At 40.0% G+C, this 245307-nt stretch overlaps 1 protein-coding gene, 1 long non-coding RNA gene and 1 other non-coding gene across 6 annotated transcripts; 1 reads left to right on the top strand and 2 right to left on the bottom strand.

Moving 5' to 3' along the window:
* Positions 1-55328: 55328 nt before the first annotated feature.
* Positions 55329-216688, bottom strand: LOC116787814. Of its 4 annotated transcripts, none has more exons than XR_004357462.1 (5): positions 216222-216688; positions 192126-192214; positions 117171-117290; positions 83857-84151; positions 55329-56231 (listed from the first exon to the last, which is right to left on the bottom strand). It is a non-coding gene; the product is annotated as an uncharacterized LOC116787814 (long non-coding RNA). The 4 variants fall into 4 exon arrangements; XR_004357463.1 differs by lacking the exon at positions 216222-216688 and adding an exon at positions 209743-209805; XR_004357464.1 differs by lacking the exons at positions 192126-192214; positions 216222-216688 and adding an exon at positions 117864-117885.
* A 5745-nt stretch (positions 216689-222433) lies between these two features.
* On the bottom strand, positions 222434-230035 carry GLRX5 (glutaredoxin 5). The gene is made up of 2 exons (XM_032689742.1): positions 229692-230035; positions 222434-223831 (listed from the first exon to the last, which is right to left on the bottom strand). Exons 1-2 carry the CDS (start codon positions 229999-230001, stop codon positions 223653-223655), a joined length of 489 nt encoding a protein of 162 aa, XP_032545633.1. The 5' UTR covers positions 230002-230035; the 3' UTR covers positions 222434-223652.
* Positions 230036-232394: 2359 nt separating this feature from the next.
* Positions 232395-232668, top strand: LOC116789119. Its single transcript, XR_004357902.1, has one exon.
* Positions 232669-245307: the final 12639 nt, after the last annotated feature.

Genomic DNA, 245307 nt, shown 5'->3' with positions numbered 1-245307 from the left:
GCACTGGGATTTTAAACTCTCAAGGAAAAAATAGGCCCTAATTCATCCTACGTACCGTTAACTCCATGCTATTTTGCTAGTATACTGTTGCAGCAGGAGGTGGTGAAAAGAAAATCAGCTGTTTTAAATCAGTCCTTTACTTCAGTGACTATAAAGTGTCTGCCAAAAATGCTTTTATGTCGAGGCCCATTAAGTAAACAAGTAAAATCCCAAAGAGGCAATGCCATTTTAAGATTTTTTTAATTCAGTTGTGTAAATAATGAAATTGTCTCTTTGTAGAGTCTCTCCAAGTTTTGAAAGGGTATTGATGTGTGTGTTTCAGAAGCCATAAATTAACTTCAAAGCAGTGTTAATCTTTTATCATCCAGATAAATTTTAAATGCACTGGGTAAACATTTCTACATAGTGAATGTAGCCTGGTCAGTCACTGCATCTGCAACAACAGCTACAGTAATAACAGAATAACAAAACACTTAAGGTTTCAAAACCACAGTGACTTCTGTACTTGTTTAATTCTGTGGAGCATGAGAATTGTAGAGAAAGAGCTGCAAAGGACCTCAGGAAATAATCTAGTCCATGCATCTGGTTAAAATACAGTGACCCTCCAAACAGGGGGTTTATCTTTACCCAAAGTCTTCTTTAAAGTGTCCAATGAGGAATATGAAGAAGAAATTATTTGCTTTGGGGCAACCACTTGGCTCCTGAGAACTGCTCTTTGTGTTTGTCTTTTTCCAGTTTTGTGGTATCTTGTCCAACCCTTGAAAGTGCTCAAGGAGGATTGCTAATGGTAACAAGATTTTTCAGTCAGATTTCCAAAAATTTTATTGTGACATTCAGCAAGTTCAGCTACCTAATGCTGTCCTGGCTGAGATCTTCTTTATCACCAGTAACAATAGAAGACACTTTCTTGTTTTACTGACTGATGGCACATCATCACTTTGGCTTTCTTGGCATCAAATTTTATTAATTTTGCCTTTCCACTGAGAAATAGAGCAGCATTTTTCTTGGTCGATTCATGTAATTCTGGAAAAAATTCTTTTTATCCTTGGTATCTCAAAAATTGATTTCCTCGTATTTGTGTCATGTAATTGCTCACTTCAGGAATACCCTGCAGACCAATTATTGTGGAAAAAATAAACGTGAACTGCTCAAGTTTCAAATTCTTTATTTCCATACTGACTACTGGAACAACTCTTTCTCTGTAAAAGAATTGATTTAACAGAAGCATTGTTCCATACAGGGGACAGTGATCTTGGCTACTTTCAGTTTCTATGACAAAAATATATAACTTTGTTCCATCCTTGTTTATGAGGTTTCAGTAATATGAAAAATTGCTGGCTGATGTCTATGTATATAAATTCCTCCTAGTCTAGTGAACTACATACAGTGCCAGTGGAAAGTAATAGTCATCACTAAATTTTGCAGATGCTGTAAATTTATCAGTTATATAGAAAACTGCTATATTTGTTAAGCACTCCGCAAGTTTGATTTAAGGTGTAGATGGTAAGGGAATAATAGATGAAAAAACTATTGCATATGCCAGCTGTCCTGCTTCTGTGATGTAAATATGACCATTCACATATTCCTTTAGATACCACTAAGTATTACTTCCTATTCTTGATCTCAGTTAGGAATTTGGCTAAATTTTCTTGGAAAATAGTGCCAGTCAAAACCAGTTCCTGTAGAAATACTTGTAGTGAAATTGCCCCTTTACTTGGCAGAGGTTTTTAATATGCTTCCCTACTTGGAGGAGGGTTAGGTTCATTGGAACAGCATTTCTATTTCCAAAAGCCATCCAAGCCATTATCAAATTTTGTTCTAGAAAATTATTATTAACTGTCGCAATGTCCTCAATCTCCAAGATGTTAATTTATCATTCATATTTCTTAAGCTTGACAAAGGGAAAAAAAAATATCACTCTTCAGTTTTCACTTTTACTTTTTCTCTAGTTCACTGTCTTGTTTGTGGAACAGCTTGGTTTTGTACTGTTCAAGCTGCAAACAATTTCTGAGGAAAACAAAATTATTTATGTTCATAGAATCATAAATCATTAAGGTTCCAAAAGACCTCTAAGATCAATCATTAAGTCCAGCTGTTAACCTAGCACTGTCATGTTTACCATATGTCCCCAAGTGCCACAACCACACGCTTTTTGAACGCTTCTGAGGATGGTGATTTCATCATTTCCCTGGGAAGGCTCTTCCAATGCCTGACCACCCTTTCAGGGAAGAAATTTTTCCTAACATGCAGTCTAAACCTCCCCTGATGCAACGTGAGGCCATTTCCTCTTGTCCTCTTGCTTGCTACTTGGGAGAAGAGACCGTTCCCCACCTGACTACAACCTTCTTTCAGGTAGATGTAGAGAGCAATAAGGTCCCCCCTGAGCCTTCTCTTCTCCAGGCTAAACACCCCCAGATCCCTCAGCTGCTCTTTATAAGGCTCCAGTCCTTCACCAGCTCTGTTGCCCTTCTCTGAACACACTCCAGCACCTCAATGCCTTTCTTGTAGTGAATGGCCCAGAACTGGACACAGGATTCCGGGTCTGGCCTCACCAGTGCCGAGTACAGAGGGATGATCACTGCCCTGGTCCTGCTGGCCCCACTATTTCTGATCCAAGCCAGGATGCCATTTGCCTTCTTGGGCATACTTCTGGCTCATGTTCAGCTGCTGTCGACCAGCACCCCCAGGGTCCTTTTCCACTGGGCTGTTTTCCAGCCACTGTGCCCCAAGCCTGTAGCAGTGCAGGGGGTTGTTGTGACTCAAGTGCAGGACACTGCCTAGTTGAACCTCATACTGTTGGCCTCGGCTCATCAATCCAGCCTGTCCAGATCTCTCTGCAGAGTTTTCCTACCCCACAGCAGGTCAACACTCTCACCCAAATTGGTGTCATCTGCAAACTGACTGAACACTTGATCCCCTCATCCAGATCATCTATAAAGATATTAAACAGGACTGACCCCATAACTGAGCCCTGGGGAACACCACTTGTGACTGACCATCAGGTGAATTTAACTCCATTTGCCACCACTCTCTAATCTTTTATTATGATACTACAAATGTAAAGGTTTGTTTCTTACTCTTCCCCCAAAATACATTTTGGATATAAATTGCTTTATAATAGCTCCGTAAGTTCTTCCATAAAACAAGTATTTCAGACATGCTTCTGTCTTCCAGTAATGATGATGCACACTTTGAATTGAGATCTGATAGCTGTCCTGCCAGCCTTATGTCTGGCTTTCTCATCAAAATATTTAGATCACTTAAAAAGATTATGTCATGATTTGCTATTTGTATGGACAGACATTGTAGCACCCAGCTAAAACTGCAAATATGGTTGCATAACATTATTCTTAAAAATGAGCAAAGAAGCTCTTTAATTAGCTTTAAAGCTGTTTGCTAAAAAGACCACATTTTTCAGTACAGTGGAACACAACTCAATTAGAGAATAGTTTGGTTTGTCAGTTTTCCTGGGGCATAGTAGGAAATCCTTTCTTGCACTGCATGTGCACATAAGCTCTGCCTTTGCTTAACAAAACAGACCTAACAAAACATGACAATTGAGTCTTGCTGCCGAAAAGGATTTTAAATGGATTCGTATCTGTACAGCCCCACATACCATATGTTGTATTTAGATACCTTAGGCAATACAGAACCAATTTTTAGCTTTGTATTGCTGATATCACATTTAAATTTTACATTTATACAAAGGGAGACTAAGTTCCCACTTTGAGGAGAGATAGTAATGTTGGTTCCTTGTTGCATTTTAATATACTTAAATGCTATTCCCTTTGAGCCCCATTTTAAACCTACTGTTGCCTCATTGCATCAGGTTGCAGTTACACAAGGCAATTAATTCCCTCAATGAAGAATCAGCCACAGTGACATGTGGTATCCAGTCTGAAGACAGAGTGCATTCTCTCTGACAGACTCCTGCTGCTAAGCATATCATAAAGGAGGCCAAGAATGTTGAATTTTTCAAGTGAAGCCTGTCTGGACTGAATTACCAAAGTGGAATTCACTCAGAAGCATTTGACTTCTTTCTTTACACTCGTTCGGGAACTGAATGTTGATTTCATTTGCACTTTGTCTTTCAACAAAAAATGTTGATACCTGCAACTTAACACAGTGCATAAATTTCAAGCAGCCAATTTCACATAGTGGAATCCAAATGCCCCAGCTTGCTTCTCAGGTCCCCTGGGCAGCACTGGGATAGTTACTCAGAGAGTCACTGTCAAACTGGGAACGGAGATGGTTTGAAGTGGGCATTAATAAACAGCAGACACAGATGCTTGCTTAAACAAATACTGCTTTTCAAAGCATGAGTACTTCGGTCCATGTTGCAGACTGATGCCTCACTTCTCCTGGCTCCAGACCCAGCCCCCTCACCCAAGAGAGAATAGCCACAGCTTTTCTTTCACAAAGATGGGCAAATAATGTTCCTCTTTAGAATACATTGGAAGGGGTTCACTGTTTACAATAATAGGATAAAGGATGAACCCAGAGGAGGGAAACTTCAGTTCATTGACCTGCCAAGCCCAAGACAGACCAAGCAGATCCTGGTTCCCTGGAGGTATTTCTTCTACAAAAGGCTGGCATTGGGAAGAAGATTTGCTCCTCAAACCACATTGAAGGCAGATGTCTCTGCAGAAGGACAGGTAAGTCACTACATAAGAGAGAAAGAACTGTGCCTGTAGGCCAGTGTTCCAGGCACTCCTATGCAAGGAGAACAGTCTGGAGCCCAGACTCCGCTGGCAGGGAAGTTGATCTTTATGTTAGGTAGTGTTGGGCAAAGAAGCACAGAACGGACTGCAGGAGAAGGCTCAGGCACTGCAGTACTTTCTGTTCAGCCAGATATCCATACCTAATGCACTGTAAATTCATGCTTTCCCTTCCTTTACAGTAGTAAATGAGATTACAATAACAAATTTTTGTGTTTACACTGTAATCTTTGTAAACTTCCACATCAGCATATTTTAGTCATGGTTAGAATAAAGTTGGTTTTTTCCTTTTATTTTTTTTTCACTTCACAGTGCAACGGGTCTGGTTGTACCAGCAATGGAAGCCTGGAGGTCAGATCTACACCTACCAATCTCTACTGCCTAACAAGCAAAACCATCTTTGTAAGTCAAGGCTGCAGCATCCCTGCTGACCTTACTATGTGTTACAGTAATCATAAGAGGGAGCAACATTGCCCAACAAATTTGGTGTGAATTACATCCCTTTTGATCCCTATAAACTTCCATGATCAGCAGCTGTTATGTACTGAAGGACTCACTCACACACATCATAAATTTACTTAATGCCAAGTAATTTAAAGGCAAATTAAGTTTGTAACTTTCTGTGTGACTCCTGAATTCCCCACAGTTGCTCACACAAGAATAATAAGTCAGATGTTACTCTCAAACCACCAGTGGGCAAAATATTCTTCACAAAAGAGTTTTAGGTTTAAAATTCTCCTGAAAACAATATAATTATCACACAGACAAGCTGTAACAGTGCTCAAATTCTTACCATTTCAGGCCATTAGCTTAATGTAGAATTTAATTCTAATGGTCAAGAATGCTTCTGAACTTCAAGAAGCTTCTCCTTGTACTGCTGGCACTGCAACTTGACAAGCAAACAATTCAAATTGCAGTGACACAAGGGACAAATGCAGAAGTACCTGAATGCAGAGACAAGAAAAAGCATTGCCTTCTACTTCAATACTGGTCTCTACCGAGGAAGGGACGAGTATTCAGCCCTGTAGGAGTCGGCACTCTCCAGGGAGCCCAGCCAGCTCCTTGGCTGCTACATGTCTTAAAGAAATTGACATTTTTTCTTTCATAAATGAGAGCTGAAAATGCAACTGAAGTGGGAGCAAAAGCAGTCTGACAAATCTGGCTCCTCAAACTAGCTTAATCTGCTTGGCACACGCTTGAGCCCACTGGTGGCTCTTCCCACATGGAGGACGAGGTCACCGTCTGTGTTTGCAGCCTGGCCTGCACGGGGCACTCCCAGCTTAGAAAGAAGCTGATAGAGAAGAGCTGACAGAGAGGTGAAAGAAGTGGGAAGGTAATTAATTGGTAGGGTGTTACCTTTCCTCAGTGGAGATACACATACATCATGGACATAAAAATATGTCTTGCATCCTTGATGCTGCCCCTTATTGCTGTGATGGGTAGATTAGAATAAGGGATATACAATGTAGCCTTTTTTCCCAATTACAGTCCTGTAAGTATTTTGCTACATAACAATTTGTCTTAGAGATTGCCTGTTCAAGTAGTGGCTCTAGATCAGTTTTTATCATGTTAGATGACAGAAAGATTCATGATGGATCTGGCAATTGGCACTAACTTAAGAGGCACTATTTTGAGGGGAAAGCAAAATAGAAAATGCTGCACACTCATACATTATTAAAAACCCAGGAAGAGAATTTTCTTGGCTTTTGAAAACATTTCTTCCCACCCCAAGGTTGCATTAGCTGATACAAAGGAATGAATAAAAGATTGCTGCCAGTAAGGCTAGAATTCCCAGTTCGTGGGGGATTTTCCCTGCAGTAGCGTCCTGTAATCCTGAAGGAAAAGCTGTTTCCACCAGTTCTGTTTATCACCAAGATGTAAATGTCCATGAAAAAGCTTCTAAAGTCTAAAACATTTCTAATGGAAATAAACACTCCTTCCTTTACTCCATTCAGACAGAATTTTCACCTGTCCTGAGATCAGATGATCTGTTTGAGATGAGCAGTGAGCTCTGCAGTGTGTCTCCTGTCACAGCACATTTGATTTCCTGACATTGACACACTCTGGACACACTTTGAAACAATATAATCAGCAACCACAATGTGAATTCAGTTCTGAGACTGAAATGTCAGCATACATTTAAGAACCATACTCCATGACATAATTACCAAGGTACTAATTAAAATATTGAAAAGGGGGCATATGGCCTTGAGAAGGAGAATTTTATGGACCCAGTCAGAGTTCTCAGGGGAATTCTTTTGCAAAAGGGATGCCACTGTGAAACTGTTAACATGTGTAGACTCATTTTATAAGCTAATCAAATATCCAGAAGAAGACAGCACTGCACAGAACCTTAAGAAATTATCTACATCAGTCCTCTGCCATGAATGGGGAACAACTGTCATTTACCAGCCCTGGTGGACCAGTTCCTTCTTGCTAAAAAAAGGACTTCATCCTCTGGTATACCTCCTAGAAGAGCTGGGCTGCTACTCAAACCCCTAGTACATGACCTTCCCCCCAAAATGGAAAACACAAACAGGCAGTTTCTATCATAAATGCCACAGCTGTTGTTAATACTATATTTTCTCCAAAAACTGTGGTCTATGTATATTGTCCTACTATATTGTTCCCAATACCCGTGAATCCTGCCTATGAAGACCTGGCTCTGCTGGGCTCTCAAAGAGCAGAACAGCATATTACATTCTCATTTTCCTCATACACACTTGAAAGAGTCAGTATTCTTTGAACTGGTTTCATTCTTCATCCTATTTCACACATTAGAGAAAAATATGTTAAATACATAATCAGGTGGCCCAGTAGCCCTCTAAAAGGGGCAGAAAGGGCAGAGAAGAAAAAGTGGGGGAATTATCCAAGTCAGAGGGTTCATAAAATAAGCCCCCACTCCTAAAAGCACAGCACAAATGTTAATTGAGCATTCATTCAACATGCTTTACAAATACTTTTAGGCTATAATGAAAAAACAAATGGGAACACAGAAGTCGTGAATATATCTACAACATAGGTGCTGATGCTCCCCACAAGCCCATCCAAAACTAGAAGTGTTGGTGGGCACTCAATGGTTCAGATTTATCAGCTCAAAAGTATCTCAAGAAGAAGCCTGTGGAGGTTCCAGTGCAGAATGGCCATGCCAACACAGCCCTTTGCTGTGCTCTGTGCTGTATTGTATGGTTATATCAGGTTGGTTCTGAGATCTCCACGCCCACTGCATGATGCAGACACCTTCTGAAATACTGACCAAAGGCAAAGCTATAAGCTCATAGCAGAACTCAGATCTCAGGAGTTCTTTGGTTTTAGTATTGAGTCCAAATTATTTCCCCGCTGTACAAAATAATACAGAATGGATTTAATTCTGTCTAGAGTATTTTAGAGGCAAACAATAAAGAAAAAATGCTAATATCCCATGGGCAGAGACAAAAATGTTGAGACAGCACTGACTTGGAAAAAGAAAAAGCAGGAGCTATGCCATGCTAGGATCTGCCACAAATGTGCTATGAAAGGAGGTGGTAACTGAAGTATTTTTAGTGACTAATAGAAGTAATTAATACGAGAGAAAATAGTGGTAATGGGATAAAGGAGTGGATTTTCACTATTCAAATATAAACTGGGAAAACATTACGGGAAGCTATGGACCATGTTAAATACAAATTTCCATTTCAGAAGCCTTTCTCAGAGCATTTGTTTTAGACTTGTGTCTGACTGGTGGGGAAGAACTGATAGAATTAAATACAGTTTGGGTGAAAGCTGCAGCTGAATGGAATTGCAGAGATTGTGACATAACAACTGCGTATTCCGAAAGGTAACCCAATCTTCTAAGGGATGTAAGTTTTAAAGTGTTGAAGTGCTAAAGTGAACATTTGGAGTGCAGATAGGGCATACTGCCAGATAATGCCCTGCCCTATTGCTGGGTTGAAGGAATGGTGCTCAATCTTCTAAGGAACAGAAAAAGTAAAAGTGCTGAATGAAGACCACAAACATCAGAAAATCAGGTTTCACCAAGTTCGGGAGTCTGTAGGAGGTCTCTAGGGAATGGAATAGATCTGTAGGGAAAAGGAATCAGGAGGATACGGCAGTGAAATTTCACTACACTACTGCACAATAAAAAACTACCTTAAAGAAGACGAGGTAGAAGATGTAGTAAAGAGTCATCAAAATTGCATCAGGAAATGAAATTTTGAAAATTACCAAATTAAGTGTGATTGCCTTCTGGCAACTTTTTTTTTTTCTAAGTAACTTGAGGCGAGGGAATAGGAAAAAGCTCCCTTTTCATTTTATACGGATCAACCCTTTTTTCTCCCTGTCCCTGGAAGACCGAGCTCATGAAATACTCAAATTGAATTTCAGTGTTTCTGTCACTTGGTAGTTTTCTAATACAATGTAAGTTTGTCCATGGTATTCAAAAGTGAGCTGAATTTGGGTCATCATCAGCCATTTAATTTTGCTCACCAGTGAGGCAAAGCTAATGAAGACATCTTTCAGAGCAATGTAGTATGTGTTTAACATGTCAGCACTTGTGAAATTGAATTTCCTTCTTTAAAAGACACAAAGAACCTTTAAATGCAGGGAGGCAACATAATGACTGAAATGTGAACAGTACTACATTGCACGGTGCTTTGAACCATTGAGCCGTTCCCATCACATTTCAAATATTCTGCCACGTTACCTTACAGTCAAAGGCCATCACGAGAATATTCATCTTGCCTCTGATCTCTGTTTGAATATTGCTGAAGTGAAGCTGATAAAGAAACTTCAGAAGGAGTGTAAATTATTTACAGGTTCTGGGACTTTCATATTAGAAAATACAATTGGGAAAAAATAATGAGATTTCAGTTCTCCAAACACTGAAAGACAAAAGTGCTACATCAAACACTCAGATTCTTTTATCTTTAGATGATATAATACAAACAAGAATTAAAAATATGAGGAGAAGAAGACACGTAGTGAGCCAAATTCACTCCTGATGTCTTGCATAGTGTGTTTTAAAACAATTTTTCTTTTAAATATTGTGAAGCATTATTTGCACCTCTACAGCATCTGCATTGTTTTTTTCTTCTACATATATTGAAACATTTCACAAAGACAGTGATACTGAAAACCAGAAGACAGGATTATCTCACTAACCACTCTGTAAGACAATGCTCAGTATCATATTATGTGTATCACACTCCTTTAAGACAATATTCCACAAGCTAATAGTTTTCAAGAAACTTTTATTGAATATATGTCAAAATATTTAAGAATGGTTTTTTTTCCCTATACATTATCTATTTTTTCCACAACTTCTAATAGTTTGCACCCTTCCAAAATGTAAGGCAGCCCAATATGCCTTTGATAAAACAGAAAACCTTGGAGTCTAGAGACCTCAGTCCAGTCCTCATCAGGGTTGTTCCCACATCACAGAGAACATCAATATATCTGGCACTTTGTAGCAAATGAAATAGAAAGGTCCAAATCCTATTAACCCACCTGAAAAACATCTGCAGATAGAGACAGTTTGGTATGTTCTTCCCATCTGAAGGCAAAATCTGTCTGATTTAGGAGCAGTAATTATTCTAGGTTGTGAGGCATCTATTTTCAGATGCTACTTCTCTCCCGACTTGTCATGATTAAGGTGGTGTTGAGCCTTCCTACCTCAGACATACATACATAAAGGAAAATAACAACCAGGGACCTCTGCGCAGAGGCTTTCATTGGCCAGACCAAAGGTGCTTGACAGCAGGAATAGGGAAGAAGAGGAACATTCTGTCGCTGCCAGTGCTGCATCTGTGGAGAGGGTGTCATGGTCTGTGTATTGTAAAGATTTTAGAAACAATAAGGAATGGTTGTAACTTTTTTTTGTTTGTTTAAAAATGAAACTAAAAACCCAGAAAAAGTGGCTATCTCATGTGCAAATGTAACTGTGACAAATGCCTCAGTTTATTGGAGAACAAATTAGTATTCCTGACACATCAGTACCTCCCACTGCATTTTACAAGTGAGACACTTCAGTGGTGTTATGTGTAAATAATACAAAATAACTTGCTTACACAAGCAGACATAATTTTATTCCTTCCTCCCGCTTGCCAATGCTTGTCACGCTCAGCTTCATTCACTTTAATTAAAAGACCATGAACTCATTAAAGGGAGATGACAGAGAAGTAGAGGATCCCATGATGGAATTCACAATGGGCGTAAGCAAAGCTAATAGTCTCTTCCTCATGAAAAAGCAAGCTACTAATATGATCAGCAAAGATCAGCTTTGTTTGCTGTCCTCAGGATTTTAGGTCACAAAGCATATTGCTCCCTGAATGCTAAAGCTGACCCTTGGGCTAAAAAAGTGAAAAATGAATGGAAGAAATTGGTTTGTTGTTTCCTCCCTTCTCCTGGATGTAAAGTAATGAATGCTGAACAGACAGCAAAACAAATAATACATTCTTGGAATGGAGCAACAAGAATCCTCCTTAAAATAGAATAGGAATGAATCTGGAAGACCCAAATCTTTCTAAAGGCATGAACAAAGAAAACTAATCAGTCACACTTTTCCAGTTGCTGCCAGCCACAGTATCCAAGTGATGGCAATATCCCGTGTCACTACTTGTCGCGACGGGAAACTCCGGACACCTTAATGTAAGAATCCAGGGACTTCGTTTATTGAAGATTGACAGCAGCTTAATATACACTCTATAATAGGCTCATGAATATTACAAGGATTAGGCTCCTTATTGGTACACAGTTAGGTGGTGATATCATCTCAATTGCCTTTCACTGTTTACACAGGTGGCTCGTTAAGGGTCTTTGTTTTGTTAATGCCAAGCTCCTGTTTTTCAGCTCAATTTAGAATGCCCAAGGACATTACTGCTTTCTCATGGCCCTGCTATCTCAGAGTTCTCACGGGCCTAGCTGGACTGCGTTTTGTACTTTAGCAGTTCGTCCATGGCCCTAGCCATGTTCATATGTCCTCGCATTTCTAACCAATTTTCTACAATAACTACTCTCTCCATCTGGTCTGTACAAAGAGACACTGCTGTTCAGTCTTCCTGTTTTGCACCTTCCTCATAAGCTGACTTTGCAAGATTGGTAGAAAAGGGTCCATCTCATTTCAGATAGATTGTGAGGTAATATTTTTGTCTTCCCAAGAAAAATTCATGGCAACTGTATTCATATCAGTTGAAGAAAGAGAAAAAGGATGTCAGGAGAAACAGTTTCTGAGATTATATACTGATGTATTATTTTGGGAATCGTAAATTACAGCAAAAGTTCTGAAAGAGGGAACATCTTCTTCTACTTTGCAGAGCTATGCCACTCTTTGCACCTTTGAAGCTCGTGTAAGGCACTGCATCAGGCATTATTAGATCTTGTGAGACAGCAATTTTTCATTAAGAAGTTGGTGAGGCACTGGCACGGGTTCCCATATAAGTTGTGGATACCCCATCCCTGAAAGTGTTCAAGGCCAGGTTGGATGGGGCCCTGAGCAGCCTGGTCTAGTGGAAGGTGTCCCTGCCCATGGCACTGGGATTGAAACTAGATGAACATTAAGGTCCCTTCCAATCCAAACCATTCTATGATCCTGTGGAGAGCAATGTCTCCAACAGATACAACTCTTTCTCCAATGGCATAAGTTAGAGCCTTCTGCTTTATAACAACATTAACTTATTTTATTCTCTTTTTTAATTGTCTTTCTGTTTTTCTTTAATAATATGTTGAATTTGCCATGAGCAATTAGGCTTTGACTGGTTTTGGCAGAAGTGTCCCAACTCATTGCAAACATTTTGTTGTGGTTTAAGCCCAGCCAGACACCAAGCCCCATGCAGTGTCATCTTACCATGCTCACAAATCAGAGTTCTTGCATTCCAAAGGGAGCTGCTCTTTGATGATCCTAGGACTGTCCCAGGTTCTTCTGTTTTCTGGGGGAAGGAGAGGCTCTATCTCAGAATTACACAGCTTGGACCCAAACTGAAGCTTACAGTGAAGAAGAAACAAAACCTAACAGACCTAACAGAGGGCTGGCCTGTAGCATGCAGTCCTCCCACAGGCTTTTGCCTGATTTTCCATCATATTTTTTCAACTTAGTCTGCTAATTTATTTAGCAGACTAATTTATTTAGTTTAAATTTATACAATTTAAACAGAATACTTTAAAACAGTGTCCTTAAAATCATTCCTTTGTTTGAGATGCAAAACATTGACAGGTATCTCTAAATACGTTTTTACCCTTCACAGAAAAGGAGCTATAGCTCCTAGTCAGCATTTGAGCCAGCTCCATCTGTGGTGGCAGCAAAAAGCTGCAGTTCAAGTGTCTCAGAAACATATTTATGGGGAGCAAAGGTTGTACCTGTGGCTATTGGAGTTTTTAGAGGCACAGAAGACTAAATAGAACCTGAAAAGATCATTCAGGTCCCCACACTGGGCCATAATTCAGTGTTTTCCTGAGATGAGTTTAAAAACATTCAGTGATCAGGTCATGTGGTGGAGATATGCAAACTCTTTAGGCAACCTATTTCAGTTTTAACTACGTTATTTGTTAGAAAGTCTTTCCTAATACCTAACTTTAAGTTTTCCTTTTTGTTATTTAAAGTTATTACTTTCCTCTCATCCCCAGTTGATATGCAGGATACTTTATTGCCTTATTTCTTACAGCAAACATTCAGAGATATAAAGACTGCTGTCATTTCTCCTTCATCCCTCCTCTTTCCCATAGCTCAACAACCCCAAATGTTTCAGTCTTTCTACACAGCTCACACTCTCCTCATGGGCTTTTCTTATCCTCTTTTAATTTTCCTCTGTACTTTCTCCAATTAATATACATCACTCTTGAAAACAAAGCCTAGAATGGGATATTATACACCAAGTACAGCGTTACAAGTCATACTCCAAAATTTTTTTTTGCTTTAGCTCTATCAGTAATAATAATAAAAAAAAGAGAGTAGATCATCTGAACATCAAGTAAGTGAAAGTTTTTCCTAAAGAGCTCACCAAATAAACATGGCACAGTGACATGAGCAAGAAATAGCATTTAAAAAATTTTATTAACCGAAAATAGCAACACAGTGCAATAATTCTTAATAGATGCTACATACTTGTGACAGTAAACCTAAACTGAAGGTAGTGAGGAAGGCACTTTGGGGCTCCATAATTCAGAATCTGAGAAAAAGTATGTTTGGTTACATACTATAAATATATCCTATAATTATTAAAGCATAAGGCCACTTGCTAAGGGGAATGGTACATCCCTACCCAAAGTGAACATCTCACAGAAATATCAATGTTTTTGGCTGAGCTCCAAACCATGGCACCTGTCTAAACTGATCCATCTTTTATGGACCAATATGTACTACCTATCAAGTCAAATAAACTATGATCTAATCAAACCAGATACAATGACCATATAATAAAAGAAATCACCTATCAAATCAGACACTGAATGAGTATAAAGATATTTCCAAGAGGGACAGAAATTATTTTGCTGTGGCAGATGTCCAACTCCAATATTTGTCTTTTGTTCTAATCTGAAGGAAAGCTTCACCTACTTTATTGAAAATCTTGCAAGGTTAGGCTTGAGTTGATGGGAAAAAATCCTTTTTGTAGTCTTTTGTGCAATGAAAAATGCTTTTCCCTCCATTTGAAAACGTCTTCCATAAAGCAAGATGGTGAGGTTTATAACAGAAGAGATTGTTTTTCCATGAGTAGTTGTAGACAGCACTAAGATGCCTTCACCTTCTCTTCTCCAGGCTGAGTAATCCCAGGTCTCTCAGCATATTCTTATAAACCCCATGCTCTAGTCCCTCAGGTATCTTACAAACCCTCTGCAGATCTTGCTCTGCTCCATTATGTCCACATCCTTCTTGTACTGGGGACCCCCAAACTGGATTAAGTACTCCAGAGGTTGTCTCACAAGTGCAGAATAGAGGGGACAGATCATTTTCTCCAACCTTTTCATACACTCTTCAAGTACAGCTCATGACATGGTTTGACAGAGCCCTACATCTTCTGCGCACAGAGGACTCCTTTTAGCCTTGCCTTTCAAAGAAGATCCCCATTTTCTTTTCTACTCTTTACTTACGCACAGTTTCTCCTTGAAGATTTGAGGAATAAATCCCATCACTGGAAAGCCGGTTTGATTAGCTGTTTTTGAATTCAGTCTTGAGCAGTTTCTCTGACTGAATTTACCATTAACTGTTAATAAACTCATAATTTCCATAAAGAGAACAATAAGGGACAAATCTCTTTCCTATAGGAAGAGCTGAGAGGAGAGCATCTGTAACAGACTTCACTCATAAACCACAGTAGAGCTACATTAAATTTCTTCATGCTGAGTACTTTTGATGTTTTATGTTTGTTTAATGATACTAATTTATGAACCACAAAAGCTCTGGCTTGCTCTCCAGTAAATCAAGTCCAGTCTTGCTTCTCATCTCAGGAACAGAAGCAGAGAGGTTTCATGTAATTTCAAACACAAATAATTTATTCAAGAGAAAACGTGTATATATGGAGCTTTTTATTTTAACTTGTCAAATAACACATTCACAGGAAACATCTAATACCATCTGAAAGCTGATTACAGAAAGACATCAAAACTCTCACTTTCTTGGGTCTCAGCTGCACAGACATGAATATGGCATTAAGCAACAGTCTAAAGCAACAGTCTTTGTCATAGCATTATGTAAGTACATACCTAAAGATAAGGACAAAGTATTTCACATTTCCCTTTCAGGCAGAGATGGACCAGGGTGTGAGATACTTTCAGATCCAGATTTTATCCACCTTGAAGTTTCAAGGTGCTTTGGATTGGAAATTACAGATGAGCCTGTCATATTTTTACAAACCATTTTGCAAGACTTGTTTAGATCTTATTTAGGTGTGTTCATTTATATCCAAGACTTTGACACTTAGAGCCTGTCCTTTCACACTACTCATGTAATTTGCTTTAGACATGGGAAACATTTTTGCAGAGATCAAAGCTTTTTGTAGATTATTTCTGAAAAAGAGAAGGTATAGATCAATTCTGTAATTTGTTGTAACATTTGCACACCTCTCCCAGAGTCTGGCAGGTATTTATTGTGACATTTTAGGGGCTGTGGTGCTGAACATTCAAATACTTAAATTTAACTGTAGAATGTAGAAACTGGAAAATACGTCTTTGCCCCCTTAGTTGGTGCTATAGCTACTGAATACTGAGTTTAGTCCTGCATCACTTGGTCTCTTGAAGGCAGTGAAGGGGCTCCATGAGAAACAGAAGGAATAGTCTGGTCCCCAGTAAACCATTCATGATGATCAGGAAACTCTCCAAGGAGAGGCATAATATGTGCTTACTCTGGCAGCAGAGGAAGGATGAGTACTTTAGGTGGCTTTCAGGGAAAAGAAGGCACTGTTGCTGTTTCATGTAGTATTTTATCTGGCAGGCATGGGCTGAAACAAGAGCTTGAGCCCTGTGACTGAGATAGATGGCCACAGAAATGCCTAGCTTGTGAGTCTGCACAGCAACTGGACGAACACACCTACATTGTCAAAATGAAGGTGGCTCTTCCTCTGTCCAGAAGGAGATATTTAGGGAATCTGCCTACAACAAAGACAGACATTCAAGCATTTGTAGAAACTAAGCAGCGTTTTAAAGGTGGAAGACATTGGGCATAGGATAGTATCAGCTATATGTAGTTTTATGTCCAAATCTGTCTTTTGGACAGTTATTCTCTATTCTTCCTCCTCAACATGATACATGAAAGAGGGTAGATTTAAGTTAGATATAAAGAAGAAGTTCTCTACTGTGAGGCTGGTGAAGCACTGGCATAGGTTGCCCAGAGAAGCTGGGGATGTCCCATCCCTGGAAGTGTTCAAGGCCAGGCTGGATGGGGCTTTGAGCAACCTGATCATGTGAAAGGTACCCCTGCCCATAGTAGATGAGTTGGAACTAGATGAACATTAAGGTCACTTCCAACTCAAACCATTCTATGATTCTATGTAAAGAGAACTCAATCTACAGAGATGGAGAGAGCACAATAGGGTGCATGATCACGGTCAAGTAGCAGGAATATGACCTTGTAGGCCATGGGTTCTGTCGTCACACTAAGGACTGATGCTATGTTTTATGGGACAGCCCCTCAGATCTGCTGGGTTGGTCACATCTGAAGTCCTCAGAGCAAGACACCAGTGCCTTCAGAGCAAGGGACTCTAGGCATTCCTTAAATGGCTGGACCAAATATTACTGAAGATGAACGTACACACCTACTTCAGGGGGAAATTGGGTTATTACTGTTCTTAAAGCAGTTTGGAGGAACAGATTATCATAAATACTTCTTTTTTAAGTGACTGGAATGTTGGAATTTGGAAAGGTAGGAGGGGGCAGTCATTCATTCATTCAATGAATATTATATGCACTACATATTCTCACATACTTAAAAATGACAATTTTGAAATACGTACCCCAAATCAGCTACATTGGCAAATGAAATTTAAATGAAATTCAGGGTTTTCAAAATGTAATAACATGAATATATATGCCTACGTAGTATATTGTATAATATATTATATATATTTATACAAAATATAACATATATAAAATATAAAGTTTATATTCTATACATTTATATTTTATATTACTTTATGTGCTTCTTGGAAAGGTGATAAATTATCTTGTGCATCCACTGTCCAAGAATTCAGGTCCTCTTTTTGGTGTCTCAGGCAGATGTCTTTAAATCCTTGATATCTTCTAGAAAATAGAGCATGATAAACAAGTGGACTTGTTTAATGTGCCAGTGCAATTTTTGAAGTAGGAGTTTTGTTCAGGAAGACCCAAAGCTGAGAGCCTTTTAACGAAAAGTGTCCTGGAGATACAGACTTGAGATACTGTCAGATTTAACAACCCAGCTTTCATCACTTGTCAAATACTGTTGTAGGAAAGTCCATTTAGAAATGTCATGTGGTAGAGCAGCTGTGTAGGTGTACACTGGATGTCAGACCCTGTTTCATTTACTGTCTTTCCTCAAAGTGCTCATTAGGGGACTACAGTGACAATCTTCTAGCAATGTAATTCTAGGTATTAAGAGGTATTTATGTATCCAAATTAAATATTTTTATTCTGTGTCAGATGAGAATTGTACATTTTACAAACTGCAATTTAAAATAGTGTTTATTGCAACTTCATTACTGAATCCTAAGTGGAATCACTACATCCTGAAAAAAAAACAGTGCATGTAAGAAAAGTAGCAGGAGTGAATGTATATTTTTGTCATACGTGGCATGTCTAAATAATCATCATGTAGTCAGGACATGATCTGATTCCATTTCTTATTTTTCCATGAGACTTACAGAGAAAGTGTTGTTTTCTGCACTACCAAAACCTCAGTCTCACAGTGTGCACCATTCTTGCCCTGGTGTTTGTTCTGGGTGTTTCCAGTGAAGGGTTTGAATAACACCCTGGCACCATGTAAACAGAACTGTTCTACTTCCTCTAGTGGTTTTAATTCAGTTGGAGAGGCTGCTAAGTACACCATACCAGGTTGTTGGTGGAGGGATTTAAGGCAGTTGTCTCTGTCTCCCCTTCCCAGATAGTTACAAATGCTCACATCTTCGTCAAACAGCCTTTTCAATACCACTTCTAAAAGTTAATTCTGGATACTGCTCATATTCTAAAAGCACTTTGGTGGTTTTGATGCTGATTTTCTTGTATTTCTGCACACACTAAACTTAGCAAGCTTCATTTGGGATTGGGAATAGCAGAAGTGCCTAATGAGTAGGAATATCTCACTTGTTATAGGCCAAATTCTGTTACATTCTACTTCCTATAAAAGAAAAAAACAAGTGGCAGAAGCCTTTAGTGGGTTTTTTTTGAACACCACAAGTTTGCCAATCATTATTAAAATTGAGAGAACAAAGATTTTCTCAATCTGCCCAAAACCAGAGTTTTTCAGAATAACTTCCTTCCTTCCTTCCTTCCTTCCTTCCTTCCTTCCTTCCTTCCTTTCCTTCCTTCCTTCCTTCCTTCCTTCCTTCCTCCCTCCCTCCCTCCCTCTCTCTCTCTCTCTCCCTTCCTCCTTCTCTCCCTGTCTGCCTGCCTGCCTTTCCTTCTTCCTATCCCAGTAACGCAGTTTCATTCCCTAGTACTAAAACAAACACAAATAGAAAGTGCAGTACCTTCTCTTCATGGCTTGAGGGGGGTCATTAGTTTATTACAGATGTTGCAAATTAACCTTCTACCCCAATACAGCCAGCTGTGGTTTTACACTGTGCAACTTCAGAGTGATATTATTTGCTTTCCAAAATCCAGGACATTTTCTAAAGTAAATTATCATCTTGGTTGTATCATCATGTATTGGGAAACCTTTATGAGTGTTTATGAAAGGGGCAGGAAATGAGAGGTAAAATTGTGTTCTAGAAAAGTTTATAGTTTATCTAAATTTCCTGGCCTTGAGGAGTTTAGTGTTTCTAATTCAGCACTGCAATAAAGTTAATTGCCTTGGATATTCTTTTTAATGTGAAAGTAATTCTCAGACAAATACAGCTATTAAGAGACCTTGTATTACTGGGTTCGTGGGTATACCCACAGTGCCTGAAAATCTTAGGCATGGGCTGGGTGTCTACTGCACTAAACAAGGTTCACACAGGCTATGTGTGGTCTGCCAGGCTGGTGTTTCCCACATCACATTCAGCACTCCTGGTTCTCTGCTTGTACGGATTGGGAGCTCTCCCAACTCACTTTTTTCCGGTGGACCCACTGATGAAAGGGCAGGGAAAGAGGTAATGGCTAGTGCTATCTGGTTTGTGCCATCTTGGAGGTTTATGCAGGATTCCACAAAGGCACACCAGAACATGGGCAGCAGTACCGTGCTCCCTCCTCTACCATTACAGCACTGCACGGAGAGCAAAATGCCTTCCTCACTTTGCAAAGCTGACAGGCTGAGTATCCTGGGAACAGATTTTAATATTTACTTGCTATTACTCCATCCACAGATTACTCTTCTCTGGGGAACTGTCATCAAGCCTTTAATGCAATATTCAAGCTCATTAACAGCCTGTGTAGACAGTGCAAAAGAAAGAGGTCAGAACCGAATGTTTGAGTGTATGATGTCTGCACCTGAGGAAAAATGCAATAACCAGAAAATATCCACTCTCAGAAACAGTCTGCTTGTTAACAGGAGCCACGCTGATGGCACAAACAAAACATAAATGAATATATTCTACATTTTAAAGGGCAAACCCCAAAGCAGAATGTTTTAGCCAGAAAGCAGAAGAAAGCCAAACTCTTTATGTAGCCTGATAGAGACAGCTATTGCTATCAAATACATGCAGTAAAAACTAAACTAGAACAGTAATGGCCATGGACAGCACTATAAAATTTCCAGACAGACAAACAGATAATACCTTACAGATAAGGGACAAAAGGGCAAAAACCTATTTTAAGGTAAGAAAGAAGGGGCAAAAAACCTCCAGAGAAATTATAACAAAATACTAAATAAGCAAATACAATAAAACAGTCAACTGAAGTCACAGGTCATGCTTTTGCCCCTACAGCATAAATTTGCCTTATGTGATACCAGTTAACTAATTCTTTCAACCTGACAAGATCACAGAATTAGAAGAGATCTCGAAGGACCCCCTCCTCTATCCTACTGTGTAACGCAGTCACTTTGATAGAAGGGTTTTCAGGCTGTTTTAAACTCATCCTATAATCAAAATTTCATATCCTTCCTATGAAATCCTTCTGTTTCACTGGCCCCACCACAAAGATGACTAAAGCCTATCTTCCCTGTGGCAATTTAACTACATATTCCTCATCTTGTTCAAAACCATCATGGAGAACAGACTGTCCTTCTGTAGTGGGTTTACATGGCAAGGTTTTGACAGCAGGAGGTCTGGCGTCTGTGAGGAGACACCAGGACGCTGGTTTTGCCCATTGCAGTGATTGCTAAGCAATCTCTCTGTCTTTATCTCAACTCACAAGCTTTTTCATCTTATTTTCTCACCTATCCTATTGAAAAGGGAGCGTGAGAGAATGGTTTGGTGGTCATCTGGCAGACAGTCAAGGTCAACCCCCCACACCTCCTTGCAGCTACCTATTAAGCATTTAGAGAATGTTATTACATCATCTTATAGACCAGAGATACAGTATCTATCCTCTTCCATCCAATTCAATGAAGTGAGTTTTAACTAAAGGTAGCTTTAGAAATATAGAAAACCATGAGCAATAAGAATTATAGATGACCTAAGCTTTTCCTTAGCATTATTTAGCTTAAGTAAAGCTTATCAGAAAGAGAAGACCAGGATAAAACTCTTCAGAAGCAAGAGCTGAACTAGAATTTTCTAGGCACACAGTTCAAAAAGTGAGCTTGATTACAAATAACAACATCATTAGACCCACTTATCATACAATATATTAGAAGAGTTTTATGTTACTGGTATGGTAAGCAGGAAGAGCTTCCTTCTCAAACAGTGGTCCTTGGGAGCTGAATTCATGATTAGATGGCCGGACACAGAAATTATTGGGGCTTCTCAGAAGCTTTAGTTTTTGGATGTCAGGGAAGTTAGCAGAATTTTCAACTCAAATGTACTAATCATTATTTAGTGATTTCGAAAACACAGATTATAACTTTCTAAATTCTTTGCTTTTAATTACTTTTTATCATCCTAATTTGTACACATTAATTTATTAATTTATTGTATCCTACTGTTCTTCCCTTTTTCAAATTGGAGATTTAAGATAAGGTTGGTGGGTTTTTTTACACGTCAAAACCATAAAAGCCTATTTTTGAGGGTAAGTCTCCTTGAATTCTGCTGCTTCCCACTTCATAGCAGGGAATCAATACTCTTCTTCACTGTCACTTCTTTAAACTAAGTAGATCCCATTGGTCTATTCCTTGGATGACAACACTGAAAAGTGAATAATGTATTTGAGTTGAATCTTTACCAATGAAGGGTATACTGGAGGAAATTATTTCACGTATCTTTGAAGTTTTACTCTTGACAATACATCCTAGGATGACAATTCCAATTTTTGTAATGATATGACATGGTTGACCAAAGACCAGTTTATGACCTTACTTGACCAGAGTTTTTTCTTCAAAGCTGTTGAAGAAAGTTGCTCCCCATCCTGTATCATTAGGGATGATTAATCCCACTTATATATCATGTCTTTGGATAATTTTAATTTCATTCTAGCTTCCTTTTAATTTCATCCTATTTTTAAGTCCACTTTCAAATTTTCCAGTAACATTTTTGAACTCTATTTTTATCATTGGAAGAATTTCTGTCCTTGGTTTACTGACATCTCCAATTTTAATTTAAGAATTAATTAGTAGAAACTATAAACCATCATCATTACTACATTACAAGATGAATCATGGTTTGAAGTCCCTGAAAAGAATCAAGATTTCATGTCATGCCACTTCTAAGTTGTAATGAAGGTCACACACTTTTGGACTGGTGCAATAGGAAGTTTCTTTGGTGTCTCAGGCTACCCAAGGGTCTAGCATGTGCAAAGGTCTGTCTTTTTACCCCAGAGTAACATGCAAATGAGACCTAAAGATAGGAGTTCAGTCTTGATTCTATTCACCGTTCATGTTCTTGTGTTTCTTTTGTTTTTAATTATTGCATTACTATATTATTACTATTTATGTTATTCCATTCCCCAGTAAATTAAGTTTCCTATTAACAGATGTATTTGATTCAGTAGGCATGCATTAAATTAAGCAGAGAATTCACAAAATCACACACACAATCACAGAATATTCTGAGTTGGAAGGCACTGACAAGGATCATCAAGTCAACTCTTAAGGGAATGGGGTCCTTTTGGGGCTCTATCTGCCCTTTTCATTACATGATAAATGGAGTTATTTCTAAAAATGGTTATTACAAGTTTTGTCCATAATGCATATTTCAGTCGCTAAGTTATTCAGCAATATGGAAAAAATCAGTCGTTATTCAGACCTCTGAAAGTAAAGGCCTATTGATTAATACAGAAGTTCTGGATGGATTTGGAGTGGCTCAGATTCTGTGTCCAGTCCAACAGGGCTTGTGCTTGCCCATGTGGGCTCCTCTATGCTACTGGAACCCATTTGCCAGCAGAGTGAGAGCTCATGAGAACATTTTTCTACATGGCACAGGGGGATGCTGTATGCCTGTCAGATCCAGAGCTGTTGGCAGGAAGGAGCAGACTCAGATTTGGATTTCAGCTTTAAAAACAGAAACTTATATAATTTGATGCAAAGAGACCGATCTCATCATTCTTCTTTGAAGTAATTTGAAATAATTTTGGAGCTAATTTCTGTGCATAGAGAGATTTTCAGGAGTGGTGTTATCTGTGCATTAAAAAGATTACACCATAGGGCCATAATCCCAAAAAGCCTTGTATCTTTGCTTTACTGTTATGGCCTCAGTGGAATTAACAAGGATATTTACATAATTAAAGTCGAGTGCATAAAAACAACCTCTTGGTATCAGAACCAAAAGTTGAATATACAAAGAGGGGCAAGAGGAGATAATCATGTTTTTAAGTATATTGCACCTGAAATAATTAGCATATTTTCTCCATTTTCTCTTTTCCTGACAGAACTTGGCATTTAACTGGGTTTTAAGAGAAAAGTGAGACAGGGAGTAAGGATGCCACTAAAACCCTGGGGTGCCTAGAGCCCCTTGTTCCCAAGAATCAGCTTTCAGGAAAGCTGATCTTTCCATCAGACTATAAACAAAAATCCTTTCAGAATTTTGCTTGAGCTTTTTTTCAGGACTGAGCTACTAATACAGCTGGGCATAATTGTATTAAGTCATGTGCTTACATTTTTGTTCAAAGAGAATTTTATGAATTTGAACGCTAAAGAAATTCAGGGTAGGGAAAGCCACCTCTGAGCTGCAGACCTGATCTTGGGCTGCTTCTGCCCTCTTGTGACCAGTGTGACATATTTTCTGCAGTTCTTTGCTGTGTAAATACACCACATTTATTCTTGTTCACACTCTCAAAACAGGCTGCCAGCGTGCCAGCAGGTGGCTGTGGCTACACAAGCAGAGACCTCCCCCATGCCTGGGCTCCCTGCCCAGAGGAAAGCAGAAGCCTTTGGCCTTATAAATTTACTTAGAAGAGGAAGGCAGGGGAAGGGGGGCAGAGGAGGACACACAATCAAAAAACCCAAACTCACCTCATAAAACAGATTTCTGATAACTTTGGTTTTCTCCAGCTGCAAAATGGAGGTTTTGCATTATAATATAATAATAATGAAAATAATAACGGAGAAATTGTAATGCAATGTAATATAACATAACACAATATAATAGTTGCCTCTGCAGATACCTTGTGAGAGTGGTGCTGTGCAGGGTCTCCTTGCTAAGGTTGCTTATATTAAAGCAACTTTCAAACACAGTAAGATTTAACAGACATGTCCTTAAATATCACAAAGCTTGGAGCCCAGATAAGCCACTCAGTTGTGATTCATTCCAGTGAGCTTCCATTACCATTTTTGAATATATGTCTGCTCAAAAAACATCAGAGATTTGCTGCTTGCACCATCTTTCTCCCCAGCACTTTTAGGGAGAGGCTCTTTAACTCCTTGGGCTCTGGGCCAAAGCCCTCAGGCACATACAGAGTTGCTGAAGTGAGATAGATTGCAAGGCCACACCATAATAGCCTCAGAACATCACATATATACACACACATATCACATATACCACCACATGCAGCCCCCCTTTTTGTCCCTTACACAGCTACTTTCACATATATTAGCATAATCTATCAGAACACAGACTATTTATAAAATATTGATGATTCCCTCTACACAGAAAGTGGGAAAGTAAAAAGTGGAATTTATTCCTCAGGTAGAATTTCATTATTTTTTTCATGATTGTTGGGAAAAATAATTTCTCTTGGCCTAATTTACAAAAGTGTAAATTTTTGAAAGCAAGACAGGCTTTTTACATTGCAAGTTGGTAGTGTCAGGGTCCTTATGTAAGCTCCTGCCCTCTAAATTTTAAATATATTGTTCAAAACTCGGTAATTATAATAATGCACAATAATTTTTTTATTATCATATGAACTTCTCCAGAGCCACTATAAACTAGGAATTCCTTAGTGATCTGCAAGTCACATTACCGAAATCCCTTCTGCATGATAATACCATGGAGAATGAGGGTGTAGACAGGGAAGGGGAAAGCTCAGCCATTCCAACATCACAACCTTCAGGAGCAGGGAAAACATTCATGGGGGTCATTAAAGAAGCTGTGATTGGCACAAACAGGTATGGTGATGTGCATGAGATGTGCTCACCACATGTGGCAAACAGCCATCCTTTTGTGACTTCTGCAGGTACTTGAACTGTTCCATTTTTCCTCCTAATATCTGAAATTATTACAGACATTAATGTGAAGGATTTTGCTTTGAGTTTGAAATACCAGCATTTTTATCCTGGCTGTTCATACAGGAGTTCTGTACTAATCGTGTTATTCATATAGCATAGTTCACTGCAGCTAGGCAAGTGTATGGTCTATATTTTGGCTGTGCTTTAAAACAAGTAAAATTATTTTTATAATGGGTTTTCATAATTATTAAAATTTTAAATTCAGCTCCATAACAAATTTTACTCCCAAGGTCCGTTATCATGCGTCTCTGCAAACAAAGAGAGGGTAGCCAAGGGGCTGATGGCTGCTCCCTTTCATTCCAACCCCTTCCCTCCAGCCCTGGATCATGCACCTGGATGGCACTCTGGCATCAGCTGGGTGCTCTGCAGGATTCCTTTAGCACCAGCAGATGTCCCTGCCATGTAAGAAATCACCATCCAGATAATCACCTTAGAGGAGAACCCCCTTATTTTTTGGATCAACTGGAGTAGTGTTCCCAAAATGGGAAGAAATACGTGAAGCATCCTTCCTGCCTGCCTCTCTCCCACCCTCCTCGAGCACAGCCTGTGACAGAACAGAGATGGTTTGTGTGGACAAGAGTACAGGCTGTCACAGCTTTCCAGCATTTCTGTAACACACTTACTACTACTGCTCTTGTCACATGTGATCCAACAGAAATGGATATGGGAGAATATTTTGATGAAACCTTAGAATGTGATGGCGACCATGAGATACTTTGCAAAGAAAAGTAACCTGGTGCTCATCTGCCTGCCTTCAGTGGTGGCTCTGGGAGTGTGTGTTGCTACTCCACTGGGAATTTCCATGCCAGCCTTCTGCACAGCATCTTCCCTTGATCCTTGATCCCCGGAATAAGCCCAGATGCACGGGGTCAACGCAGAGGTCCTTCCAGCCCTGTGGCCTCTTCCTGAGTCCCCAGTAGCAAATGTTTGAGGAAGGTGATGCCTTAAGCCCCTAATGTTTTTTTTTTTTAATTTATTTTTCTAATATTGGTAAGACTTGTAGGTTTTAAAAGCAGAAACCCTCCCTCCTTTGTCCCTTGTCCCTTATCCTTTTCCCTCTAGCACCCTTGTTTATACATTCCTTAACCCTCTTACCCCATTCTATCCTCCCTATATCACTCATAGCCCCAAATCTAATAGAAATGTTTAGTCTTTTGTCAAGGCAAGGCCTAGACAGTTGACAGAACAGCATATCTGGGCCTAAACCACAGAATGAAGTCAAGAATTAGGTAACTATGTACCCTTTGTGCTCTGATGATGGTGAAGGTGATGAAGTAGGTGGTCCCAAAATGCACCCCAGACCCATTTCAGGGGGTGGACCCCGGGGCGGTCCAGAGTAAAGGCCACAGGGTGGACACATCTGGGATTGGATGGATGGTATTATAAAATGTAACCTCTCAGGCACGGGGGGGCGTCTTGTAACATCTTCTGCCTTGGCAAAATAAACCCTTTCTTATCTCACCCCTAATTAATTGCTCCGGGAGATTTTTTCAGCACCTAAATCCCACGGCAACAAAGGAATATAATAATACAGAAATACAAAATAATCTTTTCTCTTTCCTATCCTCCCAGATTCCAATTCTCAGTAAAGCCTTTCCTATGCCTTCAGAGATGCCCTTTCTGTGGCTTTTTATGTTTCTCTATTACAAAAGAAATATTTGAAACTACTGTCTTTAACTGACCTGTACAGTGCCACACCATAGGCATCGATGGATTTAGTGAAATAACATATATTCAGTACTGATGGGATTTATTAAGTTTCCTGTTCTCAGCTCTGCTTCTCTTTTCCCTGTGAAAAGAGGACAGAGATGGACAGAGATGGACAGAGATGTACATCCAGGTCATGAGAAAGATTACAGAAGATGATGAAAATAAAATAGAGGGAACAGCCAAGAGTTTCCTACCTGGGTCAGCTGCTGCATCAAACAGTGACTGCCTACTACAGCTGGATTTTTCCTCTCAGCCCAGACCTGCCTGCTCACCCCCTCTCCCTGCTGGAGCTCCTGGTGCTCACACAAAAAATAGTCACATTCCAAGTTGATGGGGCAGAAACTTCAGCCTTTTCTAGCATGAAGAAAAGACTGCTGAAGCACTAAGGTGTCTCTTAAATATGAGATCTTTTGCAGGTTCCTTCAAATATTTACTTCTCCATTCCTGATTTCCATATTAATTTATTTCTATATGCCTACCTCCAACTCTTTCTTTCAAAACCATTGATAAAACTCATTGCTAATGCACACCCTACAAATCTACATTTTGAAATTTGGACATAATTTAGCACATCGTGTTCCAAATATAAATTTTACTACTATGAAATTATTATTTTATTATAAGAGCTTTTTACAGTGTATCTACCAAAATATTTACAATTAAAAATACCCTGCTGCAAAGTTACTATTATAGACCCAGTGTTTTTAGATGTGAAAGACACATTAGATTACTGAATCTGGCAGTTAAAAAATAGATTTACTCATGTGAGGGCTTAAAAGGAAAGTAGTTTTTTAATTTAGCAGTACACAAGTGAAGCAGAGACATTTAGAAATAAATCATAATAAAAAGTTGTATTCTCTGAAATGATCATAGTGAAGAATAGCTGTAGTTCTGTGGAGACTCTGACCAGTGCCAACAGGAGGCATCATTTGATGCTGGACACTGTTTCTCTTCTTTGCCAAACAAGTTAATTGGTAAATAGAAATGCACAGCCTATGGATACATTTACTGTAATGTGCCTTTCTGAATGACTCCCAACTGCTCCTCCCAGCTGCCCTTAAGCAGACAATAATTCCTTGAGTGAATGAGATGCCTCATGGTAAGCACATCATTGCTTCCCCGGACTAATCCAGAGTTGTTCTGTTTGCAACACTTTGCACTACTCCAAGAGAAAATTGAGACAAGCAGGTTTAAATTCACTTGGAACTCACATCCCAGTGGTAAAGGGCTCTAAAACAAGATAGAGAAGAAAGAAAGAACGTGGGATGCTTTAATGAATTTCTACTTCTTCAGGATCTAACATATTTCTTCTGTTGTTTAGGCTTTTAGAAGTGCCTCCAGACCACAGTATTCCTTTGGGTGCTGTAATGGCATTTATGGAGGCCAGAAGGAAACTTCAATGTATAAAACTTTCAGCAAGGGTGTTTTAAAATCCAGAGTGATTTTGTGCCATATGAAAAGAGTATCATAGGAAAGACCAAGACATTTTCCTAAAGAGGGCTAAACTTGTAAACCAGAAAATGTCGTCTTTATTTCTTGACATTGATATATTGCACAAACATTGCCAGAACCAAAGTAGCTGCAAACTGGCTTTCCAATAAGTCCAAGATATAGTTGCAGTTTAGTGCAGCAAATCCCCAGACAGAGAAAGGCTCAGCAATGAGACATTTTGGAAACAACATCCCTTAAATGTTTTAAGCATGTCCTCAATACTCACTCTATAAAGAAATCAAACAGGCAGCAAAATTAAAAAGCAGCACAAGAAGAAAATCAGAAAATCAAGGGGTTTTTTAGCTGAAGTCATTATAGAGAAAATTTTCACTGCAGAATTCCTGTCAGACACACGGATAGCAAAATGCACACAACTGTGTGCTAATCACAGCAGCATCCGGAAGGAATGCCATACCCAGGAAAAACCATGTCAAAGGGAACAGAGATGTTGGAGTCCTGCTGAACAAGTAACAGCCTTTTCTGGAGTCTTTCAATTTTAGTTAAATTTTGAGTCACAGTGATTGGGACATACAGAAACAAAACTTTCTCTTAATCACAGTCAGGGACCTCGGTGAAACTCAAAGATCTGTCAAATATAAAAAATAAATTAGGAGCTAGGTTTCCAATAGGTGTATATTATTATATCATATGGATAAATTTTGCAAGGGCAGCCTGCCAAATGAAGGTCCCCACTGTACTAAGAGCTCAGGAACAACAGAAGTTAAGAGAATCCATGTGAGAGAGAGGCTTTTTTAATGGCACAGCTGCAGAACAGAGCTGGCATCTTATTAGGTATTCCTAGTCCCATCGTGAAATAGGAATCTGTAATGTTCATGCAGCTACTTTTGTGTTGCTGCGGCCAAGGGAAAAGAAAACGTGTGGGTGGATTGTCTGATGGATGCACATCGCAACTGAGATAAAAATTCTGATTAAATATTTAGACTTAGGGAAAACAAAGGTGATTTGGGACATAAACTGAGCTGTGTTCTTGATTAACAAGGAAATGTCAATGCTTCCTTCAACGAGTAGATGGCAGCAGTACCATTTTCTGCTTAAATACTCCCCTGTAGACTATGCTTTTGTAATAGGTGGACAGAGAAGAATGAAAGTCCCTGTTCTGGAACAGGCAGCTGGAGGCAAACAAAAGAAGGAACACAAATAAGTGTAGTTCCTCTAGCAAATTCAGCTCAAGGAACTCATAAGATTGCTATTTGGTACATAAACAAACATCCGTGAAGCAAAAACATTTTTTCTCCCAAATAGGACTTAATTATTTTCTGCGCATGAAAAGAATGAATTCTGCCTTGGGTCTGTCAAAAATATTCTGGCCATTATGAATCTATATGGAGCCAAGAAGAACACATACAGTGCTTGCATAATAGAGGCAATAATCAGGCTGTGTGCTCTTTTGTTTCCATTACAGTGCATAGCTTTGCCTCGACCAAAGGTAAGAACGTCTGGCATGCACGAGTCTGTGCATAGCACTGCAACAGTTCTGTGGATTTCTGTGACAGAATGATAATTATTTATTTGATATTCAACCAGATTTGAGAATTTGTCTTCCCATTCTGTCTCCAAAGGTTATCCCCACTCTCTACATGTGAATGTTTTTTCTGCTTTAACAGCCAAGAAATAAGTAGCCTTCAGGGGTTGGAAGCCTGACTGCTGTCTCCCTCTGAATTTGGAGAACTGAAGCTCTGACTCCTGTCCCCAGCTGTCAGCCCTGTTACACACAGCAGAGAGGAACAGATGATGGCCAGATAACAACTGGAAGGATCTGCCTGTATTAATCCAGTGAAAAGCAGCAATGTTTTTGGTTGTTTAGAAAGTTTGAGTATCATGGTTTATTAGTATGGACGTAGTAACACAATGGCTCAATACTGGAGCTAACTACCTTCATAGTGCCTACTAAGTGGCTAAGGTTGGGGGCTGTATGCCAAAGAGTGGGTTTCAATTGGAAAACTGCTGTGCTGGAGTCGCCAGCACACAGCAGCTCAGTTTACCTTCTCCCACTGTGTGCAACAGTAGTGGTGTGCAGGCACAAGGAGATGTGACACAACTTCCAAAGCTCACTCCAGATCATGGTGTCCAAGACTGTGGCTTAGATTTCTCTTGTATCACATTTACATGCATATGTCCTTCCTTTAATTTATATCATAAGCAAGTCCCTGGAACATAGACACAACAGCTTTTGGGAAAGCAGTTTGGGAGAGAGACATTTGGAAGATTAGAAGCCAAATAGACAAGAAGAGATACACTGGGAGATACACTGGGAGTCTGAGGAAGAAGCAGCTTTCAACAACCAGCTAACCTAGGACACAGGACAGATATGTGCACTTTTCACAAAGGAGGGGATATATACTGGGTACCAGTGAAGGATAAGGAAGGACAGGGCTTTTGATGACACCTGCAAAAGGTAACTGGGGGGAAGGCAGTATTAACAATTGCTGCAAGAAGAGCACAGTACCAGTCTTAATGTGCTTAAAGCATAAGAATTTTGCTTGAGAGAGCATGCATTTCATTTTAAGATGAATCAGTGTTGTTTTAGGTGATTCAGTTCTGCCTGTGCTGTTCTGGGTTTGACATGAGACATTTTCAGCAAGTTGTTCAATATGAAGTTTTGTTTTTCATTCTTCCTATAGAAAGAAAAAGAAAACTGTAATTGCAAAAAGTGACACTTGTGTATAAAACAATCTTGTGATATGGTGAGCATGCTGTTTTCTGTACCTAGATCAGCTGAAACAAACCAAAGGCTCCTTTGGACAGTGTAATGCTTAGGAAAAGTTTTCTGTGGCTCTTTCACTTGAGGCTTATATCTCAGACCTCATTTTACACTCCTAAATATGAAATCTGGAAAATGTTAAGTTCAATCATCTGAATGTAGACAAGGAAATTTCTATGATGCTAAAATGTTGCTTATACCTTGAATATTTAGCTAAAGAAAGAAGTGATCCAAGAAGTCTCTTTGAAAAATTAGAATAAATGAAAAGGCAGAAATCCAAGGTAAAGCATGAAGAGTGTTAAAAAAGGTTTATTTGAACAGGCCAAGGTGAAATATGACGGAAAATCAGGAAGGAGAGATGCCGACTGTATAGATTACTTTTCATTTTTTTATAAGGGTATTTACTGTTGTGTCTTTTGATTCAGCCATTGTTATTTATTCATACAGAAAGTCTTATGTAGATTGATATACTGCCAGAAGTCTACAGGTATAGACCATATAGGTCTATACATACAGGTATAGAGCTAGCCCATATGAACTTAGAGATAGACAGTGGGTTGGCTGGGTGGAGAGCAATACCAAAAGATCCACTGAGAATGGGAAGGACTTGCTACATGAACAGGGGCATGGGGAAATTTGAGGCACAATGCATGCCACACTTGTTTCCTTTTATTTTTTTATCTAGTAAAGAATGACTAAATGTAGTTAATCAAGATTGCTCTGAGGTTTGCAAATGGCATTTTCCTACATTATCCCTATTAAATTTTTCTCCACTTTTTTTTTTTGAGAAAGAATTCTGCAGAGTGAAACTAAATTTACCAAAGATTTAGCATATGAACAGCCCAGACATGCCAAAGGATAGAAGCAGATGGTTTGTTCATAAATATGTAAGAGGATTCCCATCCTTTCTTTCTTAATAGTTTGTTTAATTTTTTCTTCCTATGTTTATAACAAAAATGGGGAAATACTCACCAGTGCTTAAATTAAATCTGACAAAAAAGGTGTTATCACAACCATTCAGCATCCACTGATTCCAGGCTATGGTTTAAGGCTGACCTTAGCTGACCTTAGTAGTAGAATCATTTAAGGATTAATGAAAGGCTGTCTTGTCACACAGGAGGAGGGGAAGCTGGTCAGTATTTTGTGGAAATCAGTGCTTTCACCCATTGTTTTACCATACATCAGCCTAATCGATTTTATCAGCCTTATATATGCTTATCCTGGGCCACACACAAGGTAAGTAGCTGCCTCAGGACTAACAAAGGATTCCATGTCTGAGCTTGCCAGAGTTCTTTCCTAGTGCTAAAAGTTTCTGTTGTAAATGAGGCATAGCAGTGACATCTCAGACTGAACAATGCCTTCAATTTGTTAATTGACTTCCGGACTGCATGGTGTTAGCAAAGTCATGGAGGTTTCAGTGATTTAAGTAAGATAATGATAGTCAGAAAGGTAAGAGACTCATAGTTGCCCTTTTGCTCACAACTCTGAATTCAGATTAGAAATCACAAAGACAAAGCTTTTCCATCATTACCTCTTTCCCAGAATTTCAATTTCTGCTTAAAAAAACCTTACTGCATCATGTTTTAGTTCATCTTAATCAAAAATACAGCATCAATGCATGACATGCTTACCAACTTGAGCCATGCATTTGGCAGGGCATGAAGAGGTGAAATTCATAGTGAAAGGATGTCTCCCATAGTAATACTAACAGAACAGCCTGAACACCACAGGCATCACTATAATCTGAAAGAAAATAGTGGAATACATAGAAAGATGCCTGGTGAGTTTCAGATGAGAGTGGCTGAGCAAAAATGGGTGCAGCAAAAGAGGTATCTGGCAGGGAGGGGCAGAGACATTGATTTCTGGAGGGACCTAGTTTGGTGTTACTTGATATCCACAAATGCAAACTGTTGAAAAATTTGCTAGTCTTCAAGTTTGTAACAATCCACTTAAAATCCATTTATTGAACATAGATCCTCCAGGTCTGCCTGAAACATTACAGCTCTTTGGTACCAGCCATCCGGAAATGATCACTTCCAATTTAGGTGAGGAAGGCACTCCTGTTGCTTTTAAGGTCTGCCCCTAAAGACCACTATGCTCATCCTTCCTCCTTTCTTCCACACACTCTTTACACATTTGTATTTACTTCCCCCTGCATGAAACCATACTATTTAAGTACTATTTGCAGTATTCAGAGATTTGAAATACAATGATGGTAAATTATTTAGCAAACAATTAGAGGAAGGAGTGCAAACAGAGCCACTAATTTCCAAAAGTATCTTTAATCGCTTGCTTCAGGCTCAGAACCCCAAGCAAATATTAAGATAATTAATTGTTGTCAACTTGTCAGTCACATCAAAAGCACCTTCAGTCAATTATGCAAACGTGTCCCGCATACTTCAGAAGGTGTGAGCACAGCTACCTGCTGTTTCTGTCAAGGTCACACTGAATTCACAACACTTCCCATAGTGTAGAAGTTCAAATCTATTCTGATGGTTCCTTTAGGATTTTCAAGCCTTTGTTCAGCAATCGTTATCAATGAATGAAACACTTGCTTTATATCTCCAATGAGTACTTCAAATACAACCTTTGAATAACCTCCAGTAATTGGTTGACAGATGACATATATGTGAGTTTGGATGTAAAAATTGTTCTAACAAAATCCAGACAAGCACAGAGACATAGAATTCATGATCAAAAAGGCAAACCAAGGCACCTTTCCAGAAGGCAGCTGTTCCCATGCTTTGTTTTTCAGAAAAGATGTTAGCTTATAGAATTTAGGAGTACCTTATCACTTGATAGCAACATATCATGCCTTCAGTAACTACTTGAAGCACTAAATATAACTGCAAATTGCTAGTGTTGGGGCTCCTTGGGATTCCTATCATCCTGTGAGATGAGCTTTCCCCCACCCTGTTTGAGCAATAACCACCAGTGGGTGTGGTGATGGCTGCATCCAGCTTACTTTGGACTCTGGGGATGGATGGCAACATGGTAGCCAAGGGCTGTCTGGAATGGTGACCCAGACATCTTGTTGGTGTGCAAATATGACTATAAGTCACTTATTTTACTCTATAAATAGCGGGCAGCCCAGGGCCCACTGAGCTCTTCTATATGGCAGCAGGCTGCATGCCAGGATCTCTCCTTTAACAGGAACACCTCCCAAGATTACTACTCAAGCTTGAGAGATCCCTTCCCACAACAGATCCTCATTAAGTGATTAATAGCATGATGAACTTTGACATCTTAGTTAAGTGGTATAAAGGATTGATTGTGCACACACATAATCCTTTAGACGTAAACTGTTGACCAGGTCGGGACTAGGAGTAGGATCCAGCTGCACCTAGATTCTTCTCTGAGAACAGTTTTAGAAAGCAAGAAGGTCTATTCTGAACCTCATGACTCAATGGGAGGGTCTCTCTGACAGTTTTGTCTGACCCTGTTCTCTCTGTAGTAAATAATCAAGTGTACCTTGCCATCGAATCTTATCAAATCACTGTCATTTCCCATTGAACATTTGTTCACTACTTTGTATGGTTGCTTCTGTCTTACGAGTCAAGCGTAAGACCTCCATCCAGGACACATGCATATCAAACTATCTATCTATCTATCTATCTATCTATCTATCTATCTATCTATCTATCTATCTGAGAAAAAACCAGAAGCAATGTTGTTGGAAGTACAACAACATCCCCACTGGGAAAGCACTCTGTGGGAGGAGTGCAACTCCAAAGACCCATCCCCATTTTGGTACATCCTCATAAACCTCCCAGGAGGCAGCAAGTAACTAAACTTGTTCTTTTACTGTCAGTTTTGCTAACTTAAAGCTATAAACCTACTTTAGTTCTTTTACTGGGCATCGTTGAGCACTACGTTTGTACATAACCATTGTTGCTTTTAAATACAATGTAAGTGTGGTTTAATGCATTTCTGTGGGATTTCATTCTGACTTCTTAGTGAAGGAAAGCAGCATTATCAAGATGGAGCTGTACAGTTTGTCTTCTGGCACAGGACTTGACACAAATCCTGGCATCATTATTTGCATATGGAGTGCTAAATATAGAGACAGGCACAGAGTGCCTTACTACCTTTCTCAAGGAGAGCATGTCTGTGTGGCTGCTGCATAAATACTGTGACCTACAAATGGAAAGTGCAAGGATCAGGTTTCCCAAAAAATTAGGCTCACAAAACTTATTTTAGCATTACTTTGGCTGTATTTATCACGTGAAATCCTCAACTTCCACTACTCGGGCACTTCTAGCATTCCAATGGCCAGCTTTATGAATTCAGACTTCTTGTCTCTGAGCAACTCATTTCTACCTCTAACAGAAGGAATTAAAAAAAAAAACAAAAAGAAAAAAAAACACCTTAAAGCATCCGAGTTTAAGTAGCTCAGAGCTGCTTCACAGGGCTCTGAAATGATTCTGTATTTGCTAACCCTGGAGGAGGAGGCATTGGGAAGCAGAGTATGGCCTCCCCTCACCGCCAGCCCATCAAACTGGGGAGAGTCAGCAGCATATTTGAGGGTTCCTGGGCCTCACTTGCCTGGTCCTCTGGCAATGTGTTGGCTTAAGCCTCTGTTTGCTCAGGACCTCTGCACTGTACTGCAAGGAAGCCCAGCCCTAGGAGTGCAACTTTGGAGACTCAGTTTTGTTCTGTTTACTTACTTTTGTGAGTCTCGCTAGAATGCTTTGCAGTTGCATCCTCAGAGCCTGGAGGCCATCCAAAAGAAAACAGCATTGAACCTAAACTCCTTTTGGGCTCTGGAGCTGATGCTGCATTTTGGGAGCTAGCTCATGCCATTTGCAATGAATGGCCATTTTATGCCCTGGAGCAGATTTACTGTGGGATTCCTTTCTCAGGATGAGAAACTGCCACGGCTTTAAACAAGGGGACACATCTCTTCAGCATCTGTATTCTTATAACATCAAGAATGGCAAGGGCTCTCTAGAGACAGGTTTCACTGTACATTAACTTTTGCAGTGTGTCAGCTTTACGGTGCAGTTGAAGAAGTCACTATCCGAGCTCAGGGTGTTAGGACAAAGCATACCAATAAGATAATAGAATTTTCTGGATTAGCTAACATGAGCCAGAAATCTTGGTTGACTCTTCTCTGCTAAAGTCATCCTGCATGTTTACAGGTCACAACAGCTTAAAAGGCTCTGGTGGCCACTCACATAACCATCAAGAGGTGCATTTGGCCCAGAGACAACTCGGAGCTCCCTGTCGCTGGACAGCAGCAGAGGCAGCAGCTGGGACAGATGGAAAGTCATGCTTTGAGGTTAACGCTGATCCATGAGAAATAGTTTTGCACATACCGCAGCACAATCAAGTCGTTTTGAAACTTTCTAAGAGATTAGAGAAAAGATCAAGAACAAAACTGAGTTTCCAACACATGAGGGACAGTAGGATGCTCAATAGAGAGGTTGGATCCATACTCTTATGTGACTGTGGCATGCAATTTCAGAAATAGTGTTTTTCCGCACTGAAACTGCGCATCTGACCTACAAGTTATACAAGGCAAAGTAGGTAGCACTCTCAGCACTGGCAGAAAAGGACTAACCAGGAGGCTGGAGAGAGAAAGACACTGAGCAAAGTCATCTCAGACAGCAGATATCATGGGAAAGGAGTTCAGCTGCCTAAAAACCTGAACTGGAAGCACCATTTCTCCAATAATCTCAGAAAACAGGGGCAAAAAAGGGTTTAAGGCTGCTTGTGACTGGTACAGTGAAGAGGCGATAATTTCATTTTAGTTTGTTGGCCTTTGAAGAACCAAGAAAGCTGTTATCAGTGTAGGATCAGGCTACCGACTTGGGATCTCACTGTAGTCCTCTGGCAGATAAAGTAGAGTATTGCCTAAACATTGTGTAATCTGGTACTCTAGTAAAAAGATGACCTCCCGTGAAAAGAATTTATTGTCAGATTACTGCTCAATGAGACCTCATTCTTCATATGTGTTCTTGCATGGGTTCTGTATTCACTAAGAAAATTGCTGCAGTTGGATGAGCCCTCAAAAATTGTCTTTGTGCCTTTTTTCACTGTCCAAAGAAGGGGATATTTTTAAAACAGGTGTATCTCAGAAAGTATTTAATATAGAACATTACTTTTCAAAACTGCACATGCATCATTCCGCACTATTGAGGGGCTACTTCCCACTCTTGTGTGCAGACTTCATCAGTCATTTATGTTTAGGTCATGCACTTAAATTACATTTACATTGTCCTGTGAAGAGAAGGGATTTTGTAAGGGCACTGAAATCTCCTACGCCTGCTCTTACTTTCTTAATGTAGCCAGAATGGTATAAGGAACATCAGTGTACTCTAAGTTTAATTTGTATTAAGGTGTCCATCTTCCTCAGAGGAAAAGATAGATTACTCTAATATGCACAGTTTTGTAATAACAAAATGTCTCACCTAAAATTGTAGCTTAGTTGATAGATTGGTTAGAAAGAATTATTCCCATGTAGATTCTAACATTGTATTTTAATAAATGTTTTAAATAAAGGGAAGACTACTTCTCATGCAGTTTTGCTTTGTTCTAATGAAATATTTACCATGCTGTAATTGCAGTCCATCCCTCAGGCAGAAGGATACTGCCAGCCATGTAATAAATATTCTACTATGCCTCAGCTAGTCTTTTTGAAAAAGAACTTCTCTTGGTAGGTAAGAGTTGTTTGATAATTGTTTGTTCTGAGATGACCACTAAGGAATTAGTTCATTAAACGGATTTCAGAAACAGCAGGGTATAAGATTCATCACATCTCATCACATTTAGCTATTCATTTATTCATTCAAAAAACTTTACTAACTATTCCTCACAGAGGAGAAACAAACCACATGAGTCAAATCACCAGGTTACTTGTGAACTGCAAAAGCACTTCACAAAATCACTTCCAAAAAATACAGGAAGCTCTTTTGAAAAACAAAACAAAACAAAACCAAAAAAACCTAAAAACCAACCAACCAAACAAAAAAAACCCAAAACATAACAAAAAAAAACACCAAAACCCCCCAAAAAAACCCAAAGAAAGAAACAAACAAACAAAAAAAAACCCCACCAAAAAAGACCAGGAAAGCTAGAGAGGGCAAACGTGCAGAACTAGATCCTCCCCCACTGCCGTAGCTCTGCTACTCGACTTTAATCAGCTGGCACAAAATTTAATTTAATAATAACAAAGGGCATCAAAACAGGCCTGAGTTTATTTCCACACTTGAAATTCTGTAGTCAGTGTCCAAGGACAAGGACAGTGCACTCATTTTTGAGTCACTTCCATAGATCATTCTCACCTCTTTGGCCATTGCTGCCATCTTCCACTAGTGCTGATATGGGCCCAGCATCTTCAGGGTCATGTCAATATTGATTTCAGTTTACATAAACCACCTGTAAGTATTCCTGTAAAACCAAGTTACTTGCAATAGTGGAAGTCCTTGTAATGCTATAGAGAAGACAGAAAACCTCACAAGAACTCCCATGCTGCTTCCTACCTCTATTACTGCACAGTTTCTCTGTCGTGGGAAAAAACATGGTGGCAACAGGCAGGGAGAGAACATGCAGCAGGAGCAAGAGTGAAGCTGTTAATTTCTCTCAGTTCCCTCTCTTATTCTCTGCCTTTCCTTCCTGGGCTTTGATCTAATACTTCGATCTGACAAATGGAAAGGAACAGAGGATCGCCAGGAGGTAGCAATAAATATGCAGCAGTACTTTCCTGCCTTTAGTTTTCACCTTCATTCATAGCAGAAAAATTGCCTCAACATATTCTTCCTTACAGAATGGGGAGGAGGACACTTTATGCCAAACAGAGATGTATTTGTTTCCTCTTAAAAGAAAAGATCAGCCTCTTACTTCTGTATTCAGAAGCATGTATTTACAGAGTTGTTACATCGCCTACAACCAGACTTTAAATATTTATTGCTTGTGTGGTTTAAAAATAATGCAATCAGATGACAGGCAATCTTCCACAGATTCTCCCTCTGACAATATTTCAAGCCATGGGGGAAAGCCAGTAAGCTGGCTGGCAGCTTACTCCACAAACAGCTCTACAGGGCCAGATCGTGCTTGGATGCTGGGTTCCTCCACAACTGGGAGAGGAACACAAGCCTAAGAAGCCCAGTGCTTCACATCTCACAGAAAAGATCCATAGGCTCCCAAACTAAAAGAGGGGAAAAGGATCAACAGGATAATAATTTTCAGTTTTGAATACTCTTGATGTGCCCCACAGAGGGCTGGCTGGGTTGGGTACCAGACAGCTGCCAGCCCCCACATCTCCCTGTATCTCCATGAAGGAGACATCCTGACCAGCAATGAAGACAGAAGTCACAAAGAAAGGGAAACATTCAGCTGCCCAGACTAATCCCCCAACTTGACAAATATTTTTCTGTCCAGGAACAGCCACCAGTGTCACTGCAATAGGAAGCAATATCACGGGAACCTGCAGCATGTCTCAAAGGACCATACAACACTTTCAAATAGCTTGTGTGTCACCAACGCTCAACATTCACTTTCAGGAAAACACTGATGTATTCATCTGAATTAGGACTGCTGCTAAAACAGGCTAAGTCTTAGGGACCAGCCAAACCTTCCCCCAAACACAGACTAGCTGTACAGTGTGGGCTTCCTCCGTTGTCAAGTACCATCTGGGAATTGTGGAATACTTTCTGCTGATTTTGTTAACTTTATGAAAGATGGAGTCAAATGCAAAATTCACTTCAAAAGTTTCAACTAAAAATATTAACAAGCTTTTAGATCAAGGCTTCTAGTTTCTAGTCATCTTTGTGGGAAATGGCAACACTTAACTTTCCTCTTTGTGGTGATTCAGCTACACCTCAAACTTAGCTCTATAAAGATGCCCAGTCTCTACTGAATTGTCCACAGTGCATGCTGCATTGTACAAACATCTTTCTGAAGTGGAAGCTCTGAACCAGACAGTTAAACACAGGAAATTTATCTTTTTTTCTAGAAAGATAAGAAGTACTTGCAGAAAAGTGTAGATGAGTAAGTAACATCTTAATACATATGACGTCAGGAAGCTTTCGTGCTACTAATTTGATCATTCCTCTTGTGACTGTAGACAAGGAAAGTTTATTTTATTTATTGCCTTATGTCTTGGCAAGTTCAACAGTTTTTCCAATTTTCCTTGTCTGGGTCCCGCAGTTATGAAAGTCCTGATTTACTTTCATATAGAGGGAGATCTTTTTGTGCAGCACGTGGGTTGCCAGAGGCTTGTTGGCTTGTTCCAGGAAAGACGAAATCATTACCTGTAATACTCTATAAATACAAAGAGATGAGATCCAAGCACATCATTCTTCTCACACATGGGTGGAGATAGACCAGCTGAAGTTACTATGAAAAGAGTATAAACAACTCTGTTAGCAGTGATGCAGCACCCAGGACTCACATCCCTAGCTGTAAGTATAGGGATACTGAAATAAATGACAGAATTGCTAAAGGCCTCTCCTGCCCTAACAAAGGACAGGAAAAGTTACATTTTCCAATGCATTTTCACTTTTACAAAATATGCAAGAATGCAGAAGTGTTATTTATGGCTTTTAAAAGGCTAGAACAAGCAAAATGTTGGCAACAACTCTGCACAGAAAGAGTCAAACCCATGTTATGAGGTAGCCATAGAGAATGGAAATAAAAGCATCATGCCTTTCTTTAAAGGAACAATATCAAAACATCTTGATTTCCCAGACACTGCAAAAGAAGAAACCATATAAGAAAAAGTTATATGCTTCAAAGCACATAGGCTAAACACAAGCCAAAATCAAAAACACTCAAGAGGAAAGCAAATTTTCACATCTCTTGTAAATTAAAGGCTAAACCAGCCAGCAAACAAAGGCTGAGAAGAGCAATGAAAAACTTGAAATAATGCCAATTAGATGGCAGAGAGAGAGGACAAGGGGAGATGGCCAGCAGTGAGCATCCTGTGCCCAGAAAACATGCTGGGAAAATGCCAGAAACAAGTGGCAGACAGGATTTTCATTCTGCTTAAGCTAGTTTCATTCCTTGAGAGACTCTACTGTGCTGAACTGGATTATTTCAATTTTACTCCTGAGAGTAGGGGCATTCTCAAAAACTCTTTGCACTTCTGACAGAAAGCTGGTATGCCTTAATTTGCCCAAATTTGTCAGATGTTGGTTTAATGGCACTGGATCTAGGTGAGATAACGGGGTTCACAGAGTTGGCCAGAGCTGTCCTCATGCCTTTGCTCTGGTGGTATCGCAGCCTGGGCAGAGCAGACCCCCTCCCACTTGCTACCCACCACATGCTCAGAGGGCAGCCACTGCAAGAGACTTCAATGGCACATGGTCATTTCCATGAGGAAAACCCAAAGATTTTAATGAGTTAAACTCATATGCAACAGCAGTAAGTATATTAATAGCTAGAAGTAACACTGTAGTTTACTGCAGGAAGATTTCCTCTCTCCTTCATGTCCAAGGCTTTATTACACAGGAGAGCCATGGGCTGCTTTCACCTTGCATGAGCAAATTGTATCATCAGAGAATAGCTTTAACAACTTATGTTTCCAGAAAAGTCAGAGCTCTCTTCTCATGGGTAATGGGTAAAAAAGAACCAAAACCCCCTAGAGAAGTCCCATGCTTTGTCTAAGATACAACCTTTCTCCTGATGGCAAAGGTAAATCCTATCATCTTTTACTTCTCTTTGGACAAAACAGTTTGCTTTCTTCCTACTCCAAACAGTTCAGTAGTCCTTTGTCTCAGGTTTATCCCTGTGGAGATGAAGGAACAGGGAGAAACAGGCCCTTGCCCCTTCCTCAGCTGCCTCCATAGAGCTCCAGCTACCACACCACACTTTCAGCTCTCCTCCTCTGAGACCACTTCTCTGTGTTTGTACTTTGAAGCTGGCTTTATACATCTTGTTTTCCCAAGCAGTCCTTGCTACCTCAGTGTACAGGTTTCAGCAGCATCTCAGTTGTGCCCCTAACGTGGCTGCCCTTCCCCAGGCTGCCATTGCCGAGCAGGGTGCTCATGTGGCAGGTTCCTGTTTAAGCAGTTGTCTGTCTCTTTATAGTCAGGGGAGGGCCAGGGCCAGCACAGCCGGTCCCAAAGCTGAAGCATCTCTGGTTCTGGCCTGACCAGGAGCTTTGGCCTCAGATACAGGTGTAGGATGGAGTTGTGCAACAGAACATATAATTTTCATCACAGAATACCTTCAGACTGTTGTCTCCAACTCAGACTGCTTTTAAGGGCAATCTCACTCACTGCAGTGTTCTTCAAGGGCTTCCCACTGCCAAAACAGCCAATGACATTGCATGACGATGTACCCAGAAAGGAGAATGACAAACAAATCTAGTCCCAGATGAAACACAAAGAAAAATTAATTAAACATGTGTATAAAAATAATTACATGCTACATAAAGACACATGCAAACTGACATTTTACAGATGACTCATACTTCCTTGCTTTTTTCCAGTGTTTCCTTGAAGCCTGCCCTTAGTCATCTTGAGGGAAGTGTATTTGCTTATGGAGCCATCTGCCTTCATTAAGAGCACTTGCCTGATTCCAGATCCTCTTCACCACCAGCACGACCACATCTGCTGTAACAGAGCACGTAAGATCTCAAGACCATCCACAGATCTGCCTGTGTCTTCCAGAGTTTTTCCAATCCCCTGAAACAAAAAACAGCTCAAAACCCATAGAGAATCACAAACAGACAGATTTATAGGACAGCAGCTTCTTTACAGACTGCTGCAAATGTTCGATTAGATTAGCTGTGACCTTGTGAGCATGAAATCAGCTTGATCACCATCACTAGTTCTGTAAGTAGAGACTAACACTGCGGGGAAAAATGGGATTGTACCAAACAATAAACCAAAGTGATGTCTTTTTTTCTAAGCAGTTTTATCAAAAAATCTCAGAGGCCTCATTATAACAGACTCTGACATCCCCACCCCTCAGCTCTTTCTCTATTAACCAAAGTGTGTAAGGAAGGACTTTTAGAACTCCTTGCAATGCAGCACTCATTACATCATTGCAGTCACGGACCATGAATACTGATCTTCCTTTGGGGCTTACAGCATTTCACCAGGGGCTCTGATGACTGAACTTCAGTTGTAGTGGGTTGACCCTGGTCAGACACCAGGTACCCACTAAAGCTGCTCTCTCAGTCTCTCTCTGCAACTGGACAGAGGACAGAGAGAAAAAAAACAGCTAAGAATTCATGAGTAGAGATAAGAGCTGGGAAAGGTCAGTGACTGATTACCTTCACAGGCAAAACAAGACTCCAAGTGGGGATAATACTTATATTTATTACTAACAGGATAAGAGCCAAAGAGTGAGAAATAAAACAGTCTTAAAAACACCTTCTCTCACCCCTCCTTCCTTCCATGTTCTCCCTCCTCTCACCCAGCTGTTCAGGGGGAAGGGGAATGGGGGTTGCAGTCAGTGGTTGTTTCTGTTGCTGCTCAGAGAGAGGAGTCCTTCCCCTGCTCCTGTGGGGTCCCTCCCACGGGAGACAGTCCTTGATGGACCTCTCCAGCGTGAGTCCATCCCTCGGGCAGCAGCTCTTCCCAAACTGCTGTCCCATGGGTCACTCCTCCGTGGGGTGCAGTCCTTCATGAATGAGCTGTACTGATGCTGGTCCCCCACAAGGGCCACAAGTCCTACCCGGGAAAAACCTACTCCAGCGTGGGCTCACAGCATTTCACCAGGGGCTCTGATGGCTGCACTTCAGTTCAAGGGATTCTAGTAGCTTTTACCACCCTGCAGAGTCCTCTCTGTAGCTACCCTGGTACTGTGTCTCCCTCACTGGACTTTTTTGTTCCCAGACAGAAGAGCTCTGGTGAGGGGTAGCTGTAGTACCATTACAAGATGTGGATGTATTTCTGGCAAGCTGGAAATAAGGGAAGGAACAGAAATGGTAGAAAGAGCAAAACATGCCAGGTATGCAATAAGAACACCCCACAACTGATTTGGCTGTGGGAAACGATGATGCTCAACACAACTGGTGCCATTGGGGGTTGAAATGGGACCAGAAGATAAAATAGGGCCTTGGGCAAATAAGAGGTGTTCAATTTAAATCTAAGGCACATAAAGCAGAGAGAGGTAGTAATTTAAGCATGACTGTTTAGCTGTGATGTTTTGTAAGAAATCAACAAGGCTGATGTTAATAGCCAGGAAATCGGGAGAAGGGAGTTGCAGAAAGTAGGAGAGGGACTGAGAGGGAAATGAATGAGTGCTCTGGGACATTGTTTCCCTTCTTCTATTTCAGAGAAATACTTCTTTCAAGTTGTAATAACCTCCCTGAAAAGCAAATTGGACTGAAAGCTTTAGTGCAGCTACGGGATGCTGCCCTGCTCCAGTGAAGCACTTAAGCACATACTTACTTTCAAGCTTATGGGCAGCCCAGAAAGCCAACAGGACTATGCACTTTCTTGGAGAGAAATATGAATATAAATGCTCTGCTGGATTCAGACCTGGAAGCTAGATTCTGCCTTCAGCTTCAGTCATGTAACTTCAATAAAGGCTGGACTGACAGCTGGGAAACACCACCCTGCGTAATCTTGAATGTAATGAAAAAAAACCTTACCAAAGGAAAGCCACTGAATTGGACTAATATATTTAACTTTTATGTAATAAAGTTATATTTTCAAGGTAGTTTTCAAAGAGCTCTTGAATATGTCCTGTACATCCTTCTTCTTCTGCCACTCTTCAGGAAATCATATACATCTAAATGTACAATCTAAAAAATACTTATTTATGACAAAGATCTATACATTTTGTTCTGTGTAGCTTGAATTGATCAAGCAGATCTCTTTTATTTTTACAACTGGATTATTTAATTTCTTTTCTTAAAACTACTTCTCAGCAATGACATATTAACAGTTGTATCACACAAGGCTTGACAAGTAAAAAGACACACAGAAGGAAGAAACCATCTGGTTGAGAGGAAGACTATCCATCCTCTGTACAGAGGACAAGACTATAAATAAAAAATTACTGATCTGAAAGAATATTGGAAAGTACCAGACAGACTGTTTTAGTGTTAACCACACTTCAGTACATCCTCCTGCAAACCCAGCATGGGCTAATGGAGAAACACTCTGCATGCCTATTGATTTCTTTATTTAGTTTCCAGGCAGTAGAATTACAGCACAAGGATCACTGTTTTCAGCCGTTTTGCTTTATTCTGTGAAGTGACCAAAAGGTATACAAATTTTTTGAGCTCATGTGGCAATTACAGAGATGTCTCAGAACCAAAACTAATTCTGAGCTGGTATTAATTATGATGTTTTAATAACATGAGATTTTGACCCTCTTCAGGTTTCATGTCATCAAAACAACCCTAATGTTAATTTTGTGAGGACCCTTTCTTTTCAGATAAGCAACAGTGTTCGAATCAATTCAGATTACTAACCTCTACCCATGAAGGTCAAAGAGGTTGTAATCCCCCTGACAAACAATGCTGGAAAACTGGTAACAACAAATTAGAAGGAGGCTGAGGTACTTAACAACTTTTTTTTGTGTCAGTCTTCAATGGCAACCTCTTTTCCCACACCTCTTGAGTAGATGGACAGCAGGATGGGGGCTGGGGGAGTAAAGTCCCTCATACTGTAAGAGAAGATCAGGTTTGTGACCACCTGGGTAACCTGAATGTATGCAAGTCTATGGGACCTGATCAGATGCATCCCAGAATCCTGAGGGAATTGGCTGCTGTAGTTGCCAAGCAATATATCATTAGGTTGCATAGGAAGAAATTCTTTACTGTGAGGGTGGTGAACCACTGGCACAGGTTGCCCAGAGAAGCTGTGGATACTCAATTCCTGCAAGTGTAGAAGGCAAGGTTGGATGGGGCTCTGATGTGGTCTAATGGAAGGTGTCCCCGCTTACGGTGGTGGGGGTTGGAACTAGATGATTTTTAAGTTCCCTTCCAACTCAAACCACTCTATGATTCTATTGTGATTATTAGTATTTTATTTCATTTAGTGTCTCACATGATGGGAGTATTCCAGAAATTACATGAAGGATTTTTGAGCACTCCAGGCACTGTGGATGAAACATGCTACTACAGTAATTCTTACAATACCATGTCATGAAAATCACAAGTCAAATAGGACTCATGACTTAAAAGCCAAGCTGTACTTAAAAATTATCCCTAAACGATCCAAGAACTTAAATCAAATAGAAAGAAATTTTAGACAAGAGTATCAGCTGGATTCCCAGACCTTCACCTGTGGTCATCACACCCACACTGTCACATGGAGGTGGTAGGAGTCTGAGAAATACAGATGCACAAACCCTGTCCCTTTTCAAAGTCTACCAAGAAGTGAGACAGCTCCTATGAGTACCAACTAAGGACTTTGGGTTTGTCTAGTTTTCAGAAAAGAAGGATAAGGGAGGACCCATTGCTCTCTTCAGCTTCCTGAGGAGGGAAAGTAGAGAGGGAAGTGCTGAGCTCTTCTCCCTAGGGTCCAGTGATAGATGGCCTGGGAATGGGTCAAAGCTGCATGAGGCAGACATGTTATTAGGGAACACTTCTTTATCAAGAGGGTGGTCTGGAACAGCCCTGAAACAGGCTTCCTAGGGAGGTGTTTGATGTCACAAAACTGTCAGCGTTTAAGGGGCATTTGAAAAGTGCCTTTAATAATGTCTTCTAGCTTTTGGACAGCTCAGTTGGACTAGATGGTTGCTGTAGGTCCTGTAGGTCCTTTCCAACTGAAGTATTCTAGTCTAGTCTATAGGAAAATACACATACAGGAAAACTGCAGCATCACACAACATCCTCAGAGGCGTTGGCATGGTCCCATTTACGAAGACACCTTTTCAGTCCACTCAAGTCAGACAAGTGGTGACTTCTGGGAATGAGGATGACACCAGGTGCTGCCAAGGGCCCTTCAAAGCTCATAAGACCCACTTCTCTAAAAAAATGTGTTTTGAGGAGAGACATTCAGGACCACCTTAAGAATTCACTGGCTGCTTTTCTGTTTTATAATACGCATTGCTTTATTTTTCCTACTTCAGCATGGCATTAAAAAACCCAGCCAAACAACAACAACAACAAAAACAAACAAACAAACAAACAAACAAACAAACAAACACAAACCACTGACAAATAAAGATGTGACAAGTTTTTCTTCTGGGAAGCATGAAATGGGGAGCTCTGGTACCAGCGGGTGATAGATAAACTCCATGGAAGAATGAGGTGGCCACTGATTGCAGCAGGACTTCAGTGCTGAACATAAACCTTTCAAAGCCCATAGACACCCCAGCCATGGTTCCCTGATGCCTTGGGTTTTGCCATAGTCACTCTCACCACAGCAAGGCCATCAGAGCATGTAACTCGATTAGGATGGGAAAAATGTGCATGCTCCCCTCACTCCCCCCGAGAGCACAAGGGACAACATGGCCAACAGCCAGGCACGGGGAAGAGGAGGCTGTGTGCTTGCAGGCTTAATTTTGTACCTCTGAAGACTTGTTACAGTCTTGTCAACAACATCTCCATTCCACCTCTCCTTAGTGCTCCCAAACTCACGGGAGAAGCAGTCTGACACACAAGTTATGTGGTGAGGGGTGGTCTCAGTTTATGAAAGATTAATGAGTGACCAAAAAAACCCACAAAACAAAATGCGTGGGGAGAAAAAAAAGCATTAATTGCTGAATAGTCTTGAATACTCTGCTGACTGACATAGCAAGTTTTATAAGCCAACTTTCAGCCTCCTGCAGCCAGCATTGCCTCTTGCTGAGAAGTTCTGTTGTCTGTGGGACAGCGTTTCCAGGGTGGATCAATGCTGGAGGGGAGGCAAGGTTGGGGAGGTTCCAGCTGCCTGTATACAGGCTCTGGTTTGGGCTCCATATCTAAGGCTTGCCCATCTCAGGGAGGAAACCATGATGCTGGAGTTAAATCACAAGAGCTATGAGGTTTATTGCTGCACCTGAGAAGTATCATCTATTTTTGTGAAAGTAAGTGGAGAAACAGGAAAACATAATGGAAGAAATCGAAGAGCATTAGGAATCTTTATTTGATACCTTCTATCACATACAAGGACTACTGATGATTGAGAGAGTTCATCTGAACATTGTAATCCAGGTAATTTTCAGTGAGCAAGTGATAATTCAACAAAATGTTGGGGTTTTTTTCTCTACAGAATTTCTTTGATGCCAATGAAAATTCATGCAGGAAATGGGTGGGCAAAGGATTACAGTTTTTTGGAACTGAGTTTTGATTTCAATCTGAACCAATTTTTCAGTCTGAAATTAATTTTTCTATTAAAAAGAAAAACCGCCAAAATGTCGATATGTTTAAAACATATAAAACCAAATTGCAACAAAAAAATTGTTTGTAAATGCCATTCTGTGATGGTCTCTGAAAATCTGAGGTTTTTCTTCAGCTCAGGTCAAAAACCATTGCAAAGAATAATAAATACTGAGTGGGTGGAAAAAGCATTTTCTTAGCATTTCTGATGATAGGAAGTCACAGCAATGGGAGGAAAGCCCCAGGTTAGTGTGTTTTAACACCCAAACACAACAGCAACAGTTCTGCATTGAGTGGTGCCAGTGTTTGGCTATCGCCTTGATAATAACTCTGGTGGTATTTTATGCCTTTGCACCAATGAAACCAGACATGTTAGCAATGGTGATATTTCAAATTTTGTAAAGTTAATTACCTGATTATTATTGACTTTCATGAAGTGTACAGGGCGCTGGGCACTTGGTCTCTCAGGGTACACCAAGGGCTGCTGCCCCATGGGGGAAGGTCAGCCAGGAGCTGAGCACTGTCTGTGGTCATCAGATTTTTTGCTTTGCTCTGTAAATTGCAAATATAGCGCAATGCACTGCTTCAAGGAGTTTCACAGCTGGACTCTTTTTTTCTAGGAATAAAGGAATGTAATATTGTTCTCAGCATCATATCAGGGTCACTTGGGCCATATGAACAGGCTAAAGAAATAAGACTCCTTCTTTTGTGTAAATGGCTGTATACTTTCAACCTAAACTTGTAGTGAGGCTTGTATAATTGTACAGTGCTCTAGGATGTGGTGTATTTCTCTTCTTGATCTTTAAAACAGGAGATGGGTATATATTAGGAAGAGGCTTGTAAAACTTAAAAAGCAGCAAAGGATGCAAAATCCATTTGCTGGTGTTTGCACAGCTTAGTGAAACTCTACATAAATATTATTATACAATCAAATAGTGTGTTGGCTGATGGTAAAACATAGAAAGGAAAATGTTAAACATTCAGCACTGACATTTTTTAAAGCTGTTTAGGGAAATGCTTAGTTTCTGATAGAAGATGTAGATTGAATAATCCTCCATTGTCTTTATTCTTTCATTGGTTAGGCAGGCCTTAGCATCATTCTCATCAATCACACAGTCTGAAACAAATCAGCTGAAAATAAGGTCAATGAGGCAAAGAGAAATAGCTCGTTGTACAGGAAATTTCCTATTTTCCCCTGTCTGATTAGTTGCATTTTTGCTACAGCCAAGTTGTCAGGTGTCAACTAATGCCCCAAACCTGCAAATACATATTCATATGCACATTAACTGTAAAGGAACTTAGCCCCTTAGTCTGAGTTATGTACATGCATAGTCTTAGCAGAGTGAGCTTCTAAATTATGGCCTGGTGTGTGTTACGCAATGTCAGCAAAGATGTAATGAATGATAGTTGTGGGGTCTCACTTTTGAGTTTGAATCTGCTACAAATGCATATGTCTAACACTGTTTTCTTGCAAAAATTTCATATGCTTCTCAATTTGCTGACGTTTGTTTGAATATACACAGATCTAAATGATGAAACTTTGTCCCATCGAATTCCTTTAGACTCCAGTAATAATGGTATCAAATTATAAAAATACTACTAACAGTTTGCACTGGATGCAAAGAAAACCACTTGTCCTGCTCACAAGTAGATTAATAAATCATTAACAATATAATCTTCACTCTTTCCTTTTGCATCCAGTACTAATGCTTTTGCATTAGCCATCATTATTACAGAAACAAGAATAGTATCTGCAAAACTAAAATTGAATTGCTTGGTAAAGAGAAAAAAAAAAGCAGCACATTAAAATTTGAAAACATATATAGCAAATTTTAATCGATATTTTAAATTGACAAAGCCAGAATTATTTATAAAGCCTTTCCCATTAAGTTTGCAGGAAGTAAAGGCAAGAAATCATGCCCTGCTACACAAACATTTTATTACATTTACCCACCACCAATGTCAATCCACCATTATACCGTTGGTCCTCAAGAAGGTAAGTATTGTGGAAAGCAGCCAGCCTCATCCGCACTATCTCTGGCTACCCATGGCTTCCATATGGTGTGTCTTGCTAATGCTGGTCCCTTAATGCCTTGCTGCCAGAGACTAACAATGCCTGAGACTTGTTATGGTGAGATCTTAATGGGAGCCATTTGAGCACAGCAAAGTCTCAGCATCACAAAACAAGTCTTCCTGAACAGTGACTGAGCCTGTGGAGAAGTTGGAGTCCAGGTAACTAACTTGTGTTTCCCAGACTATGAGGGATGATGGGAAGAAAAAAGGTTCCCATCAGTGCTCCAGGCAGGTGATGTTGTCATTGTCATCAGGAAATGGATGCTCCTGCTGCTATTTCTGCTGTGTAAGAAGGACTTTGTCTCCTATTCTAGGAGACTAGGGAAGCCCAAAGCTGTTTATTTCACTCAGGCAGAAGGAAACTCTGCAACTGCCACAAGAGGGTCAGAGTGGTGCAAGGATCACCTTCACCTGAATTTGGACTGGTTGCAGAAGAAAGGATCCTGGTGAGCATAGCTAAGCACCTCCTATGAACAAGGCAGGATGTCCTTTTCCTTTCACTCTACAGAGCTTGACTTGGGATCCAGGCATTTGTACAAAACCCTGCCGTATGGGCCAGCTGCAGCCCAGAGTGACTCCCTCACTGTCATGATGCTCTGTCAGTGTGAGACCACACACGGAGGGTGGTGTGTCCTGTGTGCCATGCCCAGGGCACTGCACAGGCGTGTTTCAGGAGGAACAGGCACCTCTCCAGGAAATGGCTACATTATGTAAAGCTGTTTCATTTGAAACAGGGTTTTCAGCCCTACAAATTGCCTTCAGCATCTGAGTCCCCAGGTGAAATGCAAGTAAGCAAACCTAATGCTTAAGGCAAGGAAAGTCTTATTGGATACCAGATGGTTCATATGTAGATAAAGGCATATGGATGCATGTGGGATTTCAGCCTGGAGGGGAGGGTTCCACGCTAAACAGGTTTTGTTTCTCTTGGATCAGTGGTGGGGAAGAAAACCTTCGCTGAGTCTATAAGACCCTTTGGGAGGAGCCTCCAAAACACACAGCCAGGCATGGAATCAGTACAGGTTCTGCAGGGTGTCTGCAGCATATATGGCATATCTGCTGGAAATAAAAGTGAACAGCACCTTTTGTTGTTGTTGACTGTGTAAAGTACTATTCCATAAATTTGTAAATCTTTGTAAACCTGTGCATTCTGTTCCAAACAAGACAAAGCCTCTCTGTAAACAAGAGGTGCTTACATATATGTGCAGTGTTGCAGAGCTGCCAAACACTACTCTTGGGAAGGAAGCCAGACACTCAGAGGCCTGGTCAGTGTTTTTCTTGGAAGATTGCTGCTGGAAATTGCTGCTAAAACATTTTCAATGAGGTTCTTTCTTTGAATGAGACATATTCCAGAAAATTTCCAAGGAACAATAACATTTTTTCTCCAAAATCTTGGCTATATAGAAACAAAGTACTCCAGCCAAGCCTCAAACTAATTAGTAATTTCTGCAGTGTTACCTCCCTGGAGTTTTAATTCAGTTAATTTTTATCCCTGTTGCCCACTCTGGGCTCTGTGTATGCCATAATTCACACTGAAATGTTAACTCTGACTCAGAAGCAATGAGACCTTCTGACACAGATGAGACCTTGAGGCATTTGGAGTGAGCTCCAGGATACAGATTAATATAATACATGGAAATACAGGAAACATGGATTTAAAAAAAGTTTCATACTAAAGTTTTGTCATCATGTAACTGAAGCTTTCTTTTGTATTTGGATGCCTGTTGAATCAAAATTTTACCTGTGGGACAGGGTAGGGATGGGTCTGGGAATTCAACAAGCAAAGTATCTCCTAGATTATCAGACAGTAACAAGATGGTGATTACTGGCTGTCCTTAAAATAATAAAACTCAGCCCCATAGTAGACCTTTACACCACAATAAACCCAAACAGCTGCTTCCAGAGGCTGCCAGGCTGGGTACATGTTAAAACTCTCCTAAGGCACAATGAGCTGTGCACTGCTACAGAGGTGCAGGTAGAAGGAGCAGAAGGTAAATGACTGAAAGGACTGCCCTGACAGCCAGCACACAGGATGGTACATTCCTGCATGAAGATGTTGTTCCTGAGATGTTGTTTTCAGTGGCAGTTGTAGGAATCAGAGAAGATGGCAGAAGCCTGTATGTCTGCTTTCTCCTCACTTTGTTGCATGCATAACATGATTTAAATATTTTTATCTTCATCCTTCTTAAAAGTCTTCTGTACCCACCAGCCAACACACCAGACACTAGCAAGGAGAATGTCACCTTCCTGTCACCTCAGGAAAATATTTTTCATTCCCATATTACAAACCATCAAAAACTAAATAGGATAATTTAAAAATACAATCATATTCTTAGTTGACTGAAGCAAAAGGTGATGCTTTAATATCTTATTAAGATATTGGATATTAATTTCCTTCTACTCAAATGCAAACATGGACATTCCTGTCACCACTAATGGATTAATATTTTATATTAAAAATATTTTTTGGAAACTATTTGCATTACCTACAAGTCAAGCCAAAAATGAGACTACCGGATTTTTCCTTGCCAAAGCAGATTTACCATTCAGCACCTGTAATGACAAGTTTTATTCATCTGTTTATACAGCAGTTAGTGACTATAATGTGTCCATGATATATATGTTACCTTGTTGAATATTTCTTATAGGTGCATGCTGAAAACTGCTCACATAAAAAAAGCATGAGGGTAATTTGGCTTCAGCTGGTACTCAGCCAAGAACAGGCCTGCCCACAGCTGCCTGGGTAGGCACACCTTCAGATCTTTGTATAAAATATTCCTCTTCCACAGTCATTCTTGAAAACATACTTTCCCCATATCAGTGTTCATGAATACCAAATAAAATGTAAAGAAATTGCCCTCGAAGGAAACTCTTCATTTTTATTTAACTGAATACTCAATGAATCTACTTAAGAACTTGCCCCAGGATATTTCTAGAACTATCTGTGAACAGAAACCTGTAAAATTAAAATATTAAGTGTTAAACTTTTTATAGAATGGGATAAACCTTCCTTCCTCTTTCAGAGGAATAAAAGTCATATGGCAAAGCACACTGCACGTGCTGCTGGTGAAGTGTGATAGACACCTGAACACACTGCCTGCATCAAGACTAATATGCAAAATAAAACAGAGTAAACATGAAGTCCTTAGGCTTTTTATCCTCCAGTTCAGTTTATCTGGGCTCTTTGCAGTGCGAGTCTTGGTGAAGGTTCTAGCCCATGTCTGAATGAGTGCAACTGCGTTGAGCAGCAAAACTTCCTACTTTACTTTGGTGGGTGAGGTGTTCTGTATTGTTTTACAATGCAGAGCTTTAATTTGTAATATTAATAGAAGCCCTTAATGAAATTTGATTCATTAAGCATCTTCAAGCCCACAAGAGGATGACAGGTCATCATTTGATGCAGAGGGAGGCAAAGAAATATCTGGCATGAGAGCTCATCTCTTGACTCAGACACTGCTCTTTCCAGGCTTCCCCTCTAGAAGATGAGTACGAGCCTCAGGCAGATGGCTGCAGTGTTTGCTGGAGGAGGAGGAGAGGTTCAAGAGGAATAATCTGCAGAGAGGATCCTGCCAGGCAAGAGGCAGGTTGGAGATAGGCAGGTGCCTGGAGCATGTGCAGGTGTGCTCTGGGACATGAGCGCCAACACCATTGCCACAGGCTGTGCACAGCAGTGGTTTAAACAGAAGAAAAAATGCCAAGTGGAGGAAAATATATTTTAGCTGTCAGGATGATCAGAGTGAGCTATTTCCTTAGAATTATGAATAAATAACTATAAGTTCAAAACCAAGATCACCCTCACTCAGCTACACTAAATGGTGCCACTACTGTTTCTTGCCTTCTCTGAGATCTGCAGCTCTACCAGCACTGTAGAAACACAAATGCTTCCTCAGCCATGCTGGCATGCATGCCACTGTCCTTCTGCACCATTCCCTGTTTTCAATCTCTGCTCATTTTTTCACCTCTCTCATCATGTCATGCTTTCATTAATATGAGATTATTTTTGCTCTTTTTTCCCTTCAGTCTTCATACTGGATTTACTGACCTTTTCCCTTCTCCTAATGGCTTTGTTATTGAATGTATGATACCACAACAGACTGAACGCCTCTGTTTATAAGAGGTGCCCCTCAGGGTTTTCCAAGCTTGCTTTTATATCCTGCAATGAAATTCTGTATTTTTGAGACCATTCCTAGCCCCTTGAAACTGGTGGAAAACTTTTTACTGATTCCAGAGGGACATGACTGATCACTAAAATCAATGAGACTCTAGGATCAAACATTTTACAGCTCCAGCTGACTTCAACAGCAATCCTCCTTGTGCATCTGAGGATGCAATCCAAACCACAAGTCAGTAAACAATTAATTGACCTATTTTTTAAGAAGATATGTCAGAGTTAATGGGCAATGTACTTAGGCAGCTTGAGGCAGAATTGAGGTCTCATAATTTTAATGCTTTGTATATTTATAAGTACTGAACTCTGAAGAAAAATGTTGAGCATCATCATTGCACATTCCTGTCAAAAACACAAGTCAGAGAATTTCACTGCACCAACCTCAGTTAAAGCACATGTCAGAAAAGCGAAGAGTTAATGATCCTCACATTTAAAATACAACTCTGTATTTACAGTCTGGATTTCCCTTAAACCCCTTACTATAGGCTCTCTAAATTTCTCATTTCAACTGTAGAAACCTCTACTGGCTTCTCTCAGCATAAGTACATAGAGAACGTGACCAGATTTTGAAAGCCATAAATTCGATGAATTTTGTAATATTTTCTGAGACTCCTCAATATTCCTTTCATTTGCTTTTTCTTTTTTTAAGTAGAGCCTTCTTTCTGCAACCAGTCTCCAAAGGTCACCTTACAATGTTTTGCTATTTCCCGTATTAAGCAGCAATGCTTTTCAGCTGACATTCCAACTTCAAGTCATGCATATGAGCATGATGTGAGCTTGCTTCAGACCACAGTGAGAGGGCTGCAAACAAGACTGCTGTATAATTGCTGAGAAAAACAACATCCATTGTCAAAAGGGGCACTTCATCAAACAAAATTTAGCTGCATGAATACAAGTGTCTCCAAATGTTTGGTTCATGCTAAAAATATAGCACATTTATTAAAAATATATATTTATAAACATTGGTATGAACAGACACAGATGTTAAGCAAACGAGAAAGGAAAAATAACCATGTAATGTATTTCTCCCAACATTTTATCAGGTTTAGGCAGACCTTGCTCAATGGAATTGTTTTTTTCATGATTGCACCATATGTTCATTCTAAATAAAAGGCTTGTCAGATTCAATATAAGTAAAAGCAAAAACCAAGAGAAAAAAACCATTTGACCTAACAGACACGTGATCTGTGCTATGAAGCTATCTTTGAGTTCAATCTTTGCAGGTATACAGCAAACATTTCTAATTATATATAGTGTACAGTTTCTTTATTTTCTTTTTTTTCTTTCTATTTTTTCTTTTTTTTTTTTTTTTTAAATTGTGTTAAAACAACATATCCCTGGTGGATTTCTTCAAAGCTACAGCTTACATAACTGCAGTCATTCTCCCCCAAACTGAAAACCAAACCAAAAGGGAGAGGGCAGGACAGAAGAGTTAAGCTTATTACTGTGTGAAAAAGTCTTGTTAAATTAATTGTGCTTCAGTCTTCGCTGCCTGCAGGCAGTGCTTTTATGATGTGTTAATATAATACAGAGTCAATTCTGATTAAAGAACTTGTCAATAGTCAGCAATGTTTGTTGTTATTCTTAATGGCCATTTTATCTGGTCTATTTGCATGCCTCCTAGTTTACAACGTTGTGTAAATATACACAAAAATGATCACAATGAGGTTCAGAATTGTCCCAATAATTCCAAGCATTGCCAAGATGGTTTCTTCTTTACTTTCCTTTTCTTGACTGCCTTTATCTTCTTCATTTCCACTAGTGATTACCATCTTGGTGGCCAGTTTCTTTATCGTCCCCTTCAGGATAACCTAGATTTAAGAACAAAAACATCAAAATGGGTTGTTAGTTTGAGTTTCCAAACTCATATGAGTAGTGGAGCCAGTTGCCAAATTTTTGCCCAGTAACACATGGGGTTCATATTTTTACTAGCTATTTAGTAAATGCTTAATTAAAATGATAGTTCAGCTAGCCTGTAGTGTACTTATAACCCTCCATAACACCCTCTGCTTAAGTGACAGCAATCATTCCTAACACACATAACTCATCTGCAATGTCATTGTAAAACTGGTTAGAAGTGTACTGACAAAGTGTGACTCCACTGGCATCAGTGGGGGCTTTGCCTGCACTGAGACTGCAGGAGACCATCTTGTCACATTGTGGAGACCCCAGATTTACACTTCAGTACCAAGAAGCGAGTGAGATAAATAAAACTGGAAAGACCTGGTTTCTTTTCAATAGGAAATCACCAAAGACAAAGGCATTTTGTCTCCTGACGAGAAGGCAGCAGTGACTTCCTAATAAATAATTCAAAATAAAAGCAAAACCAAAATAACATCCATCTTGGCTTTTATTTTCCTCATTCTTAATGTACGATGAAAAGTTACTTGCAGTGCAGTGAGCTGAAATGTATCGATCTGCCTGCAGGGAGAAAACAGCCATTTCCCAAGCAGCAGCCCTAGCCTCTGAACTGCTTTAAAAAAGAAGATTCCTCAAATGTGGGATGAGCCCTTACTCCCAGCACAGCTGCAACCACAAACAAAGAAGCTTCCTTGGTCTTCCAGCCATGGGTAAACATCTGGTTGTTTGGATAAATTCTATGTATCTGTGTTTATCTACTGCAAATTTTAATCACATGGGCAAACCAGAGTGTCCCAGAAAACTGAGAAAGGTTGGCTGATTTCCCAGTGCCTACTGATCTGCCAACATCTGGGTTCAGGCAATGTCCTGCTGTTGTCTCCCAAGCTATAAACCATCTCTCATCATGTTTCTGCTGTAGAAAGCACTGGTAGGATGTAGGAAAAAAATGCTCTCCCAGAGCTCCTGCCTATAAGGAGGGATTTGGTTTGATCCTTTAGTGGACCCTCATTCCTCTTCCTCCCTCCACTAACTCACAGAGCAAAACCACTAGATCCTGTGCAGTGTATATACTGAGAGTGGTGATGGCGCCCTGAGAGCAGGCCACCACCTCTGTGGGCACATGTCCTCTCCAGCTCACATCACCAGAGGGGAGCCCTGACCTGCAGTTCCTCCAAGCTCCAGTGCTGCGCAGTCGTCGAGCAGCAACCAGAGTACTGAAAGGACGGAAAGGACTGGAAGAGGCGAGGAAGTCTTGCAATGGAGAAACTGAGAGGAAAAACAAAGAATCCAGGCAAAACAACCTGTATTTTGTCATATCTGCAAGTTGTTCATACATAGGACAGTGAGTAACTGCTGGCAACTTCTTAGGAAGTGGTGGAATCACAGCAGGTGCTAGTGGTAAGGCAGAAGTGGGGCTCTGCAGAGGTGCCACTGGCCTTTGCACTTACACTTGAATTAGAATGTATGTGTTTTATCTTATTATAACCAAGGAATTCAGGGGAAAAAAAGAACAAGGGAATCAGTAACCGTAGGGAACCCACAGCAGACAACAGTCAGTGGGAGCAGGGGGCACCAGGCAGAGGGGTACTGCATCAAACATCAGAGCATGTTCATTCAACGGGTCTTGGGATAACCTGCCCCAGGAGAGCAAAGTTTCAGAGGCACCATGTGCCTCCCAGGGATACTGGTTCCTGCTACGCCTCTTCAGGTTTCCTTCCAACCCTTGGAAACTCCCTGGAACACAATTCCTTCAGCTACAGCCACCTGTAACTCCTGCAGGACCTTACCTCTTCTAGCAGCAGAAGGGTTTTGTCATATTTACCCCCAGCTAGTGTCCAGAGGAGGGCTTGGCTGCACCTGGCTACCTCCCTATCTTATTAATTGCCACTGTGCAGTCAATCATATCTTAACAAGCAACTTGTGTCTGGGAAGTCACAGGAGAATTCCTACCAAAGCCATTTACAATAACGTCACAACCCAAGCACATCCACTCCATGCAGCATCAGACCACAAACCCACATCCCAAGATATGACACGCAGCCATTACTTCACCCACAGAGCCATGAGTCATGTGGATATTGTGTTCTTTTCCCCTTCAGTAAATGGAGGTTTTCCCTCTGGCCAACTGTTTGCATTTCACCATTTATTTGAGAAATCCACTGGGATTACAAATATAGTCTGATAAAAACCCCAGGCCTGGAATGCAAGGATTTGAGGGGAGAGTAAAGTTCTTTCTGGCTGGTTCCCACAAGAGTTAAACATTCTTAATTCAACACTCCAGTTCCCATAGAAATATGGTCACACCCAAGCCCTTCTGGCTTGAAAAAAGCCAGAGAAAGTATAATATATCTCTCTACATCCCATGGTTTGGGCAGAGTTTCCTGTTCAAATCAACACAAACTCACAGGAGTGGTGCAGAGCCCCAGCTGGGGTGGCTTTGCACATGAACTGAAGCCGCTGGCACTCTTAACTTTGCTGTGGTGACCTTGCACCACATGCACTGGGCAATCCTATTTCTAGGATTACTGTGAGAAGACACAGCATGGGGGCTCAGACAGCATCTGAACCCCTGTCTTTTCTTAAGTAACACAAACTGCAGCATGAAGTTAGTGTCAAACTCTTTCCTGCAGAACACTAGATCCTAAAACTAACATAAATTTAAAAAGTACCTGAATAATTCACAAAGAAAGAAAACATATCAAAGGTTATTAGATACAAAGACAAAGCCTCTGGCTTAAGAAATCCTTGAGTTGTGAATTTTTTGGAAGCTCAAAAATCATTCTGGGGAAGTACCACCACATCCTTGCCTTGTTATTAAAGGCTTTCTAAGGCACCCATTATTGGCTAATGGGAAAAGTGGGAGTCCTTGGGCTTCATGATCTCTGTTCTGAGGTTGTACAATCACTTTTTTCCTCTTTGCAAGTTGTGTTTATTAGCAAGGAAATACTGGGTGGTTTCAAATTTAGACACTACCAACATTAATTGAACTGCCAGATCATTTCTATCCCGCTAAGGGACACTTAATTCCCCACTTAATTGAGGGAGAAGGTCCTCAGTGTGATGCAGTGAAATATGCACAGAGAAGCTGGTGGCTGAAACATGATGAACATAAAGGATCAGCAAAGAGGCATCAGTAGTTGAGAGTTTATACGTGGGCTGATGCACAGGGTGATTTGTTAGAGGTCATCTCTGTGTGCCTATGTGCTGTATTTGGCTTGAGCTATGATGCAGCCTGGGACAGCATGAACCGTGTCCTTTTTGGATGAAACTACACCCAAAGATGTGCTCCAGGAGGTCTTTGTGCACTATGAAAACTTCAGTCCATGACAGTAGGTGTCCAGACAGAAGCTGGTGTGAATTGAAACCCCCAAAACATGTGTAGTGTGGGCATTGGCACCACTGGTTTCTCTGGAGAGATTGGTCCAGAGGGTCCACACTGCTCTCTATTTTATACATTGCCTAAACTACAAGAGAGAGCACAAAATGGCTTGGTATTAAGAGGAGTTTAACATTCAAACAGAACATGACTGGGACCAAATACAATTATATTAATACTTTGCCAAATATAGCACAGTTGAAATCAAGGTAAGCATTGACTTTGAACTGTGAAGAGACCAAAATCAAAATTACTTCTCTATATGTAAGGACTGACCTTGGGAGAAGAGGAGCACCCTCCTAATGGCTGACTCAAGCCTTTAACCTTCACAGATCTTATGCTCAGAGCGGTATTCTGACTGGCTGGGGTTTGTGGGTGTTCTTTGCTATTGGGGAAATACTTGCTGTCATTTTTAGTATAATTACCCTAATTAAGAAGATAAAAAAGTCATCTGGCTTTCTGGGTACCTTTTCTCAGCCTTTATTATTCTTTTTCGGAAATTGATTTAATTTCTTTGACATTATTTAATATTTTTATGATTCTTATGACACATTTTTCCTTTTATATTTTTCTGATGGTACTTCATGCTTGTCAGAAACATTCCTTTTTGTTACTCAGAACTGCTGCTAGAACTGCTGAGATAGGAGGTCTAGAGAGCACTAGATTTACCTTTTTTTTTTAAATAACTATACTTCTTATTTAATTACTACCTCATTAGGAAAGTGCTTTCCTACCACATCAAAATTAATGCCTTTCCTACTTCATTTTGTATGATTCATCATTAATCTAACATCAGCCTTTTGAAAATATACATATTCCAAAAAGCTATCCATTAAAAGATGGATATTCCATGTATTCTGCATTATACAGGGAGATGAGGACAGTTCAGTGGTTTGGACACTCCTTGCACTATTCATGTCCTTGCACTACTGTTGACTTCTATATCTATAGAAAATCCAATTAGTCTCTCTGCCTCAGTCTATGGGATTCTTTGAAGAACAGACTATTCAGCCTATGGCAGAAAATGATCCATAATAAAAATGAGGTCCCAGAAATACTTCTAAAAGAGGGAGATGCTAACATGAAAAGTTTCAAACCCAACTGTGCTATAAAATACACCTGCTACCCCAGATCTGTGGGCCCTGCTGCACATCACTGCCATTGCAAAGAGTCCAGTGAACTAGCAAAAGCATTTCTAGCAAAAGATCCTTTTTGTGTCTCTTCACTCTCAGTGTGACTGATCTAAAGGTGATGGCTTGATGGCAGGGCTTTGGAAAAGGCAGCAGCAAGTGCACGTTTGTGAATTTACTGCAGTATGTTTGTCACATCGAAGATACAAAGCACATTCCTCACAAAGTACCTGCCCTGACATATCTGACAGCTTTTGAATATGCTGGCACCTTGACTTGATCTTGAAAAAGTTTTGTAATCTTAAATCATTTCTCTTCTAAGTCATTATTTATACGCTCCCTGAAGAGGCTGTGAGTGCAGGGCTCAGCCAGCAGAATCTGAGCTCCTGGGAAGCCAGAAGAGGGGAGGGTGGTCCAGGGTCTGCCGGGGGCCCTCAGCGCTGCTCCTGATCAGCCCCATGCTGTCATGTATTATCTGGTACATTGAAAAACAAGAATGGAAACTTCTGAAAAGCTCACAGGGTCAGATGCTCAGCAGCATCTCTCTCCCAAGTTCAGCTCAGACACCTCCGTTTACACCGGCTGAGGATCTGGCTCCTTGTTTTCAATCTACCTTGAATATCAGTGAGCGCAAATTTTGTATTCTTAATCCATAATCACAGACAATCACCAGCCAAATTGTTTTGATATTTAAACTTGTTTACAGTCCCCAGGCTATTAGTTGTGATGACACATTAAGAGATAAGAGAGCTTTAATTTTCTGAGGATAGTTCCACCCTCTGGGGATAAGAAATACGCAGCGGAAACTTGTTTTCATTAGCAAACTGAAGAGGGCACAGAAATCAGACTAAGTGGAGTGTGAGTTCAGGTGCTGCTGGAGTTGACACCTTCCCTTATCTCACAAAGAGGTGCTCGAATTACCAAACAGGGAGGAGAGGCTTCTCGAGGATTTAACCCCACTTGAACATCATGGCCAAGTGCAGTTTTTTCCTTTCCTCCTAACAAGTAACCTCATTTTCCTCCAAGGGCAAACTTGGGTATTTGGGTGCTTGGCTCCTGAATAGTCCCCAGGCAAGATGCTGAGCAGGGCAATTAAGTGCTATTGCTCGTGATGTGAGGGAGGAAGGTGCACTTGGCACACACATTTGTGCTCGTTTGCAGTTCTTTTTCTAGGGATTAGATTGGCATAGTCTCACTTCTGTGATGACTTTGTATCGCTTCTGATCCTTGTGCTGTTTTGACTGGACAAGTCCTCTCCTAAACTCTAGTAATGCAGGATGTTGTCAGCTATCAGTCAGGATCCTGCTCAGGGAAGCGCTGACGGGTGCAGGGACACACATTTGCATTTATTTTTAGAGTTGGATTTCAGGGAACTGAAAGGCACCATCTAAATGCAAGATAAGGCCGAGAGAAGCTCTGGGGCCATAAGAAGCTTGACTAAAAGCTAATTCAGACACAACAGCATGCAACAGGTAGTGCACAGTATGTGTGAACAGCAGATGAATTGAAATGGAATTAGCATAAATTGATAAACAGTAGAAATTAGTATACCCGTGAAAAGCAAAGACCTGCCGTAAGAGAAGGGAGAGGGAAAAAAAGGAAGGGTGCCCAGGGAGAGGTCTTTCATTAGAGATAAAAAGATCAGAAAGAGCAGGAATGAGAGCCAGGTTCAATAACACACCCCAGCAGCGAGCAGAGACCAATGCCTAAAGCGAAGAGATGTCTCAGTGGAGAGAGGACACAAGCACTTATGTAGTCCTCAAGCAGGAAAATAAACCCACATCAGCCTGCTGCTATGCTGCAGGTTTTAGTCAGTGGGAAATTCTTGCTATTTATAGCTCTACAGTCAGGATATTTCCAAAGGTCTCAGCAATGTGAAACCCCCACTAGAATAAGGGGAAGCACTCAGCAGCAAAGAGGTTACTGTGAGAGGGCAGAATTCAAATAAGTAATGTATTACAGGGCTCATCCTGCTCTCCATCTTGGGTTTGATCCAGTTTGTTCTGGCAGCTCTTTTCATCCCCCCCGGCAGCTCAGAACTCAATGGAGGCAATGGACTTGCAGCCAGTTTTACAGCTTCACCTTCCTTCTCCTCATTTATGTCTCTGGGACCACTCTCAGCCCTGAAATGCTCAGGATACCTAAGCTCTATTGCAAAGAAACTAGATATGTTCAGTACAAATATCCTTATCGTAGAAACAGAGCTCTGTAGCAGAATAATGATCCTCAAGCACCAGGCAGTTATTACAGACCCTTCCTGCCTCTGTGCAGGCGGTGCTTTGGTTCCTCCACCTGCGCCAAAGCCTTCCCACATCAGGATTCGTAAGGCTTCACGAGTCCTAGCCTGTGAAAGAAACAAACCTGACTGAAGTGAGAATAAGTCACCCTTTAACCCATAGTCCTCTCCCCTTTCATATGAGATGCACTGTGAAGAAAGAATTGTTATTGATCAAAATTAAGTATTTTTAAAACACAGCTCAAAGCCTTTATGTTTAAAAGCCAAAATTTAACAAATACAGAGATTATTAATTTTCTGATTGGACCTAAAGAATGGTTACATTTCAATATATTTCTGTTTGGTTTAGATTGGCTTATTTTGTGTTCACAACCCATTTTCCTCATACACAGCACTGTGCTTGTTGCTTGGTGCTAGTGCTCAGAAGCAGATATGTTTGACTCTCAGTGGTACTGTAGCACACACTTGCCTTTTTCCTCCTTTTAAATACTCATTATTTCTTTTCAGACCCTTAGACTTCCACAGTAAAAGTTGTGCAAGTATTGCTCAGTTTGGCTAGAAAAAAAGTCAGATGGGCCAAATTCTACTTCTATTTATTGTTCATATAGAGGAAAATTAAATCCTGACTTGTTGGAAGGTAATGACAATGTTCTCTCACATTCACTGAAATCAGAGTTCATGGGCTGCCTCTCACAAAGGTGGAAATAAGAAAGTCTGTAAGCTGAATAGATACGAAAGTTCGTTGAGGAAATGAAAAGCAAGGAACTTCATCCCAGGAGTAGTCAGGAGTTAGAGAGTGAATATAGCTATTTTTACTAGCAGCTTATTCTTTGACTTTGGTACCTGATTTTTGTATTTTTATTTTGGGATTTTGCAATCCAGGCTCTTCTGTAAACCTGTTCCCACAGGTTCCTCTAGCAAACAGGTCGAAAGAGAATTAAGGGACTTCTGAAAAACTATCTACTTGTTATTTCAACCTCTTTCTTCATTCCTCATTATGCAGTTTGGGAAACAGTGAATAATTGGTTTTTATTCTTCAGACCACCTAGAATGGTGTAAGTCTCTTACTATGTCCCTGTAGCCATCTTTTCTCCAAGACTCAAAAATCCCCATCTATCTAGTTGTTTTCTCATACAGAAGCTATTCCATGTTTTTGATTATATTCTTGCCATTCTCTCTGATTTTCATAGTTATGTGAAGGGTTTTTGAAGCAACAAATGGTAAAACCTTTCTGGGCTTCTGGAATTAATGTAGAGCCTGTGTGCTGAAGATGTATTGTCCTTACTCCAAAGATTTTGTCATTTATACACATCAAGGTTGGCAGAAAGGATACTTTTCATTCAAAGATTATTAAAAAAAAAAAAAAAGAGAAAAAAAGGCTAATATCTCTCTCTCCCACACATGGGAAATTATGATAGAATAAAGATTTGAAGTTTGAAGAAGAATTCTCTTAGTCTTTTGCCCATCCTTCCTGAGGTTAATAAAGCAGAATAATAAAAAAACTATATTGAGCACACCTCAATGCTGACAAATTCAGTTTAAAAACAAACAAACAAAACAAAAAAAAAAGAGAAAAGCAACCAACCAACCAACAAACAACAAAAAAACGCACAAAAAACCTGTAGAAACCTTAAAATTTGCAATTTTTTTCCCCAGATAACAGTTTTATCTGCTGAAAAAGCTATGTGGAAGAATGAGATGCTAAAATACCTCCATCATGTCAGGGCTCAACACCTATTTTTCTATTTCAAGGGCATCTCCAGGGTTCTCTTTTAGAAGCAAAAATACATTGAAGCCTTGTACAAGGAAAAAATACAATATCCAAGTCTCAGAGTAAGAGAGGTCTCCGTTATCTGCCAGAAGGCACATAACCTCTGTCATAAGCAATTTGAAGATCTGCCCTCAGCGCTGCATGTTGGAATGGAAACTGAGCTGCTCCAAAGACATTTAAGAAATATTAAGAGAAGGAAAAGTGACACAAATTTATATTAATTTGTTGCTATATAATATCTCTAAGTTCAGCCAAGGCCAGGAGACAATGTGGCCAGTAATGGATCAAACTACCTTAACCTCAGATGTGACCCCTCCCTACAAAACAAACGTACACCAGAAGAGCATTCAGAAGCCTGAGGGATATAACATTAGAGCTTCCCCAGGAAGGAGCTGTTAGTGTGTGGGGAAAATAACAATTTATAAAATCTAAAATCTCCACTTTTAATTCCATCTATATCTTTACTCCAAAATTAATTGTTAATTATGGCTACATTAAGGGATGCTGCAAATAATTCTAGCCAACTGATGCTTTCTGATTTAGGAAGGCTGTGTTCAGGGTTTTTTTTATAACTTTCTAAAATTCTAACTGTTTGGTCTGAAATTATACATGCCAGCCCTTTGACCCAGAAAAAATATTTTGTAGGAAAAAATCACCCACTTTTGCTCTTTATAAGAATGATGCTTGGAAACCAACTGCTTTATCCGCATAAAAACCTGACAACCATTTCTGTGAAAAACTCATGTATCTTTACTTTGAATCAAGGACTGCATTCTCAATTTTATTGTGGCTGAGATGGCTTGATGTAAGTGCTGAAGGTGGGTTTGTGCATCTGAAAATACATTTCTTTTAAGTGATCAGTTTTGTAAAAGACATTACTTCTCTTGTAATTTACCTCTCCTGTAATTTCTTTTCCTGTTTAATTACTCTCTTAGCTCAATGCATCTTTGCAGCACTCCAGTAGGCTGAAATGACAAGATGAAAATCTGAACAGCAAAAGGGTTTGATTTTGATTTTAAAAATACATTCTTTGGGTTTTTTGTAATTAATCTACAAAGACTGTCCAAAAATACCACAATTAAAGGTGATCCAGAAAGAATTCAGCCTCCTTTTGTTCATATGTTATTAGGTAGGCTTTAGCAAACCACTGAATTTCAGCTTCAGTCAGAACACCGTGCATTTGCCATAGAAGAGGAGAAAAAAAAAAAGCTTTTGCTCATAGGATGCTTCAATTTTTTTATTTTTTTTTCAGAATTTAAATGTGTCAGGAGAATCTGAGAAGAGGAGCAGCATTTTTTGTCTGCAGGTGTGAGACACTGCTCTGAGGAACAGGACAAGTTGTTCACACCATGTTTTTCAAACCTATCCCCCCGTTCTGTGTTTCTGGGAGCCTGCCTTGGGCCTCGAGGATGGAATATCTGAAAGTGGCAACTACTGGCCAGTAGTGTAAGGAAAGCTAATGGGAATTGAAGTGTGGGCTGCCAGGTCGTCTAAAAAATTGCATCAGGCCCCCACAATTATGGATACTTGTAATCTTACTCTTTTTTGCCTTAGGTTGCCATCTGTAATAGGGAGTAATGATACTCAGAAATGCTATTAAGATGTTGTAAATGGAAATTAGTCAGTGTTTGCATGTGGCAAGGACCTGCACGGTGGAACACCCTGGAATGCCCCAGCAGGAAATAATTTTGTCTTCACAGCAGAGTCTGAACTATGCATTGAAAATAAAATCAAATATTGAACTCACAAACTGTGTCATCTCTTATGCGCACCAAGTGAGACAGATCCTGGGCAAAAATAGCCTATGACTGATGCACCTGTGCAAGGTGGCAAATTAATGGAGTAGAGACAATTTTGCTTACAGCATTTCTTAGCTTCAAGTGCTGAGCTGTGCAACCTTGATAATGTTCTTTTCACATACTGTTTTGTGTGTAATTATTACCTGTATCAGCCCAAATTTAAAAATAGATCACTTCTCTATTGAATGCCTCTTTTAGGACATAGTTGCAGCTGACTCTTAAAGGTTCCAATAACCTGCAACTCATGCTGAAGGCTACTGGCACTGTCACAACAACGCCATCCAAACTCTGAAAATTTCAAAGCCTCTTTCAAAGTCCTCAGATGAGCACTCCAAAAACGGAGGCAGCTGAAAATCCCTTGCCACTTTTAAAATACTAGACATAATAAGATAAAATAACAGATGATTTGAGGGAGAAGCTAGTTTCTAAAACAAAGTTATCAAAGTAGGGTAACACTCCAGGCAACCAACTCCCACACCTTTTATCATCATCCTTAGTCATTTATATTGGAGCAGCATGCGGCAACCCCTGCTGACGTCTGGGCTAGAAACCAGACACAGATAGCGAGAGTGATACCTAGCCCAAGCAGCTTACAAAATTACAACAGTAAGAAGCATGGGAAAGGGAGGGAGGAAGAACAGAAGGTTGAAGTGGGTTGCTGAAGGTCAATTTGCACAAACCTGGCACAGCTGGGAGAGCCAGGGCCTTGATCCATGGGAGCAGCTGCCTCTCTGGCGCCTGCTCTGAGCAAGCATGGCATGAGAGAGAGATGGCAGCTCAACTTGTGCAGGTGCCCTGCTCCTGGGGAAATAAGCTGGTTGTGCCAGGAGTAACACATTTGGGAAAACACAAGAGTGAGATGACATGTGTCCTCTTCAGGGCTTGAGGTGGCAGAGCAGAGAAGTGGGATTTGGGAGTGAAAAGGTCACAAACTCAGCAAATGCTCTGGCAAGGCCATTAGAATGGGCAGTGAAAAAAGGATCATGGAAGAGCTGGTTTTCCTAACCCCTGTGCGCTGGCACACTGCTATAGCAAGTGTTTGCTGTTGGGAATTGCGGCTATCACAGAGTCACAGAATGGCTGAGGTTTGAAGTGACCTCTGCAGGTCACTTGATCCAACCCCCTACTCATTCAGGGTCACCTACAGCCACTTGCTCAGGACCATGTCCAAACAGGTTTTCAGTATCTCAAAGAACAGAGACTTCACAACCTCTCTGTGCAACATGTTCTCCTGCTTGCTCACCCTTACAGTTACATGCTGCTTCCTGTGGTGCAGAGCTTTCCATTGTTTGGAAAATGATGTCACCTGGCATATGGAGCAAAGCCTCAAAGCCACTTGGATTCTTTTTTTTTTTTTTTTTTTTGACTATAGCTTATTCTTGTTCTCTTTAAAAAGATACAACTGATATGGCTATGGATCTGGAGAGATTATTTGCATATGTCTTCCAACTCTATACATTATGCCTAACAACCCATGTTCTTCCTCTCTCTGTAGTGGGTACTGTACTATATAAGGAACATATTTTGATAGCTAATGTAATACAACATACACATCATGTTGCCTCAAGGTCATGGTAAATTGTATCTGTTTATATGATGCATCTTGACATACTCTAATGTAGTGCCAGTAATTTAAAACAGTGACCATATAAAATGTGACTAAGACCAAGAACCTAGGTTTGAATTTCACTGATTTTTTTTTTGTATTAAGAGTATTCACTAGCATTTTGGTAATTCTTCATAAAGATTTAGGGAAAAGAATGTACATATTGCTGTATTCTTCTTCAGTGGACACCAAGACAAGTTCCATTCACAAAACCTTGAGTAAAATTACTGCTGAAAGGAAAGCTAATCTGGATTTATTCCCCCAGAAAAGAGAGCCAAATTTCATCCTGATTTTTTTTAAACATATAATGAATTCATTAAGAATATCACTTGCAATAAAAAGGCTGCTAACAATAAATAAAATATTCATAGTATCTGAATTATGAAAAATTGGCCACTGGAAGTTATTGTGTGTAAGTCCCAGAACCCTTTAGAGAGCACTGAATCCCACTGAACTAGTGTGATAATTAAATAAACAACAACTTGCCTAGAAACAGTAGATGTGATAATGTTTCTTTCAACTTTATTTTCAAAGCAAAGTGTTTATCTCTAATGAATTGTAGCCCAAGATATTCTGCACATGTTCAGACCGACCCGAGTTTAATTCTAGCAGCTGTCTACCATCCCTATAGGACTGATGCTTTCTCCATTACTTTACTTACATTTGTAAAGTAGCCATTTGGCTCTGCTTGTATTTTTAAAGTCAAATGATCCTCTAGGGAGTTGTTTATCCATTTCTTTCCCTTTCATGCTCTAAGCCAGCATCAAGGAGTGGTGGGATGAGCTGACTGAGAGAAATGGGCATAAGAGTAATAAAAAAAGCTTATGATCGTGGACCATGTAAAACCCAGGGAAGATGGAAACGCTGCTCTTCAGGCTCTGATGAGGGAAAGGACTTTCCTCACAAAGCAAAGTTGGGAAATGAACACTAAGCAGAGACATTTAGGTTTTTTCAGTTCATGACATTTAAGGAAATTCTAATAAATAGGAAAAAAGAAATAACAGATTTAAAAAAAAAAAAAAGAAAAAGACACTAAGACACTCGGGCCAAACTTCTCCAAAAGCTAGTTGAGGGCTAATTTAAAAGACTGAACTAAATATTAATTCAGGTTAACCTGAAAATGGTGATCATACTCTAAGAGAATATCTTGATTTCTTCACTATGTAACAAAGAAATGGAAGGCTGCTGGGTGGACAAAACTCAGTGCTGCTGAGAAAAGACACATTCTAGTGAATACTCAGACTGGTAAACATAATTAACCTATTCAAAGACACAAGAGCATTCTTAGATATTATGATTTCAAAAACTATCTCTAATGTAAATTAAACAGGCAGTTGTACTGATTAATGTTAGAGGTGAAAGGAAAAATACTACATGACTGAAAAATTGAATGTGCAAAGTTCTTTAAAATACAGTGCCTCTCTACTACCCATCCAGAAAACCTGAGGCAGAGCAAGATGAAAAACTTTATCTAAATTCATGAAGCTGCCCACTGAAGCTCCAGAGAACCAAACTCTTTTTCTCAGTTTCCAGATCAGCACCCTGTTCTTCGGACCACATTGTCTCTCTGCACCATATAGTTTAAACTGATGCAGCTCAGCTTCAGTTTATACTGGTTGAATTCTTGCAGCATAAGCTTTTTAAGAAGTCACTTTGCAGCACCAACGATTTAATTCAGCTTAACAGAAACACAGAAATAGAAACAGTAAAATGTCTTTTGACCTTTGCTGTTGGCTGCAATCAAACCCATGCAACAAAAAGAGCAGAGAAGAAATGCTGGACATACGTTCAACATGAAAAAAATGTTTGGGGCACGTAACACAGTACACTGAAGAAAACATTCAGGAACAATTCATCATGCTGATAATATTATTCCCATAAGGCTGAAAGGGTCAGTGTCATGTTAGATTATGCACTGTACAAGTGCCAGCCATAGAAGAAGACCCACCCACAGGCCCTACACTATTGGGCAGAAGGTCACTAAACACTAGCAATTGATCTGTGGCTCTAGAGACTCTGAGCAGGGGCACAAAAAAACCATCAAATAAAATGTGCAGGTTTCTTTTTGCTATTATACAGACTATTTTGCTAAAGAAGATGACTAAAGCACTAATAATTGCATTGTCCTATCAATACAATGTTAATCAATGCCAATGATAAATGAAAACTAATTAACACAACTCAGAAAAACATTCTTAAACTAAATTCCTCTCTGTTTCCTCCTGGCACAAAAACAGCCTTCCAAAGATTTCTCTTTGTTCATTTTTCTCCAAAGACTTCCCAGCTGGTTAATTGCTTTCACAGTAGCCTGTCTTTACTTAAGAACTCAAGTCCTTAGCTCCTCCCAGATATCACCAACACAGGTAGCACATCTGACCCATGTTCTCCTCATAGCACTGGGATTTTGGGTCACCCTCTAAACAACTCTTTTTTATGCTGACACTGAAAGCCATGTCATGCATGCCACGAGTCCAACAGGAGACAGCCTTTTGTCATCCAGATGCTTTTTCTGTTGAGTTTGGAATGGGCATCACCTCAGTGAGACCGCAGACCTGGCTCTGCATCTCCGGAAGCCTTTCAAGCTGCTGAGTGAGATTTGAACTATCCTTCTCAATTCTTTAGAACTCTAGATGCCAAGCACACTCCAATAATTCACATAGAAACTCTGCACAGTGACTGGTGACTGAAATGCAGCCAGCTCTGGAGTGAAGCACAGGCAGTTACAAACCAAAGAGCTATGCCAAAAGGTCAGAAGGAGAGGAAGGGATGAAGATTATTCTCTGAAGAGAAAGAGTATGGCAAATTTAGACTGGGAAATATCTTATTCCATGAATCAAAAGACATAAGCTCTCTTTGCAAAAAAGTGGGGAGCCTAAAAGCTCATAACTCTATATTAGTACAGCAACTATATTAGCTTTCCTGTATCTGAAAAACCCAAGACAAAACTTTAATGCTTCTGGCTTTGCTTTTTAAATAGAAAGTGAAAGTTACACTAGACAAACTCCAATTTAAAATCTCAGCAGGCTTGACAGCTGTGTTGACAAACAAAGCTTTTTCCACAGTACTTAGTTTGTAGATTGATTTTAATAATGGACATTTTCTTCCTACAGATCCAATATTTATATTCCTCTTGTTATTTTGAAAACTCTCTGGGGACACATAAATCTAACTGTATCATAGATAAGATAATTACACTTATCTTTGTTTCATACCTGTAATCAGATTAGGACCTATGGCAGAAGCCATAGGAAAACTGGTCAATCTATTCTGCATGGATAAGAGAAACTCCAGGTATTTTTCCAAAAGGATAATCTATTTTATGGAGAATAAATAAACTTTGTCAATTCTTCAGGAAGCTAATGTTTTGTCAGGAGCATTTTTTTGGCTTATTTCTGAAAGAAAACATTCAGAGGACTCCTGAGTCTTTCTTCTCAAGTTCATGACTCTCTTTCTTCTAGTTGCTCCCAAATCCTTCTTCCTTTCCGCAGTCCTTGCTTCCCTGGAGCTTGCAGCACTGCTGAAGCTCATTGGGCTTAGCAGGAGTAGAAAGGAAGAGTGATGTAGGCTGGTTGAGTCCTTCCAAGAGAAGACTTAGGGTTGTACAGCTCATAGCTACATTCAAACCCCCACAAAAATCCAAGAATCAGGCTTTTTCTGGAAACCCACTGGCAGTGTTTTACTTTGAATACCGCTGCTTCTTGGACTACAAATGTCAAAAGCGTATCTGTAGTGATGCTCTGCTGCAGGCTGGCTTTGGGAAACCCTTCATAAAAATCTGTCAGTGAGGCTGGGTAACTTCCCTCCTCTGATGAAGTCACCCATTCTGGTCACAGCTACACTCTGCACTCTCCCTGGGGCTAAAGTAAACATTACTGAGGAGAAAATGTGCATGACTTACAAATACACAGCACTTCACCACATGCAAGTACTTGCAAATATTTAAGAACAGAATAGCTTTCTCATAGGTATCTGCATGTACACCATGCTCAACCAGCATGATGATTTTGCCACCCTCAGGACACTGCACAGCTAGTTAAGAACAAACTATTCTATACTGCACTTGCAATCACAATTTTGCTGGATTCTGTTGCCTATCTCAGGAAGGATGGTTAAGTGGCCAAAGCATTGGCTGGGGACTAGAGAGGTAGGGCCTCTGGGGTCCCAGGGGCACTTTCACGAGCACAGGGACACTCTTTGCAGTTGGGAAGTCGGTCAGCATGAATAACCCTGCCTCTGAGAAACTGTGTCTCTGTCCTCCCTGCACATTAGCACTCTCGCCCCAGTTATATGCTGCTGGGACTATGTTGTGCAGAGCTGCTAAACATTTTATTAAAGCACGTGATTTCCATCTTGTCAAAGCACTGTATGGGCTGCCTCTCCCTCAGTGTTGCCAGGTGGTAATTGCCAACCAGGAAAACAGGGATTTGCAAAAATGACTGCGCTTTATAGATGGCGCATTGCCCTCTCTCAAGAGCCATAATCCCTCTGTTAGCACATGTATCTGTTGCCTTCCTTCTGTTTTCTCATTCCTGATTTCTTGTAAATGCTAATTTTGATTTTTTTTCCTATATCATTTTGCTGTCAAAACTGTAAACACTAGAATATTACTAGGCATCGCGTCAAAGGAAGATTTACAGATGTTTGGTCTTCATTATTTTTTAAAATTTTACACTTTTTTTTTTAAACAGCACAATAAACAAGGTATTTAAAACCTCCCAAACATGGCTTATAAATTCATCCTGTTCCAGCTTGCAGTCATTTATAATTGACATCATCTCTTTCTCTGCTACAGTTACAGGACGGCTGCACACATAACTGTGCTGGAGGTAGATCCCACAGAGCCAGGTGGGAGCAGAAGTAAAAAGGCCTGCACCCCTCATAAGGAGCAGCTACCTGAAACCACAGCCATGGGATGCACTCCAAAGCCCGTGCCCTACCATCCTTCCTCCTTTTGCTTAATCCAGCTAGATCAATGCCAGCTGGGTACATTTATACAGATTGTGTAGTGCAAGCGTAAACAAAGACCCAAAGTGGAGGTGTGCTGTCATTTTACAAGGAGAAAGAAGAAATCAGTTCCTTTCATTATCAATCATTTTCATAGAGTTTTGTGGCTGACAAACGGGCTGCTAGAGAAAAACTAAACAAGAAGTGTGCTAAACCTTGGAGATACCCAGTTGTGGAGCAGCTCTTCTCGTACCAGTGGAGATGTGTCTGCAAAGGCATTGTGCAGAGACACAGAGATATGCCCTGAACATTTGCTGAAGTATGTGGCAGGTAAATATCTGAAGCAGGAAAGGAATGGAAAATAACTTTCAGGTAAAGAAACAAAGTCCAAAGTCACAATATGTTCATATTTTCTTCTGCAGCAACTTGGTTCAGTAGGTGTGATGAAACCAGCCAGTGATGTGAACCAACTGTGGAAGAAAGCAGTGGCTCAATTCTCACTGACATCACCAGGTACCGGATTAGGCTTTGAAAGCAAAAGTTGCCCAGATGAGCAATAGTGACAGGAAAAAAATATACTTTTTAATAGCTTAATCACCTGAATTGCTAGCATATGTGTTGATGCCATATCCCTCTGTCAGTCCCTGAAAATGACCCACATAGTAAGTTATCAGCTCCAGTAACCTCAAAGAGGAGCACATGACAATGAAGATTCACAACAAGTCCCTTTCTTTTGTCTGTCCTACTCTTGATTAGTAACAGGTTGTACCAAGAACAGCCCCTGCATCATGCTGCAGCATCCCTTTCTAGATTAGGTATTTAAACAAAAGTACAGTTAACCCAAAGAGACATCAGTAAAGATCAGTGGCAAATTATCTGCTCTGCAAAAGGCATCAGAGATAAGTATTAATCATTAATACCAACAATCAGCATAAAAATCCACGTGTAATTCTGATAACTGGGATCAAGTATGTGGTAAAGCAGCCAGGGAAATTAGTTACTGTCTTTTTGGCACTCTATGTGCTTGCAGAATTAATTTTAGAAGTTCACTTAGGATTGAATTCTCTAGAAGAGGCTCCTTCTCTTATCATTTGTACAGTATGTATCCTGTCAGACCCTCATCTCAATAACTGATATTAGCTATGTGATAAGCACAGGACAAAAAGGCTCCCAAATTTTAAGCACAACTTCCTCTTGGGTAGGGTTCACTTTCTCAGAGGAGCTTGTTCTGAGCCTTGCAGCTGTTCTGAGCACCTGCATCTCCTGCAGATGCAGCAGGGCCAAATCCTGACAACGGCTCACAAAAGCAGCTTCTACTGCTGCCTCTTGCCCATAGCCAAGGAGAGTAGAGAGCTCTGCTCTACCTCACTGCTTTCCACAGGTCCTTCAGGACTTGAATTACACATGTGGTATAATAGATCCAAGAGGTTTCCTTTGAGCTCATGGTCCTGTACAAGCATAAATCAATGTCTGTATTCTATGTGAAAAGCACCAGTTTTGCACATTAGCTTATCACCCTATCAGTAAGCTAGAAGTAGTAAGGCTAAATCCTGAGAGGGTTAAGCCAGTCAAACTACATCAGTGAACACTGCCTGAAAGTGTAGACATTGTTTGGCATATATCTTAAGCTGTCAGGAAGAGCAGCCAGTGAGCAATGCAGTACTTGACCTGTCAGCATGATACAGATCATTTACATAGCTTTTTACAAACATTAACTGATTAATCCTCACCTTGGGACACACAAGCAAGGTTCAGTAGCCCTGACAAACAGATCTGGAAGCTGACTCACACACTGGTTGTAACCTGATTTCCAGGACAACCCAGCACCTTTACATCCTGTAAAAGCAGAGTAGGGGATGGGACGTTATACCTCCAGACCAGGAGAAAAGGAAGTGTGAAGCAGATAGAAGCTTTGGCCCAGCCTCTTGAGTCTGTGGGGAAGTGGGGCTGTGGGGACTTTCTTAAGTGCTCTATCCTGGCTCCTCTTCAATTCACACCAGCTGTGACAGTCACAAGTAGGATGGTAGCTCTCACCCCGGCACTGAGGACACAGGCGCGTTCATGTGCAAAGCACTGCATTTCACGCCCAAAGTGTAAAGCAAACCAAGCAGCTGAAGTGGAAAAGTCCTACCTGATTGCAATTTCCTTGCCCAAACAGCTATCCAAAGTATCTCAGCTCATCTCAATGAGATCTGCTTCTAAAAGTGGTAGCAGTCATCACATGAGTGAAAACCGAATACTGAGCACAGAGCTTGGGCTTTGCATTGAGGAGCAGGGAGGATCTGTGATGGATACAGCCCACAAGATCATATTGACAAAGAGACCTAGAGACAAAGTGGGACACGGATGTGGACATGGCCCATGAGGCCATTCTGGCTATTTTATTTGATTAGCTGGGAGACCTCGTTTGTGCACACATCATTTATGCAGCTGAGAGATCTGGTCTTAGTAGTATCACCAGGGACTGAGGAGCTGTCTGTAAGCCACAGGGGACTGGGAGATCAGGCAGGACAGGGTGTGATCCCACAGGTGTGACTCTTCACAGGAGGGGCATATGCATGTGTGCAGTGCAGGGGTGAGAGGCCCAGTTTATTCACACGTGCAGTAAATGGATGTACCCAGGTACACTGTCATGGGGTTTAGCCATGGATATCCACATGGACAGGAATAGACACAAAAAGGATCGATGGAAGATGTATCTGTACAGGCATCTTCTAGAGAAGTGTGGGCAAGGAGGACATGACACAAGATTCTTTAAATGTACAGTATTTCTTTACAGTCTTGGTAAAAAGTTTTAACCGATGTCAGGAAGGTCTCTATTTTATGAAGGAAATTGCTTATTGATCCTGTCTGTTTCCATCATTTTCACACTGTACTATTCACATGCTTAACCTGCAAGGATCCAGAAAAGTTGTTTCTCTCTTCATGCATGACTTGACTTCGGCAAGGAGATGCTGCACCTCCATGTGAGGCTCCAGCAAAGGCATGTGGGTAGGAAGAAGTTGTGAGGTAAGGAACACTAGTGTTCCTGATGTTAAAATCCCTGTGATGCCTATTTGGTGTGCCTTTTTCAAGTTGTAAATTTACTGAAAGCCAGATGAGAGATCACAAGTCAATTTGGAGATAAATTCAGCAACACTATTGTACCATTATGCATGGTCTACTTTTGGTTTTTGGGGGGGGTTTCTGTGATACTTTTGATCTAACTCCTCTTGTGAAACATTGCAGATGTGATTTGTGGTCTTCTACTACTTTATTAAAATTCAGTGAGGATGGAGCAGATACTCTGTGGGCCCTTCTTCATTAAACATCCATCACATGGTTTTCAGAGTGGGGACAATGACTAGACCGAAAAATAACACTGATCCCTTAAAATTCCATTTGAAAGCACATGGAGCAGGTACAATATAGATTGTCATACATTTCCACAGCAGTGTTTTTTCAGAAGTCATCCAAGCTTCAGAGCATTTTGGTACAATATAAAACACTTGCTATGGAATGAAGCGACAGGAACACAAACCAAATATGACATCACCGAAATGCTTCCTTAAAGGAAAGTTTTGTTTTTCCAGCTTCATTAATACAATACATATAGAGAACAAGTACTGTGTTCAGCAGCACAGAAACAATACTATCCTAAGGCCCATTGTGCTCATCCATTAAGAGCCACTTTCAGGAATGCTTTAAAAGCCTTTCCAAAATCCTACCTTCTCCTGCTAAGTATTTTATAGTGCTTCTCTATTCGGTAAAAAGTTACATATACTGTGAATACCTGAACAAAAATCTTTCACAAAGTTAAAGTTTTTATTTAGACACAAGGTAAAAAAGGAATTCCAACAATACACAAGTCACAGGTCTTAAACAGTCTTGTCGTCAGCTGTCCCAGTCAAAAAAGTTATATGATTTTGTTTTCAAACATTAGATTTGTCTTCCCTAAAGGAAAGTTTCTGGCATTCTTATCATAGTTCAGTGGAATCTCACTTTGCACTATTGCAAGTTCTGGGATGTGTCAAAGGAAAGTCCTAATTTTTCTCATGAAATGTATCCCAGTTTCACATGGAGGAGAAAGTGATGCTTTTCAACAACTAAAGACACATGCATAAAATGATAAGTCACAAATTTTCAAAAGTCAGAAGTTAAGAATATGGACTGCATTGTATACCTCTGGGGCTCTTACAATGAATGAAATCCATTATTTATTCTTCATTGTTTATGTTGATGGACTTCAGTTGTTCTCCAATATTTCTTAGCCAAATAAAACCCACTTTACCTGTCAAAGTTCAGTAATTATCCAACTACAATAATTAGATTTAGTTTCCTGCCCTATTAATGTTTTAGGAAATATGCAAATATTATAAATCCCATGCTCAGATCCTCAAAGGTATTTGGATACCTTACTCCCTCTGATTTAAAAAATAACTAAGGGTCATGTGAGATGTTAAGTTCTTAAACACCAGCATGTGTTTGAACTTAAACACTTTACATACTCCAATATTCAAGGTTCCGTGGGAAAAAATTGCCAGCTTAACTAGAAAAGACTTTTAGGTCTTCTTTCGTGATATTTACAGATAACATTAGTTTAGGAGGGACGGCTGAAGTAGACTGGGGACAGCCCTGTGCACCGTCGCTGTGGATGAAGTTGGAGTGCAGGTGATCCTCCCAGCTGCCCTGAGTTCTGTCCGCTGGAGAACAGTATTTTGAAGCAAGTTATGTAATTGCTCACTATATGGAGTATGTATTGACTAAGCATTCCTTTCTAACATTTTTCCATTGTAAGCCAGTAAAAAGTTAATGTCAGAAAAAATAAAAGTGCATACTTGATGCAGTAGGGTGCTTTTTATGCTCTCTTCTTAACACTTCTCAGGAATAAAACCCAAGTGAGATGAGATTTCCAATGAAAGTACTGTTTTTAATCAGACTTTCATATTCTTCAACATTAATATGTCATTGGGTAATTGGGTAAGTGTAGTACCTGTCAGCATCCAGAGGTGTGTAACACCTGGAGCTGCACAAATAGACCAAAGTGAGGCAGATACCACTTCAGCTTCTGGGATATTCTGCTACAGAACTCATTCCAAAACCCTGGCACATTTGCAAAAAGCTATTTTTCCCTCTTGACATGTACAAATTTTTCTGAGTTTGTATTAAGATGCCAAGTCAGATTTTTTTTTCCCAACTTCAGATGTAATTTTAGCAGCTAAGTACTTCCTGTACAAACCATCTTTTCCTTTTTCATAAGAGGATAAAAACTGAAGATCACCTTGGACCAGAGGAGGCATATCAGGGTTAAGAAGAATCACCGTTAGGTAATATATTCTCTTTTTCATCTATTTTCCCCACAATTGCTGGATTCATACTGACCTGTGTGAATTCATCATCAGTCTTTTTATGTTTTCACTGAAATTTTTTCTGTGTTTGAAATTTGATTAATTACAAAAGCCTTCAAAACCATTACATAGCCCCGCAGCTGTCCCTAAACCCTGACAGCATAAGCAGATACACATGTATATCCCCCAGAACCTGTATGGCATGTTTAGGATTTTCTATTAAGTAATTTTCTGTTTAATATAAGAATCTCTTTCCCCTGTGTAGTAAAGCAATTACATAATTAATGGTTACATTCAAACAGAACGGCTCAGGAGAGAAAAAAGAATTTTTAGGACAACTGGAAAGGAAGTACGCATCAGTAATTCCCTTTCACATTTGATACTTCAACTAGTATTAACTTAAAAGTCCAAATGCAAGTCATTAAGCAAAAAAAATGAACAAAATGAAGAGCAACCTTGCAGGGACAGTGATGAACTGAGAATAAGGACATTTGGGTTCAATTCCGAACTCTTCCCTTGCTAGTATAGCTTTGGGCAGTTTTCTTTGTTCGTCGGTTCCTTATCTATTTAATAAGGATATTAATACTCGATTAATTCTACTCCTTGCCTGCATGCCTTTTGAAGGCCTCTTGAAGGTTTTTGTAGTAGAAAGCACTACTTCTGGTATCTGTAAAACTCAGCAAAATAGAGGCCTGCTTTTTGTTGAAGACAAGAAGAATTAAAGGAGGGAAATGCCCTCAGAGATTATGTCTACCATAGATGTGGTGAGAACTGCTGTTCAGTATCAGTAATATGGGGCTATGCAATATATAGGGCTAAAGATAAACCTTCAGAAAGCTTCTGATTAAAGAACTGACTCATGAGAGCCAATAAATATTGGGACAGCTATAAAAGATCTAGTTATAAAATTTACAACAAAACATTTCACTGTCAAAAAGAGAAATAAAGTGTTGCAAAATTTAACTGAGAAAAACGGACAAACAGATATCAGTACAATTTCTTGTGACAAGTGAAAGTCTGATTAAAAATTTTAAAAGGAAGTGTTGTGTCATTTTTAAATCAGTATTTACAAACATATAGATTTTTAGATATTTTAATTTTTTAAAAACTTTATGCCTCTTCCATTTTTTATCCTGGTTTATGAAAAACACATATGGTGATCTATGGAAATTAATTGACAAATAAATGTTCCTTCTACGAACATTTATATTTAAAAAACAAAATTTTAAGACCAATTTGGGGTTTGTTTTGGGGTTTTTTTGCAAGCCTTTCAAAAGTCAGGTTTTTGCTGGATCTTGAATGAAGACAGCTCAAGGCATTCCAAGTACAGGAACTGCTTATGTGCTATATTTTTAAAACACATTTGTCTTGACTAGAAATAGTTGCTGCAAGTGTGGAAAGTATTTCCACTGCTCAGTGTAACTTCCCTGACAATGCAAATGGTTCAAGCTCTAATTCACATAGTTTATCTAAAGAAACAGTTCAATGGACTGAAATGAAATGCAGGTGTTCTCAGCATCAAACCTTTATTGAATAGTATCTTAAAAGAAAAGGAAATTACTAATTTTACTTGCTTTAGAATTGAAAGAGAAAGCTAAATGCAGGTGCTGTGCAAGTGTTTAAATTATTTAAAATGCAGCAAAAGAAAGAGCTTTAAGTCACAGCAATTCATTGACAGAAATATATGATAAAGACAATGGACATCCGGTATCAGGTAAAATCTTCTCTCTCAAAATAACAAGTTCTTTAGAAAAGAATCCACTATTCTTGCTATGCATATTATAGGGATAAAAGAAGCAAATGTACATATTGCTGCATTAGTGTACTGGTACATATTAAAGGCTGTTATACTTGCTTTTCTTAATATTTTTCTTTCTTTCATAATGCACAACCTAGTGCAAAAAAATACCCCCTATGCACCGTATTCTGAAAAGGAACTGTTCTTTACAATAACAATGAATGAAATGTTACTTGTTACGTAATATATATCCTACTAATATAGACATTTATAAGCATGCAAAATTGCACAGGGAAATAAAATCCAGATGATTTTATCCTTCCAATTTGAATATATATATCTATATTCTGTAGGAAGTTTACTATAATTACGATTTCATATTGCGTTTCTATACTCTAAAGATAAGCATATTCCTGGATCAACTAAAGAGCTAAACATCATGCATTAGCCAAAAAATGAACTTATTTAATGTAGTAAAAAGCTTGGTAAATATCCTTGAGCCCAATAATAGTGAGTACTTTTATAAGATCAGTGATGTTTTAAATGAACTATTTTTTTTAATGGGTTCCTGGAAAAATTGACAATACCTAGTAGCAATGTTAATACTGTCAGAAAAATAATAAGGCAATGAATGATTCCAGTAAGAATACGCTGCACCTCGATTTGGAGGCCACTAACAAAGGTAAAGTTTTGCATATTCTGACAATTTTTCACTAACAGTGTATCTGTACAGTTGCTTGATCTTTAAGAATGTAATTAACCTATTTTTCTTGCCCTAATGACAAGGCAAAAAGAATCGCGTAGGTAAAAAGAAAAATTACTTTGTTTAGAAGGGAAATACAAATTATGTCTGAAGCCTAATAAATCTGTTGCTATGACAATCAAAGATCCTGGTCTTATAAAATCTTTCAGAATTTATTCACATGAGTAGTTCTCACTCACTGTGCTAGTTTTGACCTCTCCTATCCTGAGTGACCACCATAAGAAATGGAGCCCAAAGTCATGGACTAAATGAACTCAATGGACATTTTGTGTGCATTTCTGGACATTTTACAGGGGTGGTCCATAGAGTAAGGGAATGATATCTGCATATTAAATATAAAGATGGGAAGGAGGATGGTGGTTAATGAGAATGTATTGAATAGTGTAGGACCTGAGCATGATGTAAATAGTATAGAATGAGGAGTTGAGAATGGGCTGGCTTTGCCTGGGATAGAGTTAATTTTCTTTCTAGTAGTTAATATAAAGCTATGTTTGGTGCTTGAAACAGTATTTATAATACAGAGATGTTTTGGTTCTTGCTGAGGAGTGCTACCACAGAGCCAAAGCCTTTGCTGCCTCTCATTCCACCCCACCAGCAAGTGTGCTGGGGGTGCACAAGGAGTTGGGAGGGAATACAGCTGGGAAAGCTGACCCTAACTGACCCAAGGGATATTCTGTACCATATGGTGCCATACTCAGCATATAAATGGGGTGAAGAAAAAGGAAAAGGTGGGAGAGGAATGTTCACAATTATGTCATTTGTCTTCCCAAGTAACTGTGATACATGATGCAGCCCAGCTTTCCTGGAGATGGCTGAACACTTGCCTGACCATGGGGAGTGGTGACTGAATTCCTTGTTTTGCTTTGCTTTGTGTGCATGTGGCTTTTGCTTTACCTATTAAACAGTCTGTATCTCAACATATGAGTTTTCTGACTTTTCTGATTCTCTGTCCCATCCCACCAGGGGGAAGTGAGTGAGCAGCCATGAGGTGCTTAGTTACCAGCTGGAGTTAAACAGTAACATTCATGTGAGTTGTCCCATTGATTGACACAGAACTGCTGGTGTGAGAAGAGGTTTGCAATGGGAGACTTGAATTTAGGATGCAGTCCTTGTTCACATAGAGATCTGAGGGAATGACTTCCACAAGCAAGAGATTCTTTCTAACACTGAAGATGACATTTATGGTTGTGTTGTCCTTCCTCAGTTTTGCTTATTCGTTCTTACACTAGAATGTAATATTTCAGATAGTAAAATACACAGAATATCTACTTTGATGCAAACATCAAAGGTTTTGAACCTTTACTTGTAAAATCAAGGCTGATTCCTCTGAACCCTACTGAAATACTGTCACAGTATGGAATTGTGTTAGTTATCTCTGTTTCCCCCGTTGCAGTGATTTGAAGAAGCTGCATTACCATTCTCTCTTTAAAAACTGCCTTATGGAGTCTTTCATCATATAAGGAGGAGATTTGTTGGGAACTACCACAAAATTACATCTTTTTGAGTACTCTAAGCTCTGATTCTTGTTCATGAGTCCTGCTGTAGCCTGGCCTTTTTGCTTTGGCTCTTTTCATTCTTCTCACCCTCAAAATCTGCTGCTGGGAACCCATCACCTCCATACCCAGCTGGACAGCCTGTGACAGCTGGCACACAAACCTGTTCCTGTTCCATTTCCAACCCCATTAAAAGCAGCCAGATTTGTGAGGGGTTACCCTCAGAGCAGGGGCAGGCCCTTACCACAGTTTACTCCTCAAGAACCACTCAACTTTTCGTCTTCCAAACTCAGTGATCAACCAAGATGTGTAAGAAATATATATATTTCACATCATGACTCTCTCATCATTTAGTCTACCCTAATTTCTGAAACAGAGATCCAAGTAAACCAGGTTTTCTGGAAAATAAACCTGCTCTTCCATCTCAGTACATTCACTGTATAATTCCTGATCAGCTTGGCAATTTTTTGACAAAGATCTTAAATTTTTGTAAGTTGGGTTGTTAGTTAATAATATCTCCTTTCATCCAGGAAGATGAAATCATATTACACCTGTTAGTGTAACACTCAATGAAGCCATTTCTAATAATTCTCAACACTACTCTAATATGTGACAAAAATTACTGAATATGAGAACATCCCATACAGGGTTTGCTTATTTTATGAGCTGGATCATAATTCACAGTGGTAGTTTTTTGGCTTTCTGACGTGTGCAAGAGGATCTGCCTCCCACTGTATCTAAAACACAGATCCAAGTCTGCATTTGATATTTGTTTCCCATGGAAACAAAATACAGTAAATCTTTGGTACCTGTCAATATTGCAGACATTCAAAACTGTTCTATAGCCTCCATTTACTCAGATAAATATTATTCAGGACTATTCTTACACTGATATTGAATTTATTTTACCTTCTATTTTTGCCTTCTAGCAGTCAGTGCACAACTAAGGTGCAGGGAAGGTATAGCACCATGACCCCAGAGAAATAGAGAGCAAGAGAAAGGGGAGGCAGGAGGAGGGGAATGGAGGGAGGGAGGGAAAAAGAAAGAGAAATGTCAAAGCAAATTCCTAAACATCCTCTTTAGCATGGAAATATGTACAATACAGCTACAGATGTTCCAGTCCGAGAGCAAATGACAGCACAGGTGGGCACAAACACACACACACACACACACACATACACACTGTCACAAAGCAAGGGAGAAAGACAGAAATGATCTTACATAGCTGCTGCAGTAATCAGGACACTTGCTGCTGGAAACAACCATACAAACAAACATTCTTTTGTTACCTTTCTACATTTTTTCAATTTTCATTTCACTGTTGCTATTATTTTATACCTCTTCACCGTATCAGAAAGATGGTTATTACTAAAAAGAAGGAAAAAGGCCTTACCATGCAGTGCATCAGGAAGAGATGAGAAGCACAGAGCATGCTGCAGAGATTAAGCTCAGCATGGCATTCAGATATCCTTTGGAACTGAAGAAAATTGTCCAACCCATTCTTTCTAACAAAGCGGACAAGTTTTCTCTAGGCTTGAATTTTTCACCAGAAGTCAGATCCTTATAGTGCATTATATTTTCTTCTTCAGGAGATATATTTCCTCCAGTTAAGTTTCAGCTCCGTAATGCCATTTCCAATCAGCTCTAAGAAGTTCTTCATTCCCAGATTCGTGGTGTCATCAGAGGGACTCCAAAGAAAATTAAAGAAAGAAAGAAAAAAAGAAAATAATACCTTACCAAAGCCCTGAAATTACTATGCTGAAAATGAGAAGATATGAAAAAACCACAACACCCCCCTCAATTTTTCTATTATCTAAGTGTTTCACAACAATTAATACTACCTCTTCGGTCTCATATATCCAGTGCTGATGATTTGTAATAAACGGAGAGGCAAAAACTTTCCCAATTCACACATGATGCATTTTCATTGCTGCTGCTCAACTGTGTACTACCAAACAACCCTTTTCATCCTGAGACATCTTTAAAACTATCTGACAAAAACATCAGCTATCCCCTTCCCTTCCCAAAGAACATAAATATTAGAATTTCTAGAAAAGTATTGGGGGTTTGAAAAATAACCCAAAAATACAAATCAAATCTAAAACCAAAACCCTCGAAGCAGAATGTTTCTTGAGCAAGAAGGTACTTTGCCTGAAGGATTTGGGGACACATGCACTACGTATCATAGGGAAGGAGAGAGGGGGAAAGAATGATGGCTAATGGAGTGTTTGGAGAAGACGGGGTGGGACCAAATGGGTGTCAGGTGGGAGTGGGATCCTGAGTCACCCTCAGCCTCCTGCCTGCTCGCTGACAGCAGCTCGGGCTTCCCCTGCACTTTCTGCAAAGCATATTAATTGATTCTGGTTGCTGAGCAACTAACTCTGGGGAACCACATCGACGGCTCCGGCTCCAGCACAGCTTCAGCAGCAGCAGCAGGGAGAGGGGATTGTCTCCTCTGCCTCTCTCCTCCTCCCAGGATCGGTCAGCCTACCCAGGATGTCCTTAGCTGCCCTGCAGGGAAGCTTTGCAAGGAAAAGGAAAAAGCCCCCACTAGGGCAGCAGAGAGAGGGGGTGGGATGCTCCCCCAGTCTGCACGGCACCGGCAGGACTCAGGCGAGCAGCCCTCCTTCACGCTGACAGCACCGCTGCAGCCCCGGGGGGCATCTCCCCGCTGCCGCCCTGCGTGGGGTGCCCGGGCCAGGGGGGCCGGTGTAGCCAAGGGAAACGCAAACAGGTATGTCGAGAGGTAGGTGAGCCAGGGTGGTGCAGCTTCTGTCTGAAAAGCAAACATCATCTGCAAAGATGTTAAAATGACAAGAAAGTTCCATGGTTATCGTAGAATCATAAAATATCCTATTCTGGAAGGGACCCACAAAGATGATCAAAGTCCAATTCCTGGCCCTGCATAGGACAGCCCCAAGAATCACACTGTATGCCCGAGACTGTTGTCCAAATGCTTCCTGAACTCTGTCAGGCTTGGTGCTGTGACCACTTCCCTGGGGAGCCTGTTCCAGTGCTCAACCACCCTCTGGGTGAAATCCAACCGGAACCTCCCCTGACACAGCTTCATGCCATTCCCCTGGATCTTATGTGAGTTTCCAGTTGCAGCTGTAGTCACTTATGTTCTGTCCCTGCAATAACAGAAATTGTATTGCTTATTCCTTACCTCTTTATCCTGTTGTATTTCAGACAGAGCAGACACTTGTCTGGTTGAAAGGGCACACACTAAATCAGAGCCACCATCCAGAGGAATCGCCCAGGTGTCTTTGACAGATACTGAAAAATGGAGCTCTCTGACATAACCTTTTAATTGCTTTAACTGATGTGTGTAAGTTCCACATAGAAGAGAAGCAGCAATGAGGCTGTTTAGTTTTGGCCCATAAACAAAGTAACTGGAGCTGGCTTAAAGGGGTTTCTCCTAGAGCAACTCGACTGATGGCCCCATAGGAGTGACACAGAGGATTTTCTGCAAGGGCTGACACCAAGGGGATGGATTCTGAACAGGGCTGGACCTCTGCAATTTGTGGCAGGGCTTCTGCTGACTTCTGTGGCTGTAGAGTCTGAAGGAAATACCCAAACACCACAGTGTCTAAACATGACATTTCTCGTTGTGCTGTTGTTCTGTATAAATCCTTAGTCCAGATCATGGCATTTGTTCAGCACTGACTAAGCTGTCTTTCCATTGCACAGGTAAGATGTAAGAAATAAAAAGACCTAAAGATTTCTCTCCCCGTGACCTGGCAGTAAGTGCAATATCAGACCTTGGCCAAACTGTTCAAGCATGATTACTGTCAAAGACCTGAGCTAGATCAGCTCTTTATTCTGTTATAGTGATAGGACAAGTTAAAGGGCAAGGCCCTGAGAACTGCCTTAGCTTGCAGTCACACAGCAGAATTATCTAATTCTCCCCTTGAAGAACTCCAACCTGTATCTTGTAAGCCCTATCTAAATGGCAAACACCAGGTCTTTGTGAAAAGGGGACAGGTTATCTTTAGGAAGACAGTAACTTTTCTGACAGTAGCTTAGCTGCACCACACTCTGCTTTCATGCTTTATAAAGGAAGATCTACAGTTTAGCCTCATTTTCTTAGCAAAGCCAGATGCTTCACATATATTCAAAGCTCAGGAAGGACCATTAGATCCTGTTAGCAGAGCTGCTCTGTGAAACAGATTGCAGAACATATTTAGTTCATCCAATATGTTTATTGATATGAACATATACTGGGAATTCTTAATCCCCCAAATACAACATACAGAGAAATATGGGAACATTTAGACTGAGGGAACGAAGAGAGGTGGAGAGATTTCCTATATACTTACAAAGGAATTACTAAGTCTACATGAACTTATTTCACCATACACATAGTAAAGAAAGATTTGTTTTAGCATGATAAGCTACAGTTGTTTTGTCTTTTTCACTATTACTTCTTTACATTCTTGCCGGTGCCTGTTTTTATCCCCAACAGTACAATCTTTAAAAGAGTGACAACAAAGTATTAATATTTTAATGTGCTTTTTTTGTACTTTATTTTTTACAAGGGAGAATACTAAACAGTATTGAAGTGCTCTGTAGTGGAGGAAATATCATTAAAAGTGCTAGGGAAGGGAGTTGAAGGGCAAAGCAATAAAACAAAACAACCACAGAAAGAAAGCAAGTAACCAACAGGTGATTTCAGAATGAAAGCAAACTAGCATGTAAGAAGGAGCTATCAGATTATTAAAAATATTTTAGGAGAGGTAAGTTTGGAGATGTCAAAATTTGAGCAGCTTTTTACTTTTTTTTTTTTGAAAATTCAAATCTGCTTAGATAAAATTCAGTCTCTTACAGAAAACAAGTACAGTATCTCCCTTTCACTTACACAAGACTTGAATTTAATCTCATATAAATGCTTTTTACTATGCATTGAAAAGGCTGACTAATGCACTCGTTCCGTTCCTATTCCATTTTCTATTTATCTTTTCTCTTCCCACCTTTATATCCTTTCAATAGTAGCATTATCCTCTCTGAGAAAATGTGTCCTGTAAGCCCAAGGACCAGAGCAAGCTAGGACCCAGTCAGCCTTCGTTCCCTAGGCCTGGTGTTTGGTACAGCGGTGTCCCATGAAAACCATGTTGGTTAGTGCAGCTGAATCAGGCAGGCAGCATTCCTCCATGTTCCAGCCCTCCAGCCAGATAGGCCCCATTCTACCAGACCTTGGGCGTCAAAACAACAGGGATGTGCAACCAGCCAAGGCAACTGGTTGGGCAGAAGCCCATTTCAGATCTTAGACTGCCTCCTCTGTATTGCTGAGACCTGATAGCAAGAGAAAGCTCCCAGACAAATGGGAAGAAAAAAGACCCTTCTGTCAATATGTTCTAGTCCAGAGTGTAGGGGAGGACCAAGTGGAAGGATGACACTTGAAGAAGGCAAGTGAGTGCTGTAGCAAGCACGAAGTGGTGGCCCAGGCCAGGGAAACAGTGCCTTTCTCTGGCCATGAGTGTATGCCTGTGCCGCAGGGATGGAGGGCAGTCAGGATGGGTGGGCTCCCTACTCTGCTGACAATTACTCTACACTAGCCTGATGCAGAGCAGAGGCCCCTGGGGACTTGGAAGAGATTGTCAGACTTTAAGAAGCTGAAGCAGAAAAATCTCCCAGGAATCTCCCTGCAAAAGTCAGGAGCAGGGAAGATAAGGCAACTTGAAGCAGAGGTGGACCAGCATTACTCCTTGTGTGTTCAGACCACCTCAGGAGCCCCCCTGTCATCAGGAGATGCCTTCCCACAGAGCAGCACAGAGGCCACTGTGAGGACTGTGAACTGAGTGACACGGGACACCTTCTCCCCAGTTCACACAGCTGCCTGCCCCAGTATAGCCTGAACACCAGAAGTAAGTGAAACAACTTGTTTACCAAAACAAGCCTTCATCACAACCATAGTTTAATACTACAAAGACCATCACTTTACTCCTTGCAAGCCACACCTTTTCCAGTATCTGTGATTTGAGAACTCAATTAGATTTTTGAAAGTAGTACTGTATGTAAAGGATACAGTAATTGTAACATAAATGCAAAGATGTGCCCAGATTATGAAAATTCTTTAACATATGAAATTAAAGGTATAATTCAATTATGAACCAATTTTTGATTAAAAACTTGTGAAAATGATTCACAAATGTATTTTCTGGGTACGTTTCTCACTTTGACCCTTCAATAACCTGTGTCTCAATTACTATTCAGTCAATTACAACACAAACAATTGAATTGATTTCTTGCTGTTTTAGTTTAAATGCCATAATACATGCAGGAGAGTCTGAGCTTCAGTGAGGGCATTTCCAGATCATCAGCACTTAATTGAAAAATCTAACCATAAGCAATAGAACTTATTACAAAAAAAGTATCTCAAGCATGACAGAGGATGTACATGTAGTTCCATCTATCTGCAGTATATTTAGCATCCCTAAAAACTATTTCTAACATATTTTAAATAAAGTATTACTGTAATAATTATTTTCAATATTCTATATGGCAACTGGTCTCATTCCTCTCTAGTTTCCATCAGTGCAAATAAGACTAGGATACCATTGTTGTCAAAAACTTGCAACAGTAATAAAATAGTGTATGATTAATAAATGGTAAGCAAAGCTAGTAAAATGGAAAACATTTCAGATTTGTTGTTTTCTTTCTTTTTAAATAAATTCTGCTTTATTACAACTTAACCGCCAACTGACTAGAGAATGATAAAAGGTTACAGCTTGTGTTTGATAATTTTGGGGTTTGTTCATATTTTCATAAGTTAGTCTGAAATAAATATTAGTGGATATGATTCAAATTTCATTTATAGAAAAGTAAACCTCCTACATTCACTGGTTTCAATGAAATCATCCTTAATTTACGTCCGTGTAGCCAGTACAATTGATTGCAGTACTAATTGTCCATTGCAGAGTTAGCTTCAGTTTAAATTTGTTATGTACAGGTAATGTAGCACTGCTTTCTGACATCATTCTAATGCTAAAAATAGCATTTAAATACATCTACATCAAAAATGGATAGTAGCAGAGCCATATTCACTGCAGAAAATACATACACTAAGTATTTTTCTTCTTCAGGAAAAGAAAACCTGGTTTGAAATTAACTTCTCAGCACACAAAAGAAATATAAATGCATAATCTCAACTGATTTAAAAATGGATATCTTGACCTAAACTTCCATTTTGTATAAGCAATGTGCAGTGGCAGTTACATTTTTGGGGGGAGTCATTGATACTGAACACAAGTGACATTTCAAAACGTATGGTTTTATCCTATTTCTCTGACCTAGGTAGAAAAACACTCCTTGATTTCTATGTGAAGAGGACTGAGCTCTGTTCTTAGGGGACTACTACAATTTCAGACAGAAACTGCTTAGCCTATTGCACCAAATAGAGGCAGACTTGCACCTCTAATGCTGCTTAAATAGACTAGTTCTTTTTGTACATAGAACCACTCCAGCAGACAGGTACTATTTTCTGAGAGGCAGTGATGTGTTTGCAGTGTCTGTATTGGAACTGGAATCTCATTAGAAAAACTGTAATCTTGCTGTACAGCCGTGTAGTAAGATAGGACATACAACGCATGAATTCATTGAATCCCAGGGGTGATCATCTGCCTGAAATTCTTTTCTAGATCAGCATGTTCACACGTGGTAAAAAAAGCTCTCAAGCAGCAACAGTTATTACTGCTGAATAAATATTCACATTATTTCTCAACAGGCAATATACCCACTGGGCAAAAAAATTATAGTATGCTAATGAAGGATTAGACAGACTTGGGCTAAATTAGTCCTACTGCAGTTCTGTTAAGCTCCTAGGTGTGCATTACATGACGTTACTATTTAATACCATAGAACAAAAATGTCTCTCTCTCCCCTAATTTTTTTTCTTCTTTTTTTTTTTGTCCCCTTTCTTCTCTTTATTTTTTTATTTCTTTCCTTTTAATAGAAAAGGCGGAGATTTCCTTTCCTGGTTTAACTGCCAAGCATTAAGAAAAGTAACATAACCTGAATATTCCAATGATTCACACCTAGGCCTTTTAATTACTGCATCATACACAGGATGCTGCTAGAATGAATATTGCACAGCAGCCAAAATAGTCCTAAGCATTATTCAGTACTCCAAAATGCAGAGTATGGGTGTTGCCATGATACTGCACAGTACTCGAAGAAACAGGCTTTGAGGAATTTGACAGAAGCCAGATTTAAGTAACTGCTGGCATTTCTATTCTGAGTATAGCTGATCTCCAGAATACCAGTATTCTGACTGGTAAAACCTTTCAAATACCTGTTTAGTCTTTGCTTCACAAGAGACTCATCAGCCAGCTTGGTTTTCTTTTTGCCACTAGCAGAGGTACCTTTGTAAGCATCTTTCTGGTGAAAGCCCCTGGGAACAGCTCAGAAAGTCCCTGAAGATCGACAGAGAATGCCCCTTAGCCGAGGGGAAGAAAACTCCAGCCATCCTCTGCCAGGCTCTTTTAAATCCTTCTGAAATACTCACTCTGTTGATTATATTTTGAAAGCTTTACTGGTGAATAAAGCTTCCTCAGATTCCTCAGAGCCAAATGATAACAGCAAAATATACAAATATATATCCACAGCGTACTCTGAGGTATCGTCTTTCAAAAAAACCCCAGCAAAACACGACAAATCAAAACCAGCCTGAACATGTTAACTCTTTATGATATATCTATTTCTTAAATATCTAAATTGCTTTTAGGCTTTTCCTTAGTGCTGGTCTCTGTTTAATTAATTAATCACAGTGTTTGCACATCTTGAATGCTTTGTTTTAATGTCTCACTCCCTTCTGTGGATTTCTCTGCTGTGAGATTTTAATGAGAGCCATTTCTCATGTTTTTATGCAGAATTACTATACAGAGGAGAAAGTGATAATAACTCAGTCTTCTGTTAATTACACTTCTAATTATTCTTAGAAGTTTATTTATAATCATGTCTGCCAGCAGGATTTGTTTCAATTATCATAGCCAGATTGGAAATGGAGCTTAAATTAATTCTTTCTGTAAACAACCATATTTTAAAACAAGCAAGAAAGAAGTATTGATATTTATTTTTAACTCAAAATTCTCCATTCTCTGATTGCTATTCTTGTAAACAAAAATCTTAGAGAATCATGTAAAATCTTTGTCCTTCAATAACTTAATACATAAGCTAGCAAATATTCTCAGAGGACACAAAAAAACTTAATTAAGAGAAAACCTATTTATGGTTAAAGGGTCTTTTTTTTTTTTCTAAATGGTAATCAGTGCTTTTATGTTAAAAGTCTTCAAATAGAAAGCCTCACCTCTAGAGGCATAACAGTGCAATTACTCAAAGAGAATAAGTGTTCTTTCAAGGGTGAAAGGGAAAGAAATATCTATTTTTGATGCTGTTAGATTCCCACTTGCAAGCCAGGAAACCCCTTGTTTACCACAGTGTTTCTACAATAACGCAGACCTCATCTGATAAGTAAGCTGCCAAAAGATCTCAGTTCAGGAAATCATGTTTTCAGGGGAAAACTGATCAGCAAAAATCTTTAGAAAGTACAATCCTATACACGTTATTTCATTTATCATATGGAATAATGTTGTTTTAACCAGAGGAATCAATCCAGAAGTAATTATAGGAGGACAAAACCAGTTATTTCACTATGCACAGATGATTGACATACACATCCTCTTGCAATAGTATATAAATGTGTAAAAGTTGCATACATTAGGGATTAATTTCGAGTGAGATACAGATCTCAGCTATGGAAAGAAATAATAGTTATTGTGTAGGTAGAAGGTTTGTAACCTGACAGATAGAAAATGACTATGTGCAATACTGCATGTTTAAAATTTAAGAAATACAGTTTGCCTTCATATCAAACACATTTCCCTTCGACACCAGCCCCCTGCAAGCCCCTGCCCCCTCACCAAAACAAACGGTGGAAGAGAAGCCTGTGAGACTTACCTGTTTACCTTACAGGAGATGAAGAAGTTTTCAAGCATCAAAGTTCTCGTGACAATCAGCCGCTAGCACTTAGCTTACGTGAAAATAATTACATTCTCCCATCTTTTAGATTTCTTAGTAAGTGAAAGCTAGAGATGGATGCCAGCAGCCTTGTTAAAATATCACTGTAATCCGTTCAAGCTCTGGAGATCGCTCAGAAAAGCAAGTCATAAACATGCAGTGTCTATAGCTTCACAAGCAGCTCAGCATTTTCCAGGTGTGTACACATCTTCCTTTTCCAATACTGTACTTTAGAGAGCACTCTACCTATCTTCACTTGAGTAGAAAGAACACAGTTGTTGAAAGTAAATTCTATGTGAACAGAAGTGTTCTACATTTTTAGGTTTTCTCACATCAAATAGTTATTATTTTAGGAAAGGAGACACCCTTTCGGTTTTTTGGTTGTTGCTGTTTCCTCGTAAATCAAAAAAAGGAAAAAAAAGCTTCAAATAGAGAAGCAAGAAGCAAAGAAAAGGATATAGCAGTTCAAGAAGCAGCAGGCAAGGATGGGTGTCTTGTGATTGCTTTGAGTTAATACTCCTCAGGGGGAGATGAAAAAAGCACAAATACAGCAAAATCTGTCTTACAGAGTAAAAATCTGTTGTATAAGCCAGTCTCTGGCAAAGTAAAACAGCATGTGCATTTACTCCATTAATTTCTAGCATGCCAGAGTGCAAAGGAAATTAGAAGCTTTCTGTTTATTAGCAGCAAACAGGTAGGAAGGAGGAAAGAAAATTCAGGATATGTAACTAGTGTAATTGTTTCTGTTCTCCTGAGAAACGTATCAGATCTATTGAAGCTGTGTGTGTGAAAGCAGTATTTATCAGCACCACAGAACATTTTATCATTGCCAGTATTTTCTGGAGCATATGTGGAAGGTGCACATTTAATAATGCTGCATCCCCTAGATGCTAATAGCATGTTTGTGACTGCTCTTTCTATAGCTTAAACATGCCTCTAGACTCTCTGGAAAATATGACTATGAAAGCTGTTACAAGAATCATAAGTGCTGAACACTTTGGAGTAACTGACCCAATTACTGGCACCAAGCAATGAGAACTTCAGCCTAACAACCTTAATTCAAATCCCACTAAAGCCCATGAAAGTAGATTTTGAGAGGCTGTGAATAAGGACCTTTGCCAGCTGGCTCCTGTGTCCCTGGGCGTCATAACACAGCTAAATCACAAAGTCACCAAAAACAACTTGGAAGGAGCTGGTTGAAACCCTGCTCTGACCTGAAGCTCTCCTGGATGTAACAGGAGGATGCTGGGTCTGAATTTGCTCACATAATGTATGCAGCACAAACACATCCCTGTTCCCTTCAAGGCCAAAATAAAAACAGTCCATTTATTTGTATGATGAGTCCAATCACAGGCCAAAATGCCACTGAGCCAAATGCTATTCAAGCATAAAACAAAGAAACTGCTCAGCTGCATGAATTTACTGTCCAGCTGTCACCTTTCATACTTTCCACACATACATCCCACCTGCAGTGCCACCAATTCTTGTAGAGCATGGGGTTCTTGACTTTAAAACTTTCTAGTTATTAACCCTGCCATACTTTGGGTCATTTTCCCCCATAGCAGAATTTGATCTGGCCCTTTCCAATCAGTGAAAACATCACATTTTGAAAAAAAAAAATTAACCCCGATTTCCATTACTCCAGTTTTTAGAGTGGCTGAAGTCAATGAGCATCTCAGTGATACACTGAAAATATGAAAAATGGAAAAAAAACCCCAGGGCCATGTTTCATATTCAAGCTTTGAGGAACTGCACATGCCAGAAGCAGCAAATCCCATATCCTTGGCACAGAACAAATCATTGATAGCTCGGGGCTTTGCCTCAAAATACTGCAGCACTTACTTTGCATATTCCCTTCTTTGCTATATTCACAATTCTGCATTTTGCTGCAATGCAAGTATCCTAAGCTTACATGTTCATGGAAAACCCCTGTCCCTTTGAGGAAGCTTTGGCTGCTGATCTTTTTGTAGGGGAAGCATTTGCTCATATGTTCCTAAGCATTAGATATGCTGCCAACTCCCTTTCTGTATCTGATGCCCAGGTGGAAGGCAAATACTCTTTCTAGATGCACAGCAACCCCACTGCCCCTGGAACAGCCACAGATAGGAAGGTGAGAACACAGATTTTTTGGCATTGCAGAGAAAATCCCAGCCTACCACTCAGTCCAGCAACTTTCAGTGACATCTTGAGTTGTTCCAACTCCTTTCAGACCCCTCTAGACCCCTATGAAAATTTTTCTCTTCCTTGTTCACTCCTCAGTTTTGTTGGGTGTTTGAGTCTTCCCACTGGCACAGGGCTGCTTTCCAGCCCAACCTTTGACAGAGAACCACATGCGGCACCCTTGCAATAAAAAAGCAATAAAAAGCACTTGCACCACCTATTGCAGGATACGTAAGCAAACAGCACTTCCACCCAAAAAGAAGCTGCCACTGCCACTGATGCAGCATGCAGTGCTTTTTGCACACCAACATATATTTCCCACTATGGTAGCCTGAAACTACAGATGAAGGGCTACTCTAGCATTGTCACTGCAATAAACTCTTTGGTGTTATGTGGCAGAAATCTCAATGCACAGCTGGTTTTCAACTCACATTTGACTTCTAAATATGCTTGCAATTCATTCTGTATTTTTAGCATGCCCAGGGTCCGTATTTTAGGTTACCAGCATGAGATATCTTTGAAGAGGTCTGATGTTAATGAACTTTGGATAGACTGGCCCATTTTAACATTGGGCAGTCGGAGAAAAAAAAATTAGAAAGACAGATATAAGATCTCAGTAGCTTCTTCCAGAAATAGAGGTCAGTGGCCATGAAATTTGTCACTATCTTGTTAAGCATCAAGAACATCAATATTTTGACACTACAAAGTGCACCTGCCTCTAGAAATTATTTTGAATGTCTGAATTATCCCTCTTCCATCAGATCCAATAATCCTTGTGTAAAAATATTTGCCTTATATTTTGTACAAAATACTTCCAGCACTCAAAGGTATATTTTGGGAATAGAGGTCAACGTGCGTGTGTCCCAAAGGTAGGGTATTAATAACACTAGAGGATCTATAGTTTTCCATAAGACATGGCATTTCAGCTACTGACTGTAAAAAATTGAATCTGTTCCAAGGGTTGTTTTTACATAGGAAGGTGACACTATCCTTGCAGAGGGCTTATGGGTATTCCCTTCTCATCCTGGGAGAGTCTGACTGTCCCAGGAAGGACTCTGAACATCTTCAGTGCCTTTTGAAGGTCAGAAGGAAATGAGTGAGGTATACAAGCCCCTCAAGGAGCCAGGATCCTAGCAAGCATGATATAATGCTTCATTCTGTCATCTGGATTTTCTTCCATATTATTCTAGCATGAAAAAAGCCTTTGACAGACTGGGATCAATTAATTTTAGAATATGTGCACGTCCCTGAGCACTAAAGACCTCCAAATATACTTTTTTTGTATCTTGCTCACAGAGTTCTTACCAAAACAGTTCTCCCTATGCATCTTGGCAAGTTGTTTTCACTAAATAATATAGCCTGCACAATTTCCTTGGTGAAATATAACCAAATGGTAAAACAGTCTCAAGACCAAAACCAAAATACTAAAAAGCATAACTACTGAAAGTTAGCACTGTCTAGGGTACAGAGTCTTGTAAGAAGAAACAATAAACAGGAAACACAGGATAAACAGGAGTGGAAACCGGTGCATTTAACAATTACATTACTTTTATTTCTAACCAGAAACATAAATCCTGAGGCACTCTGTGCATATCCATATTCATATCTAGAACAAATTTATTGGTGCTTAAAGAACAAGTCCCTATACCTGGGAAGAGGAAGTTGAGCCTGCAGCTCAAGATTCAATTTGGGCTTGAGTTCAGCCATATCTTAAAATAACACTTTGTGATCATTTCTACTTGTAGCAACAGCAGCAAGAAATGAAAGAACAGTATTTAATTTTGATTAAGATCAAACAAATTTTTTTGTCACATTCAAAATCAGTTCTAACACTGCAGAGCTGGACTATCTCACATTCCCTGCAAAAGAGTAGAACGCTTATGTAAATGTTCATATCATGCCAACACATGTGTGTTAATAAATAACTTTTTATTTAGTGTCCTGTGCTCAGTGTTCAAGTGCCCAAATATTTAAGCCAAGCTTGAGAAAGAGGCAGCATTTCTTTCATGGTCCAGAGACAGAAACCTCTTTATTAAAGGAAAATGACTCTAGTCTTTCAGCTGCTTTAAGAGAAGGTTACAACACATTCCTTGCAGAAATCATTCATGTGATGAATGGGGGAATACTGTAATAGGCTGCCAGGATACATAGATATAATGCCATTTTTTTCTTTGCACTTTCATGAACTCTGTAGGGTCCAAAAGTACATCACACTCTGAAGTGAGTCCATCAGCTCTTGCAAAAAAAATTCTAAACTTCTTGAGCACCCCTCAGCACCCTAAAAATAAAAGATAAATTACAAGATGGAGGTGAAACAGAAAGATGATAATTGAAGACCAACTCAAGGATAAAAGTAGAAGTGGAAAGGCTTAGGGCAAGGATATTGGGGGAAAAATAGAGCTGTAGGAAGAGAGTTAGAGAGAACAGAGGTACAGGTTGAGGAGGAAAAGGTATGATAAGATTTAAACTCATGTAAAAAGAACGAAGATGTGAAGCAAACAGTCTGGAATCCTGGCAGAATATTCCCCAAACTGCAGTTTGATCATGTCCTGAAATTAACTGCTTAGGTCAAATTCTCTTCTGATTTACTCTTTGGGAGCCAATCACTCGTAAGAATGGGAAAAAAAAGAAAGTGAGCATGATTTAATTTGATTGTCCATATTTTTAAACTGTTTTAGGCAATCTTTTTGCACTAAGATTTTACTAAGGTTTCTTACTGAAAGCATTTCTTTCAGTTCTTCAGTGTTTGCTACATGATGTATAGTGCCTGGCATCCAGATGCTTAGCATCAAACTACTTTTTCACTGAGGACTGGGTCTAGTTCTTGCAATCAGAACTGGAGTGATTTCAATGCCATTCACAAATTAAAAGTCACCACCAACAAGCTGCCAAAGCAGCAGTTTAAGCTCTGCAGTTTTGCACTGCACTGATATGGGTTGAATATGCTCTTATGGATGGTGACAGTGTTGCAGCTGACTAGAATGGCAATTTCCAGTTCATAGATGGTAAAAAATGATAAATGTCAAAAAAGTTGAGAATGGTAGCTTTTTAACTTCTTTTGACTCCCCAAACCATACCAATTTATATTTTTCCTTTCTTCACTTTTAACATTATACATTGTTTTCCACAAAGTGCTATTCATTCAAGGCCTAGTGAGTGTCAGTGCTGTCCAATTAGAATCCCAGAGGGATCACAACCATGCATGTAACGGCAACAAGCATGGGTCAAAAAGAGGGCTTTAAAAAATAAAAGCTTCTACCTTATACAGGTAGAAAGGACCTCAGGAGGTCATCTAGTGAATCTTTGAGTCTGACCCACTTTTACCTGCTTGACAGAAGCGCCCACCTTTCTCCCAAGGTTAGCTGTAATAATGGGCTTATATTAGTGCATGTCTTGAACAGATGGCAAAGACTTTGTTTAATTTCTTTTCAATTTTCGTCTGACTTCATACCTTCAAGAAAAGACAGTACTTAAATATTATGTGTTATAATCATTCTCACTGTATGCTAGTCTGTAAACTTCGTAAACCATAAATAAATAAGCCACAGATATTTTATATTAGTTGCTGCTTTGATTCATGCATTGCATGGGAAAGATTTTTGGGTTTGTGAAGAAAATATTACATAAGAAAGATTCAGCCCTGTCATCCATTCATGACAACATTTGCGTTATAGAGAACCTGTGACCAGTCCTTTCCTGAGCACTTTGAATAGTGCATGCAGTAACATTTTTAAAATTTTGTTTGAACAAAAAAAAAGTATGCCTGCATCTCCTGTGACTCATTAACTCAACAAGGCCATAATATATCAAGCTACATGTAAAGAGGAATATAATCGCACAATGAGTCTATAGTCCTGTTTCTAATTAACATGGCTTAACCAGACACAATGAGCAATCTCACTATGTAAGCATACTCCTGTGACTGTCATATAAAAATAATCTGGAAATGTTCAAAGGATTTCAGTCCAAAAACCTAGTTATTTTTTCCATCATCACAGCTCAATTTTGTTTCAACTAGCAGCTTTTGAAGGGAGTAGTTGAGAGCAGTATTTGAAGAGGAGAGCTGGTATCATCATTACCCATATGCAAAACAGACATAATATTTACTTCCCACAAAAAGACACTGTCATGTTTTCATTAAAATTAATAAAATGTTTTGCAATCTACAGATGGAAAACACTGTCTAAAGTCAAACAATTCTATTCATAAAAATGTTTTTGTTTTTCAGGCCACTTACAGACTGCCATTTGCTTGTTTTGCTCTTTCTTATTCCTAAAGAATATTCTGTTGTTTGGTCTTTAGTTTGTACTTCTATCCTCATCCTTGGAATCTGATAACACTGGGTTCTGGCACGGTGCTTTGCATGTTTGCCCTAGCAAATTTTAAAGACCGCGATCATTTCATGAAGTCAGGAAGGAAAATTTCAATTTTGGAAATACTGGTACCATATACATTACAAAACAGCTTTTCTAGGTCTGCGAACTCATAATCTCCACTGAAAAGCAACACTGCTTGACTCTAGTCTACCAGATTTCTTTTATAGTTATTCTGGGTTTTTTTAAGAATATCTCTTTTGTTTATCCAAGACTAACAAAATCAGAAACTTAAGACAGGTGAGGAATGAAGAAGTAGTACTGTTACACATACCTGTACTGTACCAGCACTTTGTCAAGAGAAGCTATTCTGAATCTTCTGTCCTGAGGCATTAAAGCAAAGGTCACAGTAACTTGTACTCATGAAAGACCCTGTGGTTTTTCCCATAAGCTTCAGGTGACAAATGCAGAACCTTGGACAAAATCCAACTCAGGAAATTGCCTTCTAACCACATAAAATAATTTCTATAGTTTCAACTGAGTAACGTATTTTTCTCCACTCTCCATCATAAAGTCCTGTTGCTGAGCAGCCTTCAGTAACATGAACATTTTAACCAAGAGTTGTCTTGAATTACAAATACTCCTAAATAGTTAAATTTCACAGAATATTTTAGCAACTGGTTTCAAAGAGCTATAGAAGCTCAAGCTTTTCTATTGCCATTTTACGTTAAAGAATTATTTTCTTGTGCTAATACAGTATTTTTCTAAACACTGTATTTAACTTTACAGTTGGTAATGTCTTATTCCTTTTTTATTTATTTTTCTCCTACAAATGCTGGAAAATAGTTTCTTCTATAAGCTGTCTTGTTAGAGTCTGATTGGCAATTCTTAGCATAAGGAAAGAAAAGACTTGTATCTTTGCTTTTAACACAGCAGATCTAATGAACAATATATTTTTAGTTGTATACCATAAAGATGAATTATTTAGAGAAGGACAATGGTCAAAGCCTAGATAGTTTCAGCTGCTTGAAAATGAACATAGAACCCCTGAATTAGCTTGTAAGGCCATTATGAGCCTGAAATTTATGGGAAACATTAGGACCAAGGCTCTGTGAATATTATGGCTGAGGGTTTTAGAAAAACTTAACTCAGCAAAGATACCATAGAGGATGACCCGGGTTCACTGTCCCACAGTAATTCCATAGCTGAACATTATCTGCCTCTCTCCATCAGCAGCCCCTGGGCAGTGACCCCTTCTGAGGAGGCCCCTCATCTCTGTTCTGGTGGCTTGAACAAGGTAAGGCTTCTTGGCAGTGAAGGGGGGGTTTGGCCATCTTGGTGGACAAGGTGCACTAAATCACTTTTAATAGATTTTGTTTTGCAGACACATGCCTAGGCCTGTTGGAAAACTCAAACAGTTCCATAAATTTTGAATGACTTTGTACTAAAAGATATATGTTTAAAGGCTACACTTTTTAATAAAAACATAATTTCCACACTTCACTTGTGAGTTTGCCTCTCTCTTACAGCACTTAATACTGGATAAAAAGATATTGATATTCTGTGAAGAAAAAAATTATCTCCAGTGAAGACATAGCCATTAAAGTTCTTCTGGTCTACAAAGGTTTATTTCCTTCTAACTGCATATATTTTTTTCTGCAGTTAGTTTTAGGTAATCATATTATTCGCTGCTAAGTTTTTTGAATATGTCGAGTACTTATGCTATCAAACAGCTGCCATCAAATAGTCTTAAAATCCTCAAAATAGCCTTAAGATCCTCCAAGTCAGTCAGTGACAGCCTATTATTTGCATATACTACCTTAAGACAGCCATGGGTGTAGCAGTTTTGAATACCATTTTCATATACTATTTCCACAATACAGCATCTCCTTATGATCTTAAAAATGTATGTGAAACAGCACAAAATAAAGACTAAGTAATATTTTCACAGATAAACTACAAAAAATGGAACAATGTTTGTCCATATATTTTGAAATTCAATATTTTTAATAAATTACAGCTTCTAATATATTCAAGTGAGGTTGGGGGGAAAGGAAGGGAGAACTGAAGGATCTTTTTGTTGTTGTTGTTTAAATGGTATAATTAACATATTTTAGTGGATTAATTATCTATGAGGAAGGTCCCATTTATGATGAAGCATTAGCTGCTAAATGCAGCCCTAATCTGAAGCCCAGCAAGTTGCAAGATAAACAGTCATCTTTGAGGTTATCAGGAAGTGTAGTATTCTGGGTGTTTAAACGTTCTTTCAACAGTCTTCTATATTCAAGTTTGGGTGTTTTTTTTTTCTTTGCAACTTTAATGCTCTTCCAGTGCTTTGTTGTTTATGTTTGGGGTTTTTTTTTTAATTTAATTTATCATACATATGCTCATGAAGATGAAGAGAAACAACTAGGAATATTTTCATGAAAATGTATTTTGTTTCATAGACTGAGAAATAAATTAGACTGAGGAATAATTTAACAGGTATACACACATACCAGGAACAATTATCTAGTTCTGTAATTTATTTGGTCTATTACATTCTATTTCTTTTTCTAAACACCTACTGTACAAACTTTTTCCAACCTATTCTCATAAAGTACAACACTGTTGCATGGGTGATCATTATGAAGAATTATATTTCTGAATTAAACTATTTCAAGCTGAACAAAATAAAGCAAATTCTTTTCTCATTTATACTGTAATGCAAAATTTTCTTAATAACTTATTATTTAGTGGAATTTCACAGAGTTTTGCAATGAAATCCAGGGCCTCAGTTATAATCAAATTTACAGAAAGGTTTCCTCCAATATGCCCATTTCTTAGAATGCTGTTCATTTCATAAACTTTACACTTTCAAATACATATATGTCATAAACAACAGTGGTATTCATAAGTAAACCCAAGAAAATAGATATTTTTCCACTTTTTCTTTTGTTATCTTTTTTTGAGCTTTGTCCTTCAGCAAGTTATTTAAAACTTCAGCTTTTTCTGCTCCAAGAACTTATTTATTCTTGTCTCTCCTTGGTGAAGTTATAGGACTAATTTATATGCAGCAAACACATAAAAATTCCACAAGAATCTGCATAAATATTTCTCTATCCTTTTATACAATATTTCATTGTTACAGCACTTGATTTCTCTACAGTTTTAACAGAATACATGTTCTATACCTCTTAATAAATCGTAAGAGAATACCTATTAGATAAGAAGCAAGAAAAGTTAAAAATGCTGATATGGCTTTCCGAAGCAAAAAAAAAAAGAAATAACTCTTAAAAAATACATTCTATCAATCTAACAGTCCTAGAGCCCATATTAGGCATAGTCAACACACAACACAGATGCCTTGCCCATCAAAAGCTTGAAAGCTGGGTGGTTTTCCACCAGACGGGCATGATACATAGAATCAGGCAACATGCAAATTTCATTTTAACAGGTTTTTTGGCCTATGCTGGAGGAAATTATAACCAATTCATCATATTTTTTTTCTCAAGTCTGATATTTCCTATGCCTTCAAAAATGATTATAAAGTTTTTTTCAGGCTTTTGCATAAAAGAATAAAAAAGTAAGAAATACTAATTGCTCAACTTAAGGAAATACAAGAGCTTCTAAAAGGGCAGATACACCAAAAGCACTTTTGGAATGCTGACTGTAAGTTTTCCTGTTTCAGCATTAAAATTTAGAGATTAAATTCTGTTCTATTTCCCTCTAGTGACCACTTTCATTGAAATAGGAATTCATTCAGATTTATTGTGAAGTAGTGGAACACGAGATGACCCCTTAAGGCAGCCACTCATTCCTCTTGTAGCAAATTATGTAATTCCTGGATTTGATTTCCAGTGCACATGAGGCACAAGATGTGCTTTAGATAAAAAGAACAGGGACAAAGATTTAACATAGAGGAGGGCTTTATTCAAGTGCTCTAAAATGGAATTTCCAAAGATGTTTTCAATTTTGGTATCTGCTGCTCTGCGAACATGCTTTTTGAGATCAACTTCTGTGAATTCAAGTGAGACATCATTTTTATGCTGTTAAGTTTTAAACAGTATGAACCAATTACTTCCACATAAAAAGGTGAATGCCTATTTCAGATGCACTTCTATCTGGGGTGATGCTTTTGCAGGCATTGGAAATTTCGCTACAGTTGCATGAGCTTTGAGAAATTTTCCCTATTTTTTCATTTTTTGATGTTGGCAATCTATATCTCAGATTAGAAGAGTAAAAAAAAAACAATTCTAAGAAAAGCATTGCCAGAATTTTCTGCCTGTCCCTTTTTCTTCTTATTACAGCCCCAAATTTTATTAAAATAAAAAAAGAAGGGGGGGGGAGGTTTTACAGGAAAACAAAGGCTTTTTTTTTCCCCTTTGTTGACAGCAAGACACACTTAGCAATTTCCATATAGAATAATACAAGGGAATACAAGTGATTGTGTGTTCAGGCCTACTGTCATTACTAAAGCTAATCTCTTGCATTCATTGAGAAACATCTTTGAGATCAGCTCAGAGATAAAGAAAGAATCTTTATCTATAATTCTTTGCACAAACCCATGATGCTGTGCAAACCCACAAGCCCAGACACCAGCACTGAGTGCGAATACCTGTTTCAAAGCCATGGTTAAGTGCTAATTCCTAGGTCATCCTTTCCATATATTCCTGAGACTTCCAGTCAACAGATCACCTTAAGCCATAAAATGTTCTCCCTGGCACCATGCCCTCTTCTCAAGAAAATTTATTTGAAACAGTATAAAGGTAAGAGAAACAAACTCACCTTTGCACAACTTAGTAGACCTTTCCTGATCACATTTAAGACCCAGAAGACACATCTGATTGATCTTTCTAGGTATTATGCCTTTAATTACTGTGGCTGAATAATCTTTCCCCTTTAGCTAAACAAGTTAAATCAGAATGAAAGCATCAGTAATTCAGTTATGTAGGTTTTTCTTGGTTTGTTTTGGTTTTGTACTAAACAGGAAACAGTACAAACAGTACTCCAGGTTGGACACAGAATTTTCCATCCTTCCAGTCCTCACTGCATTCAGTTTGCCTACAGCCCTAATACATCTTCAGCTACCGGTGTATTAAAACATGATGTATCCACATACATCTTTGCCTGTCTCTTGTTCTTCCTATAACAGAATTATAGGAAATACTTAACAGAAGACCCTTTTGTAGTGAACCCATTATCCTCCAAAATGTCTTTATTTCAGTGCAACAGCCTTTCCATTCACATGATTTGTATTTCCTGTCACAGTCTAAGGAATTTCTATATTATTTCCATTTCATAAGTCCATCATATAAGAAAGTCAATAATACTATATTTTTTTCTCCATTCATCTTTAGAAAGAACATTTTTTTTGGACTTCTACATTAATGATGAAAAATTGACTGTAGTTTTGCAGAAGAACTTAGTTATTAAAATCTAAATTAATCATATAAAAGGGAAATCCTCACTGCCTTGTAATGTAGTGTGCACAAAATCTGAAAAGTTATTCTCTTTGTTCTGTGCTTTGCCTTTGCTCTTATAATCCTGTTTATTTTCCTCTGAAATACTACTATTTATGGCCTATGAACCACCCTGGATATAACATTTAAAGTAATAATTACATGGGTCAGAAAATGTGTCACAAATGTTTTGTGATTTCTTAAATTCAAATCAAAACTTAACTTCAGATTTTAAGAAAACACATATATTTTTGCTTATTTTCAAGGGGGAACTATAGGTTATCCTCTGCTGAAGAAACCCTATTGAAGTAATTTGAGTTATACCAACAGATAATTTGATTCAGAAGGTACCAGCTGCAATACTGCTTAATTGAACACTGCAATACTACCTAATTTAATTATTTAGCAGAAATAAGTCTCTATATCGTGTTCAGCTCTCAGTGAAAAATAAAACAAAGGACATGTTCCTCTGTGTTTCAAGGGTATATTGATACTATTCTGAATCCCAGGAGACAAAGGAATACTGCTAAAATGTTGAAGGTAAAAGGATACGGTCATGTTTTGGATCTGGTCACAAAGATGGGGTGAATGAGGCATTTGCTGGGCAACAGCAAAAACATGAATAACACAGGACAGATTTGAGGTGGACTCTTTCATCATCCAGACAACCACTGGGAAAGGAAGGTAGTATGAACAAATTGGCAGCAAATTCATAGGTTGACATATCTATTTCTATAAAAGGTGAAGAAAGCAAGTAAAGGAGAAGGTCTTCTGACTATCTTTCTGGCCAGCCTGAAAGAACTGGTTGAGAATGTGCAGCTACAAAGCAACCTGTGAGAGTGACCATGAAATAGATGACAGAATTCACAGGCCTCAAATGGTTAGAAAGGAGAACACAAACATCATAAATCATGGAGCTTAGGACAGAGTGCAATAAACACTTGGAAGTGGATATGCTAGATTTTTACATAATGTCAGTAAAAAGTGGAAAAGGAATTGGGGAGAGCTGGTAGTGCTGTTAAAACAAACAAAACCAAAAGGAACAAATTAAAGGAAGGACAATTCATAGGCACAAAGTATCCTGATCCTGGAGTATCAACAGCCTAGGGATATAATGAGAAAGGCAAAACATAACTTTTGAGAAAGTAAAATATAGGAGAAAATACTCCATATTTATGTTATTAGTATTAGAATATTAAGAAAAATGCTGATCTGCTCCTCAACAGGTATCTTGAGAAGGTCACAGTGTTAATGACATCTTTGCTTCTGTCTTCACTAAAAATGTCAGTGTGATCTCATGAGCTGAGAAAATGAGCTGCAGAGATAAAGATGAGTAATAAAAACAGAACAGTGACAAGCAGATTGGAAAACAGGTAAATGAGAGGTTTTAAGATAGACTCACTGGAAATTCTCTGTAGGTATTTTCATTTACCCGGCCTTTTATCCCAGGGATGATAAATTGTTATCTTTTGAAAACTTGTCAAAAATAAATAAGGCTCCACAAAACTGGAAAGGCCACTTCTACATCTAATAATAAAAAAAGGAAAAGAGAGGGGGGATAGGCTAGAGGAGAGAAAACCACTCAGCCTACTTTCAGTTCGAGAAAAATCCTGGAACAAAGAGTCAAACCAACCATTCACAAACACCTAAAAGTTAGAAAAGTCATAAGTGACTGCCAGCGTGGACCTTTCAATACCAAATCATATAAATTAATCTAATTCTTTTAATGGGTTCAGAATTGTTAAGATGTAACAGTGAAAAATAGACAAAAATAACCTGTCACAAGTGGAGTTGTTGCTCAAAAGATGACACCAGGTTGGGGCAGAGTGTTGTACTGCTGGAGGGTAGGAAGGCTCTGCAGAGCGATCTGGACAGGCTGGATTGATGAGCCAAGGCCAACAGTATGAGGTTCAACAAGGCCAAGTGCCAGGTCCTGCACTTGGGTCACAACAACCCCCTGCAGTGCTACAGATGGGGCAGAGTGGCTGGAAAACTGCCCAGTGGAAAGGACCTGGGGGTGCTGGTCAACACCCAGTTGGACACAAGCCAACAGTGTGCCCAGGTGGCCAAGAAAGCCAGTGTCATCCTGGCTTGTATGAGGAATAGTGAGGCCAGCAGGACCAGCAGATTGTTTCCCTGTACTCAGCACTGGTGAGGCCATACCTGAACTCCTGTGTTCAGCTCTGGGCCCCTCACTAGAAAAAAAGACATTGAGGTGATGGAGTGAGACCAAGGAAGTGAAACAAAGCGGGTGAAGGATCTGGAGCACAAGTCTTCTGAGGAGCAGCTGAGGGAGCTGGGGGTGTTTAGTCTGGAGAAAAAGAGGCTCAGTGGGGAACTTATTGCTCTCTACAACTACCTGAAAGGAGGTCATAGCCAGGTGGGCGTTGGTCTCTTCTCCCAAGTAACAAGCAACAGGATGAGAGGAAACGGCCTTGTGCCAGGGGAGGTTTAGATTGGATGCTGGGGAAAATGTCTTCACTGAAAGGGTTGTCCTTGTCAAGCACTGGAACAGTCTGCCCAGGAAAGTGGGCAGACCTTGGAAGCATTTAAAAAACATGTGAATGTGGCACCTGGGGACATGGTTTAGTGGTGGGCTTGTCAGTGCTGGGTTGATGATTGGACTTAATGTTCTTAAAGGTCTTTTCCATCGTAAATGATATTATGATTCTGTAAGTCAAAATTAAACTTCACTGAGCTGAGTATCCTTTCTCTAACAGAAGCCCCTAGCAGGTGTCAAGGAAGAACATGAAAAAAGTATGGTAAATATATACTTAACTTTTCTGTGATAGGTTGTCCTGGTTTAACAAATACTCAATGACCTTTGGAGCTGGAAGTTGCATCAACAGCTATTTTGGACTATTCCATTGAAAATGAAAGGATATTTTACATAAAACATTACAGAATCTTCTATTATAACATTTTCATAAATCACTTGTATGACATTATAGATACAATATACTTGTTAAATATGGCAATCATACCAGAACTGAAGAAGTTTCAAGCCCTGAAAGGTCTAGGACTAAAACTCCAAATAATCCTAACAGGTTAGAGAACTCTCCTGCAAAACCAGGATTCATATTAGAGGGGAAAAAAAGAAAGTAAAGTTATACACTTAGATTACACTACACAAATAGAGGATAGGGAATGACAGATCTGCTTTGCTGTAAAAGATCTGAGGATTAAAGTGGATCAGATCTGAGCATGTGCCAATAACACTGCCAAAAGCAAACATACTGCCTAAATGAAAGGCTGTCTGTAAGAGCTGGTGCAGCATCTGCTGGAGTAGGTTTCAGTTACAAGCACTGCTCCTCAGCATAAGAAAGAAGTTAAGAGAGCAGAAAGAATGACAGAATTCAATAACATGTTTTTTGAGAAGGGTTGAATGGGTCATATAATCCAAAGGATAGAAATCTGAAAGAAAATCTAGAAGTTTTCAGATGTGCAGAGTAGCTGTAAGGAAGAGACTAAGCAATTCTTCATGAACATTAGAGACAAAGTAAGAAATTTCACACATAAATATCAACACAGAAAATTCAAAGCCAGGCCCTAGAAAAACTTTTGGACCACCAAAGTTGTCCACAAAATCATCCAGTCTCCATCACTGGAGTTTACCAAGGCAAAAGTCAGGCAAACACCTATCAAAAAAGGCTTAGGCATAAATGACACAGCTTGAGGTTAAGTGGGGTGTCTTCTTGTTTTATTTTCTGTGCACTTACCAGGTTTTTTCTCTCTATTTTTGCATAAAGGCAGATAATTACTAAAACAAATCATCAGAGGATGTTGTAGATTCTTAATTTCTTCTAGTTGCATTTGAAGATACCAGCCCTTCCTATGAAATATATTGTATTGCTACAGATAATTATTTGGCTTTATACAGAAATTACTGACAGTGACTTTATGATTTTTTTTCTGAAGGAGCTTAAGCTACCTGGTTCTAATATTTTATTCTGGCCTTACTATCTGGGCATTACAAATAGATTAATTAAAAAGTCACTCAGGGTGCTATCAAAGTGACTACTGAATTTTTCGCTTACAGTGTTGTACAACAATATGATACAGGAGGCTCAGAAGGGACAAGAAGCAGTGGTCTCAAACTAAAATACAAGAAATTCTGTTCAAACTTCAGAAAAAAACTCTTTTACTTTTACAGAGGTTGAATACTGCAGCATATTGCCCAGAGGAGTTACAGAATCTTCAACCCCAAGCAACCTGCTGTAGTTGACCCTGCTTTGAGAAGGGATTTGGACTGCACAGTCACCAGAGGCCTCTTCTAACCTCAGCCTCCTGAGACTCTGTAAGATCCTGTGAATTCTAGATTTCAACTACATGAAGAGCATCTTATTATCATGAATCAAGTGAAAACTCTGAAGCATTCAAGAACGAAAACAAGAAAAACCCATGTGAAGAGAATTTTCTCTCTTGTCATGGTCCACATGGATTGTTTTTCTGATGTATCCAAATTATTTTTGTTCCAATTAGATAGTTTTTCTAATGAAAATTAGACTGTTTTCTGCTATTAAGAGTGTGGGAAATGCACCCAGTGAAAAGCTGAGTTACAGTCTCTGTAAGATGTCACCCTATATGTATGTGATAAGCAGTGATGCAAAAAAGTAGAACGCGGCTCGGTAAAAAGGGGAACATGATGAGATGCTCCACATGAATTGGAAATTATAAAGACCTATTTAGCACAATATTTTAGAATAGATAATATAACATTAAAAATGAGGAAAACAGAAGTTTGCAATGGAATATCCTTTAATAACACAGACAAAATAATGGAAAATGTTTGGTGTGCATAGAAAGACAGGGAATGGAGGCAAAACCAGAAGGAATCATATTCCACAGCCCAGTGAGGGCTGTTGTCAGATTCCAGACCCTCACCACAGAAATCTGGAGTTTTGACATATGCAATTCACATCTTGAGACTGATATAAGCCCAACCATTCTGTGACTGAGGGTTCATCAGTAATGATTCTTTTTAAAGGCTCTTGCCTTTATTCCCAGGACAGCAGAAGCAGGACAACCTAATTAACCCCCTTCTCCATTGAGCCCATATTTTCAGAATAAGAATCATCTCCCTTAATTTATCTGACCCTTCAGGAGAAACCAGAGATACATAGTGCAAACAAGCTCTTCTCATGATGCAAGGAAGAGTTAGATACTTCTGAACGGGAGTGAGAATCACAAGTGAATACAATAAGCACCGTGCTAATCAGAGGTAATAGTAACAAGATGACATGGTGTCCCCTTGCTGAAACTGTGCACTAAAAGCTAGTGCAAGTCAGACACTTAGAGATTCAAACCATCTCTTATACTTTGGCATTTATATCAAGTATTTTGGAAACAAAAGACTCCTTAATTAACTTAAATGGCTGAAAAATGGAAGTGGTGATTATAATTTATGTTATAGATTAGAAGTTAAGTGCTCTCATGCAGGAAATAGAAACTCTGCATACAAGACCTTCTCCAGCCTGCTGGTTCAAACTCAAAATTTTCATTTTCCACCAGTATGGATTATCATTATTTTTAAAAGGAAGGTTTGGATGGAAATCACTTTTCTACAGAAGCTCTGTCATCATGCAATAAAGAATTCAATGTTCTCATATACTAAGAAATTTACTACTCAAATTTACTAACAAATTGAGAATGTAATTTCATTTGAAAATGAAAAATAAAGGCAAAGTCAGTGTTAAAGAGAATTCATCTGTAAATAGCAAATTGCCTCCTGGAGCAAATGCACTCATTACGCTCAAAGAAAGGATGAGATCTCCCACAGTTAAATAAAACTAGTAGGAAAAATAATTGCTTGATAAATCAGAGTAATTAAATTTTGCACATGTGAATGCTACTGCACCTCTGTCTTCAGTACAACAAGGCCATCCCCATAGCACAGAAACAGCACATAAAGCTCAGCCTTTACTCCCTGGAAAATCTATTACTGAAAGAAAGAGCACACCTTTTCCCTTTTAGCTCTTCATTAATGAGGAATGGGCAATCATGGAAAATGCCCCACAAAGCTACTGGGATCAGAGCATTCAAAAACTGTGATGATGCTGTCTAGTTCCAGTTCAACTTCTGCCAACCTCCCACCAATCACTAGTGAGTCTTCTAGCATTTTAAAAACATCTTATTTCCTTTAGTAACCTACAAAGGTCATTTGTTAGTTGGTCTGTCTTATATGTTAATTTTTGTATACCAGGTAAAGAACTGTTTCCCCTTATAACCTTCCACAGGACAAATATTTACCCATGAGACCTTTAAACCTTATAGGTGCTCTGCTTGTTCTGTATTAGTTCTGGAAGAAAGCTTCTGCCATTATCTTTTCAAATTCTAAAAATTAATTCCTGACCATTCAAAATATTTTTGTGTTTAGGCTATCTAAACACGGTTATCTACATGGAGGCACACACAAGTTCATCCACTGTTCATCCTTCTGCTACCACCAGCCAGTGCAACCTAGAGCACGATGCAGTTCACCCCAACCAAGGGAACCCTCAGCTCCAGTGACTCCAATCCTGATCTTAATATTGACTCTAATAAGGGCTTTGATACTGAGGGCTCAATCCATTGCCCACACAGAGGGAGCCCATGCCATCTGAGATGAACAGCATAACCTGCCTGTCCTGCTGGCAATAAGTCTCCCAGAGCTGTCAAGGTCCCTGGCATACTCTAGGGCATCTGAAATGCTAGCAGTTCCTGTGGGGGAGGGACTCAATCAAGCCTCTAGGCCACAAACAGACTTCTACGTAATAAATTCAGGTATCTCAGTTTCCAGCTGAATCTCTGGAAATTTAGGAGTTTGAACAGCTATACCTGGAAAGGCCATGTTATTGCCACAGTATATGCAGCGCTCTTAAGAAATGGCTTATGATGGTTTCCAGGAGACTAACAGAAGAAAAACACAGCACAAGCTCATTCATATATATTCCTTAAGAGTACAAGGATGTGTTGCGTACTCTGTCTTCAGAACCAGTCAACCAGAAAGCACCAGTAAATACTTTCAAAAGGGTTACAGAAGAATGATTTTGGGCTTAAGGGTCATTTTAAGGCATAACAATATGAAAAGCTTTAGATGGTCATAAGTTAACTCCACATTTTGTGTCACCTCGGGTTTTCAAGCCATCTAGATGCATTATCACTAGATAGCATTTGAACTAAAAATTTACACCTCTCAGCTTATTCATGCAAGCTCAGTAGATGGCAAACTTGGCTGCACTCCAAGCTGGAACTGGCCTGTGCTGCAGAATCTTGGGGCAGAGGTGGCATCAGCTACTAACCTTTGAGCATTTAGGTATATTCAGACATTTTGGTGCTGACCCTCTTACTGCAAAATCACCACAATTTGGGTAAATTGAGACATCAGGAAACAAAAGACCCACGAAGCGATGAGAGAGCCTACCTACACAGAAACACATATCCAGCTTCTGACAGTCTTTTTTTGACAAAAGAGAGGTTGCCTTTTATTAAGAGAATCTAAGCAAAAAACAGTAATTTTGCCAATGGCCCAATATTCTATAAAAATCAGTTCCCTAAACCAAATTCCCTAAAAAAAGTTCTGAAAATCTTATTACTCATGTGGTCTTTGTGCATTTATTCTCATTTTAACTTCTCCACTGCAGCATTTTTGTAGGAATTGACCATAGCAAATGTCAAGCACAGGTTGTCCATTAGGTGGTTCTATCTATTCTATTCTTTTAGATTATCTATCTATCTATTCTTTTAGATTAGATATTGCCAGATGACCGAGTAAATTCTCTGAGCTTCTTCCCAACATACCTCTTGTGTGTATGTGTCATCTCTGGCAAAAACTGTAGTGTCCACTGAGAGAAAGAAGACATGTAGCAGATGCTCGACTGCATTTCTTTTCCTGCTTGACTGCAGTGACTGCTCTGAGAAGTAAACAATCCACTCAGTAAAACAAACTGCTGCAAATGCTCACTATGGGTTGTATCATTCAATTATTGCCTTGCTTATTCCCTTTCCCTAAACAGCTTTATTCAAGTTCCCGTACCAATCTATATACTCCTGAATTTTTATCAGCTATATCTCTTCTCTCCAGGCAGAGCCCACATTTCCTTTTTGCTCCAAGACTGTTTTATCTATATGTAGGATTGGATTTTTTGTTGTTGTTTTTTTGTAAGGTACTTATTCTTGGAATTAATTTCTGCTTTTTTACTAGGGGATGGCATTTCCTATGAAGTATTCAGTCTCTAAATCAGACAATGAGAGAAAAACATATGATGTCTCCCATTTTCATAATCAAAAGAGCAGCTGATGTCAGAAAGCAAGATAAAAAAGGTGACCTTAAACCAATATGGTTCATGAGGACACTGCTTTTTAGTCTCGGTGTCCAATTTATCTCTGCACATGCAGGGTGAAGACTGCAAAGTAAGACTAATGAGTATGGCAGAAACATATGCAGTAATTCATCATCGTAACAAAGCATAACACAATTATCAGGAATTTCCTGTAGGCTTGCCATGATTACATGGAAACAAATTGTTTGGTCTGCTCAGTTAGAAGTGCAGAAATGCTGGACCAAAAAACAGAAACGGATTGCTGCCACCTATATACACAAATCATCCTTTTAGGATTTGACAAATGTACAATTTGGCTTTCTTTTTTGGTTTGTACACTGAAATTGTATTCATTCAGTGCCTGGTCAAATAGGTCTCCATATTCTGCAACAGCACACACCCCAGAAAACAGGAACAAGAGGCATTTGGCTGCAGGGGTAGAGGAGTTAATGGATGTAATCACTACACCTTTCTCATGCTTGCCGAAGACTTCAATGCAGCAAAAAGTTCTCAAGTAAGACTAGAAGGAAGGGAAACCTTTAATTAGTTGAAATTTACTTACTTTAAAAAAAAATTGTCTGTGCTTGGTGTATCTTCCTGGGAAAAGACTAACATCAGCATCACTTTGTGAATAATTGGGTTTGGTCCTGTTCCTGGTTTTCAGCTACCTGGAGTACAGTTTAGGCTGATGTTTATTTGACTTTCCTCCCAGAGGACCACTCTTCTGTAGGAGAATTAAAGCTATGCAATGCTTACACAGACATTTCTTGCACTTCCCATAGAGAACAAGGCCTATTCTGAGTAAGCACTAATAATAGACAACACTGCAAGTAGCTGCTTGGGGCTCACATGCCTGAGAGACATAATATTAAAGGTGAAGCCACTACTGAAAGGAGTAGATAGATTGCATTTGCTATCACAGATGTCTACTGTGTTTCAGGGATCATGCCACTTAGGTAAAGTGGGACTTTGAGAGCTAAAGTCTAATTAAAATAAGTGGGCGTTACATAACCATGCTTGGAAGGCAAATTTTCTGCAATATTCCTTAGTGACTAGAAGCTGTCTTTCTTTAAAGCATTTATACAACTCAGCTCTAGCAATTTAATGGTTGGGAGATGATAAGGAAATAAATTAGATTTTGGTACACAATGGCAAAATTAATTTCAAGGGTATATGTAACTCTTAGCACTTAGGACCCATAACCACGTCATGACCCATATCAACAGTAAGGTCTCAATTTTTCAAGGAAGGTTGGGTAGCATACATCACACAACTGCTTTTTAGAAGGTGTTCTCATGCATCATGACAAAAGTCATGTTTCAGGGAATGCCTTAGCTCCACAAGGGTATCCATTACAGTCAGGGATGCACTGCTGAAGCCCCAGGGATGTACCTGGACAAGAGAGTGGATTTGCCCCTCTGTCCTTATTTTTTTTGCTTTGCTTTAATTGCTTTGTCTCTGTTGCTTTAATGCTTTTCTTCCTCACCTCATTTATTTTATTGATCTTGTCTTTCCTCCTGTTTCTCTCTTTCCTGGTTACTTCTAGATTAGCACAAGGATGGGACGTCCCACAGGGAGCCCCACTTGGCCCCTTTTTGCTGAGTAAAACAGCCTGCCAAAGTGAAGATATTCTTGTCAGAAGCAGTAGGGAACATTGCTGGGAGGGCCTACCTTGGGTGTCACAGGTATTGGTGATAATCTGTCGTGCTGCTGCAGAGTCCAGGTAACAGTGCAGCAATTGTGCTCCACCACTACTTCTCTAAATTACGCCAATGAAGGAACTATATAAGGTGCAAAGAGAGTTAAGCTCCCTCATTATGTCTGAGCCTGGTTTGCCAGCACTGCTTTCTTAAGGGCTGCTGCACAGAGCTCAGTCTCCAGCAAGGGGGAGCCTGCTGCAATCAGTAGACACCTTATGGAGGAAAATATACCAGCTGTTAAAACCAGCCTCAAATTAATTTCACTGTATGGATGAATTCTGCCAAGTTCCTTGAATTTTCACAGACCAGTTTCACCTACTCGTAATTTACTACTCTTTAAAATGTAAACAACTTTCAAATAAGATCTTATTGCATTTGAATATAAGTCTTGTCATGTTCTTTACTTTTCTACTTCATTTCAAAGAATGTTGTTATGATTAACTCATGCATTATGGGATGCCATGTGTAATGCTCCCTTGTGACAATAACTCAAATTGCTGTTTTTGTACTACCTCCTGTCTCTCACTCTTGTTTTATTTTTACTCTGGTGTAACTAGGAGATCTATACCCTCACTCATTTGAGTAGAAATATTTTCAAGAAGATATTTCTATCTCCTTTTCCCAGCTGACTGCCAGCTCACACAGTCTAGGGTAATGGTTAAGTGAAAGGATCCAGCTAATACAGCTTTGCTTCCAGTTGCTACAGAGCTCACTTTCCCAGGAATTCTGTTGGACCTTCATCTGTAGAGCTCAGTCACGCATCAAAACATCAGCGAGTTGTATGTGAACTGTTTGAATGCCTGGTTAGTCAATGAGGCATACAGCAAGGATTCAGTTCAAACAAGCAAGGAGCAAGGTCATATCTTTACAATTTTATTTTTTTTTAAACAGCATGGGTTGACTAATTACTGAGTTTCACCTATACCATTCAAAATAAGAGGCAGCACTATTAAATCTTCATTCTGGATATCAACAGAGAAAGAGAGCTTCTGGACTAACTGATCATGGAATAGAAATGATTTTTTATAATATTAGTAATTCTTAACCTGAGTAAAGATGTAGAGACCCATTTCATTTTACCATTTGAGTAGAAGAAATAGGGCTAAAGCTTTAAAGTCCCATAATACTGACAGTGATATGAGAACTCATATAACATGCATGGAGAACCTACAACAAGGGAAAATTCTGAAAAATCTAGGAGAGAAGAAAGTGGCAGCAGAAGACATGCAATCAAGGGAGATTTGAGGCTTTTCTTCCATCCTAGCTCTCCTTGATTACACCAGTAGTAGCCTGTAACTGTTCGCCAACTCCATATCCCAAATCCATCTAGAAAATGGTAAGAAAACTCAGGATAGGAGAATTCAACTATCAGGAGCAGGCACAGATTGAGCACTTATTTTCCCCCAAGTGTTCTATGCACAAGTGTCCCTACCAAGAAAAACCCAGAATGAAAACAGCAAGGTCTGTGCAAATAGATGCACGAGGTTAATAACTTTTTTGAGCCTATCCAGGGCTGGCACTATGAAACTCTATCATCCTATAACAAGAAATACAGTCTAAAAGGATTTATTAAGATTATTAAGTCTGCCTCCTTGTGAGAGCAGGACTGTTCTCAAAATACTTGAAGCAGTAGTTTCTAGTTTAGCTTTAAATACACAAAACAATGGTTTTACTATTCCTTGTCTTGAAATGTATCCAGTACTCAGTGGCTTTTTCTGTTCTCCACTTGCAGTTGCTATATGTACAACAGAAAACCGCGATTTACGTTAGGTGGCCATATATGATATGTTCAATCAGTAGAAACGTTTTCTTTTCTGCATTTATGGGCTGTATGGTGGCAGCCTTCAATAGCTGCCAGATATTAGGATGGAAAAGGCCTTAATCTTTCACATCACAACCTGATCACCTGTTCTTTTATCCTATTACTCCCACAGACTGAGCACCCCAAGGAACATCTCCAAACAGACTCTGTCTCCTTGCTGTCAAGGTCATTTATGGACATTTGCAGATATTCATCTATCCTTAGTCAGTAAACTGAAAGACATTTCACTTTCTTTGTACATCCTTCTCTAATAATGTTTCTCTCTGAATTGCCTCCAGTTCTCTGCACTGTTAATTAACTTTTATGCATTACCAGAGACGGATGCATCTCAGTAGTGACTTAAGTAATTTCTCTATAGCTTGTGTTTCAGTTTCCATTCATAAAACACTTCAACCTACATTAGTCAAATTGTTTCCCCCTTGTAATACTTTAGCATTTCCACAGTATCTCTCATTCTGAAGTAATAAAAGGGCAGAGCAACAGAGGAAGGTCAAATACCAGTATTTGTCTTTGCCTGAAATACTCAAGTTGGTTAGGACAATAAAATATTTTCTGAGTGTTTGTCAACTCAGTATTTTCTACATTTCAGTTGCATTATTAAGTAAGAATAGCTGAGCCTTACCTTAAATACCAGTATAATAGGACCTTAGTTGTTTAGCAATATTGTTTCATACAAAAAAAAAACCCAAACAAAAAAAAACCCAGCTCAAACTTTGTAACCACATGTGTCACTGTGGCAAGGATTTCTTTAACAGACTGTAAACAGCACATAGCTTTTCATGCACATTTTAAGGACATATCTAGAATTCACATACACTTTCACTTTTTATCACCTAATTATTAGAGAGACAATTTGCAAAAGTAAACAGTTGGTACAGTGTCTGAGCCTCTTAGCGTTACAATGAACATGGCTATAGAATTATTTTGTTACATAATACCAGAATGTGTCTGACTTACACAAATGTTGAATCATTTAGAAGTGTAAAGCAGAGGTTTCCCAAACTGGTGGTCTATAGACTCCTATCAGTGGTCTGCAGCAGACGGTTTATGGCTGTCTGGTTACATGGTATTCATTCCCTGTGGATAGTGGGGAGAGAAGAGATTAACAAAGAACAGACACTGACCAAGAAAAAATATTTCAGTTTATCAACATCAGTAAAATATTTTTTGATGAAGACTGTTGCCCCACAGTTTCTGTTAATAACTTTTGCATTTTATTATGGTTTTATCAAACAGATTACTTTTACTGAAATTTTCTCTTTCAGATTGTTTCCTCTTTTCCAGTCCATCCATTTATGGGAAAAAGATTACAGAAGATGTTATTTATAGGGTGTTTTTAACAGGCAAAACACTTCTTGATCTCAGAAACAGGTAAAAAGAGAACTGTCAACTGGCTTAGGAAGTCTGATGACACTGATGAGGGCTAAAATGCAAAAAGTGAATGTACAAGGAATGGAAGAAAGAAGAGGGAATAAAACAATTACAACTGCATGTTTTCAACAAAATCAGGAAAGCCAAAATGATCTGATGCTCAAAGGCTTCATAAAGAGGGATTCTACAGGTCCATGAGCCTGCAAAAATAAACTGCAGTGAAAACGTGGGTGTGTTGACGGGCAGAGAAGAAGAACTAGCACTGGAAAGGTTAAATACCTTTTTTCCCTTTATCTTCGCAGGCAAAGCCTGCTTCTGGACCTTTGTGTTTTGTACAGTCTGCAAAGAAGAGGGGCAACCATCAGCAGGGGAGCAGTAGGCCAGGAGCTGCCCACAGCCTGGACATACTCAAATGTAAGTGGCTCCTTTGGTTGTCCAGAGAGGCGTTCAACATGACTCTGAGGTTACTGCCTGTCACCTGGGAAAAACTGCAGCAGTCAGAGAATGTCCCTGATGACTAGAAACAAGGCTAACATATGTCTATTTTAAGGGAATGATGGTTACAACAGATACCAAGCCACATTTCAATACACAGGGACCTTAACAGACTCAGGAACTGGGAAGGGAGAAACTTCATGAAGTTCATCAAGATACCAGCTCGGAATTCTAAGCAAAATAAATTAATATATTTTTTACCACTTTGGCCTAAAAATGTTATTAGTTTTAGGGTAGCCCCAAGTATGTTTTTGAAAAAAATAAGCTGTCCAACAACTTTATTATGTTCTACTCCAGGTAAACCATGCCATATTTCAGTATATATAATTTCCATAAACAGTTGCTGAATTTGGCACAATTATATACACAGAAAAGCTTTGGTCTTGTTTTTGTTAGAACTGCCTCTGTGATTTTAACAATTTCCTTTTATTTCTCTGTCATTGTCTGCTTATCTTATTTAATGTCGTTATTCTAATTCCCATGCTAATAAACTCACATTAAGAGCCACAAATAGAAAGAGAAAAAGGGTGAATTACTGCAAATTACTGTCTCAAAACCACATTTCAGACTACTTTTTTTTTTTAAACCAGTGATGGCTAAAATCAAGTTATACATTCAAGGAATACATTCAAGAATACTTGTTTATTAAAACATAAAAACTTTTCAATATCACAAAATGGAGACTCAATTGCTCAAAGATCATGACTAACTCCAAACTTTATGAGGTCTAATGAAAGCTCTGTTTTAACTGTATTAGTTATCCAAGTAGTACAACTTGCACTGCAAGATATAAAAGATTCATGTCAGTAGAGATTTAAGCTCAGAAAAGTAGAACAATACTCAATGGTTAGTGAACTGCATTGGAATATTCCTTAAAGCAATTTCTTTTTTTCTATGTCTACATTACAATGAGTTTTATTTCACCCAACCCAGGTGAAAACAGGGTTTAGTGCTACCCCAAAATTCAGGCAAAACTTGTGGGCATCCAGATTTGCTTCACAGAGCAAACTGGTTCCAGAAAAGCAAGAAATTTTGAGAATTACTGGTTAGCCTCAAGCTTATAAGCAATAAGGAAAAAGAATAACTCTAAAGAAAGCAGCAAATTCAGTAGGAAGAACCTTTCCAGCAGTGTAATTTTGGATGCTGAAATACACTGTAGTGAAAAGCAACCTGTATGAAAGGTACACTGCAGTTCTTTCTAATGCCTCTGTTTTGGTTTTTGCCTGAGACAACAGTGAACATGGAAACAACAATTATATTGGCTTCCTATACTTCTGGTCTCTCAATAGTTTTTCCTCTCAAATATGTAAAGCCGCAGCTGCATTCTCTGAATATTTTCAGCTTGATTATAGAGCTCCTGCAACCTGTTTTATACTGTTTGTGCCAGGCAATAACTAAAAAGAACAAAAACGTGCTAATGCTTGGAGAGATGCTATGAGCATAGCTACCTAGGCACATGTACATAACCAGAATTCACAGCACTACCTATGAAACCTGATGCTTGGGAAAGTACAAAAAAGCTTGATTTAGCCATCAGTCTTTTGTCTGAGTTCACCATAAATTTTCAATTTCCTCCAGTTACCTTAATGTTCACAGGAAAGAAGCTTGTATTCAGTTTCTTCCTACCCATTTTTTAGGCTCTTCAGATTGTGCTGCAGCTCTTGGCTAACATACAGTGGGGTCAGGTAGGTCAAACCTTGCAAAATTGGTGTTTGCCAGGTTTGATGGACAACATCATTCCTTTCAGAGCAAACAATTCTGTCCTCCTTAGCCTGTGGATTTCTTTTCATTGTCTATCACTATGCTTTTCGCATATATCACACTTATCCATGTGTATTTTCAAATAAGCATACTTGCTTGGGCTACCAGTCCCTGCTTCAACCTCACTCTATCCCTATTCTATGTTGTCAGCACCTGCCTGTTGGGACTACTGCTCCCATTTTAATCTAAATCTGTTTTGGTAGACACAGTTCCTCCCTTTTGCCATGTCCAAAAACCCAGCATGTTCCTATGCTACTTTATGCTGCCACAAGAATTTGTGCAGCCCCACACCCAAATCATGTCAGGGAACCAATGCAGATGAAAGCATAGCAAGCAGAAAAGCAGTGAACCTCTTTCTTCAACAGTGCTGGATTGTGCCATCTTCATGTACATACTGTGGGATCAGCATTAAAAACTCTAGCTTCAGAAATTCTGACCAGTCCTGAAGTATGAACAATTAATGTTCTAAATATCCCTTAAAATACAGGTCTTGTTAGAGATCATAGTGTCTGAGGCAGGAAAGCTCTTTTCTCCCCAGCTTCAGTTCATGTGCATGCAGTCCAATTTTTTATTCCCAAGACATGTCTGGGAAGAATCACAGCATGTGAGGTCTTCTCTGTCAGTGCCTTCTCCAAAGGGGAGGGTGATGTGTCAAAGGCCTGGGATCCCTGGTTCAGCTTAACCTGAAACACCTCAGAACCTACTCCCATGGGTTCTCAAACTGATCAACATTTTTTTCTTTCCTATGTATCCCTTATGCCATCTGTTCTCTTTCTGTGACCTGCATTTTTAAACATTGTTGAGACAGACAAGCATCACAGGCCATTTTATTTTTGGAGACTGGTGCGGATGGATAGAAGAGAGATGTATATTTTGATCTTTCTATGGACTTCATTTTTGTTCTTTAGCATTTTAGTCTCCTAGTTTAAATAGACAGATAGGCAATTTGAACTTGGAGCATCTGTTGCCTCAGAAAAAAACAGGATCACCATCCCTCTAAATATTCTGCTCATGTGTAGTGATCCATACCAGGCCTTATATTTCAGAAGGCTTGCATATCGAAATGTTAATTAACAGATATAGTCCATTTCCATATGTCTTCCTCTAAAGGTTACTGCAACAACATTTCCTGAATATCCTTTAACAATCTAATGGCAGCCTGGCAGTGGTCTCATGACAAATAAATTTAAGTGACATACAGGTTGCAGCGACAGAATACAAAGTATAATGAAGCAATGTACTTCTTATGGAGATGTGACATGAAAAACATTGACCTGTGGTCCTAAGTAATTTTCATAAGACAAAAGCTTTCATGGTAATAAAAACAAATCAGTCAATGCGCTGAAAGACTAATATAATAAGCCATCAGGGAAGCTATTCAGCTGTGTTAACTCCATTTAACAAAACAGGAGTCATTATTATTCCAACTTTGCACTTAAAGTTTGGTGATAACATTAGCTGCACTATAACAAAGTAGCCTTCTTGATTAATGGGAGATACCTCCAGAAATAGCAGTGGGATTCAACATAGAAGCATGTGCTACCTTACTGGTCATATTGAGCAAAACCAGCTTGACATTAGGAACACGGGGCTGGACAGGGGAGATTATTAATTGCAGAGAAGCTGAAGATAGTGCAGTGGCCCTGCATGAAATATTGCCAACTCGGAGACTTTTTGTATTGACAAGCAATTAGAACATGAGGAGGATGAAAGAGGTGTCAAGAGTGCAAATATTTTGTATGGGAAGGAGAAAAGAAAAGAAGAAAATGCATTTTCAGTACATGAATCGCAAACTGATTCTCAACAAATGGATACTATACTGCTTTTCAAGAGAAACAAAGCTGTACTTCATCATATTTTTTACAAGGTGAAGTTGCATTGCTATAGCCACTGAGAATGGGAGAAATTAAGTGAATTACAGGCAATTTGGCATACAGGTAGAAAAAATTCACAGGCTATGATTACAAACTATGCTTTCTAACTGTAAGCTCATCCTTACACACGCACTCAGCAGTCTTCATTTCCTGAGGAGCTGAAACGTCTTAATGATTCTTTTCTTTCTGAGCCTCACTCCCATTTGCAAGCATCTTTGCCATTCTGGTTTATAAATTAGACAGTATTTGGAAATATCAAAGTATCAAATAACCTGCTGGAAGTTTTTCAAAATACCCAGACCTTCTTTTAAACTGTTCCTTATCCTTATCCTGCAGTGAATTTTGGTGACTTTACACACTTAACAAACCAGTTTTCTCCTAATCTATACCACAAGCAACTCTACTAAATCCAGTCAGGATTTTATCCAATTGCACAAGGTCCAGTCAAGTAAGCATAAAAGCCAAACAAAGGCTGTAAGCTGGGACTTTGTGGAATATACCACAGAAAGGTCTGAACTATTTATTTGAGAAGAGGATAAATGGACATGCAGAGCAGAATAGAAGGACAGAGAAAATGAGGTAAATGAAAGAAGCAGATTATACAGGCACAGCTGAAAAAGGCATTACCGGTAAAGATATGCAACATCTCTGCCTGATTAACAAAATATAAGGTAGTCAGTCTATAACTGAAAGGGCTACAAGTTCTTCAGAAGACTTTGTTCCTGCTGATGCAACATGAATGGCTAATCATGATGGACATAATACTGAGAGATCCCACTTGAATTCAGGTCTACCAGGTACCGCACAAGGAAACTGGTAGACAATTTCATGCCCTATCAGCTTAAGATATGAAATAATAGGGATGGACAATGAAACAGAACTGAAAAAAAATAGACTATACTCATTATTAGATCTGTGTGTAAAACTAGATTATGAATAAGTCTACCAAGAATAGCAGCAGGTGCCACATCAAAATATATTATAGTAAGAAAACAAAGGACTTCACCCCCACAGAAGACAAAGCACTCAAGTATTCCGGACTGCAGGAAAAAAATCCAGTCTCAGCAAAGATGAAAAAACTACTATCCATCTTTAACTGACAGCAATGTTTAATTGTGACTCTTCTTTAAAATCTGAATGGCTTTTCAAGGGGAAATTTTAAATACTCTAATATTCTTTAAAAATCATACATCTTAAAAAAAAAATTAAACTTCCAGAGCAAAACTGAATTTACATAATCTAGATAACAACTGTAGTTGCAATTCATAAAAAAGAACAAATATATAAATAACACTGTATCATTGCAAAAGAAGTTTGCTTTAAGAATTTGTCACTCATTCTATTTTTAAAGCATTTTATATACTTAGATCAGTTACTACCACTTGGATACATTTAGGAGACCCTGTGCATGCTTACAGTTGCTCAGAATTATGGCAGCCAGTATAAAACTCTCTGTGGGCTGGTTCTTGTGCCTTGTCTTGCTAAGGAAACAAGGCAGTGGATCTCATTCCCAAAAGTCAGCCCTGTGTCCTGTTCTTCCTGCAGAAGTAAAACCAGCAAGCCTGGCTCTCCAGGGCTCATTATCTCACTGTGCAGCATCTTTTTCCATATCCTTTTTGCTATCTCTTTCTTCCCCATGGCATGAGCAGCCCCAAGCTCAATCTAGTGGGCAGCAAAAGTCAGTTTTGCTTATGGTGCTAAGAAATCTTGAGTCAGCTCCATTTAGAAATATTATTCTGTGCCTTTCTCCAAAGGGAATGAAAAAAGTGTGTGATCAGACACACTCTTGTCTACTCTTCAAAATGAAAAAAATAAATAGAAGTGTTAGGTAGATCTTCTTTTTCGACACTGTCATAGCAACTTAGGGAAACTGTATAGACTAATAGAATGAAGACTAAGTGAACCCCTTTGGTCTGGAGGGATTTATTCTCCCTTGATACCCTCTGAATTTGCCTTGAATGGGAGGAGAGGTGAAAAGGTCTCATAAAGTCAGATAATCAGAAATAAACTTAGCAGGATAAAGCAGATGGATGCTCGTCTTGCCCTTTTACTGATTTAGTTTTAACTTCTGCCCAAAGACCTCTGCAAAACCTCAGAAAATTCAGCCAAGGGTAGTATGGCCACTGACCCCATTAAGGGAGTACAAGAATTGTAATGCATTGAAGAGTCTCAATTCCCCGGTCTCCTAGATGATTTGCAGATAAGAAGAGGAGCAGTGGGACATCCTCTCTCCAGGCAGTAGCTCCTTCTAGAAGGTGAATCACAGTATCATGGTCCCTGTCAGAGTCACTCTGCAGAGATGACTTCCACTGCTTCTCAAAAAACACTTCTCAAAAAAAAAACATTCCTTTTTGTCATAACAACCTTTTGTAAGAATACACAAGGGAGTTAGTCAAAACTGCCCACAGTTATAGCACAGGCCCTCTGGATCTTTGTGAAGTGCAATAGGAAAGAAGTGGCCACTGCCATAATAGTGAGATTTGTCTAATGTAGGTTCCAACATCAGGAAAGCTTTGGTCTCTCCACCACAATATACTCCATGCCTGTGACAAAGCAACAGTCTCCTTGTGCCATATGACTCCTTCAGCCCAGCCTACTTTATGTTCAAATTCAAAAGATACTCTTTTAATTGTCCCAGTTCAAACACTACAAAAACTTAAAAAAAATAAAATCAAAACAAGACAGAAAACAAACAAACAAACCTAAACAAAACCTTTAAAAATCAATCTTAGATATTCTACTGACTAATTTGACTTAATATCAGCCTGATTGATTCCCTTTCCAGAGGTGTCTGTGACATTGAGATGTTTTAAGTTACCCACATTATAGAGGGGATGACTGTTTACAGGATATTATGTATATAAGCAGTTTTGCTCTTTTAGTCTTGGCTCTGTGAACAGGGCTAGCCCTAAGGCAAAGCCTAAGGCAGAAAGTGAAATACATTTTTTAAAGGATGTTTGTTAATTGAGCCCTAAACTGCTTGCCTGTTCCTTGCCAGTTTTATCCTAACATAAGAACAAGTCAATGTTAAGGCACTCTGCCAGATGCTGGGCAACTCAAACTACTTTGAGCCTCCTCTCTCTTCCTTGACAGCTGATATCTCTCAGCACTATTCAAATTTTGCTCACCATCTAACAGGATTCAGATCTAAATGGACTGAAATCTGCATAGAAATATTTTAAATACATGCTGCTGTACAGAAGAAAAACAACCAGCTAAGCACAGGCAACTAAAGCAAGAACTTGTAAGGTCTATGACAGCAATAGATTTATAAATGCCTGTTTATTATGCTTTGGGCATCTCTCTGAAAGGTTGTGATTGAGGGCACTGCTAGCTAGTTGCCTTATTTCAAGAAAGAAAACTGCAGCAGTTTTGCCAGAACTTTGCTGCCCTCCTCCAGTCAGTGCAGAAACTGATAAGTAAAAGCAGGAATTTCTCAGACCACATGCCTGATATTCACCCCTTTCCTGAAGACCATTGGACTGAAGGAGCATGATCAGTAGCTTTCAAGAAAGAAAAAGACTGCATCTGGCAGGAAGAGAAGGGCAGAGAAGTGGTTGAGTTCCAGTCAGACTCTGCTCTCAGACCTGCATCAAATGTCCTGGAGGGACGTGAACCACTCAGCTCCTGCCTACTTTCCACGGTGAGACTGCAAAAACAGGCTCTAGTAGGGCTGGAGCCATTCTCAAAAGCAGAAATTCTCCAGGCACCCTATGCTGGCATTTCACTTCCCCTCTGGGACACTGTGATTCCCTATGTAGATCAACAGATATCTTTCAGATTTTCTTTTGACAAGTGAGGCAGTGGCTTTTAGCAACTAATGTCTCCTTCGTCACTCCCACTGTCTTCCTGCCCAGTGTCCACACTGCTACAGTGCTCCACTTGATTGACATCTTACACATGACAAAAAAAAGAATTTCAGTCTTCCCATTTTATTGCATGTGGGGCTTTCAGTATACTCCTGAGATTTCTGGGTGCCTTACGGCTTCAAATGCAGTTTGATGGCAGGTTTTCCCCAGTTGCATATTCCTGTACACGTAGTTCTTCAGCATCCTAGAGATGCTATTTCAGCAGCTCTGTTTTAGCAGTGTCTGGTCGTCATTTGAGAACAGCTGCCTCTGCTAAAGACAGGAGACCGGGATGATGTCTCCAACCAATTCCAACTAAAACTTATGCCTGTTATTTCAGTGCCAGTATTACCAAGGTTCCAGCATTCAGTGCCTATTCATTTATTGTAATAGGTAGAGTGTAAACATTTTATAGGTAGATTCGGTGCCAGCCTACCTTCTGCTCTTGCCCATGACAGTAAAGGTGAATATATCATCCAGTAAGCATCCAATAAATAAGACAGCTTTTTAACTTCTACTTCTGCACCGGTAGAATTCGGCCTCTGCTATACAGTTGGACTTGAATCTTATGTTCATGGTCATGAAGATGAATTACAAGTAAGCAGTTTTAATCGTGTCTTTCTAGATCACCAGGATGATGATGATGATAATGATGAATAATGATGACAATAATGATTATGGATCAACATTTTAAGAAACAGATCAAAATTTACAAAAGGGTGAAATCTAAATCCAATGTCACATGTTGGTGCCAGCATAGAGAGACAGCGTTGAGGGCTCAGCTGTCAACATCAGGACATGTCAGGCAGCCAAGTGGTAGGGGTGCAGGCAGAGGCAGGGCAGCCCAGAAAGGAGCCAATGGATTAAGGACAACCAGAAGATAAAAGAGGAAGAGCCAGGAATAAAATAGCATGGGGGAGCTTTGTTGAACGGGCACAACCTAAGCCATAAAGGTGACAGATGTTATGGCGAGTCTACATGGAGATGTGAGCTGTAGTAAGATATAAGGAGATGGTGAGGCTGTTAGGATGAATGTGAAAATCGAGTGAGGTGACCCTGGCACAGACATCTGTTGTCAAATGGCGTCTAAGAAAGAGCTTGATTGAATAGCTGTCCAAATACCTTGACTGAACAGAAGGAGGTTCAATAATCCAAGAGGAAACAGCCTAAAAGAAGTTTTCAGTATTTTCTCCTTGAGTCTTGCTCTGCAGAAATCATTTTTTCAAACATCCTTCATCTCTTTACCAGCCTACCAAACAGCCAGGCATAGCTGTTGTTTGGAACAACAAACATCAAGGTGATTTAGGGGGAAAGAGAGAACTGCTTGGCTAGTTTTCCTTGTCTTTATTTTTAACTTAGCAACGAAAGGGAGGGAAAGTTTCTTGGTAACAAAAATAAAAACAATAATGCCTTTCAGAGCTGTTACCAGCTCATGAAAAGAGCTAGGCCAGAGTGTAGGTAAAAGCTGTTGAGACTCTTCAAAAGAGAAGGAATCTGACACTTGCATGACATTTTCAGTTTAACATTGACCTCCTACTTCCCTGCTACTGAAAGGTTCATCAGCTACCAGATGCTTTTAAGAGCTTGGGGGAATGAAATATTATTTTTCCTGTCTAGATGCTCTACTTTAAACCATTTACAATCATACTTTTTTCTGTTAAAAGCCACAGTACTTTGCTTTAAAAAAACTTCAGGGTTGCCAAAAAAAAAAAAAAAAATCAAAATTCAGTATCACCCTGCAGACTTAGTCTGCTTTTCATCAAAAGGCTTCTGTATTTCCTAAAAGCTTTGATGAAACTGATGAGAGACAAAGGTTGAGACAGAGACCAAGTGAATCTCAAGCACGTAGTAAAGTTTTGTTCTCTCACTAAATAAATTGTGAGGGAACTGGGTTGAAGTTCGCTCTAAGTCTGATGCTTGTTCATCTCCCTAAATCAAAGTAAATTTCACAATGTGTGGTCACAGACTTTTATGGTCCATTGGTTTTACTAGCCTTTATTGCACGCACACTGCCTCTATGCAGAGACCTAATAAGATCGAAAGAACTTCCACATCTAACATAAATGTGAGTATAGGAAAACAAAGAGACCTGAATGTTAGGATTTCTAAGCCAGTGGACTGTTTATGAGCTTGGACTGTGTCCCCACAGTCTTGGTAAACCTATGCCTGATAAGCTTTACCATCATGGAGAATCATGTCATCATAAATTTGATTCTTCCCATCTTTGGATAATACATTCCTCTTGGTAAGATCTTGGATGTCTTTATGTAAGTATAAACAACAGTGATTACATAGGTCCTCTGCACCGTTCAAGACAAAACATATTAAAACATTTGGGTCACAACAACCTGGGGCATTGCTTGGGGCAGAGTGGTTGGAAAGCTGCCTGGTGGAAAAGGCCCTGGGGGTGCTGATTGATAGCAGCTGAACATGAGCCAGCAGTGTGCCCAGGTGGCCAAGAAGGCCAATGGCATCTTGGCCTGTATCAAGAACAGTGTGGCCAGCAGGACCAGGGCAGTTATTGTCCTGTTGTACTCAGCACTGATGCAGCCACACCTGGAATCCTGTTCACCTCTGGGCCACTCACTACAAGAAAGACATTGAGGTCCTGGAGTGTGTCCAGAGAAGGGCAATGGAGCTGGTGGAGGGCCTGGAGCACAGGTCTGATAGGGAGTGGCTGAGGAAGCTGGGGGTGTTTAGTCTGGAGAAGAGGGGGTTCACAGGAGACTTCATTTCTCTCTACAACTACCTGAAAGGAGATTGTAGCAAGGTGGGGGTCAAGTCTCCTCTGCCATGTATCAGGCGAAGGGACAAGAGAAAATGGCCTTAAATTGTTCCAGGGGAGATTCAGATTAGATATTAGACTATTTTTTTTAACTGAGAATGCTTAGGCATTCTCAATTAAGTTGTCCAGGAAGGAGTCACCATCTCTGGAATTGTTCAAAAAGACATCTGACTGTGGCACTTGGAGATATTGTTTAGGGTTGATTATGCTGGTGCTGGGTTGACAGTTGGACTAGATGGTCTTGAAGGTCTCTTCCAACCTTAATGATTCTGTGATTTAAAGAGGGAGGGTTTTGAAGTTATAATAAATAGCAATAGATGGCCCTGATGTGAGTATATGGCTGAATTCATTCCAAGGACTCTCTCTTCAAGATGTCAGTGTTAAGCCCCTTGAGCAAATGACTTCTTTTGTCCTCACCCTATGGCCATCAGTTAAGCCCTCATATTCATCAGCAGTAGCAATCAAAAATCATCTAGTACAGACAGAGACAAGCAAACTTAATCTTTGGATTCAGAAGTGTTTGCAGTCCTTGCCAAGAAAGGCCTATCCCTCCTGATTTAGCATCAAGTTGCAAAATAAACAATCACACAAAATTGCATTTCTCCACTTGGGCACCGCAAACAAAACCCAAATCAATGAGTGTTTATTAGAATGAGCTTGACAAATAATGACTTCCCACCAACTGGCTATCCATGTTTTACCCTTTGCTATCTGGGAAATCTCCTTTATAATGTACTTCGTTACACAGAGATTGTTGACAAGTTCCCTAATGGTAATAGGTGTTCATCAGAAAGGACTTGCAAATGAAAATTGTGATATACATATTAATTTTCAAAAAATCCAAATTGTAAAGATTGAATTAGACACATGAGTTACTTGGGTTTTACTTGAAGGTTTTTTGGCAGAACTATCTGAATACAGAACAGTTTCAGTCTTGAAAATTGGCCAAGACCTGAAGAAAAACAACCTAAAGTTATGTAGTAATAGTCATGCAGGACCGAAATCTCTCTATCACCACATATATTCCTAACTTTTAGATGATACAGTCAGCATGTTCTAGCATTTGAAGTGAAGCTTGAACAAGTATCCTCTTTGCCACAACTTTTTGGTGACTAGTTTATTTCCTTCTATTTGTTATTTTGTAAATGTAATGGGTTTCCAAGACATCCAGTATCTTGCAACATATCATTGCATTTTTCCATTAAGAATGCTGAAAATTAAAACTGGCAGCTAAAATATGTTTTAGAGTCAAGTTTATTGGTCACATCCCACTGATCAGTGTCAAGGTCAATAAACTGTAAGCTCCCTAGGTCCACAAGGAACAACTCACCAAACCCAGAACATTCAGATCCAGTTTAAAGCAGTTGTAGGGAAGAAGAAAAAAAAAGAAAGCACCATGTGAATACCAGTTTCTCCATGTTTGTACTATGCTCAGAGTTTTCAAGAGAGAAGTTGTTCTAAACTCAAACAACCTGAGAATGAATTTCAGAAAAGGGGAATAGTTAAAACAAAAAGCTTCCCAGAAAATCTGCTCTAACTCAAACTTACTTACAATGATCTATTCTCTTTGTTGAGACCATTTAGAAATGCGAAATAGAAGACATGCAGACTTCTAGACAGATCCTTGCAAATAGTCCACTAACAAAACACGACTGATTTTCTGATTATCACAACAGGACAACTGATTAAAATTGCGTATAATTTCTGTAAATTTGAAAGGAAAAGCCTGAGACCGAGGAGTTGAAGGAGACAGGGATCAGTGGCTATTTCTCACCCTCTATTACCTCCTTCAATGATTTTTAGTTGTGGGAGATATTTAGAGAGGGATTTATCTTATATGGATGTCACTGATGTGCACACCTCTGTCTAGAAATGTATCTTGAGCTAGTTGCCTTAAACTTTCTAGATGAAAGAAATATGTATTTTTAGGCAGGATTCACCCAACCTATTTTGCACATCTACTTTAAAATAGGTTAAGACTTCAGAAGAGTCCTGTTCCTTATATTGTCTATAAATGGAATCTCAGGGATTCAGTCAGAAGCTGAAGTTTACACTGGAAATCTCTAAGATTAGATATGCCAAAGCTTACTCTTAGGGTCTATCAAAAAGCATGCAAACTTCTCTGGCATGGAGGAAAGTGAAATCTTTGCCTGAGGAGACTGTAGGAGTGTGTCATAAAAAGAACTCTTAAGTTTTCTGTCTGATGCCTGCAATCAAGGTGACATCTGGCTCACATTGTGCAATTTACCTGTTTGACTTGAAGAACTCAGACCTACTTCTTGCCAAGCCCAGGCATTTGGTCTCTAAGGTGTGAGTCTGAAAGAGAGGTTTTTGGAAGGCTGAGAAGGGCAAATCTGAGTCTCTCACTTTCCAGACAAGTAAACTCTAAGTAATCCTTTAAGGTGGTGATGGCAGGGACAGCACTGTTGGTCATGTAAATGGAAAGAACCAGTACTGATTGGATTTTTTGAAAGAACAAAGCAAGGTCCTGGCCCAAGAAACATACTAGAATGGAGCTATCAGTGCTGGAAATTAGGATGTCTTTCATAATGTCCCTGCAATTACTGGGAGCTCACATTTCTGTATTTCATTTTGGATTGCCATGTCTTCCCAGGAAAGCCACTCTGAATCACTCTCTGCAAAACATTTACCTTACCAGGTATGTTCTGTGAGACCCAAGTCCTTTACTGGATGTAGCCCAAACCCCACCTGTGGCTCAGACTGTCCCTGCACTAAGTTTTGGAAATAAGATGTCTATGGATATTTGAAAACTGTGTCTTTAATACACATTATGAAGTCAGGAATTTCTGTCAGTAGGTAAACAGAGAAATTAATACAATCAAATTTTTATTCCTATCCTCTTTACTCCCACACAGTATAAATATTCCCTCAAGTACATTATCAAAAACACAATAAAACCATAGCCAATGATAATGATGAGTGATGAGAAAAAAGTGTCCTGGCAGATGTCTAATAGAACGTAATCACTCAACAGGAAGTGTCCGGTACGATTTAGTATCAATATCTCTCAAGATCATTAATTTTTTCAGATTTCAATATCCAGAAGTCATCCATCCCATTTTTTTCCAGTTAATAAAATTTTCTTTCGTTTGTCCACAATTATTGACAAGACTATTATCTAAATGAGTATTAGCTCTTTCTTAATTAGCAGGCAATTCAGCTGTGAATTGCACAGAAAACCTTGTCTATTTTAATAAATGGTTACATTGCTTTACCAGTGCTGAGCGATTAATTAACTCAGAAACTGCATTCTGGTTTTCACACATTTTTCTGGCATTTGTGTTGTGTACTGACCAATGCCACCATCACATTGTCTAAGAGTGTTATTCCCAATCTAGATTGTTTATGAAATATCAAAAAACAGAGTCAATTAGTAACTTGGAACAGGAATTCTCCTCTGCCCCAAATTTTCCATACTCTTCAAGAACAGTCAGCTGATATCTATCTGCCTAAGTCCAATTACCTGTACACATGTGTAGAAGCCTGTGCATCTCAAAGTAGCATTTGAAGACCTCTGCTTTCAGATCATTCCCCCCTGATTTCCTACGCTTATTTAGTATGTATAAACAAAGCCTGAGGCTTCAGACCTGATTCTTTACAGTCATTCACAGCACTGAATATAATGCAGGTCTAACCTTTCACAGAAGCTGCCCAGGATGTTTGTCAGCTTCAAGAGTACTGTACTAACTTATAGCAGCTTCAAACCTTGCTTGTGGTATTTTACATTCACTTTGCCATAGCACGCACAATTACACAAGCTGCAGGGCAGAAAAGTGAATAATTCAGGCTTCTTTCCTCCTCCGCCCACATCTTTTATTTGCATGTAAAACACCTACTCTGTTGCCAGAGAAATATAGCTAGGTAACATAAGCAAACTAATGAGGTGTAGCCTTGAGGCGTGTCAGCTCTATGTGCCTCAAAAGCACATAGCTCTTGAAACACAGAAGTGCTGTTCAAATATTGTTCCTGTTTTTGTTAACTAATAAAAAGCACATGAAAATATAACACCATGTCACCCACTGTTTATAAGCTAAAACAGTTCCATACAAGATTAGTAGGTAGCCTGAGTGGGCAGCCTGCACAGTCTGTCCTGGGTACTAGGGTTTTTAGGATTGGTTTTTTATCATGCATCTCAGGAAATGTTTGTCTTATCAATGAACACTGTGCATAGGCTGTCAAAGCATATTGCAGTCCCGTTTCATGTAGGGTTGTTTTGACTTGTCAACTAAAGTAGAAGAATGCAAGTAATTTATATGAGCATTTTGCATTAGAACATTGAATGCGTTCTGGTTTTGATTAGGAGGACCAAGAATTGGTTTGCAACAAGATCTAATATACCTCCTGCAGCACAAAGGACATCAAGGATTCTCACATTAAAAGTGGAGCATTGCAACTGATTCTGGTTCATGGCTGTCCACTCTTCACTGGACCCTTCAGATCCTTAAGATGTGAGCTTCCCTTTTATCACTGTGGCCCATCTTTCTCCTCTCTGCATCCATATACATTCTGTTGGGCTTGGAGCTTGTCCTGTATCATTCTGCTTTCTCAGAATACACACAAGTCTTCAGAAGACTCAAGTGCTTAGCTCCATTCCAAAGTCTGAGCATCAAACAGTTTTACCTAAGGTGAAAGAGTTAACATGGGATGTACTCATGCAGCATCCTCTCACCAGTTGTCTGTCTTGTAATGACAACTGCTCTATCTTTATCAATGTCACACATCAAACCAGTAACAAGCCTTCAAATAGTGTTTTTCCACTAAACATTTAAGAGTGCTTCATAAACCACAGATTACATACAGATGCAAAAACATGCCCTTGACAGTTTGTAATTTTCAGATAACAAGTCTATTAGTTAAGAGTTTTAGTGAGATATTTAAAGTTATATAGCAAGCCCACAGCAAAGCTAGAAATAGAGTACATACATTCAACTCCTAGCATGATGTTTGCTACTTAACTATCTTATCTTTTTACCCCCAGAAGCTGCCTGGAACAGCAGCTTCAGTGCTCAGACCTGGTTTTGCTCTATTCCGTGTTCTCTTCTACTCATAAGTAAACTGCTAACAAATCTAGCTCAAAAAAAGGATGGGGTTAGATTCTCAGTAGGTATAAACCACTCGAACTTCGTTATAGACAACAGCTAGCTTGGTCTTCAGCATAAGTAAAAAGATTATTATTACATTTTTCCATCAGGCACATAAATATAATTTAGATCCTTTTTAGAATGCCCTCTTTTATTAGGATGACAAGGACTTTATGTAGATGAAGCCCTCACTAAACTGAGGGCTTCATCAATTTATTAGCTAACACAGGCATTCTTATTTGACTGATAAAAGGCTGATCAAATGTTCTTTTTACTTAACCACCCTATTTTTATTTATACGTTAAATACTGTCTCAAAGATCGTTTACTTTCAGAGTCACAGTATCACAGAAGATTCTGAGGGACCCACAAGGATCATCAAAGTCCAGCTCCTGTCCCTATAGAAAAAATCACTATTTACCATCAGAATAAGCTTTTCTAGAAGATTGACATGCAATACTTCCTGAACTGGTAGATTGATTGCTGATAAGTGAATAACCTTAGAAATTTTGTGGCATTCTCCAATAAGCCTCACTAAAGTTGTAGCATTAGCATGCAGGCACATGTACCCTGACCCCACAGCTGCAGTGTTTCATCAAAATGTAAATTCCATGACAAAAGACTGCTGGGATAAATGACACGAGACAAAGAGGAAAGTCCGAATGGGACCAGGCTAAGGAACTCTGACTCATTTGTAGCTGTTATCAGTACAGAGGTACTAAGCCCTATTATTGGGATGGACTAACAGAGACCAAGAAGCTACTTTTCTCACCCAAAGCTAGAGAGAGTTTGGATTAGGATCTTCAACTCCTGAACCTGCATTTAAATAAACATTTCTCTTAATGTGGAAACACGACGTGAAGCCTCTCTCCATTTCTGAAGCAGCCACGTTGCCTCACTCGCAGGCGCTGGTTTGTCCCGGTTTTGGCTGCTATTGTGAAGGTGGCCAAGAGAGGGCACCCGGCCCTTGGCTACACAGCTCCCCCTGTGTGAGCTCCAGCCCGTGGGGCGGGCACAGCCGGCTCCGCTCCTCGGCGGCGATCTCGCCAGCACAGAAAACTAATGTGTCCATTGATCCGCAAGAATCAACCAGCTACTATGCAGCAAGCGCCCCAAATGCTCTGGGAGAAGGGAATTTCTGGCCTGGCTGCACAGGTGTCCCTCATGAACTGGGTCCCATTCACGGATGAACGGGCACATAAATTACTTTCTCCAGAAATATCTGTTTTTATTTAAAAGCGAGATGAATCAGAAATAGCCCTGATGATTTTCATGCCTCAGGTGTTTCGGGAAGCAAGCATCTGTGCTGGTGCTGAGGCTGACAGGACAGGACAGGTTTATTTGCTTACCCTTCTTGATATAGTAAGTGGCATTTGATAAATCGTTGTCAGACCACTGAAATCTAATAACATGGATCACTACAAGATGATTACAGCCCCTGAACATTACTGGTACTATATGAGTGAATAACAACCTTGCTGTCTTTGACAAGGGGATACGTAATCCTCAGGGTATTCAGGGACAAGGTGTGATTTCCACAACTTGATCAGGAAAGGCATTAAAAATTGTAAAGTCATTGGCTGAGAAGCCCTCCCTGTGGATTTTAATGATTTGTGATGATGATAAATAAAATCACTCTCTTAATCAACCCTTTTCAATATCATTTATGAATGTTCTGTTCAAAACAGCGTATCATTACAATATGGAAGAATATTGGTGTAGAGACACATCGATGCATACATACATTTTAAAATACAGATATTGCCAGTCCAATGATGAGATGAAAACAAATCAACATAAATTACATCCTCTTAAAGGCACTTTAAAAATACAGTTTCTTAACACAATGTACCTGCCAAAGTATTCAATGGATTTTACATCATGTCAGGGAATAGCTACCAACGTTTTCAGTGCACAGAAAAGCTAGTAATCAATGAGAAGAAATGCAATTCACCATGCTTGATAGGTGAGCTAGAAAGGCAGCTATACTTCTGAGAAAATGTCAGGAGTGATATGTGGACACTCCTTTTGTCTTGAGTGCAGAATCAAGACCTGCCTACACAGGCAAAATGACACTATAATTATCAGACTTTTCTATTGACATCGGGCCGATATTATCAATCACAGTCCAGCAGAAGGCAGGTAAGATTGCCCAGTAAGTATACATTTCCTCATATTTTGAGCTGCGAGAAAAGGATATTAAAGTTAGATTGGTTTGCATGCCTCAAAAACCTTTTCATCAATTGCAAAGAAGAGAAGATATAAATATATGAAGATATCTCTTTCAAAAGAAGCATTCTGAAAGTAGCTACTAGATCTAATTTTAAATCCTGTTATTTTTAAATACAGGATTTATACATAGCAGAAGTAATGTGACCACAACACATTTAGGTAAGAACTGGAAAAATCACTAATCTGTACAAGTTCAAGTGCAGAAATCATTGATGTGAGACCTCAACTGTGAGGGTTAAGTTTTGCCTGAAGCAATACCTGCCAGTAGTCCCACTGAAAACACAGTGTACTCTCAGAGAAATGTTATTAGGGGAATGAGAGGGAAAAAATAAAAGCTTGAACTTTAAAGCATCCAGTTTAATATTCTCATCAGGACTTTCACAGAATAGCCCTGACTGCTGTCCCAAGCTCCTACCACATGTCCCAGCACCTCTTGCCCTTGTTAGCAATGCTGTTGTTCATCTCAACTGCTTCTCTTCCCTGAGATCAAAGACCTGCCCAAGTTACTGCTCTAGCTCAGTATCAGCACCCACTCAGTCTCCTCACATCACTGCCCCCAAAACCAGTCTCAGCAGTGTTAATTGTGCTCATAGAAATGCCACATAAGGTCTCAGTCAGTGCTCCGTTTAGGACACTGCTTGGCTCTCCTATCACACCCACACAGGCTGTCTGGGTTAGGAGCTCTACTTTTATTCTCATCACCCCGTTAACACAAACCAAAACCATGACTGCAACATGGGAAGCGTCATTTTTACCCATTTTTGTGTGCCTCAATACCACTGCAGAGCAGCTCAATGATTAAATTGTGACTCTAGGGAGAGGTTTGACCAAAATGCAAAGCCCACGACATGCTGACCCTGAGAAACCCCTCAAGGCGGAAAGTCTTCCCAACGCCTGAAAAAGATGAGAGAAAAAGGCATTTGTCAGCAGCTAATTATGAGGACACAGCTGTACGGTCTTCCAGGCCTGTCCTTATCCAAACCCTATCCCCTTCCTTAAGAGACCAACCAAGCCAGATGTCCCTGTAGCAAAGTTTGGCCACCAGATCCCTGCAGGTGGCTGGTACATCATGGCAGCCATTCACACAGAGGGAATATGCATGGCAGAAGGGAGGCAGAGAGGGGCAGACCAGGAGGGAGGCCTGGCAGGGCAGGACAGCGAGGAGACAGGGACCAGGCAGTGGCCTCCCCCACAGATACAGTCCCAACACCTCTCCTGAGAAGAAAGAGCCAGGGTGAAGGCATTCACGAGGCTCCTGTCCAGATTCAAGTTGCACCTGAGTGGAAAGGCCTGTGGCAAGGTTTTCAGGCACTAGGAAGAGGCAGGTGCAACCCTGGGCAGCCTCTGACCCTCCAGAGGTGCTTCCTGTCAGAGAGGACGGACTGATGTCTTGTTGGCCAACAGCTCATTCACTGAGGCAGAGAAAAGATCCTTGTCTGATCAAATCAGGTGCCCCCATGCCTCCACCACTCTACTGTGGATGTATCTGAACCCCTTTATTTAAAAATACCTTGGGTGCTGAAAAAACTCGCCTCAGAACACCTTTATTTTCAGACAGGAGAACAAACAGAGAGACAGTCAGCTGCCCAGGGAGTCAGACCTTCATGGTGGGAGGGCAGAAAGACACTGTTCCCGTAACCAAGTTGAAATGCTAGAAAGAAAAAGGCAGCCATGTGCTGCACTTCTACAAAGTGATATCTGAAATGCACCCAACTTCTTTGTAACAGTCAACACAGAGCAATTATCACTAAACAGTTTATCCGGAGCTGCCAAGACTGTGCTAAAATCAGTTATGGAGACTATACAAGCAAGGAAACAATGAGAGCCCCAAGGACAGCAGTGCAGGTGCTTAGGAATGTCATGGAAAAAGGTCAGAAGCTAAAGCTGCAAGGGCAGGATAAACACAGCTATCTACATTTTTCTTTTATGTTTTCCTAGATAAACATATCTGTAGGTATGTGTCAAAAATCGTCTGCAAACTCATGGCAGGTATGTCCTTGTTGTATCCACACAACATAAACAGGCTTCCTTTGTAAGGTTTGCTTTCATTTTCACTGAAGTTGAGACAAAAGCTGCAACCTGCTTTATCAAGGAATTAATCATACTCGGGTCTAAAGATGCATCTTCTACTTTGCCACTGTCTGACAGGTGTCTGGTACATTTGGAAAGGGAAGGTTGCTGGTTGATGAGAAGCTCAATGTGACCTGACAACATGTGTTTACACTGCAGAAAGTCATATGTATTCTGGGATGCATCAAAAGAGATGTGACCAGCAGGTTGAGGGAGGGGATTCTGCCCGTCTACTCTGCTCTTGTGAGACTCCACTTGGAGTGCTGCATCCAAGTCTGGGACCCTGTTAAAGGCATGGACCTGTTGGAGTGAGTCCAGAGGAGGGCCATGATGATGATCAAAGGGATGGAGTACCACTGCTATGGAGTGGGGCTGAGAGAATTGGGTTTTTTCTGCCTGGAGAGGGGAAGGCCCCAGGGTGACCTTATTGTGACATTCTAGTACCTAATGGGGCTATACAAGAGAGTTGGAGAGGGACATTTTACAAGGGCATATAGTGTCAGGAAAACAGGGAATCTCTTCAAACTGAAAGGGGGCAGGTTTAGATCAGATAGGAAGAAGTTCCTTACTGTGAGGGTGGTGAGGCACTGGCACAGGTTGTTCAGAGAAGCTGTGGATACCCCATCCCTGGAAGTGTTCAAGGCCAGGTTGTTTGGGGCTTGGAGCAACCTGGTCTAGTGGAAGGTGCCAATGCCCATGGCAGCAGGGTTGGAAATAGATGATATTCAAGGCCAAGATTAGGTTTGGTGTAGCTAGGGGCTTTAGCTTGCACAATTAAAAACTGCTGCTGTATTGGCTACATCCAGCTGGGGATTTACAACAGTGTCTGATTCTGAGTACTAGAAAGGAGAAAGAAAATGGGAAAAAAAAAATACAGTCTCTACAGAAATTCAAGTTATCTGCAGCACCAGAACAGCCATTTGATTGGAAGCAATAAATAAAGGAGCAAAGTTACTAATGGGAACTCTGGCCTTCCAAACTACTTCCCCCACAAACAGCTGCTTCCCTCCAGCACCTATATGGGAAATGTGATGTGGCTAACTCTACTCTCCAAAACTGCACAGCAGCTGAATGCCTAGTGAAAGCAGTACAAAATTCCCATACAGAGCTGAACAGATTCTTGCAGATTGCAGAGGATGAGGTCTATCTACTGAGGCCATTCTAGCTGAGGGTTACTAAGGAACTTTTAGATTTGTTGCAACTGCTGCTGTTCCTAGAGACAGCAGAATAGCATCGTCAAGAGATAATTATTCAACTTTTCTTCCAAAGGATTTTACCTTAAAGACCTGCTGCTGTGTAGTATAGGTGGGAAATAAGAGAACTACAGTGTTCTCTGAAGTTTAATTTAAACAGTATAAGCGGAAAGGAAAACAGCTTTATGTCTGACTTGAAAAACGTTTCCCTGCAGTGTTTGTAGCCCAATTCAGCACAGCACTAGCACATTTTATTCAGGAACTAAACTAAAGAAGTTGATTTCTTGCCCAGGGAGAACAAAACCAAAAGAGTTTCTGGAGATAGCTGTGAAAAACAGCAACAACAAAAATTTTCAAGTCCTTTTGGTTTGAGTCATAGGTGAAGTACTTTCGATAAGAAAGATAAATATGTGGGTTGTGTGTCCTGATCCCTTATCACGCCCAGTCTTGGCTGGTAGCTGATGGGAACCCTGATCCTGGAGCTGGTTTGTGTCAGCCTGAGGCTGTCCCAGAGTGGGATCTCCCACATACAGATAATTGTGCCACGGGAAGTCAGAGACTGTACTGACCAGAGCAGGATAAAACCCTGAATCTCTAAGACAAATCTCTCTTCCATTCAATAGACACTGGGAAATAGCAGGGGAAGTGTGTGTTTCATGTTTTTAGTTTAGCTACATCCTCTTTGAAGGCTCTGAAAAAAAGGCAAAGAGCTGATCTGTGAACAGACTACCTAATTTCACTCATATAATAACTTCTCTATTTTTATTTGACCCAGACAGTTACTTCAGCTTAAAGGAGAGACAGAGAGAGTTCTCATGGTTATTAAATTTTATATCCATGCCAAGCAAGCTGTAGTTTCTGTTTTTCCTTATAACTTTTACTAGTTTTTGAAAGCACTACAAAGGAAAAAGGTCATATATATGGAAGGAGGCAATTTGCCACAAACAGGATAGAGCAGTGCTTATGCACAGTAGTGCTGCTTATGATGGTTTTTGTTTTCACTGAACAATGCATGAGCCTGTGCTACGAAATCTAAATTCTACCATCGAGATACTGTGGTGGTACCAGCTACAGGCATCCCAGGCTGTCTCAGTATACTAAAACATTATGAAAGCCAGACATATTTAAAGAAGCTTTTAAGATACTAGCTGCTAGAGATTGCTGGCAACATTTGTAAAATATTAATTGCTTTATTGCTAATATTGTTTTGATTAATATATTGTTTAATTAGGATTTTACTTAGGAGCAGATGGCTGTTTTCATTAAATCATAATATATTCTACCCAAATGGAAGCAGCTGTTTTTTTGAATACACTATAATTTATTTCCCACATGCCAGAAACCGCTCTAAAAGGAATCCAGATTGTAATAATTGTTTGTTTTCATTGGAGCTTGTTTACAATAAACTTTGAAAGTTTTTAGGAAACAGAAGTCCAATGTAGGTGACATTTGTTAGCAAGACCAAATTTCTATTATTGGGCTTGGTACTAAATCTGTATTCATGGAAGTACTTCCAAATATACATAAATGATAGTCCTTGCATGCTATATGCTCTATACAGACATTGGTAAAAGAAACCAACATGCAAAGAGCTTCCAAAATATATAATAAAACAGGCAAAAGACAAGGGAAAAAAGATGGGGTTTGTTTTCCCATTTATGATGAAAAACAAAAAGGAAACTTGGAGGATAAGGAACATTGTTAGAGTCCCAAAGACTCTGGCAGCCAGGAGAATGAATCTGCCTCCAAAATCACCTTTTCCTCTTACAGTTTCACTGGAATGAGCTGGTAGAACAATTGGCAAATGCCATATGCACCGATATATTTTGTAATTCTTTTCAGTTCATTTAAGAAAAAGTTTTTCTTAGGAAGGCTTTTTCTTAAATTACTGGGCTTCAGCCTTCTCCCTACACAAGAGAGCAGAGTGAAGCTCCCAGATTACATTTTTATTGCTTCACTTACTATGCATTGATATGCAGAAGTCATTGGAGAGCTCTGTTGTACAGGTGATGATCCTGCTCTCCTATGCTGAGATACTTCTGTGGTATAACCTATGATCCCTCTATGCATCTAGAATTTGAGATGCTTCTCAAAGCCTCTGGAATTACTGAGGAAGAGCAGGACTCCAGATGAAAAGTTCCAAAAATATACTGCTTAAATATGAGTTGATAAGTAGGCACTTATCTTACATTCTTTGTAAAGTATTACTCCTTCTTCTGGATCCTTGTTCATCCTTCTCTGTTTTCCCTACTGTTTCCTGCACCCTACTTCATGTCTCGTGATTTTCCTCCCTCTTTTTTAACTATATTTGAGTTCAAACAAATTCTTCTACATACCTTTTCATATTAAGTTATACATTATGAAGACAGTAACTACTCAGTAAACATCTAAGCAGGAATTATGAATGTATGTGTGTGTGCACTAAATTTAAAAATTAGACAGTCAGCATTTGTCAATATCCTGGACAACCCTTGCTAGAAGAGTGATAGAAAGTCTTTACCAATGACAAATTACATTTAGATTCCATATTCCTCTCTTAGGTTTGAAAAGAAAGTAGCAGCAGAGAAGCCATATCATAATTTGTCTAATTTTCCAGAAATATCACTACCTCATTATGAAAGTCCAACTTGATTTAGATGAAGCCAGGGCCTCTATACACAAGAGTATGTCAGAAAAACATATACTGTGATTCAATGCAAATACAGACAAGAAAGCTTCTGGAACTAGAGCAGACATATAAGGGTGTATTTATCCACCAAATTTTTCCCCAAAGAACCCACTACTGAGTTGCCTTAGTGTGCTAGTATTTTCCACTTTCCATTTTCCACTCAAATTTAGTTTAGAGAGAAAATATTGTTTCAGCTCATGTACTTGTTCCCAAATTGCCTAACCCAAAAGTTAGAAATTCAGTGACTGACTTATAAGTCAGCATTCAGAAAGGGGTTTTCAAAAGAATTAGATTTTGTTTTGGAAACAAATTTGATTTGGAAAAAGTTATGGGACAGGAAAGCCTATTAATCTAAACTAAAGGACACTAATTATTTGGAGGGAAAAAAACTGTAGTTCTCAAAACACGGCATGACCATGCAAGCAGTTCACTGAGCCTTCCATCACTTTGTCACTGATTCTATGAATGTGTACCTTTTACCATTCCTTTTCTATCAAAATCTGAGAACAAAATTTTTCAGACTTGTGTGTATAGCATGTTTCTGTACCATCCCTTCTATAGAAGGGAACAGCATAGATAGACCTTGGCATCTAGCTTTGGTACGAATAAGAACAACAGTAAGCAGGAGTGAGGCCAGAGGTTTTTGACTGAGACATACTGAGTATTAAGCAAGAGAGTAAGTGTCCTATTACACCGTCCTGGTTGTCTGCGCTGGGTCTCATTTGTGAAACATAGGCCTTCTCAGCCGGTAAGAAAATAATACTTTCCTCCATTCCTGTCTAAACAGCAGAATTGTCTTTCTCTACCTGGCTTTCAAAACAGCTCTTAAAAGGAAAGGTATTACCTCAGGGAAGGTACCAAGCTCAGGAAATTTCTGTTCCCAAGATGACAGTTTCATATATTTACAAACAACTTAAAAGCAGAGGGCTGTGCTTTGCAACTGTAACCATAGGAACAGAGACCAGCTCCTGCATTAATAGGAAACTGGGATTCCACCCTGCATAAATTACTTCAGCCAAAAAATGCTTACCTGCTGAGGTCGTGCAATTAAATAAACATTATTCCAGTATCTTCTTACATCAGTGATGTGGAGCAGTCTCTTGATGTCAGGCATAGAACTAAAGCCTCACAAACTTGTGGCTCTCAGAGCCCCCAGATCTGCTTAGCTTAACAGAGAAACCACCTCCTAACTGTTCTTCCCCCTATTCTATTTTCCCTTGTCTTTCTCTTTTTTATTCTCTTTATTTTTTTCAGCCATATTCTTTACACTCCCCTTTCCTGCACTTCTCCTGCTTCTCTGCAAGTAATGCCGAGGAGTAATCATCAACCTTTAGGTCAAAACTGACTGTGGGGAGGGGGCTTTTAAAGTGACTTCCCTACTCAGAACTGCTGCTGATGTCATTCCACATCATGTGCACTGTCCTCTCTTAGAATGCAAAGGATGGTACAGTGTGCCATGTCCTGACATGCGTCCCCTGTACTTTAAGGTTTTTCATCTCCACTACTGGCTGAGGCACCAGATTGCCAGTTTTCATGCCTAACAATGAAATGGCACCACATGCCCTAAAGCTAAGGGCTCTATTAATGAACAACATGCATTATGTGGTACCTGCAGCACACAGAACATCATTTTGTTCAATTGAAAAAGTTGCTATTTTGGATTAGTCTTTTTGACGGAGGATGGATGTGAAAATAAATAAGCCCCACCAACTTCTTTCAGAGATAAATTTTCTTGTACTTCATAGTAATAAAAATGTAACTGCATTTTTGAATGCATCTGGCAAATACAGATAGAGTGATAGTAAAACTGACATGCTGAAGTAGCAGTGATATGCTAAATTTGACATCTTACTCTCTGTAATGCATCAGGGCACTGGAACCAATCATTCATAAAGTCTCTTTTGAGATTTGTGGAGATCAGGTTGAAGCAAGAGTCTGTGGTTGCTGTTTTACATCCGTTAGAATATAAAGCCAAAAAACACAAGTGTGCAAATACAAAGAATCTACTAAGCAAATTACATTGTGCAACAAAAGCTAAAAATAATTTTAAATATGATTCATACAATCCTATTTCCAAACATTCAGAATATTCACAAAACATTCACCTTTTGAGCTGCTTTTTCACATAGCCTAATATAATATCCAGATACTTGCCATTAAATGATTAGCTGACACAGTTCCTTGTATTTTACATTTCATATTAGTTCTTACTGCTGGAAAGAGTCAGAGAGGGATGGATAGAAAGGCTGACAAACAGCATCTACTCTCTCAAGTAAAATAGGGTCACTCTTCAGTCCCAGTGCCTGATCACCTTGCTGCATTATATTAATTTACTCCAGTACTTTTTTTGTAAGTAAACAAAATAATTCCCTCCAAGACAAAACTAGAGCATAGTTCGGAGACCATCTCCCTCCAGAGACTGGTTGCTTCAGGCAGGAGGAGCAGGATTGTGCCCAGCTGGGATCTCTCCATCCTAAAGAGTCCTTCAGTCATTTCCCACCAGGCTTTGAAATGCCATGTACTTTAATGCCACCTCCAAGGGCAGGCAACATACACTTCAAACTACAGGAACATGCCTCTGGCACACTGTGACACTCCTTGGAGTATTTCAGGAACTCTAGAAAAATTACCTCCAACACCCTTCTTTTCATCTTCCCTCAAGAAAAAAAAGACATTTTGAAACAAGCAGGGCATAAAGAAAACTGCTGTGGATGGAACTGCAGCTGTTCATACAGTGTCAGGTACCATTCAGCCCCAACACCTCCTCTCATGCTCTCACAGTACTATGCATGTGGAAAGATGTTTTTAGGTGTGTACGTATATTACTGGAAACAGCAAGGGGATGCAGACTGCGTGCATTGTGCTGGTACAGTTCTCAGCACAACAGAGGCCCAGGGCTTCTGAAAGCTGTCTTCATTAATCCATTCTTCAAGTCCCACAATAGCAGCAACAGACCCTCTGCAGGAGATGCCCATTCTTCTCTATACCACAGATAAATGGCTTCTTCTCACCACATTGCATACCTACGGCACATGGATAAAAGCTGTGCTTCCACACTGAAGCTTCAGTCCCTGTGCATTCATAGTGGCTGTTAAGAGGTCTTTATAAGAAGGGGTTATTTTAGGACATTTTCTCTTATCTGAGAGATGGCCATTTTCTAATTACCATCAGTTATCTGATATTCTTATGAAACCACAATTCTCAGAAAGGGACGGTTGTAACTCCATCCTAGCATCTTCCATGAGCTCTTGATCCAGATTTAATACAGATTCATAGAATGTTAAGGTTTGGAAGGAAACTTAAAGATCGTCTAGTCCCAATCTGCCCTGCCATGGGCAGGGACACCTTCCATTAGGCCAGGTTGCTCAAGGCCTTATCCAACCTGGCCTTGAACACTGCCAGGGTTGGAGCATTCACAACGTCCCTGGGCAACCTGTTCCAGTATCTTACCATCCTCACACAAAAGAATTTCTTCCTAATATCTAGCCTAAATTTCACCTCTTTCAGTTTGTACCCATCACTCTTTGTCCCATCACTACAGTTCCTAATGAAGAGCCCCTCTCTGACTTCCCAGTAGGCCCCCTTCAGATACTGGAATGTTGCTATGAGGTCTCCACACAACCTTCTCTTCTCCAGACTGAACAGCCCCAACTTTCTCAGCCTATCTTTGTAGACGGGGTGCTCTACTCCTCTTACCAACTTCATGGCTCCAACAGTTCCACGTCCTTCTTATGTTGGGAACACCAGAACTGTACACGGTACACCAGGTGGGGTCTCACAAGAGCAGAGTAAGTGAGAGAATCACCTCCCTAGACCTGCTGGCCACATTTCTTTTGATGCAGCCCAGGATACATTTGGCTTTCTGGGCACATTGCCAGCCAATGTTGAGATTTTCACCGACCATTACCCCCAAGTCTTTCTCCTTCGGGCTGCTCTCAGTCACTTCTCCTCCCAAGCTGTAGTTGTGTCTGGGATTGTCACAACCCAGGTGTAGAACCTTGGGCTTCACTTTGTTCAGCTTCATGAGGTTTGCATTGCCCCACCTCTCAAGACTGTCCAGATCCCTCTGGATGGAATCCCTTCCCTCCAGTGTGTCAGCTGCACCACACAGCTTAGTGTTGTGAGCAAACTTCCTGGGGGTGCACTCAATCCCACTGTCCATGTCACCAACAAAGATGCTGAACAGCATCAGCCCCAGCACCAACCCCCGAGGGACACCACTTGTTACTGGTCTCCCTGTGGACAATGAGCCATGATCATAAATCTTTGTGTGTGGCCATCCAGACAGTTCTTTATCCACTGAGTGATCAATTCCATCAATTCCATGTGTATCCAATTTAGAGACAAGGATGTCATGCAGGACAGAGTCAAACGCTTTGCATGTGAAAGACCACATGCATGTGAAAGGCGACATGCAGGGGCAAACAAAGCAAAAAATAATAATTAAAAAAAAAGTTGACTGGCTTTATATTCAAATGCATGCAAAGATAGAGCAAAATTACCCAGAAAAAGAGATCAGAAAAATCACAAAAGCCCTTCCAAAGCTGACACCATTCTGTTCTTTGAATATGCATTGTTCTAACTCATATTAAGCAAACTGAAGGAATCAGGAATGACCCCAGTGGGATAGTGGGTTCGCATCAGTAACAAGATTTTTTTTTTTTAATTACTGTATTTATTACGTTGGTTTTCTGAGCTCTCTCCAAGCTAAAGATGCAAATGCCATCAATCTTTTTGCAGTTCAGTGCAACACAGGGACTATCCCAATTGGAAGGGCCTAATTTAAAATACGCTGGCTAAGATCTTGTAGCCCCTGGTTGCATTGGGAACATACAGCTTCAAATTAGCTCCAAAAATGCTGTACAAGAATACCAGAGTCATCATGTTTACTACTTTGCTTTGCTGGGGCTTTGAGTGACTTTGTGCTTGCTGTTGCATTTCAAAGCATACCTTGTGGTTTTAAGTCCTGTTTCCTGAGCTGACTCTCGGGCATTTTCCACACTGCTGGTAAGTTCAAGGATCTGATTTTTATTACCTTGGGAAACACCTAGGTTTACCTCTGGCTTTTACAGAAAGAAGCTGAGACCTGAGTTCCTACTGAACATTTCCAAAGGCTGCTAACAATTTGTTTCATATTTCTGAATCAACTTTCTAAAAGTGGTCCTTGAAAGTAACATTCTATTTTCCTTGATATCTCAGGAAAAACTCATAACAGCAGCAATAACAAAAGGAATATGACACGACTGAGCATGATACTGCTTGAGATGTCTTAATTTCCTGCATCACAAACAAATTTTTATTAAGTGCAAGTTAGATTAGGTATACAAAGAAGGTGCTGCCCTTGCTGATTAGGGTTGCAGACTGAGGATCAATGGTGATATACTCTACTTTTGGAAATTAAGGGCAGTGGCCACAAGTAATCACATTATCACTTAACAGGTACTTAATGCATAGGCTAAACTTTGGTAACTGCCCATCTGAGTGACTCTCATTTATCCCAGCTGCAAACAAAACATATAGTGATGGATTAATTGCACACCACTTGTCAATTGAGCTGATACCTGACTATTCATATGATCTTATGTGCACCCTAATTGTGAATCAAAATACATCACCTTAATCCACCTGATATCTTCTCACTGCATCAGGCCAGGAAGAGGACTTTGGTAGATTCCATAGCTCAGCTGATGTGGGTTAATTCATCAAGTCATGGTAAGACCAAGTAGTTTTTGTCTATACTCTTAGAGTCTATGAAGGCCCTGTCAGACTAATTTATTCCACACGGAACATTACGTGTAATACTCTAGCTATGTTTCAGTTCAACTTCTGCAAATGAAAACAATTGTGTGAGAGGCATCGTTAACCCAATCCACTCAAATATCATGGACCAGACTCAAAATAAATTAGAAGATTGCCAAAAGGTTCTGAGTTTTCTTATTTGTCCTCTGGATTATTTTTGCTTTTTTGGTTTTTTTTCTAAATCCCCTTAGAATCTCTTCACATTTCTCCCCCAAATCCCACATACTAAAGTCCCGTTCTTTAACATATGAACACTGAGATGCTTGAATTTTAGTCCAAGAACAGGGGTTTGTAGAAAGCTGTTAATTGTCATGAGGCTTTAGGTAAAGCGTAGAGGTTATAAATGCAACAAACAAGGCACCCTTTTAGTAGCATGTACTTCATCAATTCAGATGCGAATGGGTATTAGAAACAGTAGCAATTTAGAACAACAGCAGAGGATTGAAACCTACAGCTAAGCATGACATTTTCTTGCCTGTGTTTAGGGGACTAAGACAGTAAAAGCAAGGCTGATTTTAAAAGGTTAGGATTCTAGTTCACAGAAAACCTGTGAAAAAACTTGGGTGAACATTCTCAATTTGTATTTCCATAGAAGTACATGGCAAACCAGTGATGAAAGACAAAGTGCAGTTAGCCAAAGGAGAAAAGACAGTCTCCAACTCTGGGACACAGCCTGAATTTACATCCATGGACATTCATAAAGCCAGGTTTAGCACTGCAAAGTTAACTTCCCCATGCAAGTGACATAAGGCTCCACCAGCAGGATCTAATGTAGCAACTATTTTCAGGCCCTTGGAAATCCTTTTCTGTCAGGAAGGAAGTCTTAAATTACACTTACAAGACAATTAATGATCATCAACTTCTGAGTGGCCTGAAATAACCCCGTTAAAAAAGGCCACCTATTTAACATTGTTGCTTTAATGGTGTTACTGGTTATATGTCAGCATAATTGATGCTCTGCCTCTTTAACTTAATAAGTAGTGTAATTGATGCATTATTACTTTAATTATTCTTCATTATGAAGGTTATTAAGGTGCACTGTAAGTTAGAGTAATAGGACATTTCAACTGAATGCTTAAGGAGTCTGGAAATAAATAGCTCTAAGACCTAGCACTGATACTTGCTTTTGAAATGTGTATCAAATTTATATACATAAAAATGGGTTGTTTTGGTAGGGGAGAAGAGGTGGAAAAATATGAAAATAAGATGGTGTGTAACTTTTTGGATTCTATTTCATGTAAGTTTGCAGTCCATCTCATTTGTTCGTTTGTAAACCTCCATGAGTTTCTAAACACTTCAGAGATGCTGCCTCTCTGAAAGAGTGTGCAGTAGAGATGTACTTTTCCATTTTTCACTGATAGCTCAGTACTGTAAGAACTAAGCATTGCAGTAATTAAGGATCTGCCTCCTTTTGCTCTGTGAGTAAAGATGACTTTGTCCTGTCCATACTCCGAGTTACCAAAAGAAGCGTGACCATGTACACTGTACTCACGGCACCTCACTAAAGCAATCAAAACTAGTTGACCCCGGACTACCTGCACTATGGTCTCAAATATTCACAATTCCATTCCCCACAGGGAAGCCACCAGACCTTGATCAGCTACCAAGGTTCCATCTGCAACATGGGGAGACCAGATCAGTCACGTGTTTCAAATGACATCCTCAAGAAGGCAGCAGTCTCAGGTGGGAGCTGACCAAGTGGGTGCTGCACAAATCTGACTAAGCACCACATATCAGTCCAGCCATAAGGACACCAGCTGCATACCGAAGCCTCCAGGTTTCCAAGACTAAGTACAACAACTTTTATGGCAAACCAGAACGAACCAGCAGCTGTGGTATGAGAGACTGACAGTAATGGTATCCTTACTGAAAAGTTTGTGTTTCGTCCCATTTCATTTGGAAAAGGAGATTTTACAGGTTGATTCTTATTTGAAGAGACAACCCTGCCATGGGGAATTTCAGTGGTAGCATTGAAGAAGTTGAAGACAGGAAACAATGAAAGAATCTTCTTGATTGAGAGATGAAAGACTTTCGAATTAATCATCTTCCTTTGCTGATGTTGAACTGGAAGGACTTTCCTGGCTTCTATGTGGAAGAAAAGCAGGGAGATTGTGTCTTTTTACTGCCCTGTGATTTTTTTATGCCCCAATAGTCTTCCTAGACTTTAAGAAAGAACACAGAAGTCAGCTTATGCAGCTAAAGGACTGGTCGTAGTGAGAGAAGGCTGCCTCTCAAGATAATCACACCTTCACACAAAATGGCTAGGAAAAAACAAATAATGGGGTTTGACCCTACAAGTAAGACTTTATGTAAGTTAGCTGACAATACTAAATGATCTATCTTCATCTATTGCTCTGTGGCAGGAGAATGAAGAAGAGGAACAAACATATTATCTGAAGATGCAGTGAGACTGGATGGGATAAATTGGTCTATATCAAAATGCTACTGAATTCACTGATGAGTAAGGAATTAAGCTGACCAAATGACTATTTTTCATTTTTCATTCTAAAATAATTTTCATGTTAAATTACACATTAAGAGAAAATATTGCAGCACAGTCATAAATGTGGATCTTGGTAACTAAACTGTCATAAATGTTGCTTTACACATGACTGGATTCACACCTTTACAAATAGCCAGGCTATCCAACAGTTCTAGATTCACCATTTAGTAAATAAGAAGAAATGCTGTACAGAAGTACTGTACAATATATATTGTATTTCTATACACTGCCAAAACAGAACAATAGGTCACCAGTCTACTGGTGAAATGATAAGTTACAGGAAGGTACAATATGAGGGGGACAGCAAACCAACACAAGTGCAAAAGGTAGAGTATAAAGATACTTCATGAGCTATGTTTAGTATAACCAAGTCTTCCCCTGAAGCGTGCACATCATTGCTACAAAAGGTTCCATTTTTCTTTTATGTGCTTTTTACATATGATTGTTAATCACTTTCAGATTATAAATATAACATTTCATCTGCATAGTTTAGAGGAAAAAATCTACCTCTTTAAAATAAACTCTTTGCAAGGTCTTTCATCAACACATAATTCATCTTTTGCAATTGTGAACTTGCATTAACACACACTAGCAAATATATTTTAACACCAACTACAACAGTTCTTTGTCCATGTTTTAGATTTTATCTATCATACCCATTTTCCTGACAGCTGAAATAGGTGAGAGGGTGGAAATAGAGAAAGCTTTCTCAGAAACTAATTCCCAAACATCCCTTAGGGCAAGAGGGGAGGTTGAGGTGCACTCCAGTTCAGTTACAAAAAACTTGAATCATGTCCTTGTATTACAGGTTTCTGAGCTTGCCAGAACATCATTTAGACTAATTGATAAATGGCAGAGACAACTAGTTGTCTGTGGCAATGACTTAGTTGCATAGACAAATTTATTTGAACTGCCTGAAACAGCCTAACTCAATCTGTGCTAGATGGCCAAGCAGATTGCAACAGCTTTCAATTCCCCAGCATTCATGGCTGACTCAGAAACCTGCTGTGACAGGGAAGATCCTTTTCAAAATTTCTTGGCTTAATTCTAAACTTGAATGGTCTGGGTCTTTGCAGCCATCATAGCTGGGGCTACAAAGCAACATTACTCTTGCCAAGGTGAACAGACCCCCTTTTCCATCCTGGTTCTCTTGCCAAGATTATCTCAGCACATCTCATTTTGTGACAATATCTGGGCAATGGACATTGGTGACAGATTGTTTTTTGCAATTATTAGTCTGTGTAAGACTGAAATACTTCAGGAAAACTGTGGAGTTTGGCTTAACAGAAATATTTGTAATACTATCATCAAATGACCTTCAGATGATCAAACAGACATGAAAGTATGTGTGACTTTCTGGATATTTTGGTCCTTAATTTCTGCAAAAGTAGAAAGTAAATGTTGGCCACATCCTGTCAATCTGTTAAGGTATTCCTGGAGGCTACAATGCATCTCCCAGTAATGCAGCGAGCAATCACAGGTTATAATTATACTAGTGGCAGACTGCACAAAAACAAGAATGTGTTAGAATTGTGAGATTCCTAAATCAGCCCAAAAACTTATTCATTCTGTTCTAGTCAAACTTGTTCCAAGGATTTTTGAAAACAAAGAGATGGCTCTACTTTTTGTTGCCCCCAAACCAAAATACACCAAGTGGCTATGAAAGTATTTAATTTCATTCTAGAATTAACATCTCCCACTAACCATTTTGAGAATAATCCTACCCTAAAAACTAGCACTTCAGCTTTTTGTGGTCCCATTGGTCTACTTACTGGATCAGCTTACAGCTTTTATATGCCACAGGAATATTCATCAAACAAAAAATAAAAAAAAAAAATCAACTCTCCAGGAACAGTGATTTATATATATGCATATATTATAGGATCTGAGCCACTGAAATTACACCACAGGAAAATATTAACTCTAGATTTACATAAAGCTAGGGTTAGGGAGCTGCCCACTTGCAAACAGAAGAATGCAGCTGGAGATATCCTTTCCAGCAAAGGTCTCTCAACTTGTTTGGATCATTCAAGAATGATTCTTTAAAATACTGTCTCTAAAATTATTCTGCAGGTAGTTATACAAGGAAAGACAAAGAGAGAGGCATAAAAGCTGGAACAACTGTTTGTGTCCAATACAGACTAATACATCACAACTATTAGAGGGGAGAAAAAAGAGAATCACATGGTGGTCAAGAGAGTTGACAGCAAAAATATTTCCATCTGTAAAATTATAAAGCTACAAGAGTTGTAACTTTTTGTTATTTGGGTGGCATTTTCCCCCCAACATTTCTAAGGCAAGTTTCAGATTTTCCCTGAAAACTATATGTGTAAGTTAAACACTGTTTTGGTTTGTAGTTAATTTGCCTTGACTTTGTCTCCATGCCTCAGAGAGGCTTTGGGGATCAGTGGAGTCTAAGCACAGAGCCAAGCCTTCTGCAAGGATTGGGCTAGTGTAGGGGGGAGTGAGGAGCACTGGGAGAAGCATTCTCAAAAACACACTCTGCCTTACTTTTATGGGGTTTTAATATTCTGTGGGTTAGGACTTGAAACCACTCTCATTTTCCAGCATGCACATATAAGAATAACTCTGTGGTTCAAGATAAAATGCTTCAAAAAGGACTTCATGTCATTTCCTGCTGAAGGGTAAAGGACCAGCAAAACCTTCCAGCGTGAGTCAAGACTCGTTTTATAAATGCAGCTAACAAAGGAGCGAATCCCCTCTGACAAGTGCGTGAGGTGTTTGTGCTAGACAAATTAGAGGTACAAAGCTGTGTGTTTAATTCTGACTGAAAGCAATTGAGAGGTACAAATTGTACCAGAGGAACTTTCTAAATTGAAGGGAACATAGGAAAGAGACTCAAAAAAAACAACACTAAAATGACCTCCACACAATGACAGTTGAGAGATGAAAAAAAACTTATCAATTTGGAAGGAGGGAAGGGAACAAGGCAGGCAGGAGGACAGGCAGAGAAGTACTCTGGAAGTTTTTAATGCATAACTTGTTTTTGAGAACGTGAAAGCCCTGCTGCCATGCCTTCTTGGATTATTTCCAGTGTTACAGACGAACTCGTAGCTTAGTGGATACAAAAGCCAGGGCTTTTTGCTTTGGTCCCCCCTCTTCTTTTTAGCACAAAGGAAGACAGCAATCATGTCAGGAAAGATTTTGTGGCTTTAATTGAGCTGCAGTTGTATCCTTTCCTGTGTTTTCTATCATGTCAATTTTCCAAGTGGCCATCAAGATTTTGTCAGCTGAAGCAATCCAAGTATACAAGGGTGACATTTAGAATAGCTCCAGGATTTGCCTTCCTCCTGGCAGCACTATCAAGAAGGGCTTTAAGCATGCTTAAGTTGACTTTAAATAAAGATGTCAGTTTTGAAATCAGGCTGTCCTTGGTGTTCTTGTCAATAATGCTGAATTTGACTTAAGCCCTATACACCTTCATGCATTAACCAGCCAGTATTTGAAGCTATGTTCCTCTTATATATATCACAACCTTTTGTCCTTTACTCAGGATTTGGGACCTTTACAGTTTGATAGGGTGAAAGTTTTTTCCCCCTTCTCCTTTAATGGGAAAGCACAAACGCTTGCCCATGCAAGGAAAGCAGTGGTGGGACAAGGGAGAATAGATTTATGGTGAAAGAAGTTAGATTTAGAATGCATATTAGGAACAAATTCTTTACAATGAGGGTTGTGTGGCCCTGGAATAGGTTGCCCAGAGAAGTTGCAGATGTCCCATCCCTGGAAGTGTTCAAGGCCAGGCTGGATGTGACCCTGAGCACCTGGTCTAGAGGAAGGTGTTCCTGCCTGTGGCAGGGGAGTTGGAACTAGGTGATCTTTAAAGTCCCTTCCAACCCAAACCATTCTGTGATTCTACAAAACGTTTTTCAAATCTTAGTTGGGGGGGGTGGGAGGTGTTGCAGAAGAACAGGATCATAACAAAAAGTGGAGATATGTAAGTCTGCATAAGTGTGTTTATGCATCTTTGTGTCTATTCTGTGGCAGAGTTGAATGCAAAAGCGTTTCCCATCACCAAACACCCTCAGACACTTTATACATTTATTGTGATGCTCACAACGCATAAGGGCCAAAAGAAAAGAGTCAAGGAACTCTCTGTAGCAAGTAGCTACTAGATGGACAGACAAGACAAAGGTACCAGATTACACCTGGTATTGCAAAATGTCTCCCACATGGATACAGGAATAGCATTCACAGTGATGCTATTCTAAAAACATCATCACTCAATACATTTATACTGCAACAACTTTTGCAGTTAATTGCATGATGCAGACAAGTTATTAAAGCAAGAAATTAGCAATCATTGTGAACGGAACTAAAATATTGTTCCCATTCTGGATTGAAAAAAAAATGAACTAAAAATATTCGCTTTTCTATGCAATTGTCTCATTTCAGAATACCCAGGAGTATTTTAGAATATATAAAACCTTAGATATGGAAATACACAATGAAAAAACTTTCTTAGAAGTCAAAGAACACCCCAAAAAGTGGTAAGAAGTGAATTTTATAGAACTAAAATCTGACTATGAACAACATTTAGTCAAAACCATAAAAACTCATTTTACCCAATCCTATATGGAAGAGAAGCACTAATCTTTCACTAGCATAAAGCACAATATGAGTAAGAGGAATCTGTAGCCAAATGAAAGTGAACTGGGTTATAATATATGGGGTAAAACTTTTAAATAGTAAACCTAATATAGTTCTTACAAAAAAAGTTCATCACAATTTCATGGAAACGTTAACTGACTTCTCCAGTCACTTTATTTAGTGAATTCCCATTAATGTCAGTTTTCTCATCAAAACTGTTTATGGCAGCTTCTTCCAAAATGACCTCTGAGTATTCTGCAGGAGCTCTTATCTAACTCTTATGCCAAATCAGCCCAGAAATAAGTTAGGAGACCTAAGTGCCACTATTATTAGGAAAATACATTTGAAAGAAATGTTATCTTTCCAATACCCTAGGAGGACAAAAACATACTAAAGCAACAAAACAAAAGATTAAGCCGTTAACTAACACCATGCAGCACAATTCAGCGCATCAACCTGAACTGAGCTCTCCCATAAACTCATGTGTGAGGGTTAAAATATCCCAGTTCTGGTGGCTGCCAAAGTGGACAATATCTGAAGACAGCAAGACCACAAAAAAATAAAAAAAGGGTTTATCTAGCAACTGTCAAAACTGGTGTTGCGAGACAGGCATACTCAGAGTAGTGACTAATGTGGTGCTTGCTCTATGTAAAGATGCAGTCTTGGGATGGAAATTTGTACCCAAGGCAGAGTCAAATGGGAGGACTTGTTTTCTCATTGCCTTACTTAATGGGTTCTTATCATTCACTTAAGGACTTCAGCTTCTCTATAATGAAGTTCAGAGAAGATGGGAACTGGGGTGAAATGTGAATGGCTGAATCTCTGGAGAGGCAGGAACGCAGCTGCTGCAAGCAATGTGCTTACTTGCCAACAGCTCACATCAGCTGCTGCACAGGAAACCCTCCTTGTAACAGAATAGAATTTGACAGTAGAGTAGCTTGTGCCAGGGAAGAGTTTGTGTTCTCCTTGCATCTACCACTCACATGGCATACAGCACCACCCACAAAGATTTTTTTTTGTTCTGTAAAAAAGGTGAAACTTCACTACATTCCACATTTAAAGCCAAATAACCTTCATTTTACTTTAGTGAAGTTTTTTTAGTGGCCAGATAGCATGCTTAACACTGCACTAAAGAAACTGAAATTTTAGCAAGCACACAAATCTGAAAATTGTCTTTAGCAGCACGAGGAGAAACAGCACAAAGTCTTCACAGAATCAGAGGCTATTAAAGCTGAAAGAAGCATGAAGCAGGCATTCACATTTCATAAGATCATAACAAAGTTGGCAGGCAAAGACCTCAAGAGGTTGCCAAGCACACACAAGAATGGGATATAAACTATCTATTACATTAAAACAAACACAAGTTCATTTACCTTGTACCTAAATTTCTCCAGAGATGGAGACTCCTCTGTACTCAGCCACCTCCCTTGCTACCCTTGTGCTAGAAGGGGATCAAGCTTAGAAGGAACTTAAATCTCCCATTTTACAATCAAAACGTATTCAATTTTTTTTTTTTTATCTCTCATACATAAACCCTTTTCCTGAAATATTTTAAGCTCACTTCTGTTGTGAGACAGCTGTCTGGACACCTTCCTAATAGAAACCATCTCTTCCCTCCTCAATATGAACTGATGTCCCACCTTATATTATCTAAAGGGTGAGAGTCTGGCTTTTTTTTTAATTGCAAGGCATCGTGTGAGCTCATGGCTCTTCTCCAAGTAATAATAATGCATTCTCTTGCCATGCTCTTTAGCCATTTAACTTTTAACAGACTTTCAAAGTGTCTGGTGTCCTTCTGAGCTGTATCATGTACAGCACAGCGAAAACTTTCCTGTGGAATATAAAGCTGTGTAATTTTCCATTATAAAGTACTGATGCTGCAAACGCCTCCACATTCTACCACACTACTGGGAAAAGCATATATATTGTTAATGTGTTTCATTTGGAGCATGTGAGCAGCGCTTTTGTAATCTCTTGCATACATATGAGTCCTTTTAAGTACATTAGCTTGATTTACAATAAGCAATAACATAATAGGGATATGAGATTCTGAAGTTAAATTAAGTTTTCTTAATAAAGTAAATATTAACTCTGATCACAGGTGGGGAAAACTGAAGCACAAGATATCTCATCTGAAATGACATAACCAATGCAAACACTAGAGAAATGTGTAATTCTGCAGACTCATGTTTTCACATCTCCCCTCTGTGACATCTGCCCTTTTAAATTAAGAAAATAACCATTTTTAAAATTTTTAATTAAGGATTCCTGGCATGCACTTTCATGAGATAAGAGAAAAAGGTTGGACTTTAAATTTCAAAAGCACTTAAAAGATAGCTGAAGTGGTCTCAGAGTTTTGGGGGAAAAAAAACAAAACTAAAACCAAACAATAAAAAAACCCCAACCAACTAAACAAACAAAAACTTTAAAAGCATTGATTTTAATTAGTCGAGGTCCATTTTGACTGGTAATCAAATATAGCACTTGCTACTTGTTTCTTAAGGATGTTTATATGACCAATCAAAATGCAAAAACTCCAAGATCAAGCTGTCATTTAATCTCATGATTGTACAGATGGGACAAAAATACCAATGTTCTCCCACATAAAGATACAATAAGGAAGAAGCATATTATAGAATACAATTCTGTATGGCTAGGTAAATATAAATTGTATTAGTTCCCAAAAACAGTCAAAAAATCCCAGGAACGAAGACAAAAGCAAAGCGATGCAGTCCTATAAGTCCCAGGTCTTCAGTAAGGCATAATTGTATTTGCTGGTCTTCCTTCCTGAGGGGTTTGCAAGGCTGATCCATGCAAAAGGATGCAGGCTGTGCCTCTCCACACCTCGAGGTGAGTGAGCTCCCCAGCACACTGGGCAGACAGCAAGTAGTGTTCCTGCTAAATGAGTCCCAGAAGGGGCCAACTCTACATCATACAGCATGAATCCACCACTTCTTACTCCTCCCCTAAAAATGCCTGGCTGTAACACCATGTTTTCAAAGATATCACTGCTCTGGGAGAGACCTATTATGAAACTGGACTGTGGCAGGACCTGTTAGTGTTTAAGTCAGAGAAAGCTAGAAAGAAATTAAGGAAGGCCTTGGTCGCAATAAATGGCAGAGTACAGTCTACTAGAGAGGCACTTACCTTAAGGAACGAAGTATTGGGACTGATCATTTATCTCCATAATATTGAGAAAAACCCAAGACCAAACCCAAGCATTTTCATTATGCAAAAAAACCCCTTCATTTGGGCAAAGATCATCTAGAAGACCAGACTATTTCTGACCTTTATCCATATCGCAAAGCACCAAACTGCAAAATAGCTCTGGGACCTTTTCCAAGAATCAGACAAAAGTCCCTGTTCAGGATCATCTCAGCTGGCAATACCAAAAGGTATGCAACAGATAGTTGCTACAAGAAATAGAAAATCTGTCTGTAAGATATACCACGAGTGGAGCAGAAGTATGCAGTTCAATGCAATTATAATGGTGTAAATCAACACAAAGCACCAGGAGTTAGGGAAGGAGCAGATGCTGGACACCACTACATCAGGTGCTGTAGTCTAAAATGGATTGTGAATAAAACTTACTCTTGCTTTCTTCAAGTTTAGATTCTGTAAACCTCAAAGTGATGCCAATGAGGATCTAGTTTATAACAAAACCAAATTCCTAGTTCAAATCCCAGTGTAGAATCCTCGTTGAAGGTGGAACTGCCACAGAGGCTCTTTTTTGTCTGCCTGCAAACAATAGTTTAAAACCAAGCTAATTTAAAACCGAGCACTCAGTTGTATCCAAAGCTGTTCCCTTCAGGAATGCAAAGGCTAGAACACTTTGCTCCTTATACAGCCTGGTCTGGGAATGAACTTTCTAAATTCTCAGTGCTAATGAGCATTAAAGGTGGGATATGCTATCTGCATTCACAGATTTGGAGCACCAAATCTCTGTATGAAACGAGAATTCACTGCCTCATGCACAGGGAGAATTATAGAGACATTGCTATTCAGTCAGTGGTGTGCCACACTCAAGGTTGCTTCACATGTACTGTTCATCTCACAGAAACATAGAGACACACAAATACATTGTGCCCAGAAGTCTTTGAACATAAAAAAAAATAAAATTGGAAAACTTTAAAATAAATACAAATTTTAAACCAAGTCTTATATTCTTTCGCATCCAAGTGACCCTGTCAAACCATGTTCTTTTAGGATACCTGTACTGCCTTTAAAAGCTCGAGAAAGATGATGATTCAGGGTAGACTTTGAGAAAAAAAAATCATAAAATGGTAAGTTATTTAAAAAAGAAAATTGGTGTTAGAATGAAGCAACTTCCTGTTGGAAAGAAATTATTATCACTTGATATTATTATAAACTCTCCAGACCCACATGCTTTTTATTAGTGAGAAAACAATGGTAAATTGAATTCTCTGCTGGCCATCAGTGTCTGGCTTCTGCACTGGAGCCCAACAGCCATCCACTGTGAGGGCACAGCAAACCTCCCTCCACAGGCTGCCTCCAAGCAGACAGGAAGATACTTGGGAGCTACTATCTAATTCCCAGCTGAAGTTTTCATACAGTTCTAATTATTTTTGGTGAAACCTTGAAACACAGAGTTTTGCTTTGTATGGCCATTAGAAGACCTTCTCTAGGATAAATGGTTTACCCCCAAATCCTTGCACCATGCTCACATGTGCCCTACAAACAGATATGTTGGCTTTACTACCTTTGAGAATCTGATTTTCAATTTTCAGTTAATCATAATCCTTTATATGAGTACAAAATGAATGAAAAGAGAAATCAGATAAACTGTTTCCTTGGTCTACATTTTTTCCTACTAGCAGTTAGTCCACACGTGACACTACTATTTTTACTCAGGCAGTCTGGTCATAATTTTTCTTCTTCCTATGTCTTTGTTGTGTAGCAGAAAAACATTTGTTGTTCTAGCTTCCTCTCTAATGCCTATATTTTTCTTTCTTCTTACAATTCCACACCAAACTGGGTGATGTTTTCCACCTCCGTATTTTCCCCACCTAAAGCATAAATTTAGTAACATCCCTAGAACCCTTACAGTCAAGTTGTCTCCTTAAACTCCGTAAAAATAAATGACAGTGATTTCAAAAGTCAGTGTTTCATTTTGACATTTTCAAACTACTACTGCTCATTTCAGCACATCCTTCCGTTTTGAACACACTAAAACCCCTTTTTCAAAGTTCCCATCGAAATTCAAATGTTCCGTCCATCTCATACACACACACAGACACACACAGACACACACAGACACAGTTCACAACTCCCAGTGCACTGAAAAATTAATTACTCTACCCCCTAGTCCTGCACAGGACTTGGCACTGTCCCACTAACACAAGAGGGGACTAAGGAAAGGGGACTGGTGAGAGTGTGCAGGGTGACTGCAGGGCCAGGGCAGCTGGAGCAGAGATGGTCTGATCACCACAGCCCCACAGTCCTCTGCTGAGCTACCAAGCCCTAGGTTGGAGCAAGGCTTATCAGCACAGGCATTTCCTATCCCCAGATGTCAAGTCTCTGTGCTGACTTTTAGATGATTAGCAAGTCCTGGAAAGCACAGCTTATTAGGGCAGAACTTCCAAGCATGCTGCGGAGTTCTGGTGGCTCTGATGAAGTGAGTGCTGACTGAGCTTTGCTCGCCATGCAGGGCTTGCCACTCTGCATGTACCACCGTTATCTGCCTCGAGCCTTTTCATACAGAGTCCTTTTTCAGGTGGAAATCCCAGAAGGCCACACACTGATGTTTTGAATTATACAACTAGTCTCTGCTTTCCACAGCGAGGGGTCAGCTCCCTGCCAGTAAACTCATTTGTAACGCTGCACTTGTAAACTCCCGATAAAAGGCTCTGATGGAACCACGCATCGCTGGGTAGTGGCAATAAAACCACATGGCCTCCTTTACATTCTAAAAAGCTTCCACAAACCTAACACTTCAGGCTGAAGCTTCAATGTGTGATGGATATAAACCCATGAAGCTCCAGTGTGTCGATGGATATAAACCTGTACAGGGGAGATTTACTACAAAACCTGCACTATTTTTAGGTGTTATCAGCCTACAGGAAAACACCTTTAAAAGTCTACAGGGGAATCTCAGTGATAGGATGAAATGTTAAGTTCATGTTTCTTTACATGTTTTTCATGGGATTTCAGTGCATTGATTCTGACCACAGGGGTCAAGAATATCAAAAGAACAGTATGAGGGGAAAGAAAAAAAGTTGTCTTATTCTAGGGGCTTGCCTTAAATACATGACAGAAGTTATCACAAATAATTAGGCTGATATTTGCTTCGAGTTACAATTGCCTTTTTAAAATCTCTAGTCTTGTTGTAGTTGGTTTAATGGGGTGACATATACCACAAAACTGCCTCTGGGACATGTGAGATTGTTTACATTCAGGTGCCAATGCCACCCTGGAAACAATCGAATGGTAGATAAAGACTGGTTTTCTAAAGAAAAAAAAAAAAGAAAAGAAAATACAAACCCCAAAATGGAACCAATAAGATAATGTTGACAAAATTTAAAACAAATCAGTGAAAGGGTGAAAAATCAATGAGTTTTGAAACACTCCTCTTAAAATTACTGGGCACTGGCCACATTGATGGTTTATGCTGAGGGCAAGGGAAACCCTTGCAGATCTTTAAGCACGGTCTTGGGTACCACTGAAGCAGCACTTCCAATCATACAGCATTGCCAGAAATACCCAGAGTTTCTAAGTCAGCTCATGGTGGGTGGCTGCCAGCAGGGCCAGCCCCTGCCTAAGGGTGTGCATAGTGCTTTGACTTGCACTCAGCGATCGCGAAGGCAGATCTTGGCTTAAGCTTTTACTTTCAATTTCTCCTAAAAAATATATTTGGTAATTATATAGATAGAAAAATATACCACTTCCTTCTAGACACTGTCATCATTTCCCCACCAGACAGTCTGACTGTCTCTCCTGAGCAGCCAAATAATTTTCAGGCAGATCATTGTCCCCTGAGTGGAGGAAATCGGTACAACTGTACACAAAGAAAAAAAGATAAAAAAAGCTAGGCAACACAGCCAGAAGACATTTATAATGCATATATTTTGCTTCAAGAAATGTGTTTTATGGAAGAGAGGGGATAAGAGACAGGCCCTAGAGACAACATCTCCCTGTTCTTTATTGGTAAGCACATGCCTTTAAAGAGACGCTCAGAAATCTCAGGATTTGACTACATGGAATCCTGCTCTGCATGATCAGACCAAGTGTTTATCTTGTCCTCAAAGCAATATCCCAATGGGAAGACTCCTGCTCCAGCCTAACAGAAGGGTTTCCTCATGTTTCCAAAACTTCATTAGGATACACTGGCACTCACAAATCCTTGTGCACTGGGCCAGCTGTCTGCAGGGTAATCAGGGATGCACAAGCCATGCTACCACACATGCACACACAAAGAGAGAGCAGCTCAGCAGCACACAGTCAGGTTTCTCCTTTGGCTGCCCTGCTCCTACTGCAAGTCCAGGGCAGCTCCTCTGCGTTAGGCCCTGCACACCTGTGGGTGCAATCCACACTGTCATCATGGCATGGGGATGCTTGTCTGTCTCACCCAGGATGGTAGAGCAACTGCATCACACAACTTGCTTTCCCATTCAGCTCCATGTGGCACACAAAGGTCTGGCCTGTGTCAGTGCACTGAGATGCATAAAACATTCATAAACACCAGCATTCATAAACACCAGCTACCTCAAGATCTACTAAAAATTGTTATTTTAGGGGTGTTCCTGTGTGTCTGCATTTACAACTTACACATTTTAAAGGATCAGGATTGGTTTGAAAGATCCCAGTAGGAGAGCGTGGTATTTACACAGGACATATTGGTACGCAGTGATGACTGTATATAGGGAAAAGTCCTAAAAGGCCTGTTTCCTGGGTGTGAGCCTGCATCTCACAGAGCAAAACTCAAGCATGGCTATCATTTAATCTAGGAAAACTTTGTAATAGATGACCCATGCAAGTCCAGAGACAGTATCACCATAATATAAACACTGCTTGATGTCCTACCTGCATCCCAAATGTCCTTTTGTAGAACCTGCTATGTGAACCTATTTGTCCCACTGAAGTTTCCCGATGGGCACCTGCCTCAGCATGAACATTTGAAAATTCCCAACAAAATCATGCAACCTTTTTGTTGACCTTAAAAAAAAACCAAACCCAAAACCAACCAACAACCAAAAAACCCATCAAACAAAGAGAAAACCACACAAACAAAACAAACAAACAAAAAACCCCACCAAAACAAACAGAAACCAACCAAGAACACAAATTCCTTCATGATGACACATTCATAGGCTTTGTTCTCTAAAAAAAGCAACAAAAAGAAAGCTGCTCACTTTTCAGAAGGAGCTTTGTTTGGTTTTGGAAGGGTATTAAATTTTCCTATTTCCAGGAAAATATGCCAAATTTTATACAGTTTCCAAACTGAGAAAAGTCCTGTTTTACACATGACTACTAAAGGCTTATTTGAGTTTGGCAGCTGAATGGTTTGCAGATTCCATCTGGACTGAGCATCCCCAGCCCAGAGCTGCAAAGGTTCTGCCGAAATCTCTCTCACCAGCTGCTCAGGGTCACTTCTAACACTGGCAAAGTTCCTGTAGGCGTTCAATATGCAGCCTTTTGACTAAAAAGGGAAGGTATTTGATCTAAAAAATTGGCAGTGTGACACACCACTCACTGTCATGCCTCCAACAGTGACTTTAAAGCTGTGTGGAAAAAACGAGTTTATGCCTAGCTAGTAGAGCTATTCATTAACACACCACAAGGCCTTCATGATACTCAGATAGTAAAAATAGGAATCTATGCCCTAGATTAGACATGGAAGTGAAGAGAAGTTAAAGGAAAAGTAGCAAAACATTAGCCTATGATATTGGTTTAATATAGATAAACACCTACTTTAAAGTATTGCTTAATTGGGACAAATAACTAAGCTATCCAAATAAGGGATAAAAATCTTCTGAATGGGACATGGATGACGGACATCTAGGCTACCACAACAGTCAAGGGTGGGAAACAGGTAGGGCTAGAACACAGCTCACTTCACCTTGGGGCAGATACGTAAAGCAGAACAGGTAAGTGTCTGTTTCCATGGACTCTGCAGAAAGCTTTGGGTGATCAGCTAAGATGGGGCTTGTAATACACACATCAGAATCTATGAAGAATTTCACCAAAGCAGCCAAAAGAAATGGGGAAAACTAACAGAAATTTTTAAAATAACTGAGGTAGGAACATTCATTCACTTCAATCAAAAGAACAATATTGCAGCAAATTTCTCAAGCAACCAAGACTTTCCCACTTCTGTCCTCTACTCTTTAGCCTTCTCAGCTCAAGTCCCCATGAAACTTCTCCATCTGTACTGTTCAGCAAGTGCTGAGAAGTTTTGACTCAGGGAAGATAACCGTGTTGATTTTTTAATGTGGTTTTTTGGGGTTTTTTTTGTGTACCTAAGCACCTAGCTGAAAGAGCTTGCTCAGGGCCCTGTAAACATCTAGTTCCCACAGGGTATACTTGGAAGCTCAGCAAGGTATTAACATAACCATTCCTCATACTGGTAATTTGATATTTCTCCCCTTCTCAAATTCTTTAATTCCCTTCAAATACATTTGCATCTTTACAGCTTAAACTGTAATCAATCAAATGATTATTTTAAAATTTTTCAGGTACTTTTTTGTCACATTCATGTACATGTCTGTCTTTCACCATGATTCACTTCTCCATGCCTGACCATCAGCAGGTTTCAGCTGGTTGATTAATAAATGCATCATTGTGCTGCCTGGCAGGGAGCACTCCAGCCATCAGGTTTGGTGAAGGGTCATGATGGAAAGGAGGAGCTGCACAAAGCACCACTACACCCCACCATCCAGTCTAAGCATGTCCTCCAACCAGCAGTGCTGCAGGGAACACGAGTCTGCCTTAGAGTAAATCCCCCCCCACCTCTCAGTATATGGGTTCCTCATATAGAAGGTCCAGCTTTAGTCTGATGAATGACTGAAGGTTGGGGCAGGAGACCTTCCACATAGTTTAGAGGCTAACCATATAGGCTTCCCTTGAAACTAAATTCTGGGAGCATTTCACAGCCTGTGTCAGGATCAGTCAATTTTCTCTCTCTCTCAGAGTCTAGGCAACTGTCTTAACATAAGCAAATAAAACTTGAATGAAATGGATCTCAGACTTCAGAAGTCAAGATATCCATTTTCATTTGATGTTGTTCATAGGGATGATGCAGATTCCAGTCCATTGACAGCCTATAGTCATTACTCCTTTGCATCTTCAAAATTTCTGACTTTTCTGTCCAATGTGTCCTAAAATTTTACATTCCTTGAGAAGAAGCACTATGTAAATACCAAATCCCAAGGAAAGTATGTCAGAAATTTATGTTCCAACTTCAGTATTTTCCAGGCTCTCTAAAGCCACCACCGCCAGTCTCTCATGTGAGGGTTGAGCCTGCTGGCATGTGTGTAAATTAAGCTTCTGTTAGTTCCTGGAAAACCCTGGAGTAATTCTCATCCTAGAAAACAACTTTAGCAATCCAGCTAAGAGTAGCATAAAGATTTTTTTTTTAAAAAAAAACTGTCAGTGTGAGCACTGGCCATTCTGCTTTTCCTTGTTTATAAGAGCAAACCAACTGGAATATACTGTCAATACAGCTCCTAAAAATGCCCAACACATCTCAAAATGTGTGACTTGGTCACTGAATTTTTCCTTTTAAAAAGTTTTTCCTTATACACATAAATGTTCTCATTCTAGGAGAACTTTCCATAGCTCATCACACATATTTTCAAGATTTTTTTAGATTTTGCAATAAGGATGTATTGAAAGAACACAAGATTTCTTACTGAAGCCAGATAAACATTTCAGAGACTTCTTAGATTCAAGAAGAGTACAGATACACCTAGGTCAAGAAGAGTACAGATGCACCTGGAGGCTGTGAACCCATTTTCTAATGGATTCTCCATCAAAATCTGATAAGAGTGATAACTAGACAAGAGCTGGAAGTCTCTTTTAACTGACAAGTGCTCTGAGTTGCTTTTGTGGAAGAAAGTGCTGGGCATGAAAGCAGGGCAATATCAGAGACAGTATCTTACAAATACCCTATTAGCAGGAAAGAAGGATACACAGAGAACAGATACCCTTATCTATGAGGAAAAAAATTAACAGGAGATAAGGGAAAGGGGCTTGGATAAGGTTCTGAAAGAAAAAGAAAATGAATACAAAGTTTATTTGTTGCTGAGACCTTCATACTGTAAACACAGAAATGGGAAATAAGAACTTACAAGTTCAAGTGGTTGCTCTATGACCCTAAGCAAGAGTTACAATCTCTGTGCCTTCCTTTTACAACCTCTAAAATGCAACAGTAATAAAAAAAAAAGTTCCTTCCTGGACAGAGATAGTATGAAAATTTTATGTTTTTTTGAAACAGTTTTAGAACCTTGGATTGGTCCATACTATTATTTCCATTTTTACCTAAATCACCTGATTGTATGTCTATGTTTTTTAGGTCATATGCATTACTCAATAGGACTAAATATGAATAACTATCCGGTCTCTAAATCCCTCAGGATTCCTGCATTTTTATTCATTAAGATGCTTGAAAACAAACTACTAATCTACAACATTTCTGGGTAGGTGAAAGTTTATGGCATTTTTTTTCTAACAATTTTTTTATTGTAATGGCACTGAAATACAGATTCAAAGTTAGAACCCTCCCCCAGAGTGGATATATTCAAACTTGATACTCCACTTACTTCCACTAGAAATCAACAAATAGTGTCATAAGTGGCATAACAGCTGAGATACTTACATATCCCCTGGATCTGATAAGATCAGACATGCATAAAAGCCCCAGAGCAATATTCTTTAGAAGAAAAGCAATTTCAGACATACCATATCAATTCACCCACTTACAATTTGTACTATGACAAGCTCAGCACCAGCAAAATAGTCATATCAAGAACTATGTGTATTCAACAGGTGACTCGATTTATTTGACTCACTGGGTCTCTTCATGCCTTACAATAAGGTTTTGAATGTCAACTTTGCACTTCATGAAAAAATCAGGAGTGTAAGATGAGCTATAACAACATGTGTAGAGTTATTATAACATGTAATAGAGCCCTGAGTAACAACACAATTTGATGTAAAATGTAGGGTAAAACACATATGGTTGGTCTAGAGCGTTTCCACATTTCCTCTACAAAAGACATCAGAGAACATCAGCAAATGAAAAGATTAGTGAAAAAATTTGGAGGTGGACTTGATTGCTCAGCAAATCTCAGAGGGATATGAAGATGACAGCTAAAAGCAAAGATCTGCTGGAGATAAGAAGAATGCCATGCAAGAGCTAGCATAAGGATAAGGGGTCACCTTGTTCTTATCAGACCAAGGTGATCAGATTCTGGGATCACAGACAAAGTTCAGTGCAGTGATTAGCACCTATGTGTTTTTTCATAAAAACACAAAACAAATCAATGAGATTAGGAGCTGTCGGGATCTTACTTACTTGCCGTAGATATGAATACTTCTTGCACTAGGGAAGAAGCTGGCAAATACAAATAATGTACAGGTAGAGCATTCTGATCAATCTACATCCACTGATACATCACAAACCAATGAATATGGCCCTTTTCTAATCCGACAGAAAAAAGTTATAATCCAAATTGATCTTTGCAATTGATGGTTAAGTCACTAATTTATTTCTAAGTAAAAGTAAAAGATTTTTCGGTGAATTTGTCTATCTGTTTAGCTGGTACATCTTCAAAAGGAAGGTGTAGATCCTTCTTTCTACGGGAAACAACAGCTGAAGAAGAACAGGCCCAATGCATACCTTAGAACATAGTTTACCTTAGTTTAGTAAGAACAAGGAGAATATAAAAATGCTCTCAAGCCCGTATTTGCAAGTCCATGTTTCCACTTTGTAGGTGAGAGTTTCCCAATTAATAACTGGAAGATCCTAGAATAACTAGGAGATCCTTTCTTAGACGACATTTCCTCAGAATTTCCTAGACTTCAAATGTCACATACTTCACTGGACTCCAAGTCACAGTTAACTCAGTAGGTTCTAATGAGCACCAAAAATATTCTGCCCATGCCTAAGCAAGAAACATACAGCTTAGCAATATAGCTCAGTTATTATTAACACACATCCCATCAGAACAGATCCATCAAACTCTCTTCTATGCTGACTGTATTTGTACTTATTTAAAAGTGAGCTCAATTTCCACCCACCCCATACAACATATAATTGGGTTGTAATCTGCCTACTTGGTACAGATGAAATTGGAATCCTTCCCAGTTACTTTCAAAACAAGCCATGCCAGTGTTAATATATACCTTTTCTACTACTTGGTACTTCAGAAGGTTCTTTTATACATCTATAAAACTCATATTTACACTGAGATTGCAAAGATATAGATCTCTTCAGCCACTGAAATTCAGTCAGACTCACCAATATCTTTGCAGATGAAGCATCTATATTAAAGTAGAAAAAAATTAATAGACTAACTGGATTCTGCTTGCCAGATTAATTTCACTAGTGTCCATGTGTGCTGCAGGCATACTGCAGTAAATGAAATCAGTAATTGTTTTGTAATCCATTTGTCCCAATTTATTTATCCTTTTGAGCCATTCCCCTTTCTACTGAAGTCAGTTCTGCATGTCTGTTCAAAGAGCAGAGCAAAGCCACTGGAACTCTGAACACTACTTGTTGAGAACAGATATTCTAGGATGTTGTTTTTAAAAGAAGCTCAAACAGTTTCTAGTTAATATTTCTAAGTGGGAATGTAAAATAACATTTGACTACACTTAACATACGCTTAAATAAGGTGTTTTAGGCACGGAAAAGATCCCTGCAATTTTCGCTTGAGCTATAGCTAGAAGAAAATCCCTGGCTGTTGCTCATATGAAGGCTATTCCCTTAGTGGTTACTGAAGAAGGAAGTAAATACTTTAGAAGAATACTTTAATTCTTTTCCTGGCACAGGCTATGCTTCAAATAGAAATTCATTTGTGCCATTTTTCTATTTGGTGCCTGTTTTTATTAGCCTTGGCTTTTCAGAGAGTAAACTCAGTAGAGATCACTGTCTCTTCTATATTTCTGCGTTGCCTAAAGTAATGTCAGCCTTGAGAGAAGCCCTTAGCTATATAATAACTTTCAATTATTAACTGTCATGACAAACATTTCAGAAGAAAAATATTTACTGGGAAGAGAAAAGATGACCAAAAAAAGTGCAAATCATTATCTGGTACTTACATTTATAGGCTTCTCTGTCTTTTTTTTTTTTTTTAAAGGATTGCATCTGTCAAGAGGACATAGTTACAAATACAGTAGAAGGAAGCTTTCTTAACAGACTACCTCATTCTTACTAAAGTGATTTTAACATCTTTATCTCTAGTTTCACCCGCCTACCCCCATCCTTGAAGTTAATTTTTCCTCTGCTGGGGTTGTCAAGGTGGGTTCGTCTAGAGTTTAAGAATATAAATGGACTGTGTACTCCTTTTCTACTGTTCTTAACCACTCCTTGGTCTCTTGCAAATGAAGCCTAGAAACTTGTTTGCTTTTGGAGTCATACTCATACATAATAGATGAAGAACCATGTCCTGAGGGGCATCAGGCAAAGCATCACCAGGCAGTTGAGGGAGATGGTTGTCCCACTCTGCTCTGCACTGGGGCGGCCTCACCTTGAATATTGTGTGCAGTTTTGTGTGCCGCAGTACAAGAAATATATAAAGCTATTAGAGACCTTCCAAAGGAGGGCTACAAAGATGGTGAAGGGCCTTGAGGGGAAGCTGTGTGAGGAACAGTGGAGGGCATTTGGTCTGTTCAGTCTGGAGGAGACTGAGGGGAGACCTCATTGCACTTACAACTTCCTCGTGAGGGGAAGAGGAGGGACAGGCACTGATCTCTTCTCTGTGGTGACCAATGACAGGGCACAAGAGAATGGTATGAAACTGTGTCAGGGGAGGTTTAGGTTGTATATTAGGAAAGGTTCTTCACACATAACATGTCTGGGCACTGGAACAGGCTCCCCAGGGAAATGGTCACAGCACCAAGCCTGATAGAGTTCATGAAGCGTTTGGACAACGCTCTCAGGAACATGGTGTGATTCTTGGGGTGTCCTGCATAGGACTAGGGGTTGGACTTAAGTGATCCTTGTGGGTTCCTTCCAAGTCGAGATATTCTATGACTCCGTGATAAGAAGCCCTTACAACTTCTATTGCACTTGGGTTTGTTATTCCAAACAGTAAGGCATTAACCATTGTATCAAAGCTAATGTATGTGCAGATCAAATCAACAGCCCTATACATCAGAGGGTTTCAGGGATACAAAAGTAACTTTCTGTTTAGCCCAATGTTAGTATGATCTCTCTTTGAACAAAACACATATGATATTGACTCAGCAGCCCAGATTTGGCTTGTGTTCTTTCTCCCATACGTTAAAACAGCAAAGGAGTTGAGGAGCCTGCAGGGACCACAGTCCCAATACTACTGTTGGGACTGTTCTCATGAGCACAAGAACCGGCCCATTTTATAAACCAGGAGCGGGTGTTATTATCCAGAGGATCAGCCACCATCCCCCCAGTGCTACAACACCCTTGAGCAGAACAACCAGCCCTAAGGGGAATTTCCAGACACAGGAGAACCTACTCAGAAATGAAAAGCAGGGAAAATTAAAGATCCATCCAATTTTGGTGTGAGAACTACAACAAACAAACAAAAAAACCCAAACCCTAACAAAACCAAAATAGGGAAAAAAACCAAACAAACAAACAAACCAAAAGCCTAAGAAAATAAGTAGGCAGGACATGTTTTGACTGAGAAAGGGGGCAGGGGAGACTGAAGTCAAGACCCACACAGCACAATGATGAATGACCAGAAAATATATTCTGATACATTTGCCCCCATATCACTGTAACACAAGATAGTTTCCATATCAAAATTGAACTCTTGGGGAGAAAACAGGGGAAAAAATAATTGGCTTTCATGAAAGTGGTCAATTTTAGCAGACTGCAATTGTCTCTGGTATGTAAATCTATTTCTCCCTCCAGATAACAAGGAAAACAATTACTCACAGAGCGAACACTTTTAAACCTGTGTCTTTTGCAAGATAGGTCTCCAAAATAGCTTATTGCATTGAGCCTAAGTGGTGAGAGAAGCTAATTATTTCCATCAGGAATCTGTAGGATAACAAACCAACTCCTCATCTAGTAACAAGCTTCAGAAATTCAATTGACTATTAAAAATTAATTTATATTTTATTCAATTGTACACAATAATCTTAAGATTATTATGACTCCAAAGTTATTTTGAACTTAGCCTGGCTGGTTACACCAGTTGTGCAAAGATACTTGGAGACTGACTTCCAACAGGGACAAGCTTGGCACGTATAGAACAGATTGGAGCAGGGGCAGACTACTCTTCAATTCATCTTCCTCCTTACAGACAGAAAAATACATAAACTCATATCTCAGCTATTCCAATATTCAAGGTATACACAGGTGAGGGAATGTCTACTGGGCACTTAGTTTAGCTGCTCTGGGAGACTATTAAGCCCAAAGACAACTGCGAAAGAGTTGCACACAAACTCCAGAGTGCAGCTCTCAAACAAGTTTCATGAGGAATAAATTTTGTTGCACAAGTGCAACGTGCTCTGTGTTTTCACAAACAGAAAACCTTTTGTTTCACCACTTACTTTAAGGATGCTAACCACATTTGCTGTAGTGAGATATACTATGTGTCCTTAACTTTCACTCCATGATCACATAAGGGAGGGTGCCTTTTTTCTTTCCTTTTAAGCTTCACTAATAGAGAAAGAAAAAAGCCGCACCCAAAGACTACAGAGTCAAACCAACAGAGACACAGGCCATCAGTCAGGCTTAACACCTCAAAAAGCATCCCTGAAACACAGTTACACTGAGTCCCTGCAGCACTCACCACTGCTGTTATCACCGTGTTTACCAAGGCACAATGTATTTCTTGTCTTGTGATCTACTACCCCACATTCCATAATGCATTTCTTTGCGGATCAGGACTTCTGACTATCACAGCACCTCAGAGGCAAAATTGTAAAACAGCTGCTATATCAGTGTCCTCAAGTTTCTTTGCTGACTTTTCTTGACCATGTAGCTCTTTTTCCTGTAGGAAACCCTCCATGCATTGAAGAGTCTCTGACACACCATTTGGTTTTAAGTTAATTTCTACCCTGCACTCATCCACAGTCTTCAGCTTTTGCAAAAGGGTTATTGAGCCACTTCACTGCAGGAAAGGATGGCTCATGCTTCAGCCAGACAATGTCAGACATGGGCAAACTTAGCATAAGGAACAGGTTGCTCTTTACCACAACAAAACCTTGTGTTGGGAATCTCCTAATTGTAGGTTTTCAGCAAAAGGGAATTCCTCATGAGTGTCATGAAAGAACAAATCTATGAATGCACCAGAAAAGTTTATGTGGTGGATTTTGGTTTTTAGTTGTTGTTGTTTATCTGTTTTGTTTAAAAGGTGCAAAAGCTGTTCCACTACAATTTGTTTTACACAATATTTCAGTAAATAGTTGACTGATGCACAAACATTGCATCAGCTACAAATGCATCTTCTTTTCATTCCAGTACCAATATTTTATGTGATTAAGGTCAAGCGGTGGTGGAATTAAGAACATATGAGAACTTGGAGATACCTTAAGACATTTCAGGCACCTCCTTCCAGTGGATTCAGTCCAAGGAGAGAAGAGGAGTTCAGGGGAAACTAGTTTCTCCTCACCTTTCTATTAAGAATTTCTGCTGCTCTGTATGTCCCATTAAAAGGCATTTTAAAAAAATAAGGCTAGAGTAATTTCACAAAACTTATTCAAATTAGTCTAGAAAGTATCCCTTAACACCAGGAGGTTATTAAAGCCACGCTTGATTTCAGATTCCATTGCATTGCTGAATTCCAGCTTCAATACGGTAACACATTTAAAATGCAATTTAAATAAATATTGAGGATTTCAAAATCCCACAGCATCCACTCAGCTCATTTAGCCCACCCTTCATGCTTATCCATCAGCAATTAAAGACAAGATACCATGGTGACTAAAAGAGGTTTCAAAGGTTTTATTAGCAACTGCATTTTCTTCGAGTACTTCTATGGTTTATCACGTATTTTCATTTTAAATGGTGGAAACATGAGACCAAAAATGTTTCAAGTCCATTCTACTGTACTGTAGCATTTGGTTCTGCCTCTTAAGTAGTATTGAAGGGCCCTGAAGTTATCACAATTCCTGGCTATCAATTAAATAATTGCAAAAGTATGGAATTTGTTGTACATGCTTTTGATTGCAGTCAACACTAGATCTTTTTGTTTCTGATGAGGAGTGAATGTTTAGATCTAGAAGAAAAATGTTCTCTGATGGGAAGAGGAGCAACATTTGCTTTCATTGCTTAGTCTGACTGCTTTTCTGTACTGCAGATAGAAATAAATCTTTGCAGCTGGAGGAGAATAAATTTGGATGCAAAGAACAGCCCTCAAAGTAACAAGGAAAAAATAACACTCCGTGCAGCAGATCCAAATGAGGATGCGAGATACGCAAAACTAGGGGCAGGGTGGTACCACACAAGACAAAGTGTAATAAAGGATGTTTCAGCACAGCTGGAAAGATTAAGAGGAAAGAAAAAAGAAAGACTTTACTAAAACTATTCCCTGATATGCATCCAATCATGCATATAAACGTGCTTTTAATTTGTAACGCTATAGCATTTCAAATGTTTCATGACTTGTGAAATTTAACAAGAGCTATGATGCTTTAGGCTGAATCTGTTTTGGTTTTGCCTAGATTACTGAGCCAAACACAATGAGCTTCAACTCAATGCAACATTCATGTGCTAACATTTTCCCTAGTTAATGTTTTCTTATGTATGGACTGACAATCAGTGGGAAGTGATTAAACAAACCAATTATTTGTCTGCTACATTTGACTGCTTCTCCTCACCCTTCAGGAACTACACAAAGTCTGATGCAATGTCTCCCCTGTAAAATATATCAGTCATTTCTGCATGCACACTTCTCCCAAGTGGCTTAACCAGTGGAGAGTGAATGACACCAAGCTGCTATCTTCTTGTATGGACTTGCCAAATGGTGTCTCAAAACCATTTAAGACTTCAGAAAGTGGTACCACAATATGTTTAGGTTTTAGACAGAAGCAACAAGTTTTGCAACAGGAAATGTCAAAGTTTAAGGCACCTGTGGTATATTATCTTCATAGATCTATCAAAGTATTTGAGCCAACACAGGTAAATCACACTGTTGTTCATTAATCATGGAATTGTCAAATTGTTAAAGTTGGAAAAGACCTTTAAGATCATCAAGTCCAACCATCAACCCAGCACCACCACCGTGTTCACCATTAAACCATGTCTTCAAGTGCCAAATCCACAATTTTTTTGAACACTTGCAGGGATGGTGAGTCCACCACTTCCATGGGCAGCCTGTTCCAACGCTTGACAACCCTTTCTGTTTAAAAAAATCCTAATATCTAATGCTTCTATCAACACAGTTTCACAAATATCATTTCAGTCTACAAGAAAAGTGAAGACAAAAGAACTAAAAATTGCCAGTGAAAAATACATTTAAGTCCCTTTCTGTATATTTTGTCATACACTGGAATATGAAACTTATAAGAAGAGGAACTCCCGATAAGTTCAGTTTTACAGCTGAGGTTTTAGACTAATGACTATTAGCAGGCAACAGATATGACCTTCAACTCTTATACAAGATGCCACTAAAACAAATTATTCTTGCTTAGGCAGTCAGCGGAGAAGCCTGCCTGGAAACCCAAACAGTTCTAGAAATAGATGCTGATAAAGCATTATTCTTAACAGATAGGTATAAATATAGTAACCCATCACTCTTCCAGAGAGCACAGAGCAAGCTGGTGACCATCAAATTGCAGAGCAGCATCCCTGACAGAAAGATCAGGGAATTGCTCCCATGTTGTCCTGTTGGTAACTCTTACTCCCTAGCCTATTTTAAAACATGCCTGAATATTATTCTAACCTTAATGTTAATGCTAAGACCACAGAGATTGAATTTACTGGCAGCAGGGGGAAAAAAAAAAAAAAAGAGCTAAAAATATTAAGACAACATAAGGCCGATTCTGATTGGAGCTATACTGAACACATGCATTAACCCCAGTGACTTCAGAGTAATTACACAAGGTTGCTAAAATTAGTAACTTGCCCATAGCACCAAGCAAATTAGAAATGCATAGACACAGATGAAAGGAGAGACAGGAACTAAGAGCAGCCACTGCTCCCATGAACAGTCTTTGCTATGTTGCTGACAATCAAAAGGAATTCAGGAGAAAAAGCCATTCTATCCCAACCGCTCCTCGGGAGCCTGAGCAGGAGGGTGCTGGGGTGGAAGGTATCTTTTAACAAAAGAAGGGAGTGTAGTGGAGAGCTCAGGAAGCCATTCAAAAGGAAAGACAGCGAGTTTGCCTGCCAGGCAGGTTTTTGCAAGATCTCATCATTCTATTTATAACACCACATGCCATGTTACATTACATCACACCACGGGAGATGCACACCACATGCAACAAAACGCATTAGAAACACTGTGGGTTCTCTCCAGAATAAATGCCTACAGCTCACAGTAGCAGCTCAGAGGCAAGTTTTCCAGGAAGGATTTGAAATTCCTTGGCAAAAATTTGTAACCTATGGAGTTAACTTTCACGTTCTGCTAGCTCAGCAGTTGAGAACTCACAGCATCTATCAACACTCCCCTGTTTTCCACCCCCATTTTTTTAATTTGTTCAGGGTTTATTTTTGCCTTTTTTTTCTCTGAGAACTGACTGCAGGGTAGTCTTTCTTACATTTATCTGAGTTTTTTTCCTCTATCTACCCAGGAGCTCATTCAGGCATCCTGTTTCACACCATTAAAGCAAACAGTCACAGGTAACGCTGCAGTAGATCTGGGGTGTCCCAGATGTTCTGGGGCAATCTACAGGCTTCGCTGCACTCAGGATGGTGATTGGACATAACTTTGGACAGCCTGAACTAGTCAGACCCGTTTTGTGGAGAGGGTTGGGTTGCAGTTAATGACCTCTGGAGGTCCCTTCCAGACAGAATTAGGATTTTATGATTCTCATTATATTTCCTAATGATGTAGGAACCATTTGCCTACAAAACCCATTGATATAATAGCCACGTGTATCATGTAAATTATTTACAGTACTTGATTTACTTTGATTTATTGGGTTCAGAGTTCTCTAAAAGTAGAGTAATATAGAATTCCATGATTTTATGATTCTAGAATAGGCAACAGTAGCTGATTGACTTTTACAAGTGATTGTCTCTCACAGGAGATCATTGATAAAAATGAAAATGAGTCCAAGGGTTCATTTTAACTTCTGAAACCTGAAAATATCAACTGTGGAACAAGATGAGAAATTTTACGGAGGCAGGAGAACAATTGCATAAAATGCTTCCCATTGGTATAGAAGTGAGATAAGATAGGAATCATCAACTGAAGGAGAGAGGTGCCATCTTCTTCTAAGGCCTATCCAGATACAGAGGGTTTAGGACTGGTATCAGTTATATCCTTAGAAAAAATGGGAGGTAAACACGCAGTTAAAAAAATTATAACTTTGAAATCCTTAGGAGATAATGCACAAAAATCCGTATTAAATGCATATTAGTTTTGAAAAAAGTACTGTGTGAGCACAGAATTAACTGAAAACTGTATATTTTGTATATCACAGCAAATCTGTGCAATGGTACAGAAGAAAGATAGCATGGGACACAGTTGTTATTCCCCAAATTCTGTAAACTTGTCATTTTAAATTTGTTGATATTTGTTTACTGCAGTATTTTTTACAGGAATATTATTTTGTGTAGCATGTCAGAGCTCGTCCCAAAGCAAGGGCTCCATTTCACTTAAGAGGTGGAAAACATGGAAGAGGCGGTAAATTTTGGCATGAATTTAGCAAAAACTGTAAGGTTGCTCATAGTGCAACATCAAGAAAATCTTAATGACAAGAGAGAAAAAGTGAGCCCAAAGTTATGCAAGGAAAAACAAACAAACCGGTTTCAGAGATACTTTGGAAAAAGCAGCAGCAGGATTTAACTCTGGCATTTTCAGAACATCTGTATTTACTTGGATGAGTCAAGTAGCCAACCATCAGCCTCAGTTCTCGGTGCCTATTTAGTGTTTGAGATAAGCTGTGTTTAGTGTGCAGTGTTTGTTGATTCTAAGCATAAAAGGATCTCATCTCTCCACTCCAGTTAATAGGATTATATATGCTGGGCAATTTTTGATGTGTCAAATGCCACATTGAAATCTTTACTGAAGTAATTGTTTAGTCTCCAGGCTTTGAATCATAATCATAGATAGTTTTTGCCCAGAGCTTATCTTACGGAAAAATAAATAAAGTCTTAGGCTATCAGTAGAGCAAGTGAAAGTAGATTTGTAATCAGTTGATTTAAATTTAAACCATCTAAAACTATACCTGCTTACATTTCATCTTGCCCAAAAGTATATCCAAAGAAAATAAGTGATGTCCCATGACAACAGACAAGATCATGACAGCTTTTGTGAGGAAGTGCCATGGCTCAGTGCCAATTGCTTGGACTTTCCATCATATCAGGCCTAATACTACAAGTTCATTGGAGTGGAAGAGCCTCAAGGAAGCGATGATCCATTTCTGGGTTAGACGGTAGTGGAAATTCAGAAAAAGGTATCAAGTCAAGACTGATGTTTTCCCTTTCTCTAGTTCTCTGTACCTTGCAAGTGTTTTGGAAGAAGACCAGACGTGTTCTGGACTAAAGGCTGGTGTTTGAATCCAAGGCTGTATGTCCCCTATTGTATGTGCAGCAAATGTTGCAGCAAGTTGGTACCATTTAAGATGATATTCAGGACTCTAAACTTCTGCCGTGTTTGCATTTACATCAGTATTTGAACCTGACAAAGACTCTTTCAGAAACAAAATCTATAATCTCCAAACCGACATGAAGGGGATTGCCTAAGTGTCTGCTGCATTTTCAGAGCTCCACTCAGTTATTTCACTGATAGCTGGATAAATTCAAATGTCTCCTGCCTCTCCCAATACTGATTTCACCCAAAGCCCACACTTCACACCATAAGCACAGAGTGGTGAAAGAGCACTTCCCAGCCAGACTTCTCATCCCTCTTGCTTTCTGCGCACTTCTCTCTGAAACAGGGTCACACAGACAGAGCACTGAGCATCCCTAAAACACTTCCTGCAGGCTGACCCATTGTCACACTAACTCACTGTTGAAATTTGTAACCAGCTAATGAGACCACTAGCAACAGTAGGACACTACTTCTTGGCTCACAAAGCTACAGGACAGTGAAATGCACAATTCACCTGTAAATAGTTGGGGGCTTTCTTGGTTTCAGTGTTCAAGGAAAAGGGAAGTGTCCAGCAAAACACACCACAGTTCCCTACTGGCTACACTTCTTCTTAGTTTAAAAAAAAAATTAAGTTGAATTGTTTCTCTTTAATCTCATCACCATCAACAAAAACTTGCTTGCAGTAGGGTGCCCTACAAATTCATATGTGCTACAACTGAGACTTGTCCAGGGGTAAATCAGGAGTTTGGTTGCTTCTAAAACACTGGTTGAAGCCTCTATCCAGAAGCCTCACTTTAAAAGTTAATTTAGCTTGCCAATCAGTATTCAAAACCAAAACCAAAACCAAACCAACAAACAAAAAAACCCCAAAACAAATCACAAACAAAACAAAACAAAAACTTACCGCCACAGTGTAGATAAACAGAATAACATACAATACTTGCTTCTCAAAATATAATATTAATTTATTTCACAACCTTTTTATCTAGATATTTAACATTACTAGGTTCACCAATTGCATTTTACCCCTCTTAAAATAACACTGAATTCATAGTTTTAGGTTGCTGAGTCTTGCAGGGTGGTGATGCCCAATGTGGATGGCCACTAGTGTGGTGACAGGAACCTCTTCAGCTCCACAAGCTGTTCCTGGTTCATGAGCAGCCTCTGCTCTGGATCACAGCACCACAAGCAGTACAGCCCTTGAGTATGGAGGAAATTCCTCAAGGGCCTCCACAACAGAAGATTTCTGCAGAAAGCCTCCTATTCCAATTTCTTTTGGTTCTAAACTTTTCATCCTGATAAAGGCCACTATTGGAATATGTTTAAACAACAAGTGACCTCATGCACAGAAGAGCTCAGCTAGTCTAGACTTCATGTATCAGCTCCTCACTCTGTAGCTCACTCCTTTCAGCCAGGCAGAATTGCTTCTCAAGCACAATAAATCAATAACAAAAATACATATTTCCAGCCTGCTAGACTTTTCCTGTCTCTTCCCTTGCCCCTTCACCACATCCCTTAGGCCCTCTCTCACACAGGCTGCTCTCCCCTGTGGGGACCTGACTGTGGGAATTTTGCGTTTGCTTTTAACTCAGATCTTCAGGTTTGAACAGGGCTCTGAGACCTTGTACTGGTTGCTTTCATACCCTTCCTCCACACATACAGGACTGCAAAGGAAGACAGCATACAACGTGTCTTTCCAAATGGAGGAAAGAAGTAACAAACCCAGCTTTTGCAGTGAAGCTCACTAGCACAAGTCATGCTTCAGAGTAAGGAGCTGAAACGTGCCTTGTGTAAGGGCTTTCGAAAAGCATCCTCCTACTTCACTCTCACATATAGATATGACAAAAGACCAAGAAATCTGTTGTTGCTGAGGTCAGCAATTTTGCCTGAGCTCTCTCCCTCTCGCGGGATGCTTGTACAACTGGTGGAAGCTTTGTTATCATTGCCATGTCTCTCTTGGCAGAGTTTATCAGCAGAAATCATTGAACTATTTGTTTTGATGGAAGTTTGGTTTACTACTGCTTCTGTTTAACAAGCACCAAGATTTGCATTTCTATCAGACAGCTTTGAGTGACAATGAGTCGGAAATACACAGAAAAGTCAAAGGATCAACACAGTCAACCTGCATCCACAAGGTCCTGAAGTGGAGATTAAAAGCTTTTGTTCACGTTACCCTTGCACAACAGAATCTGCTTAGCTGATTATCATTAGCCACAAATTACATTCTAAAATATGTAAGTGAACTCCTACGGTATTTTTAGCTATTGCAATTTGCATGAAAATTTTAATGGCAATAATCATTTGGGGAAAATGTTGAGACAAATAGGAATACATAAACATTTTTATGTATCATCCATAGTAGTATGGCCAGTCTTCGCGAACGAAGATTTGGGAAGGGTCTTTGCCCTTCGAGCCTGCGCAGTGGATTTTTTATAGGTGAGACACAGCGTGCGCTGAGCTGAGCCCACCCTTTAATCCTAAGGTTCATCTGCCGGGGCCGAGCAAGCTTGGACGGTGGCAGTGAGGTCCTCAGGACGTAGGTTTGTTTAGAGTGACCTTCTCTTAGATGGATGGCCTTACAGGGCTGACGAGCTCCATCTGCCCGGGGGACTCCTCTGACCGGGACCCGAACCCGGGCCGCGGCGGTGAAAGCGCCGCATCCTAACCACTAGACCACCAGAGGGATGTATCATCCATAACTGCAGAAAGAGTACACCAGATGCTTTAATATGTCTTTGCCAGTCAGTGAATAAGCCATAATGAGGTAAAAGAACAGGTTATTTGAGTTGTTGGAAGGTCTTTCCTCTGATCAAACCCAGCTACACCTCTGTCAGTGGCAGTATTTTTTCCCAGCAGCTCCTGCAGGTGCAAACATAATTTAATCCCAAGTCTTCCCTTCACAGCAATTCCTCTTCAATAACTTCCTAGCAACTTTGCCTCCATCTCCTGTGTGGTACAACCAGCAGAGAGCAAGCCCTGGACATTCAGTGGGAACACCACCCCTGCAAAGACACAAGCTCATGGAGAGCTTCACCCGCCGCCTCTGCGGTGTGTTTTGCCTCTGGTCAGGGAGATGTGGCCACAGGCATAAAGCCAGTGAACTGCACAGAGCAGTGACTAATAGTGAGCTGAACTCAAGCCAGAAAATATTTCGCATGACTAAGTACTACTTCAATAGGAAAATAAATCTTTATTCAGAACCACCCAAAACCACTTGTCTCCGGTATCACGTGGCTCCTATCTTCAGTACAAAGTGGGAAAGGAATATTATCCCCATTTTGGGAACCAGTCAAGTTACCAGTATTTGACAAGGCCTCATCTGCCAATGAAGCTGCAGGTACTGTCATCACTTGTCATACATGCAAATAAAAAATACCTAAAATCTGATATTTTTAATTGAAGTTGATACTTTTAACCTCTTGCAAGTGTGAGGTAAAAAACATGCACACACTTAATTGACAGACAGTAACCTCAGGAAGCAGAAGTTCAGCTGGACCTGTGAGCCAGCATTCAGGGAATCAAGCTACACAGAGACAGACCACAGGTCACACAGAAAATCCACAGACAAGGGGAGGACCCAGCATAAATTTCTCACGTCTTCAGTCATTATTCTAACTATGTGGTCTCAGCTTCAGGTCTGAAGACACCTTTTAAACAATTACGACAGAGGCAGTTTTTATTACGTTGTTTATTTCTCTGAGGGCTTTATGCTGCACATTTTACTGAATCAGTGCTTCCAATATTGTTCTTCTGGACAGCAACTGATGTTTTTATAGCCAACAAGCTATGAAGGTCTTTTAAAAGCACAAGTATATATTGATACATAAACTTATAGTTACCTAGTACTTTTTAAGTGGTCTTTCATGATCCAAATATTCTATAAGCTTTTTCTTATTTGTTGAAATACAGAACCATAACGTAAACATCAGATATATTTGTAGAATTTTGAGAATTAAGACCTTTCATTACTTTTATGTTATTTCATTTCAGTGCATTTGTTTTAGATTTAATCCTACCAAAAGCATACATGGTATGTGTTTGTTCTTTGCTATAGATTATATTTGGGACTTGGAATGGTCTAGCCCTGCAACCTCTGGCAAAACATTTGCCACTTTATCACAATTTACACTCAAACCTCCTTTTATAAATTATCAGCACTTTGAGGGAAAAAAAATCCTGGATTATTCTCTACTCTGAAACATTGAAGTGAATGTAGATAACACAGAAAATATTCAGTGTTGCAAAATACACCATAAACAGTAGGGTCAGAAACCCAGATCCCACATACCAAACCCACGGGCATTTATGTACATGGACCAAAAGCACATACTGATAAACAATTTGAGATGGACCATTTTTACTGGCTATATGAAACCTTACAACCCATGTATATATAAGTAACAACTTTCCACTCAGAAAATCTGCTTTAGCATTTTCATTGGTTCACCTCTTTCCCCTTCAAACTTAATCCCAGGTCCCTGGTATTCAGCCCAATGATCTATCACAGGAGAAATCCTAACTTGCATGAGGGCAAACAGGCATTTAAGGCAGTATCTGTCTGGCATTTTCAGAAATGCTCAAAACCACCCTGGATATATTTTTATTATTAAAGTCACTATGTAATCCCACACTGACATTCTCTTCTCTGTTATTTTTAGATCTGGAGCTTTTCAGGTGGGAACAGAAGTTGCATAAGGGCTGGCAAAAGGGGATTCCTGGCTCAACTTAAAATGCAGTGTGGATTTCTTTGCAAGTGCCAAGATTACATCTGACCTGTCACACTCTTCAGTTCTCTACTGTCATAATCCAGGCTGCAATTTCTGCAGGTGACAAAACATCAGAGGAACAGTCAAAAGCCACATGCTACTCTGTTCCAGACATACACATTGTCCCAATTCTTTGGATCATTAAACCAAAGAGCACAAGTTTGCCACGGTCTGAGACGGAGGGAGGACTGTGGCATCACACAAGTCCAGGACACGAGAGTGGGTTGCAGGTAGAATCTCTTTTTTTCATGTGTGCACCTGGTCTTTTATCAGCTCGGGAGGGGAAAGGGCCAGAACACAGGGCGGAGCATGAGACAGACAAGCGGGGGGACAAACCAAGGTAGGGAGATGGGCAAATAGGGGAGGAGCGCAGGAGGAACCAGGGGAGGAAAGGGCGAACGGGGGAACATACAATATGTGTGCACATAATAACTATAAAGTCTGCATCATAAACTCCGTTCAGTCACTGTACATCCTTTTCCACTTGTGAGATTTTCCCCATTCTGATTCCTTGTCCTTCACACAAGTTAGACAAAAAGATGGCTAAAGGCATGAAAGTGAGATCTATGAATATTGCAACCTTCTTAAATACCTTTTAAGTTTGTAACTTCCAGAATTAGGCACTGGTGTAATCCAAGTACTGATGCATCTGCATGTTTTATTCCAACAAAAGACATTAGGCACACAGAGAAAATGGATGATCCAACTTAAGCCCTAGCTTCAGCATGAGATGGGTTTATCCTGCTGGCCTGATCTCCAGGTGCACACCTTCCCCATGTCCTATCCTCAGGTCAGGAGGAGAGATGGTCACCTCTCCTTGTGATCGCTGCCGTCCCTCACATGAGGAGACTCAGCTACATGGGGAGGAAAGGACCTCCCCTGTGGTCCAGAGGAGAGGGATCAGGGGGATCAGGGAGGAGAGCTGTCTCACCCATAAACCAACCCATCACGACTGCAAACCCCTCTTGGCTTTATGTGGGCTGATCAAACAGAGGACAACCTGATCCACTGTGGCACTGAAAGCAGTCCTGTTCAGTGGCACTTCGGGCACTCATTAATGAAGCAGGTTACACAGAGGTGTTCAACTCAAATAGTCTCCAATTGCAGCTTGCTTTTAATTACACTACAAAGACTTTAGTAGCACAGTGGTTATGACTGCTAATGTTGTTTTCCACAATCAGATCTTAACAAATTTGTGAAACAAAGTTCCCTGATATAGAAAGAAAAAAAAAAAAGAAAAAAGAAAAAAAATAGAAAAAAGCTTTGAAGAATTCCTTAAGGAAGGCTCAAAAAAGATTCACACCCTGAAAAAAACCCCCTGCATCACAGAATAAACTGCAAGGTGAATAATAACTATACTGTGTTCAGAAATTAAAGGTTGGATATCACTCTAGGGCTGTATTTAGGAAGCTCAGGCAGAAAGCAAGTGCTGACAGCAAGGAACTATAACTCGGATGAGATGGTTTCAGATGGGCCATCTGGCCAACAGAGGAACAGACGTGGCAATTGGCCACTTGATTATAGCACATCACAGCTGAGACTACGACTCTGTTTCCAGCTCTCCTTGAGAAAGCTTGCCCAGACACACAGAGCCCAGGCAACAGCTACTATGATTCCATTTCCACCTAAGAAGTTTTGGCTGCCTACACTCTCCCTCAGCAATGTGGGAACTTGGAAAATAAAGGCAGCGGCTGTCTTTGTGTGGGTGATCCATTGGGGGCTGCACTTTCTGTCACCACAGTGCTTCCATGCAATGTGAGCTGAAGCAGAGTGCCAGGCACCAGCACTACACTACTGCAGAAAGCACCTGCCACAGGTGCCAGGAGCATGATAGACATTTCTATAGGCAGAGGCTGTTTAATCCTTTCTAGATGAACTCGTCCTTATAGGTAGCTACCAATGGTTTCGTTCACAGCTGACATTTTTATTCTCTCACTTCTTTCCCCTCCACATCACGTTTCATGCCACAGAGAGACTAAAAAGGAGGATGGAAGGGAAACATTCAATGACCTCAAAGCTGTGACTGATATAGAATTTACTCTATTATTTACACAGTGAAGGCATTAACACATAGCTAACTAAAGTCTTACAGCACATATATGCTGCTACACTGAAACATTCCTTAACATCAGATGAATTCATGGTCTTCAATAGTATAATATCTATTTCTTTATTTTTTTTTTCATTTCTTCCCAACTGTGATGACTGTCAAGGAAACTTTTTGTAACCACCACATATATACTAAAGGTAACACACTTTTGCAAGGTAAACTTTCTCTAAAACCTATGAATCACTAGCATCTACTTAGATTTTATCTGTTCATCAAGTTTTTGTCTGTGCCTTTGGGCATGCTATTTTGTTTAACTGGAAGAGAAGAAGTTGCTTTGTTCATTTTCTTGGCAGTATGGAAATGAGGAGGAGGGAGGGAAAAGGGAAGGAATGACGGTTTTCTGTCGTGGAGTCAAACAATAAAGTACTACACATAATCACACAAATTTAAAAGAGCCTAGAGAAGTGAAATCATACTGCTCTCAAACACCAAATTTTAAAGAATATGGGGATAAACTCATTTTTGTTCAGCACTAAGAACCAGTTTGTCATATCTACAAGAGGTTGTTTGTAACACTGCTTGTTTCGCATGTTTAAAGAATACAACAGATCTCTGCCTTGACATCACTGTTGTATAAATAAGTTTTTTAACAAGGTGGGTCAGCATACATTTTAATAACTGCCACTCCTATGTTCTCTCACACTGGGAATGAGAAAGGTGGGAAATGTGTTTCTGCTGGGATGTGGGAAGACTGTAGCTCACCCCTCGGAGCAGCCTGTTCTCTTCCACAGCAGGCAATCCGGTGAAAGATTATTAGCATTAGCGTTTGCATTCATGGCCCACTTCAGAGCCACAATACAGACCTACTTGTTTATCGATAACAGTGAGGACTGGAATTACCAAGTCACTGACCCTTTTTCTGTCCTCCTGCAAGTTGATGATTTAGCTTTTACCCTGTGAATTAACTTTAACCAGGGGAAAAAAATGCATCCTAAATATCTTTGAGCAATCATGTGATGAAATTCCCAGTTGTTCTTTTTTTTTGTAAACTTTCCTTTGTGTTCACTGTTTTTTCTTTACATGATTTAATCTTCTTGGAAGCTCTTCATAATTTATCTTTAAATTCCAAGTGGTTTTACCCTTCCATTGATTTTTATTATATGTAGGATTTACACTTCTTTTCTGTCCAATGCAGATGCATAATGCATTACTTGAGTTGAAAACTTCTGCAAGTTCTCCAAGACTGCACAATGTTTAAAATAAACTGATTTCCCACACTAGTCAGACCAGAAAATTTAATGCCTCAGGTACTGTAATAACATGGTTTTAAATAGACTGCTGAAATATTAATCTTAGAGCTCATTATTCTTTCACTCTGCCTCTGTTGTTTGACTTTTCTTCTTTCTGTCTATGTTTCAATATCCTCTGGACATCATCACATCCAGAGGATGACTCACATGTTGGGAGAGCTGTGCGTTTCAAACCACTCTGTGTTCCAAAGGAACACACATTCCTTATTCTTCACATGGAGCCAGTTTCCTTTGAAACATCTTGCTCATCTTTCAAAAATAACTTCTTTGAGTTTAAAGATATTTATATTAAACTTTGAAATACTGTCGGTACCTTAGGTGACCAAACTGTAGCATTATCTTTTTTCTTTGGGCTTGTTATTCCTCTAGTTGCTCTGCCAAGTCACAAAAAAAGTAAATCAGCTCTCTAGCAATTCCCTTGGTGCAGAGAAGACATCAAACTGAAGAGAAGGAGATTGTGAAATGGGATAGCAAGCATAAGCAGCAATATTGAATCATCGAACCAGTGGTATTAGAAATTGAGAAAGATACTATTAAAGGAAAGACTATGTTCAGGCAATCTTCTGTAGAAGTTTTACATTATATCCCGAGATGGACTGGCATTCAGACTGAGCCTAAACTGGTTATTTATTTTTGATATGCAATTATTAAATATACAGAATTTTGTTATGTTAATAGTATAAAAACATTTTTGTAACTACAGTTGTGTGTCATCTATCTGATTTAGTCAAAGGGTTATAAACTGCCCATGAATGTCATAAGGGTTAGAAATGGAAAGCCTTCAAATCACCGGGGAAACAAGTTCTGGAACAGTCACAACTGGGGAAATGGGAGGAAAATTTCCAGTAGCTAACTTCCAGGCAAAGACACTTCTGCAAGAGCAATGTAAGTTGCCTCAACTTGCAGGTCTACAGGTTTGGTAAGCGGAAAACCAACCCTGCTCCTGATTTTGGCCAGAATATACTTCATCCGATAGAGCCAGAAGATGCAAGACTGTGTCCCTTTGGATGCAGTATGTACCTATCATTCTAAGTGCCTATTGCAAACTTAAAGATTTTCCAGTATCCAGCTTAGTCAAACATTCAGGACACTCATCTTTGCTTTTCAATTCTTCAACTAGACCACACACACATCCAAAAAAACCAAACCAACCAACAAACACAAAAACCAAGCCAACCAAACAAACAAAATCACACAGCAACAAAAAAATTCCAGTGACAAACAACCTAACTGTGCTTTGGAGAAAGCAGTTTGTAGGTCTGGGCAAGTTTTAGGCTTCACATTGTTAGTAACAAAGATAGACTGAACTCCTGAGTGCTGTTGGCAAATGTCCTTTGGCTCCAGTTGAGTCTCCCCTCCGTTATTCCAGCACAGGCCCTATGCCCTGCTCCAGGCATCATTTCTGGGGTGTAAGCACACACAGGTCATCCTAGATTTTTTTGAAAGACTGAATTTTGTCCAAATCCAGTGTTCAAACTTGACCTTGACTTGTGAATTTGATCCCCATGACAAAGAAGACATTTGGTGATTCCTGCTTGGCTGTTTCACCGGGTGTTTCTCCCTTGCAAGGCTGTTTGATGATTGCCAATTAAAAAAAATACTACTTTTAGCTACTAAAAGGGATCCTTAATATTACACCATGCCTTGGTGAGACACATGAAATATTTCTTCCTTTCCTTAAGGCTTTATGTCCTACACAGTAGTGAGAAGATTAACACAGAGATTAATGTAGTAGAATATCACTTTTTACTCAACAACTCCACACTGCAGTCAGATGCCTGGAAATAGAAAACAAAGATACCAATCCAGAGGAAAAGTATCTCCTAAACTGAGCCTCCTGGCTAGACAAGCAGGAACAGAGAAGAAATCAGAGAAGAAAGTAAAAGATATTTTCTTTTACTTTCTCTTAAGAGAAAAAATAATAGAATTATTGCACTGGATTATTTTGGTCAAAGGGATTGGCATTCATATTCTCCTCAAAGCACTTTTATTACCTGTGCATACAGGTTTCATAATAACCAGCAGAGGAGAAAGGAAAGGTACCATAAAGTTCCAGGTCTAAAATAGTCACAACTGGATAACATAAGGGCTCTTTCTATCACTTGTAGATTCTGCTAAGGGGTGGAAGGAAAAAAGTAGCAGACTTTAAAAAAAAAAAAAAAAAAAATTAAAAATTGGAGAGAGGTGTACTTAAAATTTCCAGCCACAAGCAGTCAAGTTCAGTTTTACTTTCAGCCTGTAATTATCTAAGACCTTATCTCATTTATATGGTAATAACTTGTCTCATGTCAACTCAACAAGCAGAGATAGCAGCTACGCAGCGCCAGCTCCTGGAACTCTCTACCCGGCTGAAGCCTCCTGGCGTGGGCGGACGGACCCCGCTGGGCTCACAGCGCCCATTAGAATTGCCAATGAGCCAGGCTTCCAGAGCTGTGAGGAGCATACAAAGGCAGGGAATTTCTTGTCGCTATGCATTTAACGTAACTCTCTTTACTGTTGCGCACACTCGGCAGAAAACATTTTGAGAGATAATTATTTGCCCAGGGAAGAGGAGACTTTACTGCGGCAGTTCGGAGAGAGCTGTTCCTCAATAAGGAGCAGCAAAATTTCATGGCAAGGTTCAGAAATTATTTCAGGATGATTACTACAGCTGCAAAGCTGCCTTTTCTCTAAAATTCTAATTAAATATAAATAAAGTGTGAAAAATAAGCCAAAACAGATCTGGATATTAGTGAGGGATAAAGGCTTTGGTCTTTTTCAATTTCAGAGTTAATTACTTAGGGACGTCTTATCCCCTCACCAAAGCAGAGGAGGTACAGAGGGACCTCTGAATTCCAACTAGCCCTAAGGCTCTCAGATATAATAATTTGATGTTAGACAGATAGCAAACTAGCAAGCATCAAGACAGAGCAATGATCTGGAATACAGGTAGCCCATACAGATAACAAACCTCACATCACTCTCCTTAATGAAAGTCCAGCTACTCTAATGAGCAATTTCCTCAAAGACATTAACTGTGGTTTTGCCTATAACCCATTATCCATTTTGGGAGGCAAGAGAATGTTTCAGTTCAACAAGTAATTTCCTATCAAAAGCTAGTGAGGTGTGGTGATTGCGCTAGAACTCTGATCAGGGCACACTGACTTCAGTCATCAAGTGCATACTTCCAGCCCACCCTGAACAGAAAGGATTTGGTTTAAGATGGGGGGAGCTCATTAAAGTATATCTTTAATGAAAACCAGGCAGCGCATGGTTTGCAGGCATTACTTTCTAAAGGGGTTCTGTACCACTCATTAGAGGGAAGAGTATTTTTTTTTTGAGGTAATTTAAGAACAATAACACACCTATTGTTTTTGGGAGGAAAAAAAAAATCGGAAGGGAAGACCAGGCTTTGGCTTATGCCCCTGTGATATTATTACACATTATGATGCTTTTTTCTCTTCTAGATGATACAGGTGGATTTGTGAAGGATAAGGTCTCAGTTCACTCCCTCACTCTTTGGAGGTTACGGGAAAGGGAAGCCTGCTAAGATCACACTGTTGATGGAGCACTGGGAGTCCGTGTTTTAGAAACACTGATTTAAAATGCTTTGCATTCAGAACATTGAGTTTTGCGTGGGATTTACTTACTGTATTTAATACAACAAGCAATTTGTACTGAAATACTATTATACACCTAGGATTGCCAATGTATAACAAAGGATGACCGTGTTAGCCTTTTACACAGAGAATGTTGCACACAAATGCTTTAATCCCTACCACATCACAGTATAAGCCCTGAGCCCCACAGTCCATAGTCTTTAAGATGCCACTTAAAGTTTCTGATCATCAGCAAAAGTTAGGTTTGCATCACTTCATCTCTAAAAGCATCTCTTTAGCCACAGGTGCTTCAAGTCTATGTTAAGAATGTAAAATTAATGTCAGCAGTTCAGGAAAGCTCTGAAAGAGATCTAGAAGTTTTCCAGTAAGTGCAGCTCTGTCCACCATCCCAGCAATAACAAAACCCATCTATATCCACCCCAGCAAAATCGTAATACCCCCAATCTCAGTCATATCATGCACTCCTGGAAGTGCTGGATCATGGACTGCTGTACTGGGACATAGGGAAGTAAATGTCAGGGCAGAGGGGATGGAAATACTTTTGTGAAGCATTGGTACTAAAATGCTAAACACCAAAAGTCAGTTTTGGACAATCAGAAGCAACCTTGGGAGAAATATGTGAACAGTAGACAAGAGAAATTGTTTTGCCTTAGTTGATACAAGCAGTGCTGAGTTTATAGGCAGAGGCCAGAGGATTCAGTTTTTAACCCTAAACACAGAGAATTCAGTCTCCTGCTGGATCAAGAGCCAAAGAAAGATTTTTCATAATGAGCAGTTGCAATCTATGCCACCTTTTAAAGAGTAAAAATAAAACATAAAGAGGCATAAAACAGTTTATCAGTTGAGAACAACAGCATCAGAAATGAAGTTTCACTATTAATAAATCCTACCTCCAGAGCTTTTCCAGAAAACTTAATAAATATTTCATTGTTTTTCATTCTGAGAAGTAATCCAAAAGAAGACTCTGAAAATCCTGAGGATGTGTGAAGGAACTGTTTGAAGTGTAAGGTTTTGAAATGCTAATAGCTATGAAGAAGCATTAGTGCTGTTTAGCTCTGATTGCATCGGCAGTGGAAGGTCTATGAGAGTGATTTAATAAGCAAGACATCTAGTGTAGTGCTATTAAATGCTTCTCAAGCATAATAGGGTAATATTCCAGAACCAATGCAACCATGACACTGTAGTCTTCAGCAGAAAGAGCACTACCTCAGTGGAAATTCCCCCCCACATCCAACACGGGTAAATTCAAACCTAAAATGTTACACACCATGTCCACACAAGGGAATCTCATGTCACAGAAAACATCTCACTACTGTTACCTTCAGCACGAAACAAAAAGTCACACGCTCAGGGCTGAAAAAAAGCCAAGGTAAGCATCTTACAGTCTGGAAAGTTAAAAAACAATGAGGGCAAACCTCATTTGAAGTTGTAATGAGCAACTTACTCTCTAAAGGCTTTAAATGAATATGTTCAAACGCACTAGTAAACATTTTAAATATGTATTCAGTCCTGTTGGATTCTAATGCTCCTCTGATGAATAAAACTGATTCTCCTCCTCAGTAAATAATTCAGTAGCAAAGAATAGCTTGGCCTGGAAAAGAGATGAACAATGGGCCAAGACTTTAGATAGTTGCTCTCTTCTGAGAGATTTTGGCCTCAATTTTGACATTGTGGGGAGAGTTTTCTGCAAAAGAAGTCACAAAATAAATTTGAACTGTTTGTATTCACAACTGCAGTTTAGTATCTGTATTTTCTGACCTTTATTCTGCTAGTGAAAGAAGAAAGAGCTGATGGCATGAAAAGAGAACCCAGAAACACAACTTATATAAGTTACTGCCACAGGAGAGTAATTTTCATATTCAAGGACAAAGTATGGTTTTGTTCTAGCTGTGGTCAGAGACATTCCTCTTGTGATACAGTATGCTGGTATTAGGTAGTCGGGAGTGCAAGATACCCAGGAACTTCATCTAGAGTAGGGTCCAGAAAGCAAAATACTATTCTGCGCTTCTGAGTGGGGTTTTTTTGTTTATTTAATGTTAGCCCAAAGATGCATCTAAGTACTGAAGAGCAATATGATTAGGATTGAGACTAACGCTAATAAGGCAGTCCTAAAAAAATGGGCAAATCCACTATCCTCCCTGCTAGAAGCAAGGAGACTTTAAACCAGAGACTTTAAAACAGGGTAAAACCTTTCCCAGGTTAATTCCATTAACTCTATGGGTCAGAACATGGTTTGTCCTAACACATCAGTAGGCCTGATCCAAAACCCATGAGAACCTTTTGGATGAGACCCTAATAAGGAACATAGACGACAGAAAAAATTAATTCATTCTTTATGTTAAGAAAATGCAGGAATTTGAGCCACTCGTGTTCTCAATGTTACTTTTATCAGATAGTTATACAGATCAAGGAAAGGCACCAGTGAGTCTGAAACAACAATCATAAGGCAGAAACCTCTTGGCATGCACCTGAGCCTTCCTTTTCAGGCAGCAAAATTCCAACGCAACAAGTTTCTCTGAAAAATTGAGATATTCACAGGCATTTGCAAACTATAAGCACAAGATCCCACAAAATACTAAAGCCACTCAGAGAGACCCACTGCTTAAATATGAACACATAGTCAAAAAAAGAATTGCTCTAACAGAAATGAGATGCCTAGAGGCATGTTAAAAGACTAGTAACTTTTAGCAGATAGTTTGGAACTACACTTTAAATCTTCCCAAAAAAAGGAAGCTTTGTGTACATCTAAAGCTGGGCGGAAACCAAAGACAAGATATCCCAGGGTCTCACCTCATTCATCTTATATTTTTATCAAGTTTAACAGGGTTTTGATCCAGCTTGTTTCTAGGCAACTTTAGGAAAAACCTTATTTCCATACAGTATTTTCCACAAATAACTCTTTAAAAAAAAAGCACAAATAAAAAATTTCTCTTTGTATTATTTCACAAAGAATCTTCCTCCTAAGTCAGAAAACTACATATATCCAAAACTAAATATATATAACTGACCTGTTTCGTTTAGAGCCTTCTCCATGAACAGTTTGCTTAGCTGCATGAACAAATCTTCATTGGTGACCCTTTTGACTATGATCTTGGCACTAGAAACAAGGAGTGACACAACAAAATGCTTTAATCTGGAGGCATAATACTAGAGATTTAAAGTCTAAAACAGATCAATTCAAGAACTGTAAGTGTAAAACAAACTTTAGAAAAAAGTAAACAAAAGCAGCAATCACTAGACAGTACCTTCTAATGAAACAATTTTACTTAGACAGGCTGTGCCCCAAGAAACACTGACTTTTCAGCTGGATCTTCCTTGTGTGTTGGTGAGTGGAGGACAGAATGATCTTTGGATATCACAAGCACATGTAAGTGATGTATTTTTATAAATGAACAGGCTCAGAAAGACTCTTCTATTTTTGAGGGGACAAGCATTTCTGCAAAATTTTTTGCTGGAACATCTTATTCACAAATCCCATCAGGATACTGCATGCCAGAGCTCACATCAAAACAGAGGCATGGAGGGGCCTATAGAGGTGATTGGAGTAGCATTTTCCCATGACAGAAGGGGAGAAACTTGTTTTGCACAGTAAAACACAGACTGAAAGAGGAGAGAATTGCAGTCTGTAAGGTATCCAGGAACTGACCACCAGGAGAGGAAAAGAACTATTTAATTTAATAGAGATATTTAGATAAAGATGCTGTATTAAAACTTAACACAGTCCCATCCATCCTGTAAACTAGAAGAAAGATTCCAGGTGTTAGGAGAATAAAGTTGGGGAACTCTCCTCCCAAAAGTCATATTTTACAAGGAGGAAAATGAGGCATAAAAAATTAATCCCTCTACTCAAGTTCATACATAAAGTTTGTGTCAGAGAGGGGAATCAGATACTATAGACTTGAATATAGGCGAAGTGAGAAAAGAAAACCAATGTGAGAAAATGAATTAGATTTTTATAATATTAATAAACTGATAATAAATAACAAGTAAATTGTCAGTGGTAAATCAGTACCACTAATCTTTGGAATGATTAAAAAAATACTTTCCTTTAAAGAAAATATTTACATTTCTGACACAGAGCATTACCTCAGGATGCTGCAGAATTAATCACGATGTTTATAGGCAGTCTTTTTCTTCTTTTGCATGACAGAGAAAATAATTTATGGATAACTCAGTGTAATGTGGTCTTCTGGGTTGTTGTTTTTTTTTTCTTTTAAGTTTTTATTGTTGGAATCAATACAGTCACATCCTTAGGGAATAACATCCATGACTGTAAAGTTCAGTTATAAGCAAAAAAGCTTTGACATGTCTCTTACAACTGAACTCCTTTTGATTTGGGACTATCACTTGAATGTAATCTACTTTTTTCCCTCACACAGTGCTCGTCAATCTGCAGACCTGGATTTTTCTTTCTCAGTTCCAGAAGAGATCAATGAGGGTTTCTATTCCAGGATTCCCAAGGGTGTTTCCTTTCTCAGTTTCATTGCCATGCCTATTTTACCTCAAGCCCTACACACTACTTGCTTCATCAGATTTCTCTAAATCCTAATTCCAGTACCAAAATCCCACATTTGTTACTTCTCAGTTAATCTTCAGATGCTCCCTTTATGCAGAGAGATGTATTTGCTATTCAGGAGCAAAGGTTTTTAAAAATGGTGTTTGTTTGGTTCCTCAGGTCCCCAGTGCCCTTCCCCGCTCTGGGAACAGGGACTGTGTTCCTGCTATAAACATGTTGCCACTGTCTCCAGGAGGGACATGGTGATACAGGGTCATGCACTCTCCTCAGTGTTCCCTCGTGCTCACAAGGATGTGCATCGCCTGTCTTGGGAACCTGGATTCCCAAACAATATTAAAAATGCAGTCCCAACCTTCTTTTCCCCTCGGCCTTACATGAGGCAGAATCTCTCACATTTTTCGGCAGCCCTACTTCGTAAAATGTCACCATTCTTCTTATCTTCTGAGTCACACTCGAGTTAGAAAGTTACCTCTAGTAAGAGTGACACAGTCTGTGCTGTCATCTTGAACTCCTAAAACTGGAACCAGAGAGTGCATTCAATTAATCTAGTCAACAATGTGCTGGACTATATTTGAAAGAGAAGCAGGAGGACACGCAGGCAGCTTTTACAGGAAAGGTTGGTCCTCAACGGCCACAACTACAATATTTACATTCCTGGCTTCTCTGCAGCCATTACTGTTCTATAGCAATTTCTGTCACCAACATTTCCTGCTTTCCATGGGACTTGTTCTGAATTATACCATCTTACCACTTTTGCTCTTTTGTTCCAAACAACAAAATCCTTCCTCTTCCCCTTTTCCAGAAGAATTGAAAAAGACCAGTTTCTCATATTCTGTCAGTGAGACTGGAACAGAAATTCCCCAACATAATGCAGTCTTAAGGCAAGATGTACAGCGATGTAGAGCTGAGGGTTATTCCTTTCTTCATAGCTGATGAGTTCTTCTGTCTCCCTGGGGAGACACAGGTTAAAACTTCTCTATCTCTCTGCCTGTCTATCAAAGTACTGTCATTAACACCCAAATGCCCTGTCTCAGCAGCTTGTGAGCTCCAATGAGTTAATAACCACAGCATCTTTGCAGAGAAAAACACTTGAGAAGAAGTACATCAGTTGAACTTAAAGGCTCAGACCTTTAAGAGGTATTTAATTGGCATGAGCCATGGAAATATTCCAGCATGATTTCACAGCACCCCCCTGCATCACTGTAAACCTACATAGTTTGCATACATTTCTGCCTAAATATCTTCAGAAAGCTGGAGTAGAAATACTTAAGTATGTCTTGCTCTAAGTTCTTAGGTGATTTGGGGCACTTCTCTGATACAACAATGCTGAACTTGGACTTTCAAAATCAACATGTGGCGCTGTCAAAGGATCTTTCCATACTGCACAGCTTGGTCCCAGCATACGGCAGAAGTTACTGGGAATTTCTTAGGGCCCCCCCATGCAGGAACTGGAGCATCTTCTAGAGAGACAGACTGCACTGGGAGGTACAGGACTTATATGTGTATGTGATGGCAGGAGGGACAGGAGAAGAATCTTGCTGAGGCAAAGAGGTGAGGGAGGGCCCCACACCCTCTGCTGGCCCCTGGGCCCTGCCAGTTGTGAAGGCACCAGCGTGTTGTTCTCACAAGTGCATTGTGCACGTGTGGAGGCAAATTTCACATCACTGCTCGCAAAACCTGGTGTCATGCTGGTGCAGTACCACAGAGGTAGAGCTCCGCTGCTCGGCTTGAGCCGAGAATTAAATGCTGTGCTGGGAGCTGCCACTGGGCACACTGAGCTGTCACTCTTCAGAAGGCTTGGTTGTGTAAGTGAACCAAGGGAATCGCTACACTACAGACAATGAAAACAACTTTAAATGAGAGACTAAATGAAAAGAAAAAAGTTGTCAAAATGTCAAGGTTAATGTTTGCATAAAACTAACCTGGGAATGGTTAGATGATATGAGTGTAAACCTTAATTAAAACTTTTAAAGTGTAAATACAAAACTAACTTCAGTCAGACAGTCAATAAATCTATTCTCTTTAATGAAATACTGGTCCTTTTGGTATTCCGGTCAATCTTCATCCTCATCCTTGTGACTACGTGTAATATTGATACTCAGATTCCTGTCTGTCAAAACCAGAGGAGCCATGTGGAGCAGGACCACAGCCTCCCACATGGCTCCTGCTCTATGTCCTCCTGCACCACTGGCTGGACCAGTGGCTCTGTCCCCAGCCTGGCTACAGCTCTAACATGAGCAGCAGCCTCTGGACAGGGAGTGGTAAGTCTCTGTCCCCACCTCTTCACTGGCCCAGGACATTTTCTGCAGAGGATGTCAGTGGCAGTTTCCTCCTTCTGGATAGCACCCCAGCTCTGCCTGGGCTCTCGAGGCAGCCTGGAGGAGAAGCACTTCTCTGTCTTACAGCCTGGTAGTGGCACTGCTATTTGGACAGCCAGATATGGCAGAACTGGAGTCTGCAGTGCCTCTGTGAAAGCCTGGCCCTGACATGTCTCCAGCAGATTTTAAGAGATCAGTTTGAAGAGCTCTGGGATCTTGTTTTCTTGCATTTTGGGCATCATCATCCAGAGTTATGCACAAATTAGATAACTGACTATCAGAGTTATCTATAAATTCTCTGCATAGAGATCTTCCTGATCTTTTACTTTTGTTCTTGAAATTAAATTGCTTTTTAAATGATTTTAAGAAAGAAAAGAGAAATAGCAAAACTCCCCATGATCTCAAATTTTTTGGTTATTACTGCTCGGTGCATGCCATACATTCAAATACTATCCCTTCTGGTGAATTTTAAAAGGAATGTATGTGTGCTCTGAAGACATACAGGGCAGTTGTATTTTCTTTCCTTCCTTCCTTGTTTCCTTGCTTCCTTCCTTCCTTCCGTCCATCCTTCCTTCCGTCCATCCTTCCTTCCGTTCTTCCTTCCGTCCTTCCTTCCTTCCTTCCATGTTGCTTATACTTTTTTGTGTTGTGTGCACAAGCAGAGTTTGGTTAAGCTGTCAAGAATGTAGTGGAATCACTACACTTTTTGCTTAGACACTCAAACCTCCCTTAGGCAGCCCCTCTTCTTTCACCTGTCTATCCTTTGTCAAGTTTATCATTGCTTTCCTAAAACAGAAATTCCCATTTTGTGACCAACAGGTACTCTTTTTTTTTAAATATGCCTTATTCAGACACAGTTTGCAACCTCTGCTGCCAGTGCACTGTGGCTTTCCCCGGGGCAGGGTCTGGCCTTACACTGTGCTAAAAACCAACAAAAGTAGGAAAAAGGGGAGGAGACAATTAACACATTAATAACAAAGATTGAAATCACTGGCTCTGCCACTCACTCCATCTTATAGTCATAAACTCAGACAAATTTGCCTTCCTCTGTCTGACTCCCCCTCAGCATGAACTCCACAGCTGGACTCTCAATAAACCCATCAATATTATCTCAGCACCATGAATAACAGTATGCTAAACTAGTATTGTGGCTCTCTAACAAAATAAGGATATTGAAATCTTACATCAAAGACATTTTGTTAGGAAGCCATAGTATTAATTTAGCATTCTGTTACTCCTGGCTCTGAAACAAGGCTATTTCCCAGGGTCCAATCCACAGAGAGCAAACAGACACAACCGGTAATGCAACTGCCCATGAGCAAATATCATTCTGGATATTTGGTGAGAATAAGTATAAGTAGGAAGATTATAGTTTTCTTCAGGAATGTCACTAACCAAACAGATTAAATTGGAAACTCATGGTTTTTCTATACAGAAAGGATAATCTGAAGTTTAATTTCATTTTCATAAGACAAACCAAGAAAGTTATTGCAACATATAAAGCCAAGAGCATATTACAAATATTCTAACAAAAGGAAAGCATAAGTTAAGAGTCAGGATTCTTCAAATGAATGTCAAAATGTTTTGACTTACGTATAGATTGTGAATTACCAAAGCTACCCCTATTAAAACAATGTAAGATCTTACTTTCTTCCCAAAGCAATTTCAAAACAAGCCATTCTTTTCCTCCAGCACATAAAATAATGGACTTAATTCAAGTAAATCCTCTCCACTTTTTCTCAGTTACTAGTGAGGAATCTCAGACATGCAACAATGTGTGACAGAACACTAGAGAAAAATAATAGTCTAACTCTACAGAAGATATGCCCTGACATAGTAAATGAGCACTGGATCCTCTCAGAGCTACTGCCTGCATCCATGGTTTTCTTTTATTTTACAGTGTTTTGTTAAATTGAAACATGATAATGCTTTTTAATGAAAACCTTTGCTCAGAAAGATTTTTTTTCTACTGTTTTCTTTTTCTTATTTTTTTTGAATTTTTTTTTTTTTAAGATAATTATATGCTTTTCCTAGCTCTTATGGTAAATCTGTGTCATATTATGTGCCTAACCCTAAAGGTTTAGGGTTAGGTTTAGGGTTAGGGTCATAAAATGTGCAGAGTTGAAAATCTTACCCCTGCCACTGAGACAAATTTCTGAAGAAAGGGGTCTATAAATTCAGTGTCTGGAAAGTGACCAACTCCAGTCCAAGTACACTGCTACAGGAGAGAGCAGTCTCAAAACTACAGAAATATCAATAGTTCCTGGAAATTTTCAGAAAGAGACAGGACAGGGAGTACAATTTTGGGCAGGAGGCACCTTGAGAGGATAGGGTCACTGTTTCTCTGCCCTTGGCATTGGGCCAAAGGTCATCCCAGAGAGGAGATTAGAGCCCTGATAAAGAAGATCACCACCTCAACCTCCACAGCACAGGAGATCCCCAGTGCCTGACAGTGCTATTGCAGTGAATGCTCTATCACCATGTGCAGCAGGACAGATTTCAGAGCCCTGCCATCCAACCTCAGCATCCCCATCCCCAAGGCTGACTTTCAGTTTAACAATGGTCTTGAGCCACTAGAAGCAACTGCAGCTTCCTCAGGAACTGCTCCTGCAGTAATACCAGAAAGCAGCACTTTGGACCCAGCTTCCTTGCCAGGAGAGCAAACAGCAGAGCAGTAAAAGACAATTTACATCTGAGAGATTGGAAGCTCTTAACTCCCCATCATTGATCCCCTCACAGGACCTGGCCACAGATGTGTCTGTCAGTTCAGTTTGTGGGAATCACACACACACAAAGCCATCTCCAGACCTGCCAGGGCTGTGGGCAAGACTCAGTGTTACCGTCCTGATGGAGAAGGAACAGGCAGAGAAAGGGAGGTGATGGCAAGCTAGCAAGAGAGGGAAAGTGCTGGAGAGCTACCCCTGGTACAGCCTGAGGCATGGGACAGAATGCTTGCAAGAGATGCCCCAGCCCTTCTCTGCCTCCTGGAAGAACTGAGGCAATCAGGGCTGTTTCAGCACTTCCAGCATCCTGCCATCCAAACCTTCTCTTGCAGAGACCTGGCCTGGGATATGCAATCACTTATTGGACTGAGTTCTGCATTTTGTTTTACTAAGAATTGCTTGACTTAGGAGAATTTATACTTTGATATTAGAGAGACATAAAAAGCCATAACAATTCGAGCTCTGCTTGTACAAATGATCCTCTGATGTGTGTTAAATGCACTCTATTGCTGCACTGAAATCAATTTGCAATTGATCATATTGCATTTCTAGTGTCAGCAGATATGAAAACATGTCATTTACCAATGCTTAATGAACCTCTATGCTGACAAGACATAAATAACAATAAACAGCTCTCCAGTTAAGGAGGTTAACCAGCAAAGTACTCAGTGAAAGCATTAAAGTGGTAATCATCTGGCAATTGCTGTATAGATGGAGCAGCTGCCCTCAAGGATGACTAAACCTATGCAAAGGACCATTACAAGAAAAAAGGAGGGAGAAAAAAAAAGAGGCAATTAACTCCATGTTAGAAGCTGAAAAATTCTATCTGAATGAAAAGAAGCAATTGACTTTCTAGATTGCATTTGTAGTCTTTTCCACAAGTACTTGAGGTAATCTGCTCAGTGGGGCTCTTTGACTATGCTCTTTGACCACCTTTTTCGTTTGGAAAGGAAAAGGCAAAGCAGCAAGTTGCTCCAGTGTTGTTCCTCTTAATTCTTCCTGGTAATGCTGCTCCCTTCTTCTCTCTTTTTTGAATCTTTGCATTGCTTTCATGGGTATTTTAGTCCTGAATTTTTTTAATTTTTTTTTTTTAGGACAAAGCTTTCAGTTTCCTGTAAAGTCAAAGGAACACAATAAAAAGGAATATTACCACTGCTTAGAAGCATTTCATGAAAGTAAAACACAGCAGATTTAACTTTGCTTTATAGTTAATGGAGCAATTTAGCAGTAGCTACATTCAGGACTGGACCGAACAGAAATTTCAAGTTCAATTCAGATTTTAAGTAGATGTAAATGGTGTTTATATTTCATCTATGAAGCCCAAGGCAGTGGAGTTTTCTGAGCAACCGTGGGAGTCCAAAACAGTTTAACCTCTCATGGCTCAGATATACCCAGTACTCAGAGGGCAGGGTACACACAATATGCGTTCTCTGCCCATGAAAAGGGGCCTGTTCCATGCAGTCAAGGAAAAGGGCAGTACGATTGAGGGTGGTGTTACAGAGTGCTGTTGACAGAAATCACATCTCCTGTGTGAGATCCCTTGACCTGGGCACCCTTTCCCCATTTCCCATTCCAGGTAGATATCAACTGTCTTCTGCCTGCAACAACCACTGTCCCATACCCAAGCCATTCAGGGGGGCAGGGGTCCCCCAAGCTGCTTTCCCAGATTACTCTGGCAGCTGCCTCACCACATCCCTGCTGCTCTGCCCCGCCTCCACGCTGCCCAAATAGCATCTTGCCCCCTGGATCAGGCTCTGAGCTGATATCCCAGATGTGAAGCCTCTCACTGTAAAAGTCAGAGGACCACACCCAGCTCACAGAGAGCCAGGCCGACTCTGCTGGTTAGGGAGGAGAGGCTTATGCCTCTCAGGGGCCAAAAGTTTCTCCTTTTGACCAATGCATTAAGTGAATTAAGCACCTTAAAAAAAAATAATCAAAAAACCAAACCCCAAAACAAACAAACAACAAAAAAAACCCAAACAAAAAACCAAAACAAAACAAAAAAAACCCAACCATAAACAAACAAAAAGCAGTTGTATATTGCCTTTAAATGCAGCCCAGAGGGCCAACCACATCCTGGGCTGCATCAAAAGCATGGCCAATAGATTGAAGGGGTTGATTCCACCCCTCTACTCTGCTCTTGTGTGACCCCACCTGGAGTGCTGCAGCCAGGTGTGGGCCCCCAACACAAGAAAGACATCATCAGCCTTTTGAAGCTAGTCCAGAGGAGAGCCACTAAGTTGATCAGAGGGCTGGTGCACCTCTCCTGTGCAGACCGGCTGAGAGAGTTGGGGCTGTTCAGCCTGAAGGAGTGAAGGCTCCAGGGAGACCTTGAAGCACTCTCCAGAACCTAGAGGGGGCCTACAGGAAAGCTGGAGAGGGACTTTACACAAAGGCATGTAGAGATAGAACAAGGGGGAATGGCCTTAAACTGAGGGAGAGTAGGTTTAGTTTAGATATTAGGAAGAAATTATTTACTGAGGGTGGTGAGTCACTGGAACAGGTTGTCCAGAGAGGTTGTGGATTCCTTATCCCTGGGCACATTTGAAGACCAAGGCTGGATGGGGCTCTGAGTAACCTGATTTAGTGGAAGTTGTCCCTGCCTATGGCAGGGGAGTTGGAGATAGATGATCTTTAAGGTCCTTCCAACCCAAGCCATTCTATGATTCTATGATTTGGAACAGTAACAGGCCAGCAGGTTTTGGCAGTGCATCATTCTGAACCAGCACCTCAAAATTTGCAGCTGCTTTAGAAAACACTGAGTGGTCACGTTATAAACATTTACCTGAGACAAAAGGAAAACTCCAGTAAAGCTGAAGGAAGAAAGAGAATCATCCCTTCCTGCAGAAGAAATGAACAGGGATGTTGAGAGATAGAAAGCACCTAAGGAGGTTGCTGCCTTTTGTGTATTCATTTATGACTGACTATTCTAGTGACACAGATTCCCTGATATTTTAATGTATTATCATGCTAGCTGTGCAAAGTCACCACATGTATGAGACCAGAAAAAGGGGTTTGTACATCAGAGGAAAAGCAATTAGCAGGAAATTGTCTGTGGTCTTGTATAGACTTTGCCATAAATGCTGATCAGGTACCACACAAATCCTTCTCATTTCAGCCATGCTCTCCAGCAAAAAACTCATCATGCAGACCCAATCCTCCTCTCTCCTGTATACATCCTGTCCTATTTCAATGCAAATATGTTGCCCCTTGATAACAAAAATCCCCTACAGCTCTCAAATCACATTTTTCATCGGTAGATGTAAAAGTAAATATCAAATCAACTGAGGTCAGTCAGTTCATTGACCCCATTTTGCAATGTCAGAAAATGAGGAATGGGAGATGTCCCTCCTAGCAGGTTGAAGCCAAAGTAGGGCTTCAGCACCCAGGGATGCTCCCTTGTGATCCTTAACCTCTGTGTTTGCAGCCTGGGCTGGACAAAACACAGATTCCAATGGCACAGCTGTACTGTGCATGTTCTTGGGGATGCATCTCAAGGTGCTCAGCATGGCTTCTTCATCTAGGCACTGATGAGGACACTCCCAAGTGTGCTCAAAGGAGCTTGTCTGGTTCTCCCTCTAGTTCCTGACAGTGCCCACACAGAGTTGCACTGGTTTGCCTCTACTTACATCTGTCAACATATAAATGTCAGTTTTTCATACATAATTAAAGTGAACATTTTCAAAAATTGAGTAAAAACTAAAACCATTAGCATGGCTACTTTTAAACTTTTTTTTTTTTAAGCATTCTGATAACTTCTTGATGGCCACATTCCAAACCTCAAGTACCAAACATAAGATGTAAGGGAGATGAGACAGAGGTTTCCAATATTTGTACACATCAACTGTTGGTGATGAAATTCAGTTTGTGTAATTTTAGAAACACTTGTCCAAGAGTTTCAAAATGTGCTTAAGAATGCAGTATGAAATAAAGCAAAATGTCACAGAAACCTTGATTTCCATTACTAACACTTAAATGGATCCCAGCTACTGTATGGGCAACTACAGTTTGAACAAAATATGAAGAATAACCAGAATTACCATCAGTAAAACCATCTTAATATTAAATTAAATATATCCTTCACATTGAGCACAGTTATACACAAATAACTCAGGAGCATTCTGTGTCACACAGCAGTAATCTAAAAATACATTTGCTTTCAGATAGGATTATGGATGGCCGAACAGTTTCTTCATAACTCACACCTGAACTTAGAGGTTTTGGCCACTACAGTAAGCTTTAATCAAATTAAAAATTTGCTCCCAGGTATGATTATATCTCAGCCTTATAGAGAGATCTTATCATTATTGCTTCTTTGTGTAGAGAAGGAGAAAAAAAAAAAAAAAAAGCTTTATGTAACTCTGTGTTTGATTTTTCCGAAATTAAATAAAAGAGGAGGTTTCGTTTGCACTGAAGGATGAGATTTCCCTCTGGATTTGCTGCCCTCTAGATATCTTTCAGTATAAAACTGCTGCTCTTTTTAAATGGATTTTGCAGTAATCTGCTTTAGCTGAGGATGCAGTGGGGAGGAGATAAATGAGTACAAATGTGGGGAAGAGGCAGTGTTTGAAGAGTTCGTCAAGATGCTTTTTACACAGAGAAGGTGTCTTCAGATGATGCCCGTTGTCCAAAGGAAGGGGGCAGTTATATGTGTCTGTGGGGAAGGCAAATCAGTGCTAAAGTGGTGAGTGGTTGCTGTTATGGGACAACATGCTCCATTTGCTCTACAGAAGGTGCAGTGAGATTATCAGCACACCATTCCCACATACTGCTCCACCAATGGGTGTTAGTGCTGATGTGAGAAAACGAATGTGGAGGTGTATTTCTTCCCCAAAACTCCCTTGTTATGTGTCTCTTGGATAATACAGCATCACAAAGCTTTTCTCAGTGATGCTGAGCTCTGGGTTGGGAGTGCCACCTCACACATTCCAAATTTGTTTGACTTCTCTGCAGCAGAAAATAAATATATTTCAGTGACTTTGATGGAACCCTATTTGCTAAATTCTCTGTTTCCAGGCTTTCAATAGCTCTGGTCCTTCTGTTAAGGATTCCAAAGAGATCTACGCATGAGCTAAAGGCACATAGTGCCGTAGGAATTTAAGAAAAAAATGTCACACAAAACAAGAGCAGTACTGTTGATTATTGTAAGATAATATTAGCAAGGTAAGGATTAGGTAAACAGGGAAGCCTGTTAATAACTAAATTCAGGAAAAAGAAGTTCTTCAGATTACCTAGAGCAAAAAGACCTCTAAAGGTCCCTCCAAATGAGATGAGACAAATAAATTGCTTCAATTATTTCTCTCTTTTGTGTCATAACCAAGGTGTTTACTTCAGGAAAGGCTTTTTGGGGAAAAAATACCCACTTTATTATTACATGGAGAAAAGAGCCACTTAGCTAGTTGATGGAGAAAATAAGGCCTGATTTTTGGAGCCTTAACTCTTTGTGCATGTATCCTATGCAGCTTTCAAGTAATTTGGCTCATACACAAATGTTTGTATAGACTTCCCCCCAAGCAAAGTACGGTTAAAAAAAAGTACTTTTTTTTCTCAGGCTAGACATAAATAGTCCTATTGGTCCCAAAGAAACTGCCATTGCAGGAAGCACTGCTTGCATTTCAGTGTCTGCAGGATCAGACTCTGTGATCTGACACTTTGACAAAATTATGAGTTGGCATGTAGAAAGCATCATTCATCAAGGGAAACTAAGGGAAAAAACAGTTATTAACTCTCAAGGTCAGTGTAGGGTGATCAATATTATTAATTGGATGTGGATAAGTTGAGACAGAAGTTCAGCACTTTAGCAATTATCTGAGATTCAATACAAGTATTAAATACTAACAGTATTCAATCATAGGTGGTTAAGAAAAGAAGTTCCCAGTTCTGATAACCTTTGCAGGTGAAAGAAGAGTTCCTCCAGACTACAGTATTGCTGGATACCCTCAGCCCTGCGCTCAGACCAAGTATGTCTGGCAGTCAGAAAGGTGACGTTTTGTTTGTACTGTGTTTCTTGACACTGGAAACAGAATTCTCCAACTAGCACAAAATGCTCTGCTTTGGTGATATTTCCAGCCTTACCATAAGGTGAAAATTCTCAAGTCCACCCAGACAGCCTGTTACCAAGAGATTACAGCATGACTTTATCTGTATTGGGGCAGGAATCAGCAAATATATATGAGAATATGCATGTGGGTAAGAGCAGACTGAAACTAGACATGCTTGCTTACACAGCACAAGTAATACAGACATTTCTGCCCAGGGTCCTGACAATTAGTCAGAAAAAAATCCCTCCTGAATTTCTTAACTTTATCATATACACTACATCCTAAATTCAGGCTTTACTTATCTGTTCCAAGTCAGTTCTAAATCCTGTAATGTTTTTTAAATTCTACTTTTTAAATGCATGAACATGTTAAATTCTACAATTTTATCATAACAAAAGTGTTATTCCTGTCCTGTTGTCATGCCTTCACCTGATTTCATAATCCAGTTTATCTGATTTGATTACTCTGTTCCAGCTTTTGTTGCTAAACACTTGTTATGGACATTTGCTCATTCTGTGGCTTTGGGAAGGGACGCTGAACCTGTTTCCTATACTTGATTAACCTGGGCCAGCCAAGAGCAGACAAACTCCCAAAAAAAAATAATTTGTATTAAAATTTACAAGTGTCCTCAAAAATATCAAACACTTCTTTAAGTCCTTGACCTGAAGGGCCAGACCTTGGCTGTTCTCACTGAAACTGCTGGGAAGAAAGAATAAGCACTACACGGTTGTTAGTCATGTCACTTGTTGCTTGCCTGAAAAGTGCTAATTTGCTATGGTGATAAGTAGAAATGAGGAACCTGAGCAGAATAAAAGCCTTGCTCTTGCTTTGGACCAGAATCTCAGGTGGATATTAGTATTTATAAATTCAAAGACTGCCACTGGTTCAGAGCTAAATTTCAGGCATTCATCCAAATTAAACCCAAAGCTTAAACCTTTTGACATGAGCCTTGCTCTCCACCAAGCATTTGTGTAATTAATATATCTTTTTTTTTTAAACCCTTAAAAAAACCCCAGCAACCCACAACTCAAAACTGTATCAAATGAGCTGGAAAAGTACAGAGAAAAAGAAGCATTCAGTGAGAGCCCAGAAGCAATAGCTCTGACTTACATAAGCGAAGGACAAGCAGTGTCTTGTATATGGGAGAGTTTCTTTTCCTGTCATGATCCAAACTAATAGTGAAGGTGGGTACGCTTGTCAGATGCATTCCAAAAGAGGGACAACATTTTCTAGTGACAGCATTAGCCACCCCCAATGTGCATGGGACCATCATTTTTCCTCCAGTTCTACTGCCAACATCAACTGCTCTTCACATCAGCCTAACCCAAGTGAAATCTCTCCTTCCAGCAAATAATGCCTGCTAAGGCACCTGCTGCCCTGAAGCAGGATGACTGATAGGTGAGGTTGCCTACACTTTGTCTTGACGTATTAAAGCTGTGAAAGCGTCTGGAGTAGCAAAGGGATGGCAAGAATCAACTCAAACAATTACAAGAAGAAGTAAAAGTGGATGTGAAGGTAGAGGTGCTTGATTTCTGGTTATTTTAATCAAATTCTGCCTATGGAAATTTGCAAGTAAGAGATATTGGTGCTGGTTCAAAGAAAGAAGTAGAGATGGCTGAGCTGAGGGAGGCACACGTGGAGGGATTCATTAGAAGTATCACACCCGGTCATGTTATCTCCCACTTCAGGATGCCAAAAGTATTATCCCTGTTGCCTTCCTCTGGGCACTTACCTTCATCAGCTTCCCTAGGATGGGACACCCTCCCAGGTGTTTCCCCAAGGAACACTGGGAGCTATTCATCCAGCACAATGACCTCTGCTCTTATTCCAAGCTCCAGGTCATGACAATAAGCTAGAGACAGGGAATACAGCCAGCTCCATCAATATGTTTTGCTGATCACTGACTGCCAGGGCCCCTCCCAACAGAAGATTATTCCTGAAATGGATATGAGCTCAGTATCTTGCTGGCCCCAGTGGAAAGCAGTTCACTTATGGGTTCATGCTGCAGTCGTACCCTATCAATCTAGCTGATCTCCAGAACTATTAAGTTGTGATGGCATTGCAGTTTATTTTCACAGAGCAAACTTTGATAATAGCTTCAAACAGCACTCATAACTGCAACAGCTACCATATGTAAAGGGAAACCTGGAGTGCGTAGGTGATTGCTACAGAGAGCCTTGTCTTTGTGGAGAGACGAGACCCAGGAATCTCAACACTGTTCTTGCTTTTGCCGGAGGGCTCCTGTGCAAATCCCCTGCCAATGCTGGACTGCAGCAGCCTGGAACTGTTTCTGGCATCATATTTGTTGTGAACCTCTCTTCATTGCACATGGTAGGATCATTTAGGATCTTTATAAAGAAGGCACCAGAGGAAACAAACACCAAATTGTCAGTGTCCTGTTGTTGCTTGATCTCCTTAGAAATTCACACATGCTCCTCTTCAGAGATCTCAGAGCAGAATAGTGACCATGAGGAATTTGCTAGCTGCCAATATCTGCTTAGCTTTTTCATCCCAATACCTCTATGGACTCGACTTGATAAATAAATATACATTTTTCCATACATATATATGGAAACCAAGAATAAATAAGTGAGCTCTGTTTAATGTTTGGATCATTCTCACGATCTATATACAGATAAAAAGTAAAACTAATCAGAATAGCTGCAGAATGTTAGATTCTGGACAACTATAGATGCAAAATAATATTATGTAATTATATATCAAGTTGACACTATTGGCTGCTCACCGGAGCCATCAGCCCACACTGATGAGAGCTGGATTCTAACTGATGTAAGTAAAATTAATCCCACTGGAATTAACTTAGTCAACACCCACTGAGATTTACTCTTTACTTTTCTGCAATGACTTCCATGTTCCTATGTCCCCAGAGTGATCAGTGAACTGTGGATTTACACCGTTTCTATGGCACTTTTCAGACATCCATTGTTGCCACAATTTTTCAGTTGTCCCAGTTTTTCCCCTGCCACCTCCTTTTAAAACTTTGACCATGTAATTCACTTAAGCTTCTAAATGAGCTATGTCTATAAAGAGCTTCTGGGTCAGCCAGCCTTAATTTGAAAATGTCATTACTCCCACACTAAACTTCCCCCATCAATCCCACAGCAGCCATCATGGTTTGTATGTCTCCCAGAACAACTGAAGTGAAATTGTGGCCTTTTCATCTTTCGAAAAGAAAGAAAATAGAGGGAAAAGATAAGAAACTACGACCCAGGTGGTGAAGACTGAAATTGTCCAGGGAAACAGAGTGAGAAAGTATGCCCATTTCCACAGACTTTTTGGGCTGCAAAGGTGTAAATTTTTATCTGGAGAAGGGAGAACAGTAAGCTTTTAGCTTATGCATAGCTCAATTCTGATTACCTTTAAGTCAACTTCATTTTGTAAAGTTCAGAAATATTCAAGATGCTCCTGAGGCTCAGAATATCATTACTTTTTCTCCTATATGGCCTTTTCTGTGGTTAACTGAAAAAAAGCTGTTTCTGGGTCAGTGGAGTTAAAAGGATTACATCTGAATTAAAAGTGGAAAGCTTTTTCCTTTCTTAACCTGAAAGTTGAATGGCTATATGCCTAGTGTCTCTCTATAGTCAGTTTGATGAAAGGCAGTTTCAGAGGGCACTTCTTTTGCTCCTGTAATAGCTATTAAAAACGGGCTGAAAATCTTGCCCTTTGGAGATTCTTACTTAGTTATTTAACTCTAAATGTCTCTGGAAGCCAGACTTGTATCTTTAGCCATAAGGGGCTGGATGCAGCTGGAACTGAAGGCTCTTCCACCCAGATGTCTACATGTGAGTGCTGTGTCCAGGCTGCAATCACTGGGAGATTTTACCAATACAGTAAGTAGACCCTTGAGAGCATTTCCACCTACCTTCAAGCAGACTACTGGGTTTGATTGTGTGAACTGACAGATGGAGGTGTCTGGTGTGGCCTGCAGCTGCCAGAACAGCAAAAGTCCTGTGCTAAATCTTCATTGCTCTGGGGATGTCCCAGTTACTCCAGGGCATCTCAAGTGGCACCAGATATCTAACTGTGAGCAACTGAAATGGGCCCCTGGTGCTTGCACACCTCTCTGGACCACTCTGGCAGGAACTGACAGACCACCATAGACTATGATCTGAGCACAGACAGCTGTTTCACATGTAGACACTTCCATACAGATGCTAGTGGTTACCTAATTCATGTTAAAACCTACACAGGTTTTACACACTGGTTATGACACAGCAGCACCACAGCAAAGAGCTTTTTAGCCTGTGTATCCCACCACTTACAGCCCATTTTCCCAAGGAGGACACAGAGACAGCACAAACCAACCTAGTTTCTCTGGCCACTTGTCACTGGCGCTGCAGAAAGAAGCTCAAGGACAAACTCTCCTCTGTGGGTTAATATGTATCAGTTCATTGATTAAAAAAATTAAGTTAAATCATTGATGTAAGGGGAAATAGAATCTGAACCCCGGAGGAAGCATCTCCAGCAGAGTCAGTAACAAAGCTTAAAGAGTCTCATGATGCCTGCTCTGGTGTCATGACCACGGTCCCTGTACAAACTGCTGTAAAAGGTCAGGGTCTCCTCCTCAACTGTCTGCTCTGCCCTAATTACAAGCAGAAGAAAAACCTAAGTGCCTCTTCGAATTTCATCAGAAAGCATAGGGGTTTCTATTAGCATGGTAATAAATGTAATACACATTTGTTGGGCTCCAGCGGGGTGTATCAACAAAAGCATCAGTGTGTTCTGAAAAACTGTACACCATTTTCTTAACATCTTAACATCCAAACTTTGGATGCTCTCAGCTATGCTTCAGTGTGGTAAAGAAAATAGATACTTTGGCTTCAAACTTAATATTATTCAACTGCCTATTTATAAAGAAATGGTAGACGACATTTAAAATATGAGTGCAAGGACAGGCTCTTCAATCTCATGAGCCAATCTAGAGTTAAGTGAGTGAATCACTCATCTGCTGTGCGAACTAGTAGGAGGAGAAAATAAACTCTGAGAAACCAATTATAGTTCTATACCTCCATCCTCCAGGATGTGATCTCAAAGTCAAGTAAGTCTCCAGAAATCAATCTCCAGGATTCACTGGGAAAGTTCTGCATGCCAGAATGGGGTAAACTTGTTTTCAGAAGATCTAAATGGAAACATCCAAACTGAAAAAGCAAGATGGCAACGTAGCATGGTCAACTAGAAGCAGACATATAAAAAACAGGAGGTAAAATTACAGTGATTAGGTTAGCTTTAGCATTTGAAATTCCAATCAAAGCAGGACAGTGAACAGAATGAACTACACTACAGTGAAACAAGGATTTGCCTACTAATAATCCTCAAATTGATAGGTTCCTGTCATCTTCTCAGGCTACCAACTCCCAGCACTCTTTAAAAGAGATGTTAAGGGCTCCATCATGCACTCTTTATGATCTCCACAAGACAAAATGTAGTGTCAGATAATAATCTAGAGGGGGCTCAGATGCAGTGTCCTATTTGGAACTGCATAATTTTGTGCTAACTTGGGGACTGCACTCCCTGGTGGAATGATTCAAAGTGGGAAGGACTTTAAACAGCAAGGTTTCACTACTTATAGTCCTTGAGGTCCTTGAGGTAAGAGAGTCCCTCTGAAAGAGAGAGGCTCTATTTGATCCTCTGTACCAGAGCTACTGCATAAGTCATCATGGCCCTTTGCCTGGATTTGGAAGCCCTGGGCATGATTTTCAAAGAGACCAAGCACCTAAAGTTCCAGCTGAACTCAGCAATTATGGGAAACAAACACAATAGCTGACCAGACAAAATAATGTACCTCTTCTGAGAAAAATTTGCTTTAATTTTCCTTTAATTTTGGCTTCTCCAAATAGAAAAATATTTAATAATTTCTCCTTGACCTGAGATCTGAATCTTCACTCTCCCATTGCAGTTTTGTGAGGTAAAAAATGAAAAACAACTTGTCCACCAAATCAAAGACCTTACCCTTAGCCATGGTGAAAGGGAATAGGGAGAAAAAAAAATCACATACTGCATAGTTAAAATTTGTCTTATTCTGTCAGGATGATCAGAAAGCATATATATTTTTTTCTACTAGCTGGAACTCAGCTGAACACGCACAACTTGGACATCTTAGAAGAGATCCCAAGATGTTATCAATAGTTAACACAAAACTTTTCCCCAGGACTGCACCTATAATCTTTATTTCCCACTCCACAGTCCTGCTACTGAGAAGGACAATTTTCTTTGTCTTAATGATGAATAAAGTGGGTTTGAGAATTGCCCTAGGAAACCATCACCAACATATTATTGTTTTATTTAGCCCAAAGTAGTTTCGGGTAAGGGAAGATGTGCCAGAGCTGTCTGCTATTCTTCTGATGTAGAAATAACAAGATCACTGTGTGTTGGTCTGAGACTCAGACATGAAAACCAGCTCAAAGAAACATTTGCTGATGGCATTGATGTGCAAGTGGTTCGGATTTTTTGTAGGGTCTTAGTTCTCTTGAGCTTTGACAGTTATGGGTGTTTTCATAAATGGAAAGGAAGGACCCAAACCTACTGACCCTGAAGCGTTAGCAATTCAACTCTGCTGTGGATTTTGCATCTGGAAAAGCCCACAAGCCGGTATATCATCAAACTGTCACATCAAGCAGCTGAATTACTGTGTGATGGCATGAGCTACAGCAACCCATGGCACCAGAGACAGGAGACTTCTCGCAGAAAAGAGCATTGAAAAAGCTGAGCAGTGGGACCCTAGGGACTGTTGGGGAGCTGAGTGAATCAGCCATGCTGCTCTGCTCCATGCTGCCATGGCAGAACTGACTTTGCATCTAAATTAGCTAATTTAAAAGTGTCCTGGGCACCTCTGCACCATCCTTTCCTCCCATCTGTGACTGCGTAGAAAATTTAAAGGAAAAGGAAAAACGTAGTCTTTCTAAAATCTACAGCCTAGTTTACCATCCATAAATACAGCACTTCTCCAGGCATCTCATGGCTGATATTCTTCCCTACCAAACACCCACTGAAATCCTAGAAGTGCTGTATACTGGAGCTTACAGATATGAAAAGCATTGCACAGGACAGAGTAAAGAGAAAACCAGCAGGGTTATTCCAGAAGCCTTTAAACTAGTTGATTTTTTTTGGGGGGGGGGGGGTTGTTATCATTTTTTCACTACTATAAATCAGTATTTTTTTATCAGCAAAGCACCCTGCAATGTTGAGCTGTACAGATCTCAAGGGTGAGGCTTAGCATTCTGTGCCTTCTAATTAGCTTTGCTGGTCTAATTGACTCTGCCTGGGCACCAGAGTCAGTATAGCTGTGAGCTGACAATGCTATGAGGAGGCAGGAGCAACAGCAGCATCTGCACACCTGGGAGAGGGAGGCGAGAAAAGGAAGATCCTAGGGCAGAGGGAAGAATATATGGAAGAAGAGATCAGAAGAAATGGAGAAGGACTGATAGGCAAAACCAAAGGATAAAGAAGTAGAAAGAAGGAGGTAGTTGTCTGTCTAAAAGAGCAAAGAACTACTGGCTGAAGTTAATGAAAACTGTAAATTTTTATTAACAAAGAATGTATTAGCATTTCCAAACATGAAATACTTCTTAAGGATTTGGTTATTTGTTATTTTGGTTATTTGTTATTTCTTTATTTGGTTTTTTTAAGCTATTCTACAGAATCCTAGTGAGATTTTTTTCCAGGTGATATAGTCAGTTTATCAACCTTTGCTGACAGCACAGAAGCAGGGAGGAACCTTTGAAGCAGGATGTGGGAATAAAGAACATAATGAGGAGGCCACAGATAGTCCCAATTTGCATAAAATTAAGATAGAAAAAACCTACATTTTTAAGGGGGAACTTATGGGTTATGGTGACATTTTCCTCTCAGCTCATCCAGCATATTCACTATAAACATACAGGGATGTTGTTAAACAATGTTGGGATTAATACAGTATCTACTTAATTCATGCGTAGCATTAGAAAGGGGAATTAATACACTCCCTCTTCTTTCTTCTCCTGAAATTAGATTCTTTGCTATATTAGTTTTCTATTTCCCTAGTACCAAATTCCTTTTTTTTTTTTAATTTTTCTAGGTGTACCTCTAGCGAGTGACACTGACAGTGTTAAAAGCATTCTGCCAGCCAGCCCCTGCCTTTACCTAACAAGCTGGAGGGTCTTAACTTTTTGTTCATATTTTTCTTTCCCCATAAATGCCTTTAGCACAAAGTTGCTAACTCGGTGCTACCCACAGGAAGAGCTTCCCACCACAGCTGCCACTGATGCTCCTCAACTCCTGGTTTCTACCCTCCTGCAGTTCCCTTTGCATCCTCTGTAGGACTTAAAATTTAAAAGCAGCACGTAAGGTTTTTCAACAATATTCACCTTTTCAGACTTGTGGGCTGACAGACACACAGAAACAACCTCCACTAAGCTCTCTCAGAGGCTTTCTTGGTTCCTTAGCTCCCAGGGCAGCTAAACACAGGGCTTGGTGTCACACAGGTGAGATAACAGCATTACAGATCAGGAACAAGTCACAGGCATGATACAGCCTGGAGATGCCAAGGATGGTTAGGGCTTTTTTGGACATGCAGCCTGACACGGTCACGTCAGCCAAGAGATATGCAGTAAACTCCTCTGTTATTGTTTCACAGTATCCTGCCTAGGCCAAAGATCCTTTGAGATTTGTCTAAATTACAGTGGTTGCTTTTTGTTTGCCCATGACAAGCCTGTCCCAGTTGGAGTTACAATAGATTAATGATGAGGCATGACTTTTCCCTGCAGAAACTTTGCTCTTCAGATCCTATCTTCTTTCTTTTTTTTGTTCAGGTTTGGTATTTTTCTCTACTTTAAATTCTGGTTTTGAACAGCTTATAGAACAGAAAGGTGTATCTGGGTATATAGTGTGCTTCCTCAAATTATCTCAATCCCATTTTTAACTTTAGGTACAATTGTTACGTTCCACTTCTCCAGTGAAATAGCTGGTTTTAATTAAGGAAGGCATATTTTTGCTGCAGATCAGCTATTTCATACTAAGCTCCTTCGAAACTTTTCAATGTACCATCTGGAGCTGATGATTTGCTGCTTTTTAAATTATCGATTTGTTCCAGCTCTTCCTTCTGACACATCTTGATTACCAGAAAAGAGCAAGTCCCAGTAGGTATCACTCTGATATTCTCTGTGCCGAAGAGCTCTGCAAACAAATAATTCAGATTCTCAGCAATGTCTTTATCTTCTTTAATTTCTGCCTTTAATCTTGGGTGATCCAGCTTCTGAACTGCCAGTTAATTTTTCCTACTCTTCTGATTGATAAACCTGAAGCATTCTTATTTTATACCTTTAGTTTTTTGCAGTCTACCATACTTCCTTTTTATTTCCCTTTCATCTGGTCTTTACACTAATTAATAAACCAATGTAAAAAAAAAAAAAAGCTGAGGTTAGATTTTCAAATTTGGAAAGGGTCCCTGCCACTAAGTTCTACCAATTTCCTCTTTGCTTGCCTAGTATTACTGTTGTCAGCAACATACATTCTCTCCAGACTATTACTGTTCTTTAGTGGAATTCATGGCATGGAAAAGGTACCTAGCCACTGTTTTAAGACTTTCCAAAAGCAAGAATTGGACAGTAGCTGGCAAACCTGAGGTGTGTAATTGATATCAGTAGCAATCTGGTGGTGGAAGGTGCTTGCCTGCAATAGTGCAGTGATTTAGTGATTAGAATACTTGCTTCCAGACATGAAAAGGCTGCATGGGAGGGAAGTCAAGTCAACACTGTTCATCTCAAATGAAGCACTCAGCCACCAGGCAGAGAAGAGGGAACACTCTCCCGCTTGTTGGGGCAGGGGTTCCTGGCTCAGAAAGAATTACGAAGTTTCTGGGTTGAAAGGAGGCCTGGCACTACGGCTGGGTGGTCTGGGGTCTCAGAGGAGAGAGGTCTCCTAGGTTTGAGTCAATGTGCTGATCCTTAGCACTTTATTTTATCCAAGAGTCTAGTGCAAAACAGAATATGTAACTTAACTGCCTGCTACCTGCTGAGACTTTTCTTTAATATGTAGGAAGAGCTTATCTTTCTGAGACAGAACTGTGCAGGACCATTTTGATCAAGTTAAAGTTGTGGCCTGAGCTCTAAGCCATCTCCGGCTCACAGCACTCACCCCTCAGGCCCAAGCAGCATCCAGCTCCTGCCTAAAAACTTGACAGTTCTTCAGCAGAGTAAGATGAACTGTACCTCAAATTCATGTGAAAAGCAAAGGTATTTGAATAGGCTTGCTTCAGACTACTTAATTTCTGTTATGTTCCTTCCTAAATTGTTGTTCTTCCATGTTTTCTTCTGGTTTCCTTCTCCTGACACACTTAAATACTTCTAAACAGCAGAGTATCCTCAATTCTTTCCTTACCCGGCTCATGCACTCATGCACTGCCAAATCATTACTCATATAGCAAAAGCCCTCATGAAGTGTCAGCTGAGCTTTAACATTTATAGTTAAAAACAAATTTAAAAAAAAAAATCCTACCTCTAACCATTGAATTGCTGTTAATGATTTAGAAAGAGGAGTCGAAATGCAGCACAAAAGACCTAATCCTCAAATCCTTATACCACTGGCCTGCCCAGTGGGTCCACTCCAAGGGTGGTTCATCCATCCTCCCCATGATAGCTCTTTCCTCACTGACCACTTTGCTGCCACCGTTCACATCAACCACAGAGAGATATGGGCAACAAACTCAAAATGGCTTCATAGCAGGACAGTGGCTGCACTTAGTGAGGCCTTGTAACCCACCCAGATACGTGGAGGAGGCTTTGCCTTTGGCATCTCTGCCTGCGTGCAGGAAGACCTAATTTTGGTTATACCCATTCAAAAAGAAAAGAGCTCCGGCAGAAGAGTTGGGAAGTTAGAGTTACTGATTTATGTCACGTACAAACCCCTGACTATTGCCTGGTTATCCGTGCAGAAATACTTAGAGACACAAGCCCTCTTGCAGCTAGGGAAAGGCCTTTTGCTGATCCCTTTCATTAAATATTCTGCAAATGCCCAGTCTGATGACTTTTTGCTGCTACAGTTGGTCATGGGGCATCCTCTGACCTGCTCCAGATTCTGCTTGATCTTTTCTGGCCAGATTTGAAACCACTGAACCTAAAGAGAGGATGGCAGTAAAACAGCAAATCAACAGAAGACGTCACCACAACCCTCTGACCTCTTGCTCTGCTGAGATACTCCGGACTGAAAGAACCCCAAATTCCCCCTTGCCACCTCAGATTCCCCCACCCTGAGCCGTCCACAGACCTGCAGACCCCCAGGGGCCCACGGGTGCAGGAGGGACGTTGGTGCCTCGTGCCCCAAGACATGGGGAGAGGGTGCACGGGCGCTGAGCATCCCATCGGGAGCCGCGTGTCCCATGGGGTGCTCCCGGCTCCCCTGCCCGGAGCATCCCGCACCTGCTGCACGCCGGGGGGGGCGAAACCCCGGCTCACCCCACGCTCGGCCCCGGAGCATCCTCGCCGTGCGGCGGCAGAGCCGCCCTTGCGCTTACCTTTCCCAGGCACGTGCACGGGGGGACAGGCCGCCCCGGAGGATGGCGCAGGGAAGCCGGCAGGCGATGGGTCCCCGAGGAGCCCCCGGGAGCGGGAGTGCCGCTCCCCACGCCGGGCAGCGAAGCACGGGCACGGGGGAACGCCTGGCTGTGGCACGGCTGTGGCACAGCGCTGCTCAGGCGGTGGCTGCGGTGAGGGCAGCGAGCTGTGAAGCTGCTCCCCGCCTCGGCGTTACCATCTCGCCAGCCACGCAGTCCCAGGGAAAAACATCGCCTTCAAACACTGCCGTCATCTCCACCGAGGGCGCGGGGCTGGCTGGCTGGGAATGGCATCACACAACAGACCGGGATGCGCGCCGGGTTCAACACAGACACCTTCTTCTCCCAAAAGAAAACGAGGACCCCCAAGAGTAACATGCAACACAGATGGAAAACAGGGAGGACCGCATTGAAAGATGCTTCTGGGTCAGGGCTGTGCCGCTTCTCCGATCCAACAGCACCATCTCCTGGGTGGCCTCGGCCGGTCGCCCGGCTGCCAGCAGCTCATCCCAGAGCGTCTCCCCAGGAAGACCCTCCGCCGCTTTCTTCTGCCGTCACCGAAAATGTTTAGTTTCTTTGCTCTCCTTTCGGGCATTATCAGTATTTTTGCAACTGTTTCCTTTCACATACTACTGCTTGTCTCTCGTGGACAAACTCATCATCACAGACTGATGAGTAAATACATGAAATACTGAAGAATTCCAGATTATGTATATTTTATTCAGCAGTACAAGACATTCTTGAATACAAGCCCGAAAACTAACCTCTTCCGAGCTGAGAAGGTTTGAATATGTACCCAATCTTAATGGAGCACATCCTCTTTGAAGTAATTAAAAAGCTCTGTTTCTTAGAGAATACCTATATTTTCTTTAGGGGGGAAAAAAACCAAACCAAAACAAACAAAAACAACAACAACAACAACAACAACAACAAAAATCCAAAACAAACGTAACACAGCAACAACAAAAAACACCCACCACACTAAATCTACTTGAAGAGCTATTTAGAGTTTAGACAAGTGAAAAGAACAGAAATGGTAGGTGTCATAGTATTACTTCAATGGCAAAATCCTGTGTGACAAGTAGTATTTCAGAGATACTCCTTGTAATGTGTATTTGAAAGCTCTAAAATGCTTGTTGAGATGACCCTGTAAAAGCTTGTGGTTTTCACTCACTAAATTGTAGGTTTAAGACTAAGCACTCCAAAACTTTATTCTCTCTATAGCTATTACTGTACAAGCAGCAAATCACTTCTCTATTTCAGTTTGTATTAGTATACAAAGATTTGAGTGTCCTATTTCACTGGTTTGAGGCTAAATTCTATATAAAATCCTTCAGACTTTGAAGACTGTGCTTATATAACAAGCAAAAAAAAAGTGTAATTCACTGATTTTTTTCCAATTCAACACTCCTACAAAGCTCCTTTTGACTTAATTCACTGTTAAATGCCAAGCGAAATTTTACAGAAACTCATCTTTAAAAGGTGGTAATAAGGCCCCTGTGCAAGCTTTAATTTAGAAGGGACAACATATAACCACAAAAACAGAGACATGTGCCTGCACCTCAGTGTCTGTGCAGGAGCGGTCTCATGGCTTTTTATGTAGAACTGCTGCAACAATGAAAAGAAAAAGAAATCATTTTCCCTGTTGTTTGTTAAGTTAACTCCTTTCATTGGCAAGGCTGTTTCAAAATTAATATTGAACTTGGCCCTTGTGATACAGGAGAATTTGATCTAAGGAGATAAAATCAGAACATAACTCTGCAGTAGAACAAAGCGGTTTAGAACAAGTTAATTGTAACTATAGTACACACAGCTATAAAGTGAGGGGTGTACTTAGATATACTGACAGAAAGCAAGATGTTCCGATAGAAAACTTAAATCAGAACAGATTGGCTCAAGAGATTGGAAAATTTTAGGTACCTGTCACAACTGTGCATTGTACAGGTGAAATAAAAAGGGAAGGATTTTTCTCTGATGGTACGTGGTACGTGGCATGATCCCCCAATAAAGAATTCAATAAAGAATGCTTGCCTGCCTTCTGAATAATCACACTGGTTTCAAAGGGCTCTCTTTATTTTCTGAGAATTCTGTAACACTTGGATTCTTCTTAGATCCTTATAAACCATCTCCACCTGCAAATATTTAATGTAAAAAAGGTACTTTGGAGATGTATTTCTACATGCTACAGAAAAGTTTCTAGTGACTGCCTCCATCTTTTAGGAAGTTGAATTTGTTTATTTACTCTGATTCTAAAGGTCTTAAAAGATTAATATCACTAGAAATAAAAGTCACCCTTAAAAGGCTTTGTTTCTTCCTGAGAAGGGAGTATAAGCCAACAGCTTGCTGTCTGGCAAGTGTTTCTGCTGTCTTGTTAAGAAGTGATCCTCAAGAATGGGAAGATATGAATGCTTGTTGATTGGATACAGCACTGTGCATTCCTCTCAGCTACACCCTATGACTACCATGGATTTTATATAGCACCGTGGTCTTTCTAACTAAAACTCCTTTGCTCCTCACCTACTCACTTACTTCCAGAGAAACAAGGCATGTGCAAAAAACTGAATGATAAATTAAAAAAAAAAAAAAAAAAAGTAAAATAATACCTGAATCCACTTAGCTACATCAGTCCTATTTTCTGTGTAATTAAAACCTGTTTTCCCTAGGAGATTCCAGGAAAGGGCTCTAGTTAAATCAGTGAGGAGTTTCCATAGCCATGATCAGGCCATGTCAGAGACAGCAGCACTTCAAGAAAGAGCTATTAAATGAAACAAGCAACATCCAGTGAAAAAGTCCAAACCAAATAATGAACAACAGCCCCTTAAAGAACAGTGTGTTCATCTCAACCCTTTCAGCCAAAAACCAAACTCGACCCCACCACCAAGAATCATTAACAATCCAACCCCTTTCAACTCTTCCTACCTTTCCTTAGTGTCTTTCCACCTTTGCTCACAGACTCTTTTAACAGGTAACATGTATCTTGTAACTAATGAGTGTTTTTTTCTTACACAATCCTGTAAAATATGGGTGTTGAAAACTCCTGTGTTAGAAAATCTCGTTTCTGCAGAAGGGACATGCAAATCAGATTAGTCAGGAATTTACTGCTGAGGTTGCCAACTCTGCTTTTTAATATTGCCCTTCTCAGATGCAGGCACAGCCAGGGCCTTGCTGGGATTCTTGATCCCAGCTCAGGACAGATTTTCCTTGGTACAATTCCTTTATTTCATGTTTCCACGCTTCATTGTTTTTTATGTATTTTGTAAGTATCAACAGGCTCCCAGAAAAGTCCTGCCAAATATTTCTAGCCCATCTTTTAAAAAGAGCCATAGAACTCAGTGAGAACATGAAAATAAGTCTCAATGTTATCAGACCTAAAATGGAGGCACTTATGTATTTCAGGGCATTTAGATGGTACAAACTTATTTTTTTGGAGCAGACAAGCAATGGAGAATATTGACCACAACCAAAATTTGCTAGTAAAATTAATGCAAGGAAAAGGTCATTAGGGCTGAGAAACACGCTTACCTTGTAACCCATTAATGTGTCCCAAGCTGTTAACAGATGTTTTTTCAGGGTTAACCTCAGGAGTAACTTCTGGGTTGACTTATTTTAATTCTCCTGAATCAATGCTAGCAGCACAATAACAAGTCTTTGTAACCTGCTTCCTTCTGCTCCTCAGGAGGACCAGTTCCAGAAGAGCAAAGAAACCCTAACTCTTCTGGTGAAGGTTTGGAATATGAACAACCCCATTTGCTTAAACTAAAGCACCTTGTTTTGTATGTAAGAGGCGAGAAGAGTTAGAAGATGCAAAGGATTAATTATTTTATGTCTGGTGAATAGGTTGGTCCACTCAGTTCAGCCTTTCAGCACCAGAGCACCAAAGGCATCCTCAGAATAAAATGTAAATAATTATGATAATGGTTTCCAGTTTGGAATACATTCACACTACAACCCTATAATAACAAAATAACAATTCCACATAATAGTTTACATGCATTTACATACACCTCACTGTAAGCTCTCAGCAGGACAATACGGCCAGAATGGGTCCAGAAGCATCTCACTGCAGGAGCAGCCAGCCAGAACACCTGCCCAGTGCAACACAGAGAGCACAAAGAGCGGGAATGGGCCTGTGTGGTATTTTGGAGCTGGCAGCTCCAAACACCCAGCCTGGATCTGTGGAAGCCCTGCAGGTGGCAACAGTCATGCACAGCCCTGACACCTGACTGACCCCCACAGACCCAACTCAAGACTAGGCAGCTTTGCTTCTCTCTTCACCAAAGATGGCAAGGGCAGCTGCCCATCTTTGCTCTTGGCTGTCCTTCCCAGCAACTTCAGCCAGCCTTCCCAAGGTGTATTCCTGACCACTGTTACCTCTTTGGTCTTCATTTTACAGCAGAGGAATTAGGGAAGGACAAGCAGCAGCACCAGTGATTTTTTCCCCCATCCTTCCCCTTACGTCCTGTGACAAGCTGCTCCTCCTGAGGGGGAAAAAGTCACTCTTTCCTCCACAGAACCTTTTGCATCTCTTGAACCAGGATCCTCTTAGATCCTTCCAGCTCACACCAGCCCCCAGTATTAGCTCAGCACATCCACTGACTGTCACCACATATTCCAATATTAGCAGTTGCCTTGTCTCATTGCCAAAGAGCATGAGAAAAGCAGGTGCGATTCTCTCAAGGAGAGGCACAATTTTTTTCCTCAAAAAAATCAGCTCATTTGCAGGGGCATCCCTTTAGGATCGGAAGCATATGCTCTGTTTTACCTCTAGTTTGAGAAACAGCAGAAGATGATGAGCAGAGTGCAGAATACTGCCCACCTTCTAAAATGATCAACCTAACAGAGAACTAGTTTCTTAGGGAAAATACTTTCAATCAACAACAAAATAAAGCTCTCTGTGAGCATGTGAAGTTTTACAATGAAAGCAGATGGTGATTTTTTTATTACAGCTGGATTAACATGAGTGTTTTTACATATGTGAAGCAATTGCTCATGCAGACAGAGGCTGGAAATGTATGGCTTGCACAGGAATGCAGGTAGAAGTTTCTATACCCACTCTGTGGCTTTGTCACACACACTTTATGGAATCACTGCTGCTTTTACTTGCTCAATCATGTTCCAATTAGGCAAAGGATTGATAGAAACACTACTATGTATGTTATGCAAAATTTTAACCAAATGATTAAAAACAAAAGAGGAAAAGAAAGTAGACAAAGTAGAAAAACTTTCATAGCTTTATTAAAAGCAGAAACTTGTGCTGGGAGAAAAAAATTGCTGCTTAGAGGAGAAAGACCACCTTATGATGCTAAAGTTCCCTTTATGTTAAATTACTAGCAGATACTACTGAAAAATATTCAACAGAAGAGTAAAGAATAGAGATCTACAAAACAGCAAATCTGGGGGGTTGTTTTAATAGATTTATTTAGTAGTCAGACTAAGAGTTAACCATTGAAACAGAAATAATCAAATTATCTTATTGTTTACTGTGTACATTCGTTTCAATAGGTCTTTTGACACAACTAAACAAAGACTTTTGAAATTCACTTATACTTCTAAACGTTGTTTTACGTTGCCATTCAGAATGGCAAAAACTACTTGTGAAAGATTAGCCATAAGAAAGGTCATTTAATTTGAATTCAAATGCTCAGAATTAACTTTCATCCATACCTAAAGCTTTGCATTTAATGAATGTGGTGTGGTCCATGAACAGAAGAAATCATGCACTCATATATCCTTGCCTAAAACCGCGAGTGATTGTCCCCAAGTGTAACTTATTCATAGGCAGTGGCCATTCAGTCACCTCCACTGGCACTGGGCAGCTGTCAGGAACAAGGGAATACACAGAGAACACAAGCACTGTATTTAATCCTGGTGATATGAATTGCATTAGAACTAGACAGTAAGCTTACAGTGATCAGTTTGGCAAATTCTGTGAAGAATGTACTAGTAGAGTTTCTCCACTTGCTTATGTAGGCAGGAGAGATTTAGAACTGGAACTTGCATCAAATCTCTCCTGTCTGCAAGTTCCAGTCCTGTCTTCCTCTTCCACTGACCATTCACAATTTTTTCTTTCTCCAAAACACATTTTCTATCTTATGCAGTGGAAAACATCTTGGGTTTCAAATCAAAAGTAATATCAGTTTCATTAGTAATTTAAAATAAAGAGCAACTATTGTAGACAATCAACATAAAATACAGTTTATTTCCAACCATTTGCTTAATTCACATGCAAACTGGTTTATATTAATAAAACTGCATTTAGAAACAGCTTGGTTAGATTTTAACCTTAGCAGTATTGCCATAGAGCTGAAGCTACACTGGTTAACACAATTTGTTTTCACTTAGGGAAATGTGGTTAGATAGCTATAGACAATTCAGAGACTTTCCACAAAGAAATATTTATCTATTCAGTAGCCTGTCTGCTGCACTCATCCACATGAACATTTCATCTGTAAATTCCATGTTTGAAGACTATATTCTTTGAAGTACAGCAGTCAGGAGAGAAAACACTTGGAAACATAAACATATAAAAAGATAACTTAGTAACTAGCAAATAATACAAGATTACATTAATAACTGAAGTGTTCTCCTGTACTATTTCAAGCTAGAATACTGAAGCCTGAAACAATTCCCACATTTGAGCACTAACACTGAACTACAACACACAAATTATATAAGCAGGGGGAAAAGCTGCTTTGCAAGAGGTAGAAAAGGTTTTATAAAATATTTAGGCACAATGCTTAGCAGTTTTAAAAGCCATCAGAAAGTTACAAAGTAATAATGACCACTATACATGTATTTGTACAGGTCTGTTTATTTTTACCCTTTGGAATAAAAGCGTATTTCATGCACTCTCATAATCTTTTTTCTCCTATATTGTTGGAAAACTGTTTTTCTCCTACATTGTATGTGATTACACAAGTTTTACAGGCTTTCAGGAAGTCTTATCACCAGGAGTTATACAGAAAAACTGATGCACTATTACTTAACGCTTTTTCAAGAGAAGAAAGGGAATGAAATGCTCTTTGTGTAGGTTCATGTATCAAAGAACAGAGAAACACACACTCAAAATTCATAAAAATATTATTAGTTCTTTTGGTTTACTCCCACCTCAATTAAGAAGAGAATGCTTTAGAAGTGAACTACTTCTTTTTCAAAACAACAATTTCCACAAACGTATGTTATACAGTGCAGTGGTTATATTCCAATTTTCACAATATCCATAAATCATAAAACCAAGATCACTACATTTACCATGAGCTAAGAGACATTCATTTAGTGTCAGTTCAAAAAGATGCCTTCTTTGACCTAAAGTACATAAGGCTTTATTGGTAACAAGTTCTCATCAAAGATTTGCTTTATTCCTGTCACAGCACTTTTCTTTTCTTGCTCATTTTACTTTTTTTCTTGGTCTTTCTCTGCATCCAGTAGCGCTGAACGGATTCCTAGTTTCTTCAGCTCTTCTACAAGATCTCCATTCTGGTGCATCTGGAGGAGTATATCACAGCCACCAACGAATTCACCATTGAGGTACACTTGTGGGATGGTAGGCCAGTTGGAGTAGTTTTTTATTCCTGCATAAGATAAAAAAAAAAGTATTAAAGGTTTTCCCCCTCTCTGAATAGAATGGTATTTTAAAAGGAATGCTTTGCTTCCCCAGGACAGTACTACTGATATTTTCTTTCCCATTAAGGCAAAAATTTATCTACATAACAAGAGTACTATCAGAAAAAAAAACTATGTTAGAGTTATGTTTGGTTCTCACTCCAACTCAAAGACGTGGGTTGAAAGATATGGAGTCAGCTCCTATACTGACTTCAAACAGGAGCTGGAAAAATGTAGTTTCTTTTCTCCCTCTCAGGAAACAAGCAAATATGATTTTTCAATCAATTACAGAAATGAGAAGTATTGAAAAATACTGATAACTGTTTCCTTTGCTTTATGTTTCCCAGAGGGACTTTAAAATACTTGGTGTTCTTACTGAATTCATAGTTATACTTACTCCTGTAATTTCAACTGCAAGATATATTCAACCCTGTAGAAGCCTTATGAATTTCAAACTGCTTTATCTTTCAGTGCCAGACCTTACAGCCCATGGGAGGGGCAAAAAGGCTGAAGTCTCTTTAAAAGTACTCATTAAAGAAAACAGAGACTGAGCCACAATTATGAAGTACAGAATTGAAGTTTAAAACTTTACTTCCTAGAAAACAAATCTAAGACCACCCAAAAATACAAACTGATCAGCTGGTGCACATTGAAACTCAGCTTGCACTTAAAGGCATGACATAAAAAATTATACAGAAGAATCACTGTATCTAATTTGCCACTTTTTAAATGACCCTTCACACAAAGCCATTATTTCTGTAGCAGAGGAAACAGCTAAATCCTACAGCTGCATGCTTTTATACCGTGTCCACCAGCATTTGATTAGATAACGAGGTTTGAATTCAACATTTTTATGTATTTTCAATATGCAATGCCTGGAATTTTTCTGCCAAAGGCATTAAAGCCCATATAGCAAAGTTAAGCCTACAGACAACAGAGGTGCCTTTTCAGAACATCAGAGCCCATTCACCTTGGAAGTCAACCCTCTACAGACCACCAGTGAGCTTTAGCATAGTTGTCAAAGTACTAACAACAAATATTAGATCTGTATAGTTGAAAGCACAAGGGAACTTATTTTCTCCTTAGAAAACATTTTAACCTCTAAATACTGTAAAGATAAACCCCCAGATACTCCAGGTAAGAAATAACCATATAAGTAAATTATGCTTATTTTATTGGAACTTACACTGCTTTCCTTTTTAATAAATATGTCTAAGTGCACAAATATACAGTGGGGTTATTATTTTAATGTATAAAAAATGCAACAGAGCTAATAATTCCCCTTGGTAAAATATCAGTGTGTTTAAAAAAATCCACTAAAATAACAGCAACCTAGAAAAAAAAATGGCTGTGACAAAGTATTCCTAAACACAAAGTACACTGTCAGCTAAGAGATTCTATTTTGCCTTCAGATTCTGTAGACAACCAATGTTTCAAAAGCCCAAAAGAGCAAGTTTAGCACATAAATCAAGGCCAAAGGGAACTCATAACCATCTAACTTAACCTTCATCACCACCTGTAACTTCTTCCTTAGTATTTCATTAAAACCTCTCTCAGTTGTTTAGATACCATTTGCAGAAATTTTAAGCTTTGATGTCAACCTGTATTTATCAATACTTTTCTTAAGTGCTCTTTGGCCTTTGAGTACTCAAAACTGCTCAAATTGTCCTAAAGGTCTTTTAACCCATAAAAGTTTCAATGAAAAACTGAGTTCCAACATTAAGATGTGCTTGAGGACGACCGTACTCAAAAGAGCAGATATGACGTAGGGTTTGTTTTTCTTGAGATACTGCAATGCCAAATATGAATTGAGAACCAAGGGCTCTACATAATAAACCTACTGCTAACAAGCATTCCAAGGTAACACCAATAATTCTTTTCACAGAAATATTTTTTTCAAGGACCCAACTCCACAAGCACTGATAGTACTTTCAAGGACAATCAACTTCAGATAAAAACAAGAATACGATCAAGCTCAACTGCTCTATGTGCTGCATTTCATGTATTGGACAAGCTGCTTTAAATGCCTTTGTGCCTGGACTCAATCAGATTACAAACACCCCCTCAGCTGGCCACGCAAATCCTGCCTTAGTTACTGTTACTACTCCAGTAGTGTTAAAGCCAGTCAGCCTTGGCTACTCCTGCTGCACTCGGGATGTGAGTTTGTGATGGTTCCTTTGGCAATACAGACATCCCAAGGGATCTCCGTCCTCCTCTCTGCAGATCGTTTACTTGCTGCCCTTCAGAAGCTGCAGCTTCTGCTCTGAACCATTTGCTCTGGAAAACTACATTCCACAGGCCAGTGTTCAGTTTACAGCTGTGCTAGCACACTTTAAGGGGACTGTGGAACCAGGACTGGTGCAAAGCATCACTGAAAAGGGTACCCAATTCCAGTTACCAATTTTCAGCCTCTCTTGCCAGCACTAGCACTAATGAACGATGCCCACAAAAAAGAACTGACTCAAGCAACACTCATTCCTACCACAGTTTCTCCAGAAAAGTAAAGTTTTCATGGAGATCACAGAACCATTAAGGTTAGAAAAGACCTCTAAGGTCATCAAGTCCAATTGTTAACACAGCACCATCGTTTACCAGTAAACCACATCCCCAAGTGCCATATCCACATGCCTTTTGAACACCTCCAGGGGTGGAGATTCAACCACTTCCCTGGGCAGCCTGTTCCAAAGCAAGTATGACTAAGGAAAGGCTGGTACAAGGGTGAGAGCAAGTATCAAGACCACCCGCTTGGTAGCATCTCATGCTTTGGTAAAGCAACAGTGAAAATAACCTGAAGGTGAACCACCACAACAGTTTAAACTAGTTTAAACTATGCTTTTCTAGTATGTAATCTCAAGCTTCTCTGCCACCTTGGTGACTTGAATCAGTCTAATGCTGTCCAGTAGCTGAGAGCAGGATGGATAACTTCTGGAAGAGCCAGCTTCAAGAAACCTGAAATGTCATGGAGTCCAAGAGTATGCCAAGCTTTAATAAGAAGGATTTGTGTCAGGGAAGCTTATCTTCAGTTGAAGTTCAGATAAATCACATGAAGTACCAGTAACTTTAGTTTCACAGATCCGAGCATGCTTTTAGGTGAAGAGGCAAGTAGGGGAGTTGTACTGCTTTTACAGCCTGCCATATTTTAGCACAGGGCATGTTCCAGCAGTTGAACTATAACTACCTAAAAATAAGGTGTTTCAACACATACAGGCAAGAAACCAACAAGCACTTCAGATTTGCCTGAATCGCCATCTCTCCAACAGCCTGCTCTTACTACAAATGTATAAGCACAGATATAGGCCAAACCTTTAAGTGAATACAAAGGTGAATACAAAGCTAGTGGCCAGCTCACATACAGCAATCTCCTTACGGATCAGTCTCTAGTTGATGTCCTTGATATTTTCACGGTTAAAGGCTCTGCATCCCCTCACTACCATGCAGTGCAGATCATGGTCACTTTTGAGCACCAGAGGCCATATCCTGGCCTTCAGGCAGTAACTGCTGAACTACACTTGGCAACTTACAGAACTACAGCTTTGAGTAGCCCTGTCCTCTCCTCTGATAGAGACAGCCATCCATAGCAGCAGGCACATACAAGCTTTTTAGGGTGCAGTAGGTAATACAGATGAAGCAGTACAACAGTCTGCTGGCCTTGAAAGTGGCTGTGTTGTTCCCCAGCTCTTCAAGGCTCCATTCTTGGTGCTGGCTCTGGCACTCAGCTCACAGTACAAAATGCTAGTTCATCTTGCACACCCAGTGTTCCAGGTAATAAACTGAGCTGGCCCTCTGTACAGCTGGACAGATGCCAAAGCCCGTGCATGGAAGGGAACAGAACAACTTCTTTAAGCACCTGGGAACCAGCAGGATATTGTGCAAGTGTACGCTCCATAACTGCATTCATCGCTTAGCCAAACAGTTTGAATCAAAACACTAATTTCAATTTAAAGCTCTGGTAGCCATGAGAGCAATAAGCTCTGGGAATGCTCAGCACAAGCCCGAATTCATGTAGAGGAAAAATTTAAAGGACTCAAAAGGAAGATGTTCCTGCTACATAGAAAGAAAATACTATATATTCACCTGGTCAAGTCCCCAGAGACTATAACTTACAAATGCATTGCTCATTCAAGGGCTCACAAAAGCCCCCTCAACCAAAAGTGAAATGCTGATGGTTTGATTTCAAGGTTTTGTTTCCTCCTTTTTAGTTTATGAGTCTGTTCTAGTAAACCATACAATTAATAAATTCAGATATGTAAATAAAGTTTATAAAACTATCATAATTTGTTCACCTGCCAAAGTCAGTAGAAGATTTACTTGAACAAAACCAACATTCATTAACAAAATATGTCATCACACAGTAGCTAAGCTTTTAGACCATACCAACTATTATACCTGTGAACTGAAAAGCAAACAAGGACTAGAAAAATCAGCCTTTCAGCTAAGAGCTAATGAAAGACTGAATAGGTCAGACGACACCAAAAACACAGGAGAAGAAAGTCACCTGATACATGCCAGCATGTGGCTTTAAAGCACATTTTAGTGTATTCTGGACAAGAACTGTTAATGCCATGCACCTGCAAGACTAATTACTATGTACATGTATTATTTTTTTTTTGCTTTAAAACTTTTTCAAATAACCACATAGAACCTCAACAGTCAGAAGAGGGAAAGATGACAAGCATTACCAGAACAGAGTTTCCATAACTGGCAAAAAACTCTTATACAGAATAGCTAGTACCACTTGAGCAGTAATGGTGAAACTATTACTAAATATTTCTTGTGCAAATGATTAGCATAACTTTCTACTTTATCAAAAGAAGCCCAGAAGGCAGTACCAGCTGGGAATCAAGTAGTACCAGTCCAAGCCACACATGAAATTTCACCACACTGTTTACAGGGAAGACAAAACTTGATAAAGTATTTCAGAGGTCTCTAGCACAGCTCTGTATCTATGAACTAGGAAAGGCAGCATGGCAGGAAGAGCCTGATCTCAAAGAGTCACCCCGCACACAGAACTGCGTGCAGCTGATAACCAAGATGTCTTGGAGGGTCATAGAAACCAAACCTGGCCATCTGGGTAGGGCAACCTCAACGGCACATCTCTGTGATATGCTTCAAATTCCACTAACACACAGATGGAATCACAGAATCCATCAGGTCAGAAAAGACCTCTGAGATCATTAAGTTCAACCTATGACCCAACACCACCGCGTCAACTCGACCATGGCACTGGTGCCACATCCAGTCTTTCCTTGAATACCTTCGGGGATGGTGACTCCACCACCGCTCGGGGCAGCCCATTCCAGCGTCAAATCACCCTTTCTGCGAAGAAATTCCTCCTAATGTCCTACCTAAACCTCCCTCAGCAAAGCTTAAAACAATGTCTTCTTGCCCTGTTGCTTGTTGCCTGGGAGAAGGGATCGATCCCCACCTGCCTACAACCTCTGTTCAGGTAGTCGTAGAGAATGATAAGGCCCTCCCTGAGCCTCCTTTTCTCCAGGCTGAACACCTCCAGCTCCCTCAGCCGCTCCCCACAGGACGTGCTCCAGACCCTTCCCCACCTCCGTTCCCTCCTCCCCGCGATCTGGGCCTCCTCGATAAAAGATCCCAAACCCGACCCAACCCACCCAAAAGCGAGCAGAGGCAAGGCACAGGTGAGACCAGCGGGCAGGGGCCGCCCCGCGGCTCCCACATTGCCCGCGGCCAGGGGCGTTGAGGCAGCCCCGACCTCCCGAGGGCCCTTCCCACAGGGAATTCTACCCCCACAGCGGAGCCGGGGCCGGCCCGGGACGGAGGCGGCGCGCAGGGGTGAACCCGGCCCGTCGCGGCGCTGACCTTGGCGGAGGTCGGGGTCCTGCAGCACGTCGTGGGCGCGGTAATCCTCCACGCCGTGCAGCCGCAGGATCTGCACCACGGCGTTGCTAAACCCGCACAGTGGCTGCGCCGGGCTGCCTTTCATGAACACCACCACCGGGTGCTCCCGCACCAGCCGCTCCACCGCCTCCCGCGACCCCGAGCCCGAGCCGCCGCCCCCGCCGCCCTGGGCCCCGGCACCCTCTCCGGCCGCCTGGCTGAGCGGGCGCCCGGCCCGGCCCCGCAGAGCGGCGGCCCCGACCCGCCAGCCCACCCGCACCGCCGCGCTCATCGCCCCACAGCCCGCACCGCGTCCGCAGCGCCCGCCCGGCGGTGGGGACAGGGACCGGCCGTCGCGGAGCGCCCCCTCCGGATAGGCCTAAGGAACCGCCAATCACCGGCAACAGCCAATAGCGTGAGGACACAGCGAAACTCATCCCGCCCAGCAACCCCGAGGCGGCTTCGCATTCCTAGCGGAGGGATCCGAGCCGCTGCGACCGCATTGGGGGACGGAGTTGTCAATCTAGTGCGGATTGGTTGATCCCGCCCTCCCCGCGGACGCGATTGGTCAGACTGCTTCGGGGCGGGGCTTTTATAGGGAAATCGCAGAAGGGCACGTGATCGGCGTGAGGTTCCTTCCGCTTCCGGGTGGTGGTGCCGACGCTCGTGGTGTCGGGGATGCAGGGGCCGCCGCCCCCGCCCGGGCCCTCCATGGGGAGAATGTGCCGCCCTTCCCCTCCGCCGGGGGATGGATGTGCCACCCTTCCCCTCCCAGGCCTCCCGTGCCCTCTGCGGGGGGCGAGGAGGACTTGCCGGGCGGCCGCCGCCGTACTCAGCCGCTCCCTTCAGAACCGGGAGGGCGCACCGAGGGCCTGCGGGGAGCTCTGGGCTGTGTTTGGGCGCCGCCTGCCCTTGGGCTGGGGCTGGGTCCTGTCCTGCCGGCCCTTTGTTGGTGCAGGATGTGGTGGAGCTCCTTGGGGCCGGGGGTGTTGAAGGGCCAAGGGAGATCCGGGCAGGAGGGGCTGCGCTGGTGCATCGGCCGCCTGTGCGGGGCGAGGCTCAGAGGAGGCAGCAGTGGGACCTTTAGTCGGCACCTCCTGTCCCCATAGGCAGCAGAGGTTTTAAGTGGGCAGTTGGCAAAGTGCTGGCTGGCTCTGCCTCCCTGCTGGCTTTGGCCGTTCCCAGGGGTCGATTTGACTGCGTTCAGTTGCCCTGTTTTGGTTGATTTTTTTTTTTTTTTGGTGGGATGGAGCGGGCGATTTGTATCACTGAGAAAGAAACCGTTCGTTGCATGCTCAGCTTTAGTGCTGGGGGAGGAACTCGAGCAGCTTTGCACAGCTCGAGTGGCTGCAGGATGGAGAGGTGGGAGCGAGATTGGGCTGGGTGGCTGCCCGTGCAAAAGGGTGCTTCAGTGGGTGCTGGAACACGGGCAGAACTGCTGAACATTAGCCAGGGAAGTGCTGGATTTGGAGCATGTCCTGCAGATGGTGTGTGCAGCCAGCTGTGCCTGAGCTCCGGGGCAGGTCCTGTATTCTTTCCAAGAACTTGGTGCAGAGCATGGAGGTCTCCTGAAACAACAGGGCCCATCCTGTAAGTAGAAGAAAAATGTTGGAAAGTTTTCCTCTGTACTGAAATACAGTCTCTCACAAATAACAAGTCAAAGTGTGTTTCTGAGTATTAATTTCCATTGCTCGTGTAATATCCGGACTTTTGGTATATTAATGGCCATTTGTCTTTACTTGCATTTGTAAGGAGTATAACTTTTTCCATCCAGTTCTGCTCCTGTGAGAGCTTTACAAACAAGATTGACTTGTCTTCAGCATTCAGAAGACTGCTTGCCTAGCTTTGCTTTTTGTAGTATCCAGATGATGCTTGAGTGACAACTTTGTTTTCATTTTTTATGAAATCACCCTCAGGCATCACTTCTGTTGCCTTTTATTTAAATTTAATTAGAACACATTCCAAAGGGAATTGTGCCAAACTTGCACTTTATCATCCCATGTCAATAGCTTATGAATAATAAAAGTGTTGCTGCACTATTTGAAAGTAGATGTATTTATGAAGAAATACTTTCTACAGTTAATTTGAAGGCCAAGTTCACATGTTGTGTAGCTGATGAACATTGTGTATTTTGTGTGTCAGTTCATTTTGGTTTCAGCAGAACATCACAGGCCAGGCTCAGTTGTGTTGATAAAGACACAGAGAAGTGTTTACTTTCTGCGGTTAATGTGTCGTGATTAACGTGGTGAAGGTTGTGCAATATGAGGAAAAATGTGTCTACTTTGTGCTAGATGAAACTACAGCAACTCATGAGGAGCATAGGTGTGCTTTTCTATTTGTTTAACTGTTTTAATATAAAAAGACATAACAAGTGTTGTGTAACAGCCCAAGTAGTCTGTTTTGTTTTAGATGCTGGGGAGTCAGAGTGGAATGAAATCAAAATTGATTAAAAAGAAAGATATCTTTCTATTCTTAAAGACAACTTTATTTTAAAATGCTTTCTTTCAACAAAATATTCAGCTATGAACAGGGCTCTAGTATTTGCCTCCCTGAATTTTGTGCCAGCTATTTCTGCAAGGGGACGGTTCATTAGAAATAAGTGACACAAGGACACCAGACTCAAGAGTAACATGTGAGGATATGCTCTTTCCAGTATAACATAACCAACCACAGTTGTCGTTTAATCCTCTGTAGTCGAAGAGGTGCCCTTGGTTGTTGGTACCCTGGGCACACCAGGCTTGCAGAGAGAGCACCTGTGTGAGGAAGCCGAGGCATTGCCTGTCAGAGGAGCAGCAGCGACATGCGCAATATTCCTCCAACAACTGCCATTCTGTTGCCACGGAGATAATGACTTATCCCATGTCATTATTGATCCACCAACAGTAAGAGCAATTCTGCAGTCTGATATTGTTTGGCAAATAAAGTAATGTCTGCTGAACACTGAAAAACTGCTATAAGTGTTGGAAAGCTGCTCAGAAGTCTGTGCTAAACAGAGGTACCTGAATTTGCAATTACTCACTGTAGTTTTGTGAGATTGGCCTGTGAGCTAATATTAAGCTTAACAGAATGGTTTTTAATAAAGTATTTACTATGGTCAAATGCTTCTGGATTATGCAATATGCAGCAGTTTGTTAGTGGATACACTTTTCCCTGATGATAAGACTTAGAACAATTAGCCCATGTACACTCTAGACACAGAGATAATTATGTCACCAGGTCCTGGCTTCTATCAGTCTAAGTGAAACTTCTTGTATTTTCCAGATAATGATTTAAATCATCTGTTCAGAAGAAATATTAATGGGACTCCCATAAGACTCCTGACAGTTTGATGATGTTCCTGCTAGAAGACCTTTTACCTCATTTTGAAAACACTAATAAAAGCACCAGTATTCAAGCTGCAGGGCTCAAATGCTCACTGTTAGTCCTAAGTGAGTTTACTTTCAGGCATTCTGCTGCTGAACAGAATTATTAATTATAAATTGATGGATTGATGTTCTTACACGGTGTACAAGGAGGTGGACATCCAAGAATGATACTGTCAGCAGTAAGGTTTTTATTTTTGTTTTTAAGAAGAGGAGAGCTAAGTTAGCTGGTGAGAAAGAAAAGTCTCATTTCAGTTTATCAGAACAGCACACCTCTTCATGTTCAAGCCTGATATCTGTGTGTCATTCTGACTTGTGATAGTGACTGGAAATGAGGTCCCTTATTGTGCCCTAACAATTGAGCTCTACTTAGGCCGTTTTTTTTTGTTTCTTGAAGTTTTTTAGTGGGTTGGCTTGAGCTCCAGATGTTCTGCATGCCAGGTAAATAATTTCAGCATACCATAAAGGTAACATCTGGCAGCACCGACATATCTTCAGTTTTCAGAGCATTATGAATGCTTAAAATGCACCTATAATTCTGGGCTGCCTAAATTGTGAACACTGAAGACACATCTGTGAAAAGTTCTTGGTTATTTTGAAGATGAGGTAGTTTGAAAAAGTTGTGCAACAAGCAGCAGAAATGTAGAAGTGTTGTGAGGGTTTTACTGATGTAGAAAATCAGGTCCCATGGGAAATTAACATTTTGGAATTTAGGCTATATGTAACTTCCCATTTTGGGTCTAACCTGGAGATCTGTAAGCAAGCTTTTTTCTGAACCGGGTGGGTAATTACATAATATCCATGAATTTATATTCCCAAGACAGTGTCTGTGATAGCTTTGAAATACAACAGTCCATTTCATAAAGGACAGAGCTGAAGAATATGTACAAAATTACCTACATCAGTTTAACTGATGGGGGATAAACATGACCTAAGGCAGTTTTTTGACTTAGATCATGTAAGGATGCCTTTGGCAGAGAGGGGTAAAGGAAAAATATCTGAGCTCCACATTCAACAAGTAGAATGCAAGATCAAGTTCAGGCTTGAATGTGGACCTTTAAGAGAGGCACTCTTTAGACTTACAAGTTTGCTTCTTAGTGACATTGATCTCACTTTGTTCTTGTTTTCACTCTGCTTTGTGAATTGTGACACTGTCCTGAAGCTAGGATGTAGTATAACCTCTGTAATAGAGGAGCAGAGTTATTCTTTGTGATAAGCAAGCTGCTTGCAGCTGTTCTGCCTGATCAAAATCTGTTAGATCCTTGTTTCTTAGTTGCACATGGTAGTGGTGCTTGAGTCTTTCAATATTACAGAGGAAGCATAATTTTATATACATCTATTTACATGCAGAACTGAGAAATACTACCTCTAATAAGAACACCTCTTGCCTCTTTTAACCTAGGAGTTAGGAATGCAAAAATCTTTTCACAAGTCTGAGAAAAAGACTGGACAAACTCAAGAGAGAGAACTTGATCTGCTAAATATTAAAGATACCATTATGGTATCAAGTCCTGAGCCATAGAAGGCTGGGGGCTGGGATTGTAACTATGTGCATGTCCTGTTCTTTGCTTCCTGTGCACTCACTTTTGTCCAGTGTTGCAGGAGCAGTGTCTTGAGCTTTGAGTTTTCCAAATGGTATATGGTAATAACTGCCCTGGAAAACCCCAGGGCAGTCTCTGCCTGTAAGAAAGATTCTCGTGCCCCAGTTAAGGTCTGTCGGCATACTCTCTATACCTGCGGTGACAGGGGTGCTTTCCTTGGCTTGGCTTGTTTTGAGAACGTGCGGATGCAGTGGGACAGGAGCAGCTCCGATTATCGTGTCTGTCGTGACCACGAGGGGGCCCTGGCAGCTCCGGTGAGGCGACGAGTGAGCCCCGAGTTACATACTGTGCTAAAAGGACGGGGTCAGGACTGAGTGCTTGTCTCAGTTACGTCTGTTGAACACTTCTGAATTCCTTACCTCTTCTATATAATTTTTTGATGCAGTATTTTGATATGTAATTTTGAGAAATACATCTCGTATTACAAAAACGTTCCTCAACTTTAATAAATATCACTGGCCGTTTCATCTCTTCTCCATGTTTCAACACCATGAACTACTTCTCCAAGTCAAAATTCAAGAGTTTTGCACACATCACTGTATTTATGAAACAGATGGAATTGTTATGGAGAAGTTTAATAAGATTTTTTTTATGTCTTACTGGTTTTAAACTTGGTACAATGATATTTCAATAAAGATGTTATTTCTCTCACCACATATCCTTTAGTCTTTCAGGTTTTTTCTAGGAATACATGTATACATTTTAACATTTTTAAGCTCTTGTAATGTTCCTTTGCAAAGACACTACAGTCACCAATGTTGCGACCAGAAATCACATGAATTGCTGTTTCTTAATCTTTACTTGACAAATCTGAAAGTCGTTCTGGGAGCCTGGAAACTTTTTGTTGAAACATTAGTCTTTAGTTGCTAGTGTTATCAATGTAATTTAATATAAATAAACTCTCATTACTGTAAAAATATTGAGTGTAATTCTTAGCTATATCCTGAATGTTTGTGGAAGTGCAGTGGTGTTATTTTAAAGCAGGGATGAAGAGAAGTGAGTAGCTAAAGCAAAATTAGTCATTCCAACCAATGATACCTGTAAAAAGATGTTTCTAGTCTCTAGTGTATAAGGTGTTGTGCAGAATAAAATGACCCTCATCTGACTTACATGTTATTGTGTAGAATGAAGCTTTCCAGTTTTTATGCCCATTGGAGTTCTTTTGACTAAAATTTCCCAGAAGAGCTGCACAAGGTTTATCCTCTACTAAAGAGAACTTGAATTTGGATGAGGCAGATGTAAAGTGTGTTACCTCTGAGAAGAGAGCTGTGATGTGGAATCTGAGGGCTTGAAAGTTAATTGAGAACTGACTTTGACAGGAATTGTGCATGGAAATGTGCCCATGTCTGGCTGCGGTATGAGGTTCTGCAAAACTATTTCTATATGTACGAACTAAATTGAGGTAAAAGTATCTCGGTCGTTTGTGTTGTTGGCTTTTTTGTTTGTTTTCTTTTCACCCCAGTGTATGTGATACTATCCCTGTTTTTCTGATTTTGTGTGGGCTGAGCTAGGGTCTGTTTCCTGTAACAAAAGTAAAGGGAGTGTGTGCAAAGGTGTGGGAGGCTGGAACTCAGGTAGAAGGGAATTGTACTTCTCATCTGATGCAGACAGCTACAGTGGTTGATCCTACAGACGGATGGGGCAGTGTCTTTCCAAGTGTATTCCAATCACTATCCCTTCAGAGCAGGGAGCTTTTCAGACCAGATATGTGAGTGTCTGAGGGATACTTCAGTATGGACGGGAGAGACAGTCGAGCTGACAAGAAGCATTAGTAAGACTGTAGCAACTAGGTCTGATGGTACTGACAGCAGAAACCACTGGAAACAAAATTGGGAAGAGTTTGAGGTAAAAAATAAACTTAAAAAAATCTGTACCATGAAGAAAAAGGATGGGATAGGACTGAAAGGGCTAAAGTTTAGTGACATGCAAAATAGGCTTTTCCAAGAGCAGAGAAATGAGTCCTCAAAGCTTTTAGGGGAGAATCTAGTGGCAGTGTGTCTTGGCCTTCTGTGCCACTGGTCACCTTAGTGACCACACTATGGTGGAGAGCAACCAGCTTGTGATCTTACACTCACTCAGTGCAGAAGTTACCAGAGTCACATTCTGATCCAAGGTGGTTTGTGGAAGGATCAATGTGAATTTGTGTTGTAAAGTTTATTGTTAATTGACTTCTAAGGAAACAAGCACAGATGCAAGTTGTTAAAGGAATGTTCCCAGAGTTGTGACATAGGACACTCCAGAAATGCTAGTTTTAGGCTGAACAACTTTCAAAATTGCATGCATAGCACACCAAAGTTTTCATTATGACATCTTTTTTTCCCCAGAAGCCCTACATATTCAGTTCGTAGGCATTAATTTTCTTGGTGTGCCCTGACGTTCAAACAAAGAAAGCTGCTTGCAGGAGGATAGCATTAGGCCTTTAATATGCCTTCCTTGGATTGATTTTATTTTAATCTCTCCTATGGAAGGAAACCTGGAAAATTAGACTACAGTCCTCAACAGTGCTCACTGCTGGTGTTTGAGTGTTTGTCTTGATGCAGTTTGAAGGGTGACTAGGAAAAGTTCTTGGTCCTTGCAATTGTAATTAGAGTCAATGAAGCAAAGAGTATATATACTGCAAAAATCACTGTGAAAAGTTAGGTGTCTTAAACTGAGTTTCTGAAATGTATGGGTACTTTCAACTTGCTGCCTGCTGAGAACAGATCCTGATGTCACAGCTCTAAATTGTGAGCTCCTCCATATATTAAGGTCTCTAAAAAAGTGTCCATGAGTACAGCAGGAATATGTTTGATCACTTGGTTTTTAGGGGAGTTTTTATATGATGTGAAGAAAATTAGACCCAAAGATCTAGCAAAAACTTAAATGGGAGAGGAGGAGTGGGTGTGTTGGCATACTTGCATTTGTAATGTGTGGAGTCAAATCAAGAAAAGAGTCAAAGTATCACTTGTGGGAGGTAAAAATACAAATTCTTAAAGGGGAGCCCAGAAACTTGAAATTTTAGGGTTGCTGCACTTACTTAAAAAGAGAAACTTGTAAAACCAGAAATAACAATATAAAGATGAGGGAAGTTGGGGTGGGTTTGATATTCTGAAATGTTTTTGCTCTCCTTTTTTGAAGTATGAAAACCTGTATCTCTTGAAAATCTGACTGTTCCAGGAACACGTGAACTGAGAGAGCACTGCCAAATGGCCCATATAAATACAGTGATTTTTCTTTATTCTGACTGTGCACCTACAGTGGTTTTAATGCTCATAACTGCATCACACAAACATACAGTTTTGTTTGTTGAGGATTACTAATGATGCACTTTTAGAAGGTGAGCAGTTCTTTCACAGAATAGGCAGCTTCCCCACAAATACATGCATATGCACCTTTCCTAAGTTTCCATTAAAATAATTGCATGCTTTCTAATGCTTCCTGTTAAGTTAATTTCTTGCAATTCAGTGATTGAAATTTTAATCCTGCAGTACTCTAAGCTCTTCCTCAGAAGTTCATAGTAGCATTCCTCCTTTGCTGATACCCATGGCAGCTGAGATTGGTCCTCAGCCTCCTTGGTCATAGCTAGCAACTTGCAAGATAAAGAACTTGGCCCTGAAAGTTGTGTGTCATTTAACTGTAGCAGGTGCTGGGCTTGTATAAAGGCCTGCTTTATAACCAGCTTGACTTCATTTAAAACAAACAAACAAAAGCACTTTCACCCTGGGAAAAAGCTCTGAGTTTCAGAACAATCACTTTCCCTGTGACAGTGATGCTCAGATCACTCTGAATCATTCTTGGACTCCCTTTCCTATCAGTAGCCCTTTTGCTCTTTTTTTAGATACTAGTTTTCAATCAATGCTAGTCCTGGGAGACGTGAGGAGGCAAAGGTGCACCCTTGCTGCTGCTTTCTGTCACTGTGCTTTAGTTTGAGACACATAATCCAAGTAAGTTGATCTATGTTCTGTTGTTGGTTTCATGCTTGACTGCTGTGGTGAATCATTTAAGGTCTGTGTTCCATGGAAGGAGGAAAGTAAAACTAAAGACTTTTCCTAGACCCACAGTCTTCTAAACACTGGCGTACAAGGGTTGTTTGGTGTAGCATGTGTTTCCCATCCCTTAAAAGATTAGATGCAAAAAAATTGTTTCACAAAACTGGCATGCCTAGGAGCAGGGAAACTAGTTGAGGTGAAAGTGTAGCTCCAGACTACTGAGTCTCAGGGAAATCAGAATAGCAAAACTGCATTTGTGGTGGGAAGGGAAGCAAGGAATAATTTTAATAGTAAAAAGTTTATGGAATGTTATATATCAACAGTTGTCTTTGCTATCTATTCAGAGGATTGCAGAGAGGAGCTAGGAAAAAAGTGCAGTCCATTGATGTTGGACACAGGAGGTTTGGCTTCAAATCCTGGTTTGCACTGTGCCCTGGCTTCCCCTGGTCTCCTGCTGAGTGTCAGTGAGGGCATTGCCATTAGTTACGAAAGTTAGCACTGCATACTCCTAAACCTACAGCTTTCCATTTTGTTGCTGCTTCCTTGACGCTTTCAAAGCAGAAGTCAACACTTTCCTCAGTCACGCTCTGGTGTGGCTAGATTGTTGCTGCTCCAGAACATCTAGTGTTTTTCCCTAGGAACATTCAGAGTCGCTGGCAAACTGTCTGTCTGTTCAGAGATCTCTAGGTACTGCCATAATACAGTCAGTAAACCTTTTTTGGTCCACAGAGTTCACAGCATAGATTAATCTTTGCATAAGTTATGAGTCTTGTTCAGCTGCTCTCTTAAAAAAGATTAAAAATGCTGCTTATATGTAGGTTTAGTCATAAACCTAATTAAGTTTCATAGATTTATTTTTAAAAAGTGGATGGATATTGATTTTTCCCCTGGTTGAAGTAGAGTGTAAAATAAATGCAAACCAGAATATCTTTCATTTCAAAATGTGGGGAGACATTTGGACTTGTCTTTATTCTTATACCAGGTTATCAGGAATGGCAAGTCTGTGTTCTTTAATTCACTTATATTAATCAAATTCTCATGGATGAATAACATGAAGATTTACAGGTGAAAAATGGCTTCTGATTTTAATATATCAGATACAATTAATTTGAATTTTAGACTCATTCTCATCGCTTGTAGCTTGCATGGGATTCACAAGTGGTGTGTGCTTGGTAGGTGCAGTGCTGCAAACAGCATGAGCCTCAGCAATCCCAGTGTTTTCTCTCATTTGGAGACAGACATGTTGTATGAGCAAGCTTCTGTATTCCTGTTTACAAGTGCAGCAACACTAATCTTTTTTTTTTTTTACCTTCTCCTAAAGATACTTTTGCACTCCTCCAGTTTGCAGCCTCCTATTTTCATATTAACGTATCTTCCTAACTCGAATAAGTCGCTAAGTACTGTAAAGACACTTAGGAAAAGAGCTGTGCAGAATAGTGCACTTTAAAATATGTTGTGAAGAATGTAGCTGAAAGCAGGGAATATTTCTCAAAGAAACAAAATAAATTCAATAGTTTGTTCTAGTGGCAAAATTGAGACAACTTAGAAACTGTATTTCCTGCACAGCTGCTAACCTTGCTGATGCCTAAATGTTAGAGAACTTGCAGAAAAAAACCTCTGAGTGACCCTGGTGAATGGCAGATACAGGGAGCAAACAGTGTGGGGCTTCATAGCCCACTACTGAAGATGCTCCTTTGGGCAAGGAGAGTTGTGTCTTGGGTGTTTTGCTCCCATCTGTGCCTCTGACTTGGTCTATGTTCAGTTGTTCTCTCATTGACGCTTTTGCTAAAAGAATATTTTTAAAAGCAAAATTATTATATTGGTACTTAGATACAACATCTATTTTTTTCTTCTATATAGAAGCAGTATGAAAAATCCCCTTCCTTTTAGTAAAGCAGATATAAAGATTTTGACTACTACAGATGCATCAGAAAAACTGCACCAGTGTAGTTTAAGTGTTCTGTGACCTTTTTCTTTTTTTTTTTTCTCTTCACTAACTGTAAAGTGATACTGCCTCCAAAGTTGCAGTCTGATTCCTTTATCAGCTTTTAACACCCTTTGTGTATGCTTTTGGGCACTGAGTGTTTCTTCTTATATTTAGGGAGAAAAAGAAAGTTTTCGTATTGCTAAGGGATGTGTAGGCATGAGACTGAAAACAAACAAGAGAACCTGTGAGAACCTGCAAGGAAAACAGGGAGCAGAATAATGATGCTTGGGAGAGGAAGTTCATAGTCCCATAGAATGTTTGGGATTGGAAGGGACCTTAAAGACCATGTAGTTCCAATTCTCCTGCTATGGGCAGGTACACATTCCACTAGACCAGGTGGCTTAAAACCTCATCCAGCGTGGCCTTGAGGGAAGGAGCATCGGCAATTTCTCTGGGCAGTCTGTTCCAGTCTCACCACCCTCATAGTGAATAATTTCTTCCTAATATCTAATCTAAACCTGCCCTCTTTCAGTTTGAAGCCATTCCCCCTTGTTCTGTCGCTACATGCTCTTGTATAAAGTCTCTTTCCAGTTTTCCTGTGGGCTCCTTTTAGGTGCCAGAAGGGGCTATAAGTTCTTCCCAGAACCTTCTGTTCTCCAGGCTGAAAAGACCCAACTCTCTCAGCCTGTTCCATCTCTCTACTCACCTTTGTGGCCCTAGTTGCTGCTTTGCTCTTGCTAATACTAAAATTGTTTGGTATTAACACATAGGATGAATGTTATTTATGGATGTGTTGATAGTGATGGAGGAATCCAGTATCATCAGTGGCAACTGTTCCTTTAGAGCATGTGTTCCAAATAATATGGTGTGATCCAAGCAAGCGATGTTCACATGAAGAATCCTGATATGTCCAATGTGTGTGATACAGTCTGTTCTGCTCACAAATAAATGGAGCAGTGCCTCAGCTGGTTAATAGTGGCTTAAGTCCCTTTGAATTGAGTTAATTTATACAGATTTTTGTCTGCTAACCTTGCTCCCACATTCTTTTCATTGTTAGGCTTGCTTCTGTCAACTGCAGAAGCCACAGAGATTTGGGGCTTTTTCGGCAGTATCTTGTATCTAATAGAAAACTTGAAGTAAATTTCCTCTGTTCCTAATTTCATATGCTTACTATGATTCCAGAAGTGATACTGGGAGTAAGAGGTCCAGATTTAAATATCTTGTGTGCTGAAGGCTCCTATTCTCAGAAGAATATACAGGTGTAAGGGGCTTGGTTTACAACAGTTGATTTAATGGATGTTGTTAACACTTTGTCTATTTACATTGTGCAGGCTCTGTTTGACTGCAGTCTTCTGGGGTATTTGCTAACTTCTAGTTTGAGAGGAAATTCCAAATTTAAAAGCTAATAAAAAAAGGGGCACCAACTATCACTTTTCTGTTCACGTGGAAACATACTGGCACCAAAAAAAAAATTCCTAAAATTAATTAATTTGTAATCTGTCTTACAGACTCTGTGCTTAAATTTCTAGTGTCCTTAGAGTGTTAAAATATTGAAGTTTGCCCATGAGTCAGAACTCGGGTGAAAAGTAAGTGCCTAACTAAGGGACCATGTGTGGAGAAAATACTGAAAAACGAAGTTGAGCCAGAACAAGAGTGCATGTGTTGGCTATAGATCACCAGGGCCAAATTCCTGCACACCTGAGGAACAGGAACCCTGAAGAAGCTTGGTGTAAGGGGGACATGAAACAAAGGATGGAGTGGCATGGAGGTGTTGGGGTCCTGCTCTATCGAAGACAATGCAGCTGATGGAAACTAAGCCAAGGGAATGACCCAAATGGTGACCGAAACTTTGCTTCATTAACTTGAAAATACATATCACCTTTCACACCACCACATGTGCTAGTGGCTAAAGTCACTCAAACTCCACCTAAATGTGAAATTACATCAACTGTAACTTTACCTTTTTCACTCCTTCAAAGAAAACTATATATTTATAGCTTAAGTGGGGAAAGAGGTCAGAGAAGATTCCACATTTGTATCCTGAGATAGTTGACAGGCTGTACCTATCCCCCTCCCAGGGGTGCCTATTGGGTAAGACTTGAATGCTTGGCTATATCAAATGCTTCTTCAGGAAATTCAGAGAGCAAACTTGTGTTTGTGACCATACTTTTAGAGCTATATAGTCATATCACAACTTAATATACTTGTCACTGGCTGCATTATTCATACTTCAGGGATTCACATGTGCTTCTGCAGACAATGTATTTATCTCTGGCAATCCAGTATCACAGATATGAACCTGCATGTCTGTTGCTCAGTAAACTACACTGTTTTGCACCCGGCTGTGAGACTTATTGAACAGGACTGGACTTCTAGGCCAGCCTTGAGAGTTCATTGGGCACGACCAGACTATTTGTGAACTCAAAACCATGGTAATTCTTATTGAACATGATCAGAATTACAGTGCCACATTGGCCCTGCATTTCTGTTCCTTAGTGTTGCATTGGCTGTCACTCAGAATAAGCCCAGCCTCCCCTAACCCCTCTGATACCTGAGGCCAGTTGAAATGCAAGAGGATTTATTTTCTGCCAAATTTAACGCAACAGAAAAATTGACCTTACTCTTAATGCAACAGGGTGTCAGAACTGATATAGTAGCACAAAGTCTCACTTCTCTGTGGAGGCAGTCAGTCTGTGCCCAGGTGTGGAACCAAATTAGACAAAAGGTAAAATCCAAAATATGCAGCAGGGAGTATGTGAAATGCCAGGTTAAGTCAATGTGATCTCCACGTGAATATAGGACAGGAAGTTAGCCTGGTTTGCCAGTGTGATCCTTGTCCTAGTGCTCCTGCAGATAAGCTGCTTTGACATCAGCATTTAGAGTTTATAGTTCTTCATTCCTCACTGATTGAGAGTTCTGTAGCAACTCCTACCACCACCCAGAAAAGCTTTCTGTCAAGCAATGCACAACTTCTAGTAACTATAAAACAACACACAAAAATATGCTGATAAGTCCCAATGTTGAGATCTGTCGTGCCAAAGGCATGTCACTGGTATGTTGCACAGAAATGCTACTCTGCCAAATAAATGCTGTTCCTCCCACCCTAACTGCCATGTGACTCATTATTTAAATAACAACATTGCTGTACCTAAGCAAACATAAAGGAAAACATCCTAATGTCTTGTAATACTTGTTTGTCATCAGTTATGAGCTTGAATAAATTGGGTGTGTTACGCTAATGAGAGAGAGCAGCTACCCTGCAGCATATTAAGTGGTTTTCTGATGCCTTTGAGATGTCATGCAGGTCCTCCTGTGGAGTAAACCATGCCAACACCATTGTTACTTTTGCAGTATTTTGTGCTTTCCACCCAGTCTCTTGGGTATTCTACTCATCACAGGAAATGGCTGAAAATGCTGTACATTCACTGACAAATACTTGTGGTTTGGTTTAGTGGCTGGGCCAACTGCTTCTAAAAATATATTCCTTTCTTCCAAAGAAAGAGTGCTAGTGCTGCTGCTCTTTCTTTTTCAGAAGCCCCTCCACGCTTCCACACTGCTTGCAGTCATTCCAGCCTCTCCTGTGTTGTTTAGGTGTGGTTTGTGGGCAGCTTTGTATTGTTTGGGTAATGCACTGAATGCTCATTTACTTAATGCCTGCTGTTTGCCCATGTATAGGATTTTTTTTCTACCTCAGCATGTACAAGCTGTTTGAGGTAGTAAAATCAGAGCCATGAAAGCATCCACATAGGGAAATGCAGAAGAGGAACTTTGTGCAAGCAATTTTTAGAGACAGGGATGCACTGTCCCCAACCAGCAAACTCTTTGAATATAAGGGGCTTAAAAGGTCTGTGTATGCAAAGTAATTTCCAAGGGGGTGGTTTCATAAGGAATTAATTGCTGCCAGTGACAGTGGTTCATGTACTCACTGTGATAACTGAGCCAGTTTTCCCAAGGTGAATTCACAGGTAGGATTTTCTATTCTCTATCATCTACCTATTCTAGAGACATTAGCTTGGAGTCCAACCCCTTTGGGTTGTATCCATTTCTTCACACTATTCCGAAGGTCATTATGAGATAATCAACTCTGAATTACTATGAGCAAGAGCAGCTGCGTAGCCATAGATTCAATTTTACACACTGGTGATATGAACTTTACTCCAGGTAAATAGTCTGTCAAAACCAAGCTAGTGAATAAATTATTTTCCAAGTTAGATGAAAGGCTTGTCCACAAACACAAGGAGATTACAGCATTCAGTTGCCCTCTCAGTGACAACTTAAAAGATCGTAGTCACCCCAAATATGTCACTACAGTATACACTGTGGCCAGTCGGAGCTTCAAGGTCAGAACCTGCTACAGAAGTGCACTCCTCACCATGACGTTCTGACAAAATTTCCTTTGACCTTTAACACTGCTGGTGAGGGATAGTGATTCCTGATGGTTTGGGAGCAATATAAATAAAGAGCTATTCCAATTAAGACTGTGCTGGCATGTGGATGGCAGATCACCTTTCTGGCTGTGGGCAGAAATGAGCCCACGAAGGCTCCTCCGGCTGATACATCATCCACCCAGCACTAAAGGGTCGAGAGCTGTCACCCCCTGCCTCTCACAGAATCGGGGAACTCACCCTTTCTTCACTTCTGAACTACATATCTCGAGGCTCTTGACCACAGTACTGTTATGTGTAATCAGATTTTTATCGCAAATAGCCCGTTTTTCTGCTCTTTAGGCAGACGCACCGC

The sequence above is a fragment of the Chiroxiphia lanceolata genome, chromosome 6 (genome assembly GCF_009829145.1).
Source record: "Chiroxiphia lanceolata isolate bChiLan1 chromosome 6, bChiLan1.pri, whole genome shotgun sequence".
In the NCBI taxonomy this organism is placed as follows: Eukaryota; Metazoa; Chordata; class Aves; order Passeriformes; family Pipridae; genus Chiroxiphia; species Chiroxiphia lanceolata.
Note: the sequence above shows the minus strand (reverse complement) of the source record. Positions and strands in the feature narration are given on the sequence as shown.

What these genes read in the sequence shown, in the direction of transcription:
- GLRX5 (XM_032689742.1), bottom strand. Translation starts at nt 230,001, where the DNA reads ATGAGCGCGGCGGTGCGGGTGGGCTGGCGGGTCGGGGCCGCCGCTCTG. An exon ending in GGACCCCGACCTCCGCCAAG is followed by an intron (nt 223,832 to 229,691) that starts GTCAGCGCCGCG and finishes TATCTTATGCAG; the next exon opens with GAATAAAAAACTACTCCAAC.